The sequence below is a fragment of the Ceratotherium simum genome, chromosome X (genome assembly GCF_057802395.1).
Source record: "Ceratotherium simum simum isolate JZ-2026a chromosome X, ASM5780239v1, whole genome shotgun sequence".
Classification (NCBI taxonomy): Eukaryota; Metazoa; Chordata; class Mammalia; order Perissodactyla; family Rhinocerotidae; genus Ceratotherium; species Ceratotherium simum.
The window spans coordinates 84,747,882-84,966,692 of NC_141940.1; the positions used below are offsets into that span (position 1 = coordinate 84,747,882).

Genomic DNA, 218,811 nt, shown 5'->3' on the forward strand with positions numbered 1-218,811 from the left:
TAGTCGGAGAGATGGAACTTGAAAACTGTACGTATGTATGTAGCAATAGGTAGACTCCCACCTCATAAGATCTTCCTCCCTTGTCCCAGGCTCTGAACATGGGGGACAGGATGCTTGAGAACCCCACCTCTTCCCACAGCCTGGAGCCCCCAGGTACCACTCCCAACTCCTGTATCAGTCTCCTCTCCAAAACCCAAACAAGGTGTTGCTGAAACTGGACCACCATGAGGATCAAACCTGGGGGAAATTGATGGGGTTAGGAAATGCCCCCCACAAAGTAATGGCTTCTGGAGGGATTGCTCAGTTTGCAGCGGGAGCCCTTCCCAAGGGTCCACTGTATATAGCTGGGACTTTGATAAGCTTTGACTAAATTCAGGGGGAGGGAAATGTCACAGGGGGAAAACACTCAAGCCTGGAAGTCTACCCAGCCAGCCTGCTCCCCAGGCACTCAATTACTTTACCATTTGTTTACTTATTCTCTCAGGTGCACAGAATTGAGCTGACCTTACTTACTCCTCAGTTCTTGGCACACTATATCATCATTAGTCCATGAGAGGCCCTTTTCTTTATTTTGTTTTAGTTTGTCCCCTTCATCACCCATCCCTGATCCCATCCCCCCTCCCACATAGGCACCTACTCTCCTGTATTTAACTTACGTCCTTCCAATCCACCGTTCATGTGTTTATTTACATATATGTGTATCTGTGAAAAATATATGGTATTGTTGTGTTTTTATTTACATAAACAGTATTGTACTATAAATCTTGTTCTGTTTTTTTTTCACTCAACATTCTGTTTTTGAGAGATCCAGCCATGTTGCCGTATGTAGATCTAATTCATTCTAATGGTCCATCTTATTACATATATCACATTTTCCTTGTCCATTCCCCTGGTGATGGGTCTCTAGGTTGCCTCCAATTCTCTGCTACCACAACAAGGCCGCAATGGGCAGTTTCCTGCATGTCTCTTTAAGGACGCCTAATTTAGACGAGAGGAAACTGAAGCTCAGAGAGAGGCAGTGATTTGGTTAAGGTTACAAAGTGAGGAGCAGACCGGCAACGTGAATCCCAGACCAAAGCCAGAACCCCACCACCATACCTCACCAAAGGTTGAGACCATCCATCTGGCCAAAAAAAAACCTAAAATACAATTTAAAACAGCATACACTGGGGAAAGGGAGAGGAAAGGATGGGAAGAAGTATTGAGCAGATGAAGAGATATCAAGTCCTAGAAAAATCTAGCAGATGAACTGAATCACAATCATTTTAATGATGCAGAGAAAGTTACTTTTCTGTGTGATTATTTCTAGAGCTATTTTGCAGAGATGGAAAACGCCACGTCAAAAGCGGACCCCAAACCAAAGGCCCTAGGTTTCTGAATTAGAGGCTCCTTTAGGGCAACCCGAGCCCGGAGGGGCCATATCAGAGTTCGCCGCAAGGCAAAAGCCAGGGATAGAAGAACGGGCAGATTTAAGAAGTGCGTAGTTGCTGAGGGGAGGGGAGAAGAGGGGGAAAACGATAACGAGGCTCTCCCAATTTTATTTGAGCACATCCTGCTCAGTGCCTGCGTTTTTTTTTTGTTTTGTTTTTTGGTCTTCAGAACCACTGGTACTCTTCCCATTGGATAAAACGTTGGAAGGGTGAGGGACAGCGGCTTCTTCCCGTTAGCTTCCCTCCCGTCGCTGGGGTAGTCAGACCGACGATTGGCGGGCCGGAGGAGAGCCAATCCGAAAATGATGAGGTGCGGTGTTGGCAAGCGGCTTGCGCGAGAGCTGGCAGAGGTCAAGGGAGCGCAAGCGCCGCCGCTGCGGCTGGCAGCCAATGGCGAGGCAGAACGGGCCTCTTACGTCATGGAGAGGGCGGGACCTGGGCTCTTGGCGCGGAGGGAGTAGGGCAGGCGCTGTGGGAGGGAACGTCAGAGCGAGGCTGTGAGGAGAGCTGGTCGCGTGAGGCGCGGCGGCTCCGCTTCAGGTGTGTCAGGCAGTGGCAGCCCGGCTGAGAGCGAAGGGGCGAGCGCGATCCCCTGAGCTGTGTGAGCGCGGTCACCATGGACCGCCCGGATGAGGGGCCTCCGGCCAAGGCCCGCCGCCTGGGTAGCTCCGAGCTGCCTCAGCACGACCTGCAGCCGCCGCCGCCGCCGCCGCCGCTCCTGCGACTGCCCCTGCCTCCCCCTCAGCAGCGCCCAAGGCTCCAGGAGGAAACCGAGGCCGCACAGGTGCTGGCTGACATGAGGGGGGTGGGACTGGGCCCCGCTCTGCCCCCGCCGCCACCCTATGTCATTCTGGAGGAGGGGGGGATCCGCGCGTACTTCACCCTGGGTGCTGGGGGTCCGGGCTGGGAGCCTGCGATCGAGTCAGCGTACGGGGAGGCGCCCCCTCCCACGGAGAGCCTGGAAGCGCTCTCTCCTTCGGAGGCTTCTGGGGGAAGCCTGGAAATTGACTTTCAGGTTACAGAGCCCAGCAGCTTTGCTGGAGACAAGGCCCTAGAAACCTGTAGCGCAGGGGGACGGGGGTACCAGAGGTTAGCCGGTCCAAAGGGGAAGGAAGAGGCGGTCATCATAGTGGAAGACGACGATGAGGATGAAAAGGAAAGTGTGAGGAAGAGGAGGAGGAGGAGGAGGAGGAAGAGGAAGCAGAGGAAGGTGAAGAAGGAAAGCAAAGAGAATAATGTGGAGAAGATAGAGTGCATCCTGCAGGCACTGGAAAACATTCAACTGGACCTGGAGGCAGTGAACATCAAGGCGGGCAAGGCCTTCCTCCGTCTCAAGCGCAAATTCATCCAGATGAGAAGACCCTTCCTGGAGCGCAGAGACCTCATCATCCAGCATATCCCAGGCTTCTGGGTCAAAGCAGTATCCTTGTCATCTATACTCATGGGCCAGGAGCCCATGACAGAAATGGGAGGAGGTGGGGGAGGGACAGACAAGGTGAAAGGGTGTGGTGATGGGCCCCTATTGGAAGAACAGCTAGGTTTGGTGGAGGAGGGATGGAAGGAGGGGGGCAAAACAGCAGAGAAGCTGGACTAGAGATGGTGAAGGGGAGGGGGCACACAGAATAAAAACTGGACCACAGACGGGAAAGCGGGGAGAGGAGGAGCATAACATTAAAAATGGATCACAGATGGTGAAAGGGGGAGGGTAGTAGAGGGGCACACCGCAGAAAAATTGGACCAGAGGGGGTGAAAGGAGGAGGGGAGGGGCACACAGAAGATAAACTGACTCAGAGACAGTAAAGAGGTAAGGGAAGGGCACAGAGCAGAGAAATTTGCTCAGAAATGGTTCCTAAGTCACACATGGCTCTGCAAGCCTAGGTCTCTGCTTAGATACTAAGGAGACCTCAATCCTGGCTGTAGAGAAGGAGGCTAGAAAGGGGCTGGAGCCTCTGAAGGATCAGGAGAAGGAGTACCTAGGAATGAAGATCAAGGAGTTAAATGAAGAAAAGGGGAGAGTAAGAAGAATCACTATTGGTGATAAGCTCATCTCTGGGGGACACACATACATGCAACATGTTAGGAACGCATGAGTTTAACATCCTAATGGAATTACATGGATGCAGACCCTTGGCACTCCCATACAAAGTGTCACATGATCACAGGCCCTCAGCACCCAGGCACACAGTTCATGTGTACGCAAGACTTCAGCACCCAAACACAGTATTATGTGGCCACAGGTCCGCAGCACACAGACATACAGCATCATGTGACTATTGGCCCTCAGCACCCAGACACAGCATCACTTGGACACAAACACTCAGACCCAGACACACAACATCATGTGGACACAGACCCATAACACTCAAATATACAACATCATGTGACTGCAGGCCCTCAGCAACCAGGTATAGCATTACTTGGATACAGGCCTTCAGCCCCTAGACACACAATGTTGTGAACACAAACCCTCAGCACCCGAAGATACAACATCACATGGACATAAACCCTCAGCACCCAGACGGACAGCAAATATGAACCATGGCACAGCTATCTAACACAGAGGTTTAACACTGCATAAACACAGGCTCCCACCACATAGACAGTAACATGGGAATAAAAGTACTGGTCATGTCCCATAACCCACTTGCTCCACACACATCACGTGAACACAGAAAAAATTCTCCTGCTCCAGCCTCTCTTTTGCTCTGCCCTGCCTGGCCTTCCCTCCTTCCTTCTCTCGTTGAACAGTCACTCCTTGACCTAAACTGCTCCCTCCATCAGTTCCTCAACCACCCCAAAATTTCAATCTTGATCAACCAACGCGATGAAGACATTTTCCACTACTTGACCAATCTGCAGGTCAGGCCAAAGAGATATTTTTTACTAGGACCGGGCAAGGAATCTGATCTTTGGAGGTGAGGGGGTGGGGTGGGAGAGGCCCCGATGTGGTGGGGATTCCACTATTACCCCCACCCTGAGCAGGTACAGGATCTCAGACATATCTCCATGGGCTACAAAATGAAGCTGTACTTCCAGACAAACCCCTACTTCACAAACATGGTAATTGTCAAGGAGTTCCAGCACAACCACTCGGGTAAGGGGCAGTCTCAGGGCAAATCCATGGGTCTCTCAGCTATCCTTGTCCAGTGCCCTCTCCTTAGCCTCCTTTCCCCACAGGCCGGCTAGTGTCTCACTCCACCCCAATCCGTTGGCACCGGGGCCAGGAACCCCAGGCCCACAGGCACAGGAACCGGGACACCAGCCACAGCTTCTTTAGCTGGTTCTCAAACCACAGCCTCCCAGAGGCCGACAGGATTGCTGAGGTGGGGCCCCTCCCAGCATTGCCAGAGAAGGCCTTGCCTCTGGGTGCCTGAGGAATTGGGAGTAGGCTCTGGGGCTTGTACTCATAGCTCTGTTCTCCCTTTTCCCCTCTTTTTCAACAGATTATCAAAAATGACCTGTGGGTTAACCCTCTGCGCTACTACATGATGGGAGAAGGAGGCTACAGGGCAAACAGAAAGAAGCAAGAAAAGGAAGAAAGGTGATGGGGGGTTGGTGGCTGAGAGGTGGTTTGTTACGGATGGGGCAAAGACTAGGCTAGTGTCACACAGGATTTATAGAGCCAAAAGGGAACTTTGAGATGATCCAGTTCAATATGTTTTATAAGTGGGGAATGATGCCCAGAAATGGGGTGTGATTGGCCTGAGGTTACACAGTCAGGGGCAGAAATGGGACTTTCCCCATCCTAGCCTCATCCCTGGGAGCCCTTGTAGCCTACTGCCTTCCCAGTTACTTACCACCTTTCAGTGTCTGTCCTGGGTACACCACCTCCCAACAACCCTATACTCAACCCCAGGCTTCCCCACAGTAAAAACAGGGATGAATATGAGGTGGTGATTGTGGAAGACTCTGATGACTATCACACAATGGAAGACATTATCAGTGAGACCTCAGACAGTGATGGTATCACCGACAATGAGACCATTCATGACATCAAGATCTCTGACTTCATGGAGACCACTGACTGCTTCGAGACCACTGACAACGAGATAACTGACATCAACGAGAGCCTCTGTGACAGTGAGAGCCCTGACTACAATGAGAGCCCTGACAATGAGACCACCGACGATGAGAGTCCTGATGACAATGAAACCACTGATAACAATGAGAGCGCTGATGACAGCGAGACCACTGACAACAATGAGAGTGCCGATGACAACAACGAGAATCCTGACAACAATGAGAATTCCAGTGACAACAGTGAGAACCCCGAAGACAACAACACTGATGACAATGAAGAGAACCCTGATAACAACAAAGAGAACACTGACAACAATGATGAGAACACTGATGGTGACAACAAGAACCCCAATGGTGATGATGAGAACCCCAAAGGTAGCCACCACAGCAGCAATGACAACAACCAGGACAGCAGTGACAGTGACAATGAAGGAGACAATGAGGGCAGTGATGATGAAGATAATGATGGCAACGAAGGTGACAACGAAGGCAGTGATGATGATGGCAATGAAGGTGACAATGAAGGCAGCGATGATGATGACAGAGACATTGAAGACTACAAGAATGACATTGAAGACCCTGACAGGGATCAGGATAACAGCAACAACCAAGATGACTATGAGGATGAGGTAGAGAACATCTCTGAAGAAGAATCTTCAGTGGAAGAAGAAGAAGAGGGCAGTGAGGAAGGTGAGGTAGACTCCCTCTTATCTTCCCTCCTTTCTCTTCTCTCAGAGAAAAGCTGGCCAGGGTCAGGGTATCAAAGCATGAGTACAATCTGCTCTTGTGGAGAAAAGAAAAAAGCATTCTGTGCAAGTTTTTAAACAAAGCAATGCCAGGGAACATTTAACTTACAAATGTAATAAAACCAAAGAAACAAATTTCAGTTGTAGGTGATGGGTAGATAGGTTGTAACAAAGCAAAAGACAAATGAAGAAGAAAAAGAGAGAGGAGACAGTGGGTGGAAAACTAAGAAGGACAGGTTCACACGGAGAGAGAGGGAAAAAAGCGGCAAACACATTGTAATTCAACACACTCTGTACCCAGCCCTGGCCTTCTGGGAACTCCCAGGCTTGTTTGGGGAGCTGAGGGTGAAGTGAACAGTGTGCTCTGTGAGCCCAGAGGAGGGAGCAGCTAATTTTCCCTCAAGAGTGGGGAAGGGCAGAACTAGAGAAACGAAGTGACATTTGAATTGGAGGCTGTATTCATGTTAAAAAGCACTACGGGCATTCTGGTGGAAGGGATCACGTAAACAAGGACCTGGAAGGGTGAAAATGCATAGTATGTGGGAAAGGTTTCCCGAATTGTCTTCTGAGGACCCTTTACTAGTTCTAAAAACTGCTTCTCACAACAAGGTTCAGTGGTCAAATATTTTAGGGAAATACTGCATACAATAATAATATCCTCATGTAGAATTATATGTATATTAGCACCTTAAAGGCTCTGAGAAGTTCTGCTGTAAGAAACTTATTTAAACTTTGTGGAATCCAGAATTTCCCAAACTTCTTGGCCTCAGAATCCATTGTTCACTGTTCACCAAAGAATGCATTTTGGGAAATGCTGAGGAAGGGTTGCATGGGGGGGTTTGAGGGAGAATGCAGTATTTAAGGTGGATCCCAGGTTTGGTTCTGGCCTGGATGACTGGTGAAAGGAGGTACCATTTCCTGGGATGGGGAACCGCTTAGTGGTGGGATTGATGGGATGCAGGGAGGAACATGGAGTTGGAAGGGCTTGTTGGACATAAGGTACAGGTGGCCCAGGGGCAGGTAGTTGGTTATGTCTGGGAAGTCAGAAGTTGTAAAGAAAGGGGGGTAACAAGCCAGAGCAGAGTCCTAGCCTTGGATTCTGGGGCAAATTAACATTATTGGGTCCAATTAACATTAATGAAGTGCTATTCTAAGTGATTTACTTGGTCTAATTCATTTAATCCTCACAGCAACTCTTGTGAGGTAGGTACTATTATCCCCATTTTATAGATGAGGAAACTGAGGCTCTGAGAGGGTAGAGTTAGGAGGAGAACCAGGTCATGGAATGTTGTAAGGAGGGGATTGTCAGGAGTGTCCAGTGCTGCTCCAAGGTCAAGTAAAAGGATGACTAGGATGTGTCCCTTGGATTTGGGGCTGAATAGATCATCTGTGACCTTGGCAAGAGTAGTTTCAATGGATTGGTGGGGGAAGAACCAGACCACAGTGGAGTGGGGGGAGGGAATAAGCAAGGAATAAGGTAATAGAGTTAAACCTTGGCTAGGAAGGGGATGGCAGAGGGCAGGCAAGGGAAATGTTTGAGCCTGGCTGTAGGCAGGCAAACGGAGGAGAGGCAGACCCCTGGGGGAGGTGGAAGGAGCAGAAAGACCAACCACTCCTGGAGGTTTTGGCCATGGGGTCCCTGGCAAATGGTCCCTTCCATTGAGGGCAGGGGCAAGGCACCGAGGAAGGAGGCATTGAATGAGTGAGTAGACGTGAGTAGACTCAATCTAGACATATTTTCAGGTAGGGTAGGGAAACTGAAGGAGATGCCAGCCCCATCCTCTCCCACAGGATGGCATATCTTCTTTCAGAGAAGGGGAGGCAGAGTTATCCACCCAACCCTAGGGTGAGGAATTGGGCTGAAGAAGACAGACTGGGGCCTGTTTGGATCAGACTGGGGAGAAGGAGCGAGGGAGCTGCCTCAGGATGAATAGAAGGTTTATTCAGCTGAGGTGGGAGTTCAGGAAGAGACACACATTGATGCGTACAGGAGGAGAAAAAGCTACTTTTGGACATGTATCAATTTTGATAGGACAGAGGCAGGAAACCCACCCTGCCTTCTTGCTTCCCTCCCATTCCCCCTCACTCTGGGCTCGCTTGAGTTCACACACACACACACACACATTTGGCTGCTTGTTCCAAGCAGAGGTGCTTGGTAAGTGGTCCCAGGCCCCCAAAAGCCCTGGCTCTGGGCTCTGTTCCCTGTTAAGAGTGACATTTACCTGCCCATCTAACCACCCTCCGCCATATTCCCCTCCTTGCCTCTCTCTCCCCTGTGCAGGCAGCGAGCAAGGTGAGGACAGCGATGACGAGGACAGAAGCGAGGAAGAAGGAATCGAAGATTCGGAAGGAGGGGAAGACTCTGAAGACTCCGACATGGAAGAGGTGCTTCATGTCCAAAACGCTTGGGCCAACCCGGGGAAGAGGGGCAAAACCGGATAAAAGTCTCCCTCTTGCGGGGGCTGCCTCTCTGTATCCTTCTGCTCCTGCCCCATTTGCCTTCCCCCTCAGCTAGGGCCGTGCGGCCCCACATTGCACTTCTGGGGGGTGACCGACTTCGTACACGGGTTTCAAGTTTATTTTTATGGTTTAGTAATTGCAGAGTTCTTATTTTGGGGGGGAAAGAAGGGGATTCCCCCTTCCTTTTGGCTCTCCTCCCCCGCAGGCTTCTGTGTGCTGCTAAATGTATTTATTGTGATGCCTTGGTCAGGGCCCCTCTATTCTCCTCCTCGTGCGTATGGGGTGGACACCCTTAATGCCGAAGCGGGGAGGGCTGCTGTGGCCTTGAGGGGCTCTGCTGCCACCCTGTTCTCCCAAGTCTTTTCTTTCCCTCCATCTCTCGCCTTCCCCGCTGTGCCCGCTAGCTCGCCTCGGTGTCTATGCAAGGCCGCTTCCCCATTACGGTACTCCTGTCCCCCTCCCCCAGAAGCCCCGCCTTGTTCCCTGTGAACCCTGGTAATCCTAATAAAATTCTGAGCAAAATCAAAGTGCTGCTTCGAGTCTTTTGTCCCGCCTGGTGCGCCGTCCCCAACAACCAGTCTCCCTTCCCACAGGCCTGCATATAGCCGCCTAGTCTGCGCGCTGGCCCGCAAGATGGTAGTTGCGGGGGTCGTGGGGTTGGTTGGCTGGCTGGGAGCGAGCTCCGCTGGGCCACAGAGGTGTTGCGTCAGGCCAATGCGGACCATCCTGGCCAATGGCAGGGCGAGGCTCAGGAAGTCCTTCCCTCTCCTGGCGCCGCAATGGACGCAGTCAGGTAGCCAACGGCTTCCCGAGCCTTCCCCTCTCGCACACGCGCACAGAAACGCCCTGCGCCCTAGAACATCCATTTATTCAGTGATTCATCGTTTTATTTATCGTGCGTCAAACCTTTCCTCCGGCCTAGTGTGAGCTGGGCGTGGGGGGAGCCTGAGGAATCTATTTTTCTCGTTTGCATGTAGTAGAAAAAAAAATATCGGTTGGGACTTCACAACCCAATAATGCAGGAATGCTCTCATCTCAGGGAGAGGGTGCAGGGTCCCTGGAGCTTGGCCTGGGAAAGAAAGCAAGAAAAGATGGCCCAGGCCAAGGAGTTTGCGTAGAGATAAGGGAAAAGCAAAGGGAAATTACTATATATAGCTGTGTGTGTGATGAGGGGGTGGTCGGGAGTTGGGCGTCTGAAAGGCAGGCTTTCTCTGGGCGACCTTGGAAAGGCCGGGTTGTTTTAAACTTTGGATATAGTAACTTTATTTCAACGGACATCAGAAATACTTCCCAGATTCTTTCTGGATCATAATGATAACTTATACACACATCCGGGTGGGTCTTCTGCAATATACCTCCCGAACTTTCCATCCAACGCCCTTATTTTGCTGGAAAGCTCCAGATACGGTTAGATTTGCGTTTTAGAAAATGCCCTCTGCTGGCTGCCAGGAGAATGGATTGGGGGAAGGCAGAGCAGTGAGGACGTTGACTCTATACCTCAGGTGAGAGTGGCGTGATGGGGGCAGATATGGGAAGTTTTTTAAAATAAATTTTTTTATTTTAGAAGTTTTAGATTTACAGAAATATTGCTAAGATAATACACACAGTTACCGTATACCCCACAGCCAGTTTCCTCTACTGTTAACATCTTACATTAGTATGGTACATCTGTCACAATTGATGAACCAATATCAATACATTATTATTAACTAAAGTCCATACTTTATTCAGATTTCCTTAGTTTTTACCTAATGCCCTTTTTCTGTTCCAGGATGCCATCCAGGATACGACATTACGTTTAGTCATCATGTCTCCATAGGCTCCTCTTGGCTGTGACAGTTTCTGAGGCTTTCCTTGTTTTTGATGACCTGGAGTCATCAACATTTGAGGAGTACCGGTCAGGTATTTTGTAGAATGTCCCTCAATGGGGATTTGTCTGATGTTTTCTCATGATTAGACAGGGGTTATGGGTTTGGGGAAGGAAGACAGAAATTAAAGTACCATTCTCATTGCATCATATCAAGGGTATGTGCTATCAATATGCCTTACCACTATTGATCTTAACGTTGAGCACCCAGCTGAGGTAGTGTATGTCAGGTTTCTCCACTGTAAAATTACTCCTTCCACCCCCCATCCTTTCCATACTGTACTCTTTTGGAAGTAAGCCACTTAAGTGTAGCCCATGCTTAGGGAGTGGGGAGTTATGCTCCATCTCTTTGAGGGGGGAAGTAGCTACATAAATTAATTGGAATTCTCCTGCGAGGAAAATGTGACTATTCTATGAGAGCTTTTAAGGTGCTGGAATTGACAGGCTTTAGATATAGGAAAAGAGGGATTGAGAGAAGTCAGGGATGGCTGCCAGGTTCCTGTGGGACCTTTGGCAAGACCCCTTCTCTCTCTGGGCCTCCTCTGTGAAATAGTTGGAATACCAGCTCTTGGACATACTCCATGTTTCTGATAAATGTTTTGAGGAGAGCATGGAGGCTTGGATGCCTCTGGTTCTGACCTGGGACCGCACTGTCAGAAGTGAGTAGAGGAGACTCTGGCCCAGAAAGGAAAACATCTTCCCTCAGGACCAGAGCTGAGAGTGCAGGATCCTGAGTCAAGGCATCTTGTGCAGAGGGAAGAGACACCTATGTGCAATATCAGGAGCCAGTCCCATTGAGCATGTGGTGAAGTGAAGGCAGGGGGAAAGCAGCAGGGGCTAAGGGCCTGGAGTGGGCCAGGAAGAGGTCAGCTTGGCAAGAGGATCACAGCCAGTCTGAGAGACAGATGGCCAGGGTACCCTTGCCTCAATCTGCTCTGCATCACAACGTGACCCCCTCACCCTGCCTAGAAGGCCTCAGTTTTCCCATCTGCAAACTTAGGCTAATCATGCTAGGGGATCAGCCCAGGAGAAGCAACCTGCCTAAGATCCCAAGATAGAGTCTAGCCTTGAAGCAGACCTCTGAAGCCTAGCCTTCATCATGATCTTCCCTGATTCCTCTCTGTCCCCCTAATCAAATCCTCAGCCCCTTATCCTGGCATTTGAGGCTCTTCTTCACCCATCGTGTCAGAGAGAGCCTCTGGCTTCAGGGACACTGTTAGGAGCCTATTATGGGATTCTAATATAGTTGGCCAGGGTGCTCATGTCCTGGGCTGAGGCATGAGAGGAGAGGATGTTCTTTGCCTAGAGTGACATCTTGTTCCCTGTGCCCTCCCTCCTCAGTGTGTGGTCTGGTTTCAGGTCCTGCCCATTCTGGGCTTCCAAAAGGGAGGGCTATTCTAGATGGTCTTTAAGGTTACATCCAACTCCAAAATATAGTCTTTGCTGAAGACCAGAGAAGATGGGCCCCATTTGCTGGGATCCTAAACAGAAACCAAGAGGAGGATGAGGAGTCGTGGACCCAATGTGCCCTAGGGCCTGTTCCTAGCTGAAGCTACTTGTCTTTGTATCCTTCACCCCACTTCTCTGCAGCAGAGGACCCTACTCCTGGGGGTGAGGTTCCCAGGATCTCCTGGGGCCAGACCTTTAAAGTGCCACCCACTTCTGTGAACAAAAGCAGACTAGTAGGGACAAAACTAGATTCAGGAATATTCCTCCTTCTTAGGTGACTAAAAGGGCCAGCACTGGCTCCCTCAGTTGGGGGTGTGGAGGATGGTTAGAGAGAAATCCTGTTATTCATTCAGTAAACATTTATTGAGCACCTACTGTGTGCCTGATACTAAACGGGTGATAGGGATACAACAAAGAAACATGATAGACCAAGTCTTTGTCCTCCTGGAGCCCAGAGTTTTAAATGTCCACCCACATTTTTTGTGGATGGACCTGTTTGGTGATCTGGTGAAGGCTATAGACCTTTTCTCAGAAGACAATATCTTTTAAATGCATAAAATAAAATACCTAGAGTTACAAAAGAAACTGATTTACTGAAATACAGTTATTAAAATATGGAAAAAGCAAATATGTGCTATAGTAGTGTATGTGCTCCTGGTTAATCCATTAAATCATAAGATCTAATGGAGGGTCTAATGACTATCATTATTTTAAAATAGAGATGAGATTACATGATATTTCAAAATATCTGCAACATCTATAATGTGATATGAAAATCTCTGTGATTTCTATTGGTGACAGAGTCACAGGTACTACTACTACTATGGTTAGTTACATTCTTTACTGAAAAAAATGCTAAATTTCAATTAGAGAAGAGTGAAAATAAAGATGTAATTTTTTTTCCCATCCAAATTCATGGGCCCCTCCAAACCTTCTTCCTGGACTGGATTGGAGGTCTGTGAACCCAAATTAAGAACTCTGGTAATAGGAAGGGCCTTTGTGTCTCTCCTTCCTTCTTAAACAGCTTTCGTTTGGAGGACAGGAACCTGGGTTTTATTCTGGGTCTTATTGCTATGTGACCTCAAGCCAATCAGTTTGCCTCTCTGGGCCATAGTTCCCTCAGTCTGAAACAATGGGAAAGGCAAGAATTGGGAGGGGAGACCTTAACTATTTATGCTCTAGGCAATTAATTATCTTCTCTCACTTAATCCTCACAACAACATTGTCAGGAAAGATTTTTAAATTATCTTCCCATTTCACAAATGGTTAAACTGAGGCTCCTAGCAAGGTTGTCGCTTGACCAATGTCTTAGTAAGTAGAAGGGGCTGGTGGGTGACTGGTCAGACCCCCATAACCACCTCATCCTCCATGGATGAAATTAGGAACTACACTCAGTTTCAGTAAGAGAAACCTGGCTTAGAAATCCCTGCAGGTGGGGGTAGAGCTATGGGAAATCGGGGGCAGAGTCGTGTCTCAGCAGAGTCCTGGCTTACGCAAGGTGGCTCACGGAGAGTAAGATGTCAAGAAGCCAGGAATCTGCCATTGTTCAGTGAGTCACGCCAGGCCCCACTTTGGGCTTCGCGCCTGCGTGATCCCAACTAACCTCAGGAAGCCCTGTTGAATAGACTGGCAAAGAGCAATGACGAGTCCTCGTCTCCTGGCCAATCCTCATACAGGGTGGGCTTGGCTCGTAAACCAATCAAAGACGCCCGAAGGGGCGGAGTTTTCCTGGCCTGGATCCCGGCCTGGGGGGTAAAAATAAAGTGTTTCCGTCTCCAGCCAATCCCAGGGAAGACGGGAGGACACTCTTCCAATGGGAGCCCGGGAGCCGTCCGTAGCGGTGGAGGCCTGCGACCCCGCTCTCGTTCGAGCCGGCGGGAGGGACGTGTCCAGGGTGTTCGCGAGATCCAGCTGCCGGCCCCTGGAATCTGCTCGCGTGCAGCAGCGGCAGCGCCGAAGGCCGGAGGTGTCGGGTGAGACGCTGTAAAGACGCAGGTCGGGGGCGCAAGGGAAAGAGGCTGGGCCGAAGCGCGTGAAGGGTGGGATCTGGGCGAGCTTTTACCTGAGCGGCCTCTCAACCCTAGGTCAGCGGGTTGCGGAGGATCGTGCGGGTAGCAGAGGGAGGGGAGTGCTCCTGCAGCCCCGGACGGCGACCAGGTGAGTACCCTGCGGAGCCCACCGCCCGTGCCCGCCCTCCGAGCCCCCCCGCCCCGCCCTCCTGTCTCTTCGGAAACGGTTCTGTGCAGGTCTGCAGTTCACGTGATCGTCTGCATGCGTGTCTGTAAGTCTCCATCTCTCTCTTGCTCTCTCTCCCTCCTTCTCTCTGTCTCTCTCTCGCCCCTCCGTCCCTCCCTGCCTCTCTGTCTTTCTCTCTCTCTCTGCTCCTGCCCCTCTGTCGCTCTTTCTATCTTTCTGTCCTTCTCCCTCTCTGAGACATACTAGACAGCCCAGACCTAGAAGGCTGAATCCTGACCCTACCAGTTAAAACTAGCCATGAGACCTTGAGCCATCTGCTTCACCCATCTGGGCCTCAGTTTCCTCGTCTGTCAAATGGAGGTCTAATAATTTCCACCTGAGGCAATACATGTGCATCACTTGGCCCGGCGCCTGGCCTCTAGAAAATTTTCAATGAATAATGACTGTCGTGATTGAAAAGAATATTCTCTCTCTTGGTCTTTGGCTTTGTTTTCTCCTTGTCTGTCTCTGACCCTCCCCCCATTGTTTCTTCTTTCTGAATGCTTCTGTCTTTCTCTGTTATTGTTTTCCTCTTTCTACCTGTCTCTTTTCCACCCTTTAACAGGTTAGAGGTGCATTGTTTATAGCAATAGCTTGGCCTGAGAGAGTCTATGAGCTTAGCTTGGGGCTCTGGACTGTTCTGTGCGTAAAAAATGGAGCCTGGCCTTGGGCTGCTTCTGGCCTCATTGAGAAGAGAACCCTCTTTTGTTCCTCATCCTTCTGTATTAAATAGGTAGATACCCCAGGGTGGGAGTAACTTAGATGAAAAAGTGGATCAGGCGCTTTATTCTGTATCGTTAGTCACCGCGAGAAGACCAGGGGTCTGCTAGTTACATCCCCATACAGCCCTAGACGCCCTGTCTTCTGTCCCCATCCTGAAATCCTTTGACTAGGCCTTCTGGAACCCACCTTCGGTCATCAGCAAAATCCCCTCCATTCATACCTTGGCTTCTGAATAGTCCCTTTGTTTTCTTGCCATGCCTTAGTGGTTCTCATACTTGTTGGACCCAACACTCCATTTTTGTAATGTGTATTTTGAAACACCCCCTACACTATTCTGAAATGAAGTGCATAGATAATAGAATCTGTCTACACACATAATTCCCCCAAACCAAATAATGTCCTAATTGTAATATAAAAGAGAGGTAAAGGAAGAGTAATTTATAGTAAAACAATATTTATTTCAATATGTAAAGGCTGGGATATAATTCCACTAGAAGGCATAATGAAATGGTCTTACACATAATGATACTTGTACTTGGGAATGTGACAGTACACATGTGTTGATCGGTGACTCAGAAACCACAGGTAGGGTGATGTGATTTTCCTAGATGATGAACAATTCTTCATAAAGTTCTAAACAAAGTGCAGTCTTCCCTCAATTTATATGGTTGTTAAATTTCTGGAAAAGTCAGTATATATTGAAATCTATGATCTGGCCTCCATAACCTCTCTCACCTTATCTCCTGCCACTCTCCCCACTTGCTCCGTCTGTTCCACCCATACTGGCCTCCTTTATGCTACTTAAACATGTTAAGCACACTTCCACTTCAGGGGCTTGTACTGGGCCATCCCCTGTACCTAGAATGCTTTTCCCCCAAATATCCGCAAGGCTCAGGCCCTCACTTCCTTCCATCCTCTCCTCTCCTCAGGTGTCACTTTCTCAACGAGGCCTACCCTGACCATCCTGTTTAAAATTGCAGCTCTCCCCTAGCACATACCCTGCTCTATTTTTTCCATAGTGCTTCTCACCCTCTTACATAATTTACATCTTTATTATGTTTGTCATTTATTGTCTGACTCTCACTCAATTGTAAGCTACAGAAGGGCAGAGATTTTTGTCTTTTTTGTGCCCTGATGTATCCCTATTACCTAAAACAGTGCTTGGCACATAGCAAGCTCGCTCAATAAATGTTTGTTGAATGAATAAATGAATGCATGAACAGGTTTTGCACCTACATGATTGCCTGGGGAGGCATTCTAAACCTGTATGGAACACAGCACAATTCTTTGCTGTGTGGAGCTGTCTTGTGCACTGTAGGGTGCTGAGCATCACTGGTCCATGCCCACTAAATGTCACTAGTGATCTCAAACTATTGTGACAGTCAAAAATGCCCACGAACACCCCTTGACTGTCTACCCCCCTACTAAGAACCAGTGCTTGAATAGAAATTTGGCTTGCCCCTGAGCACTCTGCTCCTCCAGCAGCCCCCTCATCCCCCTCTTACCAGGATGCCAGGAGATGGGGGTAGGTGTCCTCGATGTAGCTGCCCTTCCCAGAGATTTTCTCTCCTTCTTCCTAAAACAACCTTATTTTTTAGAATTTAAAAAATTTTTATTTTTAAATAATTTCAGACTTTTAAAAAGTTGTAAAAATAGTACAAAGAATTCCCATATAGCCTTCACTCACATTCTTCTAATGTTAAATTATACAACTACAGTTCAGTTATCAAAATTAGGAACTTAACATTGGTATAACACTATATATATATTTTTTGTGTGTGAGGAAATCAGCCTTGTGCTAACATCTGCCAATCCTCTTTTTTTTTTTTTTGCTGAGAAATACTGGCCCTGGGCTAACATGCATGCCCATCTTCCTCCACGTTATATGGGACGCCGCCACAGCATGGCTTGCCAAGCAGTGTATCGGTGCACACCCGGAATCCGAACCGGCAAACCCTGGGCCGCCGCAGTGGAGCGCGTGCACTTAACCGCTTGCGCCACCGGACCAGCCCCTGCTATAACACTATTAACGAAAGTACAGCACTTATTCGGATTTCATCCGTTTTTCCACTAATATCATTTTTCTCTTCTAGGATCTAATTCAGGATTGCATTTAGTTGTCGTGTCTCCTTAGGCTCTTCCAATCTGGGACAGTTCTTTAGTCTTTCTTTGTCTTTCATGACTTTGATACTTTTGACGAGTCCTGGCCAGTTACTTTATAGAATTTGGATTTGTCTGATGTTTCCTTGTGATTATAGTTTAGTTATGTAATTTTGGCAAGAGTACCACAGAAGAGATGTGTCTTCAGTGCTTTAAATCAGGAGGCACATGATGTCAGTTTGTCTCAATACTGGTTTTGTTCACTTTGACTGTTTAGGGTAATGTCTGACAGCTTTCTCCGCTATACTCTTTTTTCTTTTGTAATTAATAAGTAATTTGTGGAGAGATACTTTAAGATTATGTAAATATCAACCACCTCAATCTCAAATATCAATCTCAAATCATCAGATTATACCATCACCCACCCCTCTGTGTTATAGTCAGATACAGACATAGACACCTACCTGCCCCCCATCACACCTCATTCCTAGAAGAATTTAGCTGCTAGCTCACTGTCCCTCTCTATAACACTACCTCAGTCCTACTTCTTGGTGATTTTAATATCCTCATAGATGACCCTTCCAATGTTCTTGTCTCTCAGTTCTGTGATCCATTCTCCTACAATGCTCTTGGCTTTCAACCCCACCTCAGCCACCCACTCCGATAGTCTTACCTTTCTTCTTATCAGTACCTCTGACTCCATCATCTCCATAATCTCAGTTTCAGGCATCCTGCTATACAGCCAGTACCTCCTGGCTGGGGTGTGCTAGCTCACTCCCTCTAGCACCCAAACTCCAACAATCCTCCAATGTCACTGGCACTGAATGTTTTCACTACCCTTTACTTCCTCCCTGTTCCCATGTCCTTCCTTTAATCAGCTTAGATTCCGTGGTTCATCATTATAATCATTCCCTTGCATACATCCTCACTTCCCTTGCCCTCTGTCACTTCAGCATACTTACCTGGCAAAACCCTAGCCCTGGTTGAATCCAACTCTCTGCCTGCTCCACTGTTCTTCCCTAGGCCATTCACTCTCCTACTTTCCTAAATGACTATTTTATACCTTCTCTCTCTTTAAATCTCCAATACCTCCTCTCCCATTCTATACTTAGGCTGCATACTTGACCAAAAAATTAAAACCATCAGAAGAAACCTCCACAGATTCCCACCACCACATCCAACCACCAAACAGCATCTGTACTCACATACTCTGCCTTCTCTGTTATTATGGATAAACTATCCCTGCTGTCATCAAAATCCAGTTCCTCCACTTTGGTGCTAGATCCCATCCTGTCTTACCTCCTTGAGGACATTGCTCCAGCAATTTTCCCCTCTTGACAAGATCATTCCCATTAGCACACAGAAATTCTGTTATTGCTCCTATCTTTTTGTTACAGCTTTATTGAGATATATTTCACACATAAAATTCACCCCTTTAAAAGGTACCATTCAGTGGTTTTTAGTATATTCACGGAGTTGTGCAACCATCACCACAATCAATTTTAGAACATTTTTATCCTCCCCCAAAAGAAGCTTCATACTCATTAGCAGTCACTCCCCATGACTCCCCTTCCCCCATCCCTAAGTAATCATTAATCTACTTTCTCTATCTATTGATTTGTCTAGTCTAGACATTTCATATAAATGGGATCATACAATATATTAGTCTTTATGACTGGCTTCTTCTTTCATTTAGCATAATGGTTTTGAGAATCATCCTTGTTGTTGCATGAGGCATTCCTTTTTATTGCCAAATAATATTCCATTGTATGGATATACCACATTTTGTTTATTCCTTTGTCAGTTGATGGACATTTCAGTTGTTTTCATGTTTGGCTATTATGAATAATGTTGCTCTGAACATTTGTGCACAAGTTTTTGTGTGGATATATGTTTTCTTTTCCCTTGGGTAGATACCTAAGTGTGGAATTGCTCGGTCATATGGCAAATCTATGTTTAACTTTTTGAAGAACTATCAAACTGTTTGCGAAAGTGGCTGCACCATTTTATATTCCCATCAGTAATGTATGAGGGTTCCAATTTCTCCATATCCTCACCAACACTTTTTATTGTTTGTTTTTTTTTATTATAGCCATCCTAGTGTGTATGAAGTGGTACTTCATTGTGGTTTTGATTTGCATTTCCCTAATAACTAATGATGTTGAGCATCTTTTCATGTGTTTATTGGCTATTTGTATATCTTTTGGAGAAATGTCTATTCAAATCCTTAGCCCTCGGCCCGGTGGCGCAAGCGGTTAAGTGTGCGCGCTCTGCTGCGGCGGCCCGGGGTTCGCGGGTTCGGATCCCAGGCGCGCACCGATGCGCCGCTTGGCAAGCCATGCTGTAGTGGCATCCCATATAAAGTGGAGGAAGATGGGCATGGATGTTAGCTCAGGGCCAGTCTTCCTCAGCAAAAAAAGAGGAGGATTGACAGATGTTAGCACAGGGCTGATCTTCCTCACAAAAAAAAAAATAAATAAATCCTTAGCCCTTTTAAAATTAGATTATTTGCCTTATTGTTGAGTTGTAAGTGTTCTTTATATATTCTGGATACAAGTCTCTTGTCAGATATATGAATTGCAAATCTTTTCTCCCATTCTGTGGGTTGTCTTTTTACTTTCTTGATGGCGTCCTTTGATGCACAAGTTTTTAATTTTCGTAAAGTCCAATTTATCTATTTTTTGTTTTGTTACTTGAGCTTTTTGTGTTGTATCCAAGAAACCATTCCATTACCCAAGATCACAAAGATTTATTCCTGTGTTTTCTTCTAGGAATTGTATGATTTTAGGTTGTTGATCCATTTTGAGTTAATTTTTGTATATGGTATGAGGGAGGGGTCCAAATTTCATTCTTCTGCATCTGGATGTCTAGTTGTCCCAGCATTTTGTTGAAAGAATTCTTTCCCTCACTGAATTCTCTTGGCAATGTTGTCAAAAATCAACTGACCATAAAGAGTAAATGTAAAGGTTAATTTCTGGACTCTCAATTCTACTCCATTGATCTGTTACGTCTGTCGCTATGCCAGCCAACACTGTCTTGATTACCGTAGTTTATGTGTAGTAAGTTTTGAAATCAGGAAATGGGAGTCCTCCAACTTTGTTCTTCTTTTGTAAGACTGTTTTGGCTGTTCTAAGTCCCTTGCATTTCCATATAAATTGTAAGATCAGCTTGTCAATTCTGCAGAAAAGCAGCTGAAATTTGTATAGGGATTGCACTGAATCTGTATATCAATTTGGGAAGTATTGCCATTTAACAATATTAAGTTTTCTGATCCGTGAACATGAGATGTCATTCTATTTATTTTTTTTTTAAAGATTTTATTTATTCATTTTTTTCCCCCCAAAGCCCCAGTAGATAGTTGTATGTCATAGGTTCGCCTCCTTCTAGTTGCTATACGTGGGACTCGGCCTCGGGTTGGACGGAGAAGTGGTGCCTTGGGGCGTGCCCGGGATCCGAACCCGGGCCGCCAGCATCAGAGCGCGTGCACTTAACCGCTAAGCCACGGAGCCGGCCCTGTCATTCTATTTAGATCTTCTTTAATTTCTTTCAGAGATGTTTTGTAGTTTTCAGTGTGTGAGTCTTGCCCTTCTTTTGTTAAATTTGTTCCTGAGTATTTTATTCTTTTTGCTGCTATTATAAATGGGATTATTTTCTTAAATTCACTTGCTGATTGTTCATTGCTAGTGTACAGAAATACATTTGATTTTTACTTATTGATCTATCCTATAAGCGAGTTCATTGCTGAACTTGTTTATTAGTTTTTTAGTGGATTCCTTAGGATTTTCTGTATACAAGATCATATCATCTGCAAATAGAGATAATTTTGCTTTTTCTTTCCAATCTGGATAGCTTTTATTTCTTTTTCTTTTTATTGCCCTGACTAGACCTTCTAGTACAATGTCGACTTGAAGTGACAAGAGCAGACATCCTTGTCTTGTTCCTGATCTTAGGGAGAAAGCATTGAGTCTTTCTCCATTAAGTGTAATGTTAGCTGTGGGTTTTACATTATCGAGTTGAGGAAGTTCCCTTCAACTCCTAGTTCTCTGAGTGTTTTTGCCATGAATGGGTATTGGATTTTGTCAAATGCTCTTTCTGCATCTATTGAGATGATCATCTGGAATTTATGCTTTATTCTATTAATATAGTATATTACATTAATTAATTTTCAGATGATAAACCAACCTTGCATTCCTGAAATAAATCCTACTTGGTCATGTTATATAATACTTTTTATATGTTGCTGGACTTGGCTTGCTAGTATTTTGTTGAGGATTTTTATATCTATATTTATGAGGGATATTGGTCTGTAGTTTTCTTTTCTTATGATGTCTTTGATTTTGGTATAATACTGGTTGCATAGAATGAGTTGGGAAGTGTTTCCTCCTCTATTTTTTGGAAGAGTTTGTAAAGGATTGATGTTTTCTTTGTGTGTGTCGTATGTCTTTTCTTTGTTCTTCAATTCCTCTCTTCCTTTGTGTTAAGTAGATATTTTCTACTGTAACTTTTTAATTTCCTTGTTAACTATATATTTTTTGAGTTAGGTTTTTAGTGGTTGTCCTGGGGATTACGATTAACATCTTAACGTGAAACAACCTACTTTGGATTAATTCTAACTTGATTTCAGTAGTATATAAAAACTTTGCTCCAGTATACTTCTGTTCCCTCTCTCCTCCTTTGTAGTATTGTTATCATATAAATTACTTCTTTAAACTTTATAAGCCCAGCAACACAGTATTATTATTATTGCTTTATGCAGTTCTTTTAAAACAGATAGGAGAATAAGAGTTACAAATAAAAATACTTTCTTTCATAATACCTATGCAGTTACCTTCAAGTCACTACTTAGTGTCCTTTCATTTCAGCCTGAAAGTAGTGTTTCTTGAGGGATAGGTCTGCTAGCAACAAATTCTTTCAGTTTTTGTTTATCTTAACTTCTCTTTCATGTTTAAAGGACAGTTTAGCTAAATATAGAATTCTCAGTTGTCAGTCTTTTTCTTTCAATATTTTGAAGATGTCATCACACTGTCTTCTGGCCTCCATGGTTTCTGATAAGAAGTCAGTGGTTAATCTTATTGAGGATTCCTTATATGCAATATGTCATTTTTCTCTTGCTGCGTTCAAGATTTTCTTTTTGTCTTTGACTTTCATCAGTTGCACTATGATGTATCTAGGTTTAGATCTCTTTGAGTTTATTCTACTTGAGTTTCTTAAATGTATAGATTAATATTTTTCATCAAATTTATGATGTTTTGGCCCCTTTCTCTTCCTCTTGCCCTTCTGGAACTCTTATTATGCATATGTTGGTACTCTTGATGGTGTCCCACAGGTCTGTGAAGCTCTGTTTCCTTTTCTTCATTCTTTTTTCTTTCTGCTTTTCAGATTGGATAATCTCTATTGACCTATCATCAACTTTACCCTTTCTCTCTTCTGCCAGCTTAAACTATTGTTGAGCCCCTCTAAGTGAATTTTTAATTTCAGTTATACTTTTCAACTCCAGATTTTCTATTTGATTCTTTTTTATGATTTCTATCTCTTTATTGATATTCTCTTTGGTGAAACATTGTTCTCATACTTTCATTTAATTCTTTAGATATGGTTTCCTTTAGTTCTTTGAAAATATATATTTTTTTGGTGGGGAAGATTGGCCCTGAGCTAACGTCTGTTGCCAATCCTCTTTTTGCTTGAGGAAGATTCGCCCTGAGCTAACATCTGTGCCCATCTTCCTCTATTTTGTATGTGGGTTGCCGCCACAGCATGGCTTGATGAGCGGTGATCCAAACCTGCGAACCCAGGCCATTGAAGTGAAGTGTGCCAAACTTAACCACTATGCCACCAGGCCAGCCCCTCTTTGAAAATATTTGCAATAGGTAATTTAAAGTCTTTGTCTATTAAGTCCCAAACATAGGTCTCCTCAGGGACATGTTCTGTTGACTGCTTTTTTTCCTGTATATGTAACATATTTTACTGTTTCTTTGCATGTCTCATAATTTTTTGTCAAAAACTGAACGTTTTGGATGCTCTATTCTAACAACTCAGGTATCAGACTCTTCCACCCTCGAGGTTTGTTGTGTTTCTGGGTTTTGTGTGTGTGTGTGTGTGTGTGTGTGTGTGGTTTTTGTTATTGTTATTTTTCTTCTTCTTTTTTTTTTTTTTTGGTGAGGAAGATTGGCCCTGAGCTAACATCCATTGCCAGTCTGCCTCTTTTTGGTGAGGAAGATTAACCCTGAGCTAACATCTGTGCCCACATTCCTCTATTTTGTATATGGGATGCCACCACAGCATGGCTTGATGAGCAGTACATAGGTCTGTGCCCAGGATCCGAACCTACAAACCCCGGGCCACCGAAGCAGAGCACATGAACTTAACCACTACGCCACCAGGCTGGCCCCTAATTGTTATTTTTCTTGTTGCTGTTTATTTGTCTAGTGACTTTTCTCAACTAATTCTGTGGATTCTGTATTCCCTGCATTATGTGGCCCCTGAGTTCTCTGCTAGCTTATTTTTTAAAAGTTCTTGTTTTTATTCTTAAGCCTAGATTCCTAGGGGTCACACCTGGGTAAGTATAATTTGGTGGCCAGCCGGTGATTGGTCAGATTTCCTCAAATACCTTCTCTATATGCCTTCTACCCTTTGCCAAAGGGATCTGTGTGAGAAGGCATGCCTTCAAACTTCAGCCAGCTTACAAGGCAGCCTTAGCTTTCACATTCTGCTTGCACAGAGCCTCACCGTCAGCCATAAGGGCTTGACTTGGGCCCTCTCCTTTTCTAGCTCTTTCTTGGGCATGCACATAGCCTTGAGTATGTGCACAGCCCTTTAGATCCCGAGGAATATGCCAGAGCTTTTCAAAGTTCCCTATGGTTATGTCATTCTCCAGGATTTCCTTTTAGATTTCCAGCCAAAGCAGTCAGACCTCTCTGTTGTCTGGAATTTAGTCAGCTTTTGACTACTGCACTAGTGAGCTGGAGAGGAAGGGAGGATGGGAATAGCCACAAGTCAAAATGTCACAGAACCCACTGTCTTACCCAGATTCAGTAGTTTCTCTTGGATAGATGATTTTCACTTCATTCTATGCTTTTGGTCAATTGCCACAGTTTTAAAATGGTTGATTTTAGCTGGTTTGCCCATATTTTCATTGTTTTAGAGGGATAGCTATTTCACCAAAGTCCTCAGTCTCCCATCCTATTGATCTCCTATTGCTCCCATCTTTAAAAGAATTTTTAATTAAACTCTTCATCCCACATCCCCTTGCAACTATGACTTTATTTCTCTATTCCCCTAACAGCAAAACTCTCCAAAACAGTTGTGGTTCCTCACTTCTTCCTACTCTTCTCTCATTCTCTGTTTGTTCATATAAAATATATTAGATATTTAATAAAAGAATATATACATTACATACATGAGTTACAAAGATAATAATATAATGAAAACCCAAGAACTCACAGCCCCACCTAAGAACAATGTTAATAATGGCACCTATCCCTATGTCATTTTCTGTCCCATTCCCCAACCCCCTGCCAGAAATTACCACTTTCCTAAGTCTTGTGTTTAACATTTTCTTGCTCTTTTTGATTTTTTTTTCATGTTTGTGGAGATGCTTAACCAATACATTGTTTATTTGGCTTGGTTGTGAGCTTTGTAAAAAATAGTATCATACTATGTGTGGTCTCCTGTGACTTACTTTTTTCACTCATTATTGTGTTTCCAAGATTCACCTATGTTTTGCATGTAGCTGTAGCTCGTTCATTCTCAGTACTGTATAGTATTTCATTGGGTGACCATAAAACAAATTATTCATCCATTTATCTGTTGATGGACATATGGGTAGTTTTCAGCTTTTTGCTCTTATGAAGGGTGCTACTATGAACATTCTTGTACATGGCTCCTGGTACACATGCACACCCATTTTTCTAAGGCATATACCTAAAAATGGAATTGCTAGTTAATAGGACATGTAAACATTCAGCTTGACAGGATTTTGCCAAAATGTATTTTAAACTGATGGTACCAATTTACACATCTTTCAGCAATTTATAAGAGATCCCGTTGATCTACACCGTAATCAATACTTGATATTGCCCCACTTTTTAATTTTTGTCATTATAGTGAGTGTAAAGTGATATCTCATTGTGGACTTAATTAGCATTTTTCCAGTCACTAATGTGATTGAACATCTTTTCATGTTTTATTGGCCATTTATGTTTCTTCTTCTGTGAAATGACTATTAATATCTTTTGCCCATTTTTAAAATTGGTATTTTAATCATTTTTATTGATTTGTAGGAGTTATTTAATTATTTAGATATTCATCATTTGTCAGTTATATGTATTGAATATGTTCTCTCAGTTTGTGGCTTTTTTCTTTCCTTATGATGTCTTTTCATGAGCAGAAATTTCTAATTTTAATTGAGTTGAATAATTCAATCTTTTCTCTGTAGGCGGCCCTTTTTGTGTGTTGTCTTCTCTGACCTATGATCATAAAGATATTCTTTATTTTCTTCTAATAAAAGTTTAAAGGTTTACCTTTCACATTTAAGTCCTTAGTCTAACTGGAATTGATTTTTGTATGGTGTAAGGTAGGGAGCCAGTTTCATTATTTTCCACATGGATAGCCTAATGATCTGAAGTGCCACCTCTGTCATACATGAAAATTCCATATATGTATAGGTCTGTTTCTGGGATCTCTGCTATTGGCCAGCTTTTTGTCCCTGAACTAGTACCACACTACCTTAATTACTTTAGCTTCATAAAGAATCTTGATATTTGATAGAGCAAAATCTTCCCATTCTGTTCTTCTTCAGCAGTATCATATATTCTTGGCTCTTTGTTATTTCAAACACACTTCAGCATCAGCTTGTCATGTTCTACAAAAATGTTGGAATTGCAATGAATCTATAGATCAGTTTCAAGAGAACTGATATGTTTATGATGTTGAGTCTTCCTAGCTATAAACATGATAGATCCTTTCATTTTAAATAAATTCTTGATTGTTTTTTGGTAGAGCTTATAATTTTCTGCATAAGGCCTTGCATATCTTGTGCTAGATTTATTCCTTGATATTTATGGGTTTTCCTATTATAAATCAGATCTTGTTATTTAACATGTTTTATCTCTTTTGCAGGTGTATAGAAATGAAGTTGATTTTTTATATTGATATTATAGCTGTTCACCTTGCTAAATTTTTATTATTTTTAAGCAAACTTTTTATTTTAGAATAATTTTATAGTTATAGAGAAGTAAATAAAGAGATAGTATAGAGAATTCCTGTATACTCCTCACCGTGGTATATTTGTCAAATCTAAGAAAGCAACATTGGTATATTACTATTAACTAAACTTCAAACTTTATATGGATTTATCAGTTTTCCCACTAATGTCCTTTTTCTGTTCTGGGATCCAATTCAAAATACCACATTGCATTTAAGTTGTCATGTCTCTTTAGCATCCTCTGGTCTATGACAGTTTTTCAGTCTTTCCTTGTTTTTCATGACCTTAACAATTTTGAGATTTAACGTAGAATGTTCCTTAATTTGGATTTGTCTGAAGTTTTCCTCATAGTTAGACTGCAGTTGTTTTTGGAAAGAATACCACAAAGTCGAAGCGCCTTTTTTATCACATCATCTCAGGAGTATGTGATATCCCCATGACATCACTGGTGATATTGACCTTCATCACTCAGTTACAGTGGTGTTTGCCAGGTTTCTCCACTATAAAGTTGCTATTTTTCCCTTTTTTATTCTCTGTTCTTTGGAAGAATCTAGCCCACCCTCAAGGAGAGGAAGAGGAATTAAGCTCCACCTCTGAAAGGGGGTGTATTTACATATATTATTTTGAATTCTTCTGTAAAAAAAAGATTTATTTCTTCTTATTTACTTATTTATTTCTGTGTTTACTTATTTGTTCAGTCACTGGTTCATATGAGTATGAACTCATGCATATTTATTTAATGAGTTGAGTTATAAATCCAATACTGTGCTATTTGTTTCGTTGCTCAAATTGCTCCTGCTTTGGCCACTGGGGGTTCTTTCAGGTTGGCTTCTGTGTCCCTTTGACATGCCCCCATCCTTTTGTTTTTGAGCACTTCCTTACTTGCTGGCACTACAAGATGCTTCCTACTCATCTGATATTTCCCTGTCCCAACCCTAGAATTGACGATTTCTCAAGGAGCCCTGGTTCCTTTTAAGTTGTCTGTATATTCTTTTGTGTTTTCTATGTTGACAACCATATCAGCTATATATAATGACAGTTTTGTTTTTACCTTTCCAATCTTTATGGCTTTATTTTTCTTGTCTTACTGAGATGGCTAGGACCTCCAGCACAGTGTTGAATACAAAAGATGGTAGTGGGCATCCTTGTCTTGTTGGGTATTTTAGAGGAAACACTACTAACTTTTTCCTATTAAGAATGATATTTGTGTAGATTTCTACAGGTTTTATCAGATTAAGCAAGTTCCATCCTGTTTCTGTATGCTAAGAAGTTTTTATTATTGTTTTTAAATTATGAAAGGGTGTTGAATTTTTTGTCAAGTACATTTTCTGTTTCTTAGGATGATAATGGTGTTTTTCCTCCAATAATCTGATAATGTAGTAAATGATGTTTATAGATTTTCCTCATGTTAGACCACCTCTGCATTTCTGGTATGAACACAACTTGGTCATGATTTTTTTCCTTTTTATACAGTACTAGATTCAGTTTGTTAGTATTTTGTTTAGAATTTTTGTATCTGTGTCTGTGAGTAAAATTGGTCTTTAATTTTCCTTTCTCATGGTGTCCTTAGTTGCTTTTGTCATCAAGTTCTACTAGTATCGTAGAATGAGTCAGTATTCTGTCTTTTACAATATATTGGAAAGTACTATATGACTTCAGAATGATCTGTTTAGTAGAATTCTCCTGTAAAACCATCTTGGTCTGGTGTTTTCTTTTTTAATATTGAATTAGTATTAAACTTCTAAATAAAATCTTTTTAAAATTTTAAGTGAGAAACTTGAAATCTGCTTCCATAACATGTTTTTTTAATATCAGGTTTTATGCTTGAAATGGCAACACACAAATCCTGATCAAGACTTTTTAATGATGTGTTCTTCGAATTCTTAACAATCAATATCAACAAAAATCTTCCTTTGTACAATTAAGTGATCAAGTATTTAAAAGCAATTTTTAAATTGTTCAAAAATGTTTAACAATTGAAATGATATCTAACAGCTTTTCTTTTTGTTTCACTGACAAATATATTGGTAAAATTTCTTGTGATAACGTGATTAGATTTCAAATCCAATTGAACTCTTTCATATTAATTATTTCAAAATAATGATGAAGCTCTTATTTGCAGAACATGCATCATTGTTAGAACCATCACCCTGCAGCTAGCTTGGACACCATTAAAAGGGCTCATCAGCTGCAAACGGATAGAAGTATCTGATATTCATGAAGACAGAGTTTTAGGGCTTCTACCTGGAGCTACACTCTCCAGAAGCCCCTGCTTGGACTCCGTGCACCCAACCAGTCACAGCTTGGACTGTATGTGGTGTTTCTTGGCAACTGGAACAGACTTCTCCAGCAGCTCCACAGGCCCCTTGTCCTCAGTGAGCAGAAGACTACAGAAGCTGGCTACTGAAGAGGCTGTCCAAGTCATAGAGCTCCTCCTTGGCCCTGCTTAGCACATTTACCACAGAGCAGTAACTGAGTGCTGGATGTTACTCATTCATGCTCACCACCTTCAGGGACTGCAGAGGGATTTGTCAGATCCCATTTCACTAAAGGCCACCCTCTAAGGATCTCCACAGGAGGCTGCCCATAGAGAGAGGTGGCCTACCTAGGGTCTCCACTGCCTTAGGTCCTATGTGGACACCTCCACGGCTGAGGGTATCAATATCTCTTCACCTACCTGTAATCCACATACTGGAAAATTCTGCCTCCTGTTATTTTCTGTTCTTTGTGTTTTTGGTAGGAAGACTTTTAACTACTGCTTAAATTCCTTTAGTAGTTAGAAGACTATTCAGGATTTCTTTTTCTTCTTGAGTCAATTTTGGTAAGTTATAGTTTTCTAAGAATTGGTCCATTTTGTCTGCATTCTCAAATTTATTGGCATAAAGTTCCCTCATTGTTTTTATTCTCTGCTGTGTATAATCTGTAGTTATGTCTCCTTTTTCATTGCTGATATTGGTTATTTGTGCCTTCTCACTTTTTTTCTTGATCAATCTCACCAGAGGTTTGTCTATTTTATTAGTCTTCTCAAAGAACCAACTTTTGGCTTTGTTGCTCCTTTCTATTGTGTCTTTGTTTTCTATTTCTTTAATTTCTGCTCTTATCTTTTTTGATCTCCTTCCTTCCACATTTTTTGGATTCATTCTGTTGTTCTTTTTCTAATTTCTTAAATTGGACACTGAGCTCATTAATTTTCAGCCTTTCTCGTTTTCTAATTTGTGCATTTAAGGATATAAATTTCCCTCTCAATACTGCTTTCTACAAGTTCAGGTATGTCATATTTCATTATTGTTCGGTTCCAAGTACTTCAACATTTCCATCATGGTTACTTCCCTGACCTGTGTATTATATAGAAGTGTGTTTTTAAATTTCTAAATGTTTGGGGATTTTTTAATTTATTTCTTTCTTATTGAAATCTGTCTTAATTGCATTATGGTCACAGGATGTGGTCTGTGTGATAACAACTCTTTGTAATTTATCGAAACTTGTTTTATGGCTTAGCACATGATCAATATTTTTTAATGTTTCCTATGTGTTTTATAAGAATGTATGTTCTCTAATTGTTGAATATAGAGTTCTACTTGTCTTTTATCAAAAAACTTGTCTTTTATCAAGTTTCTTAATTGTCCAAATTTTCTATATCTATACTGATTTTTTTGATCATGATATTGATCAATAATTGTAAGAGGTATGTTAATATTCAACTAAGATGGCGAATTTGTATATTTCTCCTTATAGTTTTTTTTACTTTATATATTTTGAGGCTACTTTATTATAAATATTCAAATTAAGAATTTTTCTATATTCCTGGTAGATATGTAATAACCCTCTCTATTCCTGATAATGCATTTTTTTCCTTGAAGTCTATTTTATCTTACATTAGTATAGCAACACAAGGTATTTTTCTTGTTAGGATTTGTGTGGTATATAATTTTCCATCCCTTTACGTTTCAGCATCTTCATGCCCTTATGCTTTAATTATGTCTCTTGGGAATGGCATATAGCTGGACCTTTAAAAAAATCTAATCTGATGATTTCTGTCTTTTAATGGGCAAGTTTAGTCTGTTTACTTTTTGTTTGTTTGTTTGTTGAGGAAGATCAGCCCTGGGCTAACATCCGTGCCCATCTTCCTCTACTTTATATGGGACGCCGCCACAGCATGGCTTGACAAGCGGTGTGGCAGTGCACACCCAGGGTCCGAATCTGTAAACCCCGGGCTGCCGAAGCGGAGTGCACGCACTTAACTGCTGCGCCACTGGGCCGGCCCCTAGTCTGTTTACATTTACTGTGATATATTTGGACTTGTTGCTATCATCATACTTTTTTATTTCTATTTCCTACTATCACCTTTTCTTCGCTTCATTTTTCTCTTTTCTTGCCTGCTCTTTTAGTTTTGAGATTTGTTTGTTTGCTTTCTTATTCAATTTCTTTTCCTCTTTCAACTTCCTTTCTTATTTCAATTCCTACTGTTTGGAATTTACATATTCCTTTTCTATTCTTTCTCTGGTTATCCTTGAAATTTTACCGTGCATGTTTAACTTATAAGGTCTAAAGTTAAGCAGTATTTTAACCTCCCTGTTGAATATTGCAGGAACCTTAGAAACCTTCAACTCTAGTCATTCCTCTCTTGACCACATGTTAGTGTTTTGAGTATGTTAGTTTGTTCCTTTTTTTTCTAACCTTAAAAATTATATATCATCTTTTTTTAAAGATTTTATTTTATTTATTTTTCCCCCCAAAGCCCCAGTAGATAGTTGTGTGTCATAGCTGCACATCCTTCTAGTTGCTGTATGTGGGACGCGGCCTCAGCATGGCTGGAGAAGCGGTGCGTCGGTGCGCGCCCGGGATCTGAACCCGGGTCGCCAGCAGCGGAGCGCGCTCACTTAACCACCAAGCCACGGGGCCGGCCCAAAAATTATATATCATCTTTAGTATTATTTTATATAGACAGTGTTTGCTTGGATTTACATGCATACATTCATGCATCTCAGATCATCATTCTGGGATCATTTTCCTTCATTATAAATACAATGTTTAGATGCTCTTTTAGTACAGGTCTCATGGTGTTAAACTCTCCCAGTCTTTGTTATAGGTAAATGTCTTTATTTTATCCTCATTCTTAAAAGATATATTGTTATAGGTATCTAGAAGTCTGCTGTCAGTCTAATTGCTGTTTTTTGTAGGTGTTTTTGTTTTCTTATACTCTAGCTACTTTTAAGATCTTTCCTCTCTCTCTCTTTTTTTTTTTTTTTGCAGGAGGATGTGCAGGGGGTTCTGCAGTTTCATTTTAACATGTTTAGAATTCATTTCTTTTTTATTTATTCTACTTTGGAAATGTGCTTCATGCTTCTGGATTCATGTTTTTCATAATTTCTGGAAAATTCTCATCTATTATCTCTTCAAATATTGCCTTTCTTCCATTCTTTCTATATTTTCTTTCTCAGAATCAAGTTAGTCATATTTTGGACCTCTTCATTCTATCTTCCATATCTAGTAACATCTCACTGATATTTTCTATCTCCTTGTCTTCCTGCACTTCATTCTGGGTAATTTCTTCAGATATATCTTTCACCTTACTGGTTCTCTCTTCAGCTATGTCCGATCTGCTGTTTAATCTGTCCACTGAGTTTTTTTATTTCAACAATTGTTTTTTTCATTTGTACAAGCTCTATGTATTTCACTTTCTAATCTACCTAGTCATCCCTAGTAGCCTCTTGTTACTTGCTCATCCTTGTGGTTGCATCTATTATTTCTTTAAGCATTTTATACAATTTTTGTTCAACCAATAATCACTGTTTGCATAAGTATAGCATTATAAATGTTGTTCACATCTAAACCACATAGTATACTCTTGATTACAAACCCTTTGTTGTATACCTTTTTGTTTTCCTAGTAATTGTCTGTTTTTTTCCTTTTGCCTACTGTTCTAATACCTATTACTAATTCTTCTTTAAAAATTTTTAAAAATCCATATCAGATTATGTCCCTCCTCTGCTCAAAATTCTCCCATGGCTCCCAGCTCCCTCAGAATAAAAGCCAAAGCCCAAACCATGGCCCAAAAGTCTCTACACAGTCTGGTTCCCATCACCTCTCTGATCTTGTCTCTTATCACTCTCCCCATTACTCACTCTTCTCCAGCCACACTGGCGTCCTTGCTGTTCCTCAAACACGTCAGGTACCCTCCTTCTTCAGAACCTTTTTACTTGCTATTCTCATTGCCTGAAATACTCTTCTTCCCAGGTAATGTGATGACTTGCCCACCCACTTCCAGTATGCTCAAATGTCACCTCCCTAGAGAAGCATTCCATGACCAGCATGTCTAAAATAGCACCATTCACCAGCACTTTCTATCCCCTTATCCTACTTTATGTCTTATGTTTCTCTACAAAGCACTGATCACCACCTGCTATATTTTATATTTATTTATTGTGATTAGTGTTTGTCTCCCCCCAATAGCCTGTAAGCTCCACAAAGCAGGGACTTTTGTTTTGTTCACTGCTGTATCCCCAGTGCCAAGAAGAACAGTGCATAGTAATATTTAGTAGACACTCAATAAATATTTGTGGAATAAACTGAATGAATGAATGAATGAGTTAGTCTGGAGGATAGAGAGAGAAATGCATTGAGAGCTAGGCTCTGCATGAAGGCCTTTCATGCCATGATAAGGAGCTTAGCTGTCATTGTTCAGAAGGGATGTGAAGAAGCAGCGAGGATAACTCTTGAATTCTTTTGAGAAGCAAGTTTACAGTTGGTAGGGTGGTGACAAAGCCCCATGTTCTCTATGATTGGCTCTATACCCTGGGGCTCCTGAAGGTGGACCTGCCTCTTTCTCAAACAGCCTTCAAACTGCTGTGTTGTGATGCTTGCCTGTTACTTGGTGAAAACCAAAGCCCCAGCTCTCCTTAGGCCTTCTGATCCTAGCTAGGACCCGCCTTTCTCCTGCCCTATGAGGAACTGTTTCTTGGTCCCCAGGCCAACCCATTAGACTTTTTCTGTGGTACTTAGTGGGGGATGGTACAGAAGCTGATACAAAGTCTGGCACATAGTAAGTGCTGTTATAATGGTGGACACCACAGGAAGGTAAGTTTCAGCTCAAGAAAACTTTTTTCCACTGTCAAGGCTGCAAGAGGTTGTGAGGTTTTAGTCCTGACTTTCTCCTAACCCCCTTGGGGACCAGCATGGCTTCAGTGTTTCTGTCTGGATACCAATTCTGTTGTCTAATGTGTGACCTACTCCCCTGGTTTTTTGTCATCCACTAATTTCATCAGAATGCCATCAATACACACAGGTCCCTGTGGCACGCAACCAGAGACCTCCCTCTCCAGGCCAACATCAATTCATTAATCATTATCACACTGGATTTAACCAGCCAACAAGTTATAAGTTCAGTTGAGCAAAGTTGACTGACCACCTATGTGTCAGGCCTCCTGTTCTGCACTGAGGACACAGAGGTCAACCCAGACACAGAAGCATAATTTCAGGGCAGTGTGGTCAATGCAATAACAGTGGTAGGTATAATAGACTTTGAAAGCCCCTAAGGAACACACAACCCAGCTCAGGGGACCAGGGGAGGTTTCTTGGAAGAGATGGCATATGAACCGAGTCTTAAAAGATGAGTAGGAATCTTCTGGATGACTAACAAGGGGAGAGGAGGGCAGTCCAGGCAAAGGGTACAGCATGGGCAAAGGCCCAAAGATGGGAAGCAGCCTGGTGTGCACCAGTTTGCCTAACTACACTCACTATTCATCTGTATTTCCATGAGAACATCCTAGGAAACTTTGGCACATACCAAAATCATGACATGAGGAGTTTGTGGCCTCCCTTGACGTGCTAATCTGTTAACTCTTCAGAAAGGTAATGAAAAGTGGTTGGACATGACGATTCATGAGCTTGTCTACACCAGCTTCCAATGTCCCTGGCTTCCTTATCTAGACCATGTTGTTGATGTTACATACTTCCTTTAGACCTCCCCCTGGGGTTGGGGTCATTCCCACTGTCCTGGAGGTTATAGTCTCCCTCAGCCCCATGTGTGGAGATCTCATTGTGTGGAGAAGTTTTTCTGATCTTGACACCAGCCATGACATAAAAACCCTCATCTTTTCAGGGAATGGACAGGGCCTGCTGATCTTGTTCTCAGACATTAGGGTTCATCTCCTCAGGGGCTTCATTCATACTTGTAATAATCTAGGACAAGTGGGTTGTAGAGTCTAGCAAGCCCAGTTTCAAAGCATGGAGCCCCTACTTCTTGGTTGTGTGACCTTAGCCAAATTACCTGTCCTCTCTAAGTGTCAAGTTTCCTCACCAGTAAAATGAATCTAATGCCTACCTTGGACAGTTGTTGTGGGTGTTAGAGCATATGTAAAGTACCTGGCACCTGGCTACCATTTATTGAACACCCACTACTATCAATATTAAAGGGAGAATGGCATAGTGGTTAAGAACATGAGCTATAGATCCAGACCAACCTGGATTTGAATTGCAACTCAACTACTTACTAGCATTGTGTCCTTGGTCAATTATCTTAACCTTTTTTAGCCTTAGTTTTAACATTTGTAAAATGAGGTTACTGTACCTGCCTCAGAGTTGTTCTGTGTATTATTATAGCAGGGTAATAATATGCAAGGTGGGGGCCTTCACAGACCAGGCCCCTCCCCAGGCTGCCCTCTCATGAGACACCCCCCTTCCCCAGAGTACCTACCCCTTTCTCAGCCTCCTTCTCTCTCTAAGGGTGACGGAGAGTACTGAGCTGCCCCCTCAGAGTCACAGGGCTACTTTGTTATGGGAACTTGCTTTTTTTTTTTTTTTTGATGAGGAAGATCAGCCCTGAGCTAACGTCCGATGCCAATCCTCCTCTTTTTGCTGAGGAAGATTGGCCCTGGGCTAACATCTGTGCCCCTGTTCCTCTACTTTATATGGGACGCCGCCACAGCATGGCTTGACAAGCAGTGTGTTGGTGCACGCCCAGGATTCGAACCTGCAAACCCTCGGGCCGCCCAAGCCGCGCGCACGCACTTAACCGCTGTGCCACTGGGCCAGCCCCTATGGGAACTTTCTAATGTTAAACCGCTCTTGCATTTCTGAAATTAAACCCAACATTTTCATGTTATTTTAAATCTTTTTTTACTCATCCTGGATTTGGTTTGCTAATAAATTGTTTAGAATTTTTGCATCTTTGGTCATCTATTATATTTGTCTGGTCAAGGGCGTAGTGGATTCATCCAATAAATAAATGAGTTGGTCCAATTCATCTAAGTTTTCAAATTAATTGTAACCTCTTATTTTTAAATTTCTGCCTTATCTTTTATATTGCTCATATTATTTATTTGTGACTTTTCTCTTTTTTTTCTTGATTAGTCCTTCCAGAGATTTTTTAGTGGTTAGTCTTGAAATTTTACCATAAATATTTATAAAACCTAAAGTCTAAAGTTTAACGTTATCATAATCCCCCACCCAAACCAAACAAGGACTTTATAAAACATTAATGTCTCCCAATTTAATTCTTTCTTTTATTTTAATTCTTTCTTTTATAAGGAAGACATTAACATACACACAAAATAGACATTAACAATATTATTATTTTATGCATCCAGTGTTTGTTTAGATTAAATACTTGTTTACTATTTTATTTGCTCACTTTCCTTCCTATAACTTAGACCTCCTTTTTTGGGATGATTTTCCTTTTTGAAATATATACTTTAGGAGATCCTTTAGCGTAGATCTCTTAACAGGAAACTGTCTCAATCTGTATTTATTTGTAAATGCCTTTATTTCACTTTATTCTTCTTAAAAGATAGATTTGCTAGGTACCCTATTCTAAATTACCTTTTCTTTCTCTCAACACTTAGAAGATATGATGTCACAGTCTTCTGGTTTCCATTGTTGTTGAGAAGTCTTCTGTCAGTCTAATTGTCTTTTTGTTCAGGTGTTCTTTTTTTCTGGCTGCTTTGAAGATCCTTCTTTGATTATTGCTTGACTCTAAGGGCTTTTTGTTGGTGTTCTCTGAATGTTCCTTTTTATAGCTTCCTGACCCTGCTTCATGAATGCAATATTTTTCCTTGTCTCTCTGAGGACATTAAATAATAGTGTCTTTTTTTATAAAAGCGTTCTTTTCCTTGCATCGTTTTTATTTCCAAATATGTATATTTGGATATTAGCAGCAGTAAGAAACACTCACTGATGCCAGATTTGGACAAAGGCACCACAGATACCAAAGACATAACATATTCTGAAGCCCTAGAGAGAGTTTGTATAGAACTTTGTCATGCTAGTGTGCAAGAATGGGTCAGTGCCACAGTTGTCACTTTTTTTGTTGTTGTTGTTGTTTTTGAGGAGATCAGCCCTGTGCTAACATCTGCCAATCCTCCTCTTTTTTTTTTTTTTTTTTTGCTGAGGAAGACTGGCCCTGGGCTAACATCCGTGCCCATCATCCTCCACTTTATATGGGACGCCACCACAGCATGCCCTGCCAAGCCGTGTGTCAGTGCGCGCCCGGGATCTGAGCCAGCGAACCCTGGGCCACCGCAGCGGAGCATGAGCACTTAACCATTTGCACCACTGGACTGGCCCCCACAGGTGTCACTTGAAAGCATGGTAGTGCAGTGGACTCTGTAGCCAGACTGCTTGGGTTCAAATCCCAGATCTGCTGTTTCATAGCTGGGCATGTCACTTAACCTCTATATTCTTTAGTTTCATCTTCTGTAAAAATGGGGATAATAACAGAAGAATAACCTGCTTCATAGGGTTATTGAGGATATTAAATGAGTTAATATATATAACATGTTTAGAATAGTGTCTGGCACATAGTAAGTACTTTATATGCATTTGCTGTTATTACCATTATTACTTTTGTGCTGAGGGGATTGAAGGGAGAAGAAGAGCTTCTATGGTGCAGTGAGGAAAGCACAGAGTATATTCTGCCCTGTGTGTTCCCCTAATATCTTGGAAACAAAAGCTATTCACAAAAAAAAAACACAAAGTCAGGAATTTGAAGGAGTTATTTGGTCACCTTAGGGTGTGGGATATCCAGTTCATTGGGTAGTCAGAATGAGATAGTATTCTTCAGTGGGAAAATGAGAAGCAGTGTTTAAGTGTGGGCGTCTCTTGAGAGGTGACCTGTGTTGGCTATTTCCTCATTGAAGCAGAGCAATACCAAATGGGGGAGCAATGACAGTGAGGTTTAATCTAGGGTAAGGGATTTACTAAGTATTTAATAATGCTTTTCTCTTCAAAACTAACCTGTCAGGTACTGAGAGGCTTTAAAGAAGGTGATGGTTCTTCAGGCTGGGGACACGAGTCTGTCGAAGGGCAAGACTGCTGCCAGGAGTTGATTCACACTCTCAGAGGTAGGGCTGACCACATCAAAAATGCTAGTCTTTGTTCTGAATTCTCCTGGGCCCTCTCTGAGTTTGGGAAAAGTCTCAGACTCAGTAACCATCCCAGACACAATCTAGAGGATATGAACAGGAGTAGTGGGTCATACGGAAAATAAGTGCTTGGTGGGGAGGCAAATTTGAGGAAACTGTGTCAAAAGTGAAAGTTCAAGAGATGCAAAAATTTTAAACAAAATTTTGTTAAATCAAATGCAACAATATATTAAAAAGACAAGATATCACAACCAAGTGGGGTTTATCTCAGGAATGTAGGGTTGGTTTAACATTAGAAAATCTATCAATGCAATGCACCATGTGAACAAGCCAGAAAAAGAAAAACCCATATGATTATTGCAGTAAATGCAGAAAGGCATTTGACAAAATCCAATATCCATTCCCAATTTAAAAAGAAAACAACCTCTTGGCAAACTAGGAATAGAAGGGAACTTCCTCGACCTGATATAGGGCATCTACAAAAACCCACAGTTAACATCATATCTGGTGGTGAAAGACTGAATGTGCTCCCCCCAAGATCAGAAACAACACAGGGATGTCTGCTGTCACCACTTCTATTCAACATTGTACTGGAGGTTCTCGCCAGTACAATCAGACAAGAAAAAGAAAGAAAAGGCATGCAGATAGGAAAGGAAGAAGTAAAACTGTATTTGAAGATGACATGATTGTCTATGTAGGAAATCCAATTGAATCTACTAAACAACAACAACAAACTACTAGAATTAACAAGTAAGTCTAGCAAGTTACAAGATACAAGATCAATATACACAAAACAATTGTATATACCAACTGTATATAGCAATCAACAATTGGGCATAGAAATTTTTAAAATTCCACCTACAATAACATCTAAAAATATGAATTGGGAATAAATCTGACAAAAGATGTGAAAGACCTGTACACCTGTATTGCTAAAAGAAAGCAGAACAAAATAAATGGAAAGATACACCTTGTTCATGGGTCAGAAAACTCAGTAATGTTAAGTGTCAGTTCTCCCCAAACTGATCTACAAATTCAACATAATCCCTATAAAAATCTCAGCAGGTTTTTTGCAGAACTTGACAAGGTGATCCTAAATTTCATATGGAAGTACAAGGCACTAGAGAACCTGTTACAGAGTATAGAAGCCCTGGTTAGGGTCCAGCCTTCCCACAGGATCAGGACTATCAGTGGAGCCAACATAGAAAGGAAAAACAATGAAGAGGCCTCCAGAAACAGGTTTATAAAGGATTTGAACAAGCAATTTCCTGAAGTGGAAAACCCAAAAAGCTAACAGGCCTAAGAAAAGATGCTCAAATGCATTAGTTATCAGAAAAGTCCAAAACAAAATCACAATGAGATTTCACTTTAGATCTCATAGATGGGCAAAATTTTAAAAAGCTGAATCATGCCAAGTCCTGTAGTGGGGATGTGGAGCATAGAGACCCTCGTGCACTTCTAGTGGTAGTGGGAACTTTGGCAGCCATCCCAGAGATGAATGTGGCAGTACATAGTCAAATTCAGTATCCCCATGGGCCCTCTGAAGAAATTCTCACACAGATCTGTAATGGCTCATAGAGGAGAATGTTCATTATGATGTGGTTTGCAACAGTGGAGAGTTGCAGGCGTTCTGGGTGTTCATCACCAGGGGAGTGCACAGGGAAATAGCAAGGGGTGCACTCCATAGTTGGCCTTTCAGCAGTTAGATCAGTGAACAGACACAGAACAACACTGATGATCTCCAACACATAGCACTAAGCGATAAAGAATAAGACATATAACAAAACACTATTCACATAAGTTACAAATACATACACATACACACCAAATATACACCTTACAAGAACTCACACAAACGAAAGGATATTAGTTAAACACATTCAAAGAGATGCCTATGTGGCAGGGTTTGAGGTGGAATGGGAATGTGGATAATAGGGAATAAACAAAACAAGAAAGGGAGAAAGAAACAGAAAGCATATAGTCCTTTGTCTTAGGTCACCCTCTCCCCATGGCATTCAGCCTTTAGGATCTGCTCTTCGCTGAGGAGGAAACAGCCCCACCTTTCCTCTATCAACCTGAGGACAGAACGCCCAGGTGAGCCTGGCTCAGAGTATCTGTACTTGGCTAATCTTGACCACGTGCTGCTGAAGTTCCTGCACACCCTCTCTTCAAGCACTGCAGCAGCCTGGACCAGGCGTGGACACGCATTCCACCCCACAGAAGTTATCTGCTCTCATTTACTCTTGGGAGCCGTGGTCATGGCGGGAAGTAGCGAAGTCAGAGGGATCCACTCCCCATCAAACCATATTGTTACCAGACAACTCATTTCTGGTCCACACAACAGCCCTGGTGCCCTAACTATGGTGAGCCATGTGTGTATTTCCCTGGATTCACGCATGACCTCACCCACTGACCTCCCCAGAAGTGGTTCTATTAAACTCTGAGGGAAGCTGAAGCCAGACTGAGACTGAGAGACTCTGCTCAGCTTATCTTCTCCTGGGCATCTTCACCGAATAGTAACTTCAGTCACCAGCTAGGTGTGTGCTTGCCACTCAGGTTTTCAAAACAGAACAATATATTGTTTAGGGATACATACATGAAAGGCTAAACTTTCCAAAAAAGTAAGAGAATGAGAACATAGAGGTCAGGATAATGGTTTCCTCTGGGGCAGGGGAAGGAGATATGTGAAGGGATACCCAAGAGGCTTCTAGAATACGGTAATTCTCTAGTTCTTAACCTGGTTGGTGGGTATATGGGCATTTTATTCTTCTTCCTTAAACCGTAAACTAAGTTTTAGAAACTTCTGTATGTTGAATGCATTTAAAATTTTAGGAGAAACTCAGTTTTCAAGCCCAGTAACATTTACACCTAATAAGACACACAGAATCAAAGAGAATCACAGTAAACACGTTATAATATCTGCCTCTGGTGGGGGAAGGTTGGAAATGGGAGTGGAGAATGAAGAGAAAATGGAATGAATGAATATATAAATAAAAAGAAATACATTCTACTGATCAAAGATAATGAGGTATGACCAGTGGAGTACAGTTTCCTCTACCTTCTGCACCTGAATATTGAATGTGATAAAGAAGCTGGGCCTTATTAAATCTGATTTGTCTAAAACCAATAGGTGCAAAGTCAAATCACATGAATACCCAAAACGTTATTATAATCAAGTAAATGGTTGCTACAGAAAGTTTTTCGAGGTGGAGGGTTTTGAAGACCCCTCTAAGTGGTCATTTCTCCAAATATTTGTCTGTGGACTGCTGCCCAACATTCCTGAAAGATCCCAAGTGCAACCCTTGGCTCATCAGCCCATTTCACAATAAAACTCAAAAATCAGCAGAGAAAGCAGGAGACTAAACTCGTGTCCCTGTAAGAGCAAAAGACCAAACCCTCATACCTTAAAAGTACAGTCCCATGTTGGACCGTGTCTTGGAAATTGCCTCTGTAGTTTAAAAACAAAAACCCAAAACCTGGCTGTTGGAAAAATGAATACTTGAGTAAACCTCAGCCATCCTCTGCATGGAAAAGATTTGTGTGGTTACACTAAGTCTACTGAGATCACCCCTAGCCACACTATGCCTCCTTTTATTCCCCAATTCTAGTGTCCCTGTCTTTGTTGATGAGCAAATGGAGACGGTTCCCTCTCAACATTGAGGCTGCCTATTCCACCTTGTCTCCCCATGCTCCGTTTACCTCATCAGATCTGTTGTTTGTTGCAGTTGAAATCAAGATCAAGCAAATTATCCCTTATCTTATGAAATGGCTCCCTATTACCATGGGATGCCTCATTGATGTATGTGCCTTCCTGCCTAACCCCTGTGTGTCTGCTAACATATCAGATAGAAATATTCCTTGCAAATTAAACGTAATAATATGCTGCAGTCTAGTTGAAGTATAACTGGACCTCCCCATGCCGTCTGTCTGACCCACAATGGCCAACTTTCTGAGTTGAGCCCTTGCAGAAGTCCCAGTCAACTTGTGGACAGCTGACAACAAGGGAGGGCAGCTGCTTAGGACACTCCCATTAAAATCAAAATTACCCAGCACATGTTGCCACCTTTCTGTCCCAGTGCCCACTTTGAAAACTGGCAGAAGAGGGAAGAGAGCCTGTCATCAATATCTTCCTCAAGCAGGGCATCTTAATGCCAGCTCAGCGTCTATGCAATAGCCCTATCCTCCTGATAAGAAAGTTGGGCATATTTATTTCTAAGAGCAGACAAGTCTGCCACCATATTCAGGACCCACACCATATTAATGAATATGTCACCCTTGTCCATCCCAGAGTTATGACCCCGCGATCATCTCCATGAATCTAGTTTAGGTGTCTTTGAGGTTGACCTGACCAACACTTTGTTTCTCTGTCTCAGGACACCCCAATTCCCCAAATTGTTCTCTGCCTTCAGCCACCATCAGCAACAGATAACTTGGATTGTCCCTTCCCAGATTACACTGTCTCTCCCTCCCTGGGCAGACAGGTTCTCAGAAGGAGTCTCAACCCCCATGACTCTGCCTGGAAGGAAATCTGACCTGGTGGGGTATTAGATGGTTTACTAACAGTGTCTGAGGATACTGAGTCCTTGAGACAGGACACCCTCCATTTACTTAGGGAACTGGACCACAGCAGCCTCAGGGCTTCTCATTTAAGCCATGGATCAGCCCACAGAGCAGTATTCATACCCCACCATCTCTTAGGGAACTAGACAGTGTTCTGTTGGTCCTCAGTATGCCTTAATGTCACCTGAGAGCAGTAAGTCTCAACTCATCAGACTCAGTGTAACTTTTACTTTCCTGAAATAGAATTCAATAGTAATGGAACCCACCTACATACATAGTTCTTAAAATGAAGATAATGTGCTAACTTCAACATAAAAGGAATGCATCAACTGAGCTAATTTCATGACTTTTATCCTTTAGACTATTTATATGGTGACTTTTGATGTTGAACCGTAACATCCTTATATTCCTGGGGTAAACTCTACCTGGTCATAATTTGTACTTTTGAATACACTGTTAATGTCTGTTAGCTAACATTTTATTTGGGGTTTTTGTTTCATAAATGAAATGGCCCTGCCTGGGATTTTCTTTTCTTGGATTCTCCTTATTTGGTCTTGCAATCTAGGTTACATTAGCCTCAAAAAATGAAATGGATAGGTTTTGCTCTTTTGTTATTATGCATAAGATCGGAAACTGCAAGTTTGCTACAACTCACCTACAAAAGCAACTGGGGTTTTGAAGGAGGAGAGTTCTTTGACTCCCATTTCAGTTTCTTTAATGCTCACTGGACTATTCAAGACCTTTCTTTTTGTGCCAATTTTAGCATGTTATATTTTTCTAAGAATGTATCCTTTTCATCTTTTCATCTGGGTTTTCAAATTCATTGGCATATCATTCATAATTTTTCTTTTTAAAAAAATATTTTTCCAGGGGCCAGCCCCGTGGTGTAGCAGTTAAGTGCACGCGCTCTGCTGCTGGTGGCCCGGGTTTGGATCCTGGTGCACACCGACACACCGCTTGTCAGGCCACGCTGTGGCGGCATCCCATATAAAGTGGAGGAAGATGGGCATGGATGTTAGCCTAGGGCCAATCTTCCTCAGCAAAAAAAAAAAAAGGAAAAAAATATTTTGTCCAGTTATTGCCCCCTTTTCATTCTGTATCTTGGTTTTTTAATTTTCTCTTTGTTTTTTTCCTTGATCACTCTTGTCAGAGGTCTGTCTCCCTTAGTAGTCTTTTCAAATAACCAGGTTTGGTTTGCTAAATATTCACTATTGTTTTTTCTCTTTTATTTATTTCTGCCTTATCATTATTTATGTCTTGTTTCTTTTAATTTAGTAATATACAAACAGTGTGACATTGGCACAAAAACAGAAAAGTAGGCCAATAGAACAGCATAGATACAGGCCTGTGTGTAATAAGGAACCTAGTGTATAACAAATCAATGGAGAAACCACGGTTCTTAAGTTGATGGTATTAAAAAAGCTGACTCATGACATGGAGAAAAATAAAAACCATATCCCCACCTAACACCACATTAAAAAAAATGGGCTCCAGATAAAGGACCTAAATGTGAAAGATAAAACTCTAATGTTAATAGGAGAAATTGTAGGAGGATATCTTTGTGACCTAGGGGCTTGGAATTACTTATTAGATAAAACTTCAAGACTATAATCCATATGGTAAAGAGTTGATTGCTTTGATTACATCAAAATTAAGTATTTGTGCTCAGTGAAAGTCACTATGGACAAAGGTAAGAGATAATCTACAGATTGGGAAAGGATATTTGCAATGTCTAAACCAACAAGGGATTTAATATCTAGAATATACAAAGACCGCCTATGAATCAACAAAAAGAGAACACCAACACCAATAGAAAATTGAGCAAAGCATAAAACAGGCAATTTGCAGAAGAAACTTAAAAAGCCAACAATATATGATGAGGTATTCAACATCATTGGAAATCTGAGAAATTAAAATAACAGTGATATATGACTTTATATCTATGAGACTGACAAAATTATAAAGCAGGATAATGCCAAGTGGTGGTGGGGATGTGAGGACCTACAAACCCACCTGCATAGCTGGTGGGAGTGTGGACTTGGACAGCCATTCTGAAGGGCTGTCTGGCAGTACCTTGTCAAATGAAATATGCATGTACTATATGACCCAACAATTCTGCCCCTGGGTATAATAAATTCCATGGAAATACACAGATATATAAGGGGACATACGTGAGGGTGTTCATTACAGCATTAAGCCCAAAAAGAAAAGGCAAAAAACTAAATGTATGTCTCTTCAAATTAGAAGCTTCCAAGGGCAAAAATACAAGCCCTCACTTGTTAAAGTGGAGTTTCCCAACCCATATGCCCAGGTACCCTGCAGTACTACAAATTGGTTCCAATGATGGGAGTTACTGATAGCTGTAATTTTTTAAATAATGATAAATGTTTTTAAAAGATCTCTAACTAACATTTACAATTGGTTTTTTTTTACCAGTTTTAAAATATTTTGAAACTATATTTGAATAGTACAGTATTCACATGGTTCCCTCTGTGAACTTCTAGATCCAGTGATTATTATGCTGACATGAAAGACTTAATAAACAGCTCCTGCCATCAGAGAGCAGCTCTATCCAGGCTGCACTATGCAGCACTCCTCTGACCTTCTCTGAGAATCGTTCCACTTAGTTTGATTTTTATTTTGCTCCTGCTCATCAAGATACTTTGTTTTGTGTGCATATGTAGAATATTTAAATTTTTATTAGATTCAATCTCTTCTTTTTAGTTTTTTCTGTTAACACAAATGTTATGGAAGTTATATCTTTGTTATCAGAATCATCAGCATCTATTATTAGGTGCTGCTAAAAGGAACATAATTGATTTTGTTTATTTTCTCAGTTGTTATTTCCCATTCTCTCATTCCCCTTCCTCCCTCCATACTTCCCTTCCTTACTTCCTTCCTTCCTCCTTTTTTCTGTCTCTCTACTTTCTTTCTCTCTGTCACTCTCTCCCCAATTTCTCTTTCTCCATGTCTGTATTATTGGCTTTTGATGTTAACAATTAGCCATATGCTGATTTTTGATGGAATTTCATTCTGAATTATTTCTCTTTAGAAAAAAACATGAAGACATAATAGTGGAATTATTTAATTAAATTGATTCGTTAGAGTGGGCTGATTATAAGCTCTTGCAGCTTCAAAAAATTTGTTGTTCAGGGCCAGCCCAGTGGCGCAAGCAGTTAAGTGTGCACGCTCCACTGTGGCAGCCCGGGGTTCGCCAGTTCGGATCCCAGGCGCGCACCGACGCACTGCTTGGCAGGCCATGCTGTGGAGGCGTCCCATATAAAGTGGAGGAAGATGGGCAGGGATGTTAGTTCAGGGCCAGGCTTCCTCATCAAAAAAAGAGGAGGATTGGCAGATGTTAGCACAGGGCTGATCTCCTCACCAAAAAAAAAAAAAAAAAAATCTGTTGTTCAAATATGTTCACGTGGGAGTCTAATATTTATTTTGCTTTTTTTTTTCTTGGTGAGGACGATTGGCCCTGAGCTAACATCCGTTGCCAATCTCTCTCTTTTTGCTGAGGAAGATTACGCCTGAACTAACATCTGTGCCCATCTTCCTCTATTTTGTACATGGGATGCCGCCACAGCATGGCTTGATGAGCGGTGCATAGGTCCGGCCCCAGGATCTGAACCCACAAACCCCGGGCCACCGAAGTGTAGCACACGAACTTAACCACTACACCACTGGGCTGGACCCAATATTTATTTTGAATAGTTAGAATTTTTAGAATTTTCATTATCAAATTAACCAAAAATTATTTCATTTACCACATGTGAGTTTTTTAAATTTCAATGAAATTTATTTTTTAAATGCACTCTTAATGCATCCTAATATTAAAAATCATTTTTGAGAACCCAACATATAGATTTAATTTATACAAATATTTATTTCCAGTATTAGGGTTCTCCAGAGAAACAGAACCAATAGAATACATATATAGAGAGACAGACAGACAGATTTATTATAAGGAGTTGCTCACGCAATTTTGGAGGCTGACAAGCCCCGAGATCTGTAGGGTGAGTCAGCAAGCTGGAGACCCAGGAGAACTGATGCTGTAGTGCCGGGCCAAAGGCCAGCAGGATTGAGACCCAGGCAGGATTGAGACCCAGGAAGAGTCAATGTTTCATTTTGAATCCAAAGGCAGAAAAAAGCTGATGTCCCAGTTCCAAGGCAGTCAGGCAGAAAGAATTCTCCCTTACTCTGGGGGAAAGTCTGCCTTTTTGTTCTATTCAGGCCTTCCACGGATTGGATGAGGCCCACTCACATTAGGGAGAGCAACATGCTTTACTCAGTCTACCAATTTAAATGTTAATACCATCCCAAAGTACTCTAACAGAAATATCCAGGATATTTGGCCCAATAGCTGGCAGTCTGTGGTCCAGTCAAGTTGACACATAGAATTAACCATCACAAGTTTATCCCCTGTCAACTTGGCACTCATACGCATCTCCTCAAACTTCATCTCCAAATGAAGTCGATAACCTCAAACTTCCACCTAACCTGATACAACATTCCTTCATACAACCAAAAATGCACTAACCGCTTCCTCAGAAGAAGAGGTACAGTCTTTGGGTGATGTTTACTTTTCTCCTTTATATCCCGTAACTTAAATACTATGATGTAAAGTTAACAATACTTAAATACTATGATATAAATCAATACATCTTATGTTATATGACAAGGGGATAAGAGAGGGAAGAAAACAAAGATACTATATATGTATGTAGGCTATGGGATAAACTATATATATACACACACGTGCATAAATACATTCATATCAAGATAAGGAAAAAATAGTTATGACAATTACAGTCCTCATTTCTGCAAATGGTCATGTGGTGATAGCTGGTATTTATATAACCACCTTCTTCCACTACCCATTCCATATTCCCTTTGCCTTCAGCAAGCACCTCAACTGGTCGTGGTTCTTTACCTGGTGAGGTGGCACAAACTTTCATTCCTGAGGAATCTGGGCCATTAGGATTGGATTGGGTTGTACTTTTCCATTGACCTTAATCACAGGGCATAGTAATACTAAGAGATGCCTAAGGGAGCTCCTGTATTCCAGACATGTTCTTCCTCACCTCCATTGTGGAGTAGTGGTTCAATTTCTCCTTGGTAGTCAGGATCAGAACCCCAGCCAGCACAGTAACTCCCTTCTTTGCCTGTTGATTCAGAGGCTTGAGGAGCCCAAAGTGACTGGGTGGCAGTCTTGACTTCTAGTTCAGTGGAATCATTGTTGTGTCTCCTGGTGGAAGCATTCCTCCCTTTGGAACTAAGACCAGCAGAGCATAAGGTTGTGGAAACAGAAAGCAAAAATTTTGCTAGTGGGTCACTAGGGGTAATAATGAGTGGTGTCACTCCTGTTTCTACCCCTTGATTCCTGCACCCATGAACCCTGGCTATGGGAGAAAGAGCACCACATATTGGACACTGATTCAGAGCATATGTAGCTTTCTGGAGAACGCTGCTCCAGCCCTGCAAGATATTGCCACCTAACTGGCCCTGTAACTGAGTCTTCAAAAGGCCATTCCACTGTTCTGTCAAGCCAGGTGCTTTAAGATGGTAGGGAATATCGTAAGACCAGTGAATTCCATGAGCATGGGCCCGTTGCTGCACTTTTTTGTGAATTCGTTGATTACAATCAATGCTGTGTGGAATGCCATGACAGTGGATAAGGCATTCTGTAAGTCCATGGATGGTGGTTTTGGCAGAAGCATTAAGACTAAGGAAGGCAAACCTGTATCCAGAATAAGTGTCTATTCCAGTAACAACAACATGCTGTGCGTTCCATAATGGAAGGGGTCCCATGTAATCAACCTGCTACCAGGTAGCTAGCTGATCACCCCAGGGAATGGTGCCATATCAGGGACTTAGTGTTGGTCCCCGCTGCTGGCAGGTTGGACACTCAGCCATAGCTAGGTTGGCCTTGAGTGGATGAGTGGAAGCCCATATTGCTGAGCCCATGCATAAGCTCTATCCCTGCCACCATGGCTACTTTGTTCATGAGCCCATTGGGTGATGACAGGGGTGGCTGGGGAAAAAGACTGACTGGTATCCACAGAACAGATTATCCTATCCACTTGATTATTAAAATCTTCCTCTGCTGAGGTCACCCTTTGGTGAGCATTCACATGGGACACAAATATCTTCACATTTTTTGCCCATTCAGAGAAGTCTGCCACATAGCTCTTCCCCATATTTCCTTGTAACCAATTTTCCAATCATATTCCTTTCAAGTCCCTGACCATCCAGCCAAAACATTGGCCATAGCCCGTGAATCAGTATATGATCACACATCTGGACATTTCCTCTTCCAAGCAAAGTGAACAACCACGTGCACTGCCCAAAGTTCTGCTCACTGGGGGAATTTCCCTTCATCCCCTTCAGGGATGTCCCAGAGAGGGGCTGTAGTGCTGGAGCTGTCCACTTTAGGGTGGTGCCTGTATATCTTGCAGAACCATCTGTAAACCAGGCCTGAGTCTTCTCTTCCTCTGTCAACTGATCATAGGGAACTCCCCATGAGGCAATAGGTGCAGGCTGGGAGAGAGAAGGCAGTGTAGCGGTAGTGGGGACCATGGACATTTGGGCCACCTCTTTTTTTTTTTTTTTGTGAGGAAGATCAGCCCTGAGCTAACATCCATGCCAATCCTCCTCTTTTTGCTGAGGAAGACTGGCTCTGAGCTAACATCTATTGCCAATCCTCCTCCTTTTTTCCCCCTTTTCTCTCCAAAGCCCCAATAGATAGTCGTACGTCATAGTTGCACATCCTTCTAGTTGCTGTATGTGGGACGCAGCCTCAGCATGGCTGGAGAAGCGGTGCGTTGGTGGGCGACCAGGATCCGAACTCGGGCCACCAGTAGCAGAGTGCAAGCACTTAACCGCTAAGCCACGGGGCCGGCCCCCTGGGCCACCTCTTTATGTCACTTACTTGTGCCTTCAGGGCCTGCCTGGGCCCAGTTATGTATATATCACTTTCATTTGATGATGGAGTATTGCTGTGCACGCCCAACTTTATGGCTTGGTGGATCAGATAATGCCCAGTTCATGATGGGCAGCTCAGGTCACATGGTAACTTGGTGGCCCATGGTCAAGTGTTCTCAGGCCTTCTCTGCTAAGGCCCAGTAGCAGGCCAAGAGCTGTTTCTCAAAAGTAGAGTAGTTATCCATAGAGGATGGCAGGGCTTTGTTCCAAAATCCTAAGGGCCTGCACTGCGATTCACCCATAGGGACCTGCCAAAGGCTCCAAAAAGCATCTCTATGTGCCACTGAAACTTCAAACACCATTGGATCTAAGAGGCAGAGCAGCTTGCACAACAACCTGGACCTGTTGCTGAGCTTTCTCTTATTCTGGGTCTCACTCCAAACTAGGAGCTTTTCAGATCACTCAGTAAATGAGCCAGAGTAACACACTCAAATGAGGAATACGTTGTCTCCAAAATCCAAAGAGGCCCACTAAGCATTGTGCCTCATTTTTAGTTGTAGGAGGAGCCAGATGCAACAATTTATTCTTCACCTTAGAAAGGATATCTCAACATGCCCCACACCACTGGATCCCTAGAAATTTCAATGAGGTAGAAGGCCCCTGAATTTTTTTCGGATTTATTTCCCACCTTCTGACACGTAATGTCTTACCAATAAGTCTAGAGTAGTTGCTACTTCTTGCTCAGTAGGTCAAGTCAGCATAATTTTATCAGTGTAATGAACCAGTGTGTTATCTCGTGGAAGGGAAAGGTGATAAAGATACATGCGAACTAAATTATGACACAGCGCTGGCGGGTTGATATACCCCTGAGGTAGGACAATGAAGATGTATTTCTGGCCTTGCCAGCTGAAAGCAAACTACTTCTGGTGGGCCTTTTTGTCAGGTATGGAGAAAAAAAGCCATTTGCCAGATCAATAGTTGCATACCGGATACCAGGGGATGTATTAATTTGCTCAAGGAATGAAACCGTATCTGGTACAGCAGCTGCAATTGGAGTCACCACCTGGTTAAGCTTACTATAATCCACCATCATTCTCCAAGAGCCATCTGTCTTCTGCATGGGCCAAATAGGAGAGCTGAACAGGGATATGATGAGAATCACCAATCCTACATCTTTCAAGTCCTTGATGGTGGCATTAATCTCTGCAATCCCTCCCGGGATACTGCTTTTGGTTTACTATATTCCTAGGTAGAGGCAGTTCTAGGGGCTTCCATTTGGCCTTTCCTACCATAATAGCCCTCACTCCACACGTCAAGGAATCAATGTAGGGATTCTGACAGCTACTGAGTATATCTATTCCAAGTATTCATTCTGGAACCAGGGAAATAACCACAAGGTGGGTTTGGGAATCCACTAGGCCCACTGTGAGATGGAACTGAGCTAAAACTCCATTGATCACCTGACCTCCATAAGCCCCTACTCTGACTGATGGGCCACAGTGACGTTTTGGGTCTCCTGGAATCAATGTCAGTTCAGAGCCAGTGTCCAGTAATCCTCAAAAGATCTGATTATTTCCTTTTACCCAATGCACAGTTACCCTGGTAAAACGCTGTAAGTCCCTTTGGGGAAGGCTTAGAGAAAGATTAATAGTATAGATTTTTGGCAGTGTTCCTCAAAGAGACCTGGCCTCACCATTCCAACTTTCAGGATCCTATTCCTTCCTCATCAATGTTCTCACTTTAACAGTAGACACCCTGTGAGGCCGGGAGTTCAACTTGTGTTGTAACTCAGCCAGTTGCAGGATGAGATTCTGGGTTTGATTTTCAGCAATCTCAGCTCTGCAGCTGTAGGAGATAAAGGTCTCCAGGGCACACATAGAAGCTTTCACGTCATTTATGTGGCTCTTGCGCTGGGAATTCAAATCCTTGAGCTTGTCCTTTTCTTCCCCCCTCTTTGTCCAGCAACATTACGAGCAACCAGACAATCTCATTATATTCATTAATTTGACAAAAATGTTCACAAGTGTCATATATACAATCACCCAGATCCTTGCTTCTTATAAGTGATTGATTAGGAGTATCCAATGGTGATATTTTGTGTATCTCTATAAGCAATTCATGCCAAGGAATATCAGTGTTCTGTTTACTACTGGGATAGAGTTATTAGTGTCTTTAAATCTAATCAGATTAGAGAGCCAATTCCAGAAACCCGAGAACCAATTCAGAAAACTCATCTTTAACATTCTGTTCTTCTAGAACCACTTTCAGTACCAAAATCTGTATTAGTCAGGGTTCTCCAGAGAAACAGAACCAATAGGATGTATATAGAGAGATAAAGAGATTTATTATAAGGAATTGGCTCATACAATTATGGAGGCTCACAAGCCCCAAGATTTGCAGGGTGAGTTGGCAAGTGGGAGACCCAGGAGAATTGAGGGTGTAGTTCGAGTCTAAAGGCAAACAGACCCGGGAAAAGCCATTGTTTCATTTGAGTCCAAAAAGCTGATGTCCCAATTCAAAGGCAGTCAGGCAGAAAGAATTCTCCCTTACTCTGGGAGGGTCAGCCTTTTTGTTTTATTTAGGCCTTTAACTGATTGGATGAGGCCCATGCACATTAAAGAGGGCAATCTACTCAGTCTACTGATTTAAATGTTAATCTCATCTCATCTAAAAACCTCCTCACGGAAACATTCAGAATAATGTTTGACCAAATATCTGAGCAACCCATGGCCCAGTAAAGTTGACACATAAAATTGACTATCACAATACCATAATGGACAACTTTCAGAGTAAAACTGCAATGTCATCATATTTCTAAGGCCAACTCTGTGTCCATGAATGATGTTTAAATCATGAGGATCATCTCAAATTTGGATCTGGGTACCTCATTCCTCAGTCTAAAGGTTTGATTTGCCTGGAAAATTATTGAGAGAAGCAACAATGCCAAGCAGATGATTCCAGCTTAAGATATTCAAGCAAATATGTCATGAATTATTTTTTATTTTGGAGCAATCACAAAGTTAAGAAAAAGTTGCAAGAACAGTACAGAGAACTTGTTTCCTGAACCATTTGAGAGCAAGTTGCAGACCTAGTGCCTCATCACTTCTGAATATTTTGGTGTGCTTTTCCACAAACAAGGACATTTTCCTACATAACCACAATACAACCATCAATGTCATGAAATTAGTGTTGCTACATCACTGCCACCTAATCGTCATATCCCATTCAAATTTCACCAGTTATCGTAATATTGTCCTATAATTTATAGCAAAAGGACCCAATCCAGGATTACGTATTGCATTTTTACGAATATTTTGAAACAAATAAGTCTGTGTAGTGAGGATACAGTAACAGGAAGATGTAAAGGCTTTGCATCTAGAGTTTGTTCTGAAAACCCTGAGATTCAAGTAATATATTGTTTTATTTATTGTTTTATACAGAGAAGCACTTATCTGTAAGAGTATGCCTTTCCATCTGATTTCCACAGGAAATGCTACTATCAGTACCATTGTGTCTTCTTCTATTTCTTTCAGCAATGTTTTATAGTTTTCAGTGTACAGATCTTTCACCTCTTTGGTTAAGTTTATTCCTAGGTATTTTATTCTTTTTGTTGCAATTGTAAATGGGATTGTATTCTTAATTTCTCTTTCTGCTATTTCGTTGCTAGTGTATAGAAATGCAACTGATTTTTGTATGTTGATTTTGTATCCTGCAACTTTACCATATTCGTTTATTACTTCTAAAATTTTTTGGTGGATTCTTTAGGGTTTTCTATATATAAAATCATGTCATCTGCAAATAGTGACAGTTTTACTTCTTCCTTTCCAATCTGGATCCCTTTTATTTCTTTTTCTTGCCTGATTGCTCTGGCTAGGACTTCCAATACTATGTTAAATAGGAGTGGTGACAGTGGGCATCCTTGTCTGGTTCCTGTTCTTAGAGGGATAGCTTTCAGTTTTTCACTATTGGGGATGATATTAGCTGTGGGTTTGTCCTATATGGCCTTTATTATGTTAATGTACTTTCCTTCTATACTCATTTTATTCAGAGTTTTTATCATAAATGGATGCTGTATCTTGTCAAATGCTTTCTCTGCATCTATTGAGATGATCATGTTATTTTTATTCATTTTATGAATGTGGTGTATCATGTTGATTGATTTTCAGATGTTGAACCATCCCTGCATCCCTGGAATAAATCCCACCTGATCATGGTGTATGATCTTTTTAATGTATTGTTGTATGTGATTTGCTACTGTTTTGTTGAGGATTTTTGCATCGATGTTCATCAGTGATATTGTCCTGTAATTTTCTTTTTTTGTGTTGTCCTTGTCTGGTTTTGGTATCAGGGTAATGTTGGCTTCGTAGAATGAGTTAGGAAGCTTCCCCCCTCCTCAATTTTTGGAAGAGTTTGAGAAGGATAGGTATTAAGTCTTCTTTGAATGTTTGGTGGAATTCACCACGGAAGCTGTCTGGTACTGGACTTTTATTTTGGAAAAGGTTTTTGATGACTGTTTCGGTCTCCTTACTGGTGATTGGTCTATTCAAATTCTCTATTTCTTCTTGATTCAGTTTTGGAAGTTGTATGATTCTAAGAATTTATCTATTTCTTCTAGATTATCTGATTTGTTGGCATATAGCTTTTTGTAGTATTCTCTTATAATCTTTTGTATTTCTGAGGTATCCGTCGTAATTTCTCCTCTTTCATATCTGATTTTACTTATTTGAGCCTTCTCTCTTTTTTTCTTGGTGAGTCTAGCTAAAGGTTTGTCAATTTTATTTATCTTTTCAAAGAACCAACTCTTGGTTTTATTAATTCTTTCTATTATTTTTTAGTCTCTATTTCATTTATTTCTGCTCTGATTTTTCTTATTTCCCTTCTTCTACTGATTTTGGTCTTTGTTTTTTCTTCTTTTTCCAGTTCCTTTAGGTGCACCTGTTAGATTGTTTATTTGAGGTTTTTCATGTTTGTTGAGACAGGCCTGTATTGCTATAAACTTCCCTCTTAGAACCACTTTTCCTGTATCCCATAAATTCTGGCATGTCGTATTTTCATTTTCATTTGTCTCCAGGTAGTTTTTGATTTCTCCTTTGATTTCTTCATTGACCCAATCATTGTTCAGTAGCATTTTGTTTAATCTCCACATATTTGTGGCTTTTCTGATTTTCTTCCTATAGTTGATTTCTAGTTTCATACCATTGTGGTCAGAAAAGATGCTTGGTATTATTTCAATCTTCTTAAATTTATGGACACTTGTTTTGTGGCCTAATATGTGATCAGTCCTGGAGAATGTTCTGTGTGCATTTGAAAAGAATGTGTATTCTTCAGTTTTTGAATGGAATGTTCTGTATATATCTGCTAAGTCCATCTGGTCTAACGTGTCATTTAAGGACAGTGTTTCCTTATTGAGCTTCTGTTTGGATGATCTATCCATTGGTGTAAGTGGAGTGTTAATGTCCCCTACTGTTATTGTGTTACTGTCTATTTCTCCCTTTATGTCTGTTAATAATTGCTTTATATATTTAGGTGCTCCTACATTGGGTGCATAGATATTTACAAGTGTTATATCCTCTTGTTGGATTGTTCCCTTGATCATTATGTAATGCCATTCTTTGTCTCTTTTTACAGTTTTTGTTTTAAAGTCTATTTTGTCTGATATGAAGATTGCTACCCCAGCTTTCTTTTCATTGCCATTTGCGTGGAGTATCTTTTTCCATCCCTTCACTTTCAGTTTGTGAGTCTCTTTAGGTCTGAAGTGTGTCTCTTGTATGCAGCATATATATGGGTCTTATTTCTTTATCCAATCAGCCACCCTATGCCTTTTTTTTTAAAGAATTTTTTTATTTTTATTTATTTATTTTTCCCCCAAAGCCCCAGTAGATAGTTGTATGTCATAGCTGCACATCCTTCTAGTTGCTGTATGTGGGACGTGGCCTCAGCATGGCTGGAGAAGCAGTGCGTCAGTGTGTGCCCGGGATCCGAACCTGGGCCGCCAGTAGCGGAGCGCACGTACTTAACTGCTAAGCCACGGGGCCGGCCTAACCCTATGCCTTTTGATTGGAGCATTTAGTCCATTGACATTTAAAGTAGCTATTGATAAGTTTGTACTTACTGGCACTTTTTTACTTTTTTCTTGGTGTTTTACTAGTTCTTTCTGTTCCTTTCTTCTTCTCTTACTCTCTTCCCTTGTGGTTTGATGGCTTTCTTTAGTATTATGTTTGGGTTCTTTTCTCTTAGTTTCTTGTATATTTATTATAGGTTTCTCGTTTGTGATTACCATGAGGTTCATATATACTAACCTATGTATATAGCAGTCTATATTAAGTTGATGGTCTCTTCACTTTGACCTCTTTCTAAAAGCTCTACTCTTTTACTCCCCTCCTCCCACATTTTATGCTTTTCATATCATCTCTAACCTCTTTGTTGTGTGTTTGTATCCGTTACTCTCTTATCATGGAAATAGACAATGTTTTCCTATTTGTGGTCTTCTCTTTCCCACTTAAATAAGTCCCTTTAGCATTTCTTGTAGTACTGGTTTCTTGGTGACAAGCTCCTTTAATTTTTGCTTGTCTGGGATACTTTTTATCTCTCTTTCCATTTTGATTGATAACCTTGCTGGGTAGAGTATTCTTGGCTGTAGGTTTTTTCCTTTTAGCACTTTAAATATATCGTGCCACTCTCTTCTAGCCTGTAAGGTTTCTGCTGATAGCCTTATGGGGTTTCCTTTGTATGTAACTTGTTGCCTTTCTTTCTTTCTTTCTTTTTTTTTTTTTTAAAGATTTTATTTATTTATTTTTCCCCCAAAGCCCCAGTAGATAGTTGTATGTCGTAGTTGCACATCCTTCTAGTTGCTGTATGTGGGACGCGGCCTCAGCATGGCCGGAGAAGCAGTGTGTCGGTGCTCGCCAGGGATCCAAACCCGGGCCGCCAACAGCAGAGCGCGCGCACTTAACCGCTAAGCCACGGGGCCGGCCCAACTTGTTGCCTTTCACTTGTAGCTTCTAGGATTTTCTCTTCATCTTTAATTCTGGACATTTTAATTATAATGTGTCTTGGTGTGGGCCTTTTTGGGTTTATATTTTTTGGTGCTCTCTGTGCTTCCGTACCTGGATGTCTGTTTCCTTCCTTAGGTCAGGGAAGTTTTCCGCTGTTATTTCTTCAAATAGATTCTCTGCCCCTTTGTCTCTCTCTCTTCTCCTTCTGGGACACCTATAACACAGATGGTAGTACACTTGATGTTGTCCCAGAGGTCCCTTAGACTGTCCTCACTCTTTTAAATTCTTTTTTCTTTTATCTGTTCTGCTTGGATGATTTCCTCTAGTCTTTCATCCAGCTCACTAATCCATTCTTCTGTATCCTCTACTTTGCTTTTTAGTCTCTCTAGTGAATTTTTCCTTTCCAGTATTGTGTTCTTCATTTCTGATTGGTTCTTTTTTATATCTTTCATTTCTTTTTTTTTTTTTTTTGTGAGGAAGATCAACCCTGAGCTAACATCCATGCCAATCCTCCTCTTTTTGCTGAGGAAGACTGGCTCTGAGCTAACATCTGTGCTGCTCTTCCTCCACTTTATGTGGGACGCCACCACATCATGGCCTGAAAAGCGGTGCATCGGTGCGCGCCCGGGATCCAAACCCAGGCTGCCAGCAGCAGAGCGTGTGCACTTAACCGCTACGCCATGGGGCCGGCCCCTATATCTTCCATTTCTTTGTTGACGTTCTCACTGAGTTCATCCATTCTTCTCCCAAGATCAGTCAGCATCTTTACGACTCTTTGTTTGAACTCTTTGTTAGGTAGATTGCTCGTTTCTGTTTCATTTTGTTCCTTTTCTGGGGTTTTGTCCTGTTCTCTTACTTGGAACATATTCCTTTGCCTCCTCATTTTGCCTTTCTCTGTGCTTGTATGTATGTATTAAGTATGTCAGCTACATCTCCTGTTCTTCAAGAGGTGACTTTATATAAGAGATGCCTTATGAGGCCCAGCAGTGTGCTTCCCTCTCGTCACCAGTTCCAAATGTTCCAGGAGTGACCCCCATGTGGCCTATGTGTGTCCTTCTGTTGTGGCAGCGTGTCCTGTGTGTCCTTCTGTTGCTCTTGCTGTAGCTTCCCAGGGAGGCTGAGCTGTCCCCCTGGCTGGCTGGTTGTAATGCTCAGCTGTGTGTGGTTGTTGTGGGCCATTCAGTCTCTTTATTGGGTTTGGGGAGCCCCAGCACAATTGGCTGCAAGGTCTAATAGTACATTCCTGTTGCAGTTTTTCTATTAAGTGAGTAGGCCCCCAGCATGGCTGGTTGTTAGGCTCAGGCGCTTACAATTTCTGTAGGCCTCCGACCTATAAGGCTCTTGTCAGCTCTCCTAGGGTTGCAGCTGGGTGGGACTGGCTCCAGGCATGGGAGCACCCAGTTGTTTCAGGCTTTGGAAGGTGGGGCTGATCCCCTATGTGGCTCTTTGAGAAGCACAAGTCTTCTGCAGCTGATAAGCCCCACAGCCCACAGTGCCATACACACCATCAACACAGTCCTTCCCCATGGGTGCACCCCGACCCCCTGAAGCAGACCCAGTTGCCCCACGGCAGAGGCCCCACACATTCCACCAACACCCCACACACTCCACCCACTCCTCACGCATGCCCTGCCCCACAGAGGTGGACCCACTCACCAGGCCGCAGAGAATCCAGGTACCAAGCCTATGCAGGCCCACAAGTTGCCCAAAGGCTTATTGTTGAGTGGAGCCAGTCCCTAGGGCTGGCTGCTTTCCTTGGCTGAGCTGGATTAAATTGGTGCTCTAGTGGGTGGAGCAGACCTTGGGCAGAGAGGCCAGGGGAAGAACTCCAATGTTGTCTGTCAGTGTCTGTGTCAGCACACCCACACCAGATCACAACAATGGCCGCCATCAATGTCCCAGTCCCTGAAGAGGTCTCACTTCTCACCAAGATGTACCAGAGCCTATCAGGTGAGTCGCTTTTCACCAAAGGACTGTGCACCTTTCTTTCTGGTGATTTTAAGTTGCTTTCCAAAATGGGTGAATTTGTGCATGGGCCCTTTAAGAGCCAGCTTTAAGTTCCTTATGTCCCAGCTTTTCTGGGGTATTCCCCATTGTTGTTAGTAGCCAGCAAAGCCAGATATTATGACACTCGTCTCAGTTGTGCTGGGTCCAAAAAATGCTTATAGTGGCAACGCTCCCCAGCTCAGGTCCCCCACTCCTCTAGAGAAGGCTGTGTACCTTAGGATTCCTCCCGGGTGGCCGTGAAGTGTTGCAGCTTGTGAAGGTGGCGTTTCTTCATCTCCAGAAGCGACTTTCTGCCTCTTCCACCTCAGGACTATTGTTTGTTGCAGGGGTTCCTCTTACTCAGTTTTCAGTTCTCTCTCACGAGTAATTGGTCCAAGAGTAGTTGTAGGTCTACTGTGTCCGTGGGAGAAGGTGAGTTCAGAGTCTGCCTACACCACCATCTTGACTTCTCTCGACCTAAAATTTTTTTTCTCTTTTTCTTTTTTTTTTTTTTTTTGTGAGGAAGATCAGCCCTGAGGTAACATCCATGCCAATCCTCCTCTTTTTGCTGAGGAAGACTGGCCCTGGGCTAACATCTGTGCCCATCTTCCTCCACTTTATATGGGATGCCGCCACAGCATGGCCTGACAAGCGGTGCATCAGTGCACGCCCGGGATCCGAACCCGGGCCGCCAGCAGCGGAGCGTGTGCACTTAACCGCTGTGCCACGGGGCTGGCCCCTCGACCTAAAATTTTTTTAACTTTTTGTTTTATAATAATTTCAGACATACAAAGTTACAAAACTAATACAAATAATTCTCATATACCCTTCACCCAGCTTCCCTAAATGTTACCATTTTACATAACCACAGTACAATTATCAAAACGAGGAAATTAACATTGATACAATACTATTGATTAATCTATTCAAATTTCACCTTGAACTTTATTCAGATATTACCAGTTTTTCCCCTAATGTCCTTTTCCTGTTCTAGGATCCCACATTACAATTAGTTGTCATGTCTCCTTAGTATCCTCTAATCTGTGACAGTTCCTCAGTCTTTCCTTGTCTTTCATGACCTTGATACTTTTAAAGAATACTGGTCAGTTATTTTGTAGAATGTCCCTCAACTGGGTTTTTCTGATGTTCTCATGATTAGATTTAGGCTATGCATTTTTGGCAAGAATACCACAGAAGTCATGCCCCCTTCTCAGTCCATCATAACGGGTTATGTGATGTCCATATGTCTTATTATTGCTGATGTAAACCTTCATCACTTGGTTAAGGTGGTATCTAGCACTGTAAAGTTGCTATTTTTACCTTTGTAATTAGTAACTAACTTGTGAGGAGATACTCGAAGTAACTATGCAAATATCCTGTTTTTCATCAAGATTTCACCCACTAATTTTAGCATCCACTGATGATTCATGCCGATACAATTGTTACTCTGGTGTTGGCCAAATAGTGATGTTCTATTTCAGTCATTCCTTCTACATTTATTAGACTTTATTAGTTAGACTACTACCATAATGAAGACTGCCTTCTCCCCTATTCATTCATTTGTTTATATCTGTATGGACTCGTGAATTCTGATTTTGTTTTATGGATTATAATTCATTACATCCAGTATTTATTTGTTGCTCAAATTGTTCCAGATTTGGACATTGGGAGATCCTTCAAGTTGGCTTCTGTGTGCTTTTGACATGTTCCTTTCATTTTTAAGCCCTTCCTAACCCTCTGGTCCCAGCCATGGAATCAACCATTTCTGCAAAGAGGCAGCAATATGTTTAGATAGATAGATGATTGATAGATAGATAGATGCTTTATATATCAACAATATGTTTATATCAGATTTATTGAGATATAATTATATCTAAAATATACATAATATAACACCTTTATTGGAATATAATTCACATATCATACAATTCACCCCTTTAAAGTGTAGAATTCAGTGTCTTTTAGCATGTTCAGAGTTGTTCAACCATCATCACAACCTAAGTTTAAAATATTTTTATCACCCCAAAAAGAAAACCTGTACCCATTAGAAGTCACTCCCCATTTACCCCCAACCTCTCCCTACAGCCTCCCTAGGCAACCACTAATTTACTTTCTGTTTCTATTGACTTGCCTATTCTGGACATTTTATATAAATGGAATCATACAATATGTATCTTTTGTGTCTGGCAGCTATCAATTAGCATAATTTTTTCAAGTTGCATCCATGTTACCACATGGGTCAGTACTTCACTCATTTTTATTGCCAAATAATATTCTGTTGTATGGATATACCACATTTGATTTATACATTCACCAGTTATGGACAATTGGGTTGTTTCCACTTTTTGGCTTTGGTGAATAATGGCAGCAATATACTGTAAGATATATTCAAGAGGCTGTGTGTAAATCTTCCATCAACTTCAACTACCTCACAGCACTCCATAGTGTGACTCCTTATTTTTCCTATCTACTCACCAAAGATGGACACCCAGATTGCTTCTAATTCTTTGCCATCACAAATTTTGATGTGATCAGCATCCTCCAACATGTCTCCTTATGCACCTTTGGGAGAATTTCTTTGGGATGTATGTCAAAGAGTAGAATTTCTCGGTCATAGAGTGTGTTCTTAATTTGACTAAGCTCTCCAAAATGGCTGCTCCATCTTTACTCCCATCAGCGGTTTGTGAGAACTCCTATAGCCCCCCTACACACACACACACACACCGACACTTGGCCTTCTTCAGCTTTAAAATTATTTTCACCAGTCTACTAGGTGTAAAATGATATCTAATTTTGTTTTTAATTTATATTTATCTGATGGCTATTTAGTTTGAGAATTTCTTCATGTGCCTGTTAGCCTTATGGCTTGCTTTCCTTTTCATATGCTTTGTAAACCTTTTTGCATCTTAAGTCCTCTCCAAAGGTTTCCCTTCTGTGAGGGTTACATTTGTGGTCTCAATCCTCTGGGAAGCCTGGACCCCAACTAGGGCTTCTACTCTATACTGTGGGGGACTCACAGATGCCTCTCTGTCTCTGATTTCTTGACCTGTTTGAACTAACTTCCTTAACTCTGGTCCTCAGGAACCCTTTCTTTTCAGTCTTCCTTTGGATCAAAGCCATGGTAGAGTCATTATTCATACCTCCCTATTGACCCTGAGGATGCGACTCCTATGCCCTCCGCACACCTCTACAGCCTGTATGTGTCCAGAAGCTATCTTTCCCTCCCCAGAGCTCACCTTTTATCAGAAAACCCCAGAGATATCCCACTGTCCAAAATCACCTGTAAGGATGCTGTGTGGGGTCCTCTCAAGGAAAGGAGGCACTGTAGAAGCTATCAGTGGAACAGAGTAACCAAGAAGTTTCATTCCTGTCAAGGCCCTGGGGCTACCTATCTGGAGAAGATAGTGAGGATAAAACATGGGGCACCCTCTCCTCAAGGATGGAAGGGTCTGTGGCAAAGATGGAAGAACTTCAGAAGATCCTGGGGCCTGAGTGTCAGGAAACCACTAGGAAGGAGGCAATGGGGCAACCCGGGGAGGGAGAGAGGTTCCTATGACCTGCAGTGGCTTGTGAGAAATGATGCCCATGGCCAAGGGGGCACCTCCAGGGTCTGGCCCCTCCCTCACCAGCCTCAGCCCCCAAACTCTTCCAGATTAGGCCTTTCTGTTCAAAGGCAGGCTCTTGATGCTTCCCCACCATCTTTCTCTCACACACAGACTCGTGCCTTTATCGTAGCTGCCTTTTTCTACTCCTCTCCTTATTTGAACCACTTCCCTCCCTCTACCCTCTGCCCCAGCATCCCACAAAATCCAGATCTAATCACAGGTTCTCTAGGGTGTCTTTTCTGGGTCCAAGTCTCCTTCCCCATCTCCACTTACCTTCCTCCCCAGGAAAAAAAGGAGGGACCTTCTGGCAGGTGCCCAAGGGCAGGGGGATGGAGCTGGAGCATGAAGTGGAGGGGAGTCTCTTCACCTCAAAGGGCTGGGTGTCCTCCAGTACTGCCTTGAAGCTGCCATCTTCCCAGAGGTCACCACAGTCTGCAGGGCTCACAAGTCAGGGCTCTCTCCACCAGCCTCAATGACTCTGGCCCTATAAAGTATAAGGCCCTGCAGTTTCCCACCTCATCTCCCTCCCACCCTACTTCCAGTGCTCCAGCCATTCCCAGCAGGACAAGCTGGGCCCTGCTGTCTGGTCTCCAGGCCTTAGCTACTACTAAACCTTCAGGTTGATTCTCCTCTCTCTCCTCATAATCTGGCAAACCCCTGTTCATCTCTCCAGACAGCTCATCACCACCTTCTCTGTAGGATCTTCCCTTACCCCTTCGCTCAGGCACAGAAAAGTGGAAATATTAGCTATGAAAAATATATACAGTTGAAATAGAGAACACAATAGATGGGATAAATAGTAGGTTGAATACAGATGAAGAATAAGTGAGTTGGAAGATCAGGTTGAGGAATTCTCCCAGAAAGCCGGAGGAAAGAATAAAAATATAGAAAATATTAATTTAAGAAACCAAGAGAAATGGAAAATAGAAGTGCCAGCATCTTGATAATAGTCTCAGAGAAAACGTAAGAATAAACAAACAAATAAATGAGAGGAGAAAATATTTGAAGAATGAGATAAATATGAAGAAAATAAAATATGAAGAATGGATATAAATATCCCAGGATTAAAGTTCACTGGGTACAAAATCAATTTACAAACATCAATTGTATTTCTGTATATAAGCAGGTACACTTAGAAAATAAAAACTTTAAATTACCATTTAAATGGCATTTAAAAATCAATTATTTAGAAATCCTAGAAATACATCTAACAGAGGATGTGTAAGTCCTTTGTGGAGAAAACTATATAACTTTAAAGAGAGATTAAAGAAGATGTAAATAAGTGGAATGATATACCCTATTCATAGGCTGGTGAACTCGATATTACAAGGATGTCAGTTCTCCCCAAATTGATCTACAGATTCAGTGCAATTCCAGTTAAAGCCTCGATGGGTTTTGTGGAACTTGACTGATTCCAAAATTTATATAGAAATGAAAAAGGCCAAAAATAGCCATGACTCCTGAAGAAGAACAATATGAGAGGACTTGCTCTATCAGATGTTCAGATTTTTTTTTAATAAAGCCATAGTAATTAGGACCATGGTATTGGCACAAGAATAGAAAACTAGCCTAGTGGAACAAACAGCTCAGAAAAAGATCCATGCATATTTACATATTTGATTTAACAAAAATGTGGCAAAGTAGAGCAATGGTGCCAGGGCAGTCTTTTTAATAAATGGTGTTGAGACAATTGGGTGTCCAAATAGAAAAACTAAATTGGATGTTTACCTCACATCATATCTAAAAAGTCAAATAATTCACAGATAGATTATAAATCTAAATGTGAAAAGCAAAGAAGATAACATAGGAGATATATTTTTGACTTTGGGAATAGTAAAAGATTTCTTAATAAGACACCAAAATTACTAACGGTAAAAGGTAAGGACTGATAAAATTGACTACATTAAAAATAATAACTTCTCTTCACCCAGAAACACCATAAACGGTACAAAGGCAAATTACAGAATAGGAAAAGATATTTACATCACTTAAAACCATCAAATATTTCATATCCAATTATAGAATGAAGTCCTACAATTCAACAAGAGAAAGGTAGATAATCAATAGAAATATATGTAAAAGAGCTGAATGAGCATTTCACAAGAGAATACCCAAATGGCCAATAAGTATACAAAAAGGTGCTCAACTTCATTAGTTATCAGGGAAATGCCAATTTAAACCACATGAGATACCATTTCATGTTGCTCAGATTGGCAAAAATTAAAAATTGACAGTATAAAGATTGGTAAGGATGTGGAAAAACAGGGCCTCTCATACTCTGCTGAACCTAAAATTTCTCTAAAAAATAAATTCTATATTAAAAAACAAGAAATCTCTATCTCTTCTAGTCACAGGACTGATGTAGCCTAAAATCAGACATAAAGCCAAATCCTGCAAGTTGCTGAATTACAATGCAGGCTGAATTCACAAGATCTCCTGGTCTCTTATGTGAAACCAAGAGACCACTGATTGGGGAAATAATGGGACCTTGAGAATTGGAATAGTAATATCAGAGTTGATTTGGATAGATCTGAGTTCCCTAAACCCCAGCCCCCACTGAACCTCCCTTGGTGGCAAAGGCAACCTTCCTCCCTACTCTAATGGGCTGGACCTGCATGACTTAGGGGACCCTCTAATGATTTGGCTAATCTTTCTCAAGATTCACCCATATCGCTTGTTGGTGCCTCTATACCCATTACTGTATTCAGATTCCTGCATGTCCCAGGGGAAGTAGAGTCGGACCTGTGATGAGAAAGCCACATATACACAAAAGTGATAAAATGTAGCTAATTTATATTGGCAGAAACCTCAGTAATATGCGTGGGAATTGATTCTATGGATGATAGATCAGAAAGAAATGTAACTTTAGATTGGGGCAAACTTTTCTTATTGTGCTAAAATATATATAACATAAAATTTGACATTTTAACCATTTTTGAATGTACAATTAGGTGGCATTAATTACATTCACAATGTTGTGAAACCATCATCATTATCTAGTTCTAAAACTTTTGCATCACCCCAAACACAAGCTCTGAATCCATTAAGCAATAACTTCCTATTCCCCACTTCACCTAGCTCCTGGTAACCTCTAATCTACTTTATATATCTATGAATGTGCCTATTCTATATATTTCATATAAGTGGAATCATACAATATTTGTCCTTTTGTGTTTGGATTATTTCATTTAGAATAATGTTTTCAAGTTTCATCCATGTTGCAGCATGTGTCTGAACTTCCTTTTTATGGCTGAATAATATTCCAGTATATGTATATACCACATTTTGTCTATCTATTCATCTGTTGATGAACACTTCGGTTGTTTCCACCTTTTGGCTATTGTGAATAATGCCGCAATGAACATTGGTGTACAAGTATCTGTTTGAGTACCTGTTTTCAGTTCTCTTGGATATATACCTAGGAGTGGAATTGCTGGGTCATATGGTAATTCTTTAACTTTTTGAGGAACTGCCAAACTGTTTTACACAGTGGCTGCACCATTTTACATTCCCACCAGCAATGTACAAAGGTTCCAGTTTCTCCATATCCTGTCTGGTGTTTTTATTATTATTATTATTATTATTATAGCCATCCTAGTGGGTGTGAAGTGGTTATCACACTGTGGTTTTGATTTGCATTTTCCTAATAACTAGTAATGTTGAGCAACTTTTCATGTGCTTGTTGGTCATTTGTATATCTTCTTTGGGGAAATGTCTGTTCAAGGCCTTTGCCCATTTTTTAATTGAGTTGTTAGCCTTTTTGTTGTTGAGTTGTAGGAGTTCTTTCTATAGTCTGGATATTAAATTTTTATTAAATATATGATTTGCAAATATTTTCTTCCATTCTGTAGGTTGTCTTTTCACTTTCTTGATAGTGTCCTTTGATGCACAAAAGTTTTTAATTTTGATGAAGTCCAATTTATTTTTTCTTTTGTTGCTCATATTTGAAACCCCTATGTTTTCTTCTAAGAGTTTTATGGGTTTAGCTCTTATATTTAGCTTGTTGACCCATTTTGAGTTAATGGTATATGGTGAGGTAGAGATCCAACTTCATTCTTTTGCATGTGGAAATCTAGTTGTACCAGCAACATCTCTTGAAGAGATTATCCTTTCCCCATTGAATGGGCTTGGCACTCTTGTTAAAAACCACTTGGCCGTTTTTTTTCTTCTTTTTCAAGATTGTTTTGGCTATTCAGGGCCCCTTGCAATTCCATATAAATTTGTGGGTTAGCATTTCCACATTTCAGCAAAAAGGCTGTTGGAATTTTGATGGGAATTGTGTTGAATCTGTAGATTGCTTTGGGTAGTACTGACATCTTAACAATATAAAGTCTTCCAATCCATGAATACAGGATGTCTTTCCATTTATTTAGGTCTTTTTTAATTTCTCTCAGCAACATTTTCTATTTCCTTTTTTAGTTTATTTTTTTTGCTGAGGAAGATTCGCCCTGAGCTAACATCTGTGCCAGTCTTCCTCTACTTTGTATGTGTGTTGCCGCCGCAGCATGGCCACCAACGAGTGGTGTATGTCCACACCCGGGAACCGAACCCAGGCCACCAAAGCAGAGCACACTGAACTTACCCACTAGGCCACAGGGCTGGCCCCAACATTTTCTATTTTCAATATACAATTCTTTGGCCTCCTTGGTTAGATTCATTCCTAAGTATTTCTTTCTTTTTTTTTTTTATGAGGAAGATCAGCCCTGAGCTAACATCCGATGCCAATCCTCCTCTTTTTTTGCTGAGGAAGATTGGCCCTGGGCTAACATCCATGCCCATCTTCCTCTACTTTATATGGGACGCCGCCACAGCACAGCTTGACAAGCGGTGCAGTGGCGTGTGCCTGGGATCCGAACCTGCGAACCCTGGGCCGTTGAAGCAGAGCACATGCACTTAACCACTGCGCCACCGGGCTGGCCCCCCTAAGTATTTCTTTTAGATGCTATTGTAAATGGAATTGCATTCTTAATTTCATTTTTGGATTGTTCATCACTAGTGTATAAGCACACAACTTGTATGTGTTGATCTTGTACCCTGCAACTTTGCCAAATTTATTAGCTCTACGCCTTTTCTTTGCCTGAAATGCCTTTTATGCATCAGTTGAGATGATCATGTAGGTTTTTCCCTTTGTTCTATTAATATGATGTATAACCTTGATTGATTTTCTGCTGTTGAACCACTCTTGCATTCCTGGGATAAATCCTATTGATCATAGTGTATAATCCTTTTAATATGCTGTTGGGTTTGGTTTGCTAGTATTTTGTTGAAGATTTTTGCATCGATATTCATAAGGGATATTGGCCTGTAATTTTCTTTTCCTGTGGTATCTTTATCTTGTGGTAGGGCCAAACTTTTCAATATGGGTACACTTATCAGCAATCCTGGATGTACTGTGTTAGCTGCAGCAGCTAGGAGTATTTCTAAGATTTGTTCTATTGACTGACTGAAACCCAGACTCAACAATAGCCTGTGTTAAATGAGGTTAAGATGCCAGATGTACAATGTAGTGGAAGGAATCCAAATGCTAGTGGTGCTGGTGGTATAGTGGTGAGCATAGCCGCCTTCCAAATGTTTAGGGCAATAAGAATGCTGGAATAAATTCATCACGTGTAACCCATTTAACTCACCCTCTAACTATGTGGACATTCCTTTCACAAGGGCTTTAAGAAATACATTATGAGGTATGGCAGAGACTAGCTCGGTGGCCATTAGGCCTGTTTCTTCTTCCTCCTCAGCACAAATTTAGACTACATTTTCCAGTGTCCCTTGCAAGTTGAGTATGACCACTGAGTTCTAGCTAATGGAATGTGAGTAGAAGTGATGTATACTACATCTAGGCCTACTCATAAAAACCTCCCACATGGTCTTTTCCTCTTCTGGTTGGCTGGGATGGAATGACAATAGTACAATGGTGACCACATTTTGAATATGGCAGACCATCTAGACAGAAGGTGCCTAGGCCCCTGAATCACCACTTAGAGGAGGGCAGCCCAACTATTAACACCTGTTTTGGAACATTACAGGAGCAAGAAAAGTAAACTTTTATTGTCTTAAATCATAGAGATTTTTTTTCTGTCCCAAAAGCTAACTTTACCTTAACTAATACATCTGTGAGCATCAGTATCCTTAAAAAGCATTGCAGTTTTTTTCTGTAAGTTGGGGTCATAGTGACAGATCATGATAACGGGCCCGCTGTTTACAATGGGAATGATAGGATCACCTCCAGATACAATTTGGGTCTGGTTCCTATAATGGACAGCAGAGCCATAGCAGTAATCAGAATAGTTTGACCTGTGGGGATCTGTAGTGGTGGCTAATTAAACATGGCTTCCCTAGGGCCAAAATAGATGAACAGCCTAATAAGGTCCTATTTGATTTATATAACCAAAAAGTCTAGTCTAGCAAATGGAGGCCTGATGTAGTTCCCAAAATGTAGAGTCCCAGCCTCTCCTTCAGGTCACAGACTCGATCCTTTGAATGAAGGGTAATGTCCATTTGAAGAAGGACCTTGCTACGCTTTTCACAAGTGTGTGTGGTGAACCCCCCTCTTTGCTTTTCCCACAGGGTCCTGCAGCCAGTGTAATTGTGCCCTGAGGACAGGGAAATATCAAGACCTTTTAAAATAGACTAGATACTGGTTCTGAGTTAATGTTAACCCCCAGTGACCTAGACTGTCACTGTGGTCCACCATTCAGAGTGGGATCAGGTCATACATGAAGTGTTGGCCTGAGTCCTTCTCATGTTGGGGCCAGGGGATCCCAAATCCTATCCTGTGGTGATTTGCCCAGTTCCTGGACACATTATTGGAGGACATATGGTATAGATGGCATAAAGGATAGTTAGGGCTACAGCTGAAGAACAAATTAGTGAGTGGAAAGACCAGATTGAGGACCTCTTCTGGAAATCAACAGGAAAAGATAAAGAGATACAAAATATTTTTTAAAAGACTAAAGAAATGGAGGATAAAATTAAAAGTGGCCACATCATAATGGGAGTCCCAGAAGCAGAGACAAATAAAAATGGAAAAGCAGATCTATTTTGTGAATGAATGCCTAAGTGTAGGACACCATGTGACCTGTGCAAGCTGAGCTGCCCATGGTGAGCTTTGTGTTAACTGTCCCATCGAGCCATGAGGTTGTCTATGTGCAGAAGCACTCCATCACCAAATAGAATAGGTTTATACAAGCAGGTTTAGAAGACTACAAGTAAGCTGCCTGAGTAGGTGGATCATATTCCCACCAGCTGCACTGCCATCCCTTTCTCACTCACATCTGAGGCCTCATGGGGCATTCTTTGCGACCACATGACTAAGGGATACAATAGTCAAGCTTGGTTTACAGATAGTTCTGCATGATATGCTGGCACCAGCCGGAAGTGGCTAGCTACAGTGTTACAGCCCCACTTGGCGTTGATCCTGAAGGATAGTGAGAAGGGAACGTCTCCCCAGGGAGTAGGAAGACTGCCTGGTCACATAGATGATCAGAGGTATGGATCTGCACTGTTTCATGAAGAGTTCCTAATAATCTGGCTAGACGGTCAAGGACTTGAAGTGAGCAGGATTGAAATACTGTTGATAGGTCTGGGGAAGAGGCATATGGATGTCCCTCTTGGAAAGGGCTTAGAGTGTGAGGATATTCATGTCCCACATAAATCAGCACCAGAGATAATCCACTGTGGAGGAGGATCTCAATCAGATGGACAAGATGTCCCATTCTGCGGATGTCAGCCAATCTCTTTCTCTGTCACCCTTTTCCTTACCCAATGGACTCCTGAACAAAAGGGCCAGGGTGACAGGCATGGAGTTTATGCATAGGCTCCACAATATGGACTTTCACCAAGGCCAATCTGGCTATAGCCACTGCTGAGTGCTCAACCTGCCAACAGCAGAGAAACACCAAGCCCCTCTGTGGAATCATTTCCCGGTGGCAGGTGATTAGAGACAGTACGAAATAAAAAGAAGCCATTGGACCCCCAAAATTCTAGTGGCAGGAAGCAGACTGGGAAAACTACTCAGCTGCAAACATGTACTACCTTTCATGAAAAAGGAAGGAAGGCACAGAGGATGGGACCAAGAGCCATGGAGAATTATTCCCGGGCCTTAAAACCTAACCAAGGGATTTCCATTTGCCCAGCTGGATTTCAGAATTACTATAAACCAGTGACGCCTTTGTCTCCCCCATTTTCCCCCTTTTTGAACTGGAGTGTTTGTAGCAGTTATCCCGTGCCTGTTCCACCACTGTATGTTGAGTGTGTCAGGGACAGATAACTTGTCTCTTAAGTTTCACAGATCTACAGGTGGAGAAAAATAGTACTTAAGGAGCCATACTTAAGGAATACACCTGAGGAGACTCGTTCACACCTGGACCTGATTTAGATGAGATTCTGGACTTAGAGGTGATGCTGCAATGGAGTGAGACTTTTACAGACCTTGGGAAGGGGTGAATATATTCTGCACGTGGAAGGGACGTGAATCATTGGGGGGGCCAGAGAACGAATTATAGTAGTCAGTCTCCAAGATGGCCCCTAATGATCCCTACCTCCTGGTAGTCACATCCTTGTGTAATCCCGTCCTCAAGGGTGACCTGGACCTAGTTCTTACTCCTAGACTTACTTCTAAGCTGTAAAATATTGCAAAAGTAATGAGATGTCACTTCAGAGACTGGGTTATAAAGACTGTGACTTCTTACACTCACGCAATTCTCTCTCCCTCTCTCTCCCTTCACTTGATTGGTCTGATGAAGCAAGTGGCCACATTGTGAGCTGCCCTGTGGAAAGGTCCACATGGCAAGGAACCTGTGGGTGGCCTCTAGCCAACAGCTAGCAAGAATCTGAGGTCCTCAGTCCAACAATCTGCAAGGAATTGAATCCTGCCAACAGCCACATGAGTGAGCTTGGAAGCAAATCCTTCCCCAGTCGAGCCTTGAGATGACTATAGCCCTGGCTGACACCTTGATTGCAGCCTGTGAGAGACCCTTAAATAGAAACCCAGCTAAGTTGTGCCCAGATTCCAGACCTACAGGAACTGTGAGATAATGTCGTTGTTTTAAGCCACTAACTTTTTGGAGTAATTTGTTACCCAGCAATAACATAAGAAACACAGGCAGGCATGGAGGTTATGCACAAGTTCAGCAATAGGGACTTCTACCTACCAGGGCCAATCTGGTTATAGCACTGCTGAGTTCCCACCTGCCAATAGCAGAGAGCAACACTAAGCCCTCACTATGAACTACTTTCTGAGGGCAAGCTGATTACTTACAATGCCTTCTGTCATGCAGCATAGGCCATAGGTTCACAGAGACTTGGGGGGAATCCCAACTCTGCCAGGCCGATATGCCTGGGCCAGGCCTCTTCTTCGAGGGATCTGTTTCCTGTGAGTCTGACAGGGACTTTGTGAACTAGCTCACATGGAGCTTGGCACCTAGGATGGGGTTCACAAGGGCTGCTCCCTTCCTTTTCCTGGAATGTGAGTGCCCCAGGGGCAGGGGCCCTGCCTGCCTCCCAACCCCTCTTCTCCCACCTTCATTTCAAGACTTCAGGGAAGCATGGTCAGTGTCTGCCCCCTCAGGGCCCCAGTGACCATGGGCATCAGACCCAACTCCCATCAGACCCTTACCAATGAGCTTTATGCAATGCAAAAGCAAGTGTTCACATGCACAGTGGGGCTCCAAATGCTGCTCTCGTCTCCCTCCTTCTGAGCCCAGACTGTGCAGGCCCCTGGCTGGAAGTGGGGACAGAGGACTCAACCCTGGGCCTTGCCTTCCCTCTAGGAGCTCCCAGTACGGGAGCTTGGGGGTGGGAGAGACAAACCCATTAACCCTAGAGTGTTTCAGACACCACATAAGGCACAGTGGAGGCACTAAGGAGGGGGAAAGAAGGGGTCGGTTGGACCTGAGGGAAGGGGTTGGGGAAGTCTTTAATAGAAGTGATGTTTTTTCCCATCCCCTTGTCACCTGCAGTCCCAGGAGTCATCCTGAGGGATGTGGCAACTTCTGGAAGGATGCAGCAGCTAAGGCAGTGTCTCTATAGTAGAAAATGACTTGGAGGTGAAAAGATACCCTCTGCTTCCCCAATCCTTTCTCCCCATCTCCCACTCATCTGGGGCCCCCAAGCCAGTCACACCTCCCTTTCTAGGCGAGTGCCTGGAATAGGGGAGCAGATCTGCAACCAGAGCTCCTGGGATGCATGTCCACCGTGAGGGATGGGGCAGGGCAGTGCCAAGATGTGAAAGGCCATGTAGGAATGGCTGAGGGCTGGGCCCATGTCCTGGAGGACCCCAGCCTGGGCTCACAGTTCTCTAGCCTGGGAGCTGCTACAGGTGGTAGGCACCCTTTTCCTCTCCTGTTGGGCCACTTCTTCCGGGGGCTGCCTGCCTTGGGGTGGGGAGTGGTAGTCAAGTGCTGAGCCTGAGCCCTTTCCTGTCCCTGTCCTACCTCTCACGTCCCAGTCTTTTCTGAGGTCATCTCCTCCAACCCTCTTTTCATGATCAATTCTATACTAGTGGGCAAAGACCAGCCTACCAGCCTTTTCCCCTGGACTGGGGCCTGGGGTCAAACTGGGCCCAGGACAGGGGTGTCCACCAGCCCCTGCCTCCCCTTACTTGTACAGCCCAGTGCCTCCTGACTGAAAGACGACAGGATACAGGGCTGAGCCAGATCCTCCCACCAATTGAAGCTGTCAGAAGAGGGTGGGCTTTCTCACTCATCACTAGGTTCCCATCAACTGGAAATCTTGAGAAGGGAGAGAAGTGGAGCAAAATGAACCCACTGAACATTCAGATGAGAAAGGGCAGCGAGTAGTGATGGTCCCTGATCTAGTCCAACACCCTCATTTTAAAGACTTTGGAGCCCACAAGGGGAAAAACACTATGTCCAACATAAAGGCACTATTAATATCTACATTTAAAAGTGAACTCAGCTTGAAAGCATTACGCTAAGTGAAAGGACATAGTCACAGAGGACCACAAATTATATGACTTCATTTATATAAAATGTCTGAAATAGGCAAATCCATATACATTACTGGTGAGCTAGGGCTGGGAGAGCAGGGGAGGGAGGTGATGTCTAAAGGAGCGTGGAGTCTTTTTGGAATGATGAAAACGTTCTAAAATCTCTTGCAGTGATGGTTGCACAATTAGAATATACTAAAAGCCATTGAATTAAGCGGGTAAACTGTATGGTATGTAAATTATACTGCAATAAAGCTGTTTTTAAAAAGTGAACTCAGGGGTTGCAAATGACCACACATCTGAGCTTTAGTCCCCATTCACAGGGGCAGAAAGAACCCTTTAGGGTGGAGAAAAATCAGGAAAGGGTCCCTGAATGTGGCATATAAGTAGGACAGGAAAGCATTTGAGAAAGAATGAGATTATATATATAATCTTGATCTTAAGGGCAATGAAGCATCCTGGATGTTTTTAAGCAGTAGAGTGACATGATTTTGGAAACATCCCTCCTGAATCACTGAATTGTACATTTAAAACACGTAAATTTTATAGTGTAAATTATACCTCAATCAAGCACCCCCCCCCCCCCCCAATCCCTCTGGAGGCTTGAGGATACACTGGAGGACATAAAGTTGGAGGAAGCTGTGGCAGGAATTTAGGTGAGAGGTGCCAGGGCCCAGCTGTTGGCAGATGGGGAAAACTGGCTTGGCAGTGGAATGGAGGGGGAGACTCGGGGATGACTTGCCCATGGTTAAAAAGCTGGTGGAACTGAGTTTCAGAACGCAGAGCTCCCTGGCTTCAGCCCTAGTGCTCCCACCAGCACTGACAGGTGATGGAGGCACTGTTCTCCCTCTTCGAAGAGAAATGCACTTCAGAAACATGTTTCCAAAAAATGTTGCTAAGGGTTTTATTTCTAACAAGAGGAAAATAATAAAATAAAATTAAAATAGGCTTCAGTTGGAACCAAGTTTCCTGTTTTGCTTTTTTTTCTTTTGAACAAATTAATTACACACCAACAATCTTCTTTTATTACAACATGAACCCAGGAGGAGGAAAGGAGACAGGGCAGGACAGGGAGGGAAGGTCTAGGTGGTTGTGAGGACAAGCACCAAAAGCTTTCTTCAGATCACAGGGAGCCCTGTTCAGCTCCCCAACCAAATTCATTTAAAATAAAAAAAAACTGTGAGCACAGCTATGTGAAGTTTCCTCCTCCTGGGTGGAACAGTCAGGGGAAGGGAGAAGGGAGAAGGAGGCAGGAAAAGGGGAGAGGAAAGAGAAAAAGTGAGGAGAAGGTGAGGTTAGTGTAGCATGGCCTGGCCAGGGCCAGAACTGGGGCAAGAAAGGAGAGGAGAGTCCCCCAGTTTGCATATGCACTGGCCTTGTCTCTGGAATGGTGCTGGCCCAGGCCCAGCCGCCCACCTGCCCATCCATCTGTCTGCCTCAGGTGTCTGGGAATGCTGGTTAGAGGCTACCAGGGAGGGGAACTCCAGGGGCCGGCCCCCAGGAGCTGAGGTCTGAACAATACCTTGGAGTCAGAATATAAAAGTCAAGGGACTCAGGGGTGGGCTGGAGTTGGGGGGTGGCCATCCCCTCTACTTGTCCACCTCCCAAGAAGCAGGCTTGATGGTCAGAAAGAGGATCCTTGAGGCCAAGGGGGTTCTCTGTTGGGGTCTGTGCTAGGCTCAGCCACTGTCACAACTGCTGCTGAGGCGGCTGCTGTGGGCAGGGCACATGCAGCCGGGGAGTCAGAGTGGAGCAAGTGGCCGAAGGACATGAACTGGCCCCTAGCATCGGCTCCAAGCCATTCTGGTTCTCCTGGGTGCTGGGGCTGCCAGTGGTGTGCAGAGGTGGTGGGGGTCCCTCACCCCCAGTCTCCTCCTCCAGCTCCTCCTCCTCCTGGGCCTCCTCAGCCTCTGGCCCTGAGCTCCGTACCCTCTTTGGCTCTAGCTCCTCGCGGACTGGATCATCGCCCTCCCCACCCCGATCCACCTTCCGCCGCCGCCGCCTCTCCAGCGCCCGGCCCCGTGCCCGGCTCCCATGGCGCTCCGCCTTCTCCAGCTGTGATCACAGATAGGCAGAAAGAGGTGTGGGCCATTGGTCAGGCCTAGGCTCTCTGCTTGCTTGGCCTGACCTCCTGGCCCTGCCCATGATCCCCCTTCTCACCTCCAGAAGCGTGTGGATCCGCCCCAGGTCTGGAGGCTGCCCAGCCTGCAGCAGCTGCCAGATACTGTGGTTCTCATCCAGAGTTACCTCAAGCAGGTCTCCCTCCAACATGAGTTCCTCCAGGGGGGCCCGGGTTGCCTCAGGCAGCTCCAACACAGGGCCAGTCAACTGTGGCAACAGTGAGGACAGCAGCTCCAGGTCTGGGGGGTTGCAGGGACAGGCTCGGTTAGAGGCTGCCCCCGGTTGTATCCTCACCACCACATGGTCACTCTAGTGATAGTCCAATAAACAGCCTACCCACACCTAGACCTACCTCTCTTACCTGAGCCCTCCCCCAGGGCTACCTTCTCAGGACTGGTCACGGTGTCTCCATTCTCTAGCAACCCCTGCACCTACCAAGGAGAGCAAGAACAGGTCGTGGTAACTGAACTGAAGAATCAGGCCCTATTCTTCGCTCCAACCCCAAACTTGGTTCTCGCCAACTTCTGGAGGAGGAGGGTAGACACAGGCTGCCGGCAGGGAGCGGTCTAAGGATCTGGACAAGATGCAGAACAGGGCAGGGAGGCTGGGCCAAAGAAGACCGAAAGTCAGAGAGCAGAGACAGGGCTGGAACCTAAATAGGAGTGGGGGCTAGGAGACAGGAATTTGAGGACAAGAGCTGTGCTGGTCAGCTCACCTTAGGCATATCCTTGCCACTGCCTTCTCTGAGAGGGTCAGAGGCAGGGGCTGAAGGGTAGATGGGCTCCTCATGCCTGGGTTCAGCCTGCAGCCGCTGGCGAAGCTCAGCCAGCCGTCCCAACAGAGCAGTCACATCCTCAGAGGCCAGAGCCTGTCTGGCACGGCCTTGCCAGCTGATGGCCCTCTCTGTGAGGCACTGTAAGGCCTCGCCCTCGGGCAGCCGCACAGGCAGTCTCTGCAGGGCTACCAGCAGTGCCAGGATGGTCTCCAGGCGTGGGCGCCGTGAGCGCATGCACAGTGGACACAAGAATTTGGTGTCCCACTCCCACCAGGCCAGCAGTGGGGATGAGGTGGGACTGGGCCTCGGGGAGCTGAGGAGGCGGGGTACCGATACACATCGCCCATGGAACCAGTCCTGACATAGGTCACACTGCAGAGCTCCCACCCCTGCCGGCACCTGCCCACACACACAGATGGAGGCTGCAGAGGAGGCTGTAGTCGATGATGCCAGTGGACTGGGCTTGGCAGAGTTGGTGCGACGCAGCTGCAGGATACCCTCCTTCTCCTTCTGTTCTCCCTCCTTGAAGGCCACGATCTGCCGTGCCCAGGACAGGAGGAGAGCAAGTCAGCAGCCCATCCTCTCCTTTGTTTGGTGCCATGAACCCCCTACTCCCAAACCAGGAGAACTGAGGCTCAGGGAGCAAGCAGTCTGCCCATGGTTGCCAGACTCAGGCACTCTATCATTGCCAGGCTCTTCTCCCATTTGGGCCCAAGCTCCTTACCACAGAGCCTGGATCCCTGAGGTCCTGCGCAGACAGCCCCAGCAGCTCTGTGTCAGATTTGTACAACCCCAGCTCCTTCTCCATCCACCGGCTGCGCTTGGAGCTGTCTGAGCCGGCGTCTGCACACGGGCAGAGCACCTGAGGCAGGCAGACAGAGCAGGGATGACCGGGCTTCCCCTACCTCCCACCCCTTCTCCTCCCCTCCCCAGCACCCCCAAAACCCCATGTTCTCATATGAGCCGTGTCACAACAGGCAGGCCAGGAGTGAGAGAGGCTGTGGGTCAGGATGCCAGGCCTCACCTCCAGCAGCGTGTAGCAAGAATTCTTCTTGAGGAAAGTCTTGGAGGCCTTCTCCCTCCAGGAGTGTGCTGTCAGTACCTGCAGCTCTAGCTGTCTCAGCTCCTCCAACCCCACGGGGAGGTCCCGGCCCACAGCCACCAGGCCCTCCAAGTCATCCAAGCAGGGGTAGTGGTCCCCATTCTGGGACAGGGGCAAGAGAAAGTTCAATTTAACTTGCCAACATTTATTGATATCACTCCGTGCCCGGCCCTGAGAGCTGGGAAGATGAATGGGACTAGCAATCTTGAGGCAGAAAACAACAGGGATTGTCCTAATCCCAGGAGATGCCCACCTGGCTCTCTCCCATAGCTCCTACAATCACTGGCTCAGCCCCCAGGACCACCAGACTAGTTATTTTGTTGTAGTTTGCCTATTCTACCCTCCCTGCCCCCACCATTCTCACCCTAACCAGCATCTTCTCTTCTCTCAGGCTAGCCTCACAACCCTTCCTCATGCTGCTCACAAAGCACATTTTGCCTTCTCATGATGTGCCATGCTCCCTTGCTTTCTCTAGGAACCCAACCCAACACAGCACAACCCAATATATGCCATCACTCCCAGCTGGACTCAAGGTCTGGGGTGGAGAGTGAGGGGCAACAGGGTCCTCACTTGGATCTCGTCCACATCAGCAATCCAGGCCCGGGCCTTAGCAAGAGCCTCCTTGAGAGCCTGGATGTTGGGCAGGTGAACAGGGATGTTTTCTGCCTCATGGATTATGGCCTCAAGTGTGGCTGGTGGATGTTTCTGCCTAAAGGTAGAGAAAAAAAAGGGCCTCAGCCTGGGGTGGTCTGCCTGACCAGAAGCCCAGCCTGACCACCAGATACAGCAGCATGAGCCCCTAGGGGCTGCCACTTGGGCCTACTTGCATGTATTCTGCCTACGGGTGGCTGCCAGTCCCTGCTTGCTCCAGACTGCATGCACCCAACTTCTGCCACAGCCCTCATGCCTCTGCTTGTCTGCCAGTCTGTCAGACTGCTGGCAGTGCCTGCAGACACACACAACCTGTGGTATTAATCTGGTGCTGCAGTTTGGCCTGTGTGTGGTGTCTTTCTACCAACATCTATTCATCTGCTTGTTGGTACTTGTGCTCCTGTACATATGCACATGTCAGCCTGTGGAGCTAGTCCTCTATACATCTCTGTATCTGTTCATTTCTGCTTCCCCATAAGCCTATCTCTGCCTCTACGTGTATATGGAGTTTAAAAAAAAAAAAGACAAGATAGGTAACAAAAAAGGGGAGAAGAGTCAATACACCAACACAGGAGTCTGGTGCCCAAGGCCACCCACTGGAATCATCTTCAGCTTCTCCACTAAACTTTGACGGTTGGGGTAGAGCAGGGAGGGAAGAGGCTAGACCTACCTGGCCTCGAGGCAGAGGTGGGCCTTCTCCTCCCAGCGTTCAGCAATGGTCAGCAGCTCCTGCAGTTCTGCCCGGGCCTTATCCACAGCAGGGCTAGGGGCTACACTGGCACCCGCGACCAACAGTCCCCGCATGACAGCCAGGGTGCCCCTTCGGGCTGAGGGAGCCAGCGTGCGTTTCACCTCATCCAGCCATCGTGCCTGTTCCACCTGCCGCTGGAGCTGCTGGGCCTCAGGTACCTCCACCCCAAGCTGCCGCCCCCTCTCCAACAGGGACTGCAGTAGCCCTGGACTGGAGGGCAGTGAGGCCAGGGCCTCACAGGCCTCAGCCTGGTAGGCCTCCACCTGTTCCAGAATACCCTACCAGGATATAGATGAAGAACAAACTCCTCAGATGGGCCCACTTAGAGGTCCCACCACCAGATACCCCTGCCCCAGCTACCTTCTTACCCTTCAATATTTGGGAAGAGAGCCTAACATGGGCTGGGCTCTCCTCCTTCACGATGCTCTAAGACAGTGGTTCCTAACAGCTCACTGCCTGTTAGAAGACCCTGAGGAGTTTGTTAAAATGCAGATTCCTGGACCCCACCCCTAGAGATTCTTTATAGGGGTTGGTCAAGAGTCTGTGCTTTATTTAAGTCCCCAGAGGATTCTGATGTATAGCACCAGGAGATCCTCTGCCCTAAAATGCTCTGCTATGCTTCGCCTTCTCACAAACCCCTATGCTCACACTGGTACCACTACTCTCTCCATCCTAATTCTCCTCTACCTTCCTGGAGTCAGCTTTCCAAGCCCACAAACACCTTGTTACTTCCTTCCTCCTCTTCCACCTCTGCCAGGAAACCTTCCCTTGACTTTGTATTCTGTACTCGTACCCTTGCCATCTGCTCCTCAAATCCCAATTTTTTTTTGTTTGTTTGTTTGTGAGGAAGATTAGCCCTGAGCTAACATCTGATGCCAATCCTCCTCTTTTTGCTGAGGAAGCCCAGCCCTGGGCTAACATCTGTGCCCATCTTCCTCTACTTTATATGGGACGCCGCCACAGCATGGCTTGACAAGCGGTGCATCGGTGCGCGCCCGGGATCCGAATCTGCGAACCCCAGACTGCCACAGTGGAGCGCACACACTTAACCACTACACCACCTGGCCGCCCTCAATCCCATTTTTAAATCAATTGCTAGACCCTTTGTCTCCTACCTCCCGTTATTCTCACGTGTGCATCCTGTCTTGCCCAAATACTTGACGCTTTTTAAGAGAGCCAAGAGTGGCCTGCTGCTCAGGTCCCCCAATCTCCCTGATCCCTCGGCAGCACTCCAAGTCCACCCCTCCTCACCTTGACATCCCCAATCTGGTGCATGGCACAAGGCAGGTTGTTCATCTGGTCCAGAAAGGCCCGGAGCTCAGCCAGGGTCATCTGCAGGCCAGCCACCCTGTGGGGGCTATGGAGTTTTACATGTAGAGTTTCAGGTCCAAACCCAGTCCCCTCCCTCCATCTCTGTGCTGAGACCCAACACCTTTCCTCACACCTGCCCACCTTGATCTCTCATACTTCACAGTTCCCCTCAACTGCCCAGGTTAGAGGGAGGGTTTTAAGATACAAGCACATTCATAAGATGAGAAGAAAGAATTATGAGAGGAATAGAGGATATATTGGTGAGGGGAGCTTAGAAATTAGTTGATGGTAACAGAAGCTGGACTTTTCAATCCATCCCCTACTGTGAACTCTATGATCAGTTTTATGCTTCTATGTCCTTTTCTTGCCCCTAAACCTTCCACAACTCCTCCCTGCCCCCAAAACTGCTCAGCCTGTCTATAATCTCCTCCAGGTACTGATAAAAACAAACATTTCTAGCTTTCTTAGCACTGAGGTACTCTTTTTTTTTTTTGTGAGGAAGATCAGCCCTGAGCTAACATCCATGCCAATTCTCCTCTTTGTGCTGAGGAAGACTGGCCCTGGGCTAACATCTGTGCCCACCTTCCTCCACTTTATATGGGACGCCACCACAGCATGGCCTGACAAGCAGTGCATCGCTGCACGCCTGGGATCCGAACCCAGGCCGCCAGCGGCAGAGCGTGCGCACTTAACCACTACGCCATAGGGCCGGCCTGAGGTACTCTTCTCCATTCTAATTGCCTGGTCTCCTTGCCCTCCCCAACACGTCCCAGGCCACTTCGCACTGCAGTGCTTGTCAGCTTCCTGCTGATGTTGTCTGCCCAATGATACTCAGAGTCCACCCCTTGTAGTACTTTTCACAGGTGCTAGCTCCTCAGCAGGCTATCTGTGCCCACACCTCCTGCTGCCATACCCAGTTTCCTGGCCGCTGACCAGTCCCAGAGCCCGGGACACGCAAGCCTCCGCCTCGCTCAGGCAGTTCTTCAGTTGCTGTAGCAGCTCACTGTTAGGAAACCTCCGCTCACGGGCCTCAGACTCTAGTGCCCTCAGCTCTTCAAGGCCTGGAGAGAGAATGAAAGCAGTGAGGAGTAGGCAGTATTGAGTAAAGGCAGAGGAAAGGGGTGGGGGTACAGAAGAAAAGGGAATAGAACTTGCCTGTGGAGTCCCTCCGTCCCCCCATCACTCACTGCGCTTCCGCCCATCCTCCACCTCCAGGGCCACTCGTACTTTGTTGGCCCAGGTGTCAAAGGATTCAGCCCGAACCTTCAGCTTATGCAGCATGGCAGGGAGCTCATCCAAGGTGTACCGATACCTGAAGGAAGAGGGCAGGGAAGAGCATATCTGGCTCACCTCGGCATCCCCCTCCTCAGCCCACTTCCTCCAGGTAGACCCCCTGCTCACCGCAGGTACTGCCGGCTACTGGAGCACTTGCAGAGGTCATTGATGTGGGACAGGCAAACAAGGCCATCTGGACAGTCGTAGCAGGCCAGGGCTGATAGGAAGCACGTGGTCTTGCACTTGATGCACTGGCGCTCATCATCTGGGAGCAGCTCAAAAGCTTCTCGCTCAGCTTCCGTGATGCCCTGGGAGCGGTTCAACCCATACATATTAACAGAACCACAACAGGGCCACAGAAACCACCATCTCAGCCACCACTGAGCCTCACGTTAGACTCAAATCTATGCTGAGGGCTGTGGGGGAGACCAAACTCCATGGAGCACACTGCCTCTGTGAAGTCCAGACTCGCAAAGCTGGGGAATGAGATGAACCAGGGCAAGACAAGTGTGGGCTGAGAGGAAGAAAAATCAGGTAGGATTCAGATCAGCAGAAAGGGGCTTTAGGGTGAGAGAAGGTGAGCAAAGTGGTGGACCAAGGCACCAGAGAGGTGGCAATGTGTGGGAGTGGCCAAGAGAAAGGCCGTGTACTGGGGAACAATGCTGGCTTCCAAGTCACTCAGGGCCCACTGTGTTCCAGGTACCGTGCTGGCTGCTCAGCAGGCAGGACACACTGTGTGTACACATATAACTTACAGAAATGAACCTCTATGTGCTTGTGTCCAGTGTTTAAAGACACAATTTTCTTTTCAACAACATGGGCTTCCATACCTAAGCCAATGACGTCACCTGTTGCTCAGATTAAGAAAAAGAAATCCATTCCAAAAAATGGAAGAAAAGTAGCTATGCTGGAGTAATTGAAAGACAATACAATGCCATACATTATGGGCAATTTTAGGGATTTTAAACAGAAATTTGACTCCAACAGTTTTTGTCTTCTATACCCACTTTAACACCTAACCTCTGCATAAGATCTGAGTCCATTACACACTACAAATCACACTCTGTCACTTATTAGCTGTGTGATACTGAGTAAATTAAACTTCTCTGGGCTTCAGTTTCTCTATGTTGTTAAAGGGAGATAACAGTACCATCCTCATTATGTTGTTATGAGGATTAACAAAGGTAGAGCAACTAACGACTTAGAATAAGTAGAACCACAGAAGACCCTGACTGAATAGCCAAAGCAATCTTGAGAAAGAAGAACAAAGCTGAAGGCATCATACTTCCTGATTTCAAATTACATTACAAAGCTATAGTAATCAAAACAGTATGGTACTGGCATAAAAATAGACACATAGGCCAACAGAACTGAATAAAGCCCAGAAATAAATCCTCATATACACGGTCAACTAATATTTAACAAGGGAGCCAAGAATACTCAATGGGAAAAGGATAGTCTCTTAATAAATGGTGCTGGGAAAACTGGACAATCACATGCAGATCAAATTGGACCCTTATCTTATACTACTCATCAAATTAACTTGAAATGGATTAAAGACCTAAACATAAGACCTAAAACCGTAAAACTCCTAGAAGAAAATACAAGGAAAAAGCGACTTGACATTGATCTTGGCAACGATTTCTTGGATATGACACTTAAGCACAAGCAACAAAAGCAAAAATAAACAAGTGAGACTACATCAAACTAAAAAACGTTTGCACAGCCAAAGAAACCATCAACAAAACGAAAGGGCAACCTATGGAATGGGAGAAAATATTTGCAAACCATCTACCTGATAAAGGGTTAATATCCAAAATATATAAGGAGCTCATAGCAAAAAAAATCCAATTAAAAAATGGGCAGAGCATCTGAGTAGACATTTTTCCAAAGAAGACATACAAATGGCCAATAGGTACACGAAAAGATGCTCAACATCACTAATCATCAGGGAAATGCAAATCAAAACCACAATGAGATATCACCTCATTGTGGTGAGGATGATATCGCCTATTAGAATGGCTATTATCAAAAAGACAAGAAATAACAAGTATTGGTGAGGATGTGGAGAAAAAAGAACCCTTGTGCACTGTTGGTGGGAATGTAAAAGTGGTACAGCCACTTTGGAAAACAGTATGGAGGTTCCTCAAAAAATTTAAAAAACAGAACTACCATATGATCCAGCAATCCCACTTCTGGGTATACATCCAAAGAAAATGAAATTAGAGTCTCAAAGAGATATCTGCCCTCCCATGTTCACTGCAGCATTATTCACAATAGCCAAGATGTGGAAACAACCTAGGAGTCCATTAACAGATAAAGGGAGAAAGATGTGGTATATATACACAAAATGGAACATTAGCCACGTGAAAAAAGGAAATCTCGCCATTTGTGACAACATGGTGGGACCTTAAAGGCATTATACTAAGTCAAATAAGACAGAGAAAGACAAATACCATAGGATATCACTTACATGTGGAATCTAAAAAAGCCCAACTCATAGAAACAGAATAGAACAGTGGTTGCCAAGGGCTGAGGGGTGGGAGAAATGGGGAGATGTTGGTCAAAGGGTACAAACTTCCAGTTAGAAGATGAATAAATTGGGGGGATCTAATGTACAGCAGGGTGAAAAAAAAGGGGGGACAAAAAGAATAAGCGCTCGACAAATATTTACTGTTATTTGCTCTAATTTTCAGATAAGGATACCTATTTCACAGGCCTATCTCATTTTACCAAAGAGGAAACCAAGTCTCAGAGAGGCAGTCAGCAACTTGCCCAAAGTGAGAATCTTAACTGCAGTCCATTTTGACTCTGAAACCAGACAATGCTCTAAGGATGAAGCCCCTAGGTATTTTCGGATCATGGACTCCTCTGAAAATTGGATGCAAGCTATGAGCCCTCTCCCCAGAAAAGTACTCAAACACACACACACAATCTTTTATAGAATTTCAAGACTAGGTGATCCAAAACCCTTCTTTAAGGTAAGGGCCAAGTAAAAAGAATTCTGAATGTCAAGATGAGAATTTCTAGTCTTTCCACCTTGCTTTGGCTCCTTCCTATAGTCTGGCACAGGCCCAGGGTCATCATTTAATAACAGCACTGAACAGAGAGAGAAAATGATGCCTGGAAAAGCCCAGGGGCTCACCAACTACCGCTACAGACTGACATGCCCCAAGACTTCCAACACTTACTGTAGCTGCAATTCTCCTTACATGCTCATAGGCAAGTTACAAATGAGCTTTAAAATAAGAAAGTATTTCTACCCTAAACAGGCAGCAAGGGATCCCTTAAGATCAGCATTCCTTTATAATCCTATGGAGGACTCTCACTAAGTCAATTCCCTAACGGGGCAAGTCAATCGGAAGCTTTAAGAAGGCAACTGAACTACACGAGTAGCAGTCCCACTCATCTACAAGCACAACTGATACATGCTTACGAGAAATTAATAAAAGGAAGACCACCTTCTACTTGGTAATACCACCCTAATTTGAGCTACTAAACCATCTGAATGTAATAAAATGGCATTTCCTAAGAAATGTTCCATATTTCAGTCATTTTCTTCATGTATTAATATTACCAATAATAGCAGCTGCTACACTGCAAGTGCAGTAATAAATGCTTTGACATAAATCACCTTACTCAAGCTTTACAACCACCTTGCAAGTTAGGTATTTATTCTCATTTTACAGAGTAGGGAAGTGAGACTATGAGAGGTTATGTAACTTGAAAAAGTCACCCAGCTAATCAGCAGTGGGGGTTTTACAGGCCAGTCTGTCTTGTTGGGTTATTTAAATAATGATGAACAGCAGCTATGCCAGCACCTGCTATGGGTCAGTTACTTAACAAATATTATCTTTAATCCACTGACTATCCAAAAAGATAAGCACTATTATAATCCCCATTTTTCAGACATGGATACTGATGCTCAGTGAAGTAAATTAACTTGCTAATGGTTGTTGGTAAATGGTAGAACAGAGAATGGAATGTGGTTTCCAATCCAGATGCATCTAGCTCTTTTCACTACATCCCAAGAGTAGAAGCTACATCTTCTACTTCTTCCTCCCCCTTACCTCTGCCAGGCTAGGGTGCCTGATCCAGGGCACTCTCCCCATCACCCACCTTCTCCAGCAGGGCCTTTCGTAGACGCCGCTCCTCCTGCACCATAATGAACATCTCCTTATGCACAGCTGCTGCCAGGTTCAGGTCCAGCTTTTCTGGGCAGGCAGCCATCTTGCAGATGAGCTCCTCATGGGAGAAGACGCAGTATCTTCGCAGCCGGCGGTAGTGCTCAATGCACTGGCGCCCAGCTGGCAACTGTGGACAGGTTCAAGGTTGAGTGTAGCCAAGTCTGGAGGCTCTAGTGCCTCAGCTTCCCCACAACCCTCCTGCTTCTCCCTGCCAGCCCACCACATTCCAGACTCACCCAGTCAGCAGTGCAAAAGTTGACGGCCTCTGCAAAGTTGTAGCCTTGGTTGAAGCCACTGTGGTAAGCACGAGGGAAGGTAATGACGAATTCTCCTGCACACTGGTTTGTGCGGACAACCTGAGAAAAAGGCCAAGGTCACTGAGACAGAGGTTTTCCACAGTCTGCAGAAACCGATCTAAGCGCAGGGTCCTTAAGAAGACAAAGGAAAGCCTTAGGGAACAGTCTGACAACAGATTCCCAGACCTTCCAACTCCAAAAGGAAGGACCACTGGTCTCTGCTCTCAAGGTTTTGATTTGTGTTGACAGATGACAGGAAGATTTGAGTCAAAAGTAGGAAATGTACATACCAAAATATTTCAACTTCTCTATTAATTTTTATAAAAATTTATTAAGCTGGTGAAGTCTTTTTCATTAATAATTATTTTTATCAGTCATACATGCGGTTTCAAAAGCCAAATGGTTCTACAAGATGTTATAAATCAGCAGGCCCTGCCACTCTCCACTCACCAGAGCCAATCACTTTCACCTCTTCTGATTATTTTGGCATTTACCTTAACGACCCTAAATAACATGCCTCTAGACTATATTAAAAATAGCCTCCTATTTCTCAATTTGCTTAGTTTTCTATGCATGTATTAGTAATTTAATCCCAACCTTTTGGACAAATGTCAAAGTTTCCTCTCTCCTATCAGTTTTCACCTTTCTGTAGCAGTCTCTCATGGAGCCTTATGATTTGTTCCAACCTGAACCAGCTGTCCTCCCTGGACCGTCACTCTACCATGACGGATCTCCTGTTTCCTAGATCCCAGGTCTTGCTCCTTCTTGATTTATTCCTTCGTTGTGCTTGAGCACATCCTCCAACAGCTTCCTGAGAAACAGTGGGAAGAACTTTTCTTTTTGGTAAATTTCTCTATTGTACTCTCTCACTTGATAATTTGACTGCATATACAATTCTACGTTGAAAATCATTCTGAAGGCATAGCTCTAGTCTTCTAGATTCCAGTGTTGCTTTTGAAAAGTCTGACGCCATCTGATTTCTAATGCTTTGAATTAAACTTGCTTTCTCTCTCAGGAAGCTTGTAAGATTTTTCTGGTCCCAGTGTTTGACATGAAAAATCACCAGATATACCTTGGTGTGGATCTATTTTCATTCATGTACTTGGGTAGGCCCTTTGATTCTGGAAACGCAGACTTTTGGTTCAGGGCAATTTTCTCGAACGATTTCATTAATGATTTGATCCTTTCAAGTTTCATTTATTCTCTCTTCACAGAACTTCTATGATTTGAATATTGAACCTCCTGAACAAATTCTCTAATTTTCTCTACCTTTTTCCATCTTTATCTTTTTATTCTATTTTCTGGGATATTTCCTTAACCATCTTTCTAAACTTTTTTGTTATTTTTTTTCACTTTTGCTATCATAATTTTAATTTCCAAGAGCTCTTGTTCTCAGTATGTTCTTTTTAAATAGTATCCTGTTCTTATTTCATGTTTGCAATATATGCTCATCTCCGAAGATATTAATGAGGTTTCTTTCCCTTTTCTTTTTGAAGTTTACTTCTCCCTGCCTAACCTGTTTCTGCAAGTTTTTTTTCTGTTTGGTTGTATTTTGTTTTCTAGAGTTTCCTTGGTTGTCTGTTAATCTGTGGCTGTCTACTTATAGTTAAGAGTAATGAAAAAAAAGCTGAATGGAAGCTCTGAGTGCACAGGTGAAGTGTGTCAACTGTGAGCTGCACTGTAGGGTGATCTGGCTGAGCCATTTAGTTTGGGAAACTCCAGGTCTTTCCTTTTGGGCTAGATTCCCAAGAGAAAACTCTATTTTTTCCCTAAAGGAAAAAGGTCTGCCTGTCAGTGTTCTAACAGCCAAGCAGAGGAAGATAGCTGGGAATCTCAGCATCCAGTACGTAAAAAATGATGAATCCTACTATTTTCACTATACCTCCACCCTCAACTGTACCTAGAAGACCTCAATCCAGAGATCTTCTATTATAAGATAGAAGTAAATCTCTAGTCTTCTGCTCGAGTGAGGGAGGGTCATATTTCCAGCTGCCCAGACTGGGAGGGGATCTCACAGCTTCTTATACAGACATGAACCAATCTTTATTTTTACCCCATTCATCTTGACTCACAGAATGCCTGGTGCCACTGACTACTGAACCTTTGGGAGATTCTGAGGTATAAATCAGGTTGGTTCTCAGATGTTCCAGTACTAGCTTAACATTCAGTTCTCTTATCTGTTTTCTAGTTTCAAGAATTTTTTTTTATCATTGTCTCCTCTCGTTTTCTTTATCGCTGTGATTTTTTACCTTAAAAAATCCCTTTGTGCCATTTTAGTGGAGTTTCAGTAAGGAATGGAAGTAGCTATGTGTATGTTTAATTTGCCATCTTTACCGAGAAATCTCACAAAGTTTCTTAAGATGAACATTCACTGCTGATGAAGACACAGTAAAACAGGTACAGTGCTGTTATGAGGACCAATAACTTCTACTCTCTGGAAGCAAAATTGCTAATACAAATCAAGAACTTAAAATGTTTATATCCTTCCACCCAATGATTCCTCTGCTAGGATTCTAGATTAATGTGAAGAGAATTAACATCCCAACAATACTGAACCTTCCCATTCATGAATACATCTCCACATTTATTCGGGTCATGCATCAGCTCCCAACTCCAATACATTTTCTTCTTCTCAAATCCATCCCTACTTAGAGTCAACATCAGCATTTCTTGCCTGTATTACTGCACTGGCCCCCACAACCAACCACTAGAATTGTCTTCCAAAGTATGCAAATCTGACCAGGTAATGCCCCTGCTGAGAACCCCTCACTTGAATCCTCAAGTCCACATGATAAAGCCACAGCCCCGATAGGCAAACTCTTACTCTTCCTTCCAGGGTCACCACTTCAACAAATGCTTTCCCAACTCCCCCTTCCTAATGACCCAGTCTGCTGTTCTTCTGCAGTACCTCTAACATTTTATTCCACTTGTTTACTCACCTCTGTCCTCCACTCAACTGTGCATACCTGAAGGCAGGGACTGGTTTATGTACCTTCAGGGTGTTGACCAGAGACCTTGCACACAGAGGGAGTTCTAGCAATATCTGCTGAATGATCTAGTCCCAGCCTTAACTTTATAGATGTGAAAACTCAGTCCCAGAGAAGCCTGAAGTAGCAGAGCCAGAAATAGAACCTAATGCTCCTGACTCTTCAGTTCAACCTACAACCTCATTTTGGTGATGCCACTTTACTGCTACCTAGGTAGTTATTTAAAAAAGCTCTCCTCACATTCTGCAGCTGTTAAAAAATGACCCAAATGTCCATCAACTGGTGAATGGATAAACAAAATGTGGTATATCCATACAATGGAATATTATTCTGTTAAAAAATGACCCAAATGTCCATCAACTGGTGAATGGATAAACAAAATGTGGTATATCCATACAATGGAATATTATTCCACCATAAAAAGAAATGAAATTCTGACACACGCTACAATAGGGAGGAACCTCAAAAATATTATGCTAAGTGAAAAGAAGCCCGACACAAAGACCATAAATGATTCCACTTATATGAACTGTCTAGAAAAGGCAAATCTCTAGAGGCAGAAAACAGATTAGTGGTTGCCTGGGTCTAGGGGATGGATTGGAGAGTGACTGTAGAAGGGCATGAGGGATCTTTCTGGGATGATGGAGATGTTCTAAAACAGGATTGTGTTGATGGTAGCACAATTCTGTAAACTCCCTGAACTATGCACTTAAAATGGGTGAATTTTATGGTATGTAAATTATACTGCAATAAAGCTGTTTTTTAAAAAAAATGGTTATAGGGGGCCGGCCCCGTGGCGTAGCAGTTAAGTGCACGCGCTCCGCTGCTGGCGGCCCGAGTTCGGATCCCAGGCATGCACCGACGCACCGCTTGTCAGGCCATGCTGTGGCAGCGTCCCACATAAAGTGGAGGAAGATCGGCACGATGTTAGCTCAGGGCCAGTCTTCCTCAGCAAAAAAGAGGATTGGCATGGATGTTAGCTCAGGGCTGATCTTCCTCACACAAAAAAAAAAAAGGTTATAAATAGTTCATAGTAAGGAAATAAAAATCATTCTAGACCAGCACTGTCCAACAGAAATATAATGTACTTTTAAATTCTCTAGTAATCACTTTTTATTTTTATTTATTTATTTATTTGTGAGGAAGAGCAGCCCTGAGCTAACATCCATGCCAATCCTCCTCTTTTTGCTGAGGAAGACTGGCTCTGAGCTAACACCCATTGCCAATCCTCTTTTGCCTCCAAAGCCCCAGTAGACAGTTGTATGTCACAGTTGCACATCCTTCTAGTTGCTGTATGTGGGACGCGGCCTCAGCATGGCCAGAGAAGTGGTGCATCGGTGCGCGCCCGGGATCTGAACCCAGGTCGCCAGTAGCAGAGTGCGCGCACTTAACCACTAAGCCACGGGGCCAGCCCTAGTAATCACTTTTTAAAAAGGTAAAAAGAAACAGGTGAAATTAATTTCAATATATTTTAAGTTAATATAGCCACAATATTATCATTTCAATGTGTAATTGCTACACAAAAGTACTAGCGAGATGTTTTATATTCTTTGTTTCATACTAAGTCTTGAAATCCAACATGTGTTTTAACTTTCAGCACGTTTCAGTTGGGACTAGCCACGTTTCAAGCGCTCAGTAGCCACATGTGGCTAGTGGCTACCAAATTGGAGAGTGCTGTTCTCGATCATTAAACTTACAAAAGAGATTATAAAATCCATACACTGGTTATTGTTATGTCAAAATTTACATAGAAAAACAACAGATGGAAACATAAAATGTGGAGAAAATAGGGATGATCTCTATTTCTATTTTTGGAAAGGGGGCATGTTTCTTTTATAATGAAAATAATACTTACACTATATCTATAAAAAGAAATGGCCTTCTCTCACCAAAGGGGAAGGACTGGGGTAGGCTAAAGATAGCTCTGGGGGAGCTCCAGCTGGCTAAACTGCAGCCTGCCAGCATGAGAATATGAAAATCACAGACGCCCTGGATTCAGGGGATACTGCCAAGTCCAAAGAGCCTGGAGATGCTGGGAACTACCCATAGGAGGGGCAGGGCAGACAGAGGACAGGGTGGTGAAGCAGCAGCTGGCCAGAGAAGCTGGTGAGCCATAAACAGGAGAAATGCTGTGGAGGTGGAAGCAAAGAGCACATGTTTAAAAGTCTGTGATAAAGTTTTTTAAAAAGAGGTAAGGATTGAACAGCTATATATATGCATCTTAGGTATCTGAATCCTTAAGGAGACTCCTCTTCTACTCTTACAATTTTCCTTGACATTGCAGGCAAGGTCTGATACTGTGCTGTGGATCAGGAAGAAAGGAGTCTGAGGAAAGATTAGATCCAATGTCTACTTGTGAAGAGCAGAACTGGAAGGGCCCTTGATCATCCTGACATCTTGAGTCTAGTAATTCTTAAATGGGATGAGATGGAGACGGAAAAGGATACTGTTCTCTGAGTGAAGGAAGGTTGCCTGAACTACTGTAGGATGCTTCCTCTAATTCCCTAGATACCTCAATCCTTGGTTAAATATCACTAAAATGTATATTAAAAATATTACTGATATACAGTATTATAGAAAACAAGGCGAAGGCAAGACGAAATTCAGGTGAGAACCACTGACCTAGTCCAAAGCCCAACTGTACAGATATCCAGGCATCTCAAGGAGACATTAATTCAATATGTACTGACTGCCTACCATATCCCATGCATTAGACTAAGTGGCAGGACAGGCAAGGCTGGGGGTGGGGATGGAGTCGGGGTGGAAGGGAGTGGGGAGGAGGAGTAGCACAGAATAAGACTCAAAGCAGAGGTGGAGGATATTCTAACATCCTGTTCCGACAGGACTGGTGATCAGGTTGTTTTAAGATCCACACCAGAAAACTGGCTGATGCTAACCGATGTTAGAAATTCCCAGGATTATAAAGTCTCTTAGAGGTAAGCCAGGTTGTATACCCAGCAAAAAACGTTTTATAGGGTGGGAGAGAAGCCCACAGAGAAGGAGAAGAGGATAAGCCAGGACTCTGGGTTCAATTTTTTTTTTTTTAAAATGTTGAAAGATACTGGCACGTTTTTTAGGTTACTTTTTCCCCCTGCCAGCTTTATTGAGATATAACATTGTGGAAGGTTAAGGTGTATAATATGTTGATTTGATACACTTATATACTGCAAAATAATTACCACCATAGAATTTCTGACCTGTTAAGTAAAAAGACCTAAACCCACTGCTCCGAGAAGGGTTATAATATGGAAAGTATGGCAGACACTGCTAGTTGTCCCCTGATATTCATTCTTACCTTCTTTCATAATAACATGACCTCCAATTTGTAGCTGGTACAAGAACATCCAGAATAAGAATCACATTTCCCAGTTTTCCTTGCAGCTAAATGTGGTCATGTGACTCAGCTATGACTAAGAGGAGATGAATGGAAATGACATGTGCCCTTATAAGTAAGGGGACTTGTCTTGCCCTGTTCTTCCCCCATTTCCCTCTTCCAGTGGCTGGAATGTAGATGTGATAAGAGGCCATCCCTAAGGAGTTGTCCTCAAACACATGGCCCACAGGGCTCACCATCGCATTGTATATCTAACCACTATTATTTTGAGTCTCTGTTAGAGCCGTCAAACGTATAGCCCAGTTAAGATAGAACAGGAATGAGGAGGGGGCAGGGGCAGATTCCAGATGATGACGATGACCACCACCACCACAAAGGACATCACTAAATCATTCTTATCCTTGTCCCTGTTTCCTGGGCACTCACCGGTACGCCATGGGACATGAGGGTGTTGGGATTCATGAGGGTGACAAGTTGGTGCAGGAGGTCAGGCTGGCTATCAAAGAGCTCAGGTGTCAGCTTCTTCATCACCTCCTCCAAATGTTCCGCTGCAAGCGAGGGTACCCCATACCAGGTCTTTGGCTCACCCCTGTCCAAGTGGAAAGGGGACACACAGAGTGGTCACACCTGAGGTCCTGAGGGAATCCACCCCTGCCTGCCTCCCTGGCTCCCCAGGGCCCCACTCACCAGTGGAGGTAGTTAATGGAGTAACTCCAGTGATCCTCAATATGCCAGCAAAAGGCTGAGAAGACCATGCCCACGTAGAGCCAGGGTACCTTCATGCCGGAGATATCTGCATTGATGTGGCACAGTACAGACTGCTCCAACACTGGCATCACATTCAGGTTCCAACCACTTGTAGCATACTCCTGTCAGGCCAGGTATTTGTGGAAAGGGGATGAGGGTTATGCTAAGGAGCTGAGATCTTTAGCCTAGGGAACCTTAATTTTGAGGTCTTAGACCTTTTTAAAACATATGAGAAATATTATAGGTGTTCTTCTCCCCCCAGAATGCATACACACAAAATTTCTATTCAACATCAGGGAGGTTTACAGACATACTCACCCACCAAAATACCTGCAAGTTAAAAGCTGCTACTCTGGACCAAAATGCACCCTTCCCTTAAGGCAGGCCTGGGCTCACATTTGTCCCTGCACATACAATCCCAGTCTCTGAACTCTCCTTATGAGCCAGGCACTCTGCCAGGTATTTCATATACCTTCTCATTTAATTCTTATAACAAATTTGTAAGGTAGATACTATCCCCATTCTACAGACAAGGAAATAACCAATCTGATGGCTGGAGATGCCATACCAGACACCAGGCTGTGTTCTTTACACATGCATCATCTCATCTAAATCTCACAGCACTCACGTAAGGCCAGCATAATTATCTCCATCCTACGGAACTACTGAGTCTTTCAGATACTAAATGACTTGCTTAAGCTCATACGGCTGACATATAACCATTAATCATCCACTCACCTCCTCCTCAGGGGTTAGGTGCCGCTTACTGTCGCTGACAGGGAAACCGCTGCCAAATTCTTTGGAATGGATATCAGCCCCATACTCAACAGTCACATCTTCCTCAATGCTATTCACCAGCCGCCAGAATTCCTTCTCCACAAGCTCTGTGGGCACCATCTGGGGAACAGGAATGGCAGATGACTGTGGCCCATCATATCCTGGCCCCACTCACCCAGGAGAGCTAACACCATCAGGTACCAACACCTACGACCCTAGCCCTGACACTACCCCAGCCCTCCATCACCTACGTGCACGGGCATGTTGAAGTAATCGGCTTTAAAGGAGTCAGCCATCTCGCCAAAGCTCTGCAGAGTGTATTCTCGGGTAGCCTGCTCAAAGCCAAAGGCTTCGGGGGGGCGCTTACACTCCTGAAACCCAAAGGAGAATACGTCACCAAGGCAGAGGCAAAGAGGTGGAGAATCCTCAAAAGTGGAGCTGGAATATGGGGTAGGAGTAGGGAGGGAGAACAGCCCTAGGTCTGCACTCAAGGCCCCTGAGGCAGGCCTCACTTCATAGCTCCACCTTCTTCTCCTGGCACTTCAGCTTAATTAGTCTTTTCATTTCCCACATGCACTTCTACCACGCTTTTGGCCTTCTCTTCCTTTAGGACTTTACTATCTAAACCATGGGCTCTGACTTAAATATGCTATTCTATGCTCTTCTGCCACCATTTTTTCTCTCGAGCTAAAATGTGAGTTTATACAGGGCACTTAAGGAAGCTTTTTTGTGCTCAGACTGGATGTACAGGCCTGGGAAAATGGCACTAAAGATTCTAGTAGCTTGGAGGATGGGAAACGAAGGCACCAGCTTCTACAGTGTCAAACCCTACACTATTCCTGTTCTTTCGACTGTCTCAGAAGACAGGACGTGGGTCTACCTCACTTTGTACCTACATTCGTGATTTTAGATGAGAGCCGTATTACCCCAGAGTCAGGCACATGCTCTGCTCATGTCTGAAAAATAAATGTCAATCTGGTCCACTGGCCCACAACCACTTACAGAGCCAAGTAGAGATGACAGTCTTTGTCATCTGTAATACTGTTGGTATCCAAGCTCCTCCCCAAAGGAATCTCCACCACTACCAAGGACATAATGCACTGTCCTGGTCTCTTTCCTCATCTGTGTGTGTCTGTGTGTATGCATACCTGGTCTCTATGACCACAGTTGAGCCCCTAAGATAAGGCAAGAGACTGTCAATGTCTGCTCTCCAGAAACCCAGAGAGAAATAAATGTAGGTAAGCACCCAGAATTTGGATGAAGGTAGGAAGTTCATGAAACGGACCTGGCAGACTTCCCAGGCCTCTTAGCCCTCACTGCTGCTTCAGCTGCTCTCCCTACTGCCCTTTTTGCACTAGGTACCTTCTCCCCATATCCCCTTGCTCCTGCATTCCCTCCATTCCCCAGTCTAGAACGCCTGCCCACCTCTACCAGTTAGTCTACATCACTGCAAACCAATCTAATTATCACAACAGAAGGAAAACAACTAAATATTTTACTCCTTTTTTTGTGTGTGAGGAAGATTAGCCCTGAGCTAACATCCGATGCCAATCCTACTTTTTTTTTCCTGAGGAAGATTGGCCCTGGGCTAACATCTGTGCCCATCTTCCTCTACTTTATATGGGGCACCGCCACAGCATGGCTTGACAAGCAGTGCATCGGTGCGCACCCGGGATCTGAACCTGCGAACCCCAAGCTGAAGTGGAGCATGCGCAATTAACCGCTATGCCACCGGGCCGGCCCCTAAATATTTTACTCCTATGATGGACTCCCTACAAGAAAAAAAAATCATACTCATGAATAAATTTAATATAGAAAAATGATTATACAGTAACAAATGAAAATATACAATTAAGACCCCAAGCTTTTAAAGCTTTATATATAGATACATATATATATATACACACACACATATGTATATGCAACAACAAAAAGATGAGAAGAAAATATACCAGGCTATTAATAATGGTTGTCTCTAAGTGTTGAGATGATAGGTAATCTATTTTCCAAGCTTTCTAGAAAAACAAAGAATAAAAAACTTGGAAATCAAAAGAACAAGTTTTTCTTCATATTCCTGGCCTCCAAATCTCATTCCTGACACCTTCCTTGATTACTACTCTTAGGCATTTTCCTCTCCTCTGAACTTTTTTTTTTAAAGATTTTATTTATTTATTTTTTTCCCCCCAAAGCCCCAGTAGATAGTTGCATGTCATAGCTGCACATCCTTCTAGTTGCTGTATGTGGGACGTGGCCTCAGCATGGCCAGAGAAGTGGTGCGTCGGTGCGCACCTGGGATCCGAACCCCGGCCGCCAGCAGCGGAGCGCACGCACTTAACCGCTAAGCCACGGGGCCTCCTCTGAACTTCTATATCTGAGTTTCTAACACAATTTAGCATTTGATTATACGTCATCACATACAGTCTGTCTAATCATGACTCTCACCTCCCCAGGTGGTCTGGAAGCTCCTAGAGGACGCAAGCAAAGGCTGAGTCTCTACCTCCTCCTTCTTCCAAAGCTCTGCCCAGCCTAGCCCCACCCCAGGAACTCAAAACCTAAGACTGTGGCTGAGCTAGGAGGCTGCTCTCAATAAGGCCAGATGAAGGAGGCAAGGATACCCTATGAAGCAGACATGGACTAGGGCTGGGAATGCCTTACCGCCATGACACACTTTGGGCACCGCCAGACACCCTTGGGGATCTCAGGCAGAGGAGGCAGCAGGCAGAAGATGTGGTAGTTGTCATCACAGCCATCACACAGCAGGAGCTTGTCATCCTCATCCCCTCTGGAACACATCCGGCATACATACGACTCGATCTGCCAGGGGAGGGAGGCAATAGTTCATCAACCTAAGCCCTGTCCAGCCTTCAAAGATCAGACTTCTCCAGACAGTATTCTAAGTCCACAGAGCTTTCCAATAGAAACCCACTGTGCTTGCTGGCTGGGTCATTCATGGGCCTGTACAGGGTCATTATACTAGGTCTAGAGTTTAACTGCATGCATGTACTATCTCCCCAAATAAAGTGGAAGAGCTGTGAGAGCAGTCTTTATGATTCAACCTTGAATTCCCCGTTTTTATTCATTCAGTAAACACTTACTGAACACTTGTGTGTTCAACACTATGCTGGACTCTGCAGTACAGTGATAAATAAGTCATGGCATCTTCGAAAGACATACAGTACTCCAGACACGTATTCATAAAAATTAAAGGGCAGAATGGAAACTGCCAAAAGCAGCCCATAAAGGGTACTGTGGGAGCCTAGAGAAGGAAGCACTCAAATCAGCTGGAGATAAGGAGGGACAGCTTTGAGGAGGGACTTCACTAAAAAGGTAACACTTGAAACTGACTGAAATCTGGAGGCAAACTGAAGTTTGGCACTGGGGCAGAGCACGGGGGAAACCCTTCCAGGCAGAAGAAACAGCATGTGCAAACGATGGGTAAAGAGCACGGCACATCTCAGGGGGAAAAAAAAGAACATACCTACAAGTAGTTCAGTGTGGCTATAGCAGAGGAGTAAGGTGGGCAGTGCTGGGGAATGAGTCTAGAGGTCAGCAGGGACTGGATCATGCATGGTAATGAGGAGCTTAGCCTTTATCCTGAAGCAATGGAGAGGGAGTCTCCTTCTCTGCACCCTTCCAGTATTTCATGTTGACAACAGCACTTGATCACCCTTTCTTGTTCTTTGTTCCATGTGAGTTGGCCTTGTTTCCCCAATTAAGTGAGCTACCTGAGGGCAGGGCCCACCAGGCCCACCTTTCTGCTTAATGCAACCTGGTCCAGTGCCATGCTGGGGAAATGCTCGTTGAAGGGACGAGAAGCAGAGCATTAGGAAGTCAGGGCTGGGTCCTTACAAACTGGGCATTGCTGTGGTTCCTCCGCAGCCTCATGGTCATCTTGGTACAGGGCTCTGGGCTGTGACTCAGCTCCTCCTTGCTCTCCAGGAAGGTCTTGGGTGAGGTTGATTCCACCTTCAAATCACCGCCTGATTCCTCCTTCACCACTACGGTGGGGGGACACTCAGGCCCTTCCTTATCTGGGAGAGAGCAGAGCGGCTCTAAAGTACAGGTTGGGAATTGTCAGGGCCCCACCTCCTCTCCCCAGGTGAAGCCATCCTTCACATTGTGCCAGCCTGTCAGGCCTCACCTTTCTTCCGCAGAGTCTTATCCTTGGCCATGAGGCCCAGGCCCATCATCTTGGGGCCTGCCCCATAGATCTGTAGCTTCTTCAGCTCCGGATTCTTTTCAATGTCTTCCTCTGTGGGTTCCGGCTGAGAAGAAAGAAAGAAATGAATCAAGACTGCTATCTGGGGAAGACTGCCCCATCCTAAAAGAACAATAGCTTGGACTATCTATCACCTGAGCTCATGCCAGGGGCTGAGGCATAGGCAGGCCAGGGCAAGAATTCAGAGCTGCTTTTTGGAGACTGGGGGTAAGTGAGCTCCCTCCTTATCCCTCTCTTGGAAAGGAATTAAGACAGGATCTCAGTTTTCCCAACTGTAAAATGAGAATATTAACTCCTCTCTTATAGTTAGAAGGGGGTTTGGAGATAACACATACAAAAAAAATCTAACAATGTTTGGCACTACCAATAAATGGTAGTGACTAATATGATCTGCTAAATTACATGCTTCGGTGAGCCCAGGGACAGTGTCTATCTTGTTCTCTGTTGTATCCCCAGTGCCTAGAAGAATGCCTGGCACATAAGCTTCTGCCTGAAGCTAGGATACAGGTGTAAGGAGAAAGAAGAGTTCTACCCCTATGAGCAGAGTGAGTCAGGAAAGAACAAGGCAGGCAAGAAGGGCAGACATAGAAAAGATATTGTGTGAATAGATCAAGACCCAGCTCAGAAGCTCAGCTGAGAGTGGAGGCAAGATCAATAGTGAAGCCAGAGAGAGGCACACTACTGTTCAGAATGAGAGAAGGGAGAGGGGAACAGGGAAAAGAGCCTTGGCCAGAGGGAGGGAGAGGACTCTCTCTACCCTTAAAGCTCTAAGTTAGAAGAAGGGAAGTACTCACATCTGGCTGCAGTCTCTTGGCCCGCCGGCCATAGCTGCTGAACTTGGAAGGCTGCACAGACTGTCGAAGGGGGATGCTGTGGGGTTTGTATTCCTTGTCCTTCTCCTCATTATCAAATGGACGTGTGTTGCACTGCTGGGGACAGGTGAGGGGTAAGGGTCAGGGCATGGGGCCCTAGCCTCCAACAGCAAGGACTTCCCTCTACCCTCACTCAGTGGCAACCAAAGCTGTGGTTGCACCTCCCTGACCCACACCAATAGGCCCTGCTCAATTGATCTTTACCCCTGACACCAGCACATTTTGGGAATTCATCTCATGCCTTTGCTTATGCCATTCCTCCTTCCAACCACCTCCCTGCAACTAAATCAGACTCCATCTCTTCCCAGACCTCTCCAGCCCAAAAGATCTCTCCCTCCTCTGAATTCCTCTATCAGTTAAAACCTTGTCACATAATGGTTAGTAGGCTGGTCCTGCAGGTAACTCCAGGACCTCTGACCCTGGGGAGTGTGGGAAGAGAATAAGCACCACTAAAAAAGGGTAGAGTCTAGCTCCCAGGTGTCCAGTCCGCTGAACCAGTTCCATTAAGAGCAAGTGTGGAAATCTGTATCTAGGAGGGAAAGCCTCCTTCCACCCTGGCCTGGCATCCTTACCACCAGGTTGGCTCCAGACTGGTACATCTCATAGGGGTAAACGATGCGTTCATAGTGGGAGCGTAGCAGGGAGCCAATGTTTTTGCCTGGTGGGTAGTTGAGGCGCTGAGCCACCCGGGCCCACCGACGGTCCTTGCAGATGGCTTCATAGCCACCTTCCTCCACCACGATCTGCAAGGACAAGCAGGAGGGACGTGGATGTGCCGTGTGTATGCATATGAGGCAATAGGCCTACACCTACAGGAAGGGCAATAAGGACAACTTCAGCCCCTCACTTCCCTGGGGGCTACCCACTTCTCCTACCACCACCACTCAGGCTCAAATTGCAACAAGAGATGCCAAGAAGTTCTGATGACAGCCTGTGTGCCACCAGGCTGTGCCCCTTCCATTACAGCCTAGAGATCCAATATCCAAACCAAGGGAGCCCCCAGAAAACCAAGGATATTAAGGTGTGAGGTGGGAAGAGGTTTGAGAAAAATCTGTTCTTACTTTGCTGAGGCTGTAGAGGTCCAAGATCCGCCGTTCTACATTGGGAATCTTTAAAGAGGAGCCCTGGATTTCCCAGAATTTGGCAATCTGGTCCAAGTAGTTCAGTTTCACTCTCGTCTGGGCCTGGGGGAGAAATGGCTTAAAGAGCCTGGCCTCCTCTTCCACCTGACCTCTGTCTTCTGGCCTAATCTTAGGGGAGGAGCAAGGATACAGAGCAGCCCACTACCCAGGGCCTCTCCCATTGAACTGGATCCCAAACTCTAGGCAGTGCTTAGCCCACCTCTCTCTCACCTCTGCCACCTTCTAGTCAACAGGATAAGCCCAGGGTCCCAAAACAGAGAGGGTTGAGTCACAACAGCCAGTTTTACATACACTCTCTCGCAATCTCCCTGAAAGGGCTGTGTAGTATCATCTCTTTTACAGAAAGCCTCTGTTTCCTCAAGTCACACAGCAAGTACCAAGGAATCTGAATGTCAGTATAATAAATATAGACAATAATATTGTGTTATAATTATGTAACGTGATAAATATCGCTACATTGGGCAATCATACCACAATATGTAAATGTATCAAAGTAACACACTGTACACCTTAAACTTACACAATTTTACATTCAAATTTATTTCAAAATAAAAAAGAGATCTGAATGTCAAATAACTTAAGTTTTAGTTTTTCCTCTGCTACTGATTTGCTGTATAGCCTTGAGCAAATCAATTTTACTCTCTGGACCCCTGTTTTCTGATTATAAAAGGGAAATAAAATAACTGCCCAGTCCACTTACCCCAGAAGGGTGGACTTATGAGAGGAACAGTGAAGGCTCTCTGGAGACTCCAGAATTGTATCTAAGCTCTAGGCATGTTTCAGAGAATGAAGGCTCCAAAAGAGCACACTCACCTCTTCTTATGCACCATGAAACTTGTTCCATGGTGGCTGAAGGGTGAGAGAGCATGCTAGAGACAGAATGGCCTAAAGAACTAAGAGATGGTGCACCAAACCAGCACTGGCACCTGGCCAACCCAGGAGCTGATGTGGGCCAAAGATCCTAGAAACAAGGCATGTACCATGCGTCCCTGAAATCTCAGTGACCCAAGAAGGGCTCCCCAAGGCCCCAAATCTATAACTACCTCACCCTGGTCAAAGGGCCTGGTTCTAAGGAGAACTAGATAAGTCATTACCACTCACTACCTTGCTCTGATCCTATTATGGGGAACAGGGACAGTTCTTTCTATTTCACACATGAGGAAAACTAAGGTCTATTTGTGGAAAGAAACAACCTATAGTTCCTTAACTGTGAAAACCTCTACGGGATCAGGAACTCTACTCCCTCCATCTCAGTCCCTTACGTTTCCAAGCTTGCCCTCATCCCTACTCCTGCCCCTCATTAGCCAGCATCATCTCTCTAGAAAACCTGCCCCTGTCTCATGCTAGGTGACATCTTGCCCTAGCTGTACTCCCGCAGACCTGGCCAGATTCATTTCTCTAAGGAATTTGTACCCCTACAAGAGATGATTTTTGCCCTGACCAAAACAGTCCCTAGACTGACTCTAGAATAGTGGTTCTCAATGAGGGGCAATTTTGCCCTCCAGCTTACATTTAGCAATGCCTGGAGATATCTGTGTTTGCCATAACTGGGAAAGGGTACTACTGGCATCAAATGGGTGGAAGCCAGGGATGCTGATAAACATCCCACAATGCAGAAGAGGACAGCCCTCTATGAGAAAAAATTATCTGGGCCAAAATGTCAATAGTGCCAAGGTTGAAGAACCGTGGTCTAGAAGAAAAGTAAGCATTTAGGTCATGGGTCTTCACTTGGGCCTAATACCGCCCCGAAGACATCTAGTAAGGCTCGTGGGTACATAATGAGGGAGAGGGGTGGTAGCATACTTCTAACCTACATGGGAAACTCCAGGATCTTACCTGGAACTGCCTTCAGGGCACCCATTCTCACTACTACTACTATTACCGCATTCTCAAGCCCTTAATGGAAAACCTCACCTACCCATGCAAAGGGCCTGGACTTCCTGTATAGAACAAAAGGGAGAGGGAAAAGCCTACCTGCCTGACCCCCTGCCCAAGTTTGTAACCATTTCAGTCTCCACAAAGACCAGATTTGTGTTGTTCCCACTCATCCACCTCACCTCCCACCTTACCAAGCACCATGGAAGGAAAGTAGGAAGTACAGGGCTGTGGATAAATTGGATAACGAGGCCATATTCAGCTGGCCAAGCAAGAAAGGGTCTCAGCCAGCCTCATATTTCCCTTTTGTTGACCCAGGTAGGGTAGGTTAGCTGACAGGAGAGCTTCAGAAGAAGCAAACCTTTGTAGGAAAGGGACATCCCCAGCCTTTGGGTGATCAGATCAGATATGCTAAATGCCCCTGCTCTTGGTTATATTTAGAGCTCTAAAGCTTCCTCTATGCCCTCCATGCAACTTCACAGAGGAAAGAATAAATGCCTAGGTAGTAAAGTACCTTAGCCAGAGAAGGTATGAGGGAAGTGGAATCAGAGATCAGACATCCATTCTCCCAACCCCACCACCAGCTGCTAGTCTTCTCACCTCTAGTTCATTCAGCCTCTGGATTCGGGGAGTAAACCTGAAGTTGTCCACTTCTACAGCAAAGGGTGGCTGCCAGTCCTGAGGGGGTACAGAGGGGAAAGGGAGTTGGGTTATTCAAGCATAGTGCAAGACCAGAGGGCACCAAAAGCAGCTCAGCACCCCATTCATGCCTTTCCAGACCTCTAGCCACCCCAGACCTTTTCACCTTGCAAACACCCAACCCACTACCCCCACACACAGAACTCACAACAAGGCCTTAGCAGCCCCTCAAGTCCACACCAAACGCCTCAAGCACATGCTCTAGGAAACTTCTCCAGAGTCCCTTCTAACAGTACAGTGATAGGATTTCAAGAAATAGATAGGGCCCAAAAGAGAGGACCTCAAACTCTCTGTACATCCACATTAACCCTTCATCCCCCAGGCATGTGCTGTAGGACACACAGTATAGAAGTACTGGAAAGCATACAGGATCTGGAGTCAGAAGGCCTGGGTTCATGTTCTAGCTTCACTACTTACTAGCTATGGGATTTTACCTTTCTGAATCTGTTTTCTCATCTATAAGGTGGGAATATGAACTTTTGCCCTGGCTCCCTCACAAGACTGATAAGGAGAATTAAACTGATTTCCAAATGAAAATGTTATCCAAAGTAGTCATCATTAAGACTTTACATCTAAGACTGACCCCACCATCCAATACACATGCAGGGTAGCTTAGCTCTGATTCTGGCAGGATTTGAAGGTTTGCGCCTTTAATGTCTGTTCTCTCAGTTTAAAGGGCCTGAGATAGACACTGCAGGGAAGAGCAAGAAACAGGGAGCAAGAATCTGCATCACTCACCCAGTCTGGAAGGCTTCCTGTGGGTCCTCTCTCAAACACCTGCCCAGTACAGGAAGAGGCAGGGGAGGAAGGGGGGTGGGGTATAAGTGCTCAAATGCCTGACTGTGGTGGCAAAGAATGGGAGGATTTGGGGAAGAGGGAAGTCAGGGAAAGATAATGAAAATGGGGGAGGCTTTGTCCTGCCAAGTTGGAGCTTGTTGTGTCCTGCCCAAATGAGGGCTGTGGAGAGCCCCCTCTCCAATGACCTCCCTCCAAAAAATTCCCATGCAGTCCTCTCCTCCCCAGAGCCCTGGTTCCTGCTGGGGCGGTGAAAAGAACTTAGAGCAACCTAGACAAATGCCTTCATCTTACGAATGGGGAAAGTGAGGCCCCGAGAAGAAATGTGATCTCTCCAAAATCACATGCTGAGTTAGTGGTAGAGCCAAGACTAGAACCCATGTCTTCTGACCTCCGTCTGCTCCAAGGCTCTTTGCACTACATCAGGCTACCAGTGTTCATACACACATGCGTAGATATGGAAGTGGGGGAGGGGGGTAGTAAAGAAGAAAAAGCTGTTGGCCTCTTCTGCACACACACTTTTAGAAAAGGGGCCAGAGGACTCATACTGGCATGCACACGTACCCCCCCACCCCCCAGGAGGTAGCAAACACCTGGGGCTCAGCGAAGCAGGAGTGAAAAAAAGTAGACTAAAATGGTATGGCTCAAGCCCAGACAAACTCCCCATGCCCTCTTGCCCCCCATCAGGAGGGCACTCCCCTCAGTTTCCCAGGTAACCTAGGTAGAAAGGTGCTCAAACCCAAAACTCCAGGCACCCTTCTTTCCTGCTGAATCAAGTTCTAGACAAAAATAAGTGCATCATCAAGCAACCTGACAGGAAATGGCAAAACCGGAATCCTAGAGCAGGAGCTGTGGGTACAACTCCAGCAAACCTCCCTGCCCGGCTCTCCCTGGGACCTATGAGCTCCCTCATCCTGCCTTCAGTCCCATACTCCTGTGTGCCAAATATTCAGTATGTCAGAATTATCAGGATGGTGATAAAAAGGTTGGCTACCTGAGGTAGGGAGCAAGGCCCTTCCAAGCTCCCCTAGGTCTACTCCAGGGTACCAACACTCTCCTCCCACCCATCTTCCCCAAGAGTAGCAGTCACCTGTCTAGCAACTGAGACCCAAATCACCTTCCTCAGGCAAACCTCCAATTTCCAAGCACCCACCCATACACAGACTCCCGGAACTCTAGGCCCAAGCACCACTGGGGTGAGTGCTTCAAATTCCAGCCCGAAGGCCCAGCTGCCTAAAGGCAGCCTAGGAGCAGCCCTACTGGAGGAAAAAAACAGAACAAAACCAGAGAGAGCCAGGTCTCTTGGATTGGAGGGAAGCACACTGTTGGGATAAAGAAGAGAAGCATAACAAAGGATGGCCCCCTGCAGGTCACACACACACACCAGGGACATGTCACTTTTCCCCTTCCTGGTCCCCCAAGGAAGGGTAACAATACCTACACAAGACCAGCCTGCTCAGGTAAGTCCAAGGTAGGAAAATGGAAATTTCAGGCCTCAACTACCCCCTATGTCAGATATGCCTCTTTCCCACAGGTCTGCCAGACCACTTCAGGGAGTGCCTCCTTGAGGCTGCCCAGGACTCCAGTCTCTCCTTTCTGCTAGCCTTCCTGACCTCTCACTACCCACTGCCACTCCCTCACCATGGACAAGGATACCTCAGAGATCTGTGGCCAGGCTCCAACACGGAAGAGATTAGCTTACCCAACACCTCCCAGAGGATCCATTTGAAACCAGCCTAGATCTGTGGCTGGGCATCAGAAAGCACCAAGCTGAATAAGGAGGCCTGTAGTGCCCTCCTCAGGTGGCACTAAGGCTTCCCATCTCTGTTCAGCCAAGAGACACCCACTCAAAAACACCCTGATCCAGACAAACTCAATTCCTGCCCTAGGAATCCCACACGGTGATTGAAGAACATATATCATCATTTCTCCTCCATGCTAACAAGGTGGCAGCCTATCCTAGCCCTTGGGGGGCTTCTCCTGGCCTGAAGCCAGGCCCAGGAGCAAAGATGTGCCCTTTGTCACTGACCTCTGGGAATCAAGTGTTCCAAAGGAGGCAGACTTCCTTTAGCTCTATTCTGTTTCTGGGAGTCCGAAAATACCCTATTCTCTGGGACCTCCTACATCCTGGGACAGAACAGAGTAGAAGTCTTCTGAGAAGGACTCATAACCCACCCCCAAGCTGACTGGTCCAAGCCTCTCCATAGAAGTCAAGTTCAGGGGGTGATGTGCAAGAAAGGCCCTGACAGTGCCTTCATCTAGGAAAAGAAGGGGACCCCTGAACCCACCTCAGGGGAGCCAGATAGAGCATTCCCTGTGAGACTGATCTACCAGGCCAAGATTTTATCATAAATGGACTGGTCTGGCAGGGTATGAGTAAATATGAGTCAACCCACATAGGAGCAAACCAACGACCACATCAAACACCTTCACAGTCACAATAATTATCACTTATCTAGTGCCTACCTCACACTGACGCTACCTAGTTTAACCAATTCTCGAAATAACCATTCATGGGACTCATTTCACAGGCTCAGAGAAATTACTACTTGTCCAAGGTTACGCAGTTGGTAAGCGGCCGAGCAGGGTTTTGAACCCAGGTCTGTCTCCCTTCAGAGCTGTGATCTTTCCACTGTACCACACTGCCTGCCTTAAAAGAAGTGATGACCGTTGATGGGAGAAAATCCTTATTTAGTGCAGCCTTGACCTGGGTGGTCCTGGGTAACTAAGGGACATGCAGGTGCCTCTCTGTGAACTCTCCCCGGCCCACTAAGCATCCCTGTCTTTGACCCTTACGAAGAGTAATTCTGAAAGGCAGGGTGAGAGTAGGGGGTGGGTCTCTGACCCCAGGTCACTTGGGGGCCTCATACCACGAGAAGACCCCTGGCCCCAGCACCTTTTTTCCAACCCGCGCCGCATCCACAATGGTCCCCGCCACCCCATTCTCCCACACGTCGAGCTGCCCTCCGCCCCAGACTTCTCCGCCGGCTACCCTAATTCCTCGTCGCCAACCTCGCTGCCGGCGACCACCGGTCCCGGGCCTTACCGCGGGTGGGCGGATCTTGCAAATGCCCGACTTCTCAGCGATGGGTCTGATTTTCGCGATGTAGCCAAGAGGGTCTCGGAACTCGGCCCAGCTAGGCTCGAACACCGGGCACTCCGGCGGCGGTAGAAAGTCGTCGGACCCCGGCTCCATGGTGGGCCCTAGGACTAGAGGGCTTGGACCGCCCTTAAGGACTCATGGCGGACGCCGCTGTATGAAACCGAGGCACTGCTCGCAGACTAGGCCCTAAGCTGGGCGGCCGCCGCCGCCCGCCGGGGGCCTAGGGGGCGTGTGGCTGCCGCGCTCTGAGAGCCTCAGGCTGACGCTACTGCTACCGCCTCTTTTTCCTGCTCCGTTCCTTCCAAACTCTGCCGCTGCCTCACAACTACCGCAGCATTCACCACCACGGTTACCTCCCAACCGCCGCGGCCTTCATCGCCGCCGCCGCCATCTTGGTTTGTGAGCGTCTCCCCCCCACCACAACAAATAGGATCCCTCCGCGGGGTGTCCCTCGGAGCCTCGTATATCTTGCGTGAGGCCAAGCCCTAGGAACCCTCATCCCGTGGGGATCGAGTTGAATCGGCAGGCATGGAGTTCCTATTTGGAAGTGGAAACTCAAAAGTACCTCCCAGACTGAGAGAAAATAGTCCACCTCAGCGGCGGAAGAGCAAAATTGTTATTAAACTGCCGGATCCTTTTTCCGGATGGACCGGCGGGGCACGTTTAAAGGCCAGTGGTGCGCATGCGCGTTATGGAGACAGACCGGAAGAGGAGCTGGCGTTGGTGGGTGGTGGGCCTAAACTAGCACCCCCCTCGATGACCTCAGCCCTGGCGCAAGCCCCGCCCCAACGCTCTCTCTTTCTCCCGGGTTTTTCCGGTGTGGGCTGCGGAAGGCGGCTTCGGGTGCCTGATTGCGGGGGACAACTTCTGCTGGTCCGCAGGTTGGGGGAGACGTACTGAGGAGCTGACACTTTTGGGGCTTTGAAAGAAGCCAGGCAGGAGGCTGCTCACACCCCGGGGGTTATGGATTTTTAGAATGCTGGGTCCCAAGGAGAGGAAGGAAATATTTATTTCGTCCAAGGTTATGCGTAGAGGCTGCTCAGAGATGGTGCTTCCATTCTTACCCCCAAAGAGTCATTGTCAGTCAGCATTTTAATGAACATTTTCAACTGTTTTCTATGCACTTCTATTGTGTGCATATTTGTGGCGTGTACTCCCACAAAGTAAGCCTGAGTGTATATATGTTTTAACTATCAGTTGTTTAGCAACGGTGTATTTATCTATCGCCTACCGTATGAAACACCTACTGTTTGCCCATTTGTGAGCCTACAGGGTACTTATCAAACATCCGCATACGTGGATTGTATTTATTGTGTATAGCCCCTGTCATATGCATTTGAGAACCTACTGTGTGCACATCTACTCCTATTGTGTGTGTGTTAGTTGAGCAGTTTCTGAATAGGTTTATTGCAGCTACTTTAAATGAGTATCAAACCAGTATTTTGCCCATACATCAGGCATCTACTGCATTTGAGGGTCATCTATTTTATTCATCAGTTGTGGGCCTACTGCATACAGTTTGAACACCTACCGTGCACATATTAGAGTACTTGTGTACATGCTGACTTAGTGCTTATTTTGTGTTCCCCCATCAGACTGTGAATTCCTTAAGGGCAAGGATCATGTGGCCTTATACATCTTTAGCACTTGGCATGGTAAGCAGTAAATTAATGTTGAGTAAACAAAAGAAAAATGAATGTATGTTTTTGAGCAGCCTCAGTATATATTGACTGAAAATAATATATGCTCTTTGCAAACATTTCCTGTGTATATTAAGCATCTGCTATAAGCTTGAATACGTTTGAAGAGGGTGGGGAATGTCGTTCCTTCATTCAGTTAACTGTTCCTAAACACATACTGTGCCCCAGTTAGGTACATCATCCTGTCTACTTCAGGACTGTGTTAAGGACATCCTATCTAGGGAGCAGGGCACACCAGTAGGAGCTCACACCCTGGGGTCAAACAGGCCTGACTTCTAGTCCCACCAGCTCTACCATTTTCTAGTTGTGTGACCTTGAGCAAGTCCCAACCTCTGACACTGAAGTGGGGATGATAATACCTACCTTGCAGGATTGTTGTACAGTACCTGGCATGTAGAAGACCCTCCATATCTGTTAACCATTATTTTTATTTCTGAGAGTCAACAACATGTCAGAACTCATTAAGAATCTCCTTTGTGCCAGGCATTATGTGTAGTGATTTCATATTTTTTTATCACCTGAATTTTTATATTACTTTGAATGTCTGGAATCTTTATCCCCACTTAGCTTGTGAGGAAACTTGTCCCAAGTAATACAAATAGTAAGTGACATCTCTTTTCCAGTTTTCTAGGTGTCAGGGGAAACCTCAGCCCCTCTCCACCAGAAACACAGATGAAGGACCCAACTGAATAACTGTCCAGACAGGAAACAGAAAGCTAGGCAAGGTGATGCTAATAACAGTAAAATCACTAGCCTCTCACATGTGTAAGCATCTAACAGCCCACATAGCTCTTTCATACCAATTATTTCCCTTAATCTTTGCAACAGTTTTGGGAAAATTGTAGGTCAATTTACCCATTCTGTAGGTGAGGAACCACGTTCCAGAAAGATTAAACAACTTGCCCACTGTTACACAGGAAGTTGCTGACTCCTGGTCCAATGTTCTTCCTGTCATTTGCTCTCACCAGGAATAGAACTGGGCAGAAGGGTGAGAAGAATGAAGAAGGTGGGAGAATATGCCAAATCCTAGGCTGAAGGAAGTTCACCTTTCCATCTGGAGGCAGCTCAGTGAAGGGCAAAGAACATGAATCAGGAGTCAGGAGACCAGGTTTCCCATAGCCTTCTCCGAGGTCCTTAGCCCAGACATCCCCCCGCCATCCTAGAATGGCAAGTGGAAATTGCACAGAGTCTCTGAAGCCAGTCAGATCCAATTCATTCATTGATAAATATTTATTAAATTCCTACTATGCACCAGGCACTTTTCTGGGCCCTGGGAATATAACAGTGACCAAGACAGACATGGTCCCTGCTTTCCTGAATCTGACATTCACCCACTGATATCTGCCAAGTACCTTACCTCCCTGGGCCTTGATTTTCTCATTTATCCAATGAGGCTATATAATCCCTTCCTCACAGGGTAGTTATGAAGATTAGAGATAATGATGACTGCCATTCATCGAGGGCCAGGTGCTATGAAATAGGTATTGTTATCTCTGTTTTATAGATGAGGAGATTGAAGCTCAGAGAGGTATAAACTTACCTAAGTCACATGGCTAGTAAGTGGCAGAGCCAGAATTCAAACCCAGGTCTGTCTGACTGCCATAATTCTGCCTGTAAAAGTCTCAGATGGTGCCCCCCACACACACATACACACACTAAGGTGCTCAGGAAACGGGTTCCTGTCCCAAGCCTTGGGTCTTGCTGGGGACCAACCCGAGTCTGGGCACTGCAGGGTTAGGAATTGGGAAGCATCAGGGAGCTCACTGGACTGAGGGTTGGGTTGGCCTCACTCACCCACCTGGGAGAGAGGGTCTGGCATGGAGCTGGTGCAGAGCAGTGATTAGAAGGCTCAGCTGGGCTCTAGACCACACTCACCCCGTCCATGTTTTCTGGATGAACTGAATAAGAGTGACTTTGTGCCTCACTTTTTTGATTTGCAAAATAGGGTCCCTTCCAGTTCTGAAGTAGCTATGAGCTGTGAGTTCCAACTCCTAAATAGCTCTGGAATCCATCCCCTCCGCCCATGCCATTTTCTAATCTTCTACTCCCTGTGAGAGCCATTTACTATCTCTAGCCTGGATTATGAAAAGAGACTCCTCAAGGTATCAAGGTATCTGTGTGAACTCATGATACACACACACACACACACACACACACACACAGAGGGAGAGATTATGTGCTTAATACATAGATGTAACAATGAATAATATATTCAAAATAATGATAATTCCAAATGAATTATGATAGTAATAGATTATAATTCATTGAGTAAAATAAAAATCCATAACTCCACACTGATATAAATAAATAAAATGAGGGAAAAGGGAAAGCTCTTCCTTAAAGGAATGATGGAGTTAGAAAACCATCAATCGATGCTCAAACTTTTTCCAAATAAAAGAGCAAACTCTTAAAACACAGCTATAACACTTAGTGCCCAAATCTTGGTTCCTAAATGCCATTCTCAACTAAAAAGAACCAGGACTCCTTGGGGGAAAAAATGGCTTCATTCCAGAGCTGGGGGAGGGAAAGTAAAAGATGGAGCATCTTGTGGTGCCAGAAAACAAGGAAGTGCTCAAAGAAAGATGGAGACCTGCTGAAAGGACACAGGAGCCAGCTTGGAGGGCCTCTTGCTGGCCAAATCTGGGACATTTTTAATATCAAAATAAAGAATTATATTAATGGGTTATATATAACTCATTGAATAAAATAGACAACCATGAGTCCATGAGGATATAAATAAATAAATGTAGAAGGGAAAGCTCTCCCTTATAGTGGAAAGCCAAATTAATCCATGTCAAAAGAATGATGGCATTTGAAAATCACCATTTGGCAACCTGGAGAATCATTAGGGAATGCTAAAACTGGTGGGTGAAAGTTTGAGGAGTAACAGGATATTTACATAATTTCAATGCATCTCTCCACAAGATACTCATTAATTACAAAGGGAAAAATAGCAACTTTACGGTGGAGACACTATGTAGCTCAATGTGTCACCTGGTCTTACTTTAGCTCCTACTGGGGCCTGGGTGAGAAAACCTGTTGGCAAGAGAGTAATAAGGAGACAGGGATTGCCCACCTCTGTGCTTTGGGATGTGCTGTGCCCACTACCTGGGCTACCCTCTCCCATTCTTTTCTCACTATTCCACTAAAACATCGCATACTTGTGCACCTCCAGGCGTTTGCACATACTGCTCTCTCTGACAAATGCCCTTCTTTACTGGGGTATTTCCTACTGCTGAAGGTGCAGTTCCAGAAACCCTTCCCTGATGCCCACCCCCACCCCAAGTTAGGTTTTTCCTTCTTTGCGCCTCCTTCCTGGGCCTGTGCTTCCTTCTGGGCCTGTACTTATTATTATATTGTATTGACATTATCCCCGCCAAGCTGGCCACTCCTGAAGGTCTTGTCCTGTGCTATCCAATATGGTAGCCACTACCCACATGTGGCTATTTAAATTCTAAAATTCGGAGTGTTGGCCTGGTGGCGTAGTGGTTAAGTTCGTGCACTCTGCTTCGGTGGCCCAGGGTTTGTGGGTTTGAATCCCGGGCATGGACCTACACACTGCTCATCAAGTCACGCTGTGGCAGCATCCCATATACAAAGTAGAGGAAGATTGGCACAGCTGTTAGCTCAGGGCAAATCTTCCTCAAGCAAAAAGAAGATTGGCAACAGATGTTAGCTCAGGGCCAATCTTCCTCACCAAAAGAAAAAAAAAGTCGGTTCCTCAGTCTCACTAGCCACATTTCAAGTGCTCAATAGCAACATGTGGCTAGGGGTTACCATATTGGACAGCACAGGTGTAGGACATTTGCATTATCACAGAAAGACCTATTAGACAGCACTGGTTTAGGACAAAGAACTCTGTGAGATTCTAGGACCTTTGTCCTTTGTTTTGTGTTGTCCCTCCCCATCCACATCCCCATAGAGATTGGCAGTAGAACCTTTGATATGAGCACAGCCATGGGCCCGCTGTCTCAGGTCCTTGAAGAAATGGGGAGGTGAGGAGCTGAACTACCCCTCCACAGTCTGGATGGTGAGCCTCCAGGGAGAGAGGAAGGGTGGGGCAGAGACAGCCCAGTGCTGGGACTACAATGAGGAGGGGAGGAGGAGAACATAGGACAGAGCTGACAGAAGCATGCAGAGGTCCCAGAGGGGCCCAAAAGCTGGTACACAGGTTGCATCTATCAATAAATCAACCAATGCAAAGATACCTTACTCTAAGATTCAGCTTAGAAAGAACCATTCATTCATTCATTCATTCAAGTCAACAAAATTTTAGTGTCATCTGTGCTGTGCCAAGCACTATGCTTGGCAATGCTCTGGATAGAGATGATTCAGACCAGTGTCACTCTTGAGCCACTTATGGCCTGGTAGGGAAGATAGATAATGATGTGAGGGATCTCAGAGAATGTGATCAAGGGCACATTTTGTGAGGGATGGGTCCTTTAAGCTCATCTCACAAGAGTGAGAAAACCTTGATCAGGGATGTTGGGGGAGCACATCTGGCAAGAGGGAAGGAACAGGTAAAATACTGAGTTTGGAAATTACATACACTGGCCTTTTCAGGGAACAGTGAGCAGATGGCCAAAGTGTGGGCAAGGAATGAGAGTTAGGGCTACAGAGATTGGCTAGGGCCACACAGTGGAGGACCTCCAACATCAAGACAAGGAGTTTGCACTTATTTCTGTAGGTGGCCAAAAACAGCTGACTGTGTGTTTGGCAGGAGATAGGCATTTCACATGCATCTATTAACAATTGCCCTGCAAGATTATAATCTCTATTTTACAGGCGAAAGACCAGGCTCTGAGGGGCTAGGTGACTTGCCAAACACAACACAGTCAGGTCTATGACTGAGCCAGGATTTGAGTGCTAAAAGCTGAGCTTTGGGAAGATGAGACCAGGATCAAGCTGAAGGTGGGAGAAGGAGCGACCAAAGGCAATCTAGCTTGGTCCACCAGGGAAGAAACAAAAAAAATGCTGATTAGACTTGATTTCAGACCCCCTGGGTCTAAGCTCTTCAAAAGCTGGTCCTCAAGGAGACAGCAAATGCTTAGATGGCCCCAGCTGCTGCTTTTGCTTAAATGTGCATATAAGGAAGAAAACAAAGACATTGGTTCAAGCTGCTCAAGAGTGGGGCCATCCAAACCGTTCCCTCTTAGAGGCTATTCCATACTCCAAGAAGGCACCAAAAATATTTACTGACTGCTGTTTCTGGGGACCCTGCTGACCCTAACCAAGAGCCATTGCTCACCCCATTCCTCCTGGGCTCTGCTGAGACTCAGGACATAATCAGTGCAGTTTAGGGGACTGGACCGGGGCCTGGCCTAGAAGTCAGGAACCCCCATCCTGACTTGCTGTGGGGCTTGGGAAAGACCCTTCCCTTCTCTGGGCCTGTCCCCTCCTCTGCGAACTAAAGGGAGTCCAGCAATTTATCTAACATCTAAGTATATACACAGAGCTCTTATAATGTATCCAGCCCCTGGCTCCCTGGCCCAGGTCACCCACCCTCTTACCCTCAAGAACAAAAGTGTGGCCAGCCGTGGGGAGGGGGACAGGGCTCCAGGGCAAAGCCAGGCCAGCCACAGGAAGGGTGAGAATAGATGCTACAAGAGTAGAAGGAAGTACCTAACTGTGAAAGGAAGAGAAGTGAACTAACTTGCTGAGCACCTACTCCATGCTGGCTGCTTGACATGTTACCTCACGTCATCATCACAACTCCATATGACAATGACTTATCACCCCAGGTTTTAAATTAAGGAAACTGCAACTCAGAGAGGGTGCCTTTCCCCAAGTGTGCATGCCTAGGAAGGGAAAAACCCCAGGATTTGAACTGGATCAACTCCAAAGCCCAGACCCTGGCCACTCTGTTATACAGACCATTAATGAGATGAGATAGGAAAACCTCCCTCACCCCCACCTCCCACCCAACCAAAGCATCTTACCCATCCAGTTACCCAAGCTTCTGTCATTAGCACCTCACCTCCCTGGGCTAAGGCCTCTCTCTCTCTCCATGGGCTCCACCGTGGGGGAGGGTGCATAAGTAGGAGGCAGAGGCAGGAGGTGAGCACAAGTTCTTTTATGAGGCATCAAATATACATTCTTATATACAAGGAGGAAAAAAGACAATGCCTGAACCCCAGATCCTCTCCATACAGCCCCTCCCACTGCCGCCCTCCCCTGGCCCCAAGCCCCAGGGTCCCTGGCCCTTCATACAGCCAGGGTCTGTCTGTCTGTACTGTAGCCCATGGTGGAGAGGGGAGAGGGAGGTAGGAGCTGAGAAAGGAGCTGGATATGCGGGGCAAGAAGAGGAGCTGGAGCTTGTAAAAAATATATTTATAATAAATAAACAGGGCTGTAAAGGGGCTGGAGAGGCAGCGGAGATTTTGACGGACAGAAGGACTCAGGCATCCTGGCTCCCAGCCCCTGCTCTGATGGCTTCAATCTCTGCCTCAGGAAGGACATCTTGGGCTCATGGTGGCCCTCTGGGAGCCTCTCTTGCCAGGGCTGATGCTGGGTGCCCTGCCCCAGCGAGGTGTGTGTGGGCGATATCTGTAAAGTGCATTGTCTTCAGTCGTAGGTGGGGTAAGTGTTAGGGAATGGGGGGGGCATGCAATATGGGTGAGGGAGGGCAGTGCCCTTCTCATCCCAGACCTGAGCCCCCCGCAAACCTATCTGGACTTTGACCAAGATAAGAACGTTGCAAGGAGAGGCAAGATCTTGGAGCTGAAGAGTTCTGGGCTGGGGCCCACTGGAGAGAGGGCATAGACTGGCTCCAGAGAGGAAGCACTGCCCCATTTGGGGGCCAGCATAAGCGGGGGCCCACCCACCGAGTGCACTGACAGCCCATGTCCTCCAGCAGACGGAGAGACACATGGAGTTGTGTAGCTAGGCCCTGAGGTCAGAGAGAGGGCAGAGCCACGTGAGCTTTGGCCACAACTCTACAGAGCTCCCTCCTAGCCCCACATGGCCAGAGGGGCCCTGAGGAGGCCTTTGCTCTCATCACTCCTGACACCTGCCATTCCCTACCTGCCAGAGCTGACAGGGAGCTCATACTGGCCCAGAGGTCTGAGGCCACCCAGCTAGACCTCTGGGGGAAAAGGGAGGAGGGTGAAGAGAGGAAAGAGAGGATGAGGATCTCCGGAAGGTCCTCACCACTCCCCAGAGCTCGAGCCCTGCATCCAGGCTTCAAGTGGCAAGGATCCTCCCATCTGGAAGGAAACTCCATGGCAACTGCTGGGGGTTAGAGGAGGGGTCCCGAGGCAGGGAGGAAGTGGGGAGGAGGACATCTCTATGTGTATATATATTTTGGAAAATCTGAGGAAGCAGAGAGGGTGCAAAGCCCCTCTCCTGTGGATTTCCCAGACCTCCCTGGACCCCAGCTCACTCTCTCCATTCATCAGACCACGGTGCTGATCCGGCTTGGCTTGGCCTTGGGGTTTACAGTGGGTGGGTTGGCCGTGCCAGGGGGCCCAGAGGCGTGCAGTGGGCCATGGGGGGAGGTGGGTGGCAGGGGTGAGTGCGGGGTGTGGGGTGAGGGTGGGGGCAGGGGTGGGTAGGAGGGGTGAGGTGGGATGGGTGAGTGTGGTGACAATGGTGACTGGGGTGGTGGGGGTGGGAATAGGAGCCCCCTGGTGGCCGGGATCCAGGGCCTCCAGTGGCCCCTGCTGCTGGCATCATCTGTGGGTGGTGGCTGAAGATGAAGTGCTTGGGGCCCTGTTTGTGGGCTGGAGGGTGTTGGGGGGCAGGACTGTACAGGGGCAGTGGGGATGTGGGTTGATGCAGGGGGTGGCGGCCATGTGGAGCAAACTGAGGGTGTCCTCCAGCCCCCCGTCTGGGAGCCCTGCCTGGCCGGCCCAAGGTATAGTGCTGAGGGCCTGGGACTGGGCCGTGGGCATGGAAGTGGCGATGTGGCCCCACAGGTGGGGCTGAGGCGGGAGGTGGTGGAATGGAGCCCAGCTGGGGCAGGGGCGGGGGCTGCTGAGGAGGTGGGGGGAGAGGAGGTTGCTGGGGTGGGAGGTAGGGCGGCGGGGCAGGGCCTGGTCCTTGGCAATACTGGGCATGCAGGGCCTGGAGCTTGGACTGCCCATCAGGTAGCACCCCCAGGCCACCGTGGCTATGACCATGGTGGTGGTGGTGGTGGTGGTGGTGGGTGGAAGAAGCAGATGAAGAGGAGGCAGAGGCCTGGCCTGTTGGCGGTGGTGGCATCTGGAAGGGCCCCTTGCCCCGCTTGCTTCCAAATAGGGAGCCCAGGAAGGATGAGGAGTTGGAGACGGGCCTCTGGCTCTTGTACTCCTCTGGCGGCGGGGGTGGGGGCGGAGGTGGCATCCTCTGGTGAGGGCGTGGACTGCTAATAACAGACCCCTGGAAGGGGTGGGGGGAGTCAGGCCAGTCTAGACATCTTAAACCCCCAACCCTAAACTCCACCCGGTCCCTGAGGGCTGGAGCTGGGGAGACAGGAACCCCCACGGCATAATGAAAAGCAAGTAACAGTCCTGTACTTGTACATGGAGCTCCCCAGCTTGCAGAGCTCTGCTGTCACATCCACTATCTCATCTGAGCTTCAGCTGAGAGAGGAAGAATTAGTAGTACCTCCTCCTCATCCCCATTTTGCAGGCAGGGAGAATGTTAGGCCCAGAGAGACAGAGTGACTTGCTCAGGCTCAAAGAGCAGGACTTGGACGTAAGAGCTTCTTGCCGCCCAACTCCAAGGGAATCACTACTCTGAGTCGGCCCTGGGGTTGAGCGGGGGCTTGGGAGAGTGGAAGACAGACTGAGAGACAGGCAGAGTGAGGACAGAGTTGAGGACAGATGGAGAGAGTGGTTGGCTGGGAGAGGCAGCCACAGGGTTCCCAGCAGGGAAGAAGGGGAAGCAACAGGTCCCCTCCTCCTCTGGGGTTTCATGGCAGGGCAGGGATCATGCAGAGGACGAGTGGGGCAGGAGCTGGCACTTACTTCGATGGTGCTGTCCAGCGATCCCACGCTGTTACGCCGCCCCCGCTTCCCTGCACCCACAAGCAAGGAGCCCAGCGTCAGAGCAGCAACCCCCCCTCCCCACCCTGCTGGGCTCCAGAGCTGGGCACCAGGCCTGGGCCCCTCCCAGGGACAGACACCTCTTTTCCCTTTCCCCCGTTGAGAGGGGGAGGTGGGGAGGAGGAGAGGTGGCGGAGGAGCAAGAGGAGGAAAAGATGGAGGAGGAGGAGAGGTGGTGTCAGAGAGACAGAAGAGGAAAAAGAGGAGGAGAGGTGGAGCAGCGAGAGAGAGGGGCTAAGACTGTGGCCCCACTTCACACTCCCTGGCCCAAACCCCGGGCTCCACCTGTTCTGACCTGGCTCCCAGGCCCCCTGCAGTGCAGCACCCAGGGCTCTGGATAAAGGCAGGGTGCGTGCATGTGTGGCGGGTGCAGGGAAGGCTGGCGGTCAACGATAGGAAGCAAAGAGGACACCCGGTCCCGCGTCTCCCCAGCCAGGGCAGGGGCCCAGAAGACTTGCCTGCGTCAGAGAGGTCTCGCAGGGAACTGCTGAGGGCGCCCCGTTTGAGCCCATCGCCTGCCCCATATGTGTCCTCCAGGCTGGTGCGGGCCAGCGTGCCATTCACTGAGTCCTTGGCCCCTCCCGGCTGTGAGGCGTTAGGCCGCATCATACCTTTCTGCTTCTCCAGCTCCGCTGGGTGGCAGTAGGGGACACAGGGAGCGAAGGTCAGGAACAGGAGCAAGAGGCCACCTGACTGACCCCAAACCTGCATGGGCCTTCCCCCTCCTTACTCGCTCTGTCCCCAGGCCTCCTGCTTTGCCCCCTGGACAACCAGCATGTTCCCCAAAACCTCAGCTACATCTCCAAAGCTCCCAAAGCACCCAGCCCCATCTCATGACATCTCCTCTGGCTCTGTCTTCCCTTCCTCCCTCTCAGTGCCTGTTCCTCCTGCTCCTCTCCCCCTTCTCTCGCCCTTCTTGCTTCTCCTCTCCTCTGCCCGCTCTCAGTCTGGTCTCCCAAACTACCCCTGCCCTTCAAAACAGAGCTTCACAGCAGCTGGTTTGCAGCAGGGCCAGAAGGCCCTTCTAGCCTATGGCAGAGGGCAATCATCCCAGAGTCCGCTCAGTTCTCAGATACCTTGCTCCAGAGCAGAGGGCTCCTGGAAGGACAGGAGCAGGAAACCGACAGGAATCGAATCCTCTATTATGCGCCAGCAGAATGCTGGGTGGGGTGCGCACTTGCTCTCTCTCAATCCTTATAACAGTTCGGAGGTAAGTATTATCATCCACATTTTTCAGAGGAAGAAACTGAGAAGCTGAGAAGTCATAGAGCTTGCCCAGGCAGCTGGAAATGGGGGAGCTGACATTCTGAAAGCAGGTCTGCCTGAGTCCAGAGCCTGTGCTCTTCGGCCTCCTTACACCCCTACCTCCCTGCAGAGGTCATGGAGACGTTTGTCTATCGCCCTCCTCGCATCTTGGTATGCTCACCGCTCTCTCCAAATGTCCCCAGGGTATCAAGGATCTGGTAAACTGAAATGTGTAACCCTGCCTTGTTGGGGAGTAGAGTAGACCCTGGAACTGTGAAGGCCTCACCAAGGAACTGTCCGCCGCCTCTGTCTCGCTCTCTCTGTCTGCCTGCATCTTTCTCCTTAACACCATGTTACTTAACTGTGACTGCTTAGCCTGGAGAAGAGAAAACTTGGAGGGCACTGGGAGGAATGAGATGTAATCACTATTTTCCATTATATATGATCAAAACGACTTGGCGTGGCCCCTGGGGGCTGGGAGGATGGGTCACTGGGACTCAGCTCAGGAACTAGAAGGTGGGGAGAGGACAGGAGAGGCTGGGAAGGGGAATAACATTTATTGGACACCTAAGATATTCAACATTAGTGTCCTACTGGCATGTAGGACACTTCATCTACCTTATCTCATTGAATCTCCACAACTCTGTGAAGGATAATGAAACATTATGCCAGTTTCACGTATGAAGAAATTGGGGCAACTTGCCCCAGTTTACCCAGATAATAAGTAGCATCCCTGGGATCTGAAACTAGAGTCCTACCTCCAACACCCTGATTCTTCTGCCTGCTGCCTTTCAATAGAAGGAAGAGCTGGCTCATAATTAGGGCTTGGAATAATAATCTGAGGTTGAGAGGTAATGAGCCCCTTGTCACTGAAGGTATTCAAGCCGAGGCTGAAGGGTTCCTGGAATGAGGGTAGGAAGGTTGGACAAGCTAACCCTCAACACTGAGATTCTCAGAGGACAGGATTCTTGGTGTCTGCAGGGCACTGTATCAGGAGAGGGGTTAGGAGACGTGGTGGGGCTACTCACACTCCACACGGTATTTCTCCATCTCCTGCACCTCGGCAATGGACTCGCGCAGGTCGGATGTGAAGCGCAGCCGGTCCTGGAGGCTAGGGGCATTGAAGATGATGAGGACTTTGCGCTCCCCGCCAGGTACTGCAGACAGCAACTTGATCCCAAACTGGTAATCTATGAGGAAAGGGGAAGTCGGGCACCTCTGTCAGAACTGAAACAAGGTGGCTCATAGGTGAAATAATTTTTCTAATATCCAACTCCAATCCAGCCTCTTCTCTGCTCAACCATCTTCAGTGGCTCCCCTTTGCCCCCAAAGCCCCCAAATTCCTGGTACTCATGGCCCTGTTACTCCCTATGCTCTGGGATGTAAAGGCAAATTTAACTCTGGCTGCTCTCTAGAACCCCTTCCTTCACACCTCTGCCTCTACTCACATTGCTTCTGCTGCCCAGAAGGCCACCCAACAAAGCTCCTCTGGCTCAGTCCTTCAAAGCACAGCATGATCGTCATCTCTTCAGCCCACCAGAAAACATACACACCACGGTTCTCTGGGAGACCATGAGCTCCCCAGGGCACAGACCCAAGTCATACTCCACCCTGGCCTGCCCTGCATCATGGAACCAAGTAGGTGCTTTGGAGACTTCAGCTCAGTTGTAAAAGACTCCAAAAACTGGAGGCTGGTGTGGATGAAGGATGAGCATGGGGGCCATGGCATAGACTCTTGGGATGCTGGGATCCAAGAAGGGACTCACATGAATTCTGGAAGAGCTGCATGTGCATTTCCACGAGGGGAAAGGACTGACGGAAGCTGTATGTCACCAAGATCTTCTTCTTCTGGAAAATTTTGGTGACCTTTGGCAGGGGTGGGAAAAAGACAAGAGGCAGGGTTTGGGGTGGCGAATTTCCACATGGCACCTATTTCTCATAGCCACTCTCCCCTCCTGCTACCACTAACAGACATATACACACAAACACATACCCACAAGTTGGGGAGAACTGAACCTTGAGGAGCAGAATAGGAGAGATGGGAGAAAATGCAAGTTCCTGATGTAATGATGGTGCACAACAGGCATTTATGATTTTTGCAGGAAGTAAACTGAATGCTTCTCTCTCCAGGAAGCCTGTCCTAACACCTCACACAGATATCACCCCCTTGTCTGAACTTCCAGAGTGCTGGTTCAATGCCTTTCACTGGCAGGCTTTAGGAGAGCGCTCTGAGTGTGTGATCACTCCCTGCTGGACCTGGAGCACCAGGAGGCAGGAGTCTGGCTTTCGTGTATCTCGCCCACCCCCACGGGACCTAGCACAGAATGGCAATCTCCAGTGAACCTATGTATAGAGTTATCAAGTCTTCCTCTCAAAAACCCAAGGTCTTTATCAAATACTTGAGCACTCTGGACTCAACTAACATAGGTTGTGAACACCTCAGACAGCCTGCAAGTGGCGTTTAAAAGCAAATTATTTGATTTCTGGATGGTTATAGTGCACAGTTATGCAAAGCATTTATTTAGTCCTCCAGACTGTGAGCTCCCCAAGAACAAGGACTGAGTCTCACTTATCTCTGTGAACCCAGCACCTAGCATGCGGCTGGACACACACAGCTGTCAGCGCATGACAGATGTTGAAACATTTACTCAGCACCTGTATGGGCCAGGCACTCCTCTGGCTTAGGTTATTCCACATCTGACCTCTTATTTCATCCTCATGACAACCCTACGAGATAGGGATTAGCCCCACTTCACAGAGAAGGAAATTAAGGCTCAGAGAGGGCATTGGAAGGGCTTCGTCTAAAGTAGCGATTCTCAACTGGAGTCAACTTTGCCCCCCAGGGGACATTTAGCAATGGCTGGACATTGTTGGTTGAAGGAGTACTACTGGCATCTAGTAGGGAGAGGCCAGGGATGCTGCTAAACATCTTACATTGCACAGGACAGCCCCCACGACAAAGAATTATCCAGTCCCAAATGTCAGTAGTGCCAAGGTTGAGAGACCCTGCTCTAAAGGAAATAAGACCAAGAGGGGACAGGTCACTGTCATCAAATTCCTGAGGAGCCGTCTCAGAGCAGAGGGAGAATACTTGTTCTCTGTGATCCCAAGGATCAAGTAAAGATCATTGGAGGAAACCTATCGGGAAACAAATTCTAGCAGTCAGAGCTATCTGACCAGGAAACTGGCTGCCTTGGAGGAAGGCAGCCTTCTCTCCTCCCGGTCACGCAGGCAGGGGGCCATGCAGGAAGCTGGTTCTTGCCCTGGGTAAGAGGTTGGACATGAGACCCTGAAGTTCCCTTCCCACATGCAGAGTCCTAAGAGTCCCCGCTCTAAAAGATGCACATCTACACTGGTGATGAGCCCAGTTTTAAGAATCACTTCAAGCATCCTGACCACTGGGAGGTTTCAGACTGACCCCAGGGTCACAGGTTCACCTCCCTCCAGCCAACCCTCTTGGCTACTGAGGTGGACAGGGATATTTCATACCACTTCCCAGATTGTAAGTCTGTCCTGGTCCCCACATTTCTTCCCCTGTGTGGCTGTCACTACCTACAAATGGATCCGTGAGATAAAGGAGGGGTAGAGGTGGCCTATGCCTTGTCCAAGATCACACAGATCACATGGCAGGGCACCTCACCTGCTATTCCTCCACCCACCAATGTTAACACGGTTCACACCAGACCCAGAGTCTAAGCTCACCACCTCCCCTCCATCTCGTCCCCCACAGTGCTCATACCACGAGGAGATCGTTGAAGAGGAAGACCTCCCGCTGATGCAACCCTAGCCTCTGGGGGCGGTTTGGATCCGGCACCTCATAGAGCTGGCAGCAGCAAACCAGTCGACGGTGAGGAAGAGACAGGACCTAGATAAGGCATGAAGAAATAGGCATCAGCAAGGCCAGCACACCAGCTTCAGGCCTCCAGCACCTTAACATTGACTGCAAGAGGAAGTTGACCTCTGATACATATCACTGTTACTCTGACAGAAGGAGTCTAAGCAACTAAGGCCTAGGCTTGCCTTTGTCCCTGTAGCACCCTCTGTCTGGAACGCCTTTCTTGCCCAGCTCCATATGGCCACATTCCACCCCTCCTCCAAGTCCCAGTTCCAGGGTTCTCTCTTCTAAGAAGCCATTCCTGATCTCCCTGGGCTGAAAATGACCTGTCCCTCCTTCGTGCTCCCCTAAACTAACTATAAGGCAGAAGTATTGTGTCTTTGTCTGACATGCCCCTGGTCTGTGAGTGCCCCCAAGGACAGAGAACATGTCTGATTCATATCTGTGTACCTGGTGCCCAGTGAAATGCCAAAATGCTGGGCTCAGGTGAAAGGCATCTTTAAATGTTTGTTGCCTAAAAGACTATAGTGTGTTCTTGCTTTGGTTATCAGCTATTAGCCTGGCTCCTTACTTGGAATGGACAGGCAAAACAAGAGGTGGTAAGGATGCTAATACTTATACAGCACCCACTATGTGCCTGCCTTCCAGTGTGCTAAATGAATTTCCATAGAGCGTCTCCCTCAATCTGCACCATGACCCCTGAGGAATGCATTATCACCTGCCCCATTTGGCAAGTGAGGGGAGCCTAGGGCTCAGAGAGGGGCACTGACTTACCACCCAGTGGCAGAAGCAGACCCAAACCCTGTCCCCTCTGAAGCTTCCCAAGGGACTTACCGGTTTCTTGCCCACAATCATGCGCTCAACGGCCTGCACCTGGGACACGTGGTCATCGTTGGTCCGCAGTTCACGCCCCTGGATGCGCTGGTAGATGCCCACCAGGAGGTCTCGAGGGATGTCTTCACCATTGTCAACCCCTGGGTGGGGGGAGTAACACAGGGATACATCACATGAATATGCAGAGCAGGTGGCAGGGGTTCTCCATAACACCCCACACTAGGTATGGGCCATAACAGTGGTCAGGACTGGAGGCAGTGGGCACCATCGGTCCCTTGATCAGGATCAGACCAGGAAAGGTGCCCTTCAATGAGACAGCCAGTTGCTTCCTTCCTCAGGATGGCGATTTTGCCTACACAGCTCAGAGCACGCTGTGATTAAATCAGAGAGCCAGCCTTGATGGCCTAGTGGTTAAAGTTCAGCATGCTCCGCTTCAGTGGCCCGGGTGTGTTTCCCAAGCGTGGAACCACACCACTCGTCTGTCAGCAGCCATGCTGTGGTGGTGGCTCACATAGAAGAACTAGAAGGACTTACACTAGAATATACAACTATCTACCGGGGCTTTGGGGAGGGAAAAAACAAGAGGAAGATTGGCACCAGATGTTAGCTCAGGGCAACTCTTTCCCAGCCACAAAAAAAAAAAAAAAAAATCAGATACTTTTTTTTTTTGCTTTTCTAACCAGCAAAAATAATGTTAAATGATAATATCCAGTATTAGTAAGAATGCAGGGAAGCAGGCATGTATATTAACATAACTATTTTGGAAGGTAATTTGGCAAAAGCCTAAATATTCAGTGATTCTTCTTCTAGGAATCTACCCTAAGGAATTACTCAGAAATATGTGCAACAATGTAGGTACAAGTGCTACTTATGGGAAAAATTTGAAACAACCTAACTTCCAACAATAGAAGGAACAGTTGAGTATATCCATCTAGTAAAATAGTATATAGCTATTAAAAACTTGATGTTTACAAAAAGCATGAGAAAATTCTTGTAGCAAGTTATGTGTAAGGAGTGGGATAATAAATTGCATGCACAGCATGATCTTAATTATATAAAACGTTACATATGCATGGGAAAAAAGACTAGAATACACTGAAATATTAAGTATGGTTGCCTCTAGGGGGCAGAATTTAGGATGATTAAAAGACATTTTCCAATTTTCTATATTTCCAAAAGTTCTGGAACAAGCAGGTATTTGTTTCGTTTCCTTCCTTATTTATTTAATAATTAAAGGGAGAAAAGATATACATATATACATGTATACATATATATATACACATACACACACACATATAGACAGAGAGAGGGGGAGGGAGGGTGGGAGGGAGAATGAACGAAATGAATGAATGAACAAATGAATGACTAAAGGCAGGATTCTGGGAGACAGCTCCAGATGGCCTCTGATCTAACTCCCTCCTCCCAAATCTACCATCCTTCTCCACTCCTGACTGTCTGCTGAGTGAAACCCACTCACTCTTCTCTCTAAACCTTCTGCTAGAGAAAATGTTTTCTCCTTTGGAAATGCCATGCCTCCTCCTTGGACAGGTGCTGAAGGAACATCCTTCATCACACTGCCATTTTACCTCAGCTGCCAGAGAGCTTAAAGCCTAACTGTGATGGTCAGCAAATTTGTCTTGTCTGTTTGTTTTTCCTCAATTCTATTTCCCTCTTTTGTTTCTGTTTAAATAATTCTAACATCAGTGCCATTTTTAGTAGGCTGCTCTTTGGTGAGAGGCAGGGCTTCACATCAATACAATAAACCAAGAAAAAAGGTCAAGGTGATACCTTTCACCTGGCATTCAAGGCCCTCATATATTGGTTCCAACTGACCTTCCCAACTGGATCGTCCACCCTATCTTGATTGTTCTCCAAACAACTTTACATTTTCCTACCTCTGTGCCTTTGTTATTCTTACTGCTGGGTAAGCCTCCTTTATCAGCCATTCTCTCACAGTATCCGTGCCTTCAAGGCCCACCTTAAAATGAAAATACTGCTTCCTGGGGCCGGCCCCATGGCTTGGCGGTTGAGTGCATGCACTCCACTGCTGGCGGCCCGGGTTCGGATCCCGGGTATGCACCAACGCACCACTTGTCCAGCCATGCTGAGGCGGCGTCCCACATAGAGCAACTAAGAAGGATGTGCAACTATGACATACAACTATCTACTGGGGCTTTGGGGAGAAAAAGGGGGAAAAAGGAGGAGGATTGGCAATAGATGTTAGCTCAGGGCCAGTCTTCCTCAGCAAAAAGAGGAGGATTGGCATGGATGTTAGCTCAGGGCTGATCTTCCTCACACAAAAAAAAAAAAAGAAAAAAGAAAATACTGCTTCCTCCAGGAAGCGCGCTGGAGGTGGGCTCTCCCTCCTGAGCTCTGACTGCACTTTTGGCCTGTCTCACATCATGGTTCACTTCCTGTCTTGTGTTAGGTATCTGGTACCACAAGTTGGTCTCTCCCACAACGAGGGAGCTCTCTCAGGGCAAGGACTAAGATAGATGCCCCTCCACTGTCTCTAGCACTCATCACAGGGCCTGACAGACACGACACACTCAGTGTCGACGTGCTGGCTGGCTGGCTGATTGGTTGGTTGAGTGAATAAATGAATGCATGAATGGAGGAAAGGGTACGTAAAATAATTAAATGAGTCGTTGTGTGCATAAACAAAGAAGAGAGGCAAAGATGGAGTGATGAGTGAACAGGCGCATGAATGACTGAGTGAATTAGTGTAAGCTCCGTAAGAGCCAGGGCTTTTATCTCTCTTTTCCAGGGTCTGCTCAGTCAATATTCAGTGCAGGAATGAGTGGATGGATCTTGGCAGAAAGTGAGAGCATCACAGGTTAATTTCCAGGGAGCAGATGTGATCTCCCTTGTCCCTCCCCACCCCCCACCCTGCCCACTTTCCCTTCCCAGGTAAAGGACAGGAAAAGCTGATAGGGAAGTCTGGGGTCACCTCTCAGGTTCTTGATGAAGTCATCTAGTTTCATCTTGCGTTCAGCCTTGACGCTGGGACTGTACATGTCGGTATTGAGGAGGATGATGGCAAAAGCAAGGATGAAGATGGTGTCTGGGTTCCGGAACTGGCGCACGAGGGCTGGGTTACACACACAGTACCGCTGGCTGCAGGGCAGGAGGGGTCAGGGCCAGGGTCAGGCACCAGTAATCTCTACCTACTCACCATCCTCCTAGTCTGGCACCACAACCCTCTCCACCAAGAAATACTCCCGGGTTCTTTGGGTCTGCCCTTGTTCTTCTTTTCTGCGTTTCCCCATGACTAGCATGTAAAAATCACAATCGCTACCTTTCACGGAGCTTTGCCAGGGGATTTATGTACACTGTCTCATGTAATCCTATCACAATCCTGCAAGGTAGCTATTAGCAGCCCCATTTTACATATGAAGTGACTGAGACCCAAAGTGCTAAGGTAACTTGCGCAAGGTAATAGAGTTGGTAAATGGTGAAGCCAGGACGAAAATCCAGATCTTTCTGACTACAAAGCAAACCCTTCTATCATTATGGGAAATAAGTTCTCAGCAACTCTTCTGTTTCTCCTCTAAATACCCCAAAGTGGTGGAGCCAGGACTCATACCCAGGTCTGCCTGATCCCCAAAGCATTCATAGTAGAGGACAGAGTTAAGGACATGGATAATGGAGTCAGACACACTAGAGTTCACATCTTGGTTCCACTGCTTATTCACTGTATGACTCTGGGCTACTTAACCTCTCTAAACTTCTGATTTCTCATCTACAAAATGGGAATAATAATAAAAGCACCTACCTCAAAGGGTTGTTGTGGTTATTTGGCAAAATAATCATGTTAAGTGCCCAGCTCAGCACCTGATACCTGGTAAATGCTCAGCGAACGTTAGCTGTTGTTGCTGATGTTGTCATCCCTTACTGGATGCCCAGGCCCCAGATGCTGAGCTAGATACTTTAGGCACATGACCTCTGATCCTCACAACTGCCTTGCAAGACAGGATTTATAATTTCCATTTTCTGGTGAGGAAAGTATGAGGCTCAGAGAGGTGACTTGTAGGCACATACTACGCTGCCCCCTCCCTCAAGTAGGACAGGGCAGCTTCAGGAGTGGGAAGTAGGCACACCTGAAGGCTTCTATGAGTCGCTCCACTTTCTGGGCCTCGCCCTGAACCCGGATATGGGATTGGAACTTCCGGAGTGCGTCATCCAAATCCATGGAGGAGAAGTCCATCTCATCCACCACACAGCTGAGGAGCAAAGAAGGGGGTATAGCACTCTCAGTTCCTCTGCAGAAAACCTCTGACCCACCCTGACCTGCTCAAATGGACAAACACCCCCACTGATAGACTTCCAAAATCTGGACCCATGGCCCAAGCAAGTACACATGAGGATGGAACGTTTGAAATTGAATCCATCCCAGAAAATCAAGCCCAGAAACATGGTTCCTAAGGGTCCTTTCCGTTGGCCCACTCATTTCAGAGATGGGAAAACTGAGGCCCAAAGCAGGCCACAGGACAAGCATGCCTTGCCTGGGGCCACCCAGAAGACTTTAGGAATAGGGCCAAGAGAGATCAGACCTCTTTGGGGCAGAGGGGTAGGGGAGCAGGAAAGTCTATTCATCCCGTTTTGCAAAGTTTATTTGAGCAAAAAGGACAAGCTGCCCCCTTCCTCCCCCGTGCCCTCCTTTTCCAGGAATCCCTGGCCCGGCATGCCCCATCTTGGGGTCCTCACTCCAACACGTCTCTGTTGAACTGCTTCTGCCGGTTCCCTAGGAATTCCCCTATCATCTGCCGGCTCAGGCCTTTTCGTTCCAGGATGAAGTGAGCCACTCCCACTGGTGTGTCTGACAGGAAGCCCCGCTCAATCAGATACTGGATACCCTTCTCTGGCTTCCTGCAGATAGAGGGGAGGTAGATGAGATGACTGTCCTCCTGGAACTCTGCCCTCTGTCCCACTTCTTGAACTAATTTTGGGCCCAACCATGGCCTCAGAGAACCAAGGAAGTCGAATATATAATTTGATCCAATTCCTTCATGGTACAGATGAGAAAATTGAGGCCCAAGAAGAGGAAGCCACTTTCCCATTTCACAGAGCTTCAAAATTCCAAAATTCCAAACTCAACTCAACTTTCTCCTTCACTGGAGCCACACTACAATTGAAAGAAAATTAAGATCTAATGAGAGCCTGCTCTATGCCAGGAACTTTGATACACCCAGCAGGCACTGAGGAGTCCTGGGAGAAGGACTGAGCTCCAAGCTAAGCCCTTCTCTCCAAGTCACAGACCCTCAGAGTAGGAAAGAAGTGAAGAGATTACTTTGTCTGCATCCCACAACCCACCCAGACAGGTATCACCCAGCCTCTGTGAGTGTTTCTATAGACAAGGTGCTCTCTACTTTCCACTAGGCCAAATCTGGGTTTGTACTATCCCATATTCAGAACCCCAGAGCCTCAGGACCCCACGAAGCTAGAATTTGGAAGAGACTTTGGTGTCACAGGAGTATCAGATCACTCACTTACCAGCTGTATGACTCGGGAAAATTCCCTTTACTTCTCCAAGCCTCAGTTTCTTCTCTATAAAATAGGGACACTACTATCCCCCTTGCTGAGATCTTGTGAGAAATCTAAGTGGCAGTGTCTAATAAGCTATAAAGACGTAAGGCTTTGTTTTCTAATTATTTTCTAATCAAATGTCACACTCCCACCCCACTCCTAAGCACTCAGCACAAGACCAAATACCTAGAAAGAGCTTGGTCATGGTCACTGACTAGTCCAGCACTCCACTCTGCCCCCAACACCTCAAATATACACACCCTGCTAGTCGATAGGTGGAAACACTGAAGCCCAAGGAAGGAACACGCTGAAGGCAGGCTAGGGGTCCAGGTCTCCTGTTTCTCAGGGCAGAGTTCTTTATACACCTTATCAGTTCCCCACCAAAAAGGGAAGTTGGGGGACCCAAGGTTCAGAATCCATCCCATAACCAGCAAACTGGGGTCCATAATGGGGAGCATCTCACCCAAGATCACACAGCCAGTCAGAGGCAGTATTAGGACTAGAACTGCCTCTGATGGTGTGTGTGTGAGGGGGAGCTTTCTACTCTGTCACCCTGTTGCCAATCCTCTTCCCTGAACAGCTGGGGAGAAACACCATCCACAAAATGAGAGGATGGCAGAACCAGGATCACTGCTTCGAGTTCAGCCCCAGGGGTCACAGTGCCCACAGCAGGGTAGGAAGGGGCGAGGAGGGGGGAATGTGGAGCACATACTTATTGAAGAGGTTGAGGCCGATTCTATAATGCCGCCTCTGTACCACATCATTGTTGAAGGCTGGTGAGTCCCAGCTGTGCCTTGTCTCTCGCTGGTAAGTCTGCTTGCACAGGCCAGTAGCTGGAGGCTCCCTCAGGCTGTCCCGGGAAGAGGAGCCAGAGCTACAGTTGATGGTCTCATTGGAATTGCTGGAGCTCTCAAGGCTTTCATTATCTCCACCATCAGAGTTCTCGCCTGCTGCCTCGCACTTCCCCAACCTCCGACCCCCAGCTACACTACTGGGCCCAGTACCACTGTTGGGGGCTGGTGGCAGGGGCCCTGGTGGGGCTGGGGCTGGGCCCTCCGGGGCTGGGTAATGGCGGTGTGGGATCGGGGCCCTGCCTGGTGGCCCCTTGTGCTTTAGGGTCCCATGGGGGCTGCAGCCATCAGCCTCATACACCAGCTGGCGGTGGACGGAGCCGCGATCTGAGCGGTCACTCAAGTCCACAGAGCTGTCACTAGGAGGCTCAATAGTAAGCAGGGGAAGGTGGGCGGCCCGCAGCCGGAAATCCCGGCACTCCAAGCACCCAGGACCCCTGCGAGTGCCTTCCTCACGGCTACCATCTTCCCGGGTCCCTGGTGGCACCGGTGGAGGAACTGGCGGGAGAGGGGCCGGTGCCCAGAACTCAGGCCGGCCCTGGGGTGGGGGCTCTGTGCTGGGCAGTCGCTCAGGGGATGGTGGGGGAACTGGGTCATCCAAGTAGAGGGGAAGGTCACTGAAGGATGTTGCTGAGCTGTCCTCTTGCTGTTCCTTCGACTCGCGCTTCTCCAGTTGGGCTGACCCTGGCTCCTCAGACATCGGCCCCGATGGGTGGCAGTTCAGGGCCTCGTCGATGGATTCAGCCAGAGACTTTACCTGTGTGGGAGGAAAGAAGAGGAGGGAAAGGGAGAGAAAGGCAGGAAAGATGAAGGGAAGGATGGTGGGACGGTGGACGAGTGGGAATGAGGGAGGGAGAGAAGGAAAAAGGAGGAATCTTCCTGGTGGGTCAGTGGAGAAGAGGGATTCCCCTCCCCCACCTCCACAGATTCTCTGCAGTATATAAAATAACTCCCAGGCAGCCATTGTGAGCTCAAAGGAGCTGGGACTAACGCCCACAAGTTCCCTTCTCAGATATCCCAATACCTCCTTCATGTCCATATAGATCCAAACCAAATACCACCTCCTCACTGATTCAATCCACATTCCTGCCTCTGCCATCCCCCAAGGTAAACCCAAATCCCAGCTTCCTCTGGGCTCCCAGAGTCCTCTGTCTGGTTCTCTCTTAGGAAATCCATAATATTTAGCCCTGAGAATCTGGACCATGGCTGGTAACTCTGCCTCCCTGTGGTATCCAGCCTCCAAACTGGCCCCTAATGATCCCTGCCTCCTGGTATTTACACCCTCGTGTACCACATTGTCTTAGGGTTGGTCTGTGGAACCAATAGCATATAAGACTTGAGCTTCCATCACTTGCTTGTGCTCTCTCTCTCAGACCCCCAGCTCTGGGAGAAGCCACACCATAAGCAGTCCCATGGAGAGGCCCACATGGTGAGGACCTGGATCCTCCTGCCAACAGCCAAGTGAGTGAGCTTGGAAGCAGACCTGTCAGCACCAGTCAAGTCTTCAGAGATTGCCATCCCACCCTACAGCTTGATTGCAGCCTCATGAGAGACCCTGAGCCAGAATCATCAACCAAACCACTCCTAGATTTCTGGCCCTCAGAAACTATATGAGATAATAAACGTTTGTTGTTTAAGCTCAGTCTTTAAGTTCAGTTTTAAGCTACTAAATTTGGGGGTCATTTGTTATGCAGCAATAGATAACTAATACACTTCCCCATCAGTCTGGGATAGCACCAAGAGCTGGGCCCAGGCTTGGTTCCTCAATCTTCCCATCAGACTGTGAGCCCCTATCCCCCATCCCCCTCTTGAGGGTTGGGTCCAGGCCCGGTTTCTCTTTTTAGCTCAGCTCAACACATTGCTTGACACAGAAGAGATGTTCAATTAAATGTCTGTTGTATGAATGAATAGATGAGTGATTTAGATCTTCCCTTTAATACTTCTTTCCTTCCCTCTACACCCCCCCACACACATATCCATCCTTTCACTAGCTCCAGGGAAGCATGCCCAGGCTGATGGCAGGGCCAGATTACAGAAGTCAGAGCAGAGTGATTTCTTCTTTTATAAAGCTTCATTTATTCATTCATTCAACAATTTCTGCCAAATACCTCCTTGGTTTTAGGAAGGAGACTAACATGTACTAGCAGCTACTACATACTAGGTGCTTTCATATATATTACCTAGCTTAACTGAATCTTCAAAACAGTTCTAAAAGAAGGTTTTATCTCCATTTTATTGATCAGGTTTCAGTGAGGTTACACAGTTTGCCCAAGGTCACACAGCTGGGAAATAGCAGAACTGGGATTTGCACCTGAGCAGTGTGCTGATACACCCCAAGCCTAGAATTGATCTCCCAACACCATCATTGCCTACATTACTACATTCCCACCCTTCCATGCTTTTGCTAATGTAACGCCTACACAAGCAACACCCTCCCAACTATCTCTAACTTGCTGAATCTTATCTGTCTGGTAAGGCCCAGCTCCAGTGTTATTTTCTCAAAGAAGCCTTCTCTGGTCCTCCCAGAAGAAAGTTTCTTCTCCTTCTCTTGAGTTCCCACAATACTATATGTGATCCTTTCTCATGGCTCTGAGCACACTCTATTTCAGGAGACAATCATGTGTCTGCCACGTGTCTGTGCCATGTGTCTGCCATTTCCTACTGGCCTGGGAGATCCTTGAAAACAAGAACCCTAGACGGTTCATCCGTCTCCCCCACGGTGCCCAGCACAAAACCTGGTCCGTGGTATTGTGGTATAAGGGAAAGAGCATGGGCTTTGGAACCAGACAGAGCTGAGTTCCAATCCAGTTTGGAAAAGTCACTTCACCTCTCAGTGCCTTGGAGCCTCAGTCCTCTCTGTGAAATTGTGATAACAACCCCTGTCTCGCAGGTCATTATGAGGCACACATGGCACCTGGCACAGAGGGGGAGCTCATGACTGGTTAGTTAGGCCTTAATTTGATAGTGGATCAAGTTCCAAAGAGTGAGAACTTTAATTTTCTTTTTAACTTTTAACTTGCTTGTTTTAACTATATAATTTTTTGTCCTGCCAATTCTTTCTCATAATTCTCACAGTCCCTACTCAGCTGGTAGCTATTTGTTGTTATCAAATGCTTGTCGGGCAACTTCATTTAGTTTGGAGTATAGGTAAAAAGTCATAGGAGTAGCCAGAGCATGGGGATGGGGAGGAAAGGCTCTTTTCAGGGATGCTGACCTGTTTGGAGAAAGAGTCCTCCAGCTCTGTGATGTCATTAGAAAACTCTCCAGATGTGGTGACTGAGCTTCCCCCACCATCGATGCCCCCTCCACAGGAGCCTCCATATGGGAGCCCCCGTTCAAGCCGGTGGCTCCGGGCACCAGCCATGGCACCCTCGTCCAGCGAGGCAGGCTTGCCCTCGAAGTACGCAGGGTTCTGTGCCTTCTCGTACTCCTCAAAGGAGAACTGCATCCGCATGTTGGAAAGGATGATGCGGCGGGACATGCGGCTCTCTGAAGCTGAGCTGCGGAGCCGCTCGAAGTTCTTGTTCATGCGATACTGGCGGAAGGCTGTCTGGATGGTCCTGGCAGCCCTGCGGCTCAGGAAGGAGCCCCCATACTTCCTCTCCAGCATTTCCACCTGGTAGGGGAGGGTTGAGGGGAACAAGGTCAGAAACTCACTACAGCCTCCTCTCCCTGGGCCTCAACCACGTAGCTACCCGAGTCACAGCTAACTGCTCACAGCTGCCTGAGTGCACCAGGCTGGGCTTTCAGTGTTGTGTTCTCACTTTAATCTCAGATAGCACTTGTCACATGGGACTGGGTTGTGGTTTTCCTTTTTTATTTACAAGAAGTAGATGTTCAGTACTCAAAAAAAGTTAGAAAAAACAGAGAAGCCGAAAAAGGAAAGAAAGGAAGAAATAGATTGAGAGCAAGAAGGAGGAAAGGAAGGAGGAAGAGAGAGAGAGGGGAAGAAAGGGAGGGAGGATGGCAGAGCGAGGAGAGAGAGAGAGAGGAAGGAAGGAAGATTGGTTCACCTACAGTCCCAACACCTAGGCATAAACCACAATTAACATTTTGGTATATGTCCTTCCATTTTTTTTTCTATATATAGTATTTTGTGCCCTCCCCCCACCTTTTTTCAGCTAAACAATATCTTGTGTGATATATGTGATATATTGTAGCACACTGTCCTGAAATTGTCAACATATGTGTGTGTTCTCCCATTAGACTGAGATTTTTGAGGCCCGGGTCCAGGTCTCATTCATCTTTATATCTCCAGTGCCTGGCATGGAGCTCAATCATTGCTGAGTGAACACAAGACTCAGTGGATGAGTGGTGAATGAGAGAGTGAGTCCCCAATAGGGTGAAGGGTCTTGGAGCCAGTCTTCTCTTGTTCCAGCCTCACTATCCTTCCCTGGCACCCTCAAGTGCCACATCCCAATCCCTCCCTTGGTTCTCTCACACCCCCATTCCCACTCCCACTCCCATTCCCAGCTAGAGCCATCTCATCTGCACCTTCTTGTCCTGCAGGTCTGTGGAGAGTTCATAGCTGTCTGATAGGGCCTTGGAGCGCTTTATCTCCTCCTCTTCTTGCTTCCTCAGGGCGACACTGGCTGGCTGGAGGCGAGCCCGTTGAGCCCAGGGAAGGCCCACCCCAGCAGGGGTGCCCCCCATGTGGCTGCTGGTGGGGGGCAGCTGGCTCAGCCGGTAGGGGGGTTGGCCAGGACTATCAACCGCTGTGCTGAGGTCACTGCCTGGGGCATCACCCTCCACACTGTGGGGATGAGATAAGATGAGCTAGGATGTGGGAATAGGAGACAGGCCTGCTGGGCCAGACTGAGAGTGGGTGAACCAGATCCTTTTCCACAACCCCCCCCTCCTCAGCTTTCTCACAAATGTAGAGACCCCAATACTTAAAAGGCCACAGGGGAGTCCTACCCCCTAAGCTATCTCCTCACTGCCCTCACAGTCCCTTCCCTTCAGGCTCTCTTGCCTATCCTCATTCCCCTTCAGCTTCTTCCCCTCATAGCTCCATCTTCAAATGCCCTCTGCCCCCTCACAGACCCTGTCCCCTCACAGCTCCATCTTCTTAGACTCCTTTCCCTCAAAGCCGGGTCTTCTTATAGTCTTGTCCCCAGTCCTACTCACCCCTCACAGCCTGGTCCCTTCATGGCCACATCCCCTCACAGCCTTATCCCCAGACCAGTTTCCTCCCTGTCCTGTCCCCTCAAGCCCCTTTTTCTAATAGTCCTGGCCCCTAACAGCTCCATACCCAAGTCCTCCTTCCCCTGATAGACCAGTTCCCTCACAGCTCCACCCCTCCCCCAGACCTCTTCCCCTCACAGCTCCATCCCCTCATGGCTCTGTCCCCAACATGGTGTGCTGTGGTTTCCCTCCCAGCTTGAGCCCCAGCACCACCCCAGATCAGTCCTGTCCCCAGGCCTGAGGCCTGCCCCTGCATCCTGTGCCTCTAGGCTCTCCCCTCCCCTGCCCAGCCCTGCCCTCTGCAGCCCCGTCCCTGCCCTCAGCCACATGGACTCTGGCCTGGCCAGTTCCCAGGGTTCCCTGGCTACAAGGGGATCCAGCTGGGTGACAATGAGAAGTGCCTCCCATCCAGCATCCTCACAGGTAAAGAGCTGCTCTGTGGGGCAACTTCCTTTTTCTCCTCATAGCCCCCTCTGCTCAGCTGGGGGAGGGAGGCAGGGGTCTTGAGGCTGAAGAGTGGCAGGAGCTGGGCGCTGGGCCTTGCCTGCCCTGGTTACCCAGAGCTGTTGTTCCGCCAGACCTGCTCCCACGGTGCCATGGCAACCAGGCTGCCAGGGAACCCAGGTGGCGACAGAGCCCAGGCGCCCTGAGCTGAGCAGGCATGGTGAGGAGCCACAAAAGCAGGGAGAACAGAGGAGGGGAGTTGGGAGGGGAGGAACAGGCGGGTGAGGCATGGAGGGGGTTTGGGGGGAAGGGGTGTGGCTGGGGCCCAGAGAATAATCTGGTTTGGGTAGGCACAGGGTTGAGGGGGCTCTTGGCTGGTGAAAGGGTTAAGGGGCCACTCCCCAGCACCTATTTGGCAGAGGCCGGTGCCCAGGGCAGGGACGAGCTGGGGTGGCTGTAGGGGGCTCCCTACCACTGCAGGAGCTTGAGCTGCATCAGGCCTGCCAGCCTTGCAGAAGAGCACTTTGGGCTCAGGGCGGGTGCCGTGGGGAGGCTGCACCCACAAGGCTGGGTCCTGGGCTGCAGCGGTGGGGCTGGCTCTGCCCTAGTGGGAGCTCCCGCCCACCCTCCCAAACGTTAGTCTGCAACATTGCCAGAAGCAAGGTGGAAACAGACTTGGGGGCTGCCCTCCACCCCAAATTCTCTCTCCTCCTGGGCCTCAGGGGCCTGTGAAGTCCTCCTCCAGGGATCAGACCCAGCCCAGCACCCCCACACACACAAGTCATCTAAGATGCTCCCCTCCTTCCCCTGGGGACTGCAGGATCCTGCCCACCAAGCTCTCAAACCTTTCCCTTCCCAGAAGACGGCTCAAGCCCAGTTTTGATCAACTCTCTCCTTTGTTCATGAACTATCCATAGCTCCCACTGCCCACAAGAGAGAGCCCAAGTTTCTTACTGTGGCATTTGAGGCCTCTCCAAGACATAATAACTAATGCTTATAGAGTACTTAGCACGTTCAGGCACTGTTCTTATCACTTCACATTTAATAACTTGTTTACTCTTCAAAACAACCCTAGGAGACAGGCATTGGTATTTATCTTCATTTTACACACAAAGAAACTGAGGCCCAGAGAGGTTATGTAGCATATCTATGGCCACACAGTATTAATGATAGAGCCAGGATTCAAATCCAGGCCGTCTGACTCCAGAGCTCACAGTCTTAAACATTAAGCCATACTACAGGGTTGGCTGCCAGCCTCCCATCCCATCCACCTTTCCCTCCAGCCTGGCCTAGATCCTGTTTCTCCCAAATACTCCTCTGCTCTCTACCTCCAAAACTGCACATATAGTACCTTCCACCTGGAATGCAGTCCCTATCATCTCTGCCATCTGCAATCTGAGAAATCCCCCCACACCCTAGTTCTATCAAGATTCAGATCATATGCCACCACTAAGAAGCTCTCCTGAAGCCCACCTTCAGCCAGAAATTATTGCCGATCCTGTTCAGAGCTCCCACACACAGCACATGTCTGTCCTTCTTTTTATGGCACAGGTTAGATTTGGCAAAGCGTGACAGCTATTTGTGTTCATGACTCCCAGTATCCCAGCACAGGAAGAGAATTTGGTAATCTCCTAGCTAGCACAGAGCACAAGGCCTGGAGCAGAGCAGGTGCTCAATAAAAGCTTTTGGAGTGAGGGATTCAACGAACGAGCTCTGGTGGGCCACCCTGATAAATCCTCTCACCTGAACTTTGACCACAGCCTCCAGTCTCCTCTTCCAATACCTTCTCCATCCTGTGGCCAGAGAGAGCTTTCCAAAGTACAAATCTGACCATTTCGCTCTCCCACTAAAACCCTTCCACAGCTCCTCATAACTCATTCAACAAACAATTGAGCACTTTCTATATGCCAGGCACAGTGCTAGGTGCTGGAAATATAACAGTGAACAAGACGCATAAGATTTGTTCCCTCACAGGGGGCATTCTAGTGGGAGAAACAGACTATAAATATATACTATCATTTCAAGTAGAGATAAGTGTGAGGAAAGAAAATACAGCAGAGTGAAAAAAGGTGCTTGCTGTTTTAGATGCAGTGGTCAGAGGAGGTCTTTTGAAGAAATGGCATATAACCAGAGCCCTGATGAAAGTGAAGGAGTGAGCTGTGTGGTTATCTGAGGCAAGAGCAGTGCAGACAGAGGGCAGAGCCAGTGCAAAGGCCCTGAGGTAGAACTGTGGCTGGCATGTTTGAGGAACAGCGAGGAGGCCAGTGTAGCTGGAGTAGAGTGAACGTGGGGAAAGTGACAGGAGATCATGAAGGACACTGAGCCCACTATAAAGACTTTGGCTTTTGCTCTGATTGAGATGAGCAGAGAAGGGACGCGATCTAACTTATGTTTTGCAGGAATCATCCATAGGATAACCTCCAACTTCCTCACCATAGCCATGGATGGCTCTCCAGACCCGACCCCTGCCTCATATACCCTCTGCCCCATTACCCCAACCTGGCTACCCCCTGCTCACCCTTCAACATTTAGCTCAGGTGTGCACTTCCATGCCTGCCTACCCCCTCCACACAGGTTGGATTACAGGCCCATCCTCTGTGCTGCCATAGGGCCCTAGACTCACCTTTACCCCTAGGGCAAGGGCACTGATTAGCTCCTTGAAGCCTTGCAACTTATTGAGGCAGGTGCCATTAGCCTCATGTTATAGATGAGGACACTGAGGCTCAGAGAAGTGATGTAAATTTGCTCAAGGTCATACAGCTATTAAGTGAGAAAGTCAAGATGCAAACCTAGGGCCCAGGCTGTCTTTTCGTGATATCTCGTTGCCTGTCTCCACTTCTGGTCCTGTGCTGCCCCTCACTCTCCACTCTTTAGCAATTCCCCCCTCAAGACCTCATCCCCTGTTTTGTTGCAAAGGGAATAGTGGCAGGGAGGTCAGGCTGTCAACACAGGCTCCCCAGAGAGGGCCTGGCAAAAACGACAGTGCTCGAGGGTGTTGCTCCTGATGTCATACATACTGCTGAAGAAACTGGACCTGGGGATGTGGAATCACTTAACTCAGAGCCCCCAAAACACTCGGACATGTTGATCACATGGAAAATCTCTCTTTCTCTCTCTCTCTCTCTCACACACACACACACACACACACAGAACATGTTGTGCAGTTAAAAGCTGGGCAGGCCTAAGTTCAGGTTCTTTTTTTTTTTTTTTTTTTTGAGGAGATCAGCCCTGTGCTAACATCTGCCAATTCTCCTCTTTTTTGGCTGAGGAAGACTGGCCCTGGGCTAACATCCGTGCCCATCTTCCTCCACTTTATATGGGACACCGCCACAGCTTGGCTTGCCAAGCAGTTCGTCGGTGCGCGCCTGGGATCTGAACCAGCGAACCCTGGGCCTACGCAGCGGAGCACATGCACCCAACCGCTTGTGCCACTGGGCCAGCCCCCCTAAGTTCAGGTTCTGATTGCCGTTTACCAGCCATGTGAGCCTGGGCATGTCCCTTTACCTCTCTGCACCTCAGTTTCTCACCTGCACAGGGCTGGAGGAAATGCAATTCCCTCTTTGGATTCCTGGACTTTAGAAAGAGCCTGGGAGACCCTGCTGTCTCTGGACTCCTCCAAGCCAGGAGCAAAGAAAACACATGCACACACGCACACCTGTGCATCCATGTGCACTGTCTACTGGGCCATTCTGTGGGGGAAACTGGAGAGCGTCCTCTGCAGCGGGAGAAATAAACCATATTACACAAATAACCACAGTACAAAGCTGAAAGTTCTCAGGGCTGGGGAACAGAAGAAGTGTTGGGGGAGCTCAGGAGAGAGATTCCTTCTGCTGGGGATGAGCAAAACTTTATTCTGGCTGAGCAGAATAAAAATAAACTCGCACTTACAGTGCACCTTCCCTGTGTCAGGCATTTTCTGCACATTATTTAATCTGCATGGCAAACGTGAAGGAAGAATTAGGATTCCTATTTTGCAGGTGAGGAAAAGGCTCCAAGGCAGAAATTGACTGCCAAAGATCTCAGAGCTAGCAAATGGCAGAGCAGGGATTCAAAGCCCAGAGCCTGCGCTGGTTCCTCTGCTACCTTGAAGGCTTCCTGGGGGAGGAAGCTATTGAACGGGCCTTGCCTAGGAGGAGTTAGTAGAGATGAGGAGTGAGAGACCTTGTGAGCCAAGGCACTAAGAGGGGGAGAAGCGGGGCAGAATATTCCATAGGGATTCAGGGTGGCCTGCCGATGGCGGGGGCACTGACCCTCCCTGGATGTTGCTCCTAATGGGAGGTCTTTCTCCCTCCTTCCCTTTATTGGCACTGCCCGGAGCCAGGCAGCCAGCAGGGGATGGGATCAAGATGCAGTTGCCATGGAAATGAATGGGGGCTGTTGCTATGGCTACCATAAGATGAGGGTAAGAGAAAGCTAGGGATGCTGAGGACTATCCCCATGACAACTTGGGCTAGAAGGAGGGGACTGGAAGTGAGAGACAAGAAAACAAGACGAGGAGGTCAGCGCACCTAGATGAGGCCTGGGGCACTGGGCTCTGGAAGAAGACTGGGCAAGGAGACTGGACCCAGCGGGGGGTGGGGGCAGAGGGATGGAGGGACTGCAGTCACCTCCCTCTCTTCTGACAGCTCTTCTGCAAGCTGTTTCTGCTACTGAATCCCAGCACCACAGAGATTCCAAACCGGAGGCCAGCTTGGCACAGGGGCTGATGGGGGACAAGGAGGCCATTGAAGGGACTGACTGGGTAGACAGTGGGCAAACACAGGCTTAGGAGCACACGGACCTGGGTTTGAATCCAGTCTCTGCTCCTTACTCTTTTTTTTTTTCTGGTAAGGAAGATTGGCCCTGAGCTAACATCTGTGCCAATCTTCCTCTATTTTGTATGTGGGACGCTGCCACAGCATGGCTTGATGAGCAGTGTGTAGGTCCACGCCCAGGATCCAAACCTGTGAACCCCGGGTGGCCGAAGTGGAGCACGTGAACTTAAACCACTATGCCACCGGGCCAGCCCTCAGGCTCTGCTTCTCTGCAGCCCTAAAAATAATAGTTGTCATTGACTGAATAGTTACTCTGTGCTAGATCTAGCAACTCTGCAAGGTCTGAGTTGTTCTCCCTGAAGGGGTTAACACAGATGAGGAAACTGAGATGCAGAAAGATGAAGTAATTTGCCCAAAGTCTCAAAGCTCAGCAGTTATGGAGCCAGAATTCAAACGAACGCTCATGCTCTTACCCACTACCCCACATGAGCAGCCCCTCCAAGGTCGACTCCTTGCATTGTCTAGCTCTCCATGCCTTCCCACAGTGGCATGCAGAGGGCCAGATGCTGGGTAAATATTTGTGGAGTGTGTGAGTGAGAAGGCAATCCAGGAGGAAACCGGAAAGACTGAGGTTAGGTTGAAGAAGTGCCTGACTTCGAGAGCAATGACTCATGGGTTTGGCTGGCCAAGGGTAGAAGATCCACAGAACTGGGATGGACTTTATGAACCATCCAATCCCACAGATACAAACTAAGGCCCAAAAAGTCAAAGTGACTTGCCCAGGGTCGTACAGGAAGAGAACCCAAATCCCCTACCTTCTAGGCCAGTGTCCCACTTTTAGCTTTTTAGCTGAATCTGTCCAGCACCCCCCACCCCCACACCTTTAAGCTCCTAGACGTAGGCAACAGCAGGCTACTTGCACTTCCTAGGCTATGGCCAGCTGATCCATGTCACCATGGCTGTACTCATGTTCCTCCTTTGTTTCTTCTGCCCAGGAGGTCCTCCCTCTCCCCTTCACCCACAGACTTCACTGCTCTGGGTGAGTTCATCTGCCTCTTGCAGCACGCTGAGCAGGCAAGCCCTCCTGGGAAGTCGGTTCTGACTCTCCCACCAGCTACAGAACCTGACAGGATCAGCTACTCCCCCCTCTATGTCTTGTGCACATTCATGTCACAGGCGGTCCTTATCACCAGCTAACTTGTGATTCTCTCTTGAAGTGTCCATCCCCCACCCTGCTCCTGTTTCCCAGGGGCAGTGGCCTAGTATGATTCACCTCTGTGGACTGTCCATGCCCAGGCCAGGGCCCAGCACACAGCACATGCTCAGCAGCTGCCTTGGTGCCCTAAAACCAGAGGCAGCAGCCATGTGTGTCTGATGTCTGTGTGACAACTGTCACCCTAAAAGCCACAGCCCCACATGCTCAAAAGCCACCCACATCCAGTCTTGTGATTATTTCCACCAGGCACACGCAGAGAGCCTGCACAGAAAGTTGCCACCTCACACAATCAACCTCACACACTCCGAATTCCTCACAGCCAGCCTCACAGAATCACATTCCCTCACATACATAACAGTACACAGTCTCTCACTCCTGCTAGACCTGCCTGGCCTCACGTAAAGACATGCACACACATGCACAGGCACACACGTTTCCCTCACAACTGATAGAAACCTTCCCCTTCCCACGGCACAGGCCCTGAGCCATTTCAGTTGCCTACACAGGAGTCTACACCACAGCTCCCACGATGGGCATCTGACCTTGACTTGCCCTCTCCCTCCATTTAGTTGAACCCCTGCTCCCCCTACTTTCTTCTATCTCTAATCAAATGAAGGGTAGAATGGAATCCTCCTCCCCAGCCACAGGTCACCTAGACTCATACGCCCTGGAGAGCCAGTCTAACAGAGCAGTCTACACACCATTCTGCAACATGACCTGGGAGCTCTCCACCTGGTTATTGTCCATGCTGTCCCTGTCTCCTGTAATGCCTCCTCACCTCTGCCACCTATTCAAACCCTTCCCAGCCTTCCAGTCTTGCCCCTCTTCCTCCAGCAAACCTTTCTGGATATCACCACCCCCAGCTCACCTTGATAACTCCCTCCTCTTTGGGCCAGGAACATATTTTGCTCATTACTGAAGCCATATCTGCTCAATAACTTCTGCCCTTCATACCTGGCCTACTTTCCCAAAGCATTTCTCATCTCCCTTGGCAGATGGAAAACTTATGGAGAACACAGCTACTGTCTTACTTTTGATCCCTCACAGTATTTAGCTTGAAGCCTTGCACACTGTAGGTGCTCAAGCAATGCATTCTGGAAAAGCAAATAAGGGAGAAAGAGAGAGGGAGGGATGGAAGAAGAGATGGATGGAGGGGAGAAATAAATGAGAATTTGAATGAGTGAATGAATAGATGAGTTGAGTGACTAAGTGAGTGAAGCAATGAGTGATGGAATAAGGTAAGCCTCCAGGGAAACTACAGGATCAATGTGAAGGGGATGCTCAAGGGAGGGAGGAAAGAAAGGAGAGGAGGGACTCTCACCTGGGCCTTAATCAAAACCAGAGCCACCAATCACTGCACACTTGCCCAATTGTGCACCAGACTCTATGCTGGGCTCCTTGCATTTTCTTGCTAATCTTCACAACAACCCAGAGACGTAGATATATTCTCGCTGTACTTGGGAGGAAAATGAAGCTCAAGAAGAAGAAAATACTTGCTCAAGGTTACACAGATAGTAAGTGGCAGAACCAGAAGATAAACTCGGATTTGTCTACTGCCAAAGGCTCAGAAAGGGAAAGTCAGGGTATGAGACCTCCTGGCTTTCTCCTGACACAGACACCTCATGGAAGGTGTGGGTCCTACAGCCCATAAAAAACACCTTCCACCCACTTGCTGACAGCCTCCAGGGATTCTTAGAACCAGCTTCTGGCAGGAAATATTTAGGGTCATTCCATCTAGGGAAAATGGCTTCCCCTCAGATTCAGAGAGCCCTAAAGTTGTAAAATCAGAACCTTGAAAGTACAGAATCAAGGACTCTTAACATCATAGAATATTAAAATCACACCATCAGAATTTTTTTTAAATGGTAGAATCATTAAATCTTAGAACCACAGGATTGGAGAATCCAAAAATCACAGCATTGTAGAAATAGAAACCACAGAATTGCATGGAATGTGTCATTGAATTATCATATCTTGAATTCACGTAATCATAGTTTCTTTAAATTGTAGCATCTCAGATTGACAGAACGTCAGAGCTGGAGGAGCCCTTGGAGATCCTCTGGTCCAACCTCCCTCCTCCTTTTACACGCTGGGAAACTGGGTAGCAGAGAGGCCAAGTGACATGTCCAAGTTGGCCAGCTCATGCCACCTCAGGCTGATGGGCTGGAGAAGGCAACAGGCTTGCCCATGGTGGGAGCGTGGCACCATTCATTCATTTATTGAGTGTCTTTTGGGTGTGGACATTACAACGAATCAAACCCTACTCTCTCTCCCAGCTCTAGACAGGAAAGAAGATAAGGCCCTGGTGGGGATGGGGAGAGGGAAGTGGAGGTGGGGTGGAACATACATCAGACAGAGAGAAGAGATCAGCTTTTATTGATGGAAATTCCTTTGTACACAGCGACACGCACTCTGAAAGGCCTTTTCCTCCTGATCATATTTACAGAGCACTATGGAAGTAGCAGGGGGCATGAGACGAGGCCTTCAAGCAGTGGAGGAGACAACAGCGATGGCCACAGCAAGGGAAAGAGAGACAGGGAACTAGGCAGGCTGGGTCCCACCCCCCGTCTGGTCCTCTGAGCCCTAGGCACCCTGCGTCTCTGTTTGCGCTCACAGAGGACAGAGGTAGGTCCTTGGGATGTCATTTAGAGACCTCTCCAGGAGTGGCAGGCTCTAGGGTGCCTAGGAAGTAGGGTGCGGGTGCGGGAGGGTCCAGGTTCCAAGCTCCAAGCTCCAAGCTCTGCTGCTCCCACATTTTAGTCAGACTTAGGGCTCCAGCCTTTATAATTCGGGGGCTGGAGTCCAGGGGAGACAGCAGTGGGGGTGGGAATTCCAAGAAGGAGGTCGGGGAGGAAGGGGCACGATGCTTGCCCATTTGATTGCTGAAGCAGGCATGGGGTCCCATGGGGGATTGCAGGGGTGGGGGGAGGCTGGTTAAGGCTTTTGCTTCTGCATAGAAAATGACCCTTGTCCTCTCAGTTACCGAGAGGAGGGACTACTGCACTCGGAGGCCGGACAGCAGAACTGATGAGCGTCTTCCTCTTCCTCTTCCTCAGTCTCCTCCTCCTCCTCCTCTTCCCTGGGGCCAGGAAGGGCAGGGTAGAGGCCACAGGTGGTGGGTGACAGAGAGAGGCAGAGGCATTAGTTTGCAGACCAGGGAAGATACATGAAGGGCTGGAACCAGGGAGCTGGGGCTAGGATGGGGGTTTGAATGGGGAGGGCAGTATGACGGATTATCCAGGGCCACACTCAACTCAGTCTCCAAGGAGTCTTACTGGTCCCCTCCTGGGACAGCCCTCCCCCAGACCCAGGCTGGGCTCAGTCTTAAGGTCACGCCCAGAGTATATAAACTCCATTTCTGCCCTGACAGGTGCCCAGCCTTCATTTTAATATAAATAGTAGCAACCTGCTCTATGCTGGCACTTTACATATATCATCTCATTTAACCCCTATAACAACTCTGCATCATTTTAGAGATGAGGGAATAGAAGCTTGGTGAGGTTAGATAACCTGCCCAAGGTCACGAAGCTGGGTGAGTGGTAGAGTTTGAATTTAAACCTGGAGTTCTTGGAGCTCCAAGTCTCAGACTCATCCCACCAGGTCCTTTGGGTGAACTTGGCACTATCTCTAGAAATCCACCCTGCCCTTCAAGGACAAAGATTTGTATTTCCTGAAGGCTCAGGGTCGGGAAAAGAGGAGATGCTTAGAAATGGAATGTGACAAGCCCACAGCTTTGGAAGCAAATAGACCTGGGTTCCAACATCAGCTCTACAAGTTCTTCCAGGCTATGTCCCCCAAGCATGTTATTGCCCCTCTTGGAGCCTCAGTTTCCCCATCTCTAAAAATGGGGCTCATGATGCCAACCCCACAGGATTGTTGTAAGGACTGGAACATACATCAAGTGGCTGGCAAACAAGAGCAATGGGAACATGGTGGTGGTTATCGTTAACTGCTCATAAACTGAATCTAATTCCCAAGGTGGCTGTTTGCACCCACACAGAAGAGTCACAGCAGCAGGGAGGAGTCATTGCAGGAACAAGTGCCTGTCCCTAGGTACTAGGGAGTGGTACCAGGGACCAGTCTGCATGTGGCAGTCACTGGAGCTGGGCTACAGTTTCATGGAGTGGATGGATAGACAGTAGGGTCGGGGCGGTGGGGGGACCAGGTGAAAGGCTGATTTTCTGGGGCTAGCCAATGAAACAGTATCACCCTACTCCCAGACCCCTTGGCTCAGGGGAGGCAGTAAGTATGGAATCCAGGAAACTAGAGAATTGAGAAGAGATGAGAAGGAAAGAGGACAGGCAAGGGAAGGCACTGCTGTCCATCTGATAGACAGACAAGCATGCACACGTGCACACACACACACACGCAAGCACACGTGCACACCCTCCTCATACTCAGGGCTCCCTCTGACACATTGTTCCACAAAGTCACTGAGCCAGCAAAACTACATGAACCAAGGTTCAAGTCCTGGGCGAGTAACTCCCCTATTCTGAGTTTCCCATTCCTCATCTATAAAAGGAGAAGAAAACTCCGCACCTCTCAAGGCTTTCATGAGAAACAAATGATCTCTCAGTTCCACTGTTCATTCCTCTCGTATTCAGGCCAGGCCTCTGCTACCCCTCACCCTGACACTGCAGTCACCTCCTGATTTCTTCCCCCTACCCTCTTGGACCTGTTAGCCTTCCTAATGAAGCCTTTGAGCATGAATCTCTTCTGCTCAGACACCCACCTTGGCTCCCCATTGCTTCCTGGATAAAATTCAGACTCCTCAACTTGGCATTCAAGGCTCCCCCACCATATGGCCTCACCTGGCCTTTCCTGTCAGGTGGAAAAAGCATGGGCTTTAGAGTCAGACCTGGGTTTCAATATCAGCCCCACCACCTACTAGCTGGGTGACCTTGGGTCCATTTCTTCGCCTCTCTAGGATTTATTTTCCTTATCTGCAAAATGAGAAAATACCTATACTGCAAGGTGTGGTGGGATAAAATGAATTCAAGTATGTAAAGCACTTGCCACAGGGCAGGTTTGGTGCTTCATACGTGGTAACTATTATTATTACTGTCATTATCAGTGGCATCAATGTTATCCTGCTCACTCATGCCCAGCCTTCATCAAACTAGCTTGTTCATTATTCCATCAGCATGCCCAGCCTTTTCATGGCTCTATGCCTTTGCTAACTCTGTTTCTTCCTTCTGCACAGATCTTTGTCTATTAAAATCCTATCTGAACTTCACAGCCCAGCTCAAATGCTGCTTCCTGCAGGAAGTCTTCCCTGACTCCCAACCAGAAGTATTCCTTGCTTCCTCCTAGCTCCAGCATCCATGCCCTTGGTCAGGGATCACCATTTGTTGCTTTGAACTTTCCAGAAGCATTTCTTTCACCAATCCCCTCAATGCCCTTGTCTTCCCCCCACTACCACCCCTGCTTTCCTTCTCTGGGAGAAAAAGAGAGCCTCTATACTGTTTAAGGCCAGTCCCTCAGGGCCTGGGCTCTGGAGCCCACCCTTGCTACCTCCTCCACAACAACCATCCCCTCTCCTTCCCGTATTTCAACCTCTCCCTCTCTGTTGCCTCCTTCCTACCAATATTTATAGAAGCTCAAGTCTCTCCCATCTGAGAGTAAAAACCCTCTATCTGCCCCTACATCTCCCTCTAGCAATCACTGTCCCTCTCTCCTCTTCACAGCTAAGATTCTTGAGAAATTCGTCCACACTGGCCATCTCCACTTCAGTACCTCCCACCAGCTCTTCAACCCACTGCAATCTGCCTCATGCGCCCACCATGCCATGGAAACTGTTCTTAGGAAGGTCGCCCAGGACCTCCTAGTGGTTAAAGCCAATAGACTCTCTTCCAGCCTCATCTTACTTCCCCCAGCTGTAACATTTGCCACTCTTAACAAGCCCCTCCTGTGCGTGGACAGCTCTTTCCTTCCTCTGCTTCTGTGAGCCCAGTCCCTGCTGGTTTTCCTCCTACTTCTCTGACCACCCCCATCTCTTCTTCCTCTCCCCATCCTTTATGTGTTGGTACCTCTTCCCCAGTTCTGCTCTGGTCCTCTTATCTTTCATTCTACACTCTGTCGGTGATCTCCTTCCATTCCATAGCTTCAGGTATGACTGAGGACCCCTGCATCTCTCTCTCCACCATGGATGTCTCTCCTGAGTCCCAGACCCATCAAGCCTAATGCTTGCTGGAAGCTCCACCAGGATGGCCCTTAGGGCCTTCAGAGCTCACTGGGACCTCCAACTCAGCATCTTACCACTGTAAACCTGTCCTCCTGCACTTCCCACCTTAGTGAAAGGCACCACTATCCATCCAGTTGCCCAAGCCCAAAACACACCTGGGAGTCATGCTAGATTCTTCTTGCTCCCTTAGCAAGTCAGTTACCAAATCCTGCTGATTCTATCACCTAAATGGCTCTAAAAGGCTATACATGATCTGGCCCCTGAACCTCATCTTCTCCTCTCGTTCCTTGTTCACTCTTTCTCCAATCATACTAGTCTCCCGGCCATCCCTCAAACATAACAGGCACACTCTTGCCTCAGGGCCTTTGCACTCAATGTTCCTTCTATCTGGAACATCATTCCCCAGATAGGTGAGGCACCAGACACATTCTATATATTTAGTTGTTTGTTTATTGTCTGTCTCACCCACTGTAAGATCCATCAGGACAGGCATCTGTTTTGTTCAGTGCAAAATCCCTAATGCCCAGCACAGTGTCTGACACTCAATAAATATCTGTGGAATGAATGAATCCATTGCCAAGCCTGAGCACTACAACTTACTATGAACTCCACCATCGGTCATCTCCACCTTCCCTCCACTATTGTTTCAGTCTCTGACTCCAGTCCTCTCTTCCTCCCAATCATCTCTCAAATCCATCTCCCCTGCTCTATCCCCACAGCCACCACCTTAGGTTATCTCTCTCTTGGATTACTGCAACAGCTTCATCCCTAGTCTCCCTTCCTTCTAAAATGCTAATTTGATCATGTCACTTTCCTACTCAAGAACTGCTTGTGGCTCTCCAGCTGTCTACCACAAAAAAGGAGCCTGAACTCCCCAGACAGCTGTTTGAGGCATGTCTAACCTCTGCACCCTCCAATGTTTAGTTTTACCATTTCGCACCTCCAGGCCTTTCTGTACACTCTCAGAGCATCCTCCCCTATCTCTATCTTTCAAAATCTTTATGGACCTCCAATGACTCGCTCAAACACTATTTTCTTCAGGAAACCACCTAACTCACAAACCAGAAGTAATTCCTCTCCAAAATCCATAGAGAAATAAGTGTCTCCAGTGTCACTCAGGATCTCTGAGAGCCAGGAGCTGGATGGAAGTTAGTAATTACGCCTGAGACCAAGGACTTAGGGTGCTGGGTGAGCATTAATAAGGGTTCCCTTTTCCTCTTGCACTATGACCCTGGACTCATGTCCCTCTTGCTCTCTGATAATGCCAACTCATCCTTGCCTCCTCCCTTTCTCTCACCTTCTATTGGGCCCATTTCATTAATAACTCTCAAAGGATTTAGATTCCATAATTTGAATTAAAATGCTTCTATAAGAATGGTGCTCACTGGAGTAGTGCAACACAGTAGTCCTGCTCAAATCCATTTCTTCTATGCCAATATCCCAGTTTAGGCCTTCCGGCTTGCCTCCATGCATACAATCCATTTCTCATACTGACTGCTAATACGATGTTTCTAAAACACAAATTTTACCAAATTTCTCTCCTATTTAGAATCCATTCATATGATACTTCATCACCAGCAACATTGGTTCTTAACCTTTTTGGAGGAACACAAACCCTTTACGCATTTAATGAAAGCCATGGACCATCTCCCCAACAAAAAATGCACGTAGGTATACACACACACACACATTTTGCATTCAATTTCGGGAGGTTCATGGGCCACCTGAAGCCCACCTGGTACCCATGCAACCCAGGTTAAGAACCTCTGGCCCTACCCAACAACATCTAGGTTCTTTTGCATATGCTGTTCCTTCTGCTTGGAAAGTTCTTCCACACTTCACCCTTCTGTCCCTGGCTACCTGTTACTCATCCTCTATGACTCAGCTCTCAGGCTGAGTTGACCTGCGCCAGCTCTAGATGGGGCCAGATCCCTTCCTCTGGGCTTCCACAGCCCCCCATGCTCTCCTCTGTCATAGCCCTCCTCAGTCTCCCCAACTGACTAGAAACTTGTGGAGGGCAAGAACCATTGCCAAGCACAGGCCCTGGCCACAGCAGAACTCCATAAGTCTACTGAAATGAATACTAATAACAGCTACCGTTTTTTAAGTATCCATTGTGTGCCAGGCACTCAGCAAGGTGAATTCTATTTATGATCTCATCTACTCCTCAATAAATAAATCCCATGATGTTGGTGTTATTGTGTTCTTTTTAACAGAGAAGTAACTGGGCTCAGAGATGTGAAGTAAATTGTTTAAGGTCACCCAGCTAGTGAGTGACAGATTTGGGATTGAAATCGAGATGTGTTGACACCAACTCAAGTATTGGTCCACCATGTGTCCCTACCCTGGACTATGAGATTGGGACATGGCATCAGCAGAAGAACAAGACCAAGAACCAGGGCCAGAATGCCCTGCCTGGGCTCCATTTCCCAGGGCCACTTATTCTTATTTTCCCTCCTGTGTCACCTTCCTGCCAAGACCAGGGACCTGGCTCTCTCTTCTTATACTGTAATCCCCTCCATCCCATGTACTACTCTAAGCCTCCTTATCCCAAAGCCCCACATGGTCAGGCCCGTCCTTTGCTCCAGAACCATCCCCAGACGTGTACAGCTTTTAGATTCAATCCAATCCAATCCAATGCTACATACTTGGCTATGAGGAAAACAAGACACGGGTAGTCCCTGCCTTTCAAGAGCTGATAGTCACCCAGGAGTTTTACATGTACCATCTCTAACCCTGAAATCAGCCCTGAGAGGTAAGTAGGCATTATCCTCATTACACAGATGAGAAAACAGAGGCTCAGAGGTTAAATGGCTTGCCCAAAGTCATAGAGTTGGTAAGTGGCCGAACTTGGACTTGAATAAAGGTGCTGACTCAACTACCGTTCCCCCATTAGGTCATCCTGCTTGGAAGAGCCAAAAAGTAGACAAGACCACTTCTGGCGGGGTTGGGGAATGAAGGAAAGCTATTACTCTTTCAAGACTCAGTACACATGGCCCCCCCTGTAGGGGAAAGATGGAGTTAGGTGCCCCTCCTCTGGCAGCCTTCTGAGCCTACTTCTGTCCCATCCCAAACCACACTATGCTGTCATTGTCTATGTGTTTCTCTCCCTTCTAGTCTTGAGCTCCCTAATGGTAGGACCAGATACAATTCACTCCCGTATCCCACCAAGGTTCAGCATAAGGCCCTAACTGAGAACAGGCAGGATAAATGCTTGCTAAACGAATGAGGTTGGTATTTGAGCTAGTTACTAAAAGGAAAAGCAAGATCTGGACAGCTGGATACAGGTAAACAGTATAGAGGAGGGAAATGAGTAAAAGCAAGGAAATGGAACCAAGGAAAAAGGCAGTAATTTTGAAATTATGACAGGATGTGTACAACACGTTTTCATTGTTATGAGGGTTTTCTTTTCCTTACAAGAATGGGAGTGTACTATAAGCCCTGTTCTGCAACTTGCATTTTTCATATAACGATAAGTCTTGGAGATCTTCCCATGCCAGTATATAGAGATATATCTTTTTCTCTTGATCTGTTACAGAGTAATCCATAGTATGGGTTGATCATGAAGGAAAAGCTGTTCTCTACTGATGGACATGTAGGTAGGTTGTTTTAATTTTTCGCTATTACAAACAATGCTGCAATGAACATCTTTGCGCGTGTCTGGAAGTAATTTCGAAGGATAGATTCCTAAAAGTTGAATTGCTGGGCCAAAGAAACGTACATTTTGTTTAAAATGTAGATAAAAGTTATTTCTGTTGCTTTCACACTTTTATAGACTGGCTAAAAACAAAGGTTATTCCTACTCATATAATCCTGTCTTTATTTTGAGCATCATGCAACCTTTTCATTAAGAGTTGGTTGAGGGGCGTAGCAGTTAAGCTCACAAGCTCTGCTTCAGTGGCCTGGGGTTTCACAGATTCAGATCCCCGGGTGCAGACCTACGCACCACTTATCAAACCATGCTGTGGCGGTGTCCCACATACAAAATAGAGGAAGATGGGCACAGATGTTAGCCCAGGGCCAATCTTCCTCAGCAAAAAGAGGAGGATTGGCAACAGATGTTAGCTCAGGGCTCATCTTCCTCACAAAAAAAAAGAGTTGGTTGAGAATGTTATCCTACAAGGGCACGTAATAAAGAGTTGCACAGTATGGCTTATGTTTGCAGTTGGGATTGGGGTGTTTTAGAAAAGGCTTCTGGCTGGCCAAATTGGGGTCCATCTATAGTAAAACCTTAGAGAAATCTAGCTCCAAGACATGGTTCTCGGCTTGGAAGTATATGCACATTTAAGATTCTGGTGGCAGCTAGCAAATTGGTCCGATAAAAAAATGGGACCGGGGCCGGCCTGGTGGCATAGTGGTTAAGTTCGTGTGCTCCACTTCGGCGGCCCAGGGTTCGCAGGTTCAGATCCCAGGCGCGGACTACACACTGCTTATCAAGCCATACTGTGGTAGGCGCCCCACGTATAAAGTAGAGGAAGATGGGCACGGATGTTAGTCCAGGGCCAATCTTCCTCAGCAAAAAGAGGAGGATTGGCAACAGATGTTAGCTCAGGGCTAATCTTCCTCACACACACAAAAAGGACCAATTTGCACTCCAATAAAGGAATATGAGAGGTTCTGTTTCCTCACAACCCTTTTAATCTCGTAAATTTTGGTACATTAAAGTTGGTACTTCATTGTTGTTTTAGTTACATTTCTTTAGCTATTAGTAAGCTTGAGCATCCTTTCTTTTTTTTTTTTTGTGAGGAAGATCAGCCCTGAGCTAACAGCCGATGCCAATCCTCCTCTTTTTTGCTGAGGAAGACTGGCCCTGGGCTAACATCCGCACCCATCTTCCTCTACTTTATATGGGACGCTGCCACAGCATGGCCTGACAAGCAGTGCGTCAGTGTGTGCCCGGGATCCGAACTGGCGAACCCCGGGCCGCCAAAGCGGAGCACAGCACTTAACCGCTGCGCCACTGGGCCAGCTTCTTGAGTATCCTTTCTCATTCATTAGCTAATTGTCTATTTCTTCTCTGAATTGTCAAATCATGTTATTTCTCCATTTTAAATGGGTTTTGCATCTTTTTCTTTTTTTTTCCCACCCACTTTGTGGTCATTCAATTTTCTTTTCTTTTTTTTTTTTTGTTTGTTTGTTTATTGCGGTAACATTGGTTTATAACATTGTATAAATTTCAGGTGTACATCATCATACTTCTATTTCTGCGTGTGCACCTTTTTCTTATTGATTTCCAAGAGATGATATAGATATAGACAGAGATATTAATCTTTGCCTGATACCTACGTAGCAAATACTTTCTCCCTGCCTGTTGTTTATGTTTTAACTTTGTGTATAGTATCTTTGTCCACACAGAAGTTCTTAACTTTTTTGTGTGTGTGTGAGGAAGATCGGCCCTGAGCTAACATCTGCCAATCCTCCTCTTTTTGCTGAGGAAGACTGGCCCTGGGCTAACATCCATGCCCATCTTCCTCCACTTTATATGGGACGCCGCCACAGCATGGCTTGCCAAGCAGTGTGTCGGTGCGTGCCCAGGATCCGAACCGGCAAACCCCGGGCCGCCGCAGCGGAGCTCGCGCACTTAACCGCTTGCGCCACTGGGCCAGTCCCAGAAGTTCTTAACTTTAATGTAGTCGGAATTATTGCTCTTTACTTTATCGCTTCTCAGTTTTTTTGTGTGTGTGTGTGAAGAAGATCAGCCCTGCACTAACATCCATGCCAATCCTCCTCTTTTTGCTGAGGAAGACTGGCCCTGAGCTAACATCCATGCCCATCTTCCTCCACTTTACGTGGGATGCCGCCACAGCATGGCCTGACAAGCGGTGCATTGGTACACACCCGGGATCTGAACCCGGGCCACCAGCAGCGGAGCACGAACACTTAACCGCTATGCCAAGGGGGCAGCCCTTGCTTCTCAGTTTTTAAGTCATGCTCAGAAAGCTTTATCCACCCTAATATTATAAAAATATTCTAGATTTTCCTCTAGTACTTTTACAGTTCTATTTTTTGTATTTGTTTTTGTATGAGGTTGTGGTTTAGCTTATTTTTTTCCCCAAATGGTAGTCAATACTGACGTCCCACTAATTAGAAATGTGCTCTTTATCATAATTTAAATTCCCATATGAATGAGTTTGTCTAAACTCTCTATTTTGTTTCATTTATGTAATCCTCTATTGCTGTGATGATATAATATTTGTAATTTCTGAAGCCTTATGGTAAGTTTTGTTATCTAATAGAGCAAGCCCCCTCTCATTTTTTTTTTTTCAAAATTTTTGGTAATTCATGGGCATTTACTCTTCCAAATGAACTTTAAAATCCAATCGCCCAACTCCCAAAGAAAATACCACTGAAATTTTAATGAGAAATGCATTGAACCTTTTCACCAAATTGGGGAAAAAAGGTCATTTTTACCATATTGAATCTTCCCATCCAGGAATAGGATATGACTCTTGATTTGTTCAAGTCTTCTTACAGCCTTTGATGAAGTTTTATAGTTTTCTACAGAGAAATATTTCATATTTCTTGTAAATTCCTAGGAATTTTATCAATTTTTTCCTGCTATTGTGAATGGAATCTTTTTCTATTATGTGTTCTAATTAGTTATGGCTGGTATTCAGAGAAGCAAATGGTTTGGGTGTATATTTATTTTGTATCTACCCATCTCACTGAATTTTCTTATTAGTTCTAATAATTTTTCCTTTTATTCTCTTCGATTTTCTAAGTGGACAACCATATCACCTTCAAATAATGCTAATTCTGACTCATTCTTTCTAATATTTATATCACTTATTTCCTTTTTTAATCTCATTGGTTAAAACTTCCAGAAAAACAATGGTTTTGTTTAGTGACAGTGATAGCAGTCTTCCTTATTTTGTTCCTGAATTTAATGGAAATTTATCCAGTATCTCACTGTTATATTTGATGATTGTCTTTGGTTCCTGATAAAAATTCTTTACCAAGTTTCCACTGATTCCTAGCTTACTGTACTAGTTATCTATTGCTGTGTAACAAATTACCCCAATACAGCAAGAGATAACTAAGACACTTACTAAGAGTTTTTAAATCAAGAATAGATGTGTAACTTTATCAGATTGATTTTTCAGTATTTATAGAGACATTTATATGACCTTTTCTCTTTAATCTATTAATGTAATCAATTACAATAACAGCTTTGCTAATGTTGAACAATCCCTACACTCCTAGGACAAAACTTCATTTGTCACAATACATTCTTCTTTTAATACATTGATGGATTCAGTCTGATAATCTTTTATTTAAAATATTTCTTACTTTATTAATATCTGAGATTAGGCTATAGTTTTCCTTTATTTGTCTAAACCTGTCCAGTTATACTAGCCTTCTGGAATGAACTGGGAAGCTGTCCACCTTTTCCTATTATCTGATCTTTCAAGATTTGATAGAATTTCCACCATACCACAACTCCCATAACCCCAGCTGGGCCTGGTACCATTTCTAAGGAGAAAATTTTGACCATCTTTTAAATTTCTCCTATTCTATTCAGGTTTTCTGCCACTCCTTAAGTCATTTTGGTAATTTATATTTTCCTAGAATACCACATATTTCATCTAGATTTTCACATTTATTGGTATAAAATTATACAAAGCATTTTCTTATGACTTTTTTCATCTCCTCAGAATCTGTGGTTAAATGCCCTTTGTCATACCTTATTTTATTTATGTTTTATTGCCTTTTTATCAGTCATATCTGCCAGAAGATGGTCTGTCTAGTTTACTGGTCTTTTCAGAAACCACTTCTTATTTTATCAAATCTTTTGTTTCCTATCTCATTAATTTCTGGTTTTATAGTAATTACTTTATTCTACTTTCTTTTGGTTGTTCTTTTTCTAGATTCTTGAGTAGAATAATTAGTTCATTTAATTTAAACTGTCTTGTTCTCTAATAAAAGTATTTAAGACTACAGATTTTCTTCTGGCAACCCCCATAGTCACATCCCATAAGTTTCGATACAGTATTCTCATTGACATTTATATTCTAAACAGTCTATAAATTCCATTCTTACTTTCTCTTTAACACAAGTATTTTTAAACTTTCAAATGGGCCTAGCCTTTTTGTCATTGCTATTAATATTTCATTTTATTACATTATAATTAGAAAATATAAAATGTGTTTTCCAATTAACTTGGAAATAATGTTGTTCTCCAAAGGTGTGGGCAGATTGTTCCCTCTGCCTAAACACCCTTCCCCTTCCTATCCAACTGGCAAACTCTTACTCATTTTTCAAAATAGCTCAAATGCTACATATTATAGGACCAATTACTCCCGCTTTTGGGGGCAGGTATCTAGGAAGGATTTTTTAAGGAAGGACAAACTACAAACAGATTTTGAATGTTCTCTTTGGTCTCCTGACATTGTCCCCCAGTCATTCTCCTCACACGCTCAGACACCCAAGCCACAATCACTCTGGGAGGGCGGGGCTAGAGGGAGATAGGGGAGGGGCTGGCAATGATGTTGCATATTTGTCTGGAGGGGTGAAGGATTAGGGGAGGGACAGGTCTAGCTCTTACCTGCTCTCTGCCAGCCTGCCTGAGGGGGTAAGCTTCATGGAGTCAAGGACCTGAGTAGGACAGCAATACTGGTGTAGAGTATGAGACGCTGTGGACCTGAGAGACAGTGAGAGACAGAGAGAGAAAGAGAGACAGAGAGAGACAGGGAGGGAGGGAGGGGTGAGGCAGGGTGGGGAATGGGGACAAGGAGGTGAGAGTGAGTGGGGGAGGGGAAGAGGGAAGACTGGGAGGAATGGGTGGTGGAGGATAGGGAAAGGAAGAGGTGGGTGGGAGGCAAGGAGGCAAGGAAGGGGGAGGTAAGGGAGAAAAGGGAGGGAGGGAAGGAAGGGAGGAGGGAGGATGGAAGGAAGGAAGGAAGGAAGGAGGGAGGGAAGGAAGGAAGGAAGGAAGGAAGAAAAAAAGAAAAAAACCACAAAGTCAAGAAAGAGAGGACGGCACTTGAAACAAAAACAGAACACAACGACAACAGGGGGCAGCAGAGACGAAAGAGCGGGGCTGGGCCTCCTGCGTTCCAGGTGACTCCGTGGGGACCTCAGCCACGGAGACACTGGGATATCACAGCAGGGAAGGGGGAAGGGAGCCCTCCTCACACCAGACGCCACACAGGTAGGAAAGAGGGGAGAGAGAAGGAGGGATAAAAGAGAAAGAGAAAAGATGTATGGAGGGGGCTCCCCCTTATAGAAGACCCCTCACAAGAAGGGAGGGAGGGATGGAGAGAGGAGAGGCTCTGGGTCCAAAGAGAGGGAAGAACCCAGACCAGGCAGGTAGAGGAAACACTATAGTAGGAGAGGGAGACAACAGAGAGAAACTGAAAGAGACAAGGAAAGGGTAAGACAGAAAAGGAGAAAGAGGAAGACAGAGAAAGGGTGAGACAAAAGACACAGAGAGAAGAAAGGGAGAGGCAGAGAGTGCCAGAGCAAAGGAGAGGAGAGGCGAGGGCGGAGGAGAGCTGATAAGGTCTCAGTGGTCTTGGTGACAGGATGGGACTGGGGGCTGAGTGGGTGGGTGGGGCCCAGCGAGCCAGAGGACCGGGTGGTTCCAAGCAGAAGTCTTGATTCCAAGGCCAGTGCTGCGCCCCCAGCCCAGGGCAGGGCCCATGCTCTGCCCCCCAGTGCTGTGCCCCCACCCCTAGTGCAGGGTCCAAAGGCCCCTCTGCCTCCTGCTTCTCGTGATTAAAGTTCAGAGAATGGGAAGTGGGAGGAGGGACAGCAGGGTAGTGAGGCTGAGGGCCTGGTCCCTGCCCTACCCAGCCCAGGGCAGGTGCTGGGAGTGGAGCTGGCCCTTCCAGGTCAGCCAGCCCCTGTCCACCACAAGCCCCTGAAGGCAGGTTGTAGTCAGGGCCTGGCCATTCAAGAGACTAAGTAAAGGCCAGGAGATGTGGCTGCAGGCCAGGCCAGCTGCCCAATATCTCACTTGCTGCAAATTTGAGGATGCCCAAATCTTAGAACCTTACAGAGAATCTTGGAATCTGAGACTCTTCTTATCAGACACTCTGGAATAAGCCTCATCATCAGAACAACTGTTTCTCAAGTGCCATCTACGTGCCAGTCACCAGCCCAAGTCCTTGACTCGTTATCTCATTAAATCTGAGACTCAGAGACCCTTAGGTTGCTGGAATGTGGGTATTAGAGAATCTCAGCAGCTATGGGGAGTCCTGCCAGGCTAGCACACCAGGGCAGCCACCAATCACGCCCCTCACAGGTCACAGACTGTGCTGCTCAGGGCTCCAGGGGCCTTACAGTGCTGGGCACCCAGATGCCCATAGGCTCACTCACTCGAGCTGGGTCCCTCCCCCAAGCCAAAGGCCTCCAAGATTCCAAGAGGGGAGCCAGGAACCAGGAAGCCAGGAGGCTGCTGAATCAGCAGCCCAGGGACCTGGTCCAGGCCTGGGTAGGGAGGGAAGGGGTCAGGCTGCAAGGCAGCGGGGAGGGGGAGCCAGGTTCCTACCTGCTACTCTTCCCGGGGGGTTCCATGGGTCTCGACCTGTCCCGAGGGCAGGCCCCCTGGCCCAGGCAGTGCCTCCACTGTGTCACCACCCCCTCCTCCCCAGCCCTTCCCTAGAAGGAGGAACCAAGGAGGCGGGGCCAGGCCAGCTGGGCAGTAGGCCAGACTGCAACTGGAAACTTTGCTCCTTCCCCTGCTCCCCTAGGAAGGCTGGGAACTCCTAGTAAGAGGAAGCAGCTTTGAGAGCTCACAGTGACTCCTCTGGACCAAACACCAGGCTGGGCTCCCCATGTGCACCTCCGCTGGAATCTCCCCAAGCACCCTGTCAAGTACCTGTCAGTAGCCCTATTCTCCTGAAGAGAAAACTGAGATGGAGAGACATTAAGTAACTCGGCACAGGTAATACAGCTAGTAAGTGGCAGAACCCTAAGATCAGAACCTGGTTTGGCCATTCCCAAATCTGGAATCTGTCCCCTTGGCCATATTGCTGCCTTGTGAATACAGAAACCTTCCAAAAGCTTTTCACAAACATTCTCTTCTTCTGCACAGTTAAAGAGACTCTGGTTGGTTGCTGTGCTGGGATGCTCCAGATCAAGTAAAATTCAAATCACCCATTTTGGGAAATCAAGATGAGGCCCTGGCCAATATTGCTGACCATTGCAATAAGCTCTTACTCTCTTCTGTGTTATTTTCTGGACTGGCTAAGAGAAACGCTCCCTGAAGAAAAAAGCAAAAATCAGAAGAAATGCCATTCACAATCAAGAGGCGGTTCTTCCAAGGAAATTGCTCTGCCTGATTTTACAGATGGGGAAATCTTCCCCTGGAGAGGAGAAGAGTCTTCCTAAAGTTATACAGCCAGTCAGGCTAGAATCCAGGTGCCCCAACTCCCTACCTACCTATCACAGTAAGCTCTCTCTCTCTCTCCCCCCCCCTCCCTCCCTCCCTCTCTCCCTCCCTCCCTCCTTCTCTCCCTCCCTCCCTTTCTCTTTCTCTCTCTCTCTCTCTCTCCCCCCCCCCCCCCCCCCCCATATGGGTGGGGCTGAAGAAAGGAGAGAATTTTGAGGATTTAAAGGGTACGGGGTTTCTGAAGAGTACCACAGATCCAGCTCAGAGCACTCTTGTCCTTTCACGGCCCCAGAGTCCAGGCCCCCGGCTGTTCTGAGCAGAAGGTGGCCCTGGGAGGGGCCAGGGGGCCAGTGATCTGGAAGGAATAGGAGCTGACAGGCAACAGGCCAGCCTTCCTCCCTTCCTGCCTCCCTGCCGAGGCAGCTGATTCCTCTCAAGAAAGCCAAAGCTGCAGAAAGAGAGAGGCTCTCTGACCACTGCAAAGTTGGCATCTGTGGGCCTTCATGGCCTCCTCTCCCTCTGCCCACCCCCAAAAGCCCCTTGGTCCTCAGGACTCTGGCCTCAGCTCTTGCTTTTTTCTCTCTCTTTCAGCAACTCTTCTAGCTCCTGTGGCAGCTGCACCTCATGCCCATTTGCAATTATTGCCCCAAGAGCTGCACCTCCAGCCCAAACCTTCCTCTTGGCCTGGCAGGAGTTGAGAGACAGAAATTCTAGTCCTGGCCCTAAGGCTGATGCTGTGTGACCTTGGGCAAGCCCCTTCCCCTCTCTGGTGAGGCAAGGAGACTACACTTTGGAGCCGGGTAGAGCTGAGTACAAATTCCAGCTCTACCACTTTTCAGCTGGGCAACCCCTCTGAGGCCTAGTTTATTCATCTATGAAAGGCGAGTGGCAATTTCTACCTCACAGGTTCTTGTGAGGATTCAGTGAGACAAATGTGTGCATGATGAAGAGTCTCAGCTTGAGCCTGAGAGAGTCTGCCCCTTCCCCCAGGGAGGCAGGGGAGACCCATGGGAAGCCTGTTTGTTTTAGGGATGGGAAGATTTCTAGGAAAATACCTCTGAATCTGGGCCACTCTTGGAATTTAGACATATCTGAGCATATGGGGTAGACTCATGTGATGACCTACCAGTGGCTGAAGGGAAGAAGGAATTAAGGGTGAGGAGTTTGACCCAGCCACACTGCACTTGTGGGGCCTTCATTCACTTATTCAACAGATCCTGTAGACTAGGCACTGGGCCAGTGCCAGATACAGCAGTGACTAAGGGTAGTCAATGTCCTGAACTACTGGAGCTTATATCCAAGTGAGAGGAGACAGACATTCAACAACTAATGGAATTAAGCTGGGCAAAAAGTGGAGGTAGCAGGGGGAGAGTGTTCCAGGCAGAGGAAACAACTTGGGTAAAGGACCTGAGGTGGTATTTGCAGGAACTGCAAAGAGGCCAACGTGGCTGAGTGGAGAAAGCAAAGGGGAGAGAGGTGAGACTGGAGATGTAGGCAGAGGCCTGATCATGCAGAGCCTCAGAGGCCACGATAAAGTTTCAGCATTTACACTAAGAGCAATTTGGCAGCCTGTGGTTCATGGATAGGCATGGGGGGTGTCTCTGAAGCCCCTGAAGTTGTATGAAAAATATTAATGACTAAGAGCACGTTTCTGGGGGAGAGCATAGCTTTCATCAGATCCTCAGATGGGTTTGTGGTCCCAAAAGGGCAGAGAAGCTCCTTACACGATTCCATTCATTCAGTATCTACTAGGAGCTAGTGGCAGGCATCCTAGAACCTTCTGTGAGCTGGCCCCTACCCCCCACTTCCAGCTAGTCTCAGCCTTCCCCCCATCTTCAACCTGTACTTCACCCAGACAGAAGTGCTTACAATTCTCTGTCACACTTTGCTGTCCACGCTTCATCTTTGCCTGTGCTATCCTTCTGCTCAAAAGGCCCTTCCCCACCACCCCGCCCCGACTGTCACCTCCCCACCTCACTAGCTCCCCCTTGTTCTTCACAAGTCAGCTCAGAGGTTGTGCCCTCTGAAAACCCGCCCTGACCTCTCCCCTGTGTTCTTCCCACCCTGTGCTTCTCTCAGCACTATATGTTCACGTGCTGTTGCCCCTTCTGGGATGGGAGCTCTCTGGGGACAGGGGCCATGTCTTATTCATCCCAGTGTCCCCAGCATCCAGTGCAGGGAACCTAGTCACACAGGTCAGTAAGTGTTGGTGGGAGACGGACAATCCACACTGAGATGGAGGCTGCAAGATGGGCTGGTGGACACTAGAGGGCACTGCGGTCACTGGAATCCTGGCCTGACGCTGGCCAGGCTAACCTAGGCTGGGCCCCGAACCAGGCACGCATGGAAGCATGGAAACTCTGCTCCTGGGTCCTGCAGCTCCTCAGCTCTGGGCCTAATTGACCAGGGTCTCTGTCCCAGCCTCCCAATTTACCTTCTACCTCCTTTCCAGACCATTTTGCACAACAGCCCCATCCCACTGCAGATACAGCTTTAGTTCTTCACAAACACAGGTACCAAACACTCCTCCCATGGCCCTGGCATACATTTTTTGCTCTGCCTGCAACACTATCCACTTCACCTCACCCCACCCCCACGCTTCACTTGGCTAACTTCTACTCATCCTCCAAGTCTCAGCTTAGATGTCAGCTTGGAGGATGTCAGCCTGACCCTCAGGCTGGGTTGGGTATACTTCCGAGGTGCTCCCACAGCACCCTACACTTCCCCTGTAATTGTCTGTAATTTGTTTCCTCATCTGTTTTCCTGCCAGACGGTGAGTTTCCTCAGAGCAGGACTCTATTATTCATCATTGTATCAACTGTATTTAATTCAGCACACTGCCTGGCACATTGTAAGTACATAATAAATCATACTTGAGTGAATGAATGAATGAATGGATGGATAGATGGATGGATGGATGACCTTGGGCAAGTCACTTTACCTCTCTAGGTTTCAGTTTCCCCATCTGTAAAGTGGGTACAATCACCCCTACTTGGCAGGGCAGCCAGGAGGATTAAAGACAATGTGTGTCGAGTGCTTCCTAACAATACCTGACACATAGCAGACATTTTTTGAATCAAAGCAATTATTAATATTTGGAAGAGTAAAAGGGGAGGGAAGGAGTTGAAGGAGACTCTGCCCTGAGCCTGCGATGATCTCTCCCACTCAGGTTTATCATTTACATGTAGAAGTTGGCTTTAACAATAATAATAAAACTATCCTCTTTATTAACAATAACAACAGCACCTGCTATGTGCCAGGCTAGAAACAGGAGGCCCCTGAGGAGGTGGTGGGCAGCCTCTAGTCTCAGCAAGAGGATGCGAGGCTAGGGCTGAGGTCAGAGCCGTGGGCATTGCCCCTGTGACTGGAGAACAGTCATTACGGGCACAGCTGGTTCCAAACTCTTTACTCATAGGTGAAAACTTGTCTAAGGGTCATTAATTCCCTCTGTAATTAGTGTAAAAACTGCAGGGTTTGTATTAATGGAAAAGTAAGCTCAAGCGTCAAGCTGATAATATTGATAATGTGTGCTCGTAATTATATACTGCAGATAACTATAAATTCAGTCACTGTACTAATAAAATGTAAAAATTCCTGAAGCAACCAAGAAGTTGGTAGCAGCTGTACCATGAGTAGCATTATGCCAGTTGTTCTGAGGCTATAAAAATCACCACATAATGGTAGCAATGGTAATATTCACTGTGCACTTAAAAGCTATTTCGGCATAAAATAAGGGGAAATTTTTACAAAAAACAGGGCGTTTTGATGTAAGCACTGAACTTGAAAGCATAGTGAGCAAAGATCACTTTGCATTAGAGTAGGAACCAAAACCTTGATGGAGGGGCACTCTTACAATCGTCGGTCTCTGAGCAGACTCTGACCTCACTGTGGACATATAAACACTGTGGTCACTGTAGAAGAAACACCAAGTCCCAAGTATCTGACCTCTCTACCCTCACCCACTTCTAAGAGAACTGACTCACCTAACAGCCCCTTGCCGCCTCATGTTACCACGTGCTGGACAGAAACGCTGTGGTCATATGGGGGTGGACCCTGAAGCTGGAAGGTCACGTAGCTTCCAGGTTGGTGGCCATGTCAGGCCGCGTGAAAGTAGAGGAAGCCAGTCCAGAGAGAGGAGTCAGTGACAAAGAGATGAGGAGGACCAAGCAAGCCATGAGAGATGGAGGGAGACAGAGATGTGGGCCCGGGTGATGCAGAGAGAGAGAGAGAGCAATCGCTGTCCTTGAATTCTTGGTCCCACTTCCAGTTGGCGTGAGGGCTGGCTACACTTCATTTACTGTTCTATGATTCTGTGAGCTGTAGCCTCACAATAGTTCCCCCACACCACCCTTTATTCTTGAGCGAGTTTGAGTGGGTTTCTGTTCCCTGCAACAAAACGTACCCGGACTAAGACAAGGAAAAATTGGGGATATAAGTGCAGGGCCTGCATAAGCAAAAATGCATAAAGAACACTTATGTAGGGAGGGGTGAAAGCAATTATAAAACGTATGTTTTTTCACCCAAATGCTCCCTCATTTCCTGACACTTGCTACCACAGACACGCTACAGCCACACACTGACATTCTGTGGCACACAGAAACAAATGCAGCAACAACCAGCTATGCTTCTATGCAGACACCCTGACATATGTGGACATGCCAGCATGCAGTGCTGCCCCTGTGCTGTTCACACCCACATGGACACAGAGCCGGCCAGCACGCAGGAGCGCACCCACACGCACGAACACAGTGGCACTGCCCGAAAGGCTTGGGGCAGGAGTTGAGGCTTCACTGGGCTCTGCGCAGCTTCCCTCCCCATCTGCCAAGTGACTCATCCCCAGGGCTGCTAATTAAAGCCAGGACAGAGGGGACAGAGGTGAGGGGAGGGGAAGCAAGAGAAGGCAAGTTTATTTTGGTGCCAACCAGGCATGCAGCCAGCTTAGGGGTCACCCACTTCCTGAGGCCAGGCCAGGCTGGGGCAGAGGAATGCAAACATGCAGGGGAGGGAGGACCCTCTTACCTCTTCTTGCCCTTCGTGAGCTTCCTGAGAAGGTACCTCCTTTGGGAAAATTACCCAACCCCCCCCCCCCCCCGCCTCCCTCCTCCTCCCTCCCACTGTCAGATTCCAGCTCTACTCCTTCCAGACTCTTGTCCTTACAACTGGCTTCTCCTCGTTAGCACACTTCCATTTGGGCTTGCCAGAGCTGGCTCATCTGTGTCTGTACTCTGCTTCTGTCCCCCCTCTACGGATCACCCAACACAGGCCTGATACATAGGGAATGGTCTGTATGTGCTTCTGGAACACAATTGGGCTAACCCCAGGATAGTGTGGTGACCGCAACTCTGAGGGTCTGGATTCCTATCCCGGTTCTACCACTGGGTAAATTATTTTAGCTCTCTGAGCCTTAGTTTCTTCATCTGTAAAATGACAAAAATATAGACCCTACAGGATTATTGTGAGGATTAAATGAAGAGAACATAGGTAAACTGCCCAGCACGGTGCCTGGCATTTAACAGCTTTAGCTATCACCCAGTAAGTGCTGCTGCTGCTAATTAACACCCTGCCTCAGGCCTGGGGTAGCAGCAATTACACAGAGCCAAGTACCAAGCCTGGCCCCACCACACAGTACCTGGGGGACCTCAGACAGGTCATATAAGCTCTCAGAGCACTGTCTCATATGTAAAATGGGGATTCACAATATGACACCATAGATTTACTGTAACGATTTGAGGCTGTCAAACATTCTGTGTGGAGCCCACTTCTTAGAAGCGGCTGGATAACTTGCAGCAGTGATTACTAAGGATAGCAGAAGGAGCTCAGACCCTTGGGCCAAAGAAGCCCAGGAGGGAAGAGGCAGTCAAGGTGGACTAGGGCAGCCAGGGAAGGCTTCCCAGAGTGCGTAGGCCTAGAGTTGGGCCCTCTCAAAGCCAGAGAGCATTCAGCAGGCCATAAGTGACAAGATTCCAGGCAAAGGAAGTGGTGGGAACTGAGAGCTGGGCAGTGCAGGCAACCAGGCTGTGCTGAACAGGAGGCAGCATGGGAGGGAAGAGCTGGATGCAGCTGGGGCAGCTCTGGGGACTGGTGGTGTCTTGGACATGTGGATGGGGGAGCCACGGAAGGTCCATGAGGTCTTGGCCACCCCAGATTGCCAGGAGGTCAGAACAAGAAAGAATCTTAGAGACTATCTAATCCAAACTCCCGTTGGACAGATAGGGGCACTGAGGCCCAGAGTGGGAGGCCTCCTCTGGGAACAGAGCCAGCAGTGGCTCCTCCTCCCACTTCTCCTCCCAACTGCAGCACTCCCGTTGCCATGGGGACATCCCTGCTCCCCAGGTGTCAGCGGCTCCCCCACCCCCACCCTCCTTCCCTAGCAACAGGCCACCTCCTCTGGCTCTCCTCCTTGCATGCCTAGCAATGCCAGCCTGGTCCCCAGGGCTCCCGAGTTCCAGCCTGACCCTCACTTCAGCAGCAGTACCTCCAGGCCTGGGCTCCCTCCGCTTCTGGTGGCAGAGGTATTGGCCCCTCCTGCCCCTCTCCATTTCCAAGTTCTACACTTCTCCACATTTCTCAAAATTGACGATCCAGTATATGACAATAGGGTGAGTTGGGGGAGGGCGCAGGGCACTATACAATGTATTGAGCCACTATTTTATCCTGAGCATTGCTTTACTTCAAGTTCTCTCATCAACCCAGAAAAGTCAGAATTATTGTCCCCATTTTACCGATGAGGAAACTAAGGATCAAAAAAGTTAAGTGATTTCACAAAGAGCACACAGCTAGGAAGCAGGCTCTGCTGACAGCTAGCTTTGTGATCTTGAGCCATCGCCAGTCCCTCTCTGGACCTTGGTTTAAGGTGCCGGTAGGTTTGACGACTTCTCACAAATCTACAGGAAGTCCAGACACCTTTCTCTGCCCTGAGCCCTTCTGCAACACCAGCTGTTCAGCTCTAATTAGACTCCACACTTCCTCTGGCACCCCATACTTAGAAGCCCTCAGGCCTGGGCCCTGCCAGGTGGTTTTCCATCCACCAACCCCGCTCACTCCTTCCTGTTCTGCTTCCACAACAGCCGAGGACTAGCCCCTCTCCTTGGTGTTCCTTCTACTCTCCTAACCTTCCCCCTCCACATCCCCCCAATGTTTATTTGATGAGGACACTGGGGCTCCAAGGGGTGAACAGATTTGTCCAAAGTCACATAACTAGAAAGTAACCTAGCCATAAATGGAGCCCTTTGCCTGGACCCAGTTGCTGCCCTTTCTATGCTGCAGAGCCCAGCCTCTCTCCTCCAATCTTCCCTGGCTCCCACTGATGACAGAAGGCGTCTGTGACCCAGCCCCAACTAGCATTCTGAACTTTAACATTTGCTCCTTTCCTGCCCAGATCTGTTTTAGCCCAACCGGCTGCCCCGGTCTCTAGCCCCACCTCCCTTCTGACGCATGCTGGTTCCACTTCCAGGGATGCCCTCCTTATGCTGAGTCGGTGCGTCAGTCCTCCACAGGCCAGCTCAGGAAGCTATCCCCGACCCCTAACTGAAGTGAGCTCAGGAGTTTACATGCAGGTCCTGAGAGCATCATCAGATGGTCCCACCTGGCCCTGGTTCCAAGTTAAACGGTCTTCCCACCACGTTTGCAAGATCTTGCCCCACAAGTGCTGTTTTAGGTCCCTTCCACAGCCCAAGTTTGACCCTTGCTTCTCCAACTGCTGAGTTCTCAAGGCCCCTGTAGCCTCCTCGGACTGTGGGCCCAGGATGGATGTCAGGAAGCACGTCTTAGTTAAACAAATGCTGGCTTTGGAACCAGACAGCCCAGGGTATGAGTCAGAGCAATGCCACCCTGGCCCATTGTTCTTTCCTTGGGCAAGGCATTGACCCTCTGGGGAACCTCATTTTCCTCATCTGTAAATCAGGGATCCTAATCCATATCTAATAGGGTAGTTATGAGCATTAAATAAAATCATGTTCAGAGTTCTTAGTATGTGAGGAGCAAATGATAACTGCTATTATTACTAATATTAGGATGAGGATGAGGATGATTATTATCTGCAAGACTGTCGAGAGCTCCTACAGGGATGGTATGGGCAGGGCTCTGGGCTTGGTGCCAGGCAGACCTGGGTTTGAATCCTGGCCCAGCCATATATTAGTTGCATGGCTATAGGCAAAACCCATAAGCAGGTGGAGCTTCAGTTTCCTCAACTGTAAAACAATGATGATAAGGCCGGCCCAGGTTCCACCTACAGTGTCACTGAGAGGATCAAACAAAAGAAAGTCCCTGACAATTTCTGTAAGTTGTAAAAGCCCAATGTATGTCATCGTATGACTTATGATTATGACAATTATTAATTAAATACCCTGAGCTATAGGTCCCAAGAACTCCCCTGCTGGGCAGAGCTGAGAGGTACAGATGCCTTCAATCGGGTTCCTCACCAAGTAGCAGGCATATCAACAGGGATGCCTGGGATCCTGTGCTCAGAGTCAGCCCAAGTTGCCTTTCTCCAAACCCACAGTGGGACAGTGGGATCCATGTCCTTTGCTAGACTTGTGCCTTCCTAAATGTTAGGACAGGCTGTGCCCATGCCGTACTCCTTGGCTGCATGCTGGGATTAAATGTGTCTCATCATATACCCCTTGCCTGGACACTGGGCCTGACTGCATCCATCCCACTCCCCCTGCTTTCCTGCTGGCCAAGTGTGCTCCCATCCCACAGCCCCCACCTTGGCCCTGGGTATCAGTGTGCTCATCCCATACCCCCTGCTTGGGATGCTAAGACATGGTGTGACTCATTACACACCTCCGTCTGTATACTGGGATCCTCTGCCCCCCTCCCATATCCACTGCCTGCGTGCCAGGACCTGGGCGCTGCATATGGTTGGGCAAGCTGTGCTCTGCACAAGGGTTCACAGCCAAGACGGCACGAGTGGGGGCTGAAATCCAACCTGTGCTCTGCTCACTGAGCTGGGAACCCTGGTGAAGGGCCGCAGTAGACCAGTGGAAAGGGAACATTACTCCAACAGATCTGCTCAGTGGATTCTACTCTTCACAAATGTGCTGCATATGCTAGTCGAGTGTACCCATCCCATGCCTCTGCTGCCTGAGCCCATCTCATCTCAGAGGCCCACCCCATCACCCCTGGCCTGGATGCTAAGAGTGACTGGGCCCAACTCTGAGTCCCCCATCATTCCCAGTCAGTCCCTATACTTGACACTCATGTCTTCACGAAGCTTCTGATGGGTTAAGGCCTAGGAAATGCACAAATAGCCGTTGTCTCTACCCCAGTTTTACTCCCGCCTCCTCAAGTGGCAGATTGATCACACCCTAAAAACTTACTGAAGCTTGTAAACCCTTTTTTACCAAGCATGCAAAAAAAATGTGCCCTTGTCATCATAATGTATATTTCTACATATGTGTAGAATGCGTCACATCAAAAGTCTATCCAAATCCCACTACTCAGGGCTAGCACAGTTCAGGGTGGAACGCAAATGCCAGACCAGGGAAGCCCCGCTTCTATCGTGCTCTCTTCTCCTGGGAGGAGAAGGTGGAGAAGGTGCCAGGTCCAGGGCCGACCTCTCTGCAGGTTGGCTTTCCCATCTGGGCAGCTCCCATGAGCCCCTCTGGGGTTCAGCCCAGCTCCTGAATCATTTAGGGTCAGAGAAACTGAGGGGCAGTTTTCAACTCCCTCCCCATGCCTGCCACATTCACCCTGGCACTCCCACCCTACTCCATACCCACCCCTAACACCAATGGGACAAAACCCCTGGATTTGGCCCCCACCCCTGCCCTTGGATTCCAAAGTAACAAACTGGAGGCCTCCATCCCAGTCCCTGCTCCATCTGCCAACAGCTAAAGAAAGAAGGTACTGACCTGACTGTTCTGGAATTCTCACCATCAGATCTGAAAGGGAAACCAAAAAAAAAATGACAGTCATCATATGCTCTCTACCCTTCTTCTCCCTCTGCCCTATGCAGTGGCCTTGAGGCCTAACACATGTCATGGAAATGAGGGGTAGGGTACTTCATGCAGAGAGAATAGCCAGTGCAAAGACCGTGAGATGGCAAAGGGCCTGGCCAGTTGTTTGCACAGGGAGGACAGTGTGGCTGGGGTGGAATGAGAGAGGGGAAGCACGGTCAGAGGTGAGGTCCAAGAGGTGCCAGGAACCAACTATGTGGGGCCTGGTGGGTCATGGTGAGGAGTGAGGCCTTCCTTAGAGTGGCTGAGAGGCAGCCTGTAGCTGCAGGCAGGGGCAAAGCCCGAGCTTTAAACAGACAGAGACCGAGCCTCAGATATTGGCTCTGCCACTTACCAGCCCTGTGACCTGGGCAAGTCACTTCCCCTCTCGGCATCTGAGCCTCAGTCTCCCCACCTGTAACACGAGGCAATCCTTACAGGGCTATTGGGATAATTAAGCCCTTTGGAACCCAGCAGACAAATGCCAGGTGTTATTAACAACATAGAAAAGGCTTTGCCAATTGCCTGGTCCAACCTGCTTATTTTCCAGATGAAAAGAATGAAGCTGAGAGGGTAAGTGAGTCAGCTGCTGGGCTCCTTTCTACTACATTGGTCTGCCCTCTTCATTGTGAGGCCCCCTCAGAGGCAAAAGAAGGGCGAGAGAAGAGAATGGAGTGGGGGACAGCTTTGAGGGAACCGAGGAAATGAGTGAAATCTGAACCACACCCCTCCGGCTGCTCCTTCCCAAGAGGAGTGTGTGTGTGTGTGTGTGTGTGTGTTTAGTGGAGGGAGGGTTAGGACAGTGGAGCTGGTGCATTGGGGGTGGGGAAGGGGAGGAAGAAGGATGAGAGAACTTTGGAAGAAGAAATGGGAAAATATGGGAAGCAGGCCTCCTCATTCCCTTTGTCTTCTTCTTCTCTTTCTTTCCTACTCCCCCCCACCCAGTCCCATGCCAACTCCAGAGAAGACAGAGATAAACACATCACAGGCTCTGTCCTCAGGTGAGAGAACCAAGACCATCTTAGCTAGGGTAGCGTCATCTATGCTGAGTGAAAAACAAGAGAGGGACATACAGAGAAGGGAGGTGAAACTCAGAAGGGAGCATTTGTTGGAAGAGTGAACGGAGCACCCACCAGCGAGGTGGGGCAAGCAAGCATCAGGGTGCTGGAGCTCCGACAGTGGGTGAGTACAGCACTTCCAGTGCTGCTACTTACTAGCCACATAATCTGGGAGAAGGCACTCCCCTTGGTCCAGCCTCAGCTTTTTCACTTGTAAAATGGGGCAGGGGGTAAGAATCCCTCCCCTCAAGTAGTGGCTGTGAAGCTCTGCCAAGCACAGTGCCTGGTACATAGGGCATGCTCAGCCAATGACAGTGGTACCAACCTTTAGCCTTCATAACTCTCTAAAGGGAGAGAGGACCAGAGCCACAGAGCACCTTTTCACGTTTATTAAAACTTTCCATCTCACTGAGCAGCAACAAGATTGCGTCTGAGGCTTGGCTCAATTATTCACAAGCACCAGGTCAGAGGAGCCTGACTTCAATGACTCCCCAGCTGCCTATAGAATTGAGGCCAAGCCCCTCAGCCTCACTCCCTAACACTAACCCTCTGCTTTAGGCAGGCTGGTCTCCTCGCCATCCCACCTCACCCCCAAACCCCAGCACGCACTTATCCAGTCTATTGTATACCAGGCCCCGACCTGGGAATACAAACCCTCAAGGAGCTCACGGACTGGCCCCAAACTTCAGTCTACTTGAGAGCATAAGCAACATATATGAACATCTCCACCATCACGTGAACGATCACTGAGCACTACTACGTTCTAGGCACGGTGGCAGGCTTTTCTCGTGCATATTTCTTTTGATCCTGCCAAGTGGGAATTACTCATCCAATTTTAAGATGATGAAACTGAGACTCAGAGAAATTGAAATGATTTGCGCCAGGTCACACAAGTAGGAGAGCTTAGAGTGAACCCCAAAGCTCGTGCTCTTACCACCACACTCCATTGTACCAGTAGCTCAGTGCTGGGCACTCATGCGCCCTTAAGGTAAGTTCCCTTATCCTAGTTCCCCAATGTCAAGACAGACCCTTCCTCTTCAGGGCTCTTTCTTCAGAGAGGTTACCAGATATGTACCTCTGCTCCAAAAGCATTTCTATGCAATGGGTTACAGTTGTTAAGATGTCAGTTAAAGGGAGCAAAAGAGCTCCAAGCCATGATGCAGAGTGAATTAGTCAGTTCTCCTCACTGTAGACTGATTCTTACTAGTTTGAGGGTATATGGCATCAAAGGACCCTCAGTGTGGGAGTACATCCCACCTCAGAGGTTTACAGCCCTTTACACATTTAGTACATTATTAGTTATGTATAGATAACACTCATCACTAACTCTGTGCTATCCTACACCTCTTTGGGGCTAATGCCCTGCCCAATGGTCAGTCTACCTCTTATGCCATGAAGCTGGGCTGCCATTATTTTTGGAGGCAGCACAGACTGGTAGAAACAATGCTGGGCTCTCTTATGGCTCATTCTCTAATGGGCTGCATAAACCTGGACAAGTCATTACTTTCTGGACCTTGGTTCCTTATCTATAAGACAATGGGGCTGTGTTAGTTGAGTTCCAATCTTCAGGCTCTAAAATATTTTTTTTTTCATTTAAAAAGGTAGATTTTTTGTTGTTGTTGTTTCTTCCTTTTATTTATTTATTTATTTATTTATTTATTTATTTATTTATTTATTTTTAGTTTCTTCAGAATCCCAAGATTTCTCCCTTTTATCAACTGGATTCAGCTGTCTACATGTAGAAGCAGGGTTCCAGGCCTCCCTTTATCAACCCCTGTCAGGAGAGGAGATCAATTTCTCCTGCTACTCCCACAGGCTTCTCTTAATAAAAGTCCACTTAGGACCCTGGTTTTCTCAAAAGGCTTGGCTATGCCAGTTCCCATCCTCAGGAGTGATGCTCAATAGGCAGTAACTTATAGAAGCCTATGAGTATAGTGACCATATTTTCTGAACCAAAACCTCGGCATGTAATCTGATGAAGGATTTTGATGTTGCTGCTTCCAGGTACAAGAGGCAATCTGGAAGATGGGGGATGGCAAAATACCAAAAGTTCCTGCAGACTTATGGGGACAACAGGGCAGAATAATTGAAAAGAATATAGGCCCTCAAGTTGCCATATTGTGGTTTCTGCCCTCACCTCCCGACTGGATTCCCTGCGTCTGATTTTGATCCTCCAAGCCACCTATAAACAGTACCTGGGGAAACAATAGGGTGCCTGTCCCCAAGAACCGGAAATTAGATAAACAAGGTTGTTCTCTGAGAGTTAAACTAATAAACATAAAATGCATCAGAAACGAGATACGCCAAGTTACCTGACAGAGACAGACTGGTCCTTAAGCCAAGATTTGAGTAACATGTCTAAAAAATCAGGGGTCCAACAGAAAGGAGATTGAACACCAAGGAAAGCAGTTTTTTTTTTTTAGGAGATTTGAAGGGCAACAGTGAACAGGGCTCTTCCCAGGAGTTCTCCAAGGAGAAAGAGGTGGTACCCTGGCCCAGGGATCATACAGTTCTCTCTAAAAGCTGAGAACCAGCCCTGGGGCAGCCAGCCACCTTCTCTCCCAAACATCAACTTGTCTAACTGCAAGTCTCTTCAATGGACAACTCCCTTCTCACATTGGCTGCTAAAGGAACATCTCTAAAGTGAAAATCAATTGACGTGGTTCTCCTGCTTCAAACACTCAGTAATTTCCCCACTGACATCCCTTCCAGGCCAACTCAAGCTCTCCAAAGCTCTAAATCTCACACTGCTCTCCCATTTACTTTTTTAGCACATCAGTATTTGCTACCTGGAACACTCTTGCTCCTCTTTATGGTTTTTAATTTTTTTTAATTTTATTAAAGTGATAGATGAAATAGTTTAAAAAGCCAAATTGTAAAAGAATCTTAACAAAAATAATAGTCTCCTTTTCAACTCTTTTTGTTATTTTTTCTGAGTTCACTTTCATATTTCTAAAGTGTACGCTCACATTGTTAATCTGTTTTGTGTGTGTGTGTGTGTGTGTGTGAGGAAGATCAGCCCTGAGCTAACATCCATGCTAATCCTCCTCTTTTTGCTGAGGAAGACCGGCTCTGAGCTAACATCTATTGCCAATCCTCCTCCTTTTTTTTTTCCCCAAAGCCCCAGTAGATAGCTGTATGTCATAGTTGCACATCTTTCCAGTTGCTGTATGTGGGACACGGCCTCAGCATGGCTGGAGAAGCGGTGCGTCAGTGCGCGCCCAGGATCCGAACCTGGGCCACCAGCAGTGGAGCCTGCGCACTTAACCGCCAAGCCACGGGGCCGGCCCTGTTAATCTGTTTTTGAAATTTTTTTCTTATGTGTGCTTTTTAAATTTTATTTGTTAACAAAGAACACGTGTATATATATTTTCAAGTCACCCAGTACTGCAAGGATTATAACAAAAAACACAAATTCCCCACTCTACCCCTCCTCCCCCTCAACTCCCATTCTCAGAGAAAAACCATCTGCAAGTTTTTAAACTGCTTTTTCGGGTATTTACCTCCTCGTTTCTAAAAAACACAGGCATCCTTCTATTTCTTGATTTATTTTTTTAGTTTTATATATTATGTATTGAATTCCTACTGTGCAGGGAGAGGACAGAGCTCTCTTACACACACTACCACCCCCAGGCCCTAGTTCTCATGCAGGTACACACGTCCCCTCCTCTCATACTACCATGTAGTTATATCACGAAGTTTTGGTTAAATCAATATAGGTGGCTTACATTATTATGACTGCATCGATACTAACAATGGATAAATCATGTCATATGCTATAATCACATTTCCTTTCCCATAAAACTTCTTCTTTTCTCTGGCATTGATTACTATTATCTTTTTTTGCTTGCTTAGTTTTCTTCATATATATGATCAATTCTCCCCAAACTCTGTCACAAGTGCAGTTCTCCTCTCGATGTTTTGACACATCAGGTAGTTCATTGGATTATTTTTTTTCCCTCGAGACATCCATCCTCGCTATGATCTAGACTGTTTGCTCTCTAGGCCTCCACAAGATTGCCCTAAGATCTTCTCCCTTCCCCACCACTCTGGGATTCCCTTCACCTCTCTTTTGTGTTGGGTTTCCCATTTCCTAGATTTATTGGCCGTTTTTCTGAGTTTTTGTCCACATTTTTCTGGAGCACATTCTCCAGTGCTTCCTGAGAAAGGAGGCATAGGACATAAAATCTTTAAATCTCACATGTCTGAGAATGTCTTTATTACACCCTCACCCTTGATTGATAATTCAACTGAGTATAGAATTCTAGGTTGGATATTGTGTTCCCTCAGAATTTTGAGAACACTGCTCTATTGTCTCCTAGCTTCCAGTGTTGCTGTTGAGAAGTCCAATGCCCTTCTTTTTCTTGATGCTTTGTATATGATATGTTTTTTCTCTGGAAGCTTGTAGCATCTTCTCTTTATCGCTGGTATTCTGAAATTTCACAGTGGCATATCTTGGTGTGGCTCTTTTTAACATTTATTTTGCTGGTTACTCAGTGCCATTTTCATTCCTTCAGTTCCAGTACATGTTCTTGTATTATGTCTTTGATCATTTCCTTCCTGCTGTTGCCTCCATTCTTTATTTCTGGAACTTCTATTGTTGGAAGTTGGAGTTCCTCAACTGATCCTCCAATTTTCTCCTCTTTTCTCTTCTGTTGTCCATCTCTTCCTCTTGTTATTCTGCTTCCTAGGATATTTCCTCACCTTTTATTTTCTAATCCTTCTGCTGAAATCTTTATTTTGGCTCTCAGTAGCTTTAATTTCCCAGGTAATGTTTGCTTTTTTGGTCATTCTTGCAGGTGAATGGTCTTCCTCAAATAGCCTTGTACTATCTGATCATCTCTGGCTACCTAATGCTTGGGGGTTTTGTAAACATTAGTTGTATTGAGGTGTAATTTACATAAAATGAAATATACCTATCTTAAGGGTCCTTGGCGATCAGTTCCCATGACACTAACAAGCTGATGGGAAGCTCTGTGTGTAGATGGAGCTTGACAGGTGGTGGGCTTCACTGCAGTTACTGGGCTGAAAGCCTATTCTTTTGTTGGAAGACTCCCAAAAGTCATCTTTTGCGTGCAGCCCTGTTTCACCCCATCCTTCATTGTGTCTGGTGTCCCAAATCCCAGAGCCTCTTAACTTCAATTTCTCCAAAGAATCAACCTCCATCTGCAGAGATGTGGCTGATGGGGGCTGGGGGTAATCCCTGACTGGAGGTGGTTGGGGAGGGACTAAGAGGGTCTGTTAACAGACTTTCAATGTTCTCCCTGTTTTCAGTTCCACATCTCACCCTGCCTTCTGCGGTTCACAGTACCTCTGGGGCTCTCTAAGTGTAATAGTTTACTTCTGGTCAGCATCCCAGACCTTACATGTTTCTACATTTTTTATTCCTTTATTCGTATTTCAGTGGGATTTGGGGAAGCAGCAGAGATAAATGAGTTTATTCAACTTGTTGTATTTAACAGGAAGTTCCCCTTCTTATTCCAGCCAACTCCTATTCATCCTCTGTGACTCATTTAGGCAAGACTTCCTCCAGGAAGCTTATCTTAATGTCCCTAAGGGGGATGAAGAGCCTCTCCTCTGTTCTCCCACAGAATCCTTTTCTTGCCTCCATCACAGCCCTGATCAAACTGTTCTGAAAGTATCCATTTCCATGCCTGATGCTCCCTGCAGACTGGGAGCTCCTGGCAGTCTGGCACTATGTCTTAGTCATGCCCATACCCCCAGTTCCCAGGGTCTGGTCCACAGAGGTACAGAGTAAATATGTGGTGATGGAATGAATGAATAAATGAATGACTATAAGAATGAATCAGACCCAGGCAGAGGGACCATCTAGAAAGGGAAACAAGCTGAATACAATTATTCTTACACAAGGCCACTTCCCTAAAAGCTGTATGTGCAAGGCTGCTCACTGCAACATGATTTAAACCAGTGAAAAAATGGGCCAAGCTTCTATGCCCTATATTCAGAGGATGGTTAAGTACATTATGGTATATCAGTTGCCATGAAACATGACGCTTATGAAGAATATGCAATTGCATGGGGGAAATGCTCAAAAGAAAAAAATTTACATGTTGTATCATTTCAAATATATGAAAAGAATGCAGAAAATGAGGGAAATACACCAAATGTTCAGAGTGGCTGCCTTTGTGTGTTGTAATTATGGGTAATGTTTTTCTCCTCTACTTTTCCAAGTTTTTCTAAATTTTCTAATGAAAGGATGCATTAAACGTATAATTTTTTAAAAGGCTCCTAAGAAATGGAGATAGGTGTCCTGAGAGTGCTATGAACAAAATACTGTGAAGGAGACCTAAGGGTCTGTGTGCACATCCAGTGGTGCTTGCTGGGAAGGCTCCAATCTTCATTAGCCAGAGACCCTGAAGGCCCAGACCCATGGAACACCACCCCGCCCCCCTCACTGCAAAGCAGGACCTAGCTCAAGAAGCCAAAGGAGGAGGATCTTGGAGCCCAGCCTGTTACAAATCACAATATCATAGGCCGTACTGGGAAACAGAAGCAGCAACACTGGACCCCACACTTTAGAGGTCCCTTTCCATGAGGTAAAGGGTTTGTGGGGCCAAAGGAACACACCCATCAGGATCTTTGGCCCTCTCCCTTCTAGACTGCACTGTATGTACCCAGGACCCCAGAAATCCCTGCCCATATTTCTTGAGCTTACTTGCAGGAACTGTGTGGTCTTATTAACCAGATCCATCTGCTAGGCTCAATGGGTAGCCAAGGGGGAGGGAAGATAGACAGGGCTTGGATGTGGGCTGGGGTGTCCATATACATCTCAAGGTTCCATATGAACCACAGGTGGGAAGAGAAGGAGGGAGGGCCAAGGGCCTCAACTGGTACCTTGCCTGGGCCCCACAAATATAGAGGCAGGCAAATCCATAGGTCCCTAGGCCTCAGGGTTTGTAGAAGGGCCTAGCCTTGAGTGTTGGACAGATCTGAATTCAAATCCGTTTATTCTCTGTGCAACCATGGATGAGTCCATTCCCCTCTCTGAACCTCAGTTTCCCCAACTATAAAATAGGTAATAATAAAAATTCCAACTTCAGAGAGTTGTGGTGAAACTTGCTGGGGGTACAATGGCTTAGCGGTTATGAGCACCAGCTTTGGGTCAGACAGACCTAAGTTTGAATTCCAGCTCTGTCCCTCCTAACTATGTGATTTACATCTCTAAAGCACAGTTTACTCATCAATATAATAGAGATAATAATAGCACTAACTGGATAAAGTTGTTGGAAGGATTATGGTTGTAATGAATATGTAATAACAGGAAAATGCTTAAATGCAAAAAGGCTGCTTAAAAGGTCATGCAAATATTGGCTATGGTAGAGTTGACTGGACCTTCTGCACTCTCCATCCCCCTGCCTAGCTTTATTTTTCTCTATAGTACTTACCGCTATTTGACATATTCTTTTTTTTTTTTTTTTAAAGATTTTTATTTTTTCCCCCCAAAGCCCCAGTAGATAGTTGTGTGTCGTAGCTGCACATCCTTCTAGTTGCTGTATGTGGGACGCCGCCTCAGCATGGCCGGAGAAGCAGCGCGCCGGTGGGAGCCCGGGATCCGAACCCGGGTCGCCAGCAGTGGAGCGCGCTCACTTAACCACCAAGCCACGGGGCCGGCCCTATTTGACATATTCTATATCTTCTTGTTTATTTGTTTCTTTTCTGTCCCCGCCCCTCATATTCACACATTAGAACGTCAGCTCTGCAGGGCAGAGGTTTGGTCGGGTTTGTTCACTGTTTCCAAGTGCCTGGAACAGTGGGAGCGTGAAGATATTTTTCAACAGTCGAGTAGATATCTGCCAGGTAGACAGGGGTAAAAAGGCATTCTTGGCCAGAGAACAGCCAGAATATAGGCATGGAAGCATTAAGAAGTCCACTATGCTTAGGGAACCCTAGACAGTTCAGTACAACTTGAGTGCAGGGTCAAGAAGGGAACAGAATGACTAGAAAGATGAGTGGGGCTGTGGTCTTACCAAAAGGAGCACACAAGAGCCTTCCTAGACCACAGTGGCATGAAGACCTACTTGTGACAGCCAGGAAGTGGAAAAGCACTAGGGGAGAGGCAAACATGCCTCTCAAATTCAAGTGCCACCTAAATCCTGATAATGTGAAAAGCGAAAGTAAAAACCTTTTGAAATATAATTCAGGTGGAGAGGAAGACTCCTTTCTAAGGGGCCCATTTAAGCCAAGAACCAGACCTAGAAATGACAATAGGCAGGTATAGAAGTCAGGTGGATGAGGTTATGGTGACATGCAAGAAAATCTTATAAAGGTTATTAAAAGAGAAGAACAACTAGATAAACCACAGGACAAATCAGAAAGCTTGATGGATAATGTAACTGCTTTCAGCAATGGATCCACACAACATCAAAGGCCAAGATGGTGGCGGGGGTGCAAAATGAAGGCCATGGTGGTTTCAGTTGCTGGTTGTCCTTTTGCTGCTGATTACTCTTCCTATAGTCCTTGTTTACCACCACTCATTGAACAAGTTCTGGGATGATAAGGATGATGATGATGATAAAGATTGCTGCAAACTTCAAAGGAGATATTTGTCTGTCACTTTTAAAATTCCTTTTTCAGGAAATAAAGAGGCAAGTGTCACTTCACATTTTTATTTTAAAGAGAAGAAAGATAGGCAGTGACCACAAGGAGAGCCTTGAACACCAGGCAACAGAGTGTGAACGTCATCCTGTAATTGCTGGGGAGCCCCTGGGGACTCGGCCCAAGGCGTGATGAGGTCAAATGCTGCCTTCCTAACCTCATGCTCCTTTCAATCACTAAAGCAGGCTTTATTTGGTCCTTAGCATATTCTGCTTTCTAATAATCCAAAAAGAATAAAGTGACTATCTATGAAGCACCTACAATGGTCCAGGACTTCTTCTCATCATATAGATGTGAAAACTGAGGCTCAGAGTAGCAATGTGATTTACCTAGAGTCACGTAGCTAATAAGTAGTGAAGCTGAGATTCAAGTCTGGGTTTGTCTGACTCCAAAACCAATGCTTTTAACTGTTACAGCTGCAGCTTCCTTCTATCACGCCAGAGCTAAGCAGCACTTCATCTCCCTTACCAGCTCGTGAGCTTGGCCTCTTTCCCTCACCTGGCTCTGATCTCTCCTCCACATAGTGCAGCCCAAGGCTCCCCATACCATGAGCATTCAGGGAGTGCTTCTGGAAGAGACAATCATTCAAGGACAGAAGGCAGGAGCACTAGCAGGAGCATCAAAAAGGGAAGGTGGGGTTAGGCAGATTTACTGCAGTCCAGATCAGCTCAGCACTATGGTGAAAAAAAAAGAGAGAAAGAGAGAGAAAAGGAAAATGGAACAGCCCTCCCTTCTTGCCTCCCTCTGCTGGAGGCAGATGGATGGAGGTTCTGCCATGATAGGAAAGAGAGTAGGCGGAAGGGGGAGCAGCTAGAGCAGCCTGCTCTTGCAGAAGCCTCAGCTCAGCCTCAAAACTCCCTCCTGTGTGCTTGAGGGCCATCTCTGGCCCACCTGCTCCTGCTGCCTAAGCAAAGGAGGCCGGGCTGCTCTCCAAGCACCCACCCAATCCTGCCGAATCACAGCTCACAGCAGACCCAGACCATCTCAAGTCACAGCGAGAGCACCTGGAGAGGTGAAGGGGCTGGTCCAGGGGTCTAGAGGGAGGCAATGTCAGGGTGGCGGTCAGAACTCAGGGCTCCAGTTCCTCAGCTGAGGGCCGCCTTGACTACATGGTCTAAATGGTAGAAGTCGAGGAAAAGGGGCACTCTGGAGGCTGCCACAGGAATGCATATGACCGGGCTGGAGCCAGAGGCAACACACGCCAAAATGAAGCCATCCAGGGTTGGGTATTTGGGGGATTTATTAATAATTTCCATTCTCAATCTGGATTGAATCTCAAAATGGATTTACCATTTTTAAAAGTAGCTTTAGCCTTAGTTTGGACCTCAAGAACGTAAATATTTATCTCCCCTCTCTCCCAGGACCCCACTAAAATGAAAGTGAGGGAATAAAATATGAACTCATAACAGTTAAGAGGATGGGAGCGGGTGATATCAATGGGTAAGAAATTTCAACAAATTTCTGGAAGCAAAACACAAAGAGAAGAGTGTTCACAGTTGAAGGAGAGCCAGGGACACCACTCAGGAGGTTGCAGCTGGGGAGGGAGCCAGTTGGGCCAGCAGAGGCCCGGAGAGAGTCTAGACTTGGAGATGGTAGGTACGAGGGAGGGTGGGAGCAATCAGGGGCTGAAAACAGGGTGATAAACTGAAGATAAGTATATGAAATCCTCCCCTTCCCACCCCAAGCCCCAGATCCAGAACACAAGCTGCCTGGCATTCACCCCTAGGCAAAATATCAGAGAGCTCCTGGCTAAAGGAATTAAATGATCTGGGTTGATTTAGAGCACCTAGTGGTATGTTGGTGCCCCCAGAATAAAGTGCTTTTCACTGTGACATTTGGGGGGCACCCATTATAACAGTCAGCTCCCCGGTGGCCCACCTAAAACAAAGCCAATGAGTGGACAAGCCAGCCTGGATATAAAGACATCTCAGTCAGGCTTTCTATTAAGTCAAAATAGAAATATGAGAGAAAAGGTAAGCAGCCTAGAGGATCAACCCAGAAGTTCAACATCCAACTAACAGGCATTCCAGAAAGAGAAAACAGAGAAAATGAAGGGGAGGAAACGATCAAAGAAACTATGTACGAAAAGACAAGGTGCATCAAATTGAAAGGGCTCACCGAGCACCAGGTAGGGTGAATGAAAAACAGACCTGGAGCTGAGTGCTGGTTACAAGGGTGTGTTTGGCTTGTAAAAATTGACCAAGCTACTCATTTGTGGTATGAGCACTTTTTTGTATGCATATTATATTTCAGTGTGAAGTTAAAAAAAATCGCTCTCCTAGAAATCTCCAAGTAAAATGTTCCCGGAAGAGGTGCTATGATTATCCCAAGGTTCCAGGGAGTAAATAAATAAATAAGAAGGGCAGAAAGAAAGTCCTGGTCCAAAGATGAAACAAAGTAAAAAGTGGCATGATTTTGAGCAATTCGTAGAGTATAAGAAAGGAAAATTCATTTGATCTTAATGCTAGGAACATTTTCCTGAGAGTATAGAGGTTGTGACAGTGGACCCGTGGGAAGTGAGGTGCAATTTTAGTACACTATTTGGCCCTGCAATGAATAATATTGACACAGTCATAACCACATAAACACAGTGTATTGGCGGTCAACTTTTAAAATCAACTTGTCTAGATAAAGCACTGGAGACCTAATTATGGTTACAGAACAGAACGCAAATGTAATCAACCTCGCTGGATGCAAAAGTACAGAACACAGAAAGTGGGAGGTGGAAGGGCAGAGAAGAGATGGAGGAAAGGATGGGGCACTAGTAACTATGTCTTACAAACTGAGTGGTGGAGAGATACTATGGAAAGTTGATGGAATAAGAAATCACAGTTTAAAATAGTATTTAATAAAGTTACAAAGTTAACTAATAGAGGAACCAAAATGGTAATATAACTATCAAAATTTGGGAGGGGGAGAGAAAGAGTCAGGTGTTGTAAATAAGCTAAATTCTCATTTATCAGATAATGTTTAAAGTTGATAAATGAAGAAATAACCACGAAGCATGAATTTAGAGATACGAAGTTAGCACCAGAAAACCTAAATGGTAAAAGAGGTCACCTTCGGGCCCTGGGAAGTGGGGGCAGGGAGACATCAGCTTTTTGCTATATATGTCCTTGTGTACTATTTGCCTTTTTTAAAATTATGTATATGTACTGCTTTGATTTAATTTTTAAAAACAAGTCCCTCCTCTTTCTTTGGAAGTCTCCCACACGGTACATACAAAATAGGGAGGTTGATGATTCTAACTCATGTGAGGTCCTGTTTTCCAATCCATGCTTCTTTTTAGAGCAGGACCAAGACAGGCGAGTGAAGGACTGACTCCCCCCTAACTAACCCCTCGACTCCTCACAGTACCACAGTCATCCATGCAGATGCTTTCTCAGCTGCCCCAGCCTACACCACCTTCTGGTCCTCTTCAAACCCCACTCTCGCCAGTCCAGCCTCTCCAGCCTTCCATTCATTCAACTACTTACACCCATCAGTTATTTATACCTGCCTGAGTCACAAAGGATTTCAGGTGGCTTACTCCAATAACACGGATAAGCAAAGAATAAATATTGAACTACAAAATAAGAACTCAGAAAAAGAGATCAACAAAGATGCTAAAGCTGTACTTCAAATTGTAGCTGAGGCAGAAAGCAAGACACAACGAGCCATGACAGCCTCATGTTAGGAAGGAGGAAATATACCAGTTTTCAGGAGAAGCAAATCGTTGCCTAGCACTGAATTCTTCAAGTCACTGTCCATGGGGGATTTCATGAAGAAGGAAATGAATGTTTTTGTTTTGTTTTATTTTGTTACACTTTAAGTTGCCCTATTTTAATGATGTGCTATTTAGATATTTGGATGAGTTATCGCCTATAAAAACTAAAGAATCCCAGGTAATATCATGATTATGAAATGAAGTATATTAGCATATGCTTTGGCATGATCATGGATTATTTCATTGATTTTCTTCCCCCAGAAATGACTGTTTATTGAGAACCTACAAGTATCAGGGAATGCCCTTCAAATGATCTTGGTTAATCCCGAGAGATGGGCATTGTCATCCCATTTTACAGATGAGGAAACTAAAGCTCAGAGAAGGTAAAATGGCCTAGCTGAGGTCATCCAGCAGGTTGGGGCAGAGCCTAGATTCAAACTTACGTCTGTCTGTCTCCAAAACTCATTCTTTATGTATCATATCATGGGGCCTTAAAACAAAGGCACCTAGGCGGGAGACACCCTGCCCAAGGGAAGGGGGACATAGTGACGACAGACACAGGCCCACCCTCTTCCAGAAAAACAGAAAAAAGGGGATGACAGGCCTGGCTGTCAAGCCAGAAACTGCCTCTGAGCTGCCTCAGTTACATTACATGAGGACCTCTAAGGCAGAAACCAGCAGAAAGAAGGCTGGGACCTGGGTGGAGGAAGGGAAACCTGGGGCCACTCCCCAGCTACGAATCTAGAAGGTCTGATTTCCAAGGGGCTGAACCAGACAAAGCAGAGGGTCTGTCTGTCATCAAACAAGAGACCCTTTATTTAGGTGATGCCTCCTCTTCATCACTTCCTCCCCAACAAGTCACTCAGCCTCCTTGGGCCCCAGTTTTCTCATCTGTTGGACACAAAGATAAGGATCTCTGCAACCTTCCCAGGATTGCAATGCATCAAACAGCACATTTAAGGAATGATGCTCTGAATGCTTGCATTAATATTAAGAGTGACTCTTCTAATCAGAGCTCCTCTGCTCACATGTTGAGTGGTTTCATTTAAGACCTTTCTTCTGGGCTTCAGTCTTCTCATCTGTAAAATGAAAAACTTCAGCTGGATGATTTTTAAGGGTCCTTCCAGCTCGAAGTTTTTTGGCTTTTGTGCCGGTATTATTAAAACCCTGCTGGTCATGAATAGTTGACACTCCTCTGAACTCCCGCAGTAGGCTGCACTTCCCTCTGTCACAGCACTTGTCGGTGTGTTGTCACTGTCTTTCTCCTCCAATAGATTATCTCTACTCCCACTGCCCAAGCTCATGCCTTATCATCCCTCATCTAGACTATCGCACCAGCCCTCTCACAGATGCCCTCCAATCTGTCTTCCGAACTGCCCTCCAGTGAGATCTCTCCAAAACACGGCTCTCAACACGTCACCCCATACTCTACAATGCATATCTCTTACCTCAGTTTAAAACCCTATGTTGGCTCCCAATTCCCAACAGGATAAAGCTCCTTATCCTGCTATTCAAGTGTCCTCATGATCTGGGCTGTCCAACTCTTCAGACTCTTCTCCAGACACTCCCTGCCTCCCTGTTTATGCTATAGTTTGTACTGACCTGATAAAAGTGCTCCCTCCTGATGTACCCTGCTGGTTCCACGCCTCTGTACATTTGCTCATGCTGTCCCCTCTGCCTTAACCTCTCTCCTGGCCCCAATTCCCACCAACCCACATGCCGTCCTTCTTTACCTAGCTAGCTCCTACTCATCCTCCAAGCCTCAGTTCAGGCATCACCTCCTCCAGAAAGCCCTCCCCAAAAGTCTGGGTAGATGTTCTTCCTTTGGGTACCCATGGCCCCCTAGCTTCCCTCTGGCATAGCACACAGGACACAACATTGCAATCATCTGTTTCTATGGTCATCTTCTCCACACAATTGTGAGCGCCCTGAAGAAACGAACTACATAATATTAATCATGGAACTCCCTGCCTGCAATAGCACAAGGCATGGCACATATGAGGCACACAATATTCACTGGACTGGCCTCTCTCTCAGAAATGTGGTGAGCTCCCACATGGCTTCTCCCTCCTGCCCTTCCACGGCATTTTGCAAAGTTATTATTAATAATAAACATGCCTATCACTGAGTAAACACACACTATGTGCTGAACACTTCATATATGCCGTCTGATTTAATTCTCACAATAATCACAATAAGATGGGTTACTTATGAATTGGCTAGCATATACATATACATATACAGTTGTGTGACATGCCTCCCAGTTTTATAAGGAAATTTTGGAGAAGGAAGAAATTAGGTACTTTTTATCACAGATATAATGACAATAATTTTAAAGTGGTTATATAGAGGAAAATATTGCTTTTATTCAATATAATGCAGTATACTGCATCCTGGAATCCAGCAGGAAATCACCAGGCCGGGATATGCAGTCATATTATCCCTAAAAAAAAGTACAAAAATCACATAGCTACAAAGAAATGCATTTGATATTAGTGAAATGGTACATATCAGGAGATAATGGTGATAAATTTCCTTCTAAAATATTAGAGGAATCATCCTGATCAGCTGTGTAGCTCTGGCTTGTCATCTTTGTTTTGAAAAGGATGTGATGTGATGATCTTGGCTGGGTTGTTTTGTTTGCTGCAGTCCACCTCTAGGGGGCAGGGCAGCTTCACATATTATTTTCCATCCTTGTCTCTCAGCTTTCCATTCTGATCAAGACCTTGATGGGTGTGCTAGGCAGCCAGGAAATTTTATGATACATTTTTGTGGGGGGCGGGCAACACAAATCTTACATATCAGAAAATACAGTTTTATCCTCATTTAATACTTGAGAAAACTGAGGCTCTGGAAGTTAAGTGACTTGCCTAGAGTCAAAGTCCTTCCATGGCACCACACTTTCTTCAAATGCTAAGGGTCCCAAAGAGCTTCAGCTCCTAAGTGTTTGAGAATGGGCTTCCCCGTGTAAATGCTTTCAACACGGATGCTTGATGAGAGACCCAACACCATGAGGAAGTTCAAGTAACTAGCAAATGCTCTTGCCCTAAATGAGTTACCTCAAAAGAGGAAGTAAGTCATTGATTCATCATTCTTCCCCGTGACCAGTGTTTGTTATTCTGCCAGGGAATACAGCAGGGAATGAGCCAGAGGGGCCGCATTTTATTCCGACCCCAAGACACCGTGTCCAGCCCAGGGTTTGAGCCCAATAAAGATTTGATAGACAAATAAGTAACTTCTCACTGGACTGGGCGGACTGCACACAGGTCCTACGCAGGCCTCTTTGCTCCTTTCAGCACAGAAGATCTTACATTGAGAGTCAAGACCATGGTATGACATAGCCATGGCAAGGGAGGGAGAGATAACAATGAGCAGATTGGCCTAAATGTCTCCAAAGACTCATCTGACTCTGCTACCCTGACATTCTACCAACTGGGAGGCTGGTGAGCGTGAGGAACACAGAAAGCAGTGGTCAAACAGCTCCAGGGAGCATGAGGAAAAAGCCATACAGAAGCCAAGAGAATTCTGAAGTTGAGTTATCTCTACAGGAGTCCTGGAATGAAGAAAAACTTAGGCGCCCCTGGCCATTAGTGCATCAGGGGTGCACCTGACATTCATTTGTCTACTCAACATTTTTTGAGCAGCTACTATGTGCTGTGCTATGTGTTTCCAAGCTTCTAGCTCCTTCACGCCTACAGCTCCTAGCCCAGGGACTGACACAACATGTACCTGACATATGTCATTAAATCTCAATCTGAAGGGGCTCTCAATGTAGTAGAGAGGACACAAGATGTAAAATAACCATCAAGGTACAAAAAGGGGCAAAGTGCTCATTTCAAGGGTCAGGGATAGACCGAGCATTGGAAGGGACCAGAGAACAAACATGAGCTCCCAGGTGGAGCTCAGCCTGGGAACTGGATGGAGCAGCCCAAGAGAAAGGAACATCATTAGCAAAGACCCAGAGGCTATGAGAAGGATGAGTAGGCTAACGATGGAGCACACAGGCCAGTCTGGCTGGAGCCCTGTGGGTGTGAAGGGGACTGTAAAAAGATGCGAAGAGAAAGGTGAGTTGGCGGCAGATCCCAAGAGGACCCTGCATGGCAGGCGGAGGAGTTTTCTCTGCAGGCCAAGAGACAGCGAAACCACTGGAGCGCTGCGGAAACCTTGGCCTGGCTGCACCTCATCAGAGGTTTAACAGAGCAAGAGCAAGAGGGGCATCTATTAGGAGACTATGGCGAAAATCCAGGAGGCGATCAGGAGAGGGAGCCTGACTCAAGCAGTGGTCCCAGGAGCTCTGCTAGGGCAAGCCAGGAGCCACACCTGGACTGTCTTCAACGTCTTCACACCTGGCCTGCAAGAGGCAATGGTGTACCATAGGCTTGGGAGCCAGACAGTTCCAGGCCCCACACAGTTGTGTAACCTCAGGCAGGTCACCGCACCTCTCTGATCCTTGTTTGCTTATCTGAAAAATGAGGATAATAACACCCACGTGGCAGGGACTCTGTGAGAATGAGATAAGAGGCAGTACTGCATGATGGGTAAGAAGGAGGCAGGCGGACTCCCCGACCCCCTGGGCTCCTTTTAGCTCCTTCTCAGTTCTGCCATTTATTCATTGAGTGACCTTGGGTAAGTTATCCAACCTTTCTGGGCCTCGGTTTCCTCGTCTGTAAAATGGATTTAACAACAATATCTACATCAAAGCATTCATGTAAAGATTGAATGAATTAATACATGGAAAGTGCTTAGAACAAATAGCACTTGGCACACAGTAAATGCAGTAAAAGAAGGTTAGCTATTATTACATAAAGCCACATAAGGTGGCGCCTAGCACACAGAAGTTTGAGACTTACTCAGCACACATGTGGCCTCTTCTCCTTGCTCCAGGCCTTTACTCTGCTCCCGGCAAATTCAGAGGCCACAGCAGGCAGGGGGTGGGACAGATGAAAGAGTAGCAGAGGGCAAGCCTGGGTCCAGCTTTCTTCCCCCCTCCTCCTCCACTGGACACCAGGAGACACCCACTCTCTTCAAAGCTCCTCACCCGGGTCCTCAACCAGTGCCTGGCCTGACCTGATCCCTCCTTCCTCCAAGAACCTCCATTCCTCACCACCCTTGCTACTCATTTTGTCCTGAGCACCATCGCTACAGGCGGGCCTGGAACCCTGTGTCTCTGGCCAGGGGGAGGGGGGCTCTCAAGCACAGAGAGCATGGTGTTTGCTCAGCCTGGTAGCCCCTCCTGCTCTGTGCACACAGCCAAGAAATGTTTGTGGAGGACAACAACCCCATTCTCGCCCCAGATCTAGACAGAGAAGCAAGACTCCTCTAATTCTCATTCAACTCGACATTATCATTTCCCCCCACATGAGTATAATGCTCCCAACACAACGAGGGGACGATAAATGGTTTTCCCTCCTGGGAAGAAGGAGAGACTCCCCACCCTGGGAAAAATGCCTGAGACCCCAAAGGAGACAGACTTCCTCAGGGCCCCTCCCTGGGCCTGCTCTCTTCTTCCTTCCCAGTGCCCTCAGCCCCTGTGGGGAGCACTCTAACACCCTGTTGCACGCAGGAGACAGCTCGGCAGCCGTGTGGTAGATCATGCATTGCCCTAACTGTCAAGAACAACAGGCTGGCCCCTCTGGTTGCTGTCCCCCAAGGTAAGCCAGCTTGTGGGGTGGGCATGGGGTGGGGGCAGAGGATGGAAAGTTACTATCAAACCAGCTTCAGCCCACCACCTCCTACAACAGAGCCAGAGCTGGGCCCATGCAGAAAGCATGGGAAATGCAGCTCTCTTCAGCGTGAAGCGACTCAGCAGTGGCCCCCAGCACACCTGTAAATCATTCCAGGCGCCAGAACTGCAAGGGGGGCCAGGCCAAGATCAACAACCAAAGCAGAGCTCTTCTCTAATCATCTGGAGTGGGGTGACAATTCCAAGGAAAAAGACCTGAGCGTTGGTGGAGACCAGCAGCTACTAAAAAACAAAGAAACAAACAAGCAAAGCCCTCATGTACAGAGGACCAGCAGCCAGCAGGAAGTCAGGCCTCATCTCGCTCTACGCTGCACTAGAAAGGCCACACCCAGAACACAGCAGAAGGCAGACTGGCATCCGGGAAGCTGTCCAGAAGAGACAGTGCGGGAGGATGTGGGAATCCTGGGGGGATGACATGGGTGGGGGTGGACATGACAGCTGCTATCAACTGCAGTAGAGGGAAAGTTCACGGGACCAGGAGTCTGTCATATAGGTAGTGTGACCTCTGGTGTGTTGCTTCACTTCTCTGAGCCCTCAGTTTCTTCGGCTGTAAAATGTGGATTGTGGTGACAGACGCACAGGGTCATTGGGAGGACTAAATAAGTCCCTAGGCAGACGGGCCCCTCTCTCCCCTCTTCCTCCACCAGAGGGAGCCTGGGGACCAGGAGCGCCCAGCCTCTACCGGCTCTACCTATCCTCCCCCAATGCTGCAGCCTCTGCTGCTAAACTCCCACCCTGCCCGCCCTGGCTTCCAGCGGCAGCCTTCTCACCCACTCCTTACAGACCCAGAACAGGCTTGGCACAGGAGTCGCTTGCAGCAGCTGTGGTGGCAGCAATGGCTACTGCATCAACAGGCCCTCCTGAAGCCTTGCCAGGAAGGAGAGTGGAAAGGAGGGAGACATAGCCTTCTTCCCTTCCCTGCTGACTTCCCCACTTATCACAGAGTCATCTCGTCCAGCTCAAATCCTCTAGATATCTAAGGTTCTCCTGGCCTCTCCCAGTTCATGATCTGACCAGGTCCTGAGGCCAAGAGACTCCTGTGGGTTGGAAAGCTCTAGTGGAAAAATAACAGGCCTCAGAGACAGGTGGCCTTGGGTTCTAACCCCTGCTCCATTAGGAACTAGCAGCGTAACCTTGAGCAAGGTCCCTTCATCTTGGAGCCTCAGTTTCCCCATCTCTAAAATGGAGTTGCTAATGCTCACTGCACAGGGCCTGTTTTGAGGACCAAAAGAGATAATAATGGATGTGCAAATATTTAATATATGGTTAGGAGAAATTCAAAGTACTATCTAAACCCCCTTATTAATCCAGTAGGAAATGCAAAGCAAGGAAATCCAACAAACAGCCTGGAGGATGCACAAAAAGAGGGAAGGACCAAGAGGCGGGCTTGCACGGATGGCAGAAGCACCGAGCTCAAGAGCAAATGGGCTTCCAGCCAGCCAAGAGATTCAGAACCATGTCTGCAGGATAGAGAATCTGAGGGTTTTGGAATCCTGGAATTGGGGAAGACTTAAGTCATTTCATTGGGCTTTACACCGATTCAGGAATTACACTTTCTCCAGCTCTCCCCGACCCCCACTGGGCCTCTGCTGGACAGATCCAGCCAGCCCCCAACCCTGCCTGGTGATGCAGATGGCTGGACTGGAAAGTTCTTCCTGATTTATCCCAAATTTTCCCACTGCTTCTGGTTCTGCTCCCTGGAGCCACACAGAATGAGGCTGCTTCCTCTGTCACCATCCTGACCACTCTAGAAAAATCTTCCCCAGCCAAGGTCCCACCACAATGCCCATCCAGTCTGCCTCTGTCCCTAGCCCACCATGGCCCTCTCCTGAAAGGGCCTTGCTTGGCTGATCCAGACCCTTCCTCCAGTGTGGGGCCCCAAGTTGCACTCAAGCAGTCCTCTAAGAATGGGCTCCCAGCAGCCTCACCTGGGCAGGAGAGCCCATCTCTCTCACCACCAGACTACTCTGGAGCAGTCCACACCAAAACTCAGCTGAGGGTGTACTGCAGTGGAGCTCAGCCGAGCCGTCGAGCTGCAGCTGCAGCTCCTGGGGCCCAGCCATCTCAACCCAGCACCCCAGCCTGCTGCCTCACCACGGGGGAGTTGCAGAGAGCTGTCTCCCGGCAGATTTCCTGAGGCAGAAGGCTTCCCCACCCCCAGCCCAGCCTCCAAGAGACACTCCACTGGTTGTGGCACATGGTAGGACCAGCTGAGCAGTGAGAGGAGGGGGAAGGCTGTCCATTCGCTAGAGGACTTCAGATTTGCTCTGTAGTGTGGCTGGATTAGTCACAGAACCATCAAATCTAAGCTGGAGGGGTCTTTAAAGAGTATTTAAGGCAGACCTTGCCTTTTAGAAAGATATGGGGAAAGTGATGCCCTGAGAGAGGAAGGGACTTAGTCAAGGTCACAAAGCCAATCTGCAGCAGAGCTGGAAGGGAAACCTGGGTCTCCTAACTCCCAGTTCAGTGTTCTGTCCAATACAGCAGAAGAGAAATCAGGGAGCCTTTAGGGCAGCTCTGTGAGCCTGCATGCCCTTGACTCTCTCAGCCTGACATTTATCCCGACCAGCTCACCATGGTATCTGCATGGAAGAAGTGCACCCAGCCCATGTCCCACCAACCCAAGAGATATTGCCAAGTTGTGCCAAATAGGCAGACACACCAACACAGACCCTAGCACAGAAACTGGCACTCATCCAACAAGAGGGAAGATCTGTAGACTTCCCTTCCTGGTACTCTCTTTAATTGGGTGGTGTTCTTCTTGAGGGTGGAAAGGGGGTGGTCTTTGAGGAACTAGCCAAGGGTCAGGCCTCCATCTTTGCTCCCCCATCTTTGCTCCCCCAGCCGGATGTGCTGCAGTTCCCCTCAGAGGGATGTCTCAGTCTCCAGCAGCCATTCTGGTCCCCATCTGCCTCTCTGGGAAAGGATGCAGCTGAGGCTGCCAGAGGAGACAAGATCAGGCCTGCACCAAGCATCTGCAGAGAAGACCCCAACCGGCAAAAAAAAAAAAAAAGGAGGGCTTTCTTTCCCTTGGGGCTCTGACTTGACACCATCGCAGACAATAAAAATCCCAAGCAGCACATCCAAAATAAATAAATAAAAGAAAAGCCATCCTCTGGCAAGGATACAGCTAGGGGGTGAAGAAGTGAAGGGGGTGATGACTGCTCTAGGCCCTCACTGGCCACCGTTTTGAGAAAGAAGCGACACCTGCACTGATCGGCCAACCCAGTCTGGGGTGGCTAGAGAAGGGGTGCATGAGGGCGACCTGGCTTCTCCTGACAGGTTGGGACAGGAGAAAAGGACATGGAATCAGACACTGGCTTCTTACTTTACCAGCCGGACAAGTTGGAGAGGGCACAAGAGGGGAAGAGCCGGGGTTGGGGGCGGGGTACAAACCACGTTCCTTACTTTCTCTGGAGGGTTGTGGCCGGGCTGGTGCTGGTACTGGTGCTGTGACCACCGCCGGCCCCGGGGCTGGAACTCCTGGATGCGCCACGGCTCAGCTGGCCCCGCTCCCGCGGTGGCCGGGGCCCCACGCCCACCGCCACCGAATAGCCAGCTTCCTTCTCTCGGCCCGGATGCGCTGGTCCGGCCTCCCGCCCGCCACGCTCGCGACCCAGGGCTGGGTTTTCGTGGTGCAGGTGGCACTGGGCAACGTCGCGCTCGCGGGCTGGGTAACCTGTAGTGTCCTGGAGCGGGTAGGAGGCATCCCGTTCCTTGTCCCGATACACAGCCTCCCGGTTCTGGTAGGCGCCGTCCCGGTTCGGGTAGCCCACGTCCCGGGCCGCCTGGTGGAACTGGCTCTCCCGCAGCTCGTGATGGTGGAACTGGGTCTCGCGCAGGTTCTGGTACTGGCTCTCGCGGCCGGGGCTATCCCGCGCGCCGTGGGGGTCCCGGTGCAGCTCCCCGCGGTGCAGCTGGCTCTCCTCCCTCAGGTCGCGGTTCTCCTGGGTGAGCTGGTCCAGCTGGCCCTCCAGCTCTTCGATGCGCCGTCGCTGGGTCTCCAGCAGCTGCTGCTGGCTCTCGATGATGTTGTTCAGCTCCAGCAGGTACTCCACAGCCCGGTTGGGGCTCTCGGATCCCGGACCGCCCGGGGGCCCCGACCCCGCCTCCATCCTGGCGGCCCAGGGGCAAGGGAAGGGGCAAGAGAGCCCGGTCCCCGCTCGCTCACGGCGCCACCCTCCCCCGGGCCCAGCCGGGGGAGGGGGCCGGCGGGACGCGAGGGCGCGCACCGGGCTCGAGGGCCCGGGGGCCCGGGGGGGCCCGGGAGACAGCGCTGGGGCCGGCGGCACGGATAGCAGGAGCTGAGGCGGCTGCTGCTGCCGCCGCCGCCGCCGCCGCCACGGCGCTCCGCCCGCTGCGGAGTCACTGCGCAGCGCGGCCGCGCGGGACCGCCCCGGCCGCCGGCCCGCCCCCACCCCTGCCCCCACCCGGCTCGGCCAGGCCGCCCCGCGCGCCCCACCTGCCGCTGCCACCCGCACCCGAAGCCGGACCCGCCCCAAGGCACACGGGCCAAGCCAGGGCCAGCCCCATCACAGGCTGCCAAATTCTCTCCCTTCCGGTCCCAGGATCCTCACCTAATGCAGCCTAACGAAGCCCTCCATCCCAGTCCATTCCAATGTCCCTCAGGTCCGCCAGGCCCAAGATCTTCACTGAAGACATCCCAGGAACCCCCATCCCAGGCAACCCCCATGTTCAGGCATCCCACGGACTCCCCATCCCCTGGGTGTGCCAATCCCAGTGTCAGAATCCCCATCCAATCCAACCCCTGGACCTTCTATCTCAGGCGACCACGGCCAGCCCACATCACGGGCAGTCCCTGGATCTCTCATCCTCGCCAGTCCCTGGACTGTCTCCCCATCCCAGCCAGCCCCGTGTCCCTCCAACCCAGCCAGTCCCCAGCTCCCCTATCCCAGCCAGCCCCTGGTACACCACCCCCCACCCAACACACACAACATCACAGGCATCCCCTACTCCAGCCAACCCCTAAACTCTCCATCCAAGCCAGTGCCCAGTTCCCCTATCCCAACCAACCCCAGGATCCCCCAGGTTAGCCAGTTCCTGGGTCCTCCAACCAAGGCAGTCCCAGGATCTCCCATCCCAGCAAGCCCTGGGACTCCCCATTGCAGCCAATCTCAGGATCAAAGCTCCATTCATTCATTCAACCCTCATTTTCTGCTCTCCTTTGGAAATGCTCTCCTCTGTTCAGTCCATCATCTCCATCCAACGAAACTGTAACCATCCTTCAAGACTTAAATGCCACCATACTGAAGCCAACCCTGATTTGCCCAGCCAGAAGCGCTTGCTTTCTCTCTCTCTTGACCTCCCACTGCACTTCCTCTACACTTCTTGTGGCACTGTGGGACAAGTGGAACTCTGCTTTATAGCACATTCGTTTGTGTTTTTTTTTTATGTCCTCTGCCAGACTGAGTTCCTTAAAGCCAGAAACATGTTGTCATTCATCTTTGTGAGCAGGTTGAGGTACAGGAGAAAGTATGAGTTTTACAATCGGACAAAACTAGATTTAAATTCTATCTTCTCCTCTCTGAACTTCCATTTCCCTATCAATAACACCTACCTCACAGAGGTGGTCTTGGAAAAAAGCATGCAAAAACATTTGGCACAGAAAAGACAACCACAGAATGGGAAGAAATCTTTGCAAATGATATATCTGATAAGGGCTTTGTATCCAGAATATGTAAAGAACTCTCACAGGTCAACAACAAAAAGGCAACCCAATTTTTTTTAATGGGCAAAGGATTTGGATAAACATTTCTCCAAAGAAGATGTACAAATGACCAATAAGCACATGAAAAGATGCTCAACATCATTAGCCATCAGGGAAAAGCAGATCAAAACCACATGAGCTTGCTGTGCTACCCATAAGGCGTTGTTCTGAGTTCCTGTCATAACTTAAAGGGAAACTTTTACAGTGTCCAGAGCCCTGATGTCCTACAGATGTAAGAGGAGAGTGTACTTAAATTCCTTGCAGCTGAGACCCACTTAGGTGGCAGCAACCTTGACTTCCAAATGGAACAGTGCATCTACATAGGGAAAAGCGATAAATCATAAATTTAGTTCATAAATAAAGTTCTCATCATAAATCTGAAGAGAACCTGGGAGAAGCTTCTGCTGGTGGCTTGTGCCATTGTTGCCATTGAAAACCGGGCTGATGTCAGTGTCATATCCTCCAGGAATACTAGCCAGCAAGCTGTGCTGAGGTTGCTGTTGCCACCGGGGCCGCTCCTATTGCTGGCCCCTTCACTCCTGGAACCTTCACTAAGCAGATCAAGGCAGCCTTCTGGGAGCCACGACTTCTGGTGGTTACTGATCCCAGGGCTGACCACTGGACTCTCACAGAAGTGTCTTATGTTAACTTGCCTACCACGGCTCTGTGTAACACAGATTCTCCTCTGCGCCATGGGGACATTGCCTTCCCATGCAACAACAAGGGAGCCCACTCAGTGGGTCTGATGTGGTGGATGCTGGCCTGGGAAGTTCTGTGCGTGTGTGGCACCATCTCCCAGGAGCATCCATGGGATGTCATGTCTGATCTCTATTTCTGCAAAGATTCTGAAGAAACTAAAAAGGAAGAGCAGGCGGCTGCTGAAAAGGTTGTAACCAAGGAGGAATTTCAGGGTGAATAGACCGCTTCAGCTCCTGAGTTTACTGCCACTAAACTTGAGGTCACAGACTGGTCTGAAAGCATGTAGATGCCCTCTGTGCCTATCCAGCATTTCCTTGCTGAAGACTGGAGCACTCAGCCTGCCACTAAAGATTGGTCTGCAGCTTCCACTGCTCAGGCCACTGAATGGGTAGGAATGACCACTGGGTGGTCTTAAGCTGTTCTTTCACAGGCTCTTAAACAGAAAATGGAAATAAGGTTGTTAAGAAATAAACATCGGTTTCTTAAAACACACACAGAGACACATGTGCTGAGATACCACTTCACATCCACTATGATAGCTAAAATAAAAAGGACAGACAAGGAGAAATATTGGCAAGCATGTGGAGAAATTAGAACACTCATTTATTGATGGCGGGAATGTAAAATGGTGCAGTCACTTTGGAAAACAGTTCGGAAGTTTCTCAAAATGTCAAACATAGAGTTACCATATGACTCAGGAATTCCACTCCCAGGTATATGCCTGAGAGAAATGAAAACATATGTCCGCACAAAGACTTGTATATGTATGTTCATAAAAGCATTATTCATAATATCCAAAAAGTGAAAACAATCGAATGTTCATCTATTGACAAATGGGTAAACAAAATGTGGTATATCCACACAATGGAATATTATTCATCCATGAAAAGCAATGAAGTACTGATACATGCTAAAACATGGATGAACCTCGAAAACATTATGCTAAAAAAGATACAAAAGGCCACATATTGTACGATTCCACTTATATAAAATTTCAGAATAGGGAAATCCATAGAGACAAAAAGTAGAGTAATGGTTGCCAGGGGTTAGGGCATGGATTGGGGAAAGGGGAGTGACTGCTAACAGGTATGGGGTTTTTTGGAGGGAGAATGAAAATGTTCTAAAATTAAATTGCAGTAATGGTTGCACAACCCTGTTAACTAAAAACCACTGAATTATACATTTTGAAAGGGAGAATTTATTGGTATGTGAATTATATCTCGATAAAGCTGGGTTTTTAAAAAAAAAAACACCTTGCACAGAGTCTAGCACATAACAGCAACTACAACAGTAATAACTAACACATCTGTGGTGCTTACCATGTGCCAAGCACTGTGCTGAACACTTGACATGTACAAATGCACTTACCTCCATCTTACAGATGAAGCAAGTGAAACCCAGAGGTTGAATGACTTGCCCAGGGTCACACAGACGCATAGCCAGGATGCTCACATGTTTCCTTCTCACTTCTTTGTATCTTTCCTCAGTACCTTGTATAAAATAGGTGCTCCATAAGTGTTAAATTAATATATCCATCAAATACTTCTATTCATCCAATGAACATTTACAGCACATTCATTATGTTCTAGGCAATACCCGCATTCCCGTCCTTATCCCTGCTTCTTTCATTCAGATTCCCTGTGGGGCAGGGGGCAGATGGGTACAAAGATTTATTCACAAAATATTTATTGAGTGTCTACTATGTGTCAAGCACTATTCCAGACACTGAGGATATAGCAATGAGCAAAATAGACAACAGTCCCTAACATCAAAGAGCTGACATTCTAGTGGGTGAGAGAGACAATAAACAAATAGAATATAGAGAGCATGTTGGATGGTGTATTGGGTTGAATACTATCCCCCAAATCTTGATGTTCACTCTGTGAATGTGACCTTATAGATGGAAATAAGGGTCTTTGCAGATGTAATCAAGTTAAGGTGAGGTCATACTCTATTAGTGTGGGTCCTAATCCAATGATTGGTGTTTTATAAGAAGAGAGAAATTTGGACACACACACACACACACAAGGAGAACACCATGTAAAGATGGAGGCAGAGATTGGAGTCTACAAGCCAAGGGATGCCAAGGGTTGCTGGCAACCCCCAGAAGCTAGGAAGAGGCAAGAAAGGATTCTTTCCTAAAGGCCTTCAGAGGGAGCATGGCCCTGACAACACGTTGATTCTTGACTTCTAGCCCCCAAAACTGTGACAGAATAAATTTCTGTTGTTTTAAGCCACCCAGTTTGTGGTACTTTGTTATGGCAGCCTTAGGAAACTAACACAGATGGTGCTCTGGAGAAAGACAAAGCGGGGAAGGATGATGGAGAGCTCTGGGTGAATCAGGCATAGGCTGTGCCCTCAGGAAGCTCCCAGTCTAGTCAGAGAGCTACAACCATAAGTCACAAACAAAACCATAAGTCACACAAGCAAGACAGAATGTGCAAAGCACTAGAATGGAGGCACCAGGACTGGGGTGCTGGGAGGTCTCTATGGATGTGAAAGTATTTGAGCTGAGCTTAGGATTTCAACAGGTAGCACAGAGGGAGGAAAGGAACAGAGTCAGGAAAGCAATGTGTGTTTAGGGAACCACACGTAATTTGGTTGAAGAGGGCATGAGAGACGCACACGTCTCTGTGCGTGTGTGTGTGTGTGTGTTGTAAGGGGTAGGAGGAGATGAGAAGACATGGTTTGATTCAGCTTGGAAAGACTCCATTGCCAAACTGGAGCATCTGGACCTTCTTTTACATGCAATGAAAAGTCATGCAAGGTTTTTGAGCAGGAGAGTAACATGGTAGGAGGGGAGGAGGTCCACACGGATATTGTATGCACTGAATATTACACACTACAAGGTGAGTTTTGTATTGGTTTGTTGTTGTTCAGCAGAGACTGTGGCACTACCATCTTTTCCTGCCTGCTGCCTCCCAGAGCCGTTTCCCAGAAGCCTCAGTCCCTGGTGTGATTGCTCCAATTCCCCTTACCCTAGGGCCAGCTTTGCCAAGGAATGCAGAGCTAAAGCAGGAAAGAACTCCAAAAACCACATCTCACCACTGCCAGTATCCAGTCAACAAAAACTCGTCATGATAATGAGAGCCATGAAATGTTTTCCTCAGATGCAAAGGTGGCATCTGTTCAAATTGGTTTTTCCTATTGGATTCTCATAGCTCTATATATAAGCAGATATTCTGCTATACCTGTTAGCTGCCAGACACGAGATGGGAAAATAAAAAATTTTTAAAAATCATTAGTCTGTCCCTCAAAGAGTTTACAGTCCAGAATATCAGAGCTGAAGTGACCTTTGTATCATATGAGTACACTGAGGACCAGAGAGAAATGATTTGCACATAATATCTGTGTGACCACTGGCTACAATTCCTTACTTGGGCTATTTCCTGAGGTCTGGTGTTCCAGAGTCTTAAGATTGCAGACTTTAAAGAGCAGAAGGGTAGGAAAGTGACCATCTGTGAGGAACATAGGGAGAAGGAAAAAGGAAGGGAAAAGGAAGACTCTCATCTCTGTGGGGATCCCTAAAGAGATAGTGGTACTTAAAACTGAGAGAGCATTTGGCTAATTAATTAATTATCCTTCCAGTTCCCTTCCCCCTAGTGGGGGAAGGGGCAAGATATATCCAAAGTACCTGTCAGTCTGGAGCAGTCTCACAGAAGGCAATCCTAATAGGCTAGTCTGGAGTTTCGTTTTAGGAAAAATTTTCTCTCTGAAGATGATTTGTAAGCTTGATCCTGTCAGAACATAAAACCACATAACCCTATGTGTTTCCAATTTTGTCCTAGCTGCCATGAAACTTTGAGCCAAATTCAGAGTCCAATTATAATCCAGTTCATTTTAGGTACCTGGCAACTTCTATTCTTGCTTCCTTTACATGGGCTCTGGCCTGTTTTCTTCCACATTTTTATCCCTAATCGTCTTTCTTTCATGCTGCAACTGATGAATCGCCTAATATCCTCTTTAACGTAGGCGGAATATAAATCTGACATAAACTAAACTATATTTACAGATGCTAAGGGGATTTGAACCAATGAAGAACATTTGAAGGAACAGATGATATTTGGCCTAGAGGAGAGCAGACTTCTGAAGACATGATTACTGGTTTCAAATATCGAATAGGCTGTCAGGGGGCAATGTAGTGGAATTATTCTGCTTAGCTCCAAAGGGCACAGCCAGAAGCAAAGGGTGAAAACTACAGGAAGACAGATTCCCAGAGGGAAGAAACTTCTCACAGGTGAAGCTTAGTGAAGATAGTGAGTTCACCATCATTGGAGGTCTTCAAATAGTGGCTGGACAGCCTCATTTGGAGGGTCTGTTGCATAGGGAATGGTAAACACTGATGGAGAGGTTGGATAAGATCATTTTAAAGACCCTTTCCAGCCCTGATATATGCAAAAAACAGTTCTAGATGTAGAAAAGAAGACTGGGGGGAGGGAGGTGGTGGGGAGAGGGGACAGGAAAGAAAGAAACAAAGGTTCATTGAATGCTGGAACATTCTAGCCAAAAGCAGTGAACCCTAACTGCTCCTGAGACCCTTGTAAAAGGAAAAATGGTCCATAAATGGAACCCAAGCCTGCATTGCCCCAGTCCTATTCCATGTGACTTCTACAGGGCAGGAGAAATGGAAGAATCAGCTCCATTGGTCCCTCTACCATCTAACTGGCCATTATTCAAGGAAAAGCAAGTCAAGACTGTTAGAGCTGGAAGGGGCCTTAGAGATCCTGTCATCCCAACCCCGCCTTTTAGAACTGGATAGAAAGAGGCCCAGAGAGTGGAAGGGGCCTGTGTACCTGTCAGCCAGCTCACCCGACCATGTGCTGCTGAAGGGCAGAGACAATTTTGTTTACCTTTCAATCCCCCAACTGGGCCTAGCCCCAGGTCCTTGCACATGGTGGGTGCACAGTAAGCAGTTGGAAAATTGAACTTAATTGCCCAGAAAGGCTGGAAGCAGAAGCTAGGTCTTTTGACCCCCAGCCTATGATGCTTTCCATGACAAAATGTCATCCAATTCAACAGACATTTATTTGGCATCTCTGTGTGCCAGGCCTGGAGCTATAGCAAGAGATGAACAAGAGGCAGGTTGTGCCCTCAAGGAGCAAACAGCTCCTCCTGGGAGCTGGGCTCTTCCCCTCTTGGGCCCTGAACACCTGTTCTTTTGGTGTGGAAAGCTCTTTTCACTGCCTTTGCCTACTTACCGCCTATTCATCGTTCAGATCTCAGTTCAAATGCCAGTTGATCAGCGGCACCTTCTCTCACTCCCAAACGAGGCAGATCCCCCTCACATATGCTCTCGGTGAGCCCTTCTCCTTCCTTGAACTTCGCAAGTGTGTAATTACATGTTGATTTGCGCAGTTCTTTGTTTGCTTCCCTCCTGCCTCCCTCACTAGACTGTTAGCTCTACAAGGGCAGATACCCCGTCTGTTTTGCTCCCACTGTACCATGGTCTGGCAAAAAGCCTGGGACATGGTAAGCAAGCAATAAGTAATCCATGTTTGTTGAATGCATGAATCAATAATCTAATGGGATATATAGATAGAACAATTATAACTACAATTCAGTGTGATAAGGTGTATAAGGTAATAGAGAAATCAATTCTTTAGGAAGGAGGAAGTTGGCTCCTGTATCAACGGAGCTGGCCTTGTAGAATGCATACACTGCCAGACAATCAAAGCATGGGACGAACAGCATAGCCTTGTGAAAGTGCCTGTTGTGTTCAGACAAACCAAAGCTATGTGTCAGTGTCTCTCTATTTCCCCAGTCCCCTGAGAAGCAGGCTAGTTCTGCCACAGTGGGACAGACTAGGCATCTGAGTGCCGATCAGGGTTCGGGCACACCTGGCAAAATCAGACCACGTGGGGCTGGCAAGGCCAAAAGGAAACTCCTGGGATTTGAGATCCACAGATGTCTCTGCTCCTCCATGTTCTCCTCTACAGGAGAAAGACCCAGAGGTCCTGGAATGAGAGGACAATTCTGCACCTTTTGGGTGGGGGGGTAAGACCTCCTCCCAGGCGTAAGAGAGTGTTGCCCTCTAGTGGTAATAATAACATTAATAATAACACCACCAAGTAGTGGATGTGGTCCTTGCTAGGGTGACCAACCACCCTGGTTTGCCTGGGATTGTTTCAGCACTGAAGTTCCGCTTTCCAGGGAACCTCTGAGTCCCAGGCAAACTGTGACAGTTGGTCATCCTACCCTTTGATGGAGTTCAATGCACTCCAAGTACACATGACCTCATTAAATGGCTCATAACCCCCAAGGCCAGGAATCAAGATTCAGGCTCCACAGATGTGAAGAGCTTTAGAGACCCAGCTTGTTTTCCAGATGAAGAAAGAAAGCCCAAGACAAGGGAAGTAACTGTCTTGTTCAATATCACATTACAAACTAATGGAAGAACCAGGATTAGTATCTAGGTGTCTAGACTCACAGCCTCACGCTCTTTGCCCATGCCTGGCATGCTCTTGCCTACTCTGTCAGTTTGTCTAGGTCCCACGTCTTCCAGGAAGCCTTCCCTAAACTACCCACCCCTTAATCCTTTCAGAAAGCTTCTTCCTCTGAAAGCCTGAAACACTCATTTGGCACTTAGCATGTGCTATAGGTACTGGTTTTTTTTAATCTTTTAAATGTATAACTAGAAAAAAAGGGAAGCTCCTTGGCCCGCACCCCCAGCTCCCCAGAAGTACTGGGGAGGGGAGCAACCTCTGGGCAGGAGAGTCTCAGGTGTGCCCATAGTTTGTCCAGGGCCCTGAGGAAAGGGCATTTGGCATTACAGAGCAAGGGAAGAAGCAGAGAGAGGCTTTTGCAATCACCAGGTAGGATGGATTTGAGAGGTAAGAGCTGAGCAGAGGTGAGAAGGCATCCCTGTAGCCTCAAGAGGAAAGGAGAAAGAGTGAGAGCTTTCTTCGCCCCAGTGATACCATCAGGGAATGGGTCCTAGTTTTCTTGCTATCAAAATTGCAGTGTCCTTCCCTGCTCCCCTGGCCCCTGACAAGGACCCCCCAAATCAGCTGTTGTATCTCCCCTCCACTGAGACAAATTTGCAAACTCCCACATCTCTGTGGAAATGGCAGAGAGCAGGAGAGAAGAAAAAAGGAGAAAAATCCACCCACATGCCAACAAACTGGAAAAAAAATAACCCAGGCCTTGTCTCACTCAGCTGTTGGCTTGCTGCTCCCTCCCACTGTGGCGGCTGCTCCTGCCTCCTGGACAGGAACCTGGCTCTGTGCAGCCTCCCTTCCCATCCTGAGCTGGCTTTTGTCAATACCGCTCCCCCATCTCCAGCTATGGGAGGGAGGGTCCTGGATCCCAGGGGTAGGAAAGCTGGAAGGAAGGACTAGCAGAGCCGCCAAGTGCTTGTGGCCAACCACAAACTCAGTTCCCATCACTGTCCCCAAAACCATGCAGGGGACTCTCCTCCCATCCCAGAGAAAGAAGTCAAGGCGCCCCCCACCCCGCCAGGCAACTTCTTCCTCAGGTGCTATCCCCTGCCTGTTCTCTCTGCTGCCTCTCCCTACCATTTCATTTTTATGCTCTGTTTTCAGTCTAACTCTCTCTACTCCAATCTTTTTGTTCCCTATCCTTTCTTAGCCTTATGTCCCAGCTTGGGGCACCATGTATTTTTAAAAAACAAAACAAAGTGTGTTAATAGAAAAGGAGGGCTCTGGAAATCATCACTATTAGGAACTGTTGAGGAAAATAGAGATGTTTAGCCTGCAGGAGAGAGGCTATGCACTCATAGAATCATGGAAAGATGGAGCCACAAGGAGATTTTTGGATAACCTTGTCCAACTCTTCATTTTATAGATGAGGTGACTGAGGCCCAGAAAGGGAAGAAGACCTGGGCTGTCATGCAGAAGAGGGGACAGCTTTGGTCTGTGGGCCTCTGGGGAACAGAAGGAGGCCAAGTGGATGAAAGATATGAGAAGGTAGATTTAAATGACATTTTTGTTTCTTCTTTCCAAATCCTTATTCCTGTTATTTTGTTTCCTTGTCTTAAAGTGCAGGACCTCCAGTTCAATGCTGAACAAAAGGGGAAACAACGGGCATCCCTGTTTTGTTACTCATCTTAAAGGCAAAGTTTCAATGTTTCACCATTATATGTGTTTGCTGTAGGATTTTGGAGGATGCTGTTTATCAGGTTAGGGAAGTTCCCTCTTATTCCTAGTATGCTAAAAACTTTTTTTTGTCACTAACAAGTGTTAAATTTTATTAAAGTCTTCCTCAGCATCTTTTGTAATGATCATAAGTATTTTTTCTCTTCTAATCTGTTTATATGGTCAAGAACGCAGTGTTTAGTTCAAGAGAAAAATGAAGCTTGTAACATACAAAACCATTCAAAGAGGCATTGGCTGCCTCGTGGATCAAATTAGTCAGCTCCAAGTCACTGGAAATGTTCAAGTGAAAATGCAGCCATTCAATAAATATGTAGGTGCCAGGCCCTGTTCTAGGTGCTGAAGACTTAGTGGTGATGAGGGTCCCTGCTCTGCTGGAGCTCACATTTTAGAGAAAAGATGACAGACACAAACAACCAAACAAATACATGAATAAGATAATTTCAAAAGGCCAAAAGTGCAATGAAAACAGAGGAAAAACAGTACAAAGGTAGTGTGACTGGGTGGGGATGGGGAACAAGATGAAACAGAGTAGTCAGGGAAGGTCTCTCCAAGCGGGTGACAGTTGAGGTGAGACTGTATAAGAAAGCTGTCATTTCATGAAGATTCAGAGGCATGGCATCCCAGGCAGGGTGGAAGACAAAGGCAAAAGCCCTAGGGTGGGAGTGAGCTTGGTGTACTCAAAGGACTTCAGGAAGAAGTCTGACTGGAGAGAGAAAGAGGGACTGGCACTAGATGAGGCAGGAAAAAAGTTCTGGGGCAGGACTGTGTAGGCCATTTCAGCCATGGGAAGGTGTTTAGATTTTATTCTAGGTACAATGAAAAGCCATTGGAGGGTTTTGAGCTGGGAGTGACATGATCTATGATCACTCTGTCTGATGTGTGGAGAATAGATTATAGTGGGGGCAAAACTGGAAACACATAGACAAGTTAGGAGGCTATTTATGAGGCCACTTAGGAGGTCCAGGCAAGAGACTAAGACAGCTTGGACTAGGAGAGTGATGGTGGAGAAAGATAAATGAACAGATTTTGAATGTGTTTTTACCTGAATAGCACTATCAACCAACTTGACCTCACTGGCATTTATAGACTACTCCATCCAACACCAGCAGAACGCACATTCTTCTCAAGCTTGCAGGGAACGCTCACCAAGATAAACCATATTCTGGGCCATAAAACACATCTTAACAAGTTTAAAAGAATAGAAATCATGCAAAGTATGCTCTCAGACCACAATGGAGTTAAACTAGAAATCAGTAACAGAAAAATTGCTGGAGGGCCGGTCCCGTGGCTTAGCGGTTAAGTGCACGCGCTCCGCTGCTGGCGGCCTGGGTTCAGATCCCAGGCGCGCGCACCGATGCACCACTTCTCCGGCCATGCTGAGGCCGCGTCCCACATACAGCTACTAGAAGGATGTGCAGCTATGACATACAACTATCTACTGGGGCAGTATTCTATTGTATATATATACCACATCTTCTTTATCCATGCATTCGTTGATGGGCACTTGGGTTGCTTCCACATCTTGGCTATTGTGAATAATGCTGTGATGAGCATAGAGGTGCATATATCTTCTTGAATTATTGATTTGATGTTCTTTGGGCAAATACCCAGTGGTGGAATAGCTGAATCATATGGTATTTCTATTTTTAATTTTTTGTGAAATCTCTATACTGTTTTCCAGGGTGGCTGCACCAGTTTGCATTCCCACCATCAGTGTATGAGAGTTCCCTTTTCTCCACATCCTCTCCAACACTTGTTATTTCTTGTCTTGTTAATTATAGCCATTCTGATGGGCATGAGGTGATATCTCATTGTGGTTTTGATTTGTATTTCCCTAATAATTAGTGACGTTGAACATCTTTTCATGTGCCTATTGGCTATCTGTATATCTTCTCTTGAAAAATGTCTCTTCGAGTCCTCTGCCGATTTTTGATTGAGTTGTTCATTTTTTTGTTGTTGGGTTGTATGAGTTCTTTCTATGTTTTGGAAATTAACCTCTTGTTGGATATATCCTATGTCTTTTTCTTTTTAATGGCTAGTCTAGATTATTTTAAATATTTTTATTGTTACATTTTGTATCATAAAATTCACCCATTTCAAATGTACAATTCAATAATTCTTAGTAACTTTACTGAATGTGCAACCATCACCATAAATTAGTTTTAGAACATTTTTATCCCTCCAATAGGTTCCTCATGCCACCAAAGCCCCATTTACACAAAACTATCACTGTTTGATCAGTCTCTCAGCTCCCTGGAAAAGCCCCATTCTCAGGACTTGTCTTGATTTTACCTTGCTCACTCAATGAGGAAAGCCCTATCCCTAGGCCCTTTTTAGAAAATAATCAGCGACAATTGTTTAACATTGCAGATGCCTAAGAATGTGTTACCAGTTGTAGCAAATAAGAGGCTAGCCATAAACCTTAAAAGAAAAATCTGGTGAATTAGAAGTCCATGGAAGGTTTGAAAAGCTCCAACATATTCCTGGGAGTCTAGAAGGCCAAGTGCATGCCCAGGGCTCTGAGCATGCCCAGAAAATATCTGAGAAGGCCATTATCTATCACCTTTTTGCTGGCCTTGAGAACTTACACAAGAAGAAAGTGAAGGCTAAGTCAGAGTTTTAAATGTCAGAGTGTTGAAGGCACGTTCCAATGCATACAAATCCTGTTGGCAAATGACAGAACACTTATTTGTTCACTGCATTTAAAGAAATCACTTTTCAATCACTACGTGACCACTAAGCTAAATGAGAAGAAACTTCAGTGTTTACAAATGACAAAGAATGCAGACTTTACAGAATTAGTGTAGGAAAGTCCCTGAACAAACAAAAAACAACAACAACAGCAGCAATAACTACATCAAACTCTGAGAAGAGGAGTATCTGAATTAGAGAGTCTACACATGATGTTATTTAAAGTACTCAAAGAAAAATTATGAGAGACACAAAGAAAGAGGAAAGTATGACCTAAACAGATAAAAAAAAGTCATCACCTGAGGAAGCCCAGATGTCAGACTTATAAGACAAAGACTTTAAGTCAGCTATTATAAATATATTCAAATAACTAAGGTAAACTTGACTAGAGAATTTTTTTTTTTGTGATGATCAGCCCTGAGCTAACATCCATGCCAATCCTCCTCTTTTTGTTGAGGGAGACTGGCTCTGAGCTAACATCTATTGCCAATCCTCCGCCTTTTTTCCTGCAAACCCCTGCAGATAGTTGCATGTCATAGTTGCACATCCTTCTAGTTGCTGTATGTGGGATGCCGCCTCAGCATGGCCGGACAAGCGGTGCGTCAGTGCGCACCCAGGATCTTAACCCGGGCCGCCAGTAGTGAAGCACATGCACTTAACTGCTAAGCCACGGGTCCGGGCCCCCTTGCCTAGAGAATTAAAGGAAAGTATGAGAACAATGTCTCATCAATTAGAAAATATCAATAAAGAGATATTACAAAAAAAACCCACATAGAAATTCTTGCATTTAATGGTACAATAACTAAAATGAAAAATTTACTAAGGAGACTTAATAGCAGATTTGTGCTGGCAAAAGAACAAATCAGCATATTTGAAAATAGGTCAATTGAGATTTTCCACCTGAGGAGGAGAAAGAGAAAAGAGTAGAGAAAAAGAAATAAAGCCTCATGGGCCTGTGGGAAACCATCAAGTGTACCAACTACCATAATGGGATTGACTATCTGATTATCAGACAAAACAGACTTTAAAAAAAATTATTATTAGAGATAAATAAAAATATTTTATAATGAAGAAAAGTTCAATCAGAAAGCTGTAACAATTATAAATACATATGTACTTAACAAAAGAGTCCCAAAATATGTGAGGCAAAAATGACAGAATTGGAGGAAGAAAGAGACAATTGAAAAATAATAATTGGAGACTTCAATAGTACACTTTCAATAATGGATAGAACTACTAGGCAGAAGATCAACAAGGAAAAGAACACTTGAACAATACTATAAATTAACTAAACTTAACAGAATATCTATAGAATACTCCCCAGAACAACAGCAAAATATACATTCTTTTCCATTGCACATGAAACATTCTCCAGATAGACCATATGTTAGGCCAGAAAAACAAGCCTCAATACATTTAAAAAGATTAAAATCACACAACAAAGTATGTTCTCTGACCACCAGGCATGCAATTAGAAAACAATAATAGAAGGAAATTTGGGAAATTCACAAATATGTGGAAATTAAACAATACACTCCTAAACAGCAGAGAAATAATCACAAGGGAAATTAGAAAATACTTTGAGATTAAAAACACAACATACCAAAACATATAGGATGCAGCTGAAGTAGTGCTTACAGGGAAATTTATAGCTGTAAACCCTATATTAAAAAGAAGAAAGATCTCAAACCAATAACCTAACCTTCCATCTTAAGAAACTAAGCAAAGAAGAGCAAACTAAATCCAAAGCAAGCAGAAAGAAGAGTATAATAAAAACTAAAGTGGAAAGAAATGAAATAGAGACTAGAAAAACAATAGAGAATATCAACAAAATAAAAAATTGGTTCACTGAAAAGATCCACAATATTGACAAACCTTTAGCTAGACTGACAAAAAGGGAGAAGACTCAAATTACTAAAATCAGGAATGAAAGAGGGGACACCAGTAACAATCTTAAAGAAATAAAAAAGATAATAAATGAATACTATGGACGTATGCCAACAAATTTAATAACCTATATAAAATGGAAAAATTTGTAGAAAAACATAAACTGTTGAAACTGACTCAGAAGAGAGAGAAAATATGAATAAACTTATAACAAGTAAAGAGACTGAATTAGTGACCAAAAACTTCCCACAAAGAAAAGCCCAGGACCAGAAGACATCACTGGTGAATTCTATCAAATGTTTAAAGAAGAATTAATAGAATGGAGTGACATGACCAAAATGGAAAAATAGGCATTTTTTTACCATTTTTCCCCCCAAAGAACACTGACAATCACCTGCAGATGAGAGAACCTTTGTGGAAGTCCAGGAGTTAAGTGTAGAAGTTCCAGCATGCCATTGGAGCAACAAAACGTCCAAGGTTGAACATATTAAAGAGCATAAGAGGAAGAGTTTCACTTTACCTGCATCTCCCCTCCCCTAAGGTGGCACAGCTCAGTGGCAAGAGAGACTTTCTTGGTCGTGACTTCTCCCATAGGGAAAGTGAGAGCATATGAGTGAGCATCTGGCTTCCCCAGCTGTGTGGGACACTGTCAGAGAGATCCATCTCTTTCTCACCCCATCCAGAATAATGAGGTGTTGCAACATGCCTGAAGGGGTGGGAGCAGCTGGGAGAACAGCAGTCAGGGCTCTCAGAGGGCATTAAAAGGATGGAGATCTTATAAACCATGTAGTGGACATCAGGAAGCCTGCCGATGAGCTGCTGAGAATGACTCACCTGTGGATCCCCCCAAGTGGCCACGGGCACCTCCAATGGTCTATGCACCTCATCGAAACACACCTTCACCCTGTGGCTAGCTGCCTGTGCACACCTCTGAGAGTGGCTAGGTGAGCCTTTTCTGACAAGTAGTGAGCATGAGCAGAAAGCTGGCCTAACTCTATGGAATTGGGAGAAAGCACACATACTTGAGCATTCAGCACTGCCCTCGTAAGGACAAAGGAGGGGCTGTCAACTCTTGGCCTGACTTTGCAGGATAAAGAGAAGACACACAATCTTATGAACTCCCTCTCAAGAGGTAACAAGAAGTTTCTATCCATAGAAAAGTTCTGAGAAACCTCAGCATCTCTAACAGGGCTGATGGAAGGTGTTACTCTTTGGAAGCAACTCAGTAAAGAATGAAGGTAGTGACTGCTTCTTCAAATACAAAGACAGTTCCTTCAAGGAACATAAAAACCAAGGAAACATGATACCAGAAAAGGAACACAGTAATTTTCCTGTAACTTATGCCAAAGAAATGGAGATCTGCGATTTGCCTGATAAAAAATGCAAAATAGTTATTATAAGGAAGCTCAGTGAGCTACAAGAAAACACAGAAAGACAAATAAGTGAAATTAGGAGAACAATACATGAACAAAACAAGAAGTTTAACAGAGAGATAGAAATGATAAAAAGAACCAAACAGAAATTTNGAAGCTGAAGAATACAATGAATGAAAGGACAAATGCAAAAGAAAGCATCAACAGCANACTTGATAAANCAGAAGAAANAATCTGNGAAGTANAAGNCAGGTGATATGAAATTAGGCAGTGAGANANGNACAATAAAAAAGAATGAAAAAGAGTGAAGAAAGCCTATGTGAACTATGGGATATCATTATGAGAAAGAATCTACACATTATTGGAGTCTCAGAAGGAGAAGAGAGGAAGAAAGAAGTAGAAATCTTATTAAAAGAAATAATGGCTGAGAACATCCCAAGTCTAGGAAGAGATTTGGTCATCCAAATTCATGAAGCTCATAGGTCCCCCAAAAATTTCAACTCAAAAGGATCTTCTTCAAGACATAATAAAACTGTAAAATTAAAGACAAAGAGAGAATTTTAAAAGAAGCAAGAGAGGGGCTGGCCCAGTGGTGCAGTGATTAAGCTCAGCATGCTCTGCTCCCGTGGCCTGGGGTTCACAGGTTCAGATCCTGGGCATGGACCTATGCCACTCATCAAGCCATGCTGTGGCAGAATCCCACATACAAAATAGAGGAAAACAGGCACAGATGTTAGCTCAGGGCCACTCTTCCTGAAGCAAAAAGAGGAAGATTGGCAACAGGTGTTATCTCAGGGCCAAACTTCCCTGCCATAAAAAAGAAGCAAGAGAAAAAAAATTCCTCACACACAAGAGAACTGCCCTAAGGCAATCAGCAGATTTCTCAGAAGAAAACTTGCAAGCCAGGAGACAGTAGGATGATATATTTGAGGTGCTGAAAGAAAAAAACTGCCAACTAAGAATACTTTCCTCAGCAAAGCTATCCTTCAGAAATGAGGGAGAGATAAAGACTTTCCTAGACAAACAAAAGCTGAGGGAGTTCATCACCACTAGATCTGCCTTACAAGAAATGCTGAAAGGAGTTCTTCAAACTAATGTAAAAGAACCCTAATTAGAAATATGAAAACACGAAAATAGCAAACACACCAGTAAAGGATAAATATACAGTCAAATTCATAATATTCTAATATTGAAATATGGTTATGTGGTAATCATTTCACTCTAGTATAAAAGTTAAAGGACAAAAGTATTAAAAATAAGTATAGCTACAATAATTTGTTAATGAATACACAATAAAAAGACAGGTAAATTGTGGCCTCAAAAACATAAAATGTGGGAGGGAAGAGTAAAAAGCTAGAGTTCTTATATATGACTGAAGTTAAATTTTTATCAGCTATAAATTGACTATTATAACTGTGAGATGTTTTATGTAAGCCTTATGGTAACCACAAAGCAAAAACCCAGGGCAGATACACAAATGATAAACAGAAGGGAATCAAAGCATACCACTATGGAAAATCATCAGTTCACAAAGGAAGACAGCAAGAGAGGAAGAAAGGAACAAAGGAAGTGCAAAACAGACAGAAAACAATAAGATGGCGTTAGTAAGCCTTACCTATCAATAATTACTTTAAATGTAAATGGATTAAGTTCTCCAATCAAAAGGTAATGTAACTGAATGGATAAAAACAAGACCAAACTATATGCTGCCTACAGGAAACTCACTTCAGCTTTAAGGGCACACAGAGGCTTAAAGTGAAGAGATGGAAAAAGATATTCCATGCAAATGGAAAACAAAAGAACAGGGTAGCTATACTTATATCAAACAAAATAGACTTTAACACAAAAGCTGTAACAAGAGATAAAAACATCATTATATAATGATAAAGGGGTCAATTCATCAAGAGGACATAACAATTGTAAATATATATGCACCCAAAATTGGAGCACCTAAATATATTAAGCAAATACTGACAGATCTAAAGGGAGAAATAGAAAATACAATAATAGTAGTAGGATTTCAATACTTCACTTTCAGCAATGGATAGATTATCCAGACAGAAAATCATTAAGGAAATATTGGACTGGAACTATACTTTAGGCTAAATGGGCCTAAAAACATATATAGAATATTCTACCCAACAGCCACAGAATGCACACTCTTCTCAAGTGCACATGGACATTCTCCCAGATAGATTATATGTTAGATCACAAAACAAGTTTTAATGAATTTAAGAAGACTGAAATCATACCAATTGTCTTTTCTGACCACAATGGTATGAAACTAGAAACCAATAGCAAGATAAAAACTGAAAAATTCATACATGTGTGGAAATTAAGCAACACAATCCTGAACACACATTGGGTCAAAGAAAATCAAAAGGGAAATAAAAAAATATGTTGAAATAAATGATAATGGAAACAACATACAAAACCTGATGGGACACAGCAAAAGCAGTTCTAAGAAGGAATTTGTATAGCAATAAATACCTATATTAAGAAAAAGAAAGATCTCAAACAAACAATCTAACTTTACATCTCAAGGAACTAGAAAAAAAGAAGAACAAACTAAGCCTAAAGTTACTAGAATGAAGGAAATAACAAAGACCAGAGCAGAAATAAATGAAATAGAGAACACAAAAACAATAGAAAAGATCAATGAACCTAGGAGCTGGCTTTTTGAGAAAAAACCCAAAATTGGGAAACCTTGAGCTGGATTAACTAAGAAAAAAAAAGAGAGAAGACTGAAATAAATAACATCAGAAATGAAATAAGAGACATTACAACTGATACTACAGAAATACATATGATCATAAGAGACTACTATGAACAATTACATGCCAAAAAATTGGATACCCTAGAAGAAATGGATAGATTCGTAGAAACAGAGAATTTACCAAGACTGAATGATGAAGAAATAGAAAATCTGAACAGACCAGTAATAAGTAAAGAAATTAATCAGTACTCAAAAACTTCCGAACACAGAAAAGCCCAGGACCAGATGGTGGTTTCACTGGTGAAATCTACCAGACATTCAAAGAATTAACACTAATCCTTCTCAACCTCTTCCAAAAATTTAAGAGGAGAGAACACTCCCAAACTCAATTTACAAGGTCAGCATTACTCTGATACCATAGCCAGATAAGGACACTATAAAACAACAACAAGGGCCGGCCCCATGGCTTAGCGGTTGGGCTCTGCTGCTGGCAGCCCGGGTTCGGATCCCTAGCGCGCACCGCTTCTCCGGCCATGTTGGGGCTGCGTCCCACATACAGCAACTGGAAGGATGTGCAGCTATGACATACAACTATCTACTGGGGCTTTGGGGGGAAAAATAAATAAATAAAAAAAAACTTTAAAAAACAACAACAACAACACTCAGGCAATATCCCTGATGAACATACATGCAAAAATCCTCAGTAAAATACCAGCAAAGCAAATTCAACAGCACGTTAAAAGAATCATACGTAATGATCAGGTGAGACTTATCCCTGAGATGCAAGAGTGGTTCAACATACACAGAGCAATCAATGTGATACACCATTTAATAGAATGAAAGAGAAAACTCATGTGATCATCTCAACAGATGAAGTAAAGCATGTGACAGAATATAACATCCTTTCATGATGAAAACTCTCAACAAATTGGGTATGGAAGGAATGTACTGAAACATAATAAAGATCATAAATGAGAAGCCCACAGCTTACATCATACTCAATGTTGAAAGGTTGAAGCTTTTCCTCTAAGATCAGGAACAAGACAAGGATGCCCATTCTTACTATCCCTGTTCAACCTAATACTGAAAGTCCTAGCCAGAGCAATTGGGCAAGAAGAAATAAAAGTCATCCAAATCAGAAAGGAAGAAGTAAAATTGTCTCTGCTTGCAGATGATATAATCTTATATGTAGAAAACCCTAAAGACTGCAACAAAAAACCATTAGAACTACTAAATGAATTCAGTAAAGTTGCAGGATATAAAATCAACATGCAGTAACCAGCTGCATTTCTATACAGTAGCAACAAAATATCTAAAAAGGAAATAAAGAAAACAATTCCATTTACAATAGCATCAAAAGCAATAAAATACTTAGGAATAAAGTTAACCAAGGAAGTGAAAGAGTTGTACCCTAAAAATTACAAGACATTGATGAAAGCAATTGAAGAAGGCACAAATAAATAAGAAAGATATTCCATATTCATGGATTGGAAGAATTAATATTGTTAAATGTCCATACTACCCAAAGCGATCTACAGATTCAATGCAATCCCTATCAAATTTCAATTTTTCACAAAAATAGAAAAAACAATCGTAAAATTCATATGAAATCACAAAAGACCCGAATAGCCAAAGCAATCTTGAGAAAGAACAACAAAGCTGGAGGCATCACACTTTCTGATTTCAAACTATATTACAAAGCTATAGTAACCAAAACAGTATGGTACTGACATAAAGACAGACATGCTGACCAATGGAACAAAATATACAACCCAGAAATAAACCACAGATACACAGTCAACTGATCTTTGACAAGAGTGCCCAGAATACACAATAGGGAAAGGATAGTCTCTTCAAGAGTGTTGTGAAAACTGAATATTCACATGCAAAAGAATGATATTGGACCCCTACCTTACACCACTCACAAGAGTTAACTCTAAATGGATTAAAGACTTCAATGTAAGACCTGAAACTGTAAAACTCCTAAAAGAAAACACTGGGAAAAAGCTCCTTGACGTTGTTTTTGGCAATGATTTTTGGATATGTCACCAAGACCACAAGCAACAAAAGCAAAAATAAACAAGTGGGACTATATCAAACTAAAAACCTTCTTCACAGGAAAGAAAACCATCAACAAAATGCAAAGGCAACCTACTGAATGGGAGAAAATATTTTCAAACCATTTATCTGATAAGAAGTTAATATCCAAAATATATAAGGAACTCATATAACTCAATATCACAAAAGGAATAATATGATTAAAAAAAATGGGCAGAGAATCTGAATAGAAATTTTTCCAAAGAAGACACAAATGGCCAACAGGTATATGAAAAAGTGCTCATCATCACTCATCATCAGGGAAATGCAAATCAAAACCACAATGAGATATCGCCTCATACCTGTCAGAGTGGATAATATAAAAAGACCAGAGATAACAAGTGTTGGTGATGATGTAGAGAAAAGGGAACACTTATGCACTGTTGGTGAGAATGAAAATTGGTACAGCTACTATGGAAAACAGAATGGAGTCTTCTCAAAAAATTAAAAATTGAACTACCATATTATCCAGCAATCCCAGTTCTGGGTGTATATCTGAAGACAATGAAATCACTGTCTCTAAGAGATATCTGCACCTCCATGTTTATTGTATCATTATTAACAATAGCCAAGACATAGAAAAGATGAATGGATAAAGAAAATGTAAAATATCATATAATATATAATGTGTAAATATAATGGAATATTAGCCAGCCTTGGCGGTCTAGTGGTTAAGATTAGGCACTCTCACCGCTGTGGGCTGGGTTCGTTTCCTGGTTAAGGAACCACATCACCCATTTGTCAGTTACCATACTGTGGTGGCTGCATGTTCTATGATGCTGAAAGCTATGGCATTGGTATTTCCAATACCAGCAGGATCTCCCATGGTGGACAGGTTTCAGCAGAGCTTTCAGATTAAGACAGACTAGGAAGTAGGATCTGGCCACCCACTTTGAAAAAAATTGGCCATGAAAACCCTAGGAAAGGCATGGAGCATTGTCTGATACGGCACCAGAAGGTGAGAGGATGGCGCAAAAGGACTGGGCAGGGTTCTGCTCTGCTGTACACAGGGTCACTAGGAGTCAGAATTGACTCGACACCACTAACAACAACAAAGTGGAATACTATTCAGCTACTGAAAAGAAATCCTGTCATTTTGTGAAAACAGGGATGGGCCTTGAGGACATTGTGCTAAGTGAAATAAGTTAGGGAAAGACAAATAATGTATGAGCTCACTCTTATGTGGAATGTAAAAAAGCTGAATGCGTAGAGACAGAGGAGAGTCATGATTGCCAGGGGCTAGGGGAGGTGGTGGAAATAGGGAAGATGTTGGTCAAAAAGAACACAAACTTCAAGGATTAAAAGATGAGTAAGTTGTGGGGCTCTAATGCATAGAATGATGTCTACAATTAACACTACTGTATTATATACTTGAAAGTTAGTAAGAGAGTAGATCTTAAATGTTCTCACCACACACACGAAAATGATAATTATGTGAGGTGATGGATGTCTTAACTTACCTTATTGTAGTAATCATTTCATAATACATATGTGTATCAAATCATCACATTGTATACCTTAAACTTACACAATGTTATACGTCAATTATATGTCATTAAAGCTGGGGAAAAAAAGAATTAACACCAGTCCTTTTCAAACTCTTCCAAAATATAAAAGAGAAGGGAACTCTCAACTCATTCGATGAAGCCAGTATATCGATGAAGCCACTGATATCAAAAACTAGACAAAGACATTGCAAGAAAAGAAAGCTATAGACCAATACCCTGTTTGAATATAGATGCAAAATCTTCAACAAAGTACTAGCAAACCGAATTTGGAAGTACATAAACAGTATTACATACCATGACCAAGTGGGATTTACCCAAGTTTAACTACCAGAAATCAGTAGAATAAAGGACAGAAACTACATGATCATGTCAATAGACATAGAAAAAGTATTTAACAAAATCCAACACCTATTTGTGATATAAATACTCAGCAAACTATAAATACAAAACTTCTTCAATCTGATGAAGGCCATCTACAAAACCTCAACAGCTAACATCATGCTTAGTGATTAAAGACCAAATATTTTCTTCTTAAGATAAGGAAGAAGATAGCATGCCCCCTCTTGCCACTTCTGTTTAACATTGTGCTGGTGGTGCTACCCAGGGCAGTTAGGCAAACAAAAGGAACAAAAAGCATCCAATTGAAAAGGGAGAAATAAAGTTATCTTTACTCACAGAAGACATGATTTGACATACAGGAAATCCTAAGGAATCCACAAAAAATTGTTATAGCTAATAAATTTCAGCATTGTTGCAGATAAAAGATCAATACACAAAAATCAATTGTATTTCTTATTCGCTAACAACAAACAATCCAAAAATGAAATTAAGAAAAAATCCGTTTACAGCAGCATCAAAATGAATAAAATACTTAAGAACAAAGTTAACAAAGAGGTGCAAGACTTGTACAATGAAATCTGTAAAACACTGTTGAAAGAAAGTAACAAGAAAACCAAAATAAATGGAAAGAGAGCCCATATTCATAGATTGGATGACCTAATATTGTTAAGATGACAATACTCTCCAAATTCATCTACAGATTCAATGGAATCTTTATTAAAATCCCAGCTGCCTTTTTTGCAAAAATGAAAAACTTATTATAAAATTCCTCATGGAAATACAAGGGACTCAGAATAGCCAAAATGATTTGCAAAAGAAGAGCAAATTTGGGGGACTTACACTTCCCTATTTCAAAATTTACTACAAAATTACAGTAATCAAGACTGTGTGCTACTGGAAAAAGGACAGACATATAGGCCAATGGAATAGAATTGATAGTTCAGAAATAGACTCTTACATTTATGGTCAATTGATTTGTGAGGGGGTGCCAAGACAATTCAAAGGCGGAAATAATAGCCTTTTCAACAAATGTTGCTCGAGCAATTGTATATCCACATTCAAAAGAATGAAGTTGGACCCTTTCACATACAAAAGTTATCTCAAAAAGGACAAATGAAACTTGGACCTAAATTTAAAAGCTGAAACGATAAAACTCTAGAAGAAAATATAGAAGTAAATCTGGCAATGATTTCTTAAATATGACACTAAGTACAAGCCATGAGAGAAAAAATATATAAATTGAACTTGATCGAAATAAAAACCCTCTACACTTTTAAATGGTGCCATATTGTCCTATTTTAGTCCTATCTTCTATGTTTTTAACTCCTGAAGACATTAGTGTTTACCACACTCATTCTTCTTTCCTCTTTCATCTCCAATCCTTCTATCTGGGATCACATTCTCTCTGCCTGAAATACATCATTTAAAGGGTGTCCATTCATCAAGGTCTTTTGGTGACAAACTCAGTTTTTGTTTGACTGAAAAAGTCCTTATTTAAACCTCCTTCCTTTTTTCATAATTTGTAAATATTTCAGTTTCAATCTCTAAAGATAAGGACTCATTTGCTTTAAAAGTAACCACAATATCAATTTCATACTTAGAAAAATTTAAAATAATTTAAAAATATTATCAAATAGTTAATCTTTTATTATTATCAATACCCAGTCAGTGTTTCAATTTCCAACTGTCTCATAGATGCTACATTTTGTTTTATAGTTTGTTTTTTTGGATCAGGATATAAATAAAAGTTATACATTGGAATTGGTTGATATGTCTCTTAGGCCCCTTTAAATCTATAGGTTTCCTCTCCATCTCTTTTTTTGCTTAAAGTTTGTCTTATGAAGAAACCAGGTTGTTTATACCATAGAGTTTCCCACAGTTTTGATTTTGCTAATTGTCACCCTTATTCGCTTTTTTACTTTACTTATTATTTTTTTAATTTTTATTGATGTCATAATAGTTGATAACATGGTGTGAAATTTCAGTTGTATTACATTATTGTTTGCCAGTAATCATATAAATCTTCCCCCTTCATCCCTTGTGCCTTTTCACCCCCAACCCCCTATGCCCCTGGGTAACTACCAAACTGTTCTCTCTGTCCATGTGTTTTGGTGATTATCTTCCACGTAATGAGTAGAAACTCAAGCAGTGTTTGTCTTTCTCTGTCTGGCTTATTTTGCTTAACAACAATATAATATCCTCCCAGGGTCCAATCCGTATTAAGTTGCAAATGGGACTCGATTTTGTCTTTTTATGGCTGAGTAGTATTCCATTTATATGTATATACCACATCTTCTTTATCCAAATCAGTTGATATGGACACTTTGGAGCTTTTCTTCCACTTCTTGAGCGTTCAGATGTGGATAATACTGCAATGAACATGAAGGGATGCTTAAGCCTATTTGGATTGTTGATTTCAAGATCTTTGGATAAATACCCCATAAGGCTTGGGATAGCTGGATCATAAGTTATTTCTATTTTTAATTTTTGAGGAATCTGCATACTGTTTTCCATAGAGACTGCACCCAGCTTCTGCATTCCCACCAGCAGTGGATGAGTGTTCCCTTTTCTCCACAACCTCTCCAACATTTACATTATTTTTTGTCTTGGTGATTATAGCCATTCTAACAGGTGTAAGGTGATATCTTAGTGTAGTTTTGATTTGCATTTCCCTGATGATTAGTGACGCTGGACATCTTTTTTCCATGTGCCTATTGGCCATCTGTATATCTTCCCTTGGAAAAAGTGTGCCTGTTCCATATCCTCTGTCTAGCCCATTTTTTGATCAGGTTGTTTGTTTTTCTTTTGTTTGTTCAGTGGTGTGAGTTCTTTATATATTATCGTAACATAGAACCCATTGTGCGATATATGGATTTGCAAATATTTTCTTCCCAGCTGGTGGGTTGTCTTTTTGTTTTGATCCTGGTTTCATTTGCCTTTGGAAGAAGCTCTGATGAAGTCCCACTTGTTTATTTTTCTTCTTTTGTTTCCCCCCTTTGTCCCAGAGTAGACATGGGAATTCAAAAAGATCCCAGTAAGACTGACATGTCAAAGAGTATACTGCTTATACATCTTCTTCTAGGAGTTTTATCAGTTTCAGGTCTTACCTTTTAAGTCTTTGATCCATTTTGAGTTAATTTTTTGTGTATGTAAGTAAAGCTAATGGTCTACTTTTCATTCTTTTGCATGTAGTTGTCTAGTTTTCCCAGCACCATTTGTTGCAGAGACTTTCCTTTCTCCATTGTATGTTCACTTAGCTCCTTTGTTGAAGATTAGCTTTGTCCTGTAGATGTATGTAGTTTTATTTCTGGGCTTTTTCAATTCTGTTCCATTGATCTCTGTCTGTTTTTTGTACCAGTACCATGTTGTTTTAATTATTATAGCTTTGTAGTATATTTTGAAAGTCAGGGATTTTGATGCTCTCCAGTTTTGTTCTTTTTCTCAGGATTGCTTTAGCTTATTTGAGGTCTTTTGTTGCCCCATATGAATTTTAGTATTCTTTGTTCTATTTCCATGAGGGAATGTCATTGGGATTCTGATCGGGATTGCATTGAATCTGTGTAGATTGCTTTAGGTAGTATGGACATTTTAACTATGTTTATTCTTCCAATCCCTTATGTGCATGTTGGATATCTTTCCATTTCTTTGTATCATGTCATCATCAATTTCTTTCAATAATGTCTTATAGTTTTTTCATTGTATGGGTCTTTTCACCTCCTTTGTTAAATTTATTCCTAGATATTTTAATTCTTTTTGTTGTGATTATAAGTAGGATTGTATTTGTGTTTTTTTAACCTTTTCTTTATTGCAGTCACATTGGTTTATAACATTGTATAAAACTGTTGTAAACATTTGTATAAATTTGTATAAATTTCAGCTGTGCATCATTATACTTCTATTTCTGCATAGATTACTCTCATGTTCACCACCCAAATAGCTACACTTACAACCCATCACCACACACATGTGCCTAATCATGAGATTGTATTCTTGGGTTATCTTTCTGTATTCTAGATTTGTTATAGAAGTATCGAAATGCAAAACTGATTAATGTAAGTTGATTTTACCCTGCAACTTTGCTGTAGTTGTTGATTATTTCTAATAGTTTTCTGATAGATTCTTTAGGGTGACTTCTATATATAAAATCATGTCATCTGCAAACAGCTAGATTTTTCAATTCTTCATTGAGTATTTAGGATTCCTTTTATTCCTTTTTCTTTGTCCAATTTGCTCTGGCCAAAACCTCCAGTACTATAAGCTGAATGAGAGCGGAAAGAGTGGGCACCCTTGTCTTCTTCCCTGTTCTCAGAAGAATGGCTTTTCAGTTTTTCCACACTGAGTATGATGTTGGCTGTGGGTTTGATATGCTGCCTCATCATTGTTATTATGTTGAGCTACTTTCCTTCTATACCCATTTTTTGTCGATGAGAGTTTGTACCATAAAGGATCTTACATGGGATCTTGTCAGATACTTTCTCTACATCTATGGAGATGATCATGTGGCAGTTTATTCCTCATTTTGCATTAATGCCAGTATCACATTGATTGATTTGCGGATGTTGAACCATCCGTGTGTACCTGGTGTAAATCCCACTTGATCATAGTGTATAGTCTCTTTTTGAGTATGTGCTGTATTCAGATTGCCAATATTTTGTTGAGGATTTTTGCATCCTTGTCCATCAGCGATATTAATACCTGTGGTGTTCCTTCTTTGTATTGTCCTTGTCTGGCTTTGGTATCAGAGTGATGTTGGCCTTTTAGAATGTGTTAGGAGGAGTGTTCCGTCTAGTTTGAGAAAGAGATGAGTATTAAATCTTCTTTGAATGTTTGGTAAAATT

At 45.6% G+C, this 218,811-nt stretch overlaps 3 protein-coding genes, 1 long non-coding RNA gene and 1 pseudogene across 13 annotated transcripts; 3 read left to right on the forward strand and 2 right to left on the reverse strand.

Moving 5' to 3' along the window:
• Window positions 1-1,901: 1,901 nt before the first annotated feature.
• Window positions 1,902-9,202, forward strand: TSPYL2 (TSPY like 2). 2 transcript variants are annotated; one of them, XM_087427304.1, is made up of 7 exons: window positions 1,902-2,850; window positions 4,212-4,289; window positions 4,413-4,524; window positions 4,608-4,753; window positions 4,874-4,971; window positions 5,287-6,140; window positions 8,478-9,202. In XM_087427304.1, exons 1-7 carry the CDS (start codon window positions 2,047-2,049, stop codon window positions 8,636-8,638), a joined length of 2,253 nt encoding a protein of 750 aa, XP_087283430.1. In that variant the 5' UTR covers window positions 1,902-2,046; the 3' UTR covers window positions 8,639-9,202. The 2 variants fall into 2 exon arrangements, with proteins under 2 accessions (XP_087283430.1, XP_004443836.1); XM_004443779.3 differs by having other exon boundaries at window positions 5,299-6,140.
• A 1,204-nt stretch (window positions 9,203-10,406) lies between these two features.
• LOC147911916 (uncharacterized) lies at window positions 10,407-32,801 on the forward strand. The gene is made up of 4 exons (XR_015550577.1): window positions 10,407-10,558; window positions 13,752-13,945; window positions 14,057-14,129; window positions 28,355-32,801. It is a non-coding gene; the product is annotated as an uncharacterized LOC147911916 (long non-coding RNA).
• Window positions 32,802-74,145: 41,344 nt separating this feature from the next.
• KDM5C (lysine demethylase 5C) lies at window positions 74,146-106,171 on the reverse strand. Of its 9 annotated transcripts, none has more exons than XM_014779757.2 (26): window positions 105,570-106,170; window positions 101,630-101,707; window positions 99,074-99,196; window positions 98,585-98,755; window positions 97,935-98,066; window positions 97,063-97,186; window positions 96,771-96,952; window positions 95,577-95,735; window positions 93,173-93,292; window positions 92,883-93,041; window positions 92,085-92,266; window positions 91,824-91,986; window positions 85,017-85,136; window positions 84,713-84,907; window positions 80,720-80,901; window positions 80,506-80,630; window positions 80,232-80,379; window positions 79,259-79,364; window positions 77,927-78,285; window positions 77,176-77,314; window positions 76,528-76,707; window positions 76,228-76,365; window positions 75,444-76,040; window positions 75,081-75,159; window positions 74,768-74,967; window positions 74,146-74,662 (listed from the first exon to the last, which is right to left on the reverse strand). In XM_014779757.2, the coding sequence occupies exons 1-26, from the start codon at window positions 105,717-105,719 to the stop codon at window positions 74,297-74,299; spliced, it is 4,677 nt and encodes a 1,558-aa protein (XP_014635243.1). In that variant the 5' UTR covers window positions 105,720-106,170; the 3' UTR covers window positions 74,146-74,296. The 9 variants fall into 9 exon arrangements, with proteins under 9 accessions (XP_014635243.1, XP_087283714.1, XP_004443837.1 ...); XM_087427588.1 differs by having other exon boundaries at window positions 75,090-75,159; window positions 105,570-106,169; XM_004443780.3 differs by having other exon boundaries at window positions 97,935-98,069; window positions 105,570-106,169.
• Window positions 106,172-113,431: 7,260 nt separating this feature from the next.
• On the reverse strand, window positions 113,432-191,057 carry IQSEC2 (IQ motif and Sec7 domain ArfGEF 2). The gene is given in 17 exon segments (XM_014779764.2): window positions 113,432-114,922; window positions 114,925-115,684; window positions 116,275-116,324; window positions 116,811-116,984; window positions 118,626-118,787; window positions 119,364-119,463; window positions 121,337-121,462; window positions 122,267-122,406; window positions 125,217-125,383; window positions 126,367-126,489; window positions 126,974-127,135; window positions 128,505-129,400; window positions 131,858-132,259; window positions 133,138-133,396; window positions 154,971-155,066; window positions 167,615-167,644; window positions 190,230-191,057. Coding segments are annotated over 17 exon segments (4,557 nt in total). The 5' UTR covers window positions 190,937-191,057; the 3' UTR covers window positions 113,432-114,719.
• A 1,213-nt stretch (window positions 191,058-192,270) lies between these two features.
• LOC101406872 (small ribosomal subunit protein uS2 pseudogene) lies at window positions 192,271-193,663 on the forward strand (annotated as a pseudogene).
• Window positions 193,664-218,811: the final 25,148 nt, after the last annotated feature.

Bases quoted from the DNA above. Each gene is read 5' to 3' on its own strand.
- TSPYL2 (XM_087427304.1), top strand. From the start codon at position 2,047: ATGGACCGCCCGGATGAGGGGCCTCCGGCCAAGGCCCGCCGCCTGGGT. The intron at 2,851-4,211 runs GTATCCTTGTCA...TCCCTCCATCAG, and splicing joins CAGGCTTCTGGGTCAAAGCA to TTCCTCAACCACCCCAAAAT. The intron at 6,141-8,477 runs GTGAGGTAGACT...TCCCCTGTGCAG, and splicing joins AGAAGAGGGCAGTGAGGAAG to GCAGCGAGCAAGGTGAGGAC.
- KDM5C (XM_004443780.3), bottom strand. From the start codon at position 105,719: ATGGAGCCGGGGTCCGACGACTTTCTACCGCCGCCGGAGTGCCCGGTG. The intron at 101,708-105,569 runs GTAAGGCCCGGG...GTACCCCCTCAG, and splicing joins GCAAGATCCGCCCACCCGCG to GACTGGCAGCCACCCTTTGC. The intron at 95,736-96,770 runs GTAAGGACCCAG...CTCCCCTGGCAG, and splicing joins ACCACAGCAATGCCCAGTTT to ATCGAGTCGTATGTATGCCG.